This window comes from Diorhabda sublineata, chromosome 2, assembly GCF_026230105.1.
Source record: "Diorhabda sublineata isolate icDioSubl1.1 chromosome 2, icDioSubl1.1, whole genome shotgun sequence".
In the NCBI taxonomy this organism is placed as follows: domain Eukaryota; kingdom Metazoa; phylum Arthropoda; class Insecta; order Coleoptera; family Chrysomelidae; genus Diorhabda; species Diorhabda sublineata.
The window spans coordinates 37,112,135-37,400,492 of record NC_079475.1 but is presented as its reverse complement, the minus strand read 5'-3'; the positions used below and the strand labels follow the sequence as shown (position 1 = coordinate 37,400,492).

At 32.5% G+C, this 288,358-nt stretch overlaps 7 protein-coding genes across 14 annotated transcripts; 5 read left to right on the top strand and 2 right to left on the bottom strand.

Moving 5' to 3' along the window:
• Positions 1–19,166: 19,166 nt before the first annotated feature.
• Positions 19,167–72,389, top strand: LOC130440664 (rhoGEF domain-containing protein gxcI-like). The gene is made up of 9 exons (XM_056773927.1): positions 19,167–19,206; positions 34,420–34,659; positions 35,390–35,862; positions 35,919–37,272; positions 64,944–65,285; positions 66,878–67,034; positions 67,094–67,220; positions 67,377–67,571; positions 72,289–72,389. Exons 2-9 carry the CDS (start codon positions 34,502–34,504, stop codon positions 72,387–72,389), a joined length of 2,907 nt encoding a protein of 968 aa, XP_056629905.1. The 5' UTR covers positions 19,167–19,206; positions 34,420–34,501.
• Positions 72,390–89,751: 17,362 nt separating this feature from the next.
• Positions 89,752–115,724, top strand: LOC130453414 (ATP-dependent translocase ABCB1-like). 2 transcript variants are annotated; one of them, XM_056793146.1, is made up of 21 exons: positions 89,805–89,878; positions 91,344–91,472; positions 93,513–93,583; positions 94,641–94,701; positions 95,664–95,963; positions 97,401–97,501; positions 98,580–98,751; positions 99,039–99,353; positions 100,768–100,992; positions 101,677–101,802; positions 101,965–102,339; positions 102,982–103,239; positions 105,170–105,340; positions 105,893–105,997; positions 106,853–107,014; positions 108,185–108,388; positions 109,066–109,304; positions 110,244–110,403; positions 110,532–110,930; positions 114,266–114,412; positions 115,423–115,724. In XM_056793146.1, exons 2-21 carry the CDS (start codon positions 91,470–91,472, stop codon positions 115,612–115,614), a joined length of 3,786 nt encoding a protein of 1,261 aa, XP_056649124.1. In that variant the 5' UTR covers positions 89,805–89,878; positions 91,344–91,469; the 3' UTR covers positions 115,615–115,724. The 2 variants fall into 2 exon arrangements, with proteins under 2 accessions (XP_056649123.1, XP_056649124.1); XM_056793145.1 differs by lacking the exon at positions 91,344–91,472 and having other exon boundaries at positions 89,752–89,878.
• A 3,542-nt stretch (positions 115,725–119,266) lies between these two features.
• LOC130453413 (ATP-dependent translocase ABCB1-like) lies at positions 119,267–147,235 on the top strand. 4 transcript variants are annotated; one of them, XM_056793142.1, is made up of 20 exons: positions 119,267–119,353; positions 121,031–121,082; positions 123,659–123,716; positions 123,795–124,094; positions 128,185–128,285; positions 128,810–128,981; positions 130,216–130,530; positions 131,467–131,691; positions 132,760–132,885; positions 132,940–133,314; positions 133,477–133,731; positions 133,786–133,953; positions 134,011–134,115; positions 134,181–134,342; positions 135,285–135,488; positions 140,133–140,371; positions 140,458–140,617; positions 143,688–144,086; positions 146,775–146,921; positions 147,013–147,235. In XM_056793142.1, exons 1-20 carry the CDS (start codon positions 119,347–119,349, stop codon positions 147,202–147,204), a joined length of 3,762 nt encoding a protein of 1,253 aa, XP_056649120.1. In that variant the 5' UTR covers positions 119,267–119,346; the 3' UTR covers positions 147,205–147,235. The 4 variants fall into 4 exon arrangements, 3 of the variants coding, with proteins under 3 accessions (XP_056649120.1, XP_056649121.1, XP_056649122.1); XR_008911049.1 differs by lacking the exon at positions 147,013–147,235 and adding an exon at positions 146,180–146,364 and having other exon boundaries at positions 119,273–119,353; positions 146,775–146,908; XM_056793143.1 differs by lacking the exons at positions 119,267–119,353; positions 121,031–121,082 and adding an exon at positions 121,262–121,400.
• A 369-nt stretch (positions 147,236–147,604) lies between these two features.
• LOC130453412 (ATP-dependent translocase ABCB1-like) lies at positions 147,605–173,305 on the top strand. Its single transcript, XM_056793141.1, has 20 exons — positions 147,605–147,754; positions 148,065–148,117; positions 149,572–149,650; positions 149,703–150,002; positions 150,166–150,266; positions 150,343–150,514; positions 150,572–150,886; positions 151,955–152,323; positions 156,610–156,735; positions 156,807–157,181; positions 157,982–158,239; positions 159,067–159,237; positions 159,292–159,396; positions 162,052–162,213; positions 164,593–164,796; positions 165,716–165,951; positions 166,011–166,170; positions 168,557–168,955; positions 171,632–171,778; positions 172,678–173,305. The coding sequence occupies exons 1-20, from the start codon at positions 147,710–147,712 to the stop codon at positions 172,876–172,878; spliced, it is 3,978 nt and encodes a 1,325-aa protein (XP_056649119.1). The 5' UTR covers positions 147,605–147,709; the 3' UTR covers positions 172,879–173,305.
• Positions 173,306–174,243: 938 nt separating this feature from the next.
• On the top strand, positions 174,244–177,957 carry LOC130452865 (E3 ubiquitin-protein ligase siah2-like). Its single transcript, XM_056792346.1, has 2 exons — positions 174,244–174,387; positions 174,929–177,957. Exon 2 carries the CDS (start codon positions 174,933–174,935, stop codon positions 175,731–175,733), a length of 801 nt encoding a protein of 266 aa, XP_056648324.1. The 5' UTR covers positions 174,244–174,387; positions 174,929–174,932; the 3' UTR covers positions 175,734–177,957.
• A 10,495-nt stretch (positions 177,958–188,452) lies between these two features.
• Positions 188,453–192,457, bottom strand: LOC130453025 (INO80 complex subunit E). 2 transcript variants are annotated; one of them, XM_056792608.1, is made up of 5 exons: positions 190,316–192,457; positions 190,065–190,249; positions 189,877–190,009; positions 189,445–189,608; positions 188,453–188,602 (listed from the first exon to the last, which is right to left on the bottom strand). In XM_056792608.1, exons 1-5 carry the CDS (start codon positions 190,448–190,450, stop codon positions 188,521–188,523), a joined length of 699 nt encoding a protein of 232 aa, XP_056648586.1. In that variant the 5' UTR covers positions 190,451–192,457; the 3' UTR covers positions 188,453–188,520. The 2 variants fall into 2 exon arrangements, with proteins under 2 accessions (XP_056648586.1, XP_056648587.1); XM_056792609.1 differs by having other exon boundaries at positions 189,445–189,605; positions 190,316–190,554.
• A 409-nt stretch (positions 192,458–192,866) lies between these two features.
• On the bottom strand, positions 192,867–235,188 carry LOC130453024 (uncharacterized). 3 transcript variants are annotated; one of them, XM_056792604.1, is made up of 8 exons: positions 231,153–231,456; positions 229,026–230,137; positions 201,139–202,165; positions 198,910–199,143; positions 198,385–198,549; positions 198,253–198,324; positions 197,988–198,188; positions 192,867–196,854 (listed from the first exon to the last, which is right to left on the bottom strand). In XM_056792604.1, the coding sequence occupies exons 1-8, from the start codon at positions 231,165–231,167 to the stop codon at positions 196,813–196,815; spliced, it is 2,868 nt and encodes a 955-aa protein (XP_056648582.1). In that variant the 5' UTR covers positions 231,168–231,456; the 3' UTR covers positions 192,867–196,812. The 3 variants fall into 3 exon arrangements, with proteins under 3 accessions (XP_056648582.1, XP_056648584.1, XP_056648583.1); XM_056792606.1 differs by lacking the exons at positions 229,026–230,137; positions 231,153–231,456 and adding exons at positions 214,795–215,262; positions 217,809–218,057; XM_056792605.1 differs by lacking the exons at positions 229,026–230,137; positions 231,153–231,456 and adding an exon at positions 234,506–235,188.
• Positions 235,189–288,358: the final 53,170 nt, after the last annotated feature.

The following is a 288,358-nucleotide window of genomic DNA, read 5'->3' as shown; positions in this document are numbered from 1 at the left end:
GATTGATTAATCGGTTCTGCAGAAGTACTTCATTAACTGCAGTTTTATTCTGATTAGAGGAACTTTTTGAATCTTGCTCATTTCCATTTTCATTATTTGGATTTTTAAGCTCGATTAGGCATCAAGGTGCATAAGCAAACCCTGGAACCATTAATGAATTGTAAAGGTATATTCCCTTAGCTTTAAATCCGAATATGATAAATGCTGGTGTCATTACCAAACTTCAGAAAATATTCGTCCAAATATTGTGCGTCTTATCGAGCGTTCAGCATGATTCATCTAAAAACGAAAAGATTCGAAACATTTGATTAAAGACTCGTCCTTATGCTGTAACTCATGGGTTGTGTTGCTGGGCAAACAAAACAGAGTAATGTACTTTTCAGCATCTTTAACGATGTTTGCATCCAAATGAGACATAACCCCATCAAAAATCAACAAAGTATTTTTACCTTCAGCTCGAAACTGTTGAAAAGGTCCGACCCACTTCACAAAAACATCATTTGCCTTCCTTCCTTTGGGTGTCACAACTACTTTGGTTCCGAGAGGAAGATTTTTCTCTTATTCAGGTTTAAGCCTTTGGCTCTTGAATAATATCATTGATGGTATGTACTGAGCACTAGCATTGGCACGTTTTTAGCGTGCTCAGGTCACTTTCTCTTGTCAAAAACTTGCTGTTGGTAGTGCAGTCCCTTTCATCGATGTTATAAATGTTCTGAGGGATTCCGGCTTGAAACTTCTACAATATCTTAGAAATAGTAACCAAATTTATCTTACGATAATAAGAATTTACTTTTAATAATTGTCCATCTTGTTTGGCTAATAGTTTTATCTATAGTTTGGTCGAGTTTTAGGTTTGAACATCGGTGTCCTGGCACTACGCAGAATTTTCTAACAAATGGAATCTAATTTTGCTTTACAAACTTTGTACCTATATACACAAAATACGTGGGAAATTTCTCACCAGTTTCTTTGTGTAAAATAAATCATTTTAATGATTGATTACCTTTTCCACTTCAACCTACTTACGCATTATTTCTAAGAGGTTTTGTATGAATGTACAACTTCCTGAAAATCCTTTTTCTATGTATACGTTTAGTTTGATATTTCATCACACTATTGTAAACTATAAATAAGGGAAAATAGGTTGATGTAAATAAAAATTGGTCGCACTTTTGGATAAATGTGAAAACATTGATTATATTCCATTCTGTATTAATGTTCAATTAATAAATATTGAATAGCAATGGAAGGGTTGTTTCGTGGGAGTAATTTGTAGTATGAGAATATGTAAAGTCTTTTAGACCAGTTATTAAAGAGAAAATCTTGAATCTTACACCACTTTTCCGGAAAATTCAAACGAACATCAAATAATCTATATGATTTTTCTTGAAATGTCTTCTATAATCTTTTTCCTTGTACAAACGTTTCGGAAAACTTTCAACCCTGTTTCTAAAGAATCGTTCTCAAACTTTGATGATAAATATCGATAGTAGAAACGGTGTCTTCCGTCACGTGATTGTATATACTATCTTCTTCTATCAATAGAAATCAAATATAACAACATAAGATCGATGGTCTTCTCCACAAGATCAACTACAAGACATACGTAACAGTTTCTTTGAATTGATAGTAGTAATGGCGAAAAGAGACAACGATATAATTGACGTAACGGGATTATCTGTTTGTACTAAAAGTTGAATTCGACGTGAGATTTGTTTACTGGATTGTTTTTAGCGAATTTTTGGATTGAACGTGTATTTGTTGTTAAAATCAGTTCTTTTAAGAACGAATTTGACTTTTAAATAAATTTTACGTACGTGTTGTAAACTTTCTGTATTTTCGACTTAGTACCTAAAATGCAATGAAATTTTTAGAATATAAAAGTTCTTCGTATTTTTAATTTGAAAGTGATAAATTATAACTTCTACATGTGCTGATTTCTAAGTTGAATACCATCTGTAAAAGTTTACTAATTGTATGAAAAGATTTTTAAAAAGTGTGAACTTATAAAAGTAAATCCATGAAAGAGTTAGAGCAGAGAAAATCAATGTAAAGTACCAGGTACTACGTAGATACGTAAATTTTTTAAAAGTTCGTCTGTGTTGTTTCGATTTCTAGTATTTAAATTTCATTTCTGACGTCTGTTATGGATATTTTTATTTATATGGTACCCTGATGATGGTAATATATACTTACCTATAGTCTATCCCAAAAAACGTGATATAAGTCAATTCATAAAGTATAATTTTAATCAAGTTAAGAAGACACCCAGTTGGTAGACTAAATATAACCTCACTTTTGTGAATAAGCCCGCTTGGCTAATATTATTTTGGAGTTTGTAACTCATATAATCAGTATACCGATATTTTTATCAAAATAATTGAAAAAGTTTTTCTTTTTCAATTACCAATTCGTGAAAGGCTGCCCTTTGGAATATTACTCATAACGATTTTGATTTGATTCATATGAATATTGTGTCGACGTATTAGTCATTTGATAGACCTCCACTGTTTCTATTTTAGATCGTCCCTAAAGCTCGAAAATATTTTATTAATCGCACCTAGACCATTTATGTACCTATAGTCTAATTGTGCGTTTTAAAGTTTTAAAAGTTGTCTTACATAATGGTTTTAATACTAAATCAGATTTTCCAAAATGTTTTTCCCGTAACTTCTGTAACATTTTATGACAATTACTTTCACACGAATCAATCATTCTACTTCTGACACTAATTATAACGAATTTATTATATCGAGAGGCTATTTATTATGATTCTTATTGATTTGTGTTCAGTATTGTTACAAACAAGTTCGCGAAATAATCCGTAGGCCGGCCCTGTCCAGCTACAATGGCATTTCAAAATTTGGTGAAGGCGCATTTGGCGGGATTCGTTTGTTGTTCGAGTGTAACAATTTTTTATAGCAAGTGGTTTATTTAAAGTATTTCTTCTAAATAATTTATTTATTAATTTATTTATTTCTTTTGTTTCTTTTTGTTCTAGAATTTTGTAGAATTTTATTTAGGTATATAAATGATTTGTGTAACAGCAGATAGTTTAGTCTTAAATGAATAGTCCTAGTGAAAAGAACGAATTAGTGACTGTAATCGCAGACATAATTTAAGTAAATTATTATAAGTTAAGTGTAGAGTGTATAAATAAATTAAGAACGTACGAGACTGTGTTTTAATTCACCCCGCGAATAAAAAGAGTGTGGATGAATACGAAAAACGTTATAGTTTGTTATATTTGTATAGCTCCTGATGAATGTTTGTGTTCAGCGGATTTTCAACGATTTCAACATCAAAGAATCTGTCATTACTGTTGTGTTATTGACCGTAGAATGAATTGTGTTTATAATCCAGTTATATACACATTAAATTCAAAAGACGAATACATTATAATTGTTAATATGAAACTTCTATTTGCTTTCAAACAAAATTGTAAAAATCTTTTATTGAATTTAACAAGAAATGATGACGGGGCTATGTGAAATCAAGGGAATCATTTCTGTTCCCTTCTTTGCAGTGCACTGACCGAAGACTTCCGGGTTACTGGACTGCTAGTCCATGAAAATACAGCCCTGAAAGTCTTTCGAGTACTAAACATTACCTTTTGTAACGAATGATGCATGAATTATTTGAAATTGCAAAATAGCCGGTAGTTGATGCTATGTTGGAAGATTTTAAAGATCAAAATTTGAAACATAAAGATACATTTAATTAGAATAGATTGTGTTTATAAGTTGTTTATTTAACATAAAGGGTTTAATTAACTTATCAAGAAAACCGTTATAGTTGTAAAATATTTGTTAAAACAAACGTCACCCGAACTTGAAATGATTTCATTAAAATTCAAAGGCCATTTTGTCAAATATCAAGTATAAAAGTGGTGACGGAAGGTCGGAAAATTTCGAGCTTAAAATAAGAAAATGCGTTTTCTTATTATACTTTGATTACAAAAACTATTCTATTTCCTACAAAAATGATCTGTTTTTTCAGAAAATACGGTTGAAAACCTCCAATATCCCGACAAAATTTTGCATTACGCAACGTTCTTTTTTGGTAAAATTATAAATCTTGTTTTTTATATGTAGTGAAATTATTATACATACAAGTTTTACACACGGAACAGCTCAATTATCTCGGAGACGGTGTTATTTCAAATGGATCACCCTATATATTTTGTGTTTTTAGAAATCCTTGAGAAATAATGATTATTTTTCATGTTCTCTATACCCAAGCGCCATAATTTCGGAGTTAATAATTTATATCCTGACCGAAAACCCATAATACTGTCGGTTTAACGAAACTGGTGCAGTAAAATATTTTTTCTACGACCGTGCGTTTTAACCCACTTTCCCGCGCGCATTTTAGTTTTGAAAGTGTGGGAAAGTGACATTCTTCAATGGAGAAACAACTATCAAACCACCCGGGTTTGATATCAGTTGCTATGACAACCCAAGCGTGTAATTGTTACTAAAATGTCAAAGTTGTTCAAAACGTCTTGGAAGTGACCGAATAAGAACAATCTTCTTCTAAATTAAACCATATTAAACCCAATCCGATACAATAATATTAATGGATTCATCCGACGAAGAACTTCCCGAAGCCATTTTGAAGGCTGCAAATGAAGCTAATTCCGAACTGTTACCTGCCAAATCCAGACTAGGAGAAAGGAGCGAAAACTTATAAGGAAGAGGTATTTCTGGCGTATTTTTCAGACCTAATAAATGGTAAAAAGTTTCTCTGTTCTACAAATGACTTAAAACTGTTGCCGTCACCGTCATCGTCATCTTTATGCGACCTGCAACCGATGCCATCTTCACCGACGTCATCTGCCTTCCAGTTGAAACCAAATAACTCCACTGGACCGGCAATTCTTACTAGTCTACAGAATGCAACAAATTGTGTTTTCAATATTAATATTTATAATAATTAATAGTTTTTAGTTAATGTTTTGTACATTATTATGTTTGTTGGAATAAAATAATTTTTGAAAAATGGGTTGGTATACTTTTTTGTATATACGGCCGTAGAAAAAATAATGTTCCTAACTCATGCGTAAAGTGTAAAGTGGGACAACTGCAGTCGCGTGCGGGAAAGTATCACTTTCCGCACTTGTTAGGAAAATAACTATATCCAAATCGGATATTAAAGCAGATGCTCAAAATGTTGTCCACGTACTGACTGCTCAATTCTTCTTATCTCTATGGTAATCCTATTTTTTAGTTCCTGAATATTGGCAGGTGTTGTTTTATAAACGTTGTTTTTTAAGTGACCCCACAGGTAATAGTCTAAAGGATTCATCTCGGGTGACACGGGGGCCATCGATAAAACTACGATTTCCAATCCATCTTCTGGGAAACACGTTATTTAGGTATTGCCTCACCACAAACGCGTAGTGAGATGGGATCCCATATTGTTGTAGCCAAATATTGTCGTTTGGGATATTGTTATTGTCTGAAAATTTCTAATAATGGAATTTTTTAAAATGTAATTGAAAATACTTACTTGGATTTGGAAATATCCGAGCCAATACTATTTTCCAATAAATCTAAATACGCCGGACCATCCATGCTACCCTCAATGGAACAGGGATCAATTATTTTGTCGTCTATTATTCCCGCTTATATATTTAGTTTTTTGCGATATTGGGTGTGGGATTCACGAACCCAACGAGGATTGTTACGTGACTAGTATCTACAATTATGCCGATTTACCTTTCCAATAATACAAATAGTGGCCTCATCGCAAAAAAGGATGTTTGCGATATATCAAGTTCCCTGGATATTTGTCTAGTACTCAAATAGGACACAAACATCTGAAGATTTGTTTTCAGTTCTTGTTTTTCAGTTTTGGAAAATATTTACTGAACCAGTTTGGTTAAACTTTTTTACTAATTTACTGACTGCAGATCTTGTTGTGGGATTTCGGTTAGGATATAAATTATTAAAGATAATAAAGGTTTCTTGTTGATTTCTACGCCTATCACCATATCCTTATATTATTTAAATATCAATTCGTCCTTTTTCAATGAAATTTAACAATAATAATTCATTGAAACGTCAAATTTGTTATTGTAGCAGTCATAACCACCTAAATGTATTATTTTAACTTCGGTGGAGATAACGCAAATGTATAATTTCAAAATTTTGACATTTAGGTATAAGGAACGTTAGATGAAAAATAATAAGTATTTCTTAAGGATTTCAAAAAGTGAAAAATATATAGGGTGGAATAACAAAGTTCATTATTTTTTCGTAAAAAGGAAAGATCCGACAACAATGAACCATAATACCGGCCGTACAAGCCGTTTCCGAGCTAATTGAGGCGTTCCATACATAAAACTCACTCTGTATATCATATATTAATTTACCTGGGTACCCTTTTTTCTCAAAATTTGTTTTGTTATTAGTTTTATTGACATTTGTTTCACACTTACAACAGCTAAATATAAATCATTCTCATTGAAATGTGGACAACGTAAAGTTGAGCTGGAAATAGGTTTAAAATTCTGAATCTGCCACTTCACTCCTAAAAGGAAAAAAAATTGTCAAGACCTTGGATTATAGAGGGTAAACTTGCTCTGAAAACGTTAAAGATGTATTAAATTGGGATTTCTGGAACTGTTGGTGGCAGTTATACTGAACTGTTGAAACTACTACTGTACCAAGAAAAACAGTTTACCTTCAGTCCCTGAAGACTATAACTTGTCTATCGAAACGCTCATCAGACAGTGTAAAGAGTGTTGGTGAACTGGTAGTGTGTTCAGGCGGTTTCATAGGTCGGAAAAGTGATGGTGAACCTTTCTTAAGATAGTCATGGGTTGTGTTTATCGTAAGTTTGACATTCTGTTTCATATAAAAATTAATTCACGCATCATTGCATCATATATTGAGTAAAACTTTATTAGAAAACTCAGACAAACTAAAAGACTAAGTTAAATAAAGTATGGTACAAATTAAGTAAATATTTTTCTTCGGTATGTTAGTGTTTTTCTAAAACAAATCTTTGTTGTATTTTTAACTATAAAATATCTTGTTCTATATTTATCCGTAGACTTTTAATATGTTCGTTTAATTTTCCGGTTGGAAATCGACCATGAATCGAATAATTAACCAGATCAGTAAGTGCTTTGATTAACTATTCTTTTAATTATATTTTTAATTATACCAAGATCGACAGATAGTTTCATAGTTCTATAGAGAAATTATGAAAAGGAAATATATAAAATAAAATGTATCTTTCAACAGAAACATAAATGATTCCATCCAAATTTAAAATAATTTAAACAAGACACACATCGATTGTACCTTTTTTAAAAATAAGCTTTTCTCACAAAGAAAACATAACTTCTCCAGTTAAATATAATGTAGTTTTTGTAAATAAGCAACAGACTTAAATAAGGCGTAAAAAGAAACGTGAAACACAATAAAAAATGAAAACAACTAATACAAAAAGTGGAAACAAGAAAAGCAGCTGAAATAGAATAGAAAGGTACATAAAGGAAACGATAAAGGAAGGTAGTAAGAAAGAAATACGAAGGAAAACAATACAGCGGGTAGTAAGGTATAAACAGAGGAAGTAGAAGAAAAATATTCACGATAAACTAAATTTGAGAGTCTCGAAAGTGAATAATATTAGAAAAGAAAATAGTACGTAAACAAAAGCACAATAAAATCAAAAATTCTAGCTTAGTAGAAGAAATGAGGCAGAATAAGAAATTGAAAAGCTAAAACACAAATAAATGCAACTAAAAAATAGACATCAGAAGGTAATGATTGAGAAAAAATAAAGAAAACGTGAGGAAAGTAGAAAAAATTTCATGATAAACAAAATGTGGAGTTTTAAAAGTGAAGAATGCTAGAAAACAATAGATAACTGATAAAGAAAAAGAAAATAGTAAGTAAACTAAATGAGGCTAAAAAGCTAACACAGAAATCACTGCAACATAATGAACAGGACAGAAGATTTCGAACAAGAATATAAAAATCAAAACAAACGAAAGAAATGAAGGTAAATACAATAGATAATGAAAATAACTAGATGAAGACTGAAATAGGAGATGTTCCAGTTCCAGTAAAGTAGAAACAATAACCAAAGAAGATATTGAAAGAAAACTAAATAAAATAAAAAAGGAAAGACGGTAGAAGTAATACGGCAGTCCCAGGAAAATTATGAACTCGATGAGATAAGGAGGGAAGGAATAGATATGGAAAACATGTAAAAAATCATGGAGACACGAAAGATTGAGAAACAGTGGGATAAAATGGGATACTACATCCATATACAAAAAAGGGGAACAAATAAGTTGCGATAATTACAAACCCTTGGATGTTTGGCTCAAGTTTCGTTCAGAGAGGAGAAAAATTAAGTAACTTACAAGATTTTCATACAATAGATAGATAGAGGAAAGAAGTACACACAAGAAACAGTAAGATATCAAATATACATAGGAAGGTAGGAAGATAACAAAACTTTGTAATGAAAAATGAATAAAATAAAAAGACATGTTAAATCCTTTGATATGTATCGAGGCCATGAATCAGATTAAATAGAAAAAAGGCAACCAGACATAATAACAGGCTATTTTTTAACGCTCAGGTAATTTCTAATACGCAAATAATATAGTATCGTATTAATAGGTAGGTAATGGTAGAAATAATAGGTATGGTAGGTAGGTAAAGCTGTAATTCTGTAATACAGAAGTTGAAAGAATGAAAGTAAAGATAAAGAATACGAAATTTTTGATGAAAAAAAAATATATAAATAGCTAAATCGAGAGAAAACATCTTAAAAAGAGTATCAACATATGAATATTTAGCACAACCATCACAGAATGAGTTAAAATTGCCATGTCCAAGACTAGAGCTGTTGGAAAATCTGAAGATGTGAAGAAATACTTAAGAAAGCTAGAAATTACATGTCTCATAAAAGAAAAGGTTTAAGATCTGATACAGCAACATTTAATGCTATCAAAAATACTATCTGGGATAACATCTGCAGAAAGCGATATTATTCAGATCAGATCATACCTCGTAAGGTCATTGATCAATTTCCCAATGAATAAAAACAATTAGTAAACGTATAAAATAAAATGCTATTTAAAATGCATTAAAAAATTAAACTTTTGGCATAAATCTTGGTACAATTTGTATTTGAATATTTAAATGTGATTTAAATAATAGATAACGATGATGAGGAAGTTAAAAAGTATATTGTGAACATATAGGTATAGAAATTTAGAAACTATTATTTTGTAATAATGTGTTTTCACAAATTACCAACTATTTTTTAATAGTAATAACTTTATTACATTGGTATCCATGACAATGGATTTTAACTTTACTCGATAGCGGATTTTTCAGCCAATTATTCGAAAGTAGTAGTTCCTTTACTTGTCTGTACTTATATGTTTACAATATACTTTTTCTGTTTTGTCTTGAAGACCAATTTACGCCTTACATTTATTTGCATTTTAAATAAAGCATGTTCAAATTTTTTTTTATTATCAATAATATTACAAAAAACATTTCACTGTCTTGATCTAACTAGCTTTCTATTGAGACGACTATACATGGATCAAATTGTGGATTCACACACTCACACTTCTAGCTAATGTAGTTCAGTTTTTAATAGGAAATGTATTCCCCAATATGTTTTTATAATTTTAGGGGGTACCTTACAATTTCATGAGATTTATTCATAATACATTCAACTTTTATTAGAAAGCTCTTTTTGCTATTTTGTTCGAAATTTTCTTGGTGTTAGTTTTTGATGATATTGCGAATCCATACCATCCTACGATTGAGTCTGCGAGGGTAGAAGTGGCCTAAACTAGAAGAGAATTATGTGGAAAAATTAATATTTATATAATAGCATCTTTTAAACTTATTTGTGAGATTTAAATTTCAATGAAAATTTATTTTGTTTTTAGTTTTTTATTGTTTTAGCTATCTTATATATTAAAAAAATTGATGATTTCCATTCCGAGTCCGTTCAGGCGTTCTACCCAACCGATTTGCTTAATTTTTTTTTTCAATGAAAGGTATTGATGCACAGATCAGCCATCAACCATCGGATTTCATCTAATTTTCACCATTCTCAAGTTATACTCAAAGGCGATTTCCCCCTGTACATTACTTATGGGAGTTTTTCACATACACACGTTCTATCCTCAATATCTCAGGTTCTATTCAAGATAGAGACTTCGTTTTGGTTTGAGAACACTCACTGAAATACCTTCTTTCTTTTGAGTTTTTGAACACTTAAATCGGTTGAGTTGGAGGCGAGGACATTTTATGTGGAGTTATGGATTTTTGTAGGTTTTTGAAAATTTTTCTACATTCAAAGATCTATGTCTCAGGTTCTAATATAGCTACAGAGTTCGTTTTGATTTAAGAACACTCGCTGAAACACCCTCTTTCTTTTGAGTTTTTGAACACTTAAATCGGTTGAGTTGGAGAGGAGCTAGGCGCGGACATTCAATGTGGAGTTATGGATTTTTGTAGGTTTCTGAAAATTTTTCTACATTCAAAGATCTATGTCTCAGGTTCTAATATAGCTACAGACTTCGTTTTGATTTAAGAACACTCGCTGGAACACCCTCTTTCTTTTGAGTTTTTGAACACTTAAATCGGTTGAGTTGGAGAGGAGCTAGGCGCGGACATTCAATGTGGAGTTATGGATTTTTGTAGGTTTTTGGCAATTTTCCTACATTCAAAGATCTATATCTCAGGTTCTAATATAGCTACAGAGTTCGTTTTGGTTTAAGAACACTCAGTGAAACAATTTCTTTCTTTTGAGTTTTTGAACACTTAAATCGGTTGAGTTGGAGAGGAGCTAGGCGCGGACATTCAATGTGGAGTTATGGATTTTTGTAGGTTTTTGGCAATTTTCCTACATTCAAAGATCTATATCTCAGGTTCTAATATAGCTACAGAGTTCGTTTTGGTTTAAGAACACTCAGTGAAACAATTTCTTTCTTTTGAGTTTTTGAACACTTAAATCGGTTGAGTTGGAGAGGAGCTAGGCGCGGACATTCAATGTGGAGTTATGGATTTTTGTAGGTTTTTGAAAATTTTTCTACATTCAAAGATCTATGTCTCAGGTTCTAATATAGCTACAGACTTCGTTTTGATTTAAGAACACTCGCTGGAACACCCTCTTTCTTTTGAGTTTTTGAACACTTAAATCGGTTGAGTTGGAGAGGAGCTAGGCGCGGACATTCAATGTGGAGTTATGGATTTTTGTAGGTTTTTGGCAATTTTCCTACATTCAAAGATCTATATCTCAGGTTCTAATATAGCTACAGACTTCGTTTTGATTTAAGAACACTCGCTGGAACACCTTTCCTCTTCCTTTCCTTCTTTTTAATGCCAACTTTACGAAAAAGAACATCATTATTATTAGAATATTTAAAATAGAATTTAAAAGGATGCACTTCACAAAACATTAGTTATTGCATCTTTAACCGTTCAACTTTGCCTTTATCTCCACATAGTTTACGATTCATAATATTTATTTCTATAGATTAGCAAGAAAAAAATAATCTTGTGTTATAGAAATTATTTTGAACGGTTTACTCTTTATAGCCGCTAAAATAACTTGCTTCCAGTCTTCAAGCACATGGATGTTTTTGAAGAACAGTTTCCGTTTTTCCATTAAACCAAAATCCTGGCCGCATGACAGAAAAGAGCCATCTTGATATTACTATTTTGCTATTCATATTGATTCACAGAGTAAATTATAAGATGTTTGCATTTTACAATATTTTATAAGAAATACAATAGACAGGAAGTTATTTCTGTTATAGTTTCATCCCACAAAAATATGTACACTTCTTCATTTTTCAAATTATGGAGCAGTATGTCCAGAGTTGACGCTTGTAATAAAATATTTCTGTGCTAATAACAGAAGGTGGAAGTGTTTTCATAAGATCGAAGCAAATTACACATACATCTTCATTATTTTTATAGATTTCTATATCTTTATTTAAGCCTTCTCTTGCAGCATTTGTCTTGAGCAAATGCAAGTTTCTTTCTTGTTTTTTCATCATTATCAGCCGCTTTAATTTTAATATTAAATGCATTACATTATTCGCATGAAAACTCAGGTTAAATTATTCATTAAATACTTTGCTAAAAATAAACTTCGACGCTGGATTTTCAACTCTTTCAGCGTAAAGAGAATACAAAATCATCAAATTCTAATCTGGAATAATGTCACTGTCAACCTATCCCGACAAATTACAGAGTTGCTAGTGTGCAAAAATGACTTAACCAAGTTAGACCGCTTTTTCGTTTGTGTCACAAGATGTTACTTCCATGGAAAAAGATATTTAGTGGCACCATCTCTTAGTTACAAAGGATACTGAACTTCAATGTAGGGATATTTTTGGTTAAGCCACTTTTGCGCTGACGGCCTCCATTGATTGCTTGTATACCTGTATTAAAATTGTAGTTTTCGTTCCATGAATATATTTACTCTGAAGGATAATTAAAAGTACTTGCCTGAGACATAAAATCATGGAAGAATGGATGGAAGATAGAATTAATTCAATCAGAGACTCAAAAGAACCATAAGGTTAAGATTTTGCTAATAATCTACGTACTTATCAAAACCTAGATGAAAAAGAATAATAATAAGTAAGTTTAATTATTTTACTACGCTTCAAATGTTCTAAATTGTCTTGTTTGAAACTGCAATGTTTGTCTTCATTAAAACAAAAGCATAACACAAATAGTTACTTTGTAATTATACAAATTAATTTGTATCCTTCACATTTCCTTCTACTCAATACCAGAACCGAAATAAAAACTTGTATTAAGCTACCGTCACGTGCTTCTCAGAAATCTGAGCGGATTCTTAAAATAATAACGACAACCGCTACTATAATAACCGAAGAAATATAGAAACTTCACGGCAATTAGTAGAATAAGAACCAATGTCTGCTACTCAGCGTCTCAAGAAACCAAGCAAAAAAAAAGAAAGGAAAATACAGCGTCGTATATGAACGAAGCGTCGCGAGCTGGTCGCGTGGCTCCGGCGTCGTACAAGAAAAGAAGGGGATGTGTTAAAACGACGCAACTAGGGCATTCTTGGTCGTTCGTGCCGCATATGCCGCCTCCTAGAGGTATTACCAATCTTCAACACTTTTAGTTAAAGTGTCGTGTTGTGATGATCGGTTTTTAACTTGAGTTAGGTGAAGTGGGAATTCAAAAAATATTTGTCTTCAGTAAATGTGTTTCTTCTTTTATATATATTTAGATATATGTAATGGTTCTCGACTTGGAACTTGTTGACGACTATTTTCAAGTAAGTTTATGTGAATTTAGATAATTTAACATATTTTATAATGCTCCATAATTATTTAATACATTTTGAATATTCATAATAAAATTTTTTCCAGAAATTAATTGATTAAGATCATTTTTCTTCACTATGCTTCGATTTTATACTATTAACGATATTAAAATTATCTTTTTTCGATTTAACATGTATGTTTATAAGTTTTTTTTTGATAAATCGTCTTGATTTTAGGTCTCTTTTGATAGGTAAATAGGTGAAAAAATCGATACATTTTAGTCTTCGTCAAAATATACTTGACACTGAAAATTTGCGTCAATTATATTAACATCAACAGTCACATTTTTTTGTTGTTTGACAGATGTCAAAAAACGTTAAAATTCAAATTAATTTAACAATATAATTCAAATTTTTTTAATATTTCATTCAGGCATTTTTTTTAGTCGTCTCTATTCTATTATTGTTTTTTCTATTCCTTTTTTTTATCGTATTTGATTGTTAACATTTTGTTTTGACAACACTGTTTCATTTCTATCATTTTCCTCAGCTCCCTGTTTTTTAATGTAGACATTTATTAAAATTGTCGTTTCGGTAATTATACACTCTCACAGTCCCCTGGTTTTTTGGCTCTAGAAAATCGAAAAATGGATGGATTTTAATGATCTTCGTCTCAAAATGTTCCATTTTACGGCGGATTTATAAAAAAAATACGAAAATTAAAAAAAATAAATATTTTTTACAGTTTCATGACTTGAAATGCAAAAAAAATGACTTTCTACATATAAACCTTCGTAACTGTTTCTGACGTCGTGGAATCAAGTTCGTATATTTTTTTTCGCAATTTATATAAAAAAATGAATATTCTGAAAAAAAAACTTTTTCTACTATTTAAGGTTTAAAACTATTGAAAACCGCAAATTCAGCCACTACCCCCGTGTTTTTCATAAATTCGTCGTAAAATGGAACATTTTGAGACCAAAATTATAAAATTTATCTATTTTTTGATTTTTAATGGTCCAAAAACTATTAACATTGAAGAATATAGTACGAAACTATGAGAAATTTTCATTCCAGCTATTTCTACTCATTTTTTTTATAAATCCGCCGTAAAATGGAACATTTTGAGACGAAGATCATTAAAATCCATCCATTTTTCGATTTTCTAGATCCAAAAAACCAGGTGACCGTGAAAGTATATAATTACCGTCGTTTCTATAGTCTATTTTTATGGATGAAAGAGTAATAAAATGATGAAACATTTGTAATCCACAGGCGTATCACTTCTTCTAGTAGACAATGAAAAATATAATTATATAATAATCACTTCTTATAGTTATAAAACATGTTTACAATGTATATTATATAATTATTATGTTCCTTACAGCTTTTGAGAGTATCTAATTTCAAATAAATGCTGAATACATCGTTTTCTTAACTTTGCTTCGAAAAATACAGAATTTAAAATTTTTAGCATTACTGAAATTTTAGAAAAACGAAACCCAATATCATTCACCATCTTTTAAAAGTTATATCTGTATATACGACAAATTTTATTCTCATTTTAAGGACTCAAAGGACAAAAATAAGGCTAGCACCGTTTTAGAAAACGTTTTAATCGTTTATTTTGATAAGTTATCTAAAAAATTGAAGCCTTTAAGTCTAGGTACATGTTGTATAAATATTAAGTAACCAATGGTATCTAACCAATCATAATTGAAACAGCAAATATTTGGTTAAAATGAGAAAACATGTACAAAATAATTAAGTTATATTATTTCAGAGAAAGTGACATAATTAATTTGAAAATTATTCAAAATTTATCAAATAAAATTGAAAGTATAAGAAAAATGATACTGCTGTGAGTAACCATGCGTTTAGTTATGAGGTTATTACTGCACTATTTATAACTATATTTTACAATTTATCTAAACTAGATGGTAGATTACAATTTCCGCTGTTTCTCCCCAATAATATTCTTATATACATTAATTTATTTCAAAATGATTTCGCTTTCTATCATACTAATAATGTCGATTGATGATATAACTAATTTTATGAGGGTTTTAAATTCACAGAATTTTGGATTATTGAATCAAATAATTTTATTTTATACGAGAGTTGTCTAAAAAGTTTCCAACCCAATAAACTTTTTAGCCTTTCCAAATAATAGTTGCCGCTTTTCTTCTGAAAGTAGGCTTTGCCGTATACGATAACGTCCTCGTTTGATGGAAATTAAATTAAATTGTGTTTTCAGAAAATAAGACAAAAGAATATTGGTTCTACATAACCAAATTCTCAGTGTTTGCAATATATTTTAGTTTTTTTTTCATTTTCATTTTCCAAATCCAAAAGATTTCGTTTTCTTTGTGAAGATGATCTTGTGTTTTTAAAAAAAACCATGTCTAAAATCCCCATAACTACCACCACATTATAAAAGACAAAATTTGAGGTTAGAAATACCAGCTATGTGTCTGATGCGACTATTTTAAAGCTCGGTTTTATTGAAAATAGAAGCAAATGAAGTCGAATTTAATAAAATGGCCGTTATTCCCTTATATCTCTCCTGAAAGTGGAATTTTAGGGTTAGGGAACTGGAAAAAGTCGCTGGGAACCAGATCTGGTGATGCAACTCAATATACTTAAACCGCGTCAAATTAGAAATTATTTTAATCATCATGTTTTTGCATGTTTTTTAGCACAAAATCTAATAATATTTAGGTGTTAACTTAATTTGAAACCGTCAAAATTATTCAGTGATTTTACTTTCTTGAACAGCTAAGCATTTTGAAACAGTTTTCGACAAGTACAAGTCAAAAAACTTCTGTTAACATAGTTAAACTATTTTCAGTCGTAGATGGACAAAGTTATATTCAATTGCATCACAATGAAGATTTTAGTTTGTTAATAATTTGTGTGTGGCAAGAAATCAATTCGATATCTAAATTTTTGTTATAATTTTGTGTTGAAATATATTGATTCATCAATCACTTTTCAATAAATTCTATTTAACATTCACAACCAAACGATTATCAATTGAAAACATTCCAAAAACTTTATCATAAATATCATTCAAATATAAAATAAATTAACCCAAACCAATTTTTAGTTGTAATACGCAACGAAAATAATTATGTCTGTTGCAAGCCAATAAAATGTGGAGTGCCTCAAGGCTCTCAACTTTTTGCAGAAACTTGTTTTCTTGGAGCAGCGCTGATCTCACGGAACTTCATAGAACTAAATCTAGTGACCTAATCACCTTTAAACAATGGTGTGATTCTAATTTTCTGTGGATCCACTAAAGTTTTGGCGTCGTTGAATCTCTAAAACTCTTAGTGCTTGTTATCGACAATTATTTGAAATGGGACTTATCCATTCATGCCCTTTTTGAGTTGCGTCACCGATATGACCTTCCCTTCTGGGGTACATGTGATGGGACTCAATTTGAGCGATCTTCAAACTACAAAAGAGAGTTATTAGATATTTACTGCAAACTAAACAGCAGCGTTCACTGCAGGGACTTCTTTAAAAGGTTAAAAACTCTGACTCTTTCTTCCTTTTCATCTTTGAATCCGTTTGCTTGTTTCGTAAATACGCTTTTCCAATGTTTCCACTTAGAAAAGCGGAGCACGCCCTTAATCTACCACTCCTCCTTAATTAGTTAAGGGCTCAATACTTTACAATGTAAAAAAATGCACAATCATTTCGTTGCTGGTAAATGCTTTCCTCTATATAAAAGACTTCCATTATAATACATTGTATTGAAACAAATGTTTCTTTAAAACAACATGTAATAGAAAATTATTTCTTAAAAATAATATACTGCGAGAGAGCTGCCATCTTACTGTTGGTATTCTTGAAATTTTGATTAATATTCTACTTCAATTGTTTTGGGTTTAATTATGTAAATTTAACGTTAAAGAAAACCCAAAAAGAAAAATTATTTGGAGATAGGTCTGGGCTGCAGGGAGGCCATGGCATACCAACTCTGCGAGCTCAATTTATTTTAGATCATCCCTTTAACTGGTGGGATGTTGTTGAATAATCTATCGTAGTATTTTCACATATTATACAGAGTTAATAGATACTGAATTTCGAAAAAAGTAGGGTTCAATTATGACCTTTATATTGCCGTCCAAACCGTCGCTTTTGGACAATGCAAGAGTTTTTTTGTCCTAAAAAATCTTCTACTTTATTTAGTCTCAAACACGTCTAACCTAGGATATAGGAGTAAAGTTGAAAAAGTATTCGGATGTGTATGCTAAATAACATCTCAAAAAACTTTCCAGAAAGGCGCTGGTGTTTACAAATTTCAACAAATTGCGTCGTACAAAAGTCTGAAAAGTTTGGGGCTTAAATAATTTGGTGCATCGTTTAAAATCCACCCAGACGCTAATGTGGCGCCAGATTCATTTAACGCATTTGGACGGACACTCTTCCATGCACAGTGTACATTGTACACAGATTATTCTTCTTTTTTTTCACTCTCCATAGCCAATTACTTGGATCTAGACAAACTTGGAGTCTCGCAGAGACCAATTTACTTGCTCCGCGGTTTCCTTGCTTCTTCTGATCTGTGGCCGCCCTATTTGTTTTATATTTATAGTCGTTTCGGCTGCTTTAAGGTTTTCAATCCATTATTTAATCAAATTTTAGCTCCGACATTGATTAATATTGTATAATAGGTAATACGAATGAAACTGTGAGTAATGGACAGAAAGTGTGAAACATAAGCAATCCATTGTGTTTAGATTTCTAAGAAGCAGCTTCGACCTTTTTTCCTCGCAGTTCCAATAAAACTGTATGTAAAAATGTACGACTCATCTTGTGCATATTGAAAAACTGTCCTATTAAATGGTATTTTTTTAAAAAATCATAAAATTTGTCTTTTTCTTTGATTGATATTCAAATTTACTTTCAACGTCATTGATAAAGAATTTTACTTTTACTTTATTAATTTCGTAATCAGGAATAGAAAAAATTGTTTTATTTAAAAGTTGTACAAAATCAAATAAGTATTTTTGAACTAGTATGTGAATTTTCAAAGCGGGCCAATAAAAACTGTTTGGGTTTTAAGTAAAATAATCAAATTTTTCTCAACGTTCGTCTGGCATCGTCATGTTGCACAGCAACAAACTGCGTTAACAGTTTGTCCAGGATTTCGCTGTACTTCAGGTTGATGTATATGGAGAGAACAACTGCCTTTTTTGTCTCCAATGATCAAGAAATCTATATATGATTCTGAATAGACTCAAAACACTTCCTCTGCTTATTTTACCAATCAGCTGCACATTTTTTTCGATAGTCGACAAAGGTTGGTTAAGGCCATGGAAGTTTCTCGTTTCGAACTAGATTTGCTTCCACTTTTCAATCGAAAGATCAAAATTACTGGATCTAAACATACAGAATCATCTTTGGAGTTAAATGCCTTGAATAAAAAACTTTTGTGCGTTACTAGCTTAGCGAAACTGGCCATTTTTCTTCAAAATTATACACAATAAACTAGCAATCAAATATAAACATATACAGAAATATTCCAACAGTACGAATTACTAAATATTCATAGTTTGAACCTGTTGTCTTCCATCCACGACGCCTTCCAGCCTCCTTTCTATTCCTAATAACAAAGCTGATTATGTTATTCCAATTTGTTCTAAGGATAATTAGTAGAAATTGATAGTGGGAAGATTATTATAAATTAATCTATAATAACGCGAAAAATTGGGTGTTACAACTTAAAATATATTACCGGTAATTGTTCAATTAGTAACAATGGATTGTCAAGAAAGGTAATTAGCTAATTTGTTCACAGTCATAAAATGGTCTGCTCTTGAATTCAGGATAGTCAGTGGATAGATTTTGATTAAACAAGTTTGATGATTATGTGAATTCATAATAAAGGTAAATATTTTCTTTATTTGAGTCAGATATGGGCAAACTTTTCTTTAAACGTTAACTATAATTTGCGGGCGATTTTTTACAGTAACTTTTTCAAAATTTGATTCATATCAACTTGAGACAATTCTCGACGATGATCAATTTCATAAATGAAAATGTGGATTCACATAAACACACATTGCAACAATTATTCTAATTGTTTGTTATTCATCCATTTCTATTTATTCAAAACATTGTAACCTTTTACTTTATTTATTTGATTTTTATCTTCATTATCACTTCTTACAAGTTTGCTAAATGTGTAGTACCAAGAAAGTTGCTCAGTTGTTGAGTTACATTTTCAATATCGATGTTATCATTAAATGGAGAAGACAAAATGATGGCGATGGCAAAATCTTCAAGCTTACTTCATACTACAAACCTTTAGTCGATGTCTTCTTTAAAATCTTCTAAATGTGTAGTAGCAAGACAGTTGATTAGTTTTTTTGTTACACTACCAAAATCGATGTTATCATTAATTGGACAAGACTAAAAACTGGCAAAATCTTCAAGCTTACTTCATATTAAAAATCTTTAGTCGATGTCTTCTTTAAAATCTTCTAAATGTGTAGTAGCAAGACAGTTGATTAGTTTTTTTGTTACACTACCAAAATCGATGTTATCATTAATTGGACAAGACTAAAAACTGGCAAAATCTTCAAGCTTACTTCATAATAAAAATCTTTAGTCAATGTCTTCTTTAAAATCTTCTAAATGTGTAGTAGCAAGACAGTTGATTAGTTTTTTTGTTTTCACTTCCAAAATCGATGTTATCATTAATTGGACAAGACCAAAAAATGGCAAAATATTCAAGCTTACTTCATATTAAAAACCTTTAATCAATGTCTTCTTCAAAATCTTCTAAACTTGTAGTAGCAAGACAGTTGATTAGTTTTTTTATTTTCACTTCCAAAATCGATGTTATCATTAATTGGACAAGACTAAAAACTGACAAAATCTTCAAACTCACTTTATATTACAAACCTTTAGTCGATGTCTTCTTTAAAATCTTCTAAATGTTTAGTAGCAAGACAGTTGATTAGTTTTTTTGTTACACTACCAAAATCGATGTTATCATTAATTGGACAAGACTAAAAACTGGCAAAATCTTCAAGCTTACTTCATAATAAAAATCTTTAGTCAATGTCTTCTTTAAAATCTTCTAAACGTGTAGTAGCAAGACAGTTGATTAGTTTTTTTGTTTTCACTTCCAAAATGGATGTTATCATTAATTGGACAAGACTAAAAACTGGCAAAATCTTCAAGCTTACTTCATAATAAAAATCTTTAGTCAATGTCTTCTTTAAAATCTTCTAAACGTGTAGTAGCAAGACAGTTGATTAGTTTTTTTGTTTTCACTTCCAAAATCGATGTTATCATTAATTGGACAAGACTAAAAACTGGCAAAATCTTCAAGCTTACTTCATAATAAAAATCTTTAGTCAATGTCTTCTTTAAAATCTTCTAAATGTGTAGTAGCAAGACAGTTGATTAGTTTTTTTGTTTTCACTTCCAAAATCGATGTTATCATTAATTGGACAAGACCAAAAAATGGCAAAATATTCAAGCTTACTTCATATTAAAAACCTTTAATCAATGTCTTCTTCAAAATCTTCTAAACTTGTAGTAGCAAGACAGTTGATTAGTTTTTTTTATTTTCACTTCCAAAATCGATGTTATCATTAATTGGACAAGACTAAAAACTGACAAAATCTTCAAACTCACTTTATATTACAAACCTTTAGTCGATGTCTTCTTTAAAATCTTCTAAATGTTTAGTAGCAAGACAGTTGATTAGTTTTTTTGTTACACTACCAAAATCGATGTTATCATTAATTGGACAAGACTAAAAACTGGCAAAATCTTCAAGCTTACTTCATAATAAAAATCTTTAGTCAATGTCTTCTTTAAAATCTTCTAAACGTGTAGTAGCAAGACAGTTGATTAGTTTTTTTGTTTTCACTTCCAAAATCGATGTTATCATTAATTGGACAAGACTAAAAACTTGCAAAATCTTCAAGCTTACTTCATAATAAAAATCTTTAGTCAATGTCTTCTTTAAAATCTTCTAAATGTGTAGTAGCAAGACAGTTGTTTAGTTTTTTTGTTTTCACTTCCAAAATTGATGTTATCATTAATTGGACAAGATTACAAACTGATAAAATCTTCAAGCTTACTTCATATTTAAAACCTTTAGTCAATGTCTTCTTTAAAATCTTCTAAATGTGTAGTAGCAAGACAGTTGATGTTATTATTAAGTGAACAAAACCAGAAACTGGCGACATCTTTGGGTTTACCAAATAATGTAAATCGTTTATCAATATTTTTAATAAGCAAAGCAGATTTTGATAATGTTTGAAATCACAGCATTTTCATTTCATTACAATTATACTTAGTTGCTTTTCAAATGACTTCAAATTCCTTATCATATCTATGATAGCTTTATCTCCGTTTTTGTAGTATTCTTGATAATTGACGATATATAACAATACTGAAAATTAGATGATACTACTGGATACTGAATAAAACCAAACTTTGGGATGAATTTAGATAAAAAATGACTAATTTTGTTTGTAAAGAATGAAGGTAACATAAAATATTTAAGATGCTGTTCATTTTGAATTTTTAATCGGTGCTTTAACAAAAAGTTTTTTCGAAAAAGTGCTTTTAATTCTATAACTAAAATCTCCTAATGTATAATACTGATAATAAATTGTTGATAGAATCATTTGATCCCAATTTCTTTTATTTTTGTTTATTCAATCGACGAATTTCAAGATATTGCAAATTATGCGGCGTTACTTCTTTTACGAGACCACAAAATTTGTGATATGACATTTGCATACTTAATTTTTTGTAGTATAAATATAATTTGAATAAGTGTTTTTGTAATTTCCACTCTTGAAACAATAATTAACCTGCCATACATTTAAATGCGAATCATTTATTTCAAAATCCACCGAGAATGTTATTTCTTCATTTCTGCTAGTTAACAACGGTCTACTTGATTTAAAACGGTTCTAATTAATCAATTGTAAATCAAATGCAACAAAGAAATATACACTGTTCATTAAGAATTGACAGGATGTATTACTAAATCGAATTATTTAAGGTTACGACGAAATATAGAAAAAGAACCCTGTTATCCATTCTACCAGATAAAAAACAATTCGATTTATGTAAATGTTAATTCGAAATATCCATTGTTGGTAAAACTTTCAGTGATATCTGTATCAAATTGGAGAATATCCATATGTCTATCAGCATTATTGAACCCTAAATTAAATCAAGTGGGAATACATCTAATAAATGAAAAAGAAAGACATTTAGAGAAACGAAGCTTAAAGTTTATGGAACAATATATTGTGGAAGTTAGAGGTTATTCAAGAGGAAATTACACAGTTGAAGAGGTTATTAGGATAAATGGCTCTAAAATAGAAAGCCTGAAAAAACTTCCAGAGCGCTGTAACGAAACGGGGGTTTCTGTTGCGCCAAAAACAAATTCAAACATAATCGCCAAAAGAGGACGGAATCGGGCTGGGAATATAGTTTCAGCAGAATGAAGACAGACGGTAACGGTCGAGATATGCTTCAGTGCAGCTAGAAACTAAAGGTTATCTTTCCATTACTCCAGAGCTGATGATGAATTCACAAGCTGGTGCTTGAGGCACATGTGGTGATTCGAACTGGATTATTTCCCAGCTATTCCTCCAATGGTGGAGCATCTAAAGAACGGTGCCTCTTTTACTGGATGGGCTCAACACCCACACTCTAATATTGACCTGATTAATGAAGCCAGAGCCCATGGTGTTAGTATCTTATGTTTTCCTCCAGAGATGAAACACTGTTTACAAGTAGCGTTACATCCTGGCTACGTTCTAACCCTGGACTAGTCCTTACTAGCCGCCATGTCTAGTAAACGGATTTCGTGTTTTCCAAAACAGATTTTTTCACTTTTTTGACAGCTGCACATATTCAAACTTGTTCACAAACTCTCGAAATGATCCGGATAAAATTTAGAAATTTTGTGGACTATTCGTGAGATATTGTGATGAAAATCCAAATTTCCTCAATAGCGTAATATTTTTAGACGTGAAAACGTTTTGTTTAAGTGGTACAGTAAATCGACACGATTGTCGCTATTGGGCTCTGGAAAATTCTCATTGGATTTAAACGATATACATCCAGCAACCCAAAAAATTAATATCTGGATAGAAATAGCCAGAGAAAGATTTATTGGTCTTTATTTCTTTCGAGGGGACTTAGCATATTTAGAACATCTTCGTATGGAAGTTCTTCCTGACCTAATTGCGGCGTGTCCGGATCCAATTAACAGGGAAAACACTTGGATACCACTATTTGGTTCCAACAAGATGATGCACCACCAAATTATGGTCTTAATGTTTCGAGGTGTCTGGATAACCAGTTTGAAGGAAGGGGAATTGGGAGACGTGGTTTAATGGAATAGCCACGAAGGTCATCAGGCAATGATCAGAGGATTATGATAACTAAGGTTGAATTGATGTTTAGAGAAAAGGATAAAACACAACACAATATTTTATGTTATAATTCGAATATTGTGAATAACACAATTCAAATTCAAATGTATTTATGTATCGGTATTATACATGACTAATTTCATTTTTAGTTTGTTAGACTATTGTAGCAACGGATCGAATTGGAAATTATAAATTAGATGAATCAAGATTTTTTTGCAGCTTGACCCTGGTAAACTCCACTCGAAGTATTTCTTTACAACTTTTCGGTTAATATCGATTTTCACGAGGTAATTAATTATTTCTTTTCAAGGTGAAGCGTATTTTGTAAATCTTCTCGTATGGGGAAATATAACAAGGGAAACGATTTTCATAAGTTTCCATTGTGAATATCATTTCACTTTTATTGATACAGTCAAAATTGTTATTATAACAATACAGGGTGGTATATTTGAAATAACAAAGTTGATTATTTTTTCGGAAAAAGGAAAGATCCGACAACAATGTACATACCACCATAATACCGGCCGCACAAGCCGTTTCCGAGCTAATTGAGGCGTTCCATACATAAAACTCACTCTGTATTGTAGCAGCTTTTTATTTAAATTTTTGTCTGGCATACCCCGAATAAAAAAAATTCATGTGCTATCCCTTTATAATGTTAATACACCATGAGAGCAGTAATCGTTCATGGAATTGTACATTTCCTTTCATAAAATCCGAATGGATCGTGTGTTTTGGCAAATATTTATAAATATCCCACTCTGCAGGTATATCGTGTCTATAGCACCTTTATCCATTCAATCAAAGTTATATTTTAACAGAAATTACGAGTGCATGTTCACTTGGTCAGCTGACCGACCATTATTCGATTATCTGGTGAACTTCATTGCCAACATGAACTTGCTGATAAAAATGTAGTTCCAAAGAACGGTTTCTTTTATAATGCAGATATCAAGGTTGCTTTCAAAAAGAAAAGTAGAAAAATTCAAGTTTATCTTTCAATCATATCAACTAAAAAAAAAATAAGCAAAAAGAATCAAATATTAATACAATCAGATTCTTAATCTGCTAAACAGATTTACTGTTTTTAGTTTTTTTATTGTTTTACTATTGTCATCTGTAAACTTAGTCAAGATGCTCAAACTTGGACCTAGTTAGAAGATATTCTTTGTAAATCGACCATCCATCGCGTCGACGGTCGTCCACTGTTTCTGTATGCTGCATACCATTCTAGTTTTACCTTCATCCATCTATTATCTGACAATCTTGCAACAAACATGCCCAGTCTAGTTCCATTTTAAATGTTGACCCTTTCAATTATATCCGTGTAACTTTTCTTTTTCTACGCAGTTCTTCGTTTCAGTTTCTGTAATGTCACTCGTATCATGGACCTCTCCATGGCTCGTTGAGTATGCTACAAGATTCAAAATATCCGACAGAAGAAAGGTTTAGCAAGAGACAATTATAACAAGAAGTATGTTGAGAGTGGTAGATGGTAGATGGGAAAAAAACTAAAAAATATGAGACCAAACACACAGGTATAATGCAGAGAGAGAGAGAGAGTTTAAAAGACAGGATCACTTGAAAGAACATCCAAGATATTTCATGACGATTTCATAACAGAACAATAACAAAAACTGCAGCTTAAACTAATGATTCACTAACAGAAATGTTTCACGACCAAGTTTTTTTGTGTTTTTGAATGGTTTAAGTTATAAATCTGAATTCTGTTTGTTTAGAAAGTTATTAATCTCTTACAAGATCCTCTAGGTTATTTTGGAAAAAGCTTTTTGTCTCATTTTAAGATCGCAGCCCAAATAGTCAAAAGGAAAGGTTGAAAATATCAAAAAATCATTTGACCTCAAGTATTCGTGCGATTGCTGGAACTGTAGAAAGTGATGAAGAACAAGGCGTAAGCTCCTTCCGCTTTGTTTCTAGCCTAATTAATAGTCCCTCATGCAAGACCATTCAGTTCTTGCTCCTTGCGATTACCATCTGTTTGCTAAGGTGAAATTTTCATTAAACGGATCAAGATTTGAGCCCGTTGAGACTTTTAAATTTAGCAGATCCCGACAGAAGCTTGCAGAAGAATCATTTTATTATTTATTGTACAATTTTAAAATTTGGATTGTCGTAAAACTGGATAGCATGTTGCATTCCTTTTTTTGGGTACTCTGGAAATTATTTCTATTAATCTGAAAAGATTTTTCGGAACTGGAAACGTCAAGATTAATTATTATTTTAACACACGTTAAACACAAGCTCTCCAGACATCATTGCCAAATCCCGATAGAATTTAACTTTCAATCGCTACTGCAGTTAAAGCAGTTAAGCGATTATATTTGGGCACTTTCCTTTTAAGGTATTTCAAACTATTTCTAAAGGATTAAACACACAACAACACGTTGGTGGTATGTCCATGAATCTCGTAGATTCTATTAATAACACTGGTTTTACAAATTAAAACTTAAAATTAGAAGGCAAAATATTTGGTAGAAGCTGAGCTTTTTTCAAATCGTGGGCATGAATGTATGCAGCGTGTGCTTCAAACTCGCTTTAGTATATCAGTTTCGTGGTAGTATCTCTTTGTATAATTATTTAACATCACAATGAAACATGTGAAACATTGAACTTTACGTTTTTTGTTAGCAATTAAATCTGTTTCATCGACCAGCAATATGCGCAAATATCAAGGAATTTATCAAACGATCTTATGCAAATGATCATCTTAAAAAGTTTATATTTCCTGACTTCAAAAAGAAATCACAATATGGATAGAAGCGAATGCCAAGTTTCGGGCATATTTATGATACAGGTAACGACTTCCAGGTTACAATGAATAGTGGGAAATAAAATTATACACAGAATAACTTTCGAATTTCAGAACGCAACAACTTCCACGAGTACAATGACATATTTAAAGTGACTAGATTTGGAAAATTATGATGCACTCACGAGGTGTGTATATTTGTGTCGGAAGAGAAAGTTTTTATAAAGAGGAAGGTTTATTGCACCTGATTTAGGAGCTGCTCCTCTGCAGGGCTGGGTGTGGTGATAGGTTTGTGATTGCGCTGCTTCAGACTGAAAAAGGAAAGAAAAACGAACGACTACTTGGCTCGAAGAAGAAGAAGAAGCAGAAGAAGAAGAAGAAGTGGAAGAAGAAGTAGAAGAAGAAGAAGATTAAGTTCCAGTCTAAAAAACAAACGGTTCGTTTGAGGTTTAGGGATACAATTTTGTTTTTTTTTTTCATTGGAAATTTATTATTTGATAGGAAATAGGGAGGGATACAGCTGCGGTTGCATTATTTCCTATCATCGGCCATACAATGAATTGCAAAATGTTTAATTTATGTGTTTTCCCATTTAAATCTTTTTGGTGTTTTCTACCATATTAAAAAAAACTTTGTGACCCGCATTCGTTTCCGTCAACGTACTGTGCTAGCCAATTCTTCATTCTAGAAGACAAGTCAAAATAACGAGGTGCAAGATAAGGAAAATAGGGCGGATTAGAGGAATGAGTTGAGATAAGATAATTATTGGGCATAGTTTCGTATCTGCCCTGTCACACGTTAGTTTAGAGAGTCCGAGGTCTTAGAATCCTTTATTTATTGAGGCTCATGATGTCTGGTGTCACTAATAATTGGATTGGTCGATTCCTGTCCTCAATATAAGAATTAAATTTTCAGGAAATGGACGCTTGGCTGAAAAGGGGAAAGAGCTATCGTAAGCAAAAAGTCAAAAATAATTGTTGTTCACTTTTTTTATGCAACTATTCGAATTTGAAGGCGTGTGCCAACTCGTGATTTTATACCCTTCATAAAATTTTAACTTCTTTTAAATGTGCCAACCCGTGATTGTGGTTGTCATGAAGATTAGCCAACTCGTGGCTGAAGATTATATATTTACAGTGTATTTTATTAAAAATTTGTTTTCATTCTATACACATAAAATAACAATAAACAATATTACATTTTGTATCTATAAGAAACCTGTTTCCCAGATTCATATTCTGTTATTTTAACTGGCAAACCTAACCTAACATAACCTAACCAATTCCATATGTTCATTATTATGTTAAATAAAACAAATTCCGACTTTCGCAAATTTTAAAAATTCATTTCTCTATTGTATATTGTTCCTACCTTATGAAATTTAAAGGATCTAGAAATTTTAAGTTTCAATTTTTGGATTTTCCAACTTTACAAAGTGGATTCGGCATTAAATTCCATGTAATACTCTTAATGAATCCGTCACGAGTATTATGTATTCGGTCTACCTTTTTATTTACCTGAAATCTCTCTATTCCGAGTTGGCGCATCCTTATCTCATCAGCTCATCTGAATTTGAAACTGTATATATAAAGGGTTTTCCAATAAGAGGTGTTATTTTGAACAGCCCGCTATTTTTTGACATTTTTTGACATTTGACAAGTAGAAACTACGCCATTACTGAAAATGGAACGATACACGCTTCAACAACGCATTGAAATTATTAAAATTCATATAAAAATGGTGAAAGTTTGGCAGAGACGGTTCGTAAAACTAAAACATTTTTGGGTCGACGTGAAGCACCTTGTCGGACCGCAGTACAGAAATTGGTGGAAAAATTTGAGCTTTTGGGACAAGTTAGTGATGTGAAGAATAAAACCCGTGCACGTTGCTCAAGAACAACTGAGAATATTGCTGCTGTAGCCCAAAGGAAGCCCAAGAAGGAAACCCAGGTTTGTCCATTCCTCGTCGTTCTTTGTAATTAGCCATTCCACAAACGTCATTACACCGTATTTTGCATAAAGACTTGGGTCTTAAGGCCTATAAAGTTCAGTTAACACAAGAACTCAAGCCGGCCGATCATCAACAACGTCCTGTCTTTGCTGATTGGGTCCTTGAAATGCATGAAAATGATCCGGAATTTCATCGAAAAATCATCTTAACTGATGAGGCCCATTTCCACCTTGGTGGTTACGTCTATAAACAAAATTGTCGAATCTGGGGCTCGGAAAACCCAAGAGTTATTGTTGAAAATCCTTTCCATCCTCAACGCGTGTCTGTTTGGTGCGGTTTATGGTCTGGCGGTGTCATCGGACCTTACTTTTTCGAAAATGAGGCTGGAGCAGCAGTTATGGTGAATGTATTGCGCTATCGAGAGAGGATTAATGATTTTTTATGGCCGGAATTGGATGGTATTGATTTGGACAACGTTTACTTTCAACAAGACGGCGCTACGTGCCACACAAGCAACGAAACCATCGATCTTTTAAGGGAAAAATTTCCGGACCGTGTTATCTCTCGAAGAGGTGATCACAATTGGCCACCGAGATCTTGTGATTTAACACCTTGCGACTTTTTCCTTTGGAGCCACGTGCAAGATAAGATCTACGCCAACAGTCCAGCATCGATTTAAGACCTCAAAGATGGAATTCGTGAGGCTATAGAGGACATAGGGCAGGCGCTTTGCAATTTGGTTACGGAAAATTTCATAAAAAGGATATGATCCTGTAAGCGCAGTCGTGGCGGCCATTTGGCTGATGTTGTGCTCTATTATTAACGGCATACCTTTTTCTTTATAATGAAATAAACATCCGACTATTTATCTCAAAAAATGGCATTTTTCTTTGTATATCAAAATAACACCTCAAGCTGAGGAACGGATTCAGTTTTTGATTAGGTTAGGTTTACTTTTGCTAAGTGAAGGTAGGAAAACCTTGGGAAAATATGTGTTTTTCTTTTAAATAAATATATGTTTTCATAATTGAGAACAACTACCATTTTGTGTAATTTATAAATCAAGTTAAAATAGCCGAACCGAAAGTAAATCAATTTAATAATTTTTAAAGCCAGAAGTGCAAATTTTTGACATTTTTATTATCTATGATACTGAATTATGTCCCAATTACCCTCGGCGCTTTTGTTGGACTTTTTTTTAAAGTTGTGTAAAAGTTTAAAGAAAAACAATCAAAAGCACGTTTGGTCCAGTTCAGTTTCAGTTCAGCAGATAAAATCTTTTCTATTGATCAGAAACAAGATTCGTAAACTTTTTTTGGTAAAACATATACGTCCCTTTTCCAAGGACAACAATGTTTTCTTGCAATTGACGTATTTCGTCTACGTGTCGCATACTGCACCTCACATCTAACGGCGTTTTTAAATGCAGTGCAAATTTTAAATTTGGTTATCATTAAAAACTTTCAACACTGGAATGTTCCCGTTGACTTTCCGTTTCCACGTATTATTCTCAATTACACAAAACCCAGAGGAAAGTCATTGTTATAAAAAGAAACAAAGTACTGCAGCTTTTAATTGAACGCTTTTATGTATCGATAGTACAACTGATTAATTCCTTTTTTAGTTTATTACATTACAAGCATTTTGTTTTTGATATTAACTGAGCACTGGGTTTTGCTATTAACTTAATTTCGAACATAAACCGTAACATATAAATCTATAATTAGTACTAAAACTTTTTTTGATGAAACGCGTTTCTTTCATGCTGAAAAACTGTCATTGCCGTTGAATTCTAGCATAGATATACATAATTAACATCTGCGTATTTCAATAATAAAGTTTTTTGTAAAATGCCACGTTTTAAATCTAGTTCTAGTTCCTGCGAAAGAATCAGAACGTAGTAAAAAGTAATTAGTTAAGTGTAATTACTTTAACAGTAAACTTTTATCAAATGAGAGCAAGTTTGTATGGTTAGTAGTTTTATAAAATACTTAATGATGATAGATTGACGGAATGAAGTTTCAAAAACATGAATTTGTAAATAATTATCTTCATTAGGAGTTTACCAAATTGTTAATATTGAAGACAGAAATAAAATTGAAGTTTTAATGAATAGATATAAAAATAGACGATGTTTCCTGAATAACTTGTGCACATATTTAACAATACGAGGGCTGTCGAAAAAAACATTTTCCAAAATCAACTGTATTTGTCTTTCTCCTCAAAATACGTCTTTACGTTTTCTTTAAAAAGCTTCAACCGAGAGGCAGGTCCAGCGAAGCATTTCAAACTGTCCGCGAATTCTTCTTCAATTACAGCACGGAGTGCGTGGTCATCTTGCAAAAACGCGCTCCTTGAGAAGGCTCTACAAGAAGAAATCACACGGTGCTAGGTGATATGACCGTGCGTATCATCAAGTACGGACCCACGAGACCTTCCGAATGGATACCTGTCTTTATTCTCACTACACGGTGCAATTTCATTGTCTTCGTTCGCCCATGGTCCAAAGAATGCCATATTTCTATTTATTTATGAATTAAATAAATCTCACCAAGCCACGCCACTGTTATCGCAGATTGTCAAGTAGGAATATTTCAAAGAAATTGTGTACCGACAGCTTCGGCCAATAGAAATGCATTCATGTTCACGATTCGATGTTTTCATTGGTAAACAGTGGAGATGATTAGTCCACGTGGATTGATGGTTTGTTAGATGTTTGCAAATTAGTTGGTAGTATTTTAATATATGAGTAACTTTATTGATGCCCTGCAATGCTATTTGGTTCGAAAATTTAAATTCTTTTTATGTTTTAAAAATTTTGTTTCCACATTTAGCTTTTAATCCTTTTAAATCTTGAAAATAAGTACGTAAAAAATGTTTGATTAGAAAATCTGAAATATTTTCTCGGTTAACTGTAAATTTGATAAACAGTGTTGGACGAAGTCTAAACTTTCTACCACCTAATAAAATTTTTCTATTAAAAGAATCATAAAACGTTTAAAATAGCACCTTCAAGTTGAATGTGCTCTGTGGATTAAATTTCATATTTCCATTAATTCGTTTATAGATTGAATTAAAGATTAAAATCAAAAATAAATTATGGTTAAATGACTAAATTCCAAATTTTAAATTCAAGAAAATCTCATCGTTTACTAATCCATTTCGTTGAAATATCCATTTTTATCTATTATCTCTAGATAAAATTAAAAAACAACAGCTTCCTGGTAAATTCGAAGCTATTAATAAATATTCGTTTATAGCCCACTTTTTATTACTGGCTGGCGACGAAAAAAGTACATCCTGTAATGTGTACACAATATGAATCAAGCTCAGACTTAATTTAACTTAAGTGGAAACTCAAGATGTTCCTTTCTGGGATTCTAAAAATACCTAGGTACTAGAATTAGTTTCCGTCATTTTTGGATACGTGGATGACAAATATTACATCTTTCTTGTAGAAATAAGTCGGTTCTACGAGCACGATACAAAGATACAAGCCTTTTCGAACGTATTCGTTAATCTAATAAACGTTTTATTTTACGAGGTGTATTTAAAAAGTTCCGGTATCTTATCGAACGTGGTCAGTGTGAGAAGTAGTATCATTGTGCAATGGAGCAACAAGTGAACATCAATTTTTGTAAAAAATAGGGAAAGACGATTATAGAGCGTGACATAACTACTATTTCCGTTTCCCCGCATTAAGAAGGTCCTAACAGAGCAACTTTTACAGACGTGCTAGCCACAGAACATACTCTAAGAAGAAATGCAAACTTAGTTGTTATTCAATGGAAACAACTGGCGGATTTTCGATGCCAGTGCCCTCGATGATGCGTAGCAGAACTAATCTATTTTCGCGGTTAATTTGAATTTACGAAATAGAATATTTACTGTGTTCTATAATATTCATTTCCGCCTAGTTCTTATTTCGCAGTTTCCTGAATTCACGATAGAAAACATCTTAAATCTGGACAAGTTATATCCTATATAGTTCATCGTTGTACCTTGTCTATACATTCAAATGTTCCAATTTCACACATCTTCTTCAATATCTATCTCTTTGTCACTCTTTTTTCAATTTTGATATTTTTGATATTGTATTCCGATGAACTTTACCATTTCCCTAGATGTTATATTGTTTTTATTAGTTCCAATTACAGTCGAAAAATCCGATTTTTCTTTGTCGAAACTACTAATTTCCTCTGTAACAAAGGAGTCTGAAAATTCACTTGAAAACTCCAAAGGCTCTTCTATACGTAAATTGCCAGATGTTAACACTCGGACTATCAACTTAATGCTCTTCAATGATCATATCAGTGTCTAGTATCCATGTATTTACAGCATGTGAATGTTTTGGTTTATCATACAGTCAGTCATGGGATATATTTATACTTTAAATGTTTTCTATAGAATTTTCTGGAATCACTTTCCAAAAAATGATTTTTACACAAAATAATTGATGTTGAGCACTGAATTTTACAAAATTTTTCACATTTAGGACACACATCAGTAAAACGTTTGGGAAATTGAAAAAAATGCTTATTCACCTTGACATTTGACATTGACAGTAATGACATATTTTTATTATACTTGCGCCACGATTGGTAAGTGGCAGAAATAAATTTGTGTTGACCAAATTTTTGAGTGCTTTCGAAGGCTTTATGAACGTTGTCAAAAGTATGGTATGCTTATTTTATGGAAGTTTGAAATGAGAAACAAGCACTTGAACAGTAAAGAGAAGCCCGAAGTATGGTTTACTTATGATAAGATATAAGAGAACGTATTAATCTCGATTAAGTGTTCGTACAGATCAAATTCTCAAAATATACGCATAAATGTACAATCAATCAATCAATATGTCAAAATGTTAACAAAAATGTGGAAAATACGCAAAAAAAATTCTTAAATATTTATATTACAAAAAGTAAATTGTCTTTATTTATAAAAAACAGTGGTAATTATACACTTTCGCGGTCACCTGGTTTTTTGGTTAGGTTAGGTTAGGTTAGGTTAGGTTGACTCTAGAAAATCGAAAAATGGATGGATTTTAATTATCTTGGTCTCAAAATGTTCCATTTTACGGCGGATTTATAAAAAAAAATACGAAAATTAAAAAAAAATAAGATATAGTACGAAACTATTCACGAAAATTGATTGTTTTTCACCGATTTCATTTTGAGCTATAAAAACTGAAAAAATCATTCTTTTTGGATCTTTTTTAAATTGTTTATTAATTTATGTAGAATACAAAAAAAAATATAAGAACTTTATCTGATAATGAGATAATTTTTTGTAAAGGATTATTTTAAAAAAACCGTTTTTTTACGATTTAAAACAGTAAAACTATGAGAAATTTTCATTCCGGCTATTTCTACTAATTTTTTTCATAAATCCGCCGTAAAATGGAACATTTTGAGACCAAGATCATTAAAATCCATCCATTTTTCGATTTTCTAGAGCCAAAAAACCAGGTGACCGTGAAAGTGTATAATTATCAAAACAGTAAACCATCGAATGGTTTCCCAAGTTCTCAATTCCCAATAAAAAAATTCTATCTCCAGTCTGATTATAAAAATTTATAAACGGAAAAACTTCTTTCCCAATTAACTGATGCGTTTTCATAATTTTTTCAATCACATTTTTGAATTTTTGAAAAATCCTTTTTAAGAGACAAGGAAATTTATCTATTAATGTATTGAATATAAAACATGTTTGGATCTATCAATAAAAATAAAATGTATTAGTTAATGTAAGCACGGATCTGTCTTCAAGAGGAACGCCTTTTCGAAGGCGCTGATACCCCTTACTGCACTACAGGCTTCAGTTGTGTCTTCTTTTATTTCTTTACTAATATTAGCCACCGAAATTTTTAGAAATGTCTCGTACCTAGTGGTGTACGTTGTGAACATCAGCTGTGAAGCTGTGAAATTAATTTTACAATTATTGATCATCTTGTTTCAGACGATATTTCAAGTATTATAAACATTGTTGGAATGAAACCAAAAAGATGTCATTTCCAGCTCCCTAAATTTGGTTTAGTAAAATGCGACCACCAGATACTCGCCAAGTTGCGCCACCTAGAGCTGGGAAACAATTCGAAGATGAGCTCCAACTCCACTATTTGGCACCGGGAGCCTTCACCGTATTACCGCCAGATAATAGAAGAAGACCGGATCCTCCGCCCGCACCTGAACAGTACAGGTAAATAATTATATCAAATATATATTATTGCTGTATAATTTTGCTTAATTGTGTCGTAGATGTCGTTTTGAGGTTTAATCTACTGCATTGTATACACGCTTTTCCTTGAGTATAATTGATAGCTGAAACTTTGGGCAAAACATTTGTCCAAAATCTGTTCTAGAAATATTGAAATTCCGATACGAAATAAAAAAATATTTAGCCCAATCAAATATTTCATACAGCCTTTGCTATGTAGACTTTTGTTAACTATTAAGGTTCTAAATCTTAAGAATAATTTAATTATTAATTTATTTGAAATATTAGAAAAGTAACCAATGGATACAATAACCTATTTTTTTCGAAAATGAAATAGATGAAAGAATAAGAGCCCCGAAAAGAAACTAGTATTTCTTCTATTTTCAGAATTTTCGTCCAAAAATATTATTTCATATTCAATTCAAATTTTTGCTGAGTAGTTCCTAAAAATAAAAGTTATTTGCTGCAAAATAATAATGATGACTTAACATAATATCGTAGAATTTATTTCTTATTGTTTATTTATTGTTGAGTTTTTATATATCTCTCATTTAAACACGAATAAATTTCTTACTGCACATATTCACGATTATTTTTCTAATTTAGCTCACGGGAACGTTCAAGGTAAGTATTTTCCAAACAATCTAAACACGAGCAATTTCTCTAATCGAAGCAAGAATTTCTTATTAAGTTGATTCAATGTGATTTCCAGATATGTGCCGAGTCAAAGACGGAACAAGAACCAAGCATTCGCTATCATAGCAGATTCTGATTCAAGTAGGCCCGCGTCGAGAAGCTCATCACCTTCCGGTCGAATAAGTCCTTTTAAAGGACGAGGATTCAATCCAATCGGGTCTAGACATGCTTCACCAATGCACTCTCCCCCTCCGCCGCCAGAGGATGTACGACTTAGTCCTCAAACGATGTCTCCAAAACATACCGTTTCCAAAATTCCTCAGCTTAGAAGGAAAAATAGTACAGCGGCTTTCGGCGAGAAAATAATTCATCAGGAAAATCCATCAACATCGAGGATTACCAGGAGGTTAAGTCAGAGTATGTCGAATTTGGATACAACAGAAACGCAACAACAACAACAACAACAACAACGTGGAAGACCTCCGCCTAGTCCAAATTCAAGAAAACAGGGTAAACAACCTGCATTTCAGAGACTCTCACCAATCGTAGGTAAGAAAACTTGTACTTTTCCCTAGTCCAAAGTTCAAATTATACTTTTATTCCAGGTAGTTCTCCTGAACCAAGCGTTGGAACCCCATCTAGAATACCACGAAGTAAAAGTACCCCTCCGAGTAGAAGAACGTCTCCGCAAAGAGCACAATATAAACGTCCAAGCAAACCTCCTCCATCGAAAACTTCTCTTCTGAGGAGCCAATCAAAACCCAAACTGAATACTGCCAGCAGGGAACCGAGCCCAACTAAAGACGTTGCCTCACCAACTAGAAACTCTTCAAAAAAATATAGAGACGTTCCAGCTAAAGTTAACTCTTTTAGTAAACCTAAACCAAAAGTGCTTCCTAAACCTCAAGTGCTAAGTGAACAGTCTGAAGATTCCGATGTTCCAAAATATAAAAATAAAACTCCATTAAATAGAAAAGAGAGTGACACTAGAATACGAACTGATTCTCATTCTAATATATTGCCAAAAACAGGAAATATCGTTAATAATACTTACAGTAGTGATAGTTCTACAAGTACAGTAACAAATAAAAATTCTAAAAATATTAATAATAATAATAATAACAATAATATAGTTGATACTTCTGGTAATAATAATACAACTACAGATGATAACGTAACAAATAAAACTGATAATATTAGTGATGTTAATAATAAAACTACGAACGGAGTTTCTTTATCGGATTCAGACAATAACATTGATAATAATGATAGTTCCAATAAACCTCGACATCTTCAAACACCATTTTCAACAAATCAAGTAATTATACCATCAGCTACAACCGTTGTGTCTAATACCACTACAACTGTTACCCAACCGTTGAAGATTGAAACCAATTTGAATAAACTGCCTCATTATTACGAAGAATCCAGAAACATATCACCGATGGTAGATGGAAGGGTTCTTAGTGCCACTAGCGTCACACACGCCATTAACAAAATGAACGATACCGTATTAGATACCCAAACTTTGATAAAAGATAGTGGATTTTCGAAATTATCGCCAGCGGCTAGTGCTATAATATCCATGGCTAACGAAAATAGAATCAACAACCCCGCATTGGATACTAAAAATGCCACAAATGCTTTACCGACAGTAGAACCTTCATTGAAATCCGTAGAAAACTCCATACAGAATAAGACTAATCACACCAACCATGTCATGCACGTTATGAGTTCGAGAGAACTGGAAGAAGAAGTACAACGACACATGCATAAATTATTAACTCCCGAACATAAGTTAACGAAACCAGTTGATGATAAAACGAAAGAAGCTAGAACAGTAGTGGCCTCTGATGTTAAACCCATCCGGATAACCGTTAGAGAGAAACCGTCAGATAGTGAAGTATTGAGTGGAAATGTCAGAATACCCGCGATAAATGGAATTAGCGAACGACCAGGGTAAGTAATTTTAAATAACATTTTTTTAAAATAGAAAGTCTAAATAAACGTACCAGGATGGTCCCGGAAGTACTTGGCACAGCAAAGAAAACAAAAATTTTGGAAAAAAACATATTTATTTTTCAACGTAATCTCCTCTTAGCTCCATACACTTTTCCCAGCGATGTTCAATATGTTTTTATCCTTTTTATAATAAGAATCGTTAAGCTCATCAAAATAGCCATCACTTCTTCATTGTTGGAAAATCTTTGACCGCCGAGCCATAATTCATTAATTTTGGGCATTGCAATAACGGATGTATGAGCTGGTGCAATGTCTTGATGAATCAACACTTTCTTCTTAGCCAAATGCGGCCGTTTTGACTGGATTTCCTCGCTAAAATTTTTCAATAAGTAAGTATAATACTAGCCGTTGATAGTTTTTTCTCTTTCAAGATAGTCAATGAGAATTTTGCCACGCGCATCATAAAAAAACCGACACCATGACCTTGCCTGCAGATGGAACGGTCTTTGTTTTCTTTGAAACCGGTTCTCTCTTTTCATTTCAATGTTTTGATTAATCTTTTGTTCCGGGTGTGGAGTGAGGGACCCACGCTTCACCTATGGTTATGAAACTGCGCAAAAATTCGGCTTTATTTCTGTGAACCATTGCCAAACACTCGATGGAAACATCTTCATGACGCTGTTTTTGTTTCATTGTAAGCAAACGCGGCACCCATCTTTCGCACACCTTTCTCATGTTCAAATTTTCAATTTCAATGTGTTGTACCCTACTCTTTGAAATGCTTACTATGTCTTACTATGTCTGTCGACGATCACCCAGTACCGCTTTTTGGATTTTCTTTTTGGAGTCGTCACCTCAATTGGTCAACCACTGCGATATTGGTCTTCATGGGCGAAGGAGCAGTTTCACCTAGAGTAGATTCTAGTTCAGCTTTTATATTGGTTGAGCTAATGCCTTTCAAATAAAAGTATTGTATCACATAATGGTGACCAATTTTTCCATGTTTACAAATTCATTGAAAACGTTCACTATTAATGGTTGCCAAACAAATACTAAACAACGTAGTGTCTCCAAACTTGGAACATATGCTGTATATATTGTGTACTTTCTAGCTCAGTGGTATTTTTGAAACAGCTACCGCCATCTCTAGGTCAGGCCAGGTACTTGTGGGACCATTTTGAAAATATTATCTACTCTAAATTTTCGGGTTTATGTTGAAACTAAATAAAATACTGCAAACTACAGGGTATCTTGTATAAGAACCTAAGAGAAACAACTCTTACATTTATTGGGCATGATATGGATGGATCATCAATGATATCCAAAATAAGTTCTTCATCTAGCGGATTCATTTGAATAGGACGTTCTCGATTTACAATATAAAACTTTCCTGCTTCTCGAGCCCGTCTATCAACATTAAAAAATGTTTTTTTGTGAATTTAACGGCACTAACTTCATCACCGGCTCTTGATTCTTGTCAAATAAAACGACTTTTTTCTGTATCTCTAAAAATTTGATCGGTCGAATCACATCAAGAAAGTGCTAGGAGATAACTTTTTGAGTATTTGGTCAGTAGAGTTAGTTGTTTACTCTAGAAGCAAAATGTTTGTGATTCAGTTTTTTTTCCCTCGGATATTGCTTTTTTACGTCTTGGTATTTACTGTAACGGGAGGTTTTTCTACGATTGCTTGATGCGTTTTTCAATCCGAAAACTCTCGAGCAGCATCGACATACATATTATCATTGATTGATTCTTCAATTCGTTGTCAATTATATTACAAAAAATAATCTCCAGTGAACCCCTGTCGAAACGCCTCATCTCGAGGAATCATGGAACGTTTTCTGGAGCAGCAACAGGCGATCAAATTTTGTGTAAACCTTGGTAAAACGGACAAAGAAATTGACGATATGATGCCTACGGTGATGCTGCTATGGCTATATCAGATGTTTTTGAGTTGCATAAGCTGCTCCGAGATGATAGGCAATGTTTGGAAGAGGACAACTGCTCTGAACCCCCTTCAACAAGCAAGACCAACAAAAATGTATCAATATTCAACCCCAAGTTTCCAGAGCGTGACACTAAACTTAGCCATCGACCGGAAACCAATCTGCCAGGATCTTCCAGACTTTCTACTATTTCTGAAAATCGACGCTCTACGCAGGTACTACGGCTCGTTAGAGGTGGTCCAACAGACCGGGAAATTCGGATCCAGGATTTCCTGGAAGCTTAAAAAAAGTGGAAAACTCGTTGGCAGTAGTGTGTAGATATTATTTTTAAAATTCTAATCTTTTTTTTTGAGAAAGAGTCCTACTACTTTCAGCACAGATCCTGTATCACTCTCCACGTCTGTCTATTCTAATTGGTCGATGGTCGAGTAGTGGGAATGGCAAAGGAGAAGAATAACAACATTTCAATAGCCAGTAGAGAAAGATAAAGAGTGGTAAATCGATGTTCTTTCTCTTTATTTCTATTGTACAGTTCCACTGAACCTCTCTCTATCTTCAATATTAACTTTATTAAATTGCCAAAAACAGATTTGCTTTTGTAGTATTCTTATCATTGTTTATTTACCGTTTTTGTATCGCTCTCATTTACTAATCTTGAAATTTTCTATTTTTTCTGATATTTGCAAGGCACGTTGACGACGTTGTTATCAAAACAATAATCGACCTTCTAGGAATAAGAGTAAAATAACCAAATAGAGCATGATTAAAAAGATTTTACTGCCACGCTATTTTTGTGATTAGCAAAAATAAAAAAAAATGTAAATGAATATTTATCCATGATGTTGAAATTTAATTCAGGGAATTAGAGTTCAAAAAACTTCTAGTTTTATTGACCTTTATTAGAATAGATGAACAGGATCGTCCATCTTTACGAAATTTCAAATAGGATGAGTCAAAAAGTGTTTACGAGAATTGTCGGAAAAGTTTCCAGTCTGACAGCCACATTTGTTCCATAATTATTTTTCTTTTTCAACATTGTCTCCTTAATTCAGCGATGCTTTTACTTTCTTAAGGCTTCGAAATGATAATAAGCGCTTTCTTAACAATAGAGTAGAGATAATGTCCTCGACTGCTAGACAAACTTCAAGGTAACGAAACTAATGAAATAGCTGGTAACCAATTCGAAATGCAGCTCGCTACGGTTATTACCAACGTGTCAGAGGGTGCGTTGTCCTGCTGGAAAAGCACTTTCTTTTTCCCTACATCGTGCAATAATGCGTAATACTCTCATATTATTGTTATACATTTTTGAAGATTAACATAATCCCATAACTATCCCATAAATCTGTCGCTATCAGTTTTCCGGCTGATGAAAATGTTTTTCGGAGTAGGTTTTGCCTTTTGTAATCCATTATCCTGATTGTTTTCTCGTTCCAGGAGCATAATAGTGGATAAATCTTCCATCTATGCAATTTATTTATAATTCCACTCATTTTGCTTAAGCCGCGCCAATAATAATGTCCATTCGAACGTGGACCTGTATTTAAAAAAATACAGGAAACTGATCCACTGGCTTGGATTTTGGAATGAGTTTAGTGAAATTCAGGTTGATACAGAATTCTTCTATTTTATAGAAGCAACTGCACCCAATGGTTGAGTGGTTGAGTTATCTCCCTCATCCAGTGGAGCAAAGAGCAATGAAGCAATGAGTTTGATTCCTATCCAATTTTGTTGATGAGGGCTCTCCATTTACTTTTGTTTCTTGATATTTCTGTACCCTCTTTGTTATATGATAGTTCTTCTCCATGTTTTTACAGGTCTACTCAATCGTTTCTACTATTTTCTATTCTTAAGATGTGCTTCAAAGATGTTAATTAACTACTTATCGTGTTTGGTAAAGAAATTTTATTGATGAACACTTTAAGTCTATTATATTTCAGCTTCAGGCAGAAACTTCAGCCCCATAGAACAGATTTCACATTGGTCTGAAACCGTCTTAGTTTTGTTGTTCGTGTTGTTGACCATATTTTGTTGTGTCGTAATAACTGGTGTTGAATTCTTATTTAGCCTGTTAGATTTCTCTTGCATGTGATATCTATTTGTTGTTGATAGTTACAATCCATTACAATCCGTTACAGGATTGGCGACAGAACACATCTTTGTTATAACAGTCCTTTGTACTGTATCCTGGCTGTGCAAATTATTCCGATAGTTTGTATGCTTTAAATATTGTCCACATTACTACCTTGTTCGAGTCGAATGGTTCTTAGAAAGATATCAAATTTAACCAGCTATGATCATTTTGCTTTTGTTTGCGCCAGTATTATTATCACTGAAGCATTCAATGCAAAATTTAGCACTTCTGAATTCAGCTTGGTTTCGCGTAGTTTGTCGCTTAGAGGTTCTCTTATTCTTTCCAGAATGATTCTAGTTGTGATTTTACTCACCACGTTCAGTATCGTGATAGGTTGGCAGTAATGTCGATTAGATAAATCCCATTTTGTTCGATAGTTTGATAATTGTTTCTTATTTCCAGTCTTTTGGAATTCTCTCATCATTCCAGAGATTATTGACGAGTAGGTGAAATATTTAGTTGAGCTGTAGTCAAATTTTATTGATATATAGTATACTGAAATGCTATTTCGGCATTTAGACGAATAATAATTGTATTTTTCACTTGTATGCTAATAAAAGTTGCAAAAAATCAACTGCATATTATATTATTCGACAGTTTGGACATTTTAGACTATGATGTAAAACATGAAAATAGCCTACGACGTATTGCGTGACCTTAAGTAATATCATAGAACGAGTCACGTGATTTACCCTGAAACTCGACTGACCCTCAAGATTTCATTAAATCCGCTCTTTTCTCGACCATCATTAGTGAAATATTTCCTCGCGTAAGCGCTGACTAATATCAACATGTTCACGAATTTGTGGATGTGCATGCTTTGGATATTTCCTCACTTCAATATAACTATGCTAATATTACTGATAGTCCAGGATATTGCCGTTGACATAAACACAGAAAATTACGTGGCTTAATGTCTTTACTATGCCCAATTTTTAACTTATGTATGCGTCTTCAACAAGCGCGCAGTTGCAGACTAACAAAATTAAAAATGCAACAATCAACACATTTGTACATATTAAAATAATAAATTGAACTAAAGAGCAAGTCCAATTTCGAATGCAACTTAAAAACAATGAGACAATGAGAAACACACTTCAAGAGTTAGTTATCCCGAAGAGTAAAAAATAAATTTAACCAAATCCACTTTTTGTCATTTGTGAGTTAGTACCGCTATAACAAGCACCTGTGTAATAATGAACCAAGACGTAGTTCTGATAATATCTTAGCAGCAGATTACTACTGAACCAATTCCAGGAGATTTTTGTTGCAGCAACTGTGACAAGTTATTTCAAAAAATCAGTGCTGAAACGGTTGAGAAAAGGATAAGGGTTTGAATAAGTTGCCGCGATAGCCTGGCAGGATACAAAATATGTTTGGGTTTTTGATCTTCAAAAGTCATTGGCTTTTCCAAAACTCACAACAGTCTACTGTAAGAGAAATGTTTATGTCTACAACTTTGGTATTCTTTGTTTTGATAAGAGCTAATGCAGGTTTGAGATGTGATTACTGGTGAAAGGGACTCAAAAGATCTAGCTTCAGGCCTTAGAAAACAATCGTATGAATATGCCAGGACATTCATACATGTTTTGTTTTTTGACTCACGCACCAGCAAAACAGGAATTTAAAAACGACCTGTTCAATACCCTCTGCTGGATGTGGAAACAATTGGAATGAAATTTATGATACCTACCAGGCCTCAAGCAAGCAAGAAACATGGGTCCATTAATGTGCCTGGGTTTCTGAACACAAAACCCCTCGAAGATTCAATCACAAACGGGTAAAAGTCAAATGAATCTCTCAGTGAAATTTTGAGGTTTCGAACCTTGGACATTTTGATAAAGACTAGTAAAAAATCTAGGTCTGAAAAGACCAAACCTAAATTACTGTACATCATGGTCAGCTTTACCCAACCAGAAGACAAATCTTCTCCCTTTTCAACGTATTGTAGAAGACAAATAACTTTCAAAAAAAGGAGGACATGTTATTCATTCTCCCCTATTTGTCATGGATGCTTCAAAAACCTTCAAGGGAATCAGACAAATCGTCAAGTGGCAACTGAAGTAAATGAGACCAAAAATGAATTTTTTATGTAAATTTATTTTTCTTTCCAACTAAGAAATGATTTTTTAAATATTTCTAATTGGATCTCCTAAAATTCTTTGGAATATATTTGAACCAAATCCACTATTTTGGATTTTTTGAGGTTATAATATGAAATTTGTCCAATAAAACCAACGTAAATGTTTAAATTACTTTTAAACCGAATATATACTTTTAAAAAATTGTTAAAGGTAGTTTTGTTATAAAACCGCAGCTCAAAAGTACCATTTAAACTATTTATTAGTAGTAGTAATTCCATGAATCTATTAATTAATTTCATAGATGTGGAGCTCGCAATAGAAAACGAAATTCAAATATAAATCAATCTTTAGTTGTGCGAAAAATGTAACGGCAACTGTACTAAAATTATTATATGCTCACCTTGATTTAAACCAATTTTGGACATTTATTTGGGTTAGTGGTCCAGTCTGATCCATAATTCAAATGATCGAATTTGTTTTGCGTGAGTACGAATACGGCTAAAAACTTGGGGTGAATACGGTTAAGGCCGTTACGCACTGGATTACTTTCGGTTTTATTTACCAAAAGTTTTCATAATAGAATTAGTTAATTAATACAAGGTCAACACGATTTCAATATATGAAATATATAAGTATATAAATATCGTGAATGAATTATCTTGATTTTTATTTCTATTTCAATGAATAATTTATTTTTTAAAAGGAAATACTTTTTAGGTTTTGATTAAATTTCGATCTTTATCAATTACATTTGACAACTCTGATAACACTATGTAATATCGAAATAATTCATGAAAAACCAAAAAAAAGGGTTTTTAACAATAATCTATCTAAAATGTAAATAATAATTATTTGTATGAGAGTAGGGAAATCAGACCCAATAGATTTGAGTCTGATTTCTAATCCTGGGAGTGAAAATTATTAGTATTTCTCTCATGCCATGTCACAACGAATAGATTGTCTTCGAAAAGGATTGGCAATTCGTTTCTTTAAAAGTATCATCCTCCATTGAATGTTTCATTGAAGAAATGGTTCAATTATTTGTCCGCCTACAATCCCACACGCCTACATTTAAAGAACAACCACCCTAATCTCCTGTATCTGCCGGGGATTGGTTTCGGACTAGTATTGATTAATATGGCCATTTACTCTACCATTACTATGAAACGTAGCTTTATCTGCCCACAAAATTCGTTTAGGACTCTAGTGTCTTCTTCTTCAGGTGCAATTTTCATTTAATGAAGGCTGGTGCCAATTTCGGCATTCTTATTTCGGTCCTGAGTGGTGCGAATTATGGATAGATAATGTATTCATACTAGTCCAATCGTGTATGTTTTTTAACCATGAATGTTGTCTGCGACCAGATCCACGTTCTCCTTCGATTTTTTCTTCTATTATTAATTTCAGAATATCATACTTGTTGTTACGGTATATGTGGCCCAGAAAAACGGTATTTCTTCTCTTTATTAGTAGGTATATATTGGGTCCATGATATTTTTAGTAGTCTAGGGAAGATCCACATTTACAAAGCCTCGAGTGTGTTCATGGTATCCACTTTTAATGTCCATGTTTCTGCTCCATATAAGAGAATTGAGTGCACGAACGCCTTGACAAAACGGAATCTTAAGCTTAAGGTTTTTCACCTTAGGCTCTAGCTTGTTCTATAAGTGATCTTTCTTTGACGTCAGGATCTACTCTAAAAAAATATAACACAACAAAGTTCATCAGCCTATTAAACTTTTGAAGAAAAATTTCTGCCATTTACATATTTTTAAGACATCTTGGGATAAAAAAAGATATCGATTAATGTTAATCAGTTTATTACATCATTCAATAAGTCGTGTGACTGACACAGAGATGGCGATGCCATTGTCAAATTTATATGACGTTTATGAAGTACCAACTTTCAAAAGACTATGCTTCATGACATTTCGATAAGTCAGAAAAAAGTGACAGCCATTTAAGTGAAGCTACTTTTGCATCTTGATGAAAAATATAATGTACAATCTCCAAAAGTGTTATCTGCTCCAAGGAAAATAAACCATTTGTTATAGGTTTGCTAAATTTAAACTTGGTCGTACAGAAACCGATGATGGAGTACGTTCTGGTCATACAATTGAGGCAGTTACTCCAGAAAACATAAAAAAATTCACAAATTGATTATATCTACTCGTAAATTGAAATTGCCTGATAGCAGAGGCAGTGTGTTTTTTTTATGCATGAACATTTGACCAAAAAACAGCTTTTTTCAAAGTGGGTGCCGCGTTTACTCACAGTCGATTGTAAGCCACGTGTGGCGTGGATGTGAAGGCGGCTTAAACAAACCAGAAGTCTTGAAAAAGATGGAAGATTTACCATCATCTGCTAAAACAGTACAAGATAGTATAGCTAAAATGTCTTCTAATGTAACATATCTGCCTTATCCCTTGCTATCGATGCGACATAAAAGACACGGCACAAGTTGCTCTTTTTATGAGATATATGTTTTCCCAAGATCCAAAAGAAGAACTTCTACCATTGCCACCACTCTCTGGACAAATTAGAGGGAAAGACATAGCGAATGCAGTGCAAAAATGTCTTGAAGACATTGGGATTAGTTTAAATAAAACTGACGGAGCCAGAAGTATGAAAGGAAAAAATAAAGGGGCATCAGCAATTCTTCAGAGTAAAAGAATTATATTCCTTTAAATACTGGATTTCTCAGGGAGAAGATTCATAGTAACTGCAGTTGCAGATTCAACAACATTTTCTGGTGTGCAGTTTAAACTTTCTTCATTATTACTCTCCATCACTAATAATAATTCTACACTCCTATTAATTAGATAAAAAACGGTTTTTCTTGAAGGAATATCAAGAAATAAAAGTGTGACAGTTTATCGGAGAAACGAATTGATATAAGAAAGAAAGTGTTCACAGCCAACATTCTTTATGAAGCGTTCATTCTTTATGAATGCAAATAAATGAAAAAAAACGTGTATATGATAACGGACGTAGAAAAATGTATGTACGTAACGCATGGAATAGTCTTCGAGATTGCTACACTGAGGTGAAGAAGTTGACAATTCGAGTGCTGTAAAAGTAAACTAAGAAGATAAGTAACTACCAAAAACTAGTCATTTTTGAACGTTAAGAAAAGTTGTGTGCCAAATTTATCCAAACTTCCTAAGACCATGGGAGGCCAATGCTTCCATTGAATTTGCTCAGGTGTATGTTATTAAAGAACAAGCAAGGAAAATAGAACAAAGTGATCTAGAGGAAGACGGCATTAAATAGAAATACCAAGTAAAGAAGAATTAAAACTTATAAAAGCAGAACAAAAAAAAACAACAAGAAACCAGGGGAAAATGAAATTACAGCTGAAATATTGAAATACGGAGAAGAAAAGTTGCAGAGAGATTTATACGAATTAATCTAAATAATATGGGAAGAAGAGAGCATGCCACAAGAATGGAGGAAAGCACTAATATGTCCAAAAAAAGGTGCTAAACTGCTTTGCGGAAACTATAGGGGATTTGCATTGTTAGATACCTGTTATAAAGTGCTAATGAAAATAATAAAGAACAGATTAGAAGAATATGTCGAGAAAATACTAAGGAAATATCAAGCAGACTATAGAGCTAATAGGTCAACAACCGACCAGATTTTTTCCCTAAAGAAATTACAAGCCACCTTGTTTATAGCTTTTAAGCAGGCATATAACAAAATAAATAGGAACAACATGTACGCAGCATTAAGCAAATTAGGAGTACCGGCAAAAATAATCAGATTAGTTAGACTAGCCTTGGATAAAACAAAAAATGAAGTGATATGGAAAGGGTATAAGTCTGAGGAATTTCATGTCAATAGAGGACTCCGACAAAGTGACCCGCTCTCCACTGTACTATTTATAATGGTTTTTGAAGTAATTATCCAAAATTCTAACTTGAAATGCGATGGGACAATCTTCAATAACGAATTCCAATTTCTAGCTTTCGCAGATAACGTAGCGTTGGTAGCAAAATCCAAGATGCATTTAAAGATAGCAGTAATAAAATTGGAAGAGGAAACCAAAAAGAGAAGACAAAATATATGATCATGGGAGGTACACAGAGAGAAACAGAAGATTACCAGACACAAAGAGTACAATTTCGAAAGAGTTTCCATCTTTGTGTATCTAGAAGAAGTAATAGAAGATAAGGGAGTAGAGGAATTAGAACTGAAAGCCAGAATAAGTAAAGGAATACAAAAATTCGGATGTATTAGATCACTGAAGAAGTCAAAATACGTGTCAATAAAAACAAAAATAAGAAAATATGAAACCTCTATGCATGTGAGACATGGATATTAAAAAAGGCAGATGAAACCCTGTTGGAAAGATGGAACAGGAAGACACTAAGAGGTATCCACGGAGGAGTACACACAGAAGAGGGCTGGAGGAGAAGAACTAATAAAGAATTGGAGGAACTTTGAGGAGAAGCTACAATAAGGTCGTTTATTAAGGGACAGATAATATTAAAAAAGGCAGATGAAGCCCTGTTGGAAAGATGGAACAGGAAGACACTAAGAGGAATCTACAGAGGAGTACACACAGAAGAGGGCTGGAGGAGAAGAACTAATAAAGAATTGGAGGAGCTTTGAGGAGAAGCTACAATAAGGTCGTTTATTAAGGGACAGATAATATTAAAAAAGGCAGATGAAGCCCTGTTGGAAAGATGGAACAGGAAGACACTAAGAAGAATCTACGGAGGAGTACACACAGAAGAGGGCTGGAGGAGAAGAACTAATAAAGAATTGGAGGAACTTTGAGGAGAAGCTACAATAAGGTCGTTTATTAAGGGACAGATAATATTAAAAAAGGCAGATGAAGCCCTGTTGGAAAGATGGAACAGGAAGACACTAAGAGGTATCCACGGAGGAGTACACACAGAAGAGGGCTGGAGGAGAAGAACTAATAAAGAATTGGAGGAGCTTTGAGGAGAAGCTACAATAAGGTCGTTTATTAAGGGACAGATAATATTAAAAAAGGCAGATGAAGCCCTGTTGGAAAGATGGAACAGGAAGACACTAAGAAGAATCTACGGAGGAGTACACACAGAAGAGGGCTGGAGGAGAAGAACTAATAAAGAATGGGAGGAACTTTGAGAAGTTACAATAAGGTCGTTTATTAAGGGACAGATAATATTAAAAAAGGTAGATGAAGCCCTGTTGGAAAGATGGAATAGGAAGACACTAAGAGGAATCTACAGAGGAGTACACACAGAAGAGGGCTGGAGGAGAAGCACTAATAAAGTATTGGGGGAACTTTGAGGAGAAGTTACAATAAGGTCGTTTATTAAGGGACAGATAATATTAAAAAAGGCAGATGAAGCCCTGTTGGAAAGATGGAACAGGAAGACACTAAGAGGTATCCACGGAGGAGTACACACAGAAGAGGACTGGAGGAGAAGAACTAATAAAGAATTGGAGGAACTTTGAGGAGAAGCTACAATAAGGTCGTTTATTAAGGGACAGATAATATTAAAAAAGGCAGATGAAGCCCTGTTGGAAAGATGGAACAGGAAGACACTAAGAGGTATCCACGGAGGAGTACACACAGAAGAGGACTGGAGGAGAAGAACTAATAAAGAATTGGAGGAACATTGAGGAGAAGCTACAATAAGGTCGTTTATTAAGGGACAGATAGTGAGATGGTTGGGATATGTTGAGAGACTAAATAGATAACGGATGCCAAAATTAGTTCTGCAAAGACTGTGTAATGGAAGACCAAAAAATAATCATGTTCAGAATTGGGGAGAAAAAGCTGTGAACAGGAAGGAATGGAGAAATATTGTGTGGAAAATGCAAAATAGAGAACTTTATTTTATAGTATATAAAACTATATAATATTACCATTCTTGTCCTAGGCCTGTAGAGCATATTAATAATATGTTATTGAAGTTAGGGCTGTGAGTAAACGTTTAAATGTTTTATTTTTTTCTTTTACTTAAAATTAAAGGTAATTATCTAACAATTCTATGTATATGTATGTAAATTATCTAATCTGTTGTGAAAAATACTACAAATATATGAAAAAAAAAAGATTATCAAAAAACTTTATTTATGCGAGTACTACAACAAAAAAATTTTGTGCCTCTATACATCGGTTTTAGCGAATAGTGAATAAAAATTATATTATGTAGACATAAAAATCTCGTGCTGAAATTCTTCCTCAAATTAAAATTCAGTCAAACGATGACGCTAACCGATAACATTACAAGTTCTTTTTGCATATACCTAATCGATAAATTTCATAAATATTAATAGTATTTTCTTTGTGTTTTTCAAAGGTAGTGTCTACTCGTCGGCCCTTGGAAATAGATTGAGGAAAATTCATTACATCGAATTTGATGATTAATGATCTCTGCGAAATTTCTGAACGTTTCTCACAACAATAATTACCACTTTGTGGAGTAGTGAGTCGTTTTTTAACACTACTAATGGAATTTCAGTTTTGTATGAAATGAATGAAGATTCGTATGTACCATGACATTGAAAGATTTGTTCGACGTACCTACCTGTGCTTAGGACCATTTCAAGTTAATTGGTTCCTTTTATAACAAAAGCGTTGGAAAAAATTCCTTTTTTTGAATGTTATCCACTACCCCAAAGATTTATAAAAAGCAAATAACCGACAAATAATTTATTGTATAATAGCTTACGTGGATTTGTTTATTATTATAATTTTGTGCTTGAGCGGTGAATTTAAAAGATTTCAACTTATAATTTCCATCCAATTTTTCGTTATGCAGTATTAGTATCCAATTCACCCTTACAATTTCATTGATATCTAAAAATATAGATAATTTTTAGGGGTCGAATGAAAGCAGAGCCTTAAACTGATAAGTCCGCACTTCCTCGAACTAGATGTGTAGTAGTCTATTTGAAATTGGCTTACGAGATACAATATATGTTCATTTATTGGTATTACCTTCAAAGCAGGTCACTTTCGCATTCTTCCTTAAGATTCTATCGACAGTAAATAGGTTTAAAAAAAACTACAAGTCTTTTAAGAAAATGATTTTATTTATGTCATCTGTTGAAATGCATTCTAATAATTGATGGTTGGCATTAATCTCATTCCCTGTATGTATCACTATGAAGTATTTCATAACATTTGCAGATTCACTATAACTCAACTGCAGTCAGAGCTTACTACTTAAGGATAATCGTATTTGAAAATGTGGTGTCGCATCTTTCCTATATTGTCAAAAGTACACAAAAAACTGTCGGTATTATCTTACAATTTGGTCTCAGTACAAAATGAGAAATAAATACAAAAATTTTTTATTTATGTTTCATTATAATTTCCTTTAGGACGTATACGTTTTTTCAAGTAAGTTAAAACGTGAAATTTTAATTTTGAAACATTGTAAAATGAGGGCCGTTTTTTTTCAACCTCCGATCGCTCCGTGCAGACGCTCCGTGGGCAGAATAAAGCTGGCATTGTTGACATTCAGGTGGCAGTCGGCGTTGTGCTACAGGCTGAAGGCCATAGTGCTGCAAAAATCGATCGGAGAATGAGTCGTCTGGATGGGGAAAAGTTCATGAGTGTTTTGTGCGTGAATTGTGTCGAAAGTTTAAAGATGGTAGTAATGATGTACATGATGAAGGGGGCCAAGGAGGCAAATCTGTCGTTTCAGATGACCTGGCTCAACGAGTTAACAGAATGGTGAAACAAAACCACAGATTAACCATTATCTACGGAATTTCCAGAAGTTTCAAGGTCTGTTTTGTACTTTATTGTTACTGAGCGGTTAGGATTGTCCACAAATATGACAAATGTCTCAATTTATTCGGTGATTATGTCGAAAAGTACCAATCTTTTGGTAATAAACTTATTGTTTTATATGAAATTGTCTTTTATATCAGAGATTGAAAAAGAACGGCCCTCGTAGTTGATAATAGTTATTCGGTTAAGTTATTTAGTAGTTTACAGCCTATAAAACATTATAGATCACAAAGTAACGTTATTCGTTGACCCCTGTTGACGCAATAGCTGCTCGTAACCGACCAAACTATTAACTCGACCATTTACTTTTAACAATTATTTGAAACAGTGAAAACTGATCAATGCAAAAAGTGGCAAAGGATTATAGAACAAAGGGCACATACTGAAAACAACTATAAGTGCTCTGTTATCAACCATTATAATAATTTTTTTTCTCTTTTAAATAGTTATTACCGCCTATATCACTTCTTCGTTGTTGAAAAATCGTTGACCTCTGAACTATTTATCTTAGATTGAAAAGGTATTTATCCAAGGGAATAAAATCAACGCATGAAATAGCAATTCAACGATTTCATTTTACTTAAATGGGATGTTGTACCTTAATTTCTAGTTAATGAGAATTATAACAAAAAAAATTGTGTGTGTCAGTTCCGACGCACGACTGGAGTTTACTCCTTAAGTTCGATAGTCTAACCAGACGCAAAAAGAGTTTATTTAACTTAAAAAAGATTGATACTGTATAAAAGGGTAAATTTGTTAATTAATGAAAATAATATACATATATAAATATATATTTATTCAATTTATTCATTTCATATACATTTATTATAACTAATCGACGAAATATTTTACATTAAACTTTTTACAATAGTCAATAATCTCGATAATTCATATTGGGTTGATTATCTAATTTTATGTGTTGTTTTCAAATATATATTTATATGAACTACATCGATAATTATTAAAATATTTAATAAATACAAATTGCACATGCTCATACATATAATACATGAATTATAACGTACCTTACAACCACGTGTTTGTTAGATGTTCCGGCAATATCATCTACACCTCTTTCTGCCATAGTTATTTGAAAATACTTTCAGTTCACTTTAGCGGAACACAATGATAATAAAACTTAACAATGACAGCAATATAAGTATGTCGACACTGACAAATTAGAAAGTTGCGCATCATAGGGTGCGCACCAAAAACGTAACGAGGTCATTCATCGATAGATTTTACTCCTCACATTTTTCTCATACCGGGCCCCTTATATATGCAAATCGATTCTTAAGGAGTAAACTCAAAAAATAAAGCTATGATCTTGCCTACAGATGAAACTGTATCCACCTATATAGATTCCTTTTCAGTCCTTTATTTTGTTTGGAATATGAAGTGATAGACTCATGTTTTATACACGATTACGGAACGCGAAAATTCAGCTATAAAACACTCAATTTAAACATCTTCACAACATTATTTTTCCTCGAGACTGAGCAAATACGGCATCCATCTGGAACGTAGCTTTCTTATGTCTAAATTTTCAATTAATATGCGGGTTGTCACCTTGTTGGGTCGACCCTAGCTCATATTATATCATATAACGATGACGAATTTTCTTCATTTTCAAATCCATTTGAAACGTCCACTATTGATGGGTTCAAAACAAATACTAAACAAAGTAGCGTCTTCAAACTTAAAACATATACTTTGTGCAAGGTATTTCGAAAAAGGTGATCCGCTTCTATCATAGATGGAAAATCAGTTGGAAAAGAATCGGGGTTTGCTTATGGCCGGTATACACGGCAACGATAAAACTGCGCAAATGAACTGGACAGTTTATCTGGTAGTAGTCCGTCCACATATCTACGATATCTGCGTCGATCTCGCGGAAACTCTGAAAGAAAACACGTCATTCGTGATGGAAGACGATGAAGCCCTTGCGCTAGTCTTGTTTTGTGCAAAAAAAGAAAATCACATAGTATTGACTAAATAATTTGCCTGTCGTACGCAACATTTTTCTTGTTGCGGTCGTGAAAATCTTTACTTTTCTTATTCCAGAAGCAAACTTCATTTTTATAGCACTGGATAAACTCTTCCAATAACTCAAGGATTCCGCTACAATTTTCTGGAGACATGTTTTAACGTATGCGGACGACCTATGCAACTATGCAAACGCGATCGACAACGTTTTATCGAATAGATTTTGAACCTTGCTCCGATGGCTTGCACCAACCAAAATATCTGAGCCTATTTTTGTACATACGTTGAACTGTGCAGTTCGTTTGCGCAGTTTTATCGTTGTCGTGTATACCGGCATTAGTGAAAAATTTTCTTAGCACCATCCTTAAGTAAGATAAAGAAGATTGATGAATTTTTTGGAAAAAAAGGATAGACTTGTGTTTTTATGGAAACGGAGGATATTTGGAACTCTTACTCCAATTGAATTTCATTTTATGTCTTTATTTTATTATGCTACATACAAGCCATCTAGGCCCAAATCTTGGTAATTATTTTCTATTTTTTGTCTTAGTTTTCCAGTCCCCTCTCTCTCCATTAGATCTCCTTGTGTCTCCACATTCCATCACTTTTTAGATCTTCATTTTTTACGTTTTCCTTCCAGATTTACATCAGTTATTCGTTCTTGTTTCCGGTATTCTTTCTAAATATCCCAGCCATCTTAGTCTTCTGGATCATATGATTTCTTGATTTCATACAAGTTCTTCATTTTCTGGTTTGTCCCTCTTCCCCAAATATCTCCCTCCTTTTTCCCTCCTAAGTAATTTCCTCTTCCATATATCAAAATTGTTTTTCTCGTTTTATTTAGTATCTTCGTTTCGCTTTCATGAAGTATTATAGTTCTGATAACTGTCTGATATAGATGTAACTCAGTGTTTTGAGATATGTTCTTGGAGATTCTATTCTAAGATTTCTCTTTGTTCATTCATTTTCATGAAATTTGCTATCTCCTCGTTTACTGTTAGGTATGCCGCTTCTATCATTTCTATGAAAGTTCTGCACGTATTCTTTTTCACTTATTGATAAGTTTCAATTCCAATATTGTGTACAAGATAGAGGATCTCTCTATTTTAACCCTATCTTTGTGTTAAAGCTCTTCAATTTCAATTTTTTTCAGTGTTTTTGAGTATAATTTTCGTTAACTTTATCGGTTTTACTGATTCTTTCAAGTCTTTTATTATTTTGTGGAGATTATCTCTTGTAAATGTGTCACATGCCTTTTTGAAACTGATAAAAATTGCTACTATCGACAAGCTGTTACTGATCTTCTAGATCGAAATCTGCACTGGTATTCTCCAAGCAAAGCTGCTCTATATTCTTCTAGTTTTCAATCTGGTCACTTGGTCATTATTTTGTACACTGCATCCAAAAGTGTAATATCTCGGTACTTTACGCAGTCGTTCTTTTTGGTATCATCATCTCATTTTCCTATATACTTTTAATCAATTGGTGAATTTTTTATTGTTAGAGCGTGACCACCAGATTTTATAAATGGGCATTCGCCGTATTTTTGAATTTGATTATTTTTGTTATTACTTCCTTAGTTGGTTAGTTGGTGCTGAGATATTTTTTTCATTTTGAGGCATTGAGTTGCTAAGTCTTCTTTATCGTTTTCTGTTTCTAGCATTTCTAGCATTTCCTGGAGCTTCGTTTTCATCTGTTTTGTAGTTAATAACTTTTTCATTTCTTTATACCAGCATCGGTTATTGCTTCATTATCTATCCTAGAAACGGGGTTACCTTATTTTTGAAACTCTGTAGATGTGTAATTACCGTCAGGCCGGGTACTTATGGAATCATAGATATCATAGATACCATTCCAAAATTTTTTAAATTACTTATTAGACAAAACTGGATATTGTATGCAAATTATTGATGTATCATAACCTTACCGTCATATTACTAATGTTTCGCATCACAAAATAATTTGATGTATTATCTAGCCTCAATTTCCCTCTCCACGTTTATTAAATGTGTTTAATTTGGCGCTATTCGAAGTATTCTTTGCGATTTTCTTAATACCCGATTGCGTGATTCAAAATCTGTGGTCAGCAAGTGGAGAATGGCGTGTTGAGATTAGAGACTCATAGGCGTATCTACATTGTATAAAAATGACCACATATTTGAAAAAAAAATTTTTTAATACATAGTTTTGTTGCAAATAGTATTTAATGATGAAAAATACTACTAGAGAAGGAGGAGACGTGCCACTATGTTTTAGACCAGACGCGACAACATAAAAGATGAGAAAAAACATGAAAAGAGATCGTTCGAAGGGATAAAATTCATAATAAAATCTTAATGACAAGAACCAACATTAATGAATTATCAAAATCATAAATAAAAACAAGTAAAATGTGCAAAACATGCGTATCGTATTCAAGATAGACACAAAGAATATTGAAATGTAGAAATGTAGAAAACAAAAAAATTGTAGAAAACTAGATAAACATAACCAAAGATACCAGTCAATTAACTTTCATTTCCTTGTTCAGTTTTATTTAGAACGAATTGGTTAGGTTAGGTCATCCCTTTACCTGCATTTCGAAAAGTATCGCTTCTAAGGACATTTAAATTCATCACTAGACTACCGACTATACGAGGTCTGGCTATTAAATAACGAGACTGCGCCCCTAGAGGGCGTACTAGACGGGTGGGGTAATAAACGAATAGTGCGTTGAGTATCTAGATATTTTGTCTATGCACGTCCCAAAACACGTTTCCATCACTATTATAGTATTTGTGCAGTAGCGGTTTGAAACGTATAAATCTCAAATTTCTCATTAAATTGAAAAAAACTGTAGCTTAGTGCTATAAATTGTTGTAAGAGACCTATGGGGACGATTCTCTATCACGTGCGCGTGTTTTTGAGTTGTGTAAGCGCTTTAGTGACGACCGAGAGAGCAAGTCAAAATTCAAGACAATGTTGATCGTTTTTTTTCGACATAAATGGTATCGTGATGACTAAATAGGTTCCAGAGGGTGTCAGACTGTCAACCAGATTTATTATTTGCCAGTTTTGTGAATGAACAGCTCACGGATTTTGCACCAAGATAAGGCATCTGTATTTGGCCAATTAGCCCAATCCAGTGCTCTAAAACCCGCCTTACTCACCAGATTTGGCACCGTGCGACTTTTTGGTTTCCGAAGATAAAATCTGCTTTGAAAGGGACCCGATTTGAGTCGTTGGAAGCGGTAAAGCAGAGCTCCTAAAGGTACTCACCAAAGAAGACTTCCAGCACTGTTTCGATCAATGGAAAAGACGTATGGAAATGTGTGTGGCAAGGAGGAGAGGATAGTATATTGAAGGGGAGCAATCGAATGTAGAATAATTTTTATAATTAAACCCTTTTTCGTAACCAGTCTCGTTATTTAATAGCCAGATTCAATCGATAGCTTAGTTTTTTGTTCACAAATGCTAATGCTAATGTCTTTCTTCTAATCTCTCTAGATATATCTTTATTCCTGACTCTTTTATCAAAAAATATCCTCTCATTAAAGATTTTATTCAATACTGTTTCTTTCTATTTCTTCAAATAATGCCAAACTGCTTGTCGTTGTTGATTCTGATCGATGATATACCATAATGTGATCTGAATGCAAGATTTTTAGTTCTTTGCAGTGACTGGCATCAGTATGATTCTTATTTATTCGTATATAAGTTACATATGTCCTCTAAAACAAAAGTACAACTAGTAGTTAACATATTCCGAGAAATTACCAAATTATTAGAGCCCTCCTCTAGTACTGGAAGGTTTAGATAAGATTAAATTAACGTATTTGTTAAGAAAATGAGCGAAACTATAAAAATGTACACAAAACAAACGTATATTCTTTGATTGTGCCGACATTTCTAAAACCTCAACATTGTAATGTGTTCGAGATGACAAAACTATTATTAATAGTAAATAGAGCAAATTTGAAACTTGTCCTATAAATATAAAAAAGATTACGACACCTACAATAAAATTACAATAAAGGAGGAACAAATTAGAGATGGAGATATAGGAGAATCGTTTTTATTTACCAAGACGATCAGATTCCAAATAGACGCCATCTATTGGAAGAGAATAAAAAATTTATATCTTAACGTATATATTCATTTATCTATGGAAATGGGAAGGAACAATACTGAAGAATTGATATATCATCTATGTTTACGTCCGATCACAGATATTGCTCTTGAAGAGCTGAAAGAAAAGGCGACAAAAGATAATAACAAACTATTGGTCATATGTGTAATAACTATTACATATATGCACACAGATATGTCACAAAAAGAACTAGAAGACAAGCTATTGACGACAACGACAAATTGTATATTAAGAGAAGAGACTATACAACAGAAGTGGAGGTTTGATTCATTTCGAAACAAATTTCGGAGTGTATTTCTCAATAACCTATTATTTGATTCTCATTTACTGAATCATTTATTCATTTACATCAATTTGAATTTCTATCGGTTAGATAGTCCAAATATTGAATACTGTGTTTCATACAGAGCTACTAATTTACATCACAAAATCTATATGTGTAAGTTGGTCTAAGAAATTATCTGATAAAAATATTTTAAACTATTTTTTGAGCGGCCACTTAAAAACATAAAAAGAAACCGGTCAATATGAATAAAAATATAATATTACCGTAGAGATAATAAGTTTTCAAAATGGCTTTGCTTGTTTCATGAAGTATAAATACAATGGTCCAGACGTAATGTTGAAGAAATAGCATCAATTTGAGCGCGCTACTTTTCAAGAAGTACTTGTTCTTTTCTAAAGCATGCGTTAATATTCTTTTATTTAAGATTGAAAAAGGAAACAATATAAAGATTGAAAGAAATATTTGGCAAGCGATGAAGACGTGGTTCGTCGGCTCGGCTTCTTCGTCGCCTCGGCCATAAATATTTATCTCGTATCGTACTAAATCACTTCCCGGTCTTATAACTTAAATAACCATTACATACCTCGTGGCTTGGATTCAAGTGGGCGGACATGTTGTATAAAAGATGTTTATTCATCAAATATGGACTTTTAATGTGACATACACAAGGCATCATCCGAGATAGTTACAGAAATGTAATATGTGAACTATTCAATATTTATTAAGAATGTTAAATAAAATAACAAATTTCCTTACATTTTCAGAAAAATGGAAGATATGACAACAATGTAAATACTACTATAATCTCTACCATATTATGAAATGGTTACAAACGAATATTTATAAAAACCATACAAACTATTTTCGAAATCATAAAGGTGTTTCATATTCAAAACATATTTTACTAAAGTTAGTAAATAATTTGATGTTGTGTATGTATTATTTTTTATTATAACACATTCTTGTTTATTTGAAAGCCTTATCCGAATATTGGGTAGTCCAGGTTCAGTTTTATGGGACAATTTCAATTATCAAAATTTAATGTGCAAATTGAAAAACTAAAAATTTTTCTTATGAAATCTCCAGACCTGAACGACGGGGCTTAGCTTGTACCAAAGCTGGAAAATTCGGTCTTGGCAAACCAATAATGGCCCAAGCCTGGTTGAGGTCTGGATAACTTAGCACCGGCCATTTTATAGTCAGCCAAGTCTAGGTGAACTCTGGCTGACCCGACCTCGGCTATTCTAGAGTCAGCCAGGCTTGGCGGAACTCTGAAAATCTATTCTTACAAGCAACCAGCCTGGTCCAGGGCTGCAGACCAGTCTTGGGTTTATCTAGTCCCGCCAAGTCTGGGCCAATAATGGCTTCAAAGCTAGGGCTAGAGTTGTACATACTAGGTCCAACTCTGGGCCTATACTGGGCCCATCGTAAAATCCTATATGGGTCGCCTTAATTAATGTCTTTTTTGATGGAAAATGAGTTATAGCAAACAGGTAAAAATTGCTGAAATAGATCGAAACGTCAATCTTACCTCTTCTTTTTTCTCTATTCTTAAGACTTGGTGTTGTTTCTTCTACTATTCATCCTCTTGAGAACTAGATATCTAACTTTCGTCCCATCTCTTCAGACGGATGGTCTTTATTTTTATTTTTTCCTAATTTCCTATTTCCTAAAAAAAATTAGAGAAACTTTAATAATTTTAACTACAAAAATTGTAGTGTTTACTCTCAATTAAAATACCAAATCAATTAATATGTATGAGAAATAGAACAAAGCGAAAATAATCGATATTGAAGCAGTCAGTGTGAAGAAGGTGTCTGAGTACGCCAATGTCTAATGGATAACGTGAGGGTTGGCCGTCGTCCAGCTTTTGTAACGAAAGACTTTTCGACCGCATTGAAGTCGTGAGTGTGAGTGACCATTGACGCGATTTTTGCTTACCAAAAAATTACAAATCTTTAAACCACAATATACTTTACATTAACAAACAAAAATATTTAATTAATAGTGAGTGTTAAGTGTTGACCTCCCATACTTTTTTAAACTTAAAAATATGACCCTGATATCTGTGAGCGTTATCGACAAATATAAATGGTTTGTTGATGTCATTTAGATGTTTAATTTTGATTAAATGCTGTTTGTCTAGTTAACTGTAAATTTACTATAGATTGTAGATGTCGGTAGATGTCAGCAACGTTTGAGTTTACTTTTAAATTTTAATAACCTAAAAAAAAGTAATTGGGAATGTTGTTTCTTGATTACTTTTAGTCTGGGGAAGTTAGTTCAGAAAATCAACTGTTTCCCAAAAGGGTAAACATATTCAGCCACGATCATTTTCCTAAATTAAGCTGGAGCTTCCAAGAACAGCATTCAGCATTTAGAAAATAGAGTCTTTCATTTTGGCTCGCACAAAATGTTGTAGGCATCAAAATAAATATTTTATTCATATATTTTAAGTTTAAAGTAAAGAACATTTTTTTCTTTTGAAAAATTAATTTTAGCTGTAAATTATAAAAAGATAGATCTTCAAAAACCATACAATTTGAAATTTTTTCAATACGATCATTAGCAACCGAGATGTCGAAAGTTAAAGTTTGCAGACAGAATACTTTGGGGATTTTTGATTTCGTGATTGATTCATTAGACTCGAATTTCGAGAGGACTAAGCAGTACTTGCAAGCTGCATCACAAGCACGTACAAAATTTGCTAGAGAATTCAGGAATATGATCGTTGGTCGCAATATTTTCGATTGGGGAGAAAAGTTGATGATTATTAAGAATGTCGCTTTCCAATATCCAGTTTATTTATTAAATAATCATACAAAAAGGAAACCTCAACATTCGAGTATAGCCTATCGTATTCTACGTTTTTTTAAATCCAATATTTAGCAAGCTTTTTGAAATCTTGGTAAAGCAATTCCTTAAGATTTGTTGCACTGCATTTCCAACATCTCCTTTGGATTCAAAAACTAAATGCTAGCAGTTTAATGCTACCAAGTTCTTTGATCTAATTCAGAACAACTTTCACAGTACATAGCTTAACATTATCTTGTAAGAGGGCTAGCTTGAGCTAAACCGATAAACCCCATACACCGGCATTGATTGCTCAACCACCTGGAATGATTTTGAAGTCCTAAACAACAAGATTTTCCGTTCGAATGGACCTCTCTTTGTCAAGTAGCAATACGTCTAATATTTCATATTTCATATTTCAGCAGGACAAGGAGTTGTTTTGTGTGGCCGTATTCGACAACTTTTATAGATCTTACTTAATGGGTTTGAATGATGTATTATGGTATAGGAGATCGATAAACGACGACTGCTGGTACTAACTTGACTTTCTATTGCTTTACTTGTAATCGCAATATCTCACGACAACTTAAGAGCGAACTATCTTCAAGCATCAAATCTCCATTATTGAAACGATTAAATCAATGCTGTTCGTTCGTTAACAGTGTCCTCCTCTGGCTGCTTTAAACTTTTTTATCAAATTTTCAATTTATTATAAAAAAGTATTGGGTCTTCAATAAACAAAGAATGGTTTCAGCAAAACTTTTTTGCTTAACTTGACATGTGGTGACTCAGTTGGTATTATTCGCGTTTCTCTACCTTCTGCTCTATAATTGTTGATTTTTGACAGCGTGGTGGACATTTAAGAATCGATATGCGGTTCATGTATTTGTCTGTAAAAAATTGCTTTTCCATTACCGTTACTACAAATGAAAATAAAATCTTTTATCTATTGTTTAAGAGCTCTTCAAAATTTGTGATGGTTTCTTTGAAATAAACTTTTTTCGGGTCCTGTATATGCAGTTTTATCAATTTAAGTCGGGAATACAATAAGTCACTTTAATTAGAAACTTCTGTCTAATGTCTAAGCATAAACGAAAATAACTCGAAAGTAGCTGACAGGTTAGAGAAACAAAAAAATTATGTGGGTAAACATTTAACAATTCTCTAATGTCGCGAGTGTGAAAGATAAGAAATAATGTGAAAATGACTTTCATATATGTAATGCCTTTGCATGAAGAGTACAACGGCTACGGAAATATCGAGAATAGCGGGTACGAAGTAAAAACCATTTCATGATCCATATATTATTAATATGTAGAGCGTGCTGGTCAAGATGAAGTAAATCTAATATTTCCAAGAACAAAGCGTGCAAAAAATTATATTTACCAACACGAAACTTCATAATAACCATAGAATTTATATAACATTACAAATTATAATTTTTTTTTTCCACAGAAAACGGAGAATAGTGCATTATGAAAAAAAATTAAAATAATACTTAACGTGATTATGAAAATTACTCAGAATCTCTTAAATTTTCTTGTAGTACAGTGAAATAAGATTTTTGAGGTGATACACTAAAAATTCGCACACACTTTCTTGATTATCAGTATTTGAATACTTTGTATAACGAAATGCTTAGAAAGAAACTAATATAATTGAGATTATTGAATTTCCTACTAAAATGCTTTTTTTAATACAATTTTTCGTTTACTTAAAACAAACGATTACCTTCTTATTTTGCAGTAGTACGTGAAAACAAACTTTAATAACTTCTTGAAAATCATGGTAGATAAACAAGATCTCTACTTTGTTTTCCAAACAAAGATTTTTGGAAACGCCACCGTAGAATTGGCTTCTGATTAGTAAACTTTCCGTGTTTTTCCAGGTGCATTATTAAAATTGATAAAATTCTTAATCAAGTTGTATTCACAACTAATGATAACTAGATCATCCTCGAGGATATTGTTTACAAATTAAGCTCGAGTTCGTTGTTATTACTTACCGGGGATAGAAAAAAATTTAGTTTTACGAATCTCCATTTACTTCAGTCGAAGAAATTTCTCGAAGTTCCGCAGTCAAAGTTGAAAATCATTTTTAATATGCGTTTTACGAGGATATAGTGAAAAATACTTTGAACTAAACAAAATTTCAATGTCAAAATATTTTATTACTCAACATATTCTCCTCTTAATTGGATACATTTATTACAGCGATACTGCAACGTCTTCACACCTTTCAAAGAAAAAATGTTTCTTCTTGTTATGCAACTCAGACTCCCAGAACTTTTACTTACGAACTTTTAAACTTTTTTTCAGTTGAGGAACGAGATGATAGTCAGACGGAGCCAAATCTACTGAATAAGGGGGGCGTTCTAGTAATTCAAACCCTAAATCACGGATTTTTTGCGTGGTAACATAAGATTTGTGTGCAGGGGCGTTGTCCTGCAAAAACACATCACCTTTGGATAGCTTTCCGCGTCTTTTCGCTTTTATTTTTTTCCGTAGAGTGGTCAGTAATGTCAAATAGTAATCTTCAGTTATTGTTCTACCCTTATCCAAAAAATAAATCATGATTACTCCATGACAATCCCAAAAAACTGAAGCAAGAACTTTCCCAGCAGATTTTGGGACACGAAACTTCTTGTAGAACCAGAGTGTCGCATCCATAATAACAATTCGGTTTAAGAAGTCTACATCGTTTGCCAATCGAGCACAGAGCGAGAGCAATGCTTCTACCCTTGCACGCTTTTCATCAACATTTTTTCCATGTCCAAATTGACGTGAAATATATGTTGAACGCATTCGTATGAAATATTCAGTGCTTCAGATATCCGTTTTAACCCAATTCGACGGTCTGATAAAATCATGTCATGAACTGCATCGATATTTTCGGGGACTGACACAGAAACTGGCTTTCCCGATCGGTCATCATCTTCCATGGAAAATTTACCTCTTTTGAAGCTTGCAGTCCAATTTTTCACAGTCGCATACGAAGGACATCGATCACCAAGGATATTAAGCATATCTTAGTAAATCTGTTTATCTCTTAAATAAAGGTACTTGATGATGGCCCAATACTCCAATTTTTCGTTTTCACAATTTCGATGGACATCTTTTTTCTTTTAATTTATTGCGTAACTTTGGTTTACGTTTTTGACGTCAAACTTTACACTCGTACATGAAAAGTAAGATAAAATGGATTACAAAGAAATGGGGACATTTTATTTCAACGAAATAAACTACTCGATAGCTGAAGAGATGGTACTAGAAGAATTATCATTAAGTTTGCGGGTTGAGCCTGCAATGATAAGGGTTCTATTATTTATTTTAGCAATTTCGTCAATGATATATTTATCATATTTGGTTTCACATTCATTCAACATCTTCAAAAGTTCCAATATACTTTTCAAACAAAATCTCTCTTGTTTTTACAGTTAAAGTAATTTTTTCAGCTTTCTTACAATGGTGATCGCCCGTTTTTTTGACTCAAACACCCATAAGGCGTCGGGGACAAAACTGGTTTCACTTCCTATCCTGCATACTATTAACCTTTTTTCATTTCCTAGAAGAAGATCAATTTTGTTTTAGTCGAAAGTGACAAAACTGCTTATTTCAGTAACTATCAGTAAATATCCTTAACTTATCATTGCTTAATGAAAGGGCTTTTTGGGACCAAGCAATAAATCTCTCCGATTGCTTCAGACCTGGGGTCTTATTCCATGTTTTTGATTTCTTCTCGTTCTCCCACGTTTTCATGATCATAAGTTGATAGTTTTTTAGGAAACCTGAGGTCGTGGTCCTCTGAAACTAATTCTCCCTGGTTTCTCCAGGTGATCAGCTTGTTCATTGCCGTGCACTCCGATGTGGTTTTTCTTTATAAATCTGTTTCAAAAACAGGTAAAAATTGGGGTGTCCACTTGTTTGAACTTTATCAAAATATTAATTTATTTGGACATCGTAATTGGTTGCTATGGTTTGGGATTTTTTATACTATTTACTATATTTTCAAGGTATTGTTTTGAATTTGAAATTTTATCCAAAAATACAATACAAAATTTTGATAAAAGACGCGTTATGGGGTAGAATCCGCAATGAGGTGATAGAGGATCTCTATCTTTGATGCGATTTTTTAGCGCGCCGTGAAAGATCTAGCGACTTTTTATTGTATGTATCAACGAATTATGGATTTTAAAACATAATTATTGTATACCATTTAATTTTACGTAAAAGAAATAGCAAATAATAATCTTAAAATGCCCATCTTTAGCCTAGAGGTATGAAAGAATTTTTACAAAGAAACTTCTACGGTATTTTTTTATGATTTGTGAATATTCATTTTATTTTTTGTCTTGATTCTTCATCCTAGGTGGTGTTTAGCGTATTTTATACACCAAGAATCTAATTTTTCAACGTTCTAGAAAGGGTGCACTATTTAACAATAGTTGCCACAATATATTTAGTCGTATTTTGAGCGATTTCTTTAGATATAGATAAAACTAACACCCTAGCTATTAAAAAATCACATTAAAATAGTAAAGTAGCGACTATTTTTCTCTGCAGTTTGCCTCCGGGTCAAGCTACACCGCCAAATGAACCTGAAAAGGAACCTCCACCGAAAAATGCGTGTTCCAGATTCTTCACAAACTGCAGTTCTAAGATGTGCGGTTGCTGTAAAATAAATTCTAAATCAAAGACTGATGCTAGTTGCTTCAATTGCTTTAAGAGGAAACAAGCACCCGCTTCCATTGTTGTTGAAGATGAAACTGAGAAGAAACCTAAACTTATTGAAAGATTGAACTGTTTTAAGAAGCAAAAAGTTGGAGACGCTTCATCGTGCTTTCCAGTTGGAAAGAGGAAAGAAAGTTGGGTGGAGAGAGCTGATAGTCTATCCCATCCAGCAAGGTAGCTCATGATTTTGAAATTGTATTAAATCCTCATTTTATCATTCTCCCAGCTAAACCACTCCAATTGTTTCAATAAAATTATGAATTATCAAAAGTAATTTATATTTTTTCTTGGGATAAAGGATATTGTACCTACCTATTGTTTTGTTTATTGTCATGCATTTTTTTATTCCTAAAATGATTTAGTCCTTGAAAGTATCTTCAATAATGACTTTTGCAATCTAGTATTAGAAACTTGAAGAGTTGTTTTTTTTTTATTTTTGAGTTCATTTCAATACAAGGTTTCTGGCTTTTTTGTTTTTCCTATTTATGACTATTGCCATATTAGATTATTATTTCTTTCTGTAAGAACTATACATCTGCATAGGTTAAGATGTAATGACATTGTATTAATGTAATGTACGAGGATGGTTCCAGAAATACCTGACTTAACAAAGAAAATAAAAAAAATTTTGAAAAAATATACTGGTACATTGTCTTGATGAAACCACACTTTCTTCTTAGTCATATTCGACCGTTTTTGCTTGATTTTTTCGCTCAAATGTTGCAATAAGTTCGAATAATACTTGTCGTTGAAAGTTTTTCCTCTTTCAAGATAGTCAATGAGAATTATCCCAGGCGCAACCAAAAAAACCGACGCCTTGACTTTGCCTGTACATGGAACCGTCTTTGTATTCTTTGGAACCAGTTTTCTCTTTTTAGTCCACTGTTCTCATCCACGGTTATAAAACGGCTCAAAAATTCGGCTTTCCTTGTGTGAAATATTGTCAAACACTCGATGGAAACATCTTCACAAAGTTGTTTTTGTTCCATTGAGAGCAAACGTGGCACCCATCTTGCACATAGTTTTTTCATATACAAATTTTCAGTTAATATACGATGTACTGCACTTTTTGGAATGCCTACCATGTCTACTAACTCACGCACTTTCAGTTGACGATCATTCAGTACCGCTTTTTGGATTTTCTTCAACATTTCTGGAGTCGTCACTTCATTTGGTCGACCACTGCGATGCTGGTAATTGCAGATCGTACGACCTCGTTTAAGCTCTTTTACCAAATTTTTTACTGTTGATAACGAAGGAGCAGTCTCACCCAGAGTAGATTCTAGTTCAATTGTTATATTGGTTGGGCTAAGGCCAATTTTTTCCATGTTTACAAACTCACTGAAAACGTTCACTATTGATGGTTGCCAAGCCAAACAAATACTAAACAACGTAGCGTCTTCAGTGGTACCTATTTTTCAAGCAACAACCGGACATCTCTAGGTTAGGCTAGGTACCTCTGGAACCATCCTCGTAGGAAATATTTCATTTAGTTCTTTTGCATCCAAATTTTTAACTTTAACTTTCCTTCCAATTATCTCCATCAATCTCAATATTTCCATTTTTTCTGTATTCACTATTAATACTGCCAGCAATTTGTTTTTTTTTGTATTTGTAATGTGAAATTCTTAGATTCCTTCTTTATTCTTTATTTATCAGCAGGTGTTACTTGTAATATTATTTTTTCTTCTTTATTAGTAATTTCTAACATGATACTCTTTTCCCTTCTATTCCTTTCGTTCATTGGTATACTAATCTTCTTACAGGAATAAATGTTCGAAACAATGCTGCAAGAACTTCATGGCAACAATATGTTGTATGAATTTGTGCAGAAAAAATAAACCACTCGAAGTGCCCGAAAGAAAAGCTTCCATAATTAGTAAGAAAAAAAGTTTAACACCGACTACCGCTCCTCCTCCGGAGGTAATTATATATCAGGTTTTTATTAATTATAATCATTCTGCTAACATATTTTTTTTCAGGATGTTCGTCCAAAGATAGATTTGAGTTTGGTTGAGCACTCTTCACATATGAAAGGGGCTATCCCAATTCTTCCAATCTGCCTTGCTTGGTTCTGTTTAATTCTCAATTGTATTGGTCCAGGATCAGGTAAAATTAACATTTAAAATATTCATTTATTTCATTTGTATTAAAATCAACAATAGAGTAGAAAACTTTATCTTATTGCTGAAATGAATATGTTTCTTTGTTGATTTGTTGCTTTACATTTAGTAATGATGGATAAAATGAAAATCTTTGTTTCAGGAACTATTATCAGCGGAATACTTAATCTATGTATTGGAATACCGAGGTTTTCCCAAAAAGACGGACCCAGGCCAAGAATAGGAGCTTTCATCATCAATCTGATCATAGGCGTCAGCCAGTGTTTCACAGTTCTATTTTGTTTAGTGGGATGGGGATGGTCCATTTGGTGGGGTATAATAATGATTAAAATAGCAAGTAAGCAACTGTTTTAACTACTTTTAAAAACCGGTTAGAAAAGGACTGAATTCCTTCAGCTCCATATTTTTTTAGGACTTACATAAAGCATAATTAGAAACTGTACATTTATTTTTTCAAAATGATTTTACGAATATATACAGGTCAATAACAACTCCATTTTTAGATATGAAACACTCTATATTTGACGCTCGCCAAGGAAAGGGACCTAATATTTTTCACTTAAAAAACGGATTTTGACACTTTATATTTTGTAAAATGACGTGGAAATGTTGAAATTTCTCGTCTAGGTATATACATACGATAAAAACGTATAAATTTGTCTGAATATTTTTAATAAAAGCCGAAAAAAATGTAATAAAACGATTCAAAAGTTGAAAAAACAAAATCAAGATGCTTTTTCTAATCGATAGTTAAGCACCACCTACAAATTCTAATAATTTTCCATTTTGTCAGATGTTCAAAATCGTTTTTTCCACTCTATCAAAATTTTATGAAATAGGGATGAAAAAAAATGACACAAAATATTCTAAATCGTTAATTTTCATTTTGTTTTTCGAATAAATCACAAATATAAACATCTACTGATATAAATTTGAAATACAGCTGCTAACAGTGCATGCAGAGGCAATAACTAAAGTTATTGTCACTGAATAAGCGGAAATAAAATTAGGTGAAATGGGAAGTGACGTCATAAAAGTAATATTCATTATCACGAATAAAGCTGAGAAAATAGTGAAAATATTGCAAAAATATGAATGTATTTCTGATTTTAGCACAACGAATGTCTTTTTTTAAACCATCACATATATTTTTTTCTTATTTTTTGGTGTCTATTAACCATTAATACATATTTTCAAAACGAAAGAGTTGTATATCACCCTGTATATATTTCAATTGTGAAATCACTCTGAAAAAAATGTATTTGTATGTAAATATATTTTTTGGGAATCAATTTCATTTATCTCTATTTTAAAGTTAGAAAGAAATTTAAAGCGAAAAATCCAGTACATTGCATACATCTATTTTTTATAACTCATGATCATGCTGTATATAATTACCCTGATAAAACAAACTATATATTCTTATCTACGAGGGTTGTTTTTATTAAACATCTGATCGCGGAGAATGATGGCCAGGAATACAGCAGGTGTTTGGTGGAAGTAGCAGGCAATTGCGCTCAAATCACTGGCTATTCCAACAGGTAATTCCCGTTGAGTTTCTATCACATAAGCTGCGGTTATTGATTCTACCGACGAGTGGAAATTGCGAGCTGTTATTAGAGACAAAAGGGAACAGGGAATTCGTCGAAGAATGAGTCCAGTGTTCAGCGAGTTGACCAAGGGAAGCTCGAAGGTTCAGCGTAAGTGTATTATTGAAGCAGAAAAGTTTGCGTTCGTTGGGTCCCAGCACGGTGTTAACTGACAACCACAAAACTCCCAAATGAGTGCAGCTTTAGAGTTTTTCGACCACTACAATATTGATGAAGAAGATTTTTTTTAAATGAACGAACAATTACTACAAGGGATGCACACAAATTCTCAAACGAGATCCACAAAATACAAACGAACCTTCCTATTCAAAACAAACGAAGAGACATACTGACTTTTGGAATTGTTCTGATCTGACAATGCTCATCCTCGAAGCGTTCGTATAACCCAACGACTCCTCTAGTAATTTACACGGGATATTTTCGAACAACCATCATACAGTCCCGACTTAGCACGGAGCGGTTTCCATAGTTTTTTCCCGAATTTAATCAGTGGAGCTCAAAGAAACCGTCACAACTGACTTCCAATCAAGGCGGCTAATTTTATGAAAAGGATATTGGAAAGCTTCTTCACAGATATGACAAATGACATAATTGTCAAGGTGATTATGTAGAGAAATAGAATGATGATAGAATCTTTTTGTATAATCACCCGTTTCTTCTTGACAGCCCATCGGAGGTTAAAATACAAACAACCCTCGTTTAAAAAATTACTAATTGACTTAAAAATTAGTCAAAATAACTAACATGTCCTATAAAAGAAGAAGTTGACTCGAATAATCCACTTTTTTAGAAGACTATCTGTGAATGACTTGTTTTTAAAGTATCTCTGAACTATAGGAAAAGCGGCAAATTTGAAAATTGGAAAACCAGAGAGTTCAACTAAAGAAGATTTAGAAGCAGATACAAATGAAACGAAAACTAACGAGGAAAAAATAACTCGACAATATATAAATAAAGTTACGCTTTTGAGAAAATTCAAGAGGTAGGAGTTTGTCCTGAAACGGTATGGGTATGGACATCAATCACCAATGTTTATTTGAACTACTGATGCACCTAATATTGATCAAATTCAATTGCATGAATTTAGTGATAGAGGATGTTACAGAAATTGTTGGAATGGAGAATGGACTACGATGCATGTTGATTCTAGAAGTACAAATAATGTTTAGTAGAATGCCTAAAATCATTTGGGAAAGTGGCATGTCTACATTTAGTGAATGATCAAAAAAATGAGACCAATACATATTTTCCACATTATATATATATACTAGCGGACCTGACATACGTTGTCCTGCATGATATGTATGAAATGAAAGACAAATAATATGATAATTTCATTATTCTTTATTTTGTAATAAAAACTAAAAACAAAATTCGTTCTAATCAATTATATTTGTTTAATTTTATCTTAATGAGAGTTGATGAAAAATATTTTTAGTCAATTCTCGAAGAGTATAAATGAATAAACTTGACGGTTTTCCAACGCGAGAACACGCCATGTGAAAAGACCGAATTTTCTATATCCAATCCACAAATCGACATTGTGACTTATTGATAGTCATGGCAAGTTCCAAGCGAATTGGAAATTGCTGACGACTGAATGGAATTTGCCATTCAAAAACATTACGCATATTTTTTTTATGAATAATCTTGTACCGTTGTATAACTGGCATTTAAACTCCGAAGCAAAATAATAGTGAGCCAATTTTTAATAGCAAGTTATGTGTTGCATTCCTGGTAAATACAACGAATTCAAAAATTCAACAGGATGGTTGACTGCTTCGTCAGTGTCGATCTATCCAAAAACCGATCCACTCGTATGCACACAAAATGCAACGCTACCTATCGTGCTTATTTTAGAATGTAAAAGCCCCCAATTGAATGCATACACAAAAATTCATTAAGTCGATCCGGCAGTTTAGATAAGTATAGATAAATAGCCCAGACACTGATTACAGTGCCATCTGATGGGCTGATTTGTGAATCTAATCCAGGACGCCATCCAAATGCTTGTTAATAAATTCATTCAAATCGGTCCAGCCGTTTAAGAGTTCAGTAACATACACACGTACAGGAGAATTCGTCAAATCTTAATTATTAAGAAAAATTCAAATTTTTTACTACTTAAGTAATTTTTTGAGATGTGTACAGTTGGTTTGATGTAAAACCATATTCACTTATGAGTAACCAATTTTACTTATCAAAATATATTGTGGTTTCTATCATACGAGGGTGGTTCAAATATTAATCGGAGTTTTTGAATAAATGCGCGAAAAATTTAGTGTCGCAAAAGTAGCTGCACTGGATGTTAGACTGGTCTGTGACGAAGCGTAGAGAACAGCCGGGGCCGCGTAGTTTCGTTTTTTAGTGCATTTATGGCCATGAGCGAGAAGGATGTACCAGTATCTGTTGGGTAAAGTTTTTTGGTCAAAAATAATGTAAAATCCGCGGAAATTTATTACTGCAGCAATTCGGAGATAAGTGTCTCTTCATGACTCAAGTGTATTTATTGCGTTCCACTTTCCGAAAAGGCCGAAAAGTGGGGGCAAACTTATCACTTGCGCTACGCCCCTATGAGAATGTCAGCGTTATAGAAAAACTTTTGGTTACGTGACAAGCCGAGAAGATGTGTCAGGTTATATTTGAATCACCCTTGTATTAATAATCATATAAACATTCATCTATTGATTATAAGTCATTTTATGAATGGATTAAATTCTAGCCTGTAACTGTCGAAAGGATAGCAAATATTTGGCAGTTGGCATCATGTTTTACATTTTCTTGGTGTGGTGAATATACAATTTTGAGAATGTGTTCTTAAGAATCCTTTTTACTAGAAACACTAACCTAATCTCACTGTCATTACAGTGGATTAAACTTTATTAAGAATTGCACAGATCTTAAATTATCTATATAGTACAACTTCATATAAATATATGGTACTTGGAAATAACAGTAACCATTTCCCGTTTCGCTTCAAAGTATTCTGAGCACTAATCTTGCCAATTATATGTAGATACTGATCGATTTTGATTCTAATAAGTAAGGAATCGGAATAGTAGACTTAGTATTCATTCAAGTTCATTCAAGTTTATTCAAGTTTATTCAAGTTTATTCAAGTTTATTCAAGTTTATTCAAGTTTTATTCAAGTTTATTCAAGTTTATTCAAGTTTATACAAGTTTTATTCAAGTTTATTCAAGTTTATTCAAGTTTATTCAAGTTTATTCAAGTTTATTCAAGTTTATTCAAGTTTATTCAAGTTTATTCAAGTTTATTCAAGTTTATTCAAGTTTATTCAAGTTTATTCAAGTTTATTTAATTTTATCCAAGTTTATTCAAGTTTATCACAACGTTTTATCGAAATTGTGAGTTAGCTTAAAGGGTTTATTTTGCAATTTCTATGTTTCTACCAACTGTATATGAATAACTTGATTTATTGCAGGAAAACATAAACGTTTCAAGCAACTACAAGCTGTAGAAGAAGCAGCTACAGTACCTGGAACAACTTCAAATCCTCGACAACGGGACCTAACAAAACGTTGAGAAAATCTGGATAAATTTGAACTAAATATATATGCTAGGAAATACCGGTCAAATAGCGTCAAGTCAAAAAAATTATTGAGTAATAAGCGTTTGAAATTAATCCTTGACTTAATTTCTCATTCTTCGGATTATAATTCAAAAACCCACATAATTACCGCAATAGTAACTATGTACATGACAAAATTTGAGATTATTTTTCTGGCACTAATTGACTTATTGACTTATTGACACCAATTGAGCGGAGGTGCGATGTGTAATGAAAGTCAAATAAATGCAATTATACAGTTGATTAATAGTACCACACTGTGGAAAAATTACAGGTATTACTGGGTTTTATATATCATCAAAATGGATACAAGTGGATATGAAATCAGATATTTGGTAGAGTGTGAAATCCGAAGCTATGAATATGAAGATGTTAAATTGATTATACTTAACATTTACATCACATATCTACTCAGTGAGGAAACATTCATGAATACAAGAGATAAAAAATCGAATACAAACTACAAATTACAGGAAATGTTTATAAGATTTATTTTGAACTGATTTCACTGATAAATATTAATTAAGAAAAGTTCCAATTGGTAATGTTTAAATTAAAGGAAACTGGAAAATTGGACTCGATACCTCTAAAGGAGCCAACTTTTGAGATATTGGACATGCTTACAGCCTCCAATAGACGTGGCAGATAACACTGGATTCAATACCCTGGACGAATTATAAATTGCAAAACTTCGTTTCTCTTTAGTTGAAAATACCTAATGGTATCATTGCTTTTTGATTTCCTTGCTGCTCCGTATATAAAAAACTATTAATTATCAGGTGATTATAACACCTAAGATACATATTTCAAACTTTGAATTTGAAAATTTCGTGGAAAGTATTCTATTCGATATCCTAATAATTGATTCTGAATATCATTCGATTCTCTCAATACAACATGAGATGTTCCATAACCTAACAATTTTGCAACCTAGGGTAAAACTTCAGATTAAATTAAGGTTTAAATTATGGCTTAAACTCTAGTTTAAACCAATAATAACTAATATTGCTCTATTTTACAACTCACAGTTAAGCAGACATTTTTCTGTCAGTTTTCACAAGCGCGGAAATATAATTAAAGTTTTTCCGATATTTGTTTTAAATTGGTATTGGTAAAATTGAATAAAGAACAATTTGCAATTTCTCTAACAATGAAGTATTACTTCGGGTTAACCTTATAAAGAAACACAATGAAATTTAAAAAATAATTTAGAGAATTTGAGGATTTGCTCTAGGACGAATAACTTTTTGGTTTCTTCATCATCATCGTTGGGTTCATCAAATATGAAGTGCAATTTGAAAAAGTTAGGGTCGGTGATGTTTAAAACAAAATCTGTCGTTAAACACCATTTATAAAACGTGAAAAAAAACAGGATCTGTGACTTAAAGTATAGGTTTGTTTGAGGTTTAAACCTCACTTTTAAAATTGAGCATTAGCGGTGTAGCTTTCCGCAATAATTAAAAGTTAAAGTAGAAGCATTATATATATTAAAATTATATATTTGGTGTCCTTTGGACAAATATTTTAAACTTTTCTTATATTGATCAGTCTGTTTACAACGGTAGTAAACTTTCGAAAATTTATTAGTCGAATTCAATGTCAATTTGTTGGGAAGCTTCAGTAGAATCACAGTTTCATTGATCTTCTTTCTAAAACTAATAAGGATTCTTTAGATACGATACGGTAAAATTTTACACGAGGAATTACACATAACAAAAGTCTGTGCGGAGTTGGTGCCATAAAATCTGACTCCTGACCGAAAGCTCTTGCGTCGACGGGTCTGCTAAGATTTCCTTGGAAGGTTAGAAAAAGATCTGCTTTGAATTGACCCGATTTGAGTTTATGGAAGCGGTAAAGCAGAGCTCCTAGAAGCATTCACCAAAGAAGACTTCCAGCACTGCTTCGATCGATGGAAAAAACGTATGGAAAGGTATGTGGTGAGGGGAAGGAAGTATATTGAAGGGGAGCATTCGAATGAAGAATAATTTTTATAATTAAACCCTTTTTCGTAACCAGTCAGGTTATTTAATAGCCAGACCTCGTATATCAGAATTTTGTAGCATATATATTTAGTTTTCAGCATTTGAATGTAATACTACATTTTTGCTGGTCAAAAATGACGTTATATTTAAAATTATATTAACTTGTAACAATAGGAACTAACGCAATAATATTTTTTGTAACATGTAGATTTGTAAGTTATCAATTTTGTATAAAATGTAAATAATAACATTTTTTCGATATATTCAGACACTGTTAAGGATTTTTAAAGTTGAATTGTAAGTTGTTTTTATATAAAATATGAGGTTTAAATTCATAGTTTATAGTTATACGTTCAAGTTTTGATTAAAAGTATATCGTCGGCTTAATCGGCGAAATACGTAATAGCCCAGTCATATTAGGTAAAAAAAAAGGATCAACCTCGGTTTTGTGGTTCTAAATATTGTCTCAAAAGTAACCATTACTATCGTGTCCGCGTATTAAGATCAAAGGTCATCAAAATCGGTTTTTTGCAAATATCTCGGTTCATATTGCTCAAATGAGATTAGTATCTATAATATAAGTTGTAGAGTATAAAATTTTCTACAACTTTTGCTTAAACTTTTTTTACATACAATCAACCATTTTTCGTGTGGACCGCAGTAGAGTGCGCAGCGTATAGTCATGACTGCCGTCATCATAGGAAAAGATACTGACTTGATCGTTATTTTAATTGGACGTACTCAATCACATCAACCGGAAATTTTCTTTAAAAAAGTTGGCAAAGGCAATATTGAAACACAAATTTAATCTTCCAAAAGTTTTTGACCAATATCTTCGTACTAAAATGCACACTATACTTCTGCGCTGTTTAAAAAAAAACTGTTTCTAGAGCATTGGAGGAAATTTCCAATTTGGATAAACTGGTGTCTACTATCAAATTCAAACGTGGTTAGGGAAGAATTTAGAACATCAAGAATGGGGCTGGGTACTGGACTTCCAGCATCAGTCGAACTACTTAACATAATATTTTGCAATTGCAAAAATGGTTGTGGATGCAGAAAATTAGGGCTACTATGTTCTTTAGCTTGTGGCAACGGATAAGCTTGCCGTAACGCTCCAATATATCCACGTAATCCTGATGAAGAAAGTACATACGATCCTGAAATTCTGGAGATTAATATGACCGATAATAAGGAAGATGACAATTAATTGAACATTTTCGAGCGACAATAAGAAGAAGACGACGAAGAAGAAGAAGATAATTGACATTGACATTGACAATCAATTTTCATATTTAATCTCACATTTAGTAATATGTTATAGTTTTGGAAAATCATTTTAGGAGGTAAGTTCAGAGTCTAAGAATCGGAAATAATACTTCAATAAAGTGTAGAAGTGTTGGAAAAGTCGTAGGAAAGAAAGATACCAAGCATTGAATGAAGTTTTACTGAATAGGTTAACAAGCATACTACTGTTAAGTTGAGTGACGACAGTAAAAACATCAAATGGAGAGAGGAAACATTTTCAAAGAATTTTGGCAATATACCTTTGCAGAAAAGAAGTTATTTGTTTCAAGAAGATCATACACGAATAAATTTTATTTGGGCAAAGAGAAACTAAGGGTATGTAAGACGATGTTTCTCAATACCACAGGAACACAAGAGTGGGTGATCAAGAAATGGACAAAAATTGATGAGTTAAAGACCATAGACAGAAATATAAATTCTTCAACAAATTCAAATGAAATTCCCAATACCAATACCTCTTTGAGTCTCTACCGAAGATGGAATCATATTATTGTAGAGCTTCTACATCAAAACCTTATCTAGAGCCCGTTTAGGGCTCTAAAGACCATTTGATCAAGTTCTATAAATATGATTACTGAAAGACACACAAAGTTCATGTCTCGATTGCAGCATTTCATAAAGAATTCGATCAAAAACGGCTATCTCTGTACAAACCAAAGAAAGATATCTGTGATACCTGTGTAGCTTTTGAAACTAACAAATTATCAGAAGAAAGATATCATCACATCAAACTGAAACAAGAAATGAGAAAACCAAGCATAAAGAATCAGCAAGGGATGTTGGATGGATCAACAATCAATACTCCTATGTCCTAGATCTAACGTGTTTTCTCTGTACTATAAGACAAAACTGATTGTGCATAACTTTGCCCTATAAGATCTTAAGCGTAATCAAGGCTATTGCTATCTTTGGAATGATTCAAGTTCACAACTCTCCTTGACCATTTTTTGAGAAACTATCTATAGCAATACTATACAGAGGATCAACGGATGCCGTTACCAGAACCGTAATATGACATTATCAAATGACTTATTTAATTTCGCTTTGGATACCACAATGCAGAAGTACCTACGAAAAGGCCACACACAAATGGTGATGGATAGTATTTATTCTATCATTGAAAGGAAAATTCTAAACAAAAAAGTCAATATACCAGCAGATTATGTATACGTTTGCAAAACAGCGTGCCAGAAAAGTCCGTACAAAGTTAAATACTTTGCCAAGAAATACGATGGACTTAACTATTTTAAATCGATCCTGTAGAGGCACGTGTGCATCTATGGTAAATGATATCATGTATGCAAAAGAAGTCATACACCTACATAAAAATAGACTAAAAATAAAAGTAGAAAAATATGGACACCTTCAGCAACTTAAGTGTGGAGGGTGACTATCCTGATTTCTACGATAATTTACCTCATTACTGAGCATTTGGTTTTAGAATAAAACAAATATGTATACCATTCTCTTCTCTTCTCTAATAAAAAGTTTTTGAGAAATAAATAAACTCGCTTTAATTCATGAGAAAAAATGCTTATCTCCGTTCATTAGGTCCTAATTTTATAAACAGATTGCGTACCTCCATATTCTTGGAAAATACGGAAATCAATTCAAAGAAAGTGAAATAACTTCACAATATCATTTTATCTATCCATAAAATCAATCACTTTTGCTTAAATTCAGTATATTTCATTAGAAAACTGTTTTATGTGTGCCCTGAAAAATTTTCGAGAATGAAGTTACGCTGATTAAGCCGACGATATGCAATGAGTTCATGAATCGGTTCATAAAGTATTTTATATTTTTGGAGGCCCAATAATACAACCGCTGTTGCAATTTTCTATTTCTTTATAGAAAATAAAAGAAACATTCTGGTATTCGGGAAGCTCATGTTTTACTTGGGGCTTCCATTTACGTTATTTACTTATATACCATTTGTTTAGTGTGAACCCTTCCCACATATTGTCCTGTTTGTTAATTTGCTTTTTTCGATAAATAATTCATAGATATATCTACATAGTGGAGTAGAAAAAACAAAAATTTCAAAATACTATAACACAAATAATAATTTTAAGATCAAAACAGTCAGCAAACAATTTGATGTGAGAAGTAAGTGTAAGTAAGAATTCCAAAACGCCACGAAAAAATTGTTTCAAAAAAAAGTCGTCAAAGTTTCCCAAAAATAAAATTTTAAAATTTACAAAGTAAAATTTGACTATATATTCAATAAGACACTCAAGATAAGACAAACAAGTCGAATTAATTTTAGTTCATTGGCAAAAAAGATCTTAGAATATCTTTACCAGTGTTGCCAAAGTTTTCGAAAGAAGGAATGCAATAGATTTTTGTTATTATTTGTTTTCTTCCGCGAAGATGTGAAAAGAAAATAGTATTTGTAGGATTTTAGTTCGGTAATGAATAAATACATTTATTGGTTAGTTGGAAAAATGATTGATAAAATATGATGTGTATAAAATCAATACACTTATTAGGTACTTTTCTTCTTCTTTCTAAATTTGAATTATATTCAAAATATGTCAAAAATTCACTTCATACATTTGATTGGGAAGTTTCTAATGAAATTTAACATCATTAACTAATAAATGTCTTTATTGTTGAATAATATAAGCTGACTGGGTAATTCTATGTTGATCTGAAATCTCTATAAAGCCCTTTATCGAAAATTTTTGATAGATTTTTGATTGTGATTTCACTAGTTTCATTACTCTACTTCTTCTTTGTTTATCTATGCTAGATGTTGAGCTAATTTTTGTTTTAATTTTTTTTTGAGTCCTCAATGATACAACAGCTTAAATGTTCTATTCAGTTAAAAATAATGATTCTGAACTCTTGTCGTAGTTTGACTAAAAGCAATATTCTAATATTACCTTATTATTGATATTAAATGTTTATATTAAAAAAATTATTTAACCAAAACAGCAAAATCAAGCTACGTCACTAACTTTTTATAATTTAGCCAGAAAAGCAAATCATTCTATATTCCATCACATCCAATAAACCATTGGCAAAGACAAAAGTAGCTACTATGTTTGAATATTCATATTTTTTGCGGAATACAAGTAACGGATTCCACTATGACGAATATAAGGGACTCCCGTAGCTTACCCACTAAACCGCCATCTTGGTAGGTCTGTCCGTGTATGTTGTTTAGTTTGTTAAATTTCTGTATGATGTCGTCATACGAGGCAACCGTCTATATTATTTTGCCTAAAAATTCTTTCTTACGACTATTCTATCTTATGCAGCATCACCTGGACGATATTATAGAGGTTTATGCTACCGACAGCCTTCTCTATTTCCTCTCTCAAACCTCTCCAGTTGTTACACGAACACTAACGTGTGTTCGGCGTCATCGTGTTCACAATACGTGCACTCAGGTGTTTGTACTTCCTTCATTTTGTGGAAATACCATCGACAGTAGCCAAGTCCCGTCAGAAGCTCGATCGATAGAAATTCACATCTATCGATCCACCATCTAAAGTCTTCTATTAGTCGTCGTGTCCGTTTTTCTGATTTTTTTTATGTTCACCGTTGTTGCCACATTTGTATTGTTCTAGTGCGTTCGTTAGTTGCCGCATCCTGTCGTGTTATATCTGAGATGCGGGGATTATAGCCGCCACCACTAGGACAAACTCTACAGAGACAGTTCGGTAGAAGCCGGTGATTCTCAGTGCACCTGGTCTTTGTACCATCGTCATCGCTTTGCAGTATTTCTTTATTCTTAGGGCGTCTGATCAGACCTCCGCCCCACACAGAGGAATTTAGTAAGTCGTCGCCATCAGCAGCCTACGTTTCCCCTTGGTTCGTTAATATTTACCATTAAGCGGCTTAAAGATACTGCCCTCTCGGCCGCGTTTTGAGACGTCTTTCGTATTTTCAAAAAGGTTTTTTATGAACAGAACTCGATTGATATTTATTGTTGCTAACTCTTTCCAATATTTCAGCACGTCGTGTCGCACTTGAAATTAACAAACTCACCTTTGACGACACTAGGCAAAGTGTGAGGCTTGCCAAAGTATTTGAACCGCGCCTATGTGAGTGCTGAACATTAAAAGATAGCTTGGTCTGCAGTTTCTTCCTCCTCCATGTACCAGCATTACTCCAGGTCGTCCGTGATGCCCATAGTGTGGAGATGGCATAAAAGAGGAAGAAAACTCATCTATTTATGCCTTAACTTGTCTCTTTACAAGAATCTATCCATCCCCACAGAGCATACCTTGCAAGCAGACTGTAGTAGCAAAACATTTGGTTACACCAAGAATGGGTCTTGGGCAACTATCACTTACCAGTTGTTGACTTTTTTACCTCCAGCACAAGGCTAGAGTTCACCGTTTCAGATGCTCTGGCTTGTATGGTAGCTCTGTTGTCGAGCAAGATTGAGATAACCGTGTTCCTAAAGCATAGATTGGGTATAGTAGTAGCATATTCCCCTTGGGAAGAGAATTTGCAAATTTTGGAGTATTCCCCGCAAAAGCTTCCATTATTCAGTATAGCGGGCGTAGGTCACCAGCTCCTGCGGCTCCAAACTCTTATTATTAACGATCGTAGGCACAATTTGATCACTGCCCATCAAAATAATTAGACATTCATCCGAGGCCTATGTTGAGATTTTCTCATGGCCAATTGGACCTGCCTGCAGTTTAGTAGGACTTCAAGACCACTGGTAGGGGCTGTAAAATGGAGTCTGTGATACTAAGACACACAAGGCGCTGAAGTCTGTCCAGTTGTACTCTTTTTTTTGCTTTGTATTTAGAGGTACACCACACGATAGCCACGTACGTGCGTACGAGTTTGAGTATTGAGGTATACATCCAGTGGGGGATCTTATCACAACATGTACAATCAAATGCCTTTCTCCGTGCACAGAGCAAACAAGTAGCTTTTTTACTTTGAAACAAAATGTGTGATAATATGGAAATCAGTTGTTATATTTTTGGTAACAAATTTTTTCTTGATTTTGAGGTGTGATATGTAATGTTTTACCAAAGAAAAATGTTTTTCAAACAACTCCTGTAAGATTTTTCTATAATTTTTGAACAGAAGATAAAACAAGTTTTATTAATCAATCCTAATGTTTTCTTGAAAAGTTTAGTTATAATATTAGGAGGGTATCATAATAATTATTTAGTTTTTAGAAATATTTTGTTTAAACTCTGTTTATCATTTTTATAATAAATATTGGAAAATAATTTTGATGTAACAGAGTTAGATGCACCTCTAGTAATTAGTTTCTCTAAAAGAATTCTTTATATATATTGGAAAAAATCATTCAAAAATAATTTATTTTCGTTATTCAAACGTTTTGTTATCGTTTTCGTTATGAAATGCAATTAACACATATTGGCTGCAAATTAAATATATTTTCGTATCAACCAATAGGATTGCGGTCTAACTTAGATGATCTATATACGGAGTGACCAGAAAACAATTGACAAACATGTTTTTTTAAAATAAAACTATTTACTGAAATTATACAATTATCGTTGGGAGGTACAAATATTTGGGCTAGCTCTGCATCAAATTTATTAAAATAAAATTGTTCTGTATAAAAAAAATAGCAGATATTTTCTTACCTGTAAATTTGTATACGTATTTTGAATAAAACTTTGAAAAACGAATTCGTTTATTATTGAATGCCAATTTTCAAAAACAATTTATTGAGATTTAACGGGAATATATTGTTAACAGGTTTATTTTAGGTTTATATCTATCTATACAGGGTGGAAATTAATTATAACAAAAATTTGAGTTTTCTAATACTGAAATAAATCTTGTCTAAACAAGTACAAAGGTTTCGGAACGTGAAAACCGCAGCTAGAAGTTGCCATGAGTAGGTAGCTACGTATAGACTTTCCACCCTTTAAAAAACATACTTATTATCCTTTTTGGCATCTACCACCTTGGAATGACTGGGAAATCGTGCAAAATCTGGGGCATCTCAATTTCTCCATAGATCAATCGTGACAAGATTGGAGATTCAGTGCATTTGCAATAATTTATTTATTCGGATACATCAAAATTAAGGTGAGATATTTCAAAGCACCTAACACTTCCATTGGGTTTTGATTTAGTCGCTATAGTCCTTTCAAATCCAAGTTTCCATTGCTAGAAGAATATTTTCTATGGCAAAAAACGCATTTCTTTGAATAACTGGATCAACGACGTCTCTATACTGTTTCCTAGTAAAGTTGATGATTTACCACAAATAAATAGCTGCATCCTTACAAAAAGGTTTCAGTTTGATTTCAACCATACACCTTAATAAGAAATTCGGCAAGAAATTCAAGATTTCGAGAGGGAGACACATTACCGTAAAATTTTATTTACAGTGCCAACGAGAATGAGCAATCTTTTCTTTTTGCCACGTCTTCGGTTGATACTGGTTGACAAATTTCATTTAAGTACTTATAGTCAGCACTTAAGTCTTCCTAATCAATTTAAGGCAATTTTTTTATAATTTGGAGTTGGTAGTTTTTCGCAATATCAAGCTATTTGACTATTGGACCAGAAAATCCTCTGTCTTTCCATTAAGATATTGAAATAGGCTCAAAGGAAGTTCATTTGTCCGTAGTAGACATACAAAGGCTATTTTTTAATATTTTTATGATTCCAGATTTACCATTCATAGCATAACCGCACTACTCTCATAAAACAAATTTACTGGTTGTATTATCGGGGACTAAGGTCAAAAAATCAGGCTGTTTGCAACACTCTATACTTCTTTTGGGTAAATATTCGCAATATATGAATTTATCGATGAGATAGATACAAACAGCTTGAAGATAATTGACAATAAACTTGAGTACTTTTATTATTAAATTTCATTGGCCTTAAAAATCACTCTTCACATTTTTGTGATTCGGATATAGATCATTCGGCAGACGTTAATAACTGAACAAACTGAAAATTTTGATATAGATCGCGCAAATAATAGCATACTTATTACCATATAAGGGGTTTTCCAATAAGAGGTCTTTTTTTGATATTTAAAGAAAAATGCCATTTTTGAGATAAATGATCGGATGTTTATTTTATTATAAAGAGGAAGGTATGTCGTTAATAATGGAACACAACATCAGCCAAATGGCCGCCACGACTGCGCTAACAGGACCATATCCTTTTCATGAAATTTTCCGTAACCAAATTGCAAAGCGGCTGCCCTATGTCCTCGATAGCCTCACGAATTCCATCTTTGAGGTCTTGAATCGATGCTGAACTGTTGGCGTAGACCTTATCTTTCACGTGGCCCCAAAGGAAAAAGTCGCAAGGTGTTAAATTACAAGATCTCGGTGGCCAATTGTGATCACCTCTTCGAGAGATAACACGGTCCGGAAATTTTTCCCGTAAAAGATCGATGGTTTCGTTGCTTGTGTGGCACGTAACGCCGTCTTGTTGAAAGTAAACGTTGTCCAAATCAGTACCATCCAATTCCGGCCATAAAAAATCATTAATTATCTCTCGGTAGCGCAATCCATTCACCGTAACTGTTGCTCCAGCCTCATTTTCGAAAAAGTAAGGTCCAATGACACCGTCAGACCAAAAACCGCACCAAACAGTCACGCGTTGAGGATGGAGTGGATTTTCAACAATAACTCTTGGGTTTTCCGAGCCCCAGATTCGACAATTTTGTTTATTGACGTAACCACCAAGGTGGAAACGGGCCTCATCAGTTAAGATGATTTTTCGATGAAATTCCGGATCATTTTCATGTATTTCAAGGACCCAATCAGTAAACACACGACATTGTTGATGATCGGCCGGCTTGAGTTCTTGTGTTAACTGAACTTTATAGGCCTTAAGACCCAAGTCTTCATGCAGAATACGGTGTAATGACGTTTGTGAAATGACTAATTCCAAAGAACGACGATGAATGGACAAACCTGGGTTTCCTTCAACACTTTGGGCTACAGCAGCAATATTCTCAGTTGTTCTTGAGCGACGTGCACGGGTTTTATTCTTCACATCACTAACTTGTCCCAACAGCTCAAATTTTTCCACCAATTTCTGTATTGCGGTCCGAGAAGGTGCTTCACGTCGACCCAAAAATGTTTTAGTTTTACGAACCGTCTCTGCCAAACTTTCACCATTTTTGTAGTAAATTTTAATAATTTCAATGCGTTGTTGAAGCGTGTATCGTTCCATTTTCATTAATGTCGTAGTTTCTACTTGTCAAATGTCATAAAATGACAGCTTCAAAAGTGACATTTACCGAAATAGCGGGCTGTTCAAAATAACACCTCTTATTGGAAAACCCTTAATTATAGTTTGGAGGGAGATCAATTCCATTAACAGTATTTTTTTTGGTATTATGAACATAATTATTCAAGTGCACTCATGAAGAATGTAATTTCTGAATTGATCAAAAAGCCTGAAAAAAAGTACTATAGTGGCTCATTTTTTCACACTTTTGCATTAAAAAAAGCCGTAACGTTTCATTTTTTAACGCAATTATAAAATTATTGTATTAAAAAATGGGCTTTGAACGCTTTCTTTCTCATCTCAATTCGTTTCTCCGATAAACTGTCACACTTTTATTTTTTGATAGTCGTTCAATAAAATCCGTTTTTTATCTAATTAAAAGGAGTGTAGTATCATTATTAGTGATGGTGAGTAATAGTGACGAAAGTTTAAATTGCACACCAGAAGTTGTTGTTGAATCGGCAACTGCAGCGACTATGAATACGAGTGGTTCGCTTTGCGCATGCGCTGCGTCTCGGCGGGTACTTTTGAAATAGTATTTGTTCAGGGGTGAAATATTATTATTGATGAATTAATTTCATGTCAATAAAATGTTCATTCAAACTGTAAAATATTTTCATGAAATTGAAATTTACTGGAAAAAAGTTCAAATTGAGCTTTGTTCTAATCTATTTTTTGCATATTATTTAGTTTGATTTTGAAATTAATTAACAATAACATCCTTCGATTACAAGAAACTTCAAAAAATTGCATTTGAATTAGTTGTTTTGTTTCATTAAAATAGTGATACCAGAAATTGATATTTTTTCGATAAAATTTGGATGGATTTTTATTCTATTCACTATTTTTCTCTTCATAGAAAGAGTGTTACTAGCTTACTTTGAAACGAAATCTAAAATGTGGAAGTCTTCAACCCTTTGGTCGACTTATCCGAACCTGAAAGGCACCCTAATGGTAAATAAATCAGTTGGCTATAGACCCAAAAAATCTATAACATTTGTCCGTGAAGAAATTTATTAAGTTTCTGGTGAAAGCTCCAGACCATCATTATTGTTATAATGTATTTTATTTTTAACATCTTTCAGGTTGCTTTAATATTTAAAATCGCTGGAGCTCTGCTGTGGGAGAAATATAAAATGTAGTGTAACGATATTATAGTGCGTAATTGGCTTACAACTCGTGTGACGTACTATACTTTTTCTACGCCCACTAATTCCATGAAATAAAAAACAATTATTTAAACTTTATTATAATTGTTAGTAGAGGTTGGGCCACTTGGAATGCCCCCTACCACACCACATTTACGGTGTAACGTACTAGTGGTTCCTGAGATTGATAACAATATTTAGTTACTATCAGGAATCTAGGGTGATGTAATCGCTCAATGATTTGCTATTTTTTAATCTGTTCGGCTAATAAACCAAAGAATATATTTTTTGTGAATCATTGTTTCAAAATGAAATATATATTTAAAATTAAAAAATTCTAATAAATCGATTTGATAATGTATCATCACTCGTCACAAACGGTTTGTTTGATAGCCGCTATGTTTTAATTCATGATTCTGAACCAAACAAATACTCTGTTAAGAAATTATGAAATAAATTGAAATAATTATAATTTTTTTATCACAAAACCGCACTCAAACACTACTTTACAATAGTACAGTAAAAAAAAGACGATAGTACAGTTAAGTTTTAAACGTTAATCGCAAAAAGGATCTTAGTAATTGTATTGAAATTGTAAAACAAAAAATTCAACGATGCATAAACGGTTTACGTCACAGCAAGTATAAATGTAGTAAATATGTATGTGCATGGTATGCACAACATACATTATGTACGTATGTTTATATTTTTAAATGCTTACGAAAACAAAACAAAAATTCATGTACTATGTAATTTTATTTTATTTAGAACTTATTTGTACTCAAAAAAAACGACAATTTCGTTTGGGTTTCTGTTTTTGTATTTTGAATGTTTTTCTCTAACTCATAAATTTTGTCGAATATTGCTTGATCAAAAATTCTCTAACTCATAAATTTTGTCGAATATTGCTTGATCAACAACCGCCGCGTACTGAAAGTACTGATGATCTTCAACTCTGTTTCCGGAATCTGTGCTTCGTCTTCACTGTCATTTCCAGCAATACAGGTGTTCACACAATTCTTAAAGATATCGTCGAAGTCTTCGAAATCTTCGAAGCTCGGCATTAACATATTAGATTGGTGAGACACAAGCTTAGTCCATTCCTCGTTGCTAGGTCCAACTTCAACATCATTTTTCTCTTGCTCATCTGTACTTTTCCAAAACCCAGCTTTCTTGAAGCAGTTGTTGACAGTAACGTCACTGACTAAGTACCAGGCTTTTCTAGCAAATTTCATAGCTAGAAGTAGGTTAATATTAGGGCTACTCTACTGTTTTGTTCCAGACTCGTAAGAATATGTTTAATCGACTTCTCAGCGATAAAAGCGTTTAAAAGTATGGATGATGACTTGATCTAATGGTTGAAGTTTACTAGTGGTGTTAGTAGGTAAAAACATTACTTTTACGTTTGCAAGTGTTGGACGTATGGACAGCACACATCCAAGCCTTTGTATTATTGGCATAATCAACGGGTAGAGTCTTGACACCTTTAAAACATCTAAGTCGTTTTGATTTCCTGATGATGAGAAGTAGGAGTTTGTCCGTACAACTCATGTTTACAAACTGGAGAAGTGTAATGCGTTCCTTGCTTTGTTTTCCTCCATGGCATTTTTCGCCTTTAAACGTAAATGTTTTATCCGGAATATCGTCTGATTCATACCCTTCTAAAAGATTAGGCAGATCTTCAGTCCAGTGGTTGCACACACCTTGGTCCACAGATTTACTTTCTCCAGCTGTTTTTTGAAAGCAGTTTTGTATCAAACTCCCTCTGAATTTCATTTCGAGATTTTCCGGATTCAAACGCATTCACTATTTTAAGTTTATCACTTAATGACAGTACTTTAATTTTCCGTTTTGACATGATGCAGAACGTAACTTTCCTTCGCAATTGTTCGAAGAATAGCGGGAAGAACACTAATGGATAGAGAAAGGAGTGAAAAAATAAGACGAACATGCGGGATAGATAACATCAATGACTGGGTACTGGATAGAAAGATAAAATGGAATGAGGACATTGACCGCATGACGGAAGAACGAATTGTGAAAATATCAAGGGACAAATCACCAGCAGGACAAAGAAGCCTTGGAAGACCTAGGAAAAGATGGAGTGACAACCTCCCAGGTGACTGAGCAGAGGCAATGATGTGAAGAAAAACAGGCAATGATGCCTATATACAGCAGGAAGAAGAAGAAGAAGAAGAAACTGAGTAAGTCAACCAAACAGAACGGTACACAGGCACACGTGTCCATTTGAAAAGAATGCGATAAAATAACAACATTATTCAGTTCCACGAAATAGAATAGGTACAATATTGACGAGAATACAAAAACAATGGTAGGAAGTTCCATGAAAGTTAAGAATAGTCATAAAATAGCACATTCTAAGTTTGTAAACAAAGCTCGACTGTCGCTTATAGAGGTCTATGAGGGAAAACGACTCTCTCTTACAGAAGTTTCTTGTTTTTAGCTAATAGAGGTTTTGAGTTCTGGCATTACTCTCACTTATAGAGCTTTCTCAATTATCCTGGTTTGACTGTATATATTTCTTTTTGAAACAATAATTCACAAAAATATATTACTTGGCTTATCAGCCAAACAGATTAAAAAATAGCAAATCATTGAGTGATTACATCACCCTATACTCCTCATAATAACTAAATATTGTTATCAATCTCAGGAACCAGTAGTACGTTGCACCGTAAATGTGAAGTGGGTGCCGCTAGCAGTAAGCGTAAATGTGGAGTGGTAGGGGGCATTCCAAGTGGCCCAACATCTACTATATTTGTTAATAACAATTTAACAATTATTGTAAACCGATTGTGCCTTATTATTTAATGATTATTTATAATTGTATTACTGCTGGGTATCTCAGAAGACGAATATTGATAATTGGTAATTGCTTCCGATATTCGTAATGCGTTGTCATTTTGATTTTTAAGAGATTGATTTACTACTGTAGAAGATTGCCAGCCATCAAGTCGGTTTAATGATAGCATATCACCTCCTGCATCAACTAACATAGTGGTTGATGATCTCCTGAAACAACGACCGGTACATTCCTTTGGTTGCAGCAGCCCAAGATATTCAGCAATTTTACGTGGTGTATTACCGATTGTTTTTATCCCCACAACCTGTTTTATGCATTTTCCATTTCTGTAAATTAGAAATAAAGGAAGCATTCTCCGAACAGGATTTAACGTTATGCTTGTGTCTCCAATCCATACATTTTTCATAGGTAATTTCGTACCTTTTTTTGGATTTTAACGGTAACAAATTATGTGTGGCAGCTTGAGCTTTTTCTAAAATCTACGGTGGAGTTCTCATAATTTCATCACTTCCACTACTATCAGACATTCTTAGATGAAGTTGAGGAAATGTTTGGATACAATCAAGAAATTGACAATATAAATGACACGACATTTATTTTCATAGCATGCTACTTAAGAAAACGCGCCCTATTTTTAAAGAAGTTGCATAATGTGATGTCATACATCACTCTTTCAAAAGTTTTTATGTTTTTTAATTGACTAAATTTGTGTAAATAGACCAAATAAAGTCTTTCGTAAATAAAAATTTGATTGTAGTTTAATTAAACCAAGAAGTTTAAGTTTCATTCTCAAAACGCACGCGTATGTTATTATTAAATGTCATTTACAAAGAATGTAGAAAAAGTTTCAATTATCACAATACCTGATACAAAACCTCATGTTCAACGTCGATTTAAGATTATTGGTGAAATATCTGACAATAGATTGAACTTGGTAAACATTTATAAAAAATATAAAAACCAACGACCCACAAATGTCAAAACAAATCATTTCTTTTTGCAGTATAGAAATGGAAAATGCAAAAGCCAAGTTTTAGTTATCAATACCTTTTCAAAAATTCCCTCGCTTATCTCAACATAATTGAATCTACGTAATCCAAAAAACTACATTGGGCATACAATTCGACGCTTTTCGGTGTCTCTATAATTCAACTAAAGAAGCACGGTGGGTGGAAATCCAACAAAGTTTCGGTGGGTTACGTAGTCGATTCAATAACAAACAAAATGGATTCCGCAGTGAAAATTTTAACGGGAACAACTAGTTCGACTTCAAGCAACATTATAAATGTTTACGATCCTACGCTCCAATAAGTACTAATACAACTATAGACGATGTTAGTAGTGATGTAACTTCATCTTCACTTCAAATTAATATTGCTCACAGTTTAACTTTTAATATTGTTATTACAAAATGAATATAGATAATAGTTTTCAAGTCTACGGACGTAGAAAAAAATTTGTATCAAGCTCTTGAGGTCATGCCACCCTACTCGTGAAAAAAGTACTACTTTACTCACTTGTTGCATAAATAACTAATATAGGGTGTTATTTATATTCTTATTTTTCCAATATGATACAAATGTTACATTTTAATATCGAATACGTACATACTGATGATTAGATAAAAAATATGCTGCGCAAAATCAATGTATTTGCTCAAATCTTTTTATGACGAAAAATTCTTATAAGAAATTTAATGATTATGATAGTTGTAAAATAGAATAATTTTCTATAATAATACAAAAAGTTTTTATCAATTCCATTGTATTGAATGCGTTATCTGTTAATAATTATTATTATCTTCATTGTTAAATTCTGGATAACCGATATCATCCTTGATGAGATAGGATAATATCTGTACATCTACAAATATTATAAATCATGTTCAGTTTGTATTAGACTTCAATGTCGATCGTGTGATAGTGCATTAATTGTATTTACAAAATTATAGGTATTAAGAAGTAAGTAAATGATAAGTATAACTTAAGTAAAAAAAGCAAACAGTTAAGGGTCTTCCGAAACAAAAACGAATTCCTTTGAAAAAAAAATGGGATTTATGACTTAACTAATCGTATCTTTGTGTTATCATAGCTTAACTTGACGTGAGTATTAGCCATGGTGATTACTGAAGAGTGAAAATGGAAATACATTTATATAGAAACTTCACATGCGGTCGCTTTTTTGAAATTTCTTCCTTCACCTTATCAAGATGAGTGATATTCTCCTGTTATTGTTCTACCTCGTTGAAGTAGGCTCGCTCCTTGCAATCCACTTTATTGTATGTTTTTCTTCCTTTTCAGAAACTTTAGTCGTGGATCTACTATTATAAATCGACTAATTTTGATAAAACCGCGTCAATAATGCCTGGAAAAGATTCACTCGAATGAGCTTTTGATCCGCGGATAGCTTACGCAAACATAATTCATCATTATCATCTATCAGCCATCTTCCATCCACTGCTGGATATAGGCCTCCTCTAGTTTAAACCATCTATCTCTATCTTGAGCTGTATGTATCCAATTTCCTACAATTTTCTTTACATCGTCACTCCATCTTGTTGGCGGCCTGCCTCTACTTCTCTTATCCATTCTTGGCCTCCACTCCAATATTCTTTTCGTCCATCTATTATCCGTTATTCGGGCTACATGGCCTGCCCATTTCCATTTCTTTTGGGCTATAATTTCAATAATGTCCTTAACGTTTGTTCTTCTTCTTATGTTCTCATTTGTAATTCTATCCCTTCTCGTAATTCCCAACATTGCCCTTTCCATTGCCCGTTGCACTACTCTCATCTTTCCTGCAGTTTGTCTCGTGAGGGTAAGCGTCTCTGCCCCATAGGACATCACAGGTATAACACACTGCTCATATACTTTTCTCTTTAGGCTTATTGGTAAGTCTGATTTCAAGGTACTACTCAACTTGCCAAAAGCTATCCATCCTAACTGTATTCGACGCTTGGTTATCTCTTCCTATCCTCACTTCATGGCCTAGATATTTATAGTCATATACTTGCGCTATCTCACCTCCATCGATACTTATGTTATCATTTGTTACCAGATTTGTCATAAATTTGGTTTTGTCTAGATTTATTTCTAGGCCAACACTCATTGTGGTTCTTTTCAAATCCGTGGCCATCTGCCGAGCGTCTTGCATATTGTCGGTGATTATGACGATATCGTCTGCGAAACGCAGGTGGTTTAGATATTCACCGTCGATATTTATACCTTTCTCTTCCCAGTTTAATTTTTTGAAAAAGTATTCCAACACACATGTGAAGAGCTTAGGAGAGATAATGTCTCCTTGTCTAATCCCGCGTCCTACATGTATCTTATTTGTTGGTTTGTGGAGATTTACATTTAGAGTTGCGTTTTCATATATGTGTTTAATGAGCTTTGCGTATCTGTAGTCTATCCTACATTGTTGCAGGGCTGATAAAATTGCTGGAGGTTCAACTGTGTCAAACGCCTTTCTAAAATCGACAAATATCATTACGAGGGGCCTATTATATTCTATGGATTTTTCTATCAGCAAACATAATTATTCAATCAATATATGGTAAAGGCGTTCTTCTGATATGCTGAAAGCCTCTTTGATCATTCTTCCTTTAATACTACAGATGTCTAGCACCATTTGGTGAACTTTTTCGAAAATACAGCTAGTTTGTGGCAGTTATGGGCCCTCCAGAATGTTTAAATGATTGTGCAGAGTATCTAAATGAGTTATTCTACTTATCAAACAATGATAATAATCCAATCAAAGTAATTCTAGCTTGTTTATCGACAACAGAAGAACATTTTAATGATACTAAATAAAACATCACCAATCTGATTGTCATTGAACAGTATATTCACATTCTGGTGGCCAGTACGATCATATATCTTCAAATAGTTTATCAAACAGATCAGTTTCTTTATGTCTTATGCCTCCAGATGAACTTGTATAAGTAGGAGTTCAATACGTTTCTGCTTGTCCCGCCTTTTTTGTTGCTGCTGCCCACAGTGACTCGATGCTCTGCGTATAGGCACCAGCAGCTGGTCCCACAATGTTTTCTGTATGATTAATACTGAGAGATGATATTTTTCATGATGGATCACTTATATGATTATCAAGAAGAGACTAAGTGTTTATATCTTATCAGATAACTCTAGTCGAATGATCGATTTCTGTTTTTTTTTAATTTCTTGTCGTAGAATTATGATATCGATTGGTCTAATGAATGTTTTTGAAAAATACAAAGCGTGTATAAATACTATCCACTTTGTTTTTCTTCCGAGATTCACGTTTATTTTATTTTAAATACGAGGTATATTCACAATGTAAGTTTCGTTACTAGCAATTAGAAGAAATTCAGGTCATTTTCAAATCACTGATTCGTTCTCTAGATGCAAAGAGAGTTGTACTAGCAAATCGGCAAATTTATGAGGTTTGCGGGATAATATGAGTAATTCAATGATTAAAAAATTTCATTACAGTGAAGAATGTGTTTACGATAGACTCCCTTTTTTGGTTACTGCTGAATTGGTTTACGCAATTGAAGACAAGCCAAAGCATAATCATAAATTCACAATCAGTACGCCTGCTATAGAATGTTCACAATCTTGATAATCACTAATTTATGAAACTGTAATTGAAATTCTTTAAACTTCGATCACTTTGGTAATTTTTACTATAACAATAAAAAAAATGGATGGGCAGTGCACTTCAGTTTTTGACACGCTACAATGAAGAAGATGAGTTTTTTTATCTAGTATAGTCATAGGGGATGAAACGACACCCCAAAAACTAAACATCAATAAATGGAATGGAGGAAAACTTCGTTCCCAACCAAAGTAAATCCAAAGCAAATCTTGACATCTCGAAAATTCATATTCACCATTTTTTGGGACAATTTTGAGGATTTCTTACCACGAGGTTTAATAAACAATGCACATGCTCATTCGAGATGGTTAAAAAATATATTACAAACGCCGAGGATTACTGTCAAAAAGTGTTATTTTTTCCTAAGATAATGCACAACTTCACTCTGCGAACGTTACGAAAAAACTCCTACAGGAATTTCGTTGAAACGTGTTTGATCATCCTTCGTAAAGCCCAGACCTGATTTTCATTTCTTACTTTCTTACTTACCTAAAATATTTCATTGGTGCTCAACCACATGGTTGAAAAACAGGCGGCCTATAAAAACTTCTGAAAGTACATATGTAGAAAATTAGAAAATTTGTTCACTTTTGTTTATAAAACCAAACGGAATTTACTTTGCGGATATACATCGTATTCACAATTATTTCGATTGTATATTATTGCTATTGAACATTTTTGAGTAAAAATAGAACACATGCGTGTTTAATATAAGCAAGTGTTTCATTTACTAAATTAACATAGAGTGAGAACTGATAGGGAGCCAAAAATGCAGCACGTGGTTTAAGTTGAGCCGACTACTTTCGAAAGTTTTAATTGTTTTTATTGTTAAATGCCGCATTAAGCGGTGAATTTTGGTTATGTGCAATTACATATCTACAAATTTGAAACGATCTTTCTTCTTCGATTATTATTTATAAGAAAATGGCAGCAACTTAAATTTAATGTTTATTACAGTTTACAATGGGGGAGCAGAAGAAATATAATTTAAAGGAAACAAATAATAATAAGAAGGATCCACTAGATGTGTGAGTTGAAATTTTCTTTTAAATTTACTTTATTTCAATTATTCTTTACTTTAAATGATAAGACGGAAGTGTAAAAAATACTTTGAATCAATAAGTTCATCAACTAATTAAATGCATATTATAAATCTAATAATGAAAAATTGTTTTGATGTCCTGATCGATTTGAAGATTTTGAACAGAATATTCAAAATCATTTAACAAATTTTAAGTTTGGTTTAAGTCGTTTAAGATCGTATCCAATCCTCTTTTCACGTAGTCATCGTTGCTTTTCGGCTTTTCGATTATTTAAAGTTGAAATACCTGGCCCAGCAAAGAAAACACAAGAATTTTGGAACAAAATATATTTATTTTTCAACGTAATCTCATTTTAGTTCCATAAACTCTTCCAACGATGTTCAATAAGTTCGATACCATTTTTATAATAAGAATCCTCAAGCTCCTCAAAATAGTCATTAACTACCAAAATAACCTATTCATTGTTGACAGATCTTTGATTACCGAGTCATTTTTTCTAGTCTGGGAACAGAAAATAATTCGAGGGAGCTAAATCTGGTGCATGAGGTAGCAATTCAAACTTTGATTCATTAATTTTGGCCTTTGCAATAACGGATGTGTGTCTTGATGAAACAACACTTTTTTCTCAATCAAATGCGGCCGTTTTTGTTTGATTTCGTCGCTTAAATACTGCAATAAGTTGATTAAAACATATTCACGATGCTGTTTCTATTGTGAGCAAACGCGGCACCCATCTTGCGTACAACTTTCTCGTGTCCAAATTTTCAGTTAGTATACGATGTACCGCACTTTTTGAAATGTCTGCCAGCCCACCCACTTCACGATCACACAGTACCGCTATGATTTTTTTCATTTTTGGAGTCACCTTATTTGGTCTTCGTTTAAACTCTGTCTACCCAATATTTCACAGTTGATTGTGTACTTTCTAATACAACGGTACTTTCCAAGCAGTGCCATCTCTAGGTCAGGCCAGGTACTTCTGAGAAAAATGCTTCAAATTATTTTGTCTTAATCACAATTGTTGATTCATATACATTTGCAGAAAATTTGTTAACGGCACAGAAGAACCAACAAAACCAAAAGATGTATCATATCTTCGTATGGTAAGTACTCATATTGTTAACTAAATATAAAGAATTTGATTATCAATCAATCTTTTCTGTCCTGTTATATGGTTGATTTTTCTACTCAATCCACTCAATAAATAAAAGAATCCAATTCTCGGCTGCTCTAGCCGTCAGATTTAATACAAGTAATTAATATTAGTAAAAATCAAATGGAAAGCATCTAAAAAATATCTCGCGAATTGACTCAATCTAATCATGTTCAGTTCCATCCAAACATCCTAAGGACCAAGTCCTTCTAATGCGTCTACTCCTTGGTCATACATCTATTCGATACTAAACGGAAACCAAATACCTACTAATTAACTTTTTCTTCTCTAGAACTCTTCATACCGCTTCGAGTGTCAAAGCATTGAGATTTTAGATTGCATTTTCTTTTCATCCATTTATTCCACTCTTCCGATCCAATGCTACTTCATTCATGTGTTATATTATTTTCCTTTGTCTTTCCCTTTCTCATGCTACTTGTTGTAGCCAAATATTCCTGGATCTTCCTTTCCTTCTTGTCTTTTTGTTTTTGTCACTTTTATTATTAGACTTAGGGGTGCTCCTGTCATGTGTCCGTACCAGTTTCAACATCTATTTCGTTTCCTGTTTAAGCTTCTCTAAAATAACTTCATTTCTTATCCTATCCATCTTCGATTTCCCTACTATTTTCCTCAATTGCTGCTACTATTTTACTCTGTATCTTTTTGTTCATTATTCATGATTCGCAACCATACATTAGCGTGGGTAAATACAACATTATCAGCCTTAAATATTAAAATTTTTTGAGAGTTGGAATTTCCAAAGTAAACAAATTGCACGCTTTCGTCATCCATGGTGTAGTGCTTATCTTTTATCGAGATTATTGGGTACTATACCAAGTGTTTGTCTAGCTTTTGTTAGTCAAACTTTTACAAATGATTGCATCATTATTGCACTAATGTTTTTTTTTTTAGTTCTCATTCGCCAATAAACTTGATAAATGTCTCATGGCATTGGGTCTATTGTCTGCTACAGCTACTGGAATAATACAACCTCTTAATACCATCTTGTTTGGTAAGCTAACAGGAGATATTATTGAATATGCTGAAACATTGTACAATATGAGTATGACATTGGATGAAAGAAATAAAGCAGAGGAAAAATTTTTCGACGGTATACGGTATTTTGCATCAATGAATTCCTTAATCGGAGTTGGGATGTTCATTTTCAGTTATTTGGCTACGGTGTCATTTAATTACAGCGCCACTAGACAGGTAAGTGATTACAAAAAAACTGATACTACGATCGTTTCACAATTACAGTGTAATTATTAAAATTAAACTTACTGTGTTTTAACAAATTTCATTTTCATCTTCTTTACTATTATATAATCTATATAGAACTGTCTCTTTGCACTCGCAGTAAACTTTACGACGTATTAACATGTTACTGATTACTCCTTTGAGCCCTTATTCCACCTCGCTAAATTCAAACGTCCCAAATTATTCAGTAAGTGAATCAGTCAACTGAATCAGTCAAGATACATAGCGTTTATGAAGTTGGGATACTAATTAGCATCCTCTGACCGAATACAAACGGATCAACTCAAAAGAAACTCATTTCTGACGCAAATTACTAAGCAGTTTGCAATGAGTAACAAACTTTGTATTTAAATGGGGAGCTACAGATGGGGCAACTGGTTGTCAACCAGTCGGCAACCGGTTTGAAGAAACGTGACCTGGCAACTCGAATCACTTGCCTTTCAAGGGTTTCAAGGGATTAGAAGCTGTAGCGTGGTATATAGCTTTTTGGTCTTAAAGAAAGCTAAAAGTCTTTGTGAAGCTGCCTTGGTTAGGTTAGGCCACGTAACTATGCCAGTACAAATTGGTTCCAAACCCAATTTGCGGTAACTGTGATATTTTATGTCCAGACAGAATCAAATCATGAGCTACAGTGCTAGCCTTGCTGCGTTAAGTTCTATTAGATTGCTTCCACCCCCACTCCAGAACGGATTTGGATAGTAGCCGAGTTTATTGGGGCGGATGATTTGTACGACGACACTTGTGTGCTATCGTTGGTGAAGCTGTAGATTTGCAGTTTTGTAGAGTAGAGTGTAGGAGAAAGAGAGTAGTTGAAAAGATTTATCACTGGGGAACACCAGCGTTAACCACAAACCTTAAGTATGTCCATGAATGGATCGGTCTTTTAGAAAGCTACTAAGCCAGTCGTTACGTGAGGACGACAAACCGTACGATCTAAATTTATTTATTTATTTGTCATACCCAACCCTGTCAAAAACCTTCGATATAACAGTGCGATTGCTCTAGATTCTTCATAGCTTGAGTCCCTACATTGGTTACATAGGTCAGGAAGTCCCTGATGTTTGCAGACTCAAGATTTGTCAGTTAACGACTTTCTCCATGACCTTGGCAATGGTTGGAACTAAAGCAATCGAACGGTAGTTATTGGGAACCATCTTTTTTGGTAGAGGTTGAGCCTGAGCAGTTTTCAAATCTGCAGGGAAGTGTTGATAAGGATGAAAATATAATTAACAACCCTTGTATATAATGTAAAATAAAGCGACATGCTTGTTTAATACATTTTAAATGATTGTTGACTACTTTATTGGGGCATAATAACCATTTATTAATATGGAGAGGGAGAATTTTCTTATTGAATATAATCTCACTTTAATCAATTACTTTTTCTAGATATTTCGAATAAGATCGGCTTATCTTAAAGCTATTCTAAATCAAGATGTCGGTTGGTATGATGTCAATCAAACTGGAGATTTTTCTAGCAGAATTGCTGAGTAAGTTTCTCTATTGTAACCTCCTATAAAACGACTAGTAACCCTTACGATAGACTTTTCTATACAAATATTTAAACTTTCGAAACAAAATTACACGAGCCGCACTTACATTTTTTACCTTGATCGATAAATGTTTTTATGAATAAGTAACAAACAAAAATTATTATTTTAACAAACAATTGATAAACCGAAACAAAAACACAGTGAATAAATTTACAATTAGAGGTGTTATGGCAATGAGCTTCTGTTGGGTCCTTTTTTAGTGTCAAACCGTGCTGAGCCAAGTCCTGAGCTTCCATTTGCCCTGAGAGCACTCCTCTATCTGCAAAATTCTCTGAAAGAACCTCTTCCCATGCTCATCGCTAACAGTTCTCAAACTCCCTGAAAAAATCCAGGTGTGAGTACAAGAAATGAATCTTGTTGCTACTCAATGCTTGATAAGACATCTTATCACTATTATTATTACCTTTAAAATCTGCAATGATGTTTTTAGAAGATATCTTTGCTCGTTTTTCTATATCGTACATATTTTCTTCCAATACTCTATCTTTTATGGGCTCCCTAATTTGAGATCCAACGGAAATAGTCTCTTTCATCTTTACGTTAAATATTTTAGAAAATATACAAAAATCCGCAACCACTGCTATTCATCGCCTCAACAATTTATTTAATAAGGCCTAATTAAAAAGTGTAATGTATCAAATGAACATTGAACGGCTCTTTAAGAGGTTAATATTTCACATTTTTTGTCTACGGTTTCGATATTCGCGTAAACCATACTTTTCCATGGTAAGGTTTCCTTTTCTGCCAACAAAAAACAGCAGTTAAAATCTGAGTAACAGAGCAAGAATATTCACTATATTTGATTTTAATACACCCAATGAAATCTAAGGTCAATCTAAGTTCGTGTTGGTGTTATAAATGGCCAAAGATATTCTACCAAGACATTAACGAAAATGAATGCTGAGTCCATAAAGTACGAGGCGTATGAATTGATTTATATTCCACTAAAGCTTTTATTTTATTTTCAAACTGTAGATTTAATACCACTGTCAACTGTAATTCATATATTTTTTAGTGATCTCTTCAAGTTTGAAGATGGTATTGGCGAAAAAGTACCCATATTTATGACATTTCAGGTGGTATTTATCACATCTTTAATAATAGCTCTCACTAAAGGTTGGGAACTAGCATTGATATGTTTGACCTCGCTACCAGCAACGTTAATAGCTTTAGGTATCGTGGGATTGGTAAGTAAATCAAAAATTTCGTTTCTATTTCTTCTTCTTCTATTTTTATATTCTCATATTATCTGCCCTATTTTCGTCTTCCTGTAGTACTTTACGCACTATAAGCAACTTTATATATTAACATTAACTTCATAAAACTTCACGGCTACCTACGTCTTCTCCCTTTTCCTAGATGGACCATCAAGCTGCTTGATCAAACCCTTCAACTTTTATAATCAAAGCTTAGTTTAAGCGTAAAACAATCGTGATTTCAGCTTTTGGTCAATGCGTTACGTTTTATATTTTAGTTAACTACAAAATTAGCTAAGAATGAATTGGAAGCTTATGGTATAGCGGGATCCATAGCAAACGAAACATTATCATTGATACGAACCGTGACTGCTTTCGGCGGACAACAAAAAGAAATAGAGAGATATAACAAAAATTTAATATTCGCTAGAAAGAATAATATCAGAAGATCTATGTTCGGGGCGATAGGATTCGGTCTTCTTTGGTTAATGATATACTCTAGCTACGCCCTTGCTTTCTGGTATGGTGTAAAATTAGTTTTAAGAGATAGAAATGAATCTGATCCAGTATATACACCACAAAATATGGTCACGGTAAGCGTTTTAACACTAATTTCAATGTAGCAAGAAAGTTAATTAACAATATGTTATATAAATGAAATACTTTGTACAGAGTGTCACATAGCATTAGGATTCCGAAAACTGTTATAGATGTAATCGGATTACAAATATTTTCTTTATATTTTGAGATGATTGGGAACTGGTGAAATATCAGAAAACAGTTGTTATTATATTTTTATCATCTTAAATATCATGTCATTCAATATTTTATTTTCGGTTTTCCATATTTATTATTAACTCAATAACGATACGAATTTATTTTACTAATTTACGAATCTGTTAGTTCATTGTGACTACCATCACATATAGGTTAGGTTAGCATTTGTTTCGCACCCAAAAAGTCATCATCAATTATCTAATAGAGTCACAGCTTGTTGAAATACAAGTTTTTCAAAACTGGGATGTAATGGAATAAAAAACAAACTTGTAGATACTGAAAGACATAAGGAATAATTCGAAATTATGATAGCATATCAATAAAAAATAGAAAATATCGAAAATATTTGACAACCATTTCAACAAGATCACAAAATTTATATCTTGATACAGCTCTTTAGACAACATGCAACTTAACGCCCACAATAGTTGTAACATTCTGAATCTTGTGGTTGGTTGTGTTTTGCTCCCATTATTTCACTTTTTTATACCTCACACGGTGGTAGACGGACACATACACCATGAGTTGATACCACACTAAGAAACAAAACCACAATCCCAGCCCTGCAGAGGAAATTTCATCTTATAACAGAGTTATTTCTGAAATTAACTGTATCTTACATAGAAATGTCCCTATCTCTCCCAAAAACAAACCAACATTCGCGAAAAACCTTAGAAATAGTTGTGGACATCAAATTCTTCTTTCTAAAATAGTAACCGATAATAAAAGTGCCAATATAAAGTTACTTTTGATTTTGAAAGGTGACTGAGACGCTATATATTTTGAGATATAAGAAAAAGTGATATAGCGTCACCCTCGTATAACATTTTCGTGAAAAAGTCTGTGACAATTTTCAAATCAAAGGTAACTTAGTACTAGGATTGTCTATTAAGTATTACAAAAAGTGAAACAGGAGCAAAAAAGTATTTTATTCACTCTGAAGCTGATATCGACAAAAAATGGTTTTGAAAGTCTTCAATAGCTTCTTGAGCTGATGAATATCGCTCTCCCTGCATCTTCTGTTTGACTGTGGGGAACAAAAAAAGTTATTAGGTAATAAATCGGGTAAATACAAGGAATGAAACATTAATTTGATGTTTTTCTCATTCAAATATTCAGTTGTTTGACGTGCTTTATGGGAGCTGGCATGCGAAATCCATGTCAAGTTTTGGTTTGAGCACCGTATATATTCGGTGCGTTTTGTGATATTATTAATAATTTTTATTTTAGGTGTTTTTTAGCGTCATGACAGGTTCTATGAATTTTGGAATAGCGTCACCTTATATAGAAGCTTTCGGAATATCTAAAGCTGCAGCTGCTAAAATATTTAGTGTCATTAATCACGCTCCTACGATTAACGCATCTAAAGGAAAAGGAAAAAAACTCAATTCCCTTCGAGGGCATGTCCAATTCAAGAATGTTAACTTTTCTTATCCTTCAAGAAAAGATGTACCTGTACGTGTCAATATTGTTTGGTTTGTAAAACTTTTATAATTTGGTCTTACTGCATTTGTTCATTAAAGAGAAAAACATTCATCAGGTGGGTTGAAAAGTTCGTGCCTTGGTAGCAAATAAAAAATATGAAATTGAAGGGCGCGACACATTTTATGTAGTGTAGTGATTTGATGCTAGCAGGTAGCTGGCGCTCAGGTCATCCACTTTTGTGGGATTTTGACGATACAAAGAAAACGAGCTCAAAGAACCACAAAATGGCGGAAGTCGGCTCGAGCGGAAAGTCTTGTTGTGTGTCTGTTGGAATTATGAAATTTTTCTTGGTGGTCAACTATCAATGCCGAGGTATATGGGGGCTAAGTTTACAGAATGAGACAATGGTAAACCACTTACTAAGAAGGTTACGCCGAATGGTAGTATTAGTAGTAATATGGAACTCCAACCACATCTGGGATTTAGTCCGGACATTCAATCATCAGGTTACTATTCATTTAGATCCATTGCAAAATTTTTGCGTGGGAAAATAAATGATCCAAATTTTTTGAATCTGATCACAAAGAATTGTTTTACCAAGGGCTCGATACGTTGGGTTAAATCCGAGAGTACGGTGAACTTTTCATTCCACCTATTATGGATAGAATCTTGTAATTTATTAATTTATCAGTTGACAATATACTTATATTTAAGATCTTCAAACAACTGACTCTTAATATTGATGCTGGTGAAACCGTGGCACTCGTTGGTACTTCTGGTTGCGGAAAATCCACAGTAATTCAGCTCATTCAACGACTCTATGACGCAGATTCTGGAGAGGTACGTATGACATTTCTAACGTTGCAGAAGAAATTTAGCTCCCAATAAAATATGCTGCTTTAAGCTCTAAAGCGATGGAAAGCTTAATTCCGATAAATTCTTCAACTGTACCAACAACATTTACAGCTTCTAAATATATATCTAAGTAATAATACTTTTTAGGTTATGATAGATGGTACCCCAATCAAAGATTTCGATTTAACATGGTTGAGAAGTCAAATGGGTGTTGTGGGTCAAGAACCGGTTCTTTTCGGTACTACAATCTCGGAAAACATTAAATACGGAAAAGAAGGAGCGACAGATGATGAAGTTGTAACAGCAGCGAAAAAGGCGAACGCTCATAACTTTATTCAATTGTTACCGAATGGATACAATACCTTGGTAGGAGAAAAGGGTGCCCAACTTTCTGGTGGACAAAAACAGAGAATAGCTATCGCCAGAGCTTTGATACGTGAACCCACTTTATTACTATTGGACGAAGCTACTTCGGCTTTGGATAATACCAGCGAAGCTAAAGTTCAAGCCGCTTTAGATGCTGTAAGTAAAATTTTATTGCAATTTAGTATATCTTAGAAATATTTGTCGAAATAGAACTGTAGCAGTAATGACATTTGACGTATTGATACTATAGAATATATGTTTCTACTTTTTATTTCCTGATGAAGATTTTCCAGCCGGCAAAGACACTAAGGAGGACTTTATTATATAGAATGTAGTAACTATTTTCGTTTCAATTCAATTTCGAATATTTTTTATACATTTGACATTGAACATTGTAATGTTAATACAGTCCACTTCAGTCAAGGAAATAAATTAAAAAAAAATTGAAAATTTCTGAGCCGTAAGATGGATTAAACACACTGCATTCGATTTGGGAGAGCATCAGGAATTATTATTGATGATAAGTTCCACTATTCGGAGGATTTCGAGGTCGCTGAACACGAATATTATGACAGAATGGGTCTACGAGGTATCTGGTGACCGACATCTACGTCGTCTCCTGGAGAAAATCTATTACGAAATTGGCTGAGAGAATATCCTGGAAGTTTTCGAGATATCTGAACAGGAATACCACGACTGCTCATAAATTACTAAGATTTGTTTTTTTTTGGGCTTTATTTCTTTGACTAATAACTGGTTTAGATATCCATTACAAGATATTGCAATATTATTTTTTAGGCAAGTGTCGAATGTACAACCATAATAGTAGCACACAGATTGTCAACTATTAGAGGTGCCAATAAAATTATAGTTCTTGAAAATGGAAGTGTAGTAGAACAGGGAAATCACGATGAACTAATGGCACTACAGAAGGAATATTACAAACTTGTCATGGCGCAAGTAAAATCTACAGAGCAATTTGGTGTTTCCCATCAGAATAAAACAGACTCTTCAATCTTACAAAATGAAGACGAAGTGAAAACTCCTAACCAAAATGTAAGTACCTGAAATATTTAATATTATCTTCCGCTCAGGGGTAGATGGGGAAAAAATTACGTCAATCTGAAAAGAATATTAATTGAAGCACATTAGCCTTTCTAATTACCCATAGTTATTACGTACAATATTTTAAATTTTAAAATATTGGATACAATAGAAGTTCCGTCTTTCTATTATGTGGAATGGGGAAAATATATATCTAGTTTTCCACAGCTCTTTGCTTCATCCGCCAATAGTTTCTTCTATTCTATTCTGCACCGCAGTCACGTCATGACTAGTGTAGTATAATGTATTCATAATATGCTTTTGGTGAACTTCCAAATTCTTTCATATGATTGGAAACATCGATTTCTTAGAGGCGAGTGACTGTTGAAGTAAAATGTGTTGATAATATGCTTTTGGTGAACCTTTAAATCGTTTCCAATTGTGGTAATCTTCAATTTCTTGAAGCGAGTGACTGTTGAAGTAAAATGTGTTGATAATATGCTTTTGGTGAACCTTTAAATCCTTTCAAATTATTGAAAACTTGAATTATTTTAAAGCGAGGGTCTATCGAAGTAAAATTTTTTCAAAATATTCTTTTGGTGGACCTTTAAATCATTTCCAACTGTTACAAACATCAAATTCTTGAAGCGAGTGACTGTTGAAGTAAAATGTGTTGATAATATGCTTTTGGTGAACCTTTAAATCCTTTCAAATTATTGAAAACTTGAATTATTTTAAATCGAGGGTCTATCGAAGTAAAATTTTTTCAAAATATTCTTTTGGTAGACCTTTAAATCATTTCCAACTGTTACAAACATCAAATTCTTGAAGCGAGTGACTGTTGAAGTAAAATGTGTTGATAATATGCTTTTGGTGAACCTTTAAATCCTTTCAAATTATTGAAAACTTGAATTATTTTAAATCGAGGGTCTATCGAAGTAAAATTTTTTCAAAATATTCTTTTGGTAGACCTTTAAATCATTTCCAACTGTTACAAACATCAAATTCTTGAAGCGAGTGACTGTTGAAGTAAAACGTGTCGATAATATGCTTTTGGTGAACCTTTCAATCCTTTCAAATTATTGAAAACTTTAATTATTTTAATGTGAGGGTCTATCGAAGTAATATTTTTTTAAAATGTGCTTTTGGTGAACCTTTAAATCATTTCCAACTGTTACAAACATCAAATTCTTGAAGCGTGTGACTGTTGAAGTAAAACGTGTCGATAATATGCTTTTGGTGAACCTTTCAATCCTTTCAAATTATTGAAAACTTTAATTATTTTAATGTGAGGGTCTATCGAAGTAATTTTTTTTAGAATGTGCTTTTGGTGAACCTTTAAATCGTTTCCAACTGTGGTAATCTTCAATTTCTTGAAGCGAGTGACCGTTGAAGTAAAACGTATTGATAATATGCTTTTGGTGAACCTTTAAATCCTTTCAAATTATTGAAAACTTGAATTATTTTAAATCGAGGGTCTATCGAAGTAAAATTTTTTCAAAATATTCTTTTGGTAGACCTTTAAATCATTTCCAACTGTTACAAACATCAAATTCTTGAAGCGAGTGACTGTTGAAGTAAAACGTGTTGATAATATGCTTTTGGTGACCCTTTAAATCCTTTCAAATTATTGAAAACTTGAATTATTTTAAATCGAGGGTCTATCGAAGTAAAATTTTTTCAAAATATTCTTTTGGTGAACTTTCCAACATATTATTCTATTATTATTTTATAAATGTTTTTATGCAGTTTTAAACGCGATTTTATTATATTTTATGCATACCTCTCCCACTGTTTACATTATTATGTAATGCGATATGATTTCTCGTTAACGTGATAGATAGCGCCACCATAAATGCATTCACATAAAATTCGGAAAATCCTTTCCCAGCGATTCCGGATTTACGATGTTGTACTGTATTGATTTAACTTTGTCTTTTAGGAGAAATATAAAGAAATAGATGACTTTTTGGTCGATAACTCTGTATCGATATGGGAGATAGTAAAAATGAACGCCCCGGAATGGCCGTATATTCTTTTAGCTTGTGCTGGATCCATTGTAGTGGGATGCGGAATGCCAGTGTTTGCTGTATTATTTGGGAGCATCTTAGGAGTAAATATATAATTTTCATTAAAATACCTCATGCACTGAAGCTCCATAAAGTTAAATTATAAAATAAAAAATAGTCGATATACAAAAACAACCTTCCGCTTCGGAGACCTTAATAATACATTTTTTTACTCACTACTGCTTAAAGTATGTTTCTTCACGCATTGGTGCGTAATGTTTAATGCACTAGAAAGTGTGTCTAAAGTACTTCATGCAGGGTGGTAGAAAACAGTAGTAAATAGATGTATTTTCTTTATTTAAAACGCCTAAAAACTGAAATCAAAATTCGGTATGTTTTAATAACGAGAGAATTGGTATTTTTGGAAAAGTTGGTGATCTCCATACTGAACACACTCACTTACAACAATTACAATGTCTAACATACATGTCAATAATTAAATTATCATCTTATAAACTGATAATATTTGTGAATAGAGAAGAATAGAGACCTTTCTTTTCTACCCTGTACACTCGAAGAGTTTTCCAGAGAGGTGTTGTTTTTGTTAACTTAATTTCACGTTTTTATGTTTATAATTTGTTTCTATTCACTTCTAGACACTAGCAATTGCTGATGAAGATATTGTAAGGACTGAAACTTATAAATATTGTTTATATTTCGTCTTCGGTGGAATTGCTACCATGATATCCGTTTTTATACAGGTGAGAAATTGTCATTTGGAATATAATTCATATAACATATTTATAAGAAACGACATGAGAAGAATAAAATTCTTATTGAGTTTCTTACATAACATTTATGGCAGATCATTATTATTTAATAGTAACACTAAAACAGTTTCTTCATACTATATGAGAAATTTTTAAGAAACTGGCAACACTACAAGTAATATGGCAACGTTATTCCTACCAGTCTGCGCTTAGACCAGTTCGTTCATCACCTCAAGTCCTTCAGTTCGAGTTTTTTGCCAGACTGTACCATCAATGAGGGTGTGATTCTCTTGAGTAGTACTAAAATGAATCATCAGACTTAAACCTCTTGTACTAAACAATAAATTGTTGGATACCCAAGTATATGTTGAAAAAACCTAGTTCAGGGAAACAGTCAACCTGACAGATACGATGAACTTGTGAAGGTTCTTATGAAGAATTATTAAAAAGTACATCAAATTTTGGACATGTGAAAGATTAGAGTCTAAAGGGAGCAGAGAAACAATCGGAAAAACTAATTTTGTTGAGATAATTTCCAATAACCTAATTTGGGACGATGTCTCTTAAATCGATTTGGAAATTTGAAAAACCATGTCAGTCCGAAACATTCATCGAAGTAGCACAAGAGTAAAAACAACTACTCCACAGTCATAGCATTGTTTGGAAAAAAAAACTTTTGTAAATGGAAAATCAGTCTCACTACTTTTCTCGTATTTAGTATAACAAAATAAATAAGGTTGAATGTCGCGAAACTACGCTAGAACAAAATAATATCTACTGGTTACTAACATATATTATTTTTAGTTTCATTCAAATTAATGGATTGTTATTATTTTTGTATTATAGATGTACATGTTAGGTATTGCGGGTGAAAAACTGACCGAAAGAGTTCGTAGTAACTTATTTAAAGCTATGATATCACAAGAAATTGGATTCTTTGATAAGGAAGCAAATGGAGTAGGAGCTCTGTGCTCAAAATTGTCTACCGATGCAGCAAACATACAAGGAGTAAGTGAAACCAGTATCATTTATTTATACCAATATAGTATATTGCTCTCAATTATAAATAAACATACCTAAAATAGTTGAAAAGGTAGATTCATTCTATTTCATTTAGCTATCAATCGTACTGATTGTTATTTTAGTCCCTATTACGATTAATGGCATCGATAGCTGACATAAACTTTCAAGATTTCCTACGCATCTTTAATATTCAAATTTATTTTTAAGTACATACAGCCATGCCATTGACGCGATCTTCTTAAACACACACCAAAATCTAGCTGCCGACGCTAGGAACTCTGTTTGGTGATACTGGTATGTAGCTTGGCACCCTTTCTCCCAGTTTTCCCCCCAAAGCGTAACCAAAAAATGATTTAAAAGTCTTAGCGACAGACACGGAACAGCTGGAGCTGTGGATAAGCGAAACATCAAAAATGATTAAGCGTGTACTAAATATACTGGCAAGAGATCGGCGACTGACTCTACGATTGATGGCGAGGAATTGCAAAACGGCCTAGAGATTTCATCACCATGTGTACTAACAATCGTTACAAGGGAAGAAACATGGTGCTATCTTTTCGATTGGTAATCGATAATGGCGTTCACCATCTTCCTTTCGACCCAACCACCTCCGACGAAAATGATGGAATCATCCTTCAGGAATTCGTTCCTGTGTATCGAACCGTAAACGCCACATTCTACAAGAACAATTTAAAGCGATTACGCGACGGAAACCAGGACTAGATAGTGTACACTCATGCCCAAATTTTTGGTTCAGCGTCGTATAACTGCTCTCGAATATATCCACTGTACTCCTCTGATCTGGCACTAGGGGATTTATTTTTATTTCCCCGCATGAAAGATGTCTTGAACAAGGCACAAGCTATCGCTATCGTACGACATTCGTTCTGCAATCGATTCTAAAAGAAACATTTTCTGACAGTATTCAGAAGGTTTGATATTTACAATGGCGCGTCCATTGAAGGTATTTTGTATCGTTTTTAATTCCTTCGATCGAATTTTCTGGACACATCCCGTTTTCTATTGAATGCAAAGTCATTTCCAAAATTGACCTAATCTTCCATGGCTTGTCATTTCACCTAATATATTAAAAATATCTACTTATACACTATAATCATTTAACATTAATGATTGAATTTTTTATAAATATTTTAGGCAACTGGTCAACGTGTTGGTACGATATTGCAATCAATATCCACGTTCTGTCTTGCTATTGGTCTCTCAATGTACTACGAATGGAAATTGGGATTAGTTACTGCAGCTTTCACCCCAATTATATTGGTAGCAATGTTCTTTGAAAGGAGAAATACATCAGGTCAAAGTGATTCTCGAGATAAAGCATTACAAACATCAACACGGGTAATATTTTTAGTACCTTACAAAATTAAAGATTTCTACGTGAAAGCTCTCTTGATTTGTTCCTTTAATCTGCATAATTATTTCCTTCATGGACCTTCTGGTAAGTCCGTCGTGACTCGCTTGAAGCTACCAAAGGCCAATGACTGCGTCTTAGATTGCCGGGTCCGGTTAAAAGACCAGTCACCAGTCAAATTAACCGCTTTTTCCTCCCAACGATGAGGGAGACAGAAGACCCATCTATATGTGTCTTAGCTTGTCAAGAGCTCCCATCCATTTCCTCCTTACGAGCAAATTGCTGAGAGACCTCACACTTTTGGCTACACCAAGATTGGGTACCTAAATGAGCTGCACCTTCAAGTCGACGATGACTTTTTTGAACTTCAACCACACACCTACATAACTTAATCTCTAATCATTATAAATGAAGTTAGTTATTTAACAGCAGTGATGGAACTACCATGCGTCAATTATGTGTCACCTAATATGACACGCGACAAATTACGATTATTGACACTCTTTCAAATTTTCCCGCCTATTAAAAATTGTAGTGACAAAATTAGAGATTTATCATGAGAAAGTTATTTTATTCTAAAAATATTTAAATACTTTTATGATTTCCACAAATTCGCAATGTCAACCATGTTTAGTATAAAATTACCATTGTTTACCATTAACAGGTAGCCGTGGAAGCTGTTGGAAATGTTAGAACTGTTGCAGCTTTAGGTTTGGAGGACAAATTCCATAGCATTTACATATCAGAGCTTCTACCTAATTATAAATCGTCTTTAAAAAAAGTTCATTGGAGAGCTATTGTATTTGGTCTATCCAGAAGTCTACTATTCTTCGCGTACGCCACAGCTATGTATTATGGAGGGTATCTCATACGGGATGGCTTATCTTACGAAAAAGTATTTAAGTAAGTATAACTCATCTTGGCACTCGACCACTCAAACTTATACAAGCATAGTATTTATATCGACAGTTTTAAATTATTAATTCGGCAGTTGAAATGTTGAGTTCAATGTTACGTTAATCTATATTTGAAAAATGTTAATCTTTGCTTCTTACGGTAAGATCTTCTGTGTAGGCAACCGGTATGGAATCGTGGGCATTTTTATTTCTTTTCAGCACAATTAACATCCCAAATCAAGCTCCTCGGATTTATTTCTTACTCCTTCGCAGGCACTTTAAAGTCTATTTTATCACTTGAACGTCCCGAGCGAAGCGCGGTGTGGCATCTTGGCATCATAATATACCACAAACAAAGAGCTGTTTGGGAAGGGCGAGCGCCGCATCGCTGCAGAAGCCATTAGATCAGGTGTGGTGAAGTGTGAACATTGTATTGCAGTGAGATTATTTATATTTGTCTGTTGCGTAATTTTTTAAATGACGTCTGACTCGGAGACAGTTGTTGACATTAGCTATACTACACGTACGAAAAAAAATAAAGCGCTTCATTTTAACGCTAGCGAAACACTAATGATGAATATTTATAAGAAGAAACGCAAGACTATTGATGACTTTATTTCCAAGTGTCATTCGAATCGTTAGTGAGTACAGCTAATCATTCATCGGCCAACTCAAAAAAGTACTACCTGGATGAAGCATGGGTAAACGCTGGACATACTAAGGATAAGGTTCGGTACAATCCTCAAGCCAAACGTTACGTGCCTGGCTTTGGCGTTTTCAAACCTGAACGAGTGCACTATGCGTGAATATGTTTTGGTTTACTATTTTTCTTCGATAAATAGACTTTAGTCTTCGAGTGTTTTGTTCGCATATTTTGAGAATGTATCTTAAATTAATATCCAACTGCAATTATTATGTTCTAAACGTCAATATCATTTATTTTCAGGGTATCACAAGCACAGATAATGGGTACAGTATCAATTGCTAACTCATTAGCGTTCTCACCAAACGTTTCTAAAGGGATAACAGCTGCGAGGAAAGTTAGAACGTTCCTTTCTAGAATTCCTTTAATAAGAGATAAAATTAATGCAAAAAATATGAACGAGGTAAATTAATTGATCTACGTCTCCAATTCATATTGATCCGGTTATATTAAAGCTTCTAGAATTGTTTTATCTACAGATATCTTCATCTATCTACTAGTAATAATGTTAGTAATATTTGTTTTTTTAAGGTACAAGGAAAATTGAACTTTGAAAGTATAGAGTTCACTTATCCCACTAGACCGAACGTACTAATTCTAAAAGGTCTCGACTTGAATATCCTACAGGGCAAAACTATAGCCTTGGTAGGCGAAAGTGGTTGCGGAAAATCGACGATCATTCAATTAATCGAAAGATTTTATGATCCTTCTTCAGGTGAAGTTCATCTAGACGGAGTAAATCTCAAAGACGTGGCTTTAGGTTCATTACGATCGCATATGGGGATCGTTGCTCAAGAACCTAATTTATTTAATAAATCCATCGCTGATAATATAGCTTATGGAGATAACTCCAGGGATGTACCGATGGATGAAATTATTCAAGCAGCGAAAAATGCGAATATTCATAATTTTATAACTGGTTTGCCTCAAGTAAGTTCCATCAGATTCTCTCTAAAAATTAACGATATGAAATATTCAATATAGGTTGAACAAGCTAATGCAACAAGAACTAAAACATTTTCATCTTTAACGGGTCCTTTAATAAACTCTGTTGTATTATAAGAGATGACGCTATTCGGTTTAGTTTTCTCAAAGTGGTACTACAAGTGCAGCACCAAAAGACATTCACTGGCGATTGTTAAGGACACGTCACAAGTGGACAAAGAATGTTTGTTCATATTTTCTTTATAAAAAGTTGGGGGACTAATTTAGAAGGTGAATAAACTATAAATTCGACATGCTGCACGTGTTTCCAAAGAGAAAAGATTTAATTCCTAAAACAATGAAGCAAGAGTGGATGCATCGAAAGAAACGAGTAAAAACCAAGGAATTTTTATGACTTAAAATCGTTGGTATAAGAATATTTGAAAAGTTTTCGAGAAAAAAAAAATTATAATTGCGGATGTGGTGGAGGTGAACGGTCATTATTTTGAATCCGAGAAAGGAGTGGTGTTGGTCAAGAAATCGGCCAAAAATTTTGCTCATTATTTACCTCTACAAAACCCAAATGCAGCAAATTACCACCATATTTTAAATTGACAAGATAAAAATAATTTTTATACATATATAACCGCAACCACATAGTGGTTTGCGGTCTAATTTTACAGTTTTGTAAAGTACAAATCAAATAAGAAAAATATACAGCGTAATTACTGTCGATCTCACTTTAACATATGAACAGCCAGACCAGTGGCGTATCAAATTCAAACAGTTGATTGTTAACAGTATACTTAAGACAATGTCAACTTTATTTATTAATTTATTTGTAATACCCAAGTCCACTAAAATTAGTTGTAGATTATGACTAAAGCGGATAATCAAATTAACAAATTACAACTCGCAATCTTACCAATGTTTAAACACTATTACTTTATATTTCATTTTTAAAAAATATTGTTTAGTTTAAGATGAGAAAATCTTTTTTTTTAGCATATTGCTCTAATAAGATGGTTTTATAAAGCCCTTCAAATTTTAAACTAATATCTTAAAAAATAAAAATAAAGAGACCTAGCTACAATAGACTAAAAAAATAATAACGTTTTCATTATATTAAATTAATTATTTATTACAAAAAATCAGAAGTAGAGGAAAGAGAAAAACAATCTAGATCATCATCATCCTCTGACAAATTCTCGCTACCTTCACTTTCGTCTGAGGACCCAGTAGGGCGTCATCAAATAGATTTTCTTTTTGTATAAGTTCATCCTCATGTCTATAAATACTAGATCATTTTTGTGCCGTCACAACCGCAAATTTTTTGCCTATCAAACGCATCTGCATCCGCCAACCTAAATGTTGTGTTGTGCGCCGCTACCCAGTTTTTTACTAACGCCCAAACTTTTTCTATGGAGTTAAGTTCAGGGTGGTAACATGGTAAACGAAATACACAGTAGCCATGTTTTTCTAAAAGTTCGTCCAACCGGAATTTATCATGTTTATATATTTTAAGCAATTTAGGTTTCGTTAGCTTGGCATTTGCTGGCAAATCATTTTCTGATAACCAATTTATAATGTCTTGTTTCCTTGAAGCCGATGTAATATTTTTTGTTATACGTACATTGTGATAAGCTGCATTGTCGAACGGACCTTTCAGACCAATTTGGCAACAATTGGTTTTCAACCAGAGAGAGAGAGAGAGAGAGAATGTAATGAAATACCTACCTACCTAATTCAAAATTTATGAGACCTTATAAAATTGAAATTACCTGATTTAAGTATTAACTCTATAAATCCGTTTTCTCCATCAGCATGTACCATTATTAGGTGTTGACCTTTGGAAATACCTTTGCAGTGTTTCGTCATACCAGCCCTTTTGTTTAACATGACTGCTATGTATGTATGTTTCGTTCGTGTTAATTATGTTTCGACCTTCATTACGATATTCTAATAGTTTTTTTTTCATAAAGTTACTAATGTTATGTACAATTTCCAAATTCTCGTCCCTGGCTATGTACAACAACACATTGTTTTCCGACTGTTTTCAGCGACATTATTCAATTAAAAGATATTATTACAGTATCCTAAAACTTTTTTTCAAATAAATGGTTACTTATATTAGCACGACACAAAACATAAACTCTAAACAACTACAAATAGTACTAATAATTGAGACCGAATAACAGGACGAGTAAACTACTTGCAATATATATATTTACCCCTTTCCGACTTCATGAGTGATATCGGGCAACATCGGAAAAAGACTGCCAATAATGAAGTATCTATGTAAACTTCTAATTTCAACCATGCAAAAACCGCGCACGTTGCCACTTCATTTAGCAAAACATGTTATACACAATAAGAATTCGGAAAACTTGTAAACACGTCAATGTAGTAAAAATACAGTGAAATAAAGGGCTGAGGATATTCTCACGCCTGTGTTTTTCTTATTTGATTCGTACTTTACTATATACAAATTTGTTTCATTATTTTCTATTATTGTGCTGTTATTTTTGCTTCTTTTCATTTTGTGCCTCTTTTTTCAAGTATAGTACCTACAATTTGTCCCATGTCGCTTTAGGTCCCCCCCCCCTATTTTTGTTTTTGCCTACTTTTGGTTCCCATATTCTCTTCACTGGTCTTGACTCTTCCATTCTGCTGGTTGCAATGCACTTCTTTGTCTATTAGTGAAAATCCATGTCTCGCAGCCGTAAGTTAATCTTGATCGGTAAATCGTTTTATAAACATTTGGTTTATTACTTCTTGAGACTTCTCTTTTATTTATAAGGCAGTATTGCCTGTATTTTATATTTCTGTTCCAAAGTATTTAAATTTTCTCGCCTTTTTAATCCTACGTCCACCATTTGTTATTTGAGTGTCATTACTGCAGTTTTTTCTACATTTATTCTCATGCCAAACTGCTTTGGTGTGTCGTTCCGAATGTCAAAGTTTTTCTGTACATCTTGGTTGTTTTCAGCAATAAGAACTATGTCATCAGCATATGTTCCTTCAGATATTTTCACTATTCTCCTTCAGTGGTTAGGAAAGCCTCAGAAGTTAGGTTTCTATTGATAACATGATTCACATTTCTTTTACATAAGTCGACATTTAACCTCTATCCAAAGCTTTCTCCATATCAATAAATCCAAATAAAGCATCTTTTCTCTAGACTAACTACTTCTGTCTTCTATTTTTTTTTTCGGGGATTGGATGTATGAGATTGTTGAAGCTCATAGTTTATTTATCGAGCAACAAATGTTATGGTACGATTAGTATTTGCATGAGAGTTTAGTTTTAACCCACATGTTTATCAAAATTATCTTTGATAGGGCTACAATACTGAACTAGGAGAAAAAGCAGTTCGATTATCAGGTGGTCAAAAACAAAGAATCGCTATAGCAAGAGCCTTGGTAAGAAACCCAAAAATTTTACTACTAGATGAAGCAACGTCTGCACTAGATACCGAAAGTGAAAAGGTAAGATTCAAAAATACATAATTCCCTTTTCATCGAACGTTTCAAATTCGCTAAAAAGACAATGAATCGTAAACTAAGCAATACGAATCACTCTTGTAAGCCTGGAAGCCGTGCTTAGTTTATTGCAGTTTTTATATGATTTTTTGAAGTTTTGAAGTTTTGAAGTCATTAACAAATATAATTATTCCTTATATTATGTTATGCTGATTTTATGAGTGTTCAGACTCCAACTACCTCTTCTTGACAGACCTTAGCCCCATTGGCGTAACGTGTTTCTCATTTATCTCAAATAGAGTATTACGAAAATAATAGAGCGTAAGCAGGTGCAAGCCTGCCCTATTTGGCTGCTTTATTTTCAATGACTATTACACGCTGACGCTTTCGTTGGCGTAACGTTCGACTTCGCGTTCTCTAGTCGTTGGAACGCGAACGCAGGCTTCCATTTTTATAAATCACACTTTGTAACCTGTTTAGTTTATATTGAACGAAAACGAGAGCGCCAACACGGGCGCGAGCGTAAAAGTTTACGAATTGATCTTTAGATCACGGATCTTAGAACCTCCGTTAGAAGGAAATTGTCAGAAATATTAGGACTAACGTTTGGAGGTTATAGAGAAGGAGAATAATGAAAAATCTGTTAAATAAAGGTGGCGCTATATTAACAACAGGATAAATTTCTTTTAGGTTATGTTCACTAGATTATTTCTTACAACGCATGAAGAAATTTTCGGTATATAACTGCTTGAATCAAATGTTATAAGAAATTTTTCAACTCGCCCTACTTCAATTCATCTAGTGGGAATGTATCAAGTCGCTTTTTTTAAAACGGGAGTTTAAGCTTTCAAAAATCTATTCCGTTTTATGTTTTCCAATTCTTTTTGCATATCAACTCAACAATTGTCTAAACTTTCACACTTATCAGGTGATTTATTTCAAGTTTTGTATGAAAATCGTTTTTTAGGAATATGTATACTGTTTTCAGATATATGAATTCCTTTTTTGTTTATCAGGTTGTACAAGAAGCTCTTGATACAGCTAAGAAAGGGAGAACTTGCGTCACGATAGCGCATAGATTAACGACGATCCAAGATGCAGATTTAATTTGTGTAGTCCAAAATGGTGTAATTGCGGAATCAGGAACACATGAAGAATTAATAAAGAAAAACGGATTGTATTATAAATTGTATACTCAGAAGAAATAACGAGCTTTTTGTGATTAGGTAGTCAAATTTATTTCTCAATTGTGGTATCCAGATTTTTTTTAAACTGAATGTATGTGTAAGTGAATGAATAATAAATATTTTGAAAGTAATGGAGTTTTTTTTATAACGACGAGTTAAAACTAACTGTATATGGCAAAATTCGTTTGGATTTTCGGACAGGATCTTTTTAACTAAAATATTTTCAAAGATGGCCAACTTCCGGTTCTACCAGAAGTCGACTGTAACTTTGTTGTTTCGAATAGAACACCCTGTATACACTTATGAAATCTACGTAAAATTTTAGTATACTTTTGTCTAAGAACATTTTTTCAAAAATGCATACTTTTTGAGTCACTAATTTTTTTGTAAAAAATTTGACTATTTCAAACCCAAACCAAAATTATTTTTTTACAAGGATACCCTTGAAGATATGAAGATGATTTCTCTTCAATTGCTTTTGACAAGGTCAGATGTATTTATATCCATGACGAAAAATTTTTCATTTTATACAGGGTGTGTATAAGAAGTGTTCAAATTTTAACTACATAAATATCAAATTTCTTCATTTTTTAAATAGAACTACCCAGTTTTTTCTATTTCAATGCATCCAGGGGTAAAAAATAAGGCAAATTCATGTATACTTTCCTATACCTAAACTTTAGCAGATATTTAATGTTTTCTGTAAATTTTTAAAGATGCAGCTATGGTCCAAATTTTATTTATTCGTTATTAAATTGAGAACCAGCCATTTTAATGATTTTCGAAAGGATCAACAAGTGACTAATGACAGTTAAATAACTGTCATTTATTACAAAGTCTACTAAAAGTATACATAAAAAATTAAAACTTGTTAAAAAATACAATAAAATAAAAAGTTGGAATAGGATTTGATTTAATTTTTTTCACAGACCTTGACAAGATAAAGAAAAATACTTTTTTATTTCGTAGTACTTCTATCAACGGTTCAAAATAAAATTTAGACTACACCTGCAAATCTAAAAATTTACAGAAAACATTTAATATCTGGATAACGGTAAGGTTTAGGTACAGGAAAATATACATGAATTTACCTTATTTTTTTACCTCTAAAGGCATTAAAAGGCAGAAAAAACCGGATAGTTCTATTTAAAAAAATAAAGAAATTTGATATTTATGAAGTTAAAACACTTTGCATACACACTTTGTATGATATGATAAGTTTTTTCAACATAGATTCAAATGCATCTGACATTGCTAAAAGCAACCGAAGAGAAACCATCTTCATATCTTCAAGGGTATCCTCGTAAAAAAATAATTTAAAAGGGTCTGAAATGGTCCAATTTCACAAAAAAATTAATAACTTGAAAAGTATGCATTTTTGGAAAGAAGTTTTCAGACAAAAGTATACTAAGATTTTACGTAGATTTGAAAAATGTAATAATATACAGGCTGTTCTATTTAAAATAACAAAGTTACAGTTGACTTTCGGTATAACCGGAAGTCGGTATTCTTTGAAAATATTTTAGTTAAAAAGATCGAGTCCGAAAACCCAAACCTTCGTGATTTTACTATAAGTATTTTATCAAATACAGATAGTTTTAACCCGTTGTAGGACACCCTGTATAATATCCTAAAATACTCTTATTTATACTCTTATACTATACTATTATTATTTCATTATTTACATTAATGATAAATATTCTTCCGAACGTAACATCCAGTTTTCCGATAACTCGATAGATGAAAAATAATTTATAAACAAGGAGAGGCAAAAAAGCAAAAATTGGATTGAAGACATTGTTAATTAATATAACGACGACGACATTATTGAACATTTTCGGCTAAATAAAATGCTAACAAATTGCTAAACGTTCCAAAGAAAGTCATGTATTCAAACAACAAAGTTATAAAATTAGTGGTTTTCGCTGTGCTCATATTTTCTTTCGTTTTCTGAACACAAGAAAAAGATTTGATGCAAAACTTCGGAACTGAGTAAATGACGTGAAAATGACATAAAAATAATTTCACATACGACGGTTTCTAAGTTATACGCCTTTAAAGTTGCTAAATCTGAACATATATTTAAGTATATTTTCTAAATTATACATTCAAACATTATAAATTTCCAATAGACGATTAAGTATTTTCATCTTTAACGGAATAAATAATTCTACAGTACCTTTAGGAGGTATCTAGACTCACGCCAAGGAAACCGTTCGCCATAAAGAGACATTCTCAAAAAAATTATCATACATTGTAAATATTTATTTAAAATATTAAAAGTAGGTATTATACCGTTCTCATTCAAACATTTCTATGTTCTCAAGGGAGCTACTTGACTTTGCACAGCTCGAGGAGTGCTTGAGATCGTTGTCATGATGGAAGATGAATTTTCTGCCGATCAAGCGCTGGCCAAATTCACCTCATTTTTCTTTAATATTTTTTATAGACTTCTTTTCTCAAAATTTCTTCAATTTCTACTAAATCTCCAATCGCCCTTCCTCCAAAGCATCTTCCGCCTGGTTTAACAGTCGGGATTACACATGGATCTAACATCCGATTCATCAAACCACAAAACTCTTTCCCACTCTTCATGCGTCCAATTTTTATGTTCTCTAGCCCACTGCAATCTCTTTAATTTTATTTTCAAGTCTTGAAAGAGGTTTCTTCACTGTCACGTTTCCAAAAAGACCAGCTTCTCTCAACCTCCTTTTCACTGTAAAGCTACTGAAAGGCAGGTCCCTAGATTCATTGATCTGAGCTACGATCTCTAGGCTCGTTTACTGATGAATACAATACGCTTATCTTCAGAGGTTGTGGATTATCGAAGTCGATCTGAACCTTTTCAATCGCCAAAGCTCCTGGTGGATGGATATTTTTTAACGTTGTAGTTCACGTTGCGTTGAGGTATTTTCAATTCGGCGGCAATGGTACAACTTCTGCCTAAACTATGAAGACTTTTGATGATAAGCACACGAATTTCAATCGGTATTTCTTTAGTTTTACAAATTTTAAACTTACAAGACTGAATTTGCGTATACGAACCTCACAAAAAGACTAAACTACAATCATAAATACTGAAGATTTAATTCACTACTATGTAAATTTTCTTTACTGGCACTGTGCTATCTTAGCAGCTTCCTTTTTCTTAATTCTTCTATTGGTGCAGCTTTCAAATCTTATCTTGTATGCGAGTTTCTATGTTTATCATTTCTACTGACTCCTTCCAATCTTCCGAAGTATTTCTTCTCTGCTGCTCTAGCTTTAAATTTAAAAACCACCAACTAACGCTTCAAACCAACCATCATAACATGATAAATACATTTATTGACAAAACGACTATAGAATATTACATTTCAGTGAAATCTACCAACTACCACTTCAGTTTTGTCACTTTATTAATCTGATTATGTGACAATTATGTGAGAAGCTCGACTATCTTCTGTTCCGTGGTTAATAAGTGGTTTCAACACCGCTTGGTTAACTTACCGTGTATAATATTCAACTTTTTATGCAGTTTTTTGATTAATTTTTGCATTTAGTGGTTATCTCAAGTAGATAAATATCGTTTACAAATATATTTGAATATTTATATGATCGACAAAATATAGGCTACTTAATCAATAATTTTTAGATAAACAAAGATTTAAATTCAGATGCATTTATATTATCTATAGTTAAACGATCACAAACGTAGACAACATATTAAATATTTTGTGCCAAATCCCGTGCATATTAAACAGAATCTGAAGAATGGAAAGTGAGTTTTTTCGATTTTTGTGATAATTATATGGTAATGTAATTTTACGAAATTCCTCAATACATTGTTTTTTGCATATATATATATATATATATATATGAAATATCAACTTCAACCGTTCTGTTTATACTTTTATACCAATACCAATGTTCGTTACGATCTTTGCAGAGACCTCCACCGTGTTAACCAGTCCTTTTCATGTCTTTCTATCCATAACATGTTTTTTCCAATTTCTCTCACCATTCTTTTCAAATCAATCTCAACCTCATCCAACCTCCTGTCCCACCCTGAGTCCAACTCACCATCTTACTTGTCCCAGCTTACGGTACAGCTCTTCATATATGTCCCTCTATTTTTTATTATCTTTACCACATTCTCTACCTCCAGTTTTGTACATTGATTCATTATTTTCTACTGAATACGTCATTTTCTTTTTTCAGTCCCATTATAATAAATCGCTTATAACAAATTGCACTCATTTGAAAACTTTTTAGAACACCCTCGAAAATTTTAAATAGCTTATAATAAATTGCACTCATTTTAGAATTTTCTAGATCATTCCAGATATTTCTAGAGCTTTCTCGAACATTCTGAATGGAATCAAAATAAATTGTGCTCATTTTGGAACTGTCCAAATCATTTGGAAAATGTGTGAAACGTTCTCGAACAATTCAATCATAATAAATTATACTTTCCATAATATTTTTCATAGATTATTATAGTATATACTAATTTTAGAATTTTCCAGATAATTCTAGAAATTTTTAGAACTTCCTAGAACATTCTAAATCAATTATTATAGTCTGGGATCATTTAAGACGTTTTCAGATCATACCAGAAACTTTCAGAACTGCCTAGAACATTCTAAATTGATTATTATGGTGTGTACTCATTCTAGAACTTTCCCTATCATTACAGAAACTTTCAAGACTTCCTAGAACATTCTAAATCGATTATTATAGTGGCAACTCATCTTAGAACTTTTCAGATCATTTCAGAACTTCCTAGAACATTCTAAATCAATTATCATAGTGTGCACTCATTTTAGAACTTCACAGAAACTTTCAGAACTTCCTAGAACATTCTAAATCAATTATTATAGTGTGCACTCATCTTAAAACTTTTCAGATCATTTCAGAACTTCCTAGAACATTCTAAATCAATTATTTTAGTGTGCACTCATTTTAGAACTTTACAGAAACTTTCAGGACTTTCTAAAACATTCTAAATCGATTATTATATTCTGCACTCACTCTTTTCAGATCATTTCAAAAACTTTCAGAACTTCCCAGAACATTTTTAATCGATTATTATGGTGTGCACTAATTCTAGAACTTTCCATATCATTCCAGAAACTTTCAGGACTTCCTAGAACATTATAAATCGATTATTATAGTGTACACTCATCTTAAAACTTTTCAGATCATTTCAGAACTTCCTAGAACATTCTAAATCAATTATCATAGTGTGCACTCATTTTAGAACTTTACAGAAACTTTCAGGACTTCCCAGAACATTTTTAATCGATTATTATAGTATACACTCATTTTAGAACACTGCACATTTTAAATAAATTAATGTAATTTTTAACAATACAGAATTCCAATCGGGAAATTTGATTTATTTATTTAATTCTCTCTCATTCTCTCAATCATATTTTATAACTAACATTTTTAGGAATGGTAAATGAAAAAATTGATAATGAGGGAAAACGACATCCACTTGATTCGTAAGTATTTGCTGAAAGTCTTAACTGTTATTAAGAATATTAAATAAAGCCAAACGATTATTATTTTATACATTCTAAAATAATGACTGAAATAAGAATAGAATGCATTATTGAAATATTTATTTAAGTTGGTTTATTTGCTCTGATTCTAAACTGAGACGATACAATTATTTTTTTACAACATTAAGTAGGTGAAAGTAGTCATATTAACCATTGTTGAATTAGTTTTTCGAGTTTATTACTTAAAGTTTCTGTGAAAAATTCTCGTTTTAAAATGACCAAGGTCATCCATGCCAGTGAGGAAGATGAATTATTGAGGTGAGGCAAGAATATTTTGAAATTATACATCATGTGTGAACCACAAATTCGTTTTAAATAATGTGGACTTTCTATATATACTACGAGTTGAAATTATTTGTATTTAGCAGTAAAATCATGTTTCTACGTTTGGGTTTTCGGATACGATCTTTTTAACTGAAATATTTTCCGGTTCTACCGGAAGTCTACTGTAACTTTGTTATTTTAAATGGAACAATTTAATAACGAAGATTATGTAAATAGCAGCAAATAAAGTACATGTTCTTGTAACAGTTTTGTCACATTCACCATGTCTCAATAGCAAATTTACATAATTTTCGTTATTAAATTGAGAACGAGCCATTTGAACGATTTCTGAAAGTATCAACAATTGACTAATGACATAATTTAAAACCTGAAACATTTCGGTAACGACTAAAAGATGGAATAGGATTAGAAAATATAATTTGATTTTTTCTACAGACCTTCACAAAATAAAGAAAAATTCATTTTTATTTGTTAGTGCTTGTATGAACGGGTCAAAATAAAATTTAGACCACACCTGCATCTCTAAAAATTTACAGAAAACATTTGATATCTGGATAACGTAAGCATGAATTTGCCTTATTTGTTACCTCTGAATGTATTAAAATAGAAAAAAGCGGGTGGTTCTAATTAAAAATATAAAGAAATTTGATATTTATTAAGTTAAACTTTAAGCACTTTTTATACACACCCTGTAATTTTCAATATAGTTTCAAAGACGTCAGACCTTGCTAAAAGCAACAAAACAAAAACCATTTTTATATATTTAAGGGTATCCTCGTGAAAAAATAGTTTATAAGGGTCTGCAACGGTCAAATTTTTTACAAAAATATCAACTCAAACAGTATACATTTTTCGAAAAAAGTTTCTGAACAAAACTATACTAAAATTTTATGTACATTTCAAAAATGTATTAATATATAGGATGTTTGAAATAACAAAGTTATGGTCAACTTTCGGTAGAACCGGAAACCTAAATGTAGAAATTTTCATGATTTTACGATAAGTATTTTGCCATATATAGATAGTTTTAACTCGTCGTGGGACACCCTGTATAGATCTTATACTAAAAAATTAAATAAGACTATAAAATCGCATTTGAACGACGTTGTCAGGTTTTAAGACTAGATCCTTATTGAAGAAATGTAAAATAAGGATTCTAACATACACTACTGGTCAAAAGTTTCTGCCGTCCCCATAATCCATTCATTAAATTTCAAAATAATACAATTTAAAAAATTTCCCTTTCAAATTGTCAAGCTAAGGTCGAAACGGTGTCTTATTTATTGACATTATACAAGCTCTTGTTTCTGTTTTTTCGATGAGTGCGACAAGTTGAAACTTGAATGATTTCTTCGGTGTTGCTGAGATTTATACTTTTTGGACCAAGACATCTTTTTGTAAAATTCGTATACCAATTCACAATGGGTGAAACTCGTACATTAATAGCAAGACTTCATAGTCTAGGCAAAAGTAACTGCACCAGTGCCACCGATTTGAAAGTACCTCTACGTACCGCGGACTACGACGTGAAGAAATATGATTCCAAAAGGAGCTTCTACAGTGAAAAGAAAATAGAAAGATGCTGGCTATTTTGGAAAGGTGACAGTGAAGAAACCCTTCAAAATAGAGGGTTAAAGAATATAAAAATTGAATGCATGGAGAGTGGGAGAAAGTTTTATGGAGTTTGGGTCTAAGAGAAGAGTGTTTATGCACAAGGTCAAAAGAAGGACGGATGTTAAATCCATGTGTAAAAACTATGAAAATATTACAGGAAAATACGTTTGGAAAGAAAGAATTTACTGATAGTTATGATGTGTAGTCACAATCGCTCGACATCGACAATCCGATTGGGTTGTTGTGGGACAAATTGGACAGGGAAATCAGTCAGTCAGATCGATGCATCAAAAATTTGAATATGTATATATTATTACTATATTGTTATCTATAGGTTATCGTTTTGTTTTTATTAATTATCTATCTCAAACTACAGATTGGTCAAAATCTTTTTTGATCCATAGTGTATAAAAGCAACCCTTGTCATCTGGTGTAGCCTCTGACAGAATGAGCAACCATATCCAGAGTGTGTTTTCCATATATTGACCAAACCATCATGTATCCATAACTCTATTGGGCCACATTGTGTTTTCCAATTTCTTCTAGTAACACAAATTATTGTATAAGCAACTTATCAACAAGTTTCTAAATATTCGTATTTGATTTATTTTTTCTAGAAAAATATCCCACAATCCGAAGAATGACTTAATACAACCCGTTTCCTTTTTCGGAATGGTAAATATGTTTCAAAATTACTTTGATCATGGTGTAAAACAATTATTAGTGCCACAAATATATTGAAAAACTTTTCAGTTTAGATATGCGACTCAAAGGGAGAAATTCCTGATGTTCATTGGCATAGTTTCATCCGCAATTACGGGTATCCTGCAACCTTTAAGTATTATCCTGTTCGGACGCGTTGCTGGAGATTCGATTGATTATGCTCAATCTTTGATGAATGACAATTTAACACCTGCGGAGAAATTAGAAGCAGAAAATATTTTTCTCGATGGTGTTAAATTTTTTGCCACATGGAATAGTCTTATTGGAATAGGAATGTTATTTTTTTGTTATATCGCTACCGTGACGTTCAACTATTCGGCAATGGAACAGGTAAAAGATGATAAAAGAAGAAGAGTAAGATTATTAAGTTTAACGCATTCAGTTAGTTTAGTTAGTGTTTATTCGATACAAATAAAGAGCAGTACCATAAAAGCCTAAAATGTGCAAAAGAAGAAGTGGTTTAATGAAAAATCATCCTACAGACTGCGCCAATTTATGAACGTATAACATTAAAACAAAAGTCTTAATCCGTTCAAGTTAAATTTTAATCATGAATAATTATGTTAAAAATGCGATATATAACAATTTCTGTGCTAAATACATATGATAAGCATCTAGAATGGTATATCATTTGAAATAATCGAAAATTTATTCAAGAATTTTTTTCAAAAGTCCATCTCTGTGATGTACAGACAGATCTTACTGACTGCGCCTTACGAAAATATTCAAAGTAACATTTTGTTTGACATTTAATCAAGATTTATCATGACTTGAAATGTATTAATTTATGAATAGTACGAATAATGAGAACTTAGCTTATTATTAACCAAATAAAAGATTTCCTTGGTATATATGTACACGATTAAAAATCCTGCTAACTGCGCCATATATAAACGAAATCTTCCGTTATTTTTTTGTTGGAGCATTATTTTGAAAAGACATTCGAAACAGGACGTATTGATATCAATAGATTTCGATAGCATTGCACTTCGTCAATCCAAGTTTCTTTTCTCGTCAGCAATCTTCAAGTCCTCAATAGACTAGCATCAAGTCATCATTCATTTAGGTTGGTTATATGTTGGGTTAGAAATTTAGTTTCAGTTGGACAGTTTGCAGACAGCTAGGTCTCTAGTTCGAATATGCAGCCTATACAACTGCAAGTTTTACTCAGGATGGTTTGAGATATGTGTTAACGATTTTAAGAGGAACGGCGATGTTTGCACATCGATAATGAGGGATTTGAAGTCCTCCGCCTATTCCTCTAGAATACTCTAGATCTTCGGTATCCGGAGAAGAGTGGAGAACGTGATCTGAGGTATCATCACCTAAAGAGAATTCGTCCTCGATGAGGACAATTAATCTGTCTGTGCAGATAAGATTATCGACAAAGTAAAAACCCAGTTGATTCGCGATTATTGGACTTGGCTTTCAATCCCAGATAAGGAAAGAAAAAGTATTGGCGAGAATTTTGTTATATAACCAAAAAAGATATTCCGAGAATTGAAGTTCCCCATGATAATGGCTCTAGGAATAGTGAATACGTATTCAAGAAAGCCGCTAGAAAATATTTGAAGTGGGTGTTTGTATCAGGAAAAGATGGTGATGGTCTCGTTATTCAACGAGATATCGATGCAGTCCAGAATCGTAAGATTCATTGGATTTGGACCTGATATAGGAATTGCTACTTTGCTCTTCTGACGTTCTCAAGGCTCGTTTCTATGAGTAAATCGGGTGCGATTGTCTTCGTTGGTCGTGACGATTATTATTCCTATTTTGGATGCATGCTTAGAGTTTTCTACGGCTTCTCTGTATAGTCTGGTGTGATGAGGCTAAGATAAATTTGTTCTTTGGTATGGAAAATGCAGAGGATTATGTTGCAACATGAGTTTTTCACACTATAATAACTTTTCCATTTAAAAATCTATCTTGCAAATTGTAGGTAGGGAAAACTGTAATTTCGGTTATCTGGCGGCGACTTAAATATACAACGAGGACTAATGTGGTTTACTATGAATTTTATTATCAAGGGGTATCATTTGATTTTTGCTCAAAGCTTAACTTCATGTCGACTTTTCCTGTAAAACAGAGAATATCGAAAAATATGGACCAACCAAAAATCAATAGAGTTTATGAAAAACTGTGTGTCGGCTTTTATGAGAAAATTTGGCCAGGGCGAATACTCAAAAAATGAGCAAACTTTGGTCAAGACGGTTTTCATATATGCCTTCAATTAAATTTAGAGTAAGAGTAAGAGTAAGAGATTTAGAGAGAAGGAAAATAATTATACCTGTATATTTTGATAACATATAAAATTAACTTGTTAACGTCAATGCAAGAGCAGCAAACGAAAGGAAAAAAGTCATTTTGAAATTGAAAAAATCACTCAGCAAATGAAATTTTTATACTTTTCTGAGGACAACTTTTTCTTTTTAGCAGGTTTTCGAATCGGATATTCCTTCATCTGAAATATGAATGGAGAAAAGTGATTTCCATTCCTTAAAAAAGGTTTTTCGAATCGAATCCTTCACCAAATCTTCACGCGATGATTATATCGAAACTCGAAAACTCTCTATATTCAAAAAACTCCTCAAAGCAACGCTACAATGCACAGTTACTTTTTTACCTTCTTCCACAACTAAGACTAAGACGGAAAAAAGCATTTTTTCTGTTCCCTGGAACCTTCTTCGATAGAAGACTGACACCTCTTTGCCACCACAAACAAAAATCATTTCTTTTGACCAATTTCCTCCAATTCTATACAAAGTTGCCTTTAAGAAGAACCCATTTACCAAATCAATTCCCACTTCTATTCCGAGGTTCTTAAAATTTTTGGTCTTCTTTTGTTAATAGTAATAATTTTTCTAACAATGTAGAAAATTTAATTTATTTAAGTGAAAAAAAATCATTTTTATAAGGTGTTGTATATTATAATTAGTTTGGTTCATGTTTTTTATTTACTTTTCGTTAACAATGTTATCAGAAAACGATAAAATATTAATAACGGGTTTTCCTATTTTACACGACAAATATTATCAACTATATTATTATTTAGATAAAATATCTACCTTTTAGTCAATGAAATATATCAACAAAATCATTTAATATATTTCTATTGAAAATGAATCACAAAAAAAAACTTTTGGAGCTACATGACCTACTGGATCTTTAATTAGGTCAATTAGGTCTAAACCTCTTCAAGTTCGAAATCTTGGCAACGCTGTGAATCATGGAATAAGTAATTTAGTCTTGATGATTAATAGTAAGGCCGCAAAGACATTATTATTGAAAAATTAATTCCAAGTCATATTCATTTGGAGTAGCTTTCTTTTTTTCCATCTTTCTCCAAGAAAGTTGAACGTGCGTCATATGTTAAACACCCACAGGTTTCCATTGAGCTCATGTCATGTTATTTGGTGACTGTCACACAACAAGTCCTCAAAATTAGATAGTCACAATTAAAATAATAATATGAGTATTTCGCCTAAAAAAACCGTATGCGAAGAGCTCATTAAATTCAAATTAAAACTAGAAGGTTAAATAGTACAACAGAGAATGAAATTTAAGTATCTGGGAATTGCTATAACCAGTTATGGAGACGTAGGAGAGGTATAGAGACAAGTAGCCAGAGCAAATAACTTAGTATGGCAAAAAACACTTAAGACAAGAAACAAAGACACGAAGCAACAATCAGACCTATAATATACATCAATAAGAACAAGACTAGAAACATTAAGATTGAAACAACTCTTTGAGACCACAGAAATAAAAATTCTTAGGCCTAGGGAGAAGCGAAAACATCAGATAATTTAGTGACCTAGATGACATTAATGAATGGGTATCACAAGTGCAAAAAATATGGCACAAAGATCCCTACGTTTTTCCACCATAATACTATTTGTCATTCATTATTATTTTATTTTTTAATATGATGTTTTTAAAAAGCGTGTTTTTTGGTTTTTTTCAAAATGCAATTATTCAATTGATTCTACCCTCGTATATTGGCTTCGCTGCTTATATACCTACATCTCGTCTAAACTTGTATCGAACCGTAGAGGTGTAGTTGGTAAGGTTGTCGAAGTGCTTAATTTCCAACACGGAGATCGGAGATTCGAATCATCTGTCGAACAAAATTAAATAAGTCTCTTGGTCCAAATGAGAGTTTCAAAAAAATAAACCCACATACAGATAAAGCTAATATAAGCATTAGAGAAGTAAGGTATAGTCAGAGTAGAGATCGACCGTGTAAGAGAAAAGATATCGATGAAGAAACAGGCGATAGACCTATTAAGTAAAAAACTAAAAGAATTCAAGAAAAAAATAACTTTTACCCGATTTTGCCTAAAAATTCAATCATTTTTATCAAATGCTAATAAGTAATTCATAATTAAATATATAGATAGAGGGTGTGCATTTGTTTCAGACTTTTAGAATACGATCGAAATATTTGAAATCTATTTTAAATCAAGATATATCTTGGTATGACCAAAACCAAACTGGAGATTTTGCAAGTAGAATGTCCGAGTAAGTAATCTATTCATAGTATACTATTTTGTGAAAATTTTGTAACCTCGACAAATCTGCTAGTTTGACAATTTTGTGATACAGTGCAGTAATTACTTGTTTTATTGTTCTAAAAAGTGAATCTTAACATTTGATTGAAAAAAAAATACGATTAGAAAGATTAAAATGTGCTTTTCCACTTCTATTAACGATGCCACGTCGCATTTTGCCGGTTATGTTCATGTGCTAATCACGCACTGATCATTGTTTTGGTTTACTATATTTCTTCGATAAATAGACTTTAGTAAGGAAAATCCGAGTTGTTTTTGTTGACACCTCAATGCTCTTCAAATATTGAATAATTCTGTGATTAATTTTAACAAGATTTGCGCCAAATAATTGTATTTTTGAATGCATTTTAAATGAAGTGAGGTTTTAAGAAATGTTTTTACTTTACTTTTACTTTTTATTTCATTTTATCTCTAATTTTAATGTATGTTTGAACTAGATGTTCTCTAATTTATTTCCATTTATTTACATTTTAGTGATTTGTATAAATTTGAGGATGGAATTGGAGAAAAAGTACCAATATTTCTACAATATCAAGTCCTATTAGTGACTGCTGTGGTTGTTGCATTTATAAAAGGTTGGCAACTAGCACTTGTCTCTGTGATATCAATACCAGCCAGCGTAATCTCATTTAGTTTCATAAATGTGGTAAATATATATTTGTTATAATATGCTTCTTATTTATAGCGTATTCCCAACGGTTCAAATGGAATTTTAGTTGTGTACTTGGATATAATAAAAATACTTCATCATTAGGTAAAAATTAAAACTGGCCAGTATAATGGTTATCGTTCTTCCCTATCACAGCGTTGCTTTCCCTACCCATCAATGTTTCCTCAACTTTTCCCCTCTCCCATTTTGTTTTCACAAACACTTCTTCCTCCCATTCTTCTTTTCCTACTTTTTTCCTTCCATTCTTCATATTCCCTCCTTTGTCCAATTCCTCCTTAATTTTTGTTTTTTCCCTTTTTATTTGTTTTTTTTCCTCATCTTGACACCCCTACATTCAATTGTTGTTTTCCTATTCTCCTTTCTTTATTTTTTGATTCATTTTTTCCAGTTCTTCAATGTTTTTTAAAATTCTGCCACCCTCCTCAATAATGTCTTCTATCTTCTTAATTTTTTTAGCTACTACCTCCCCCCACGATATCTCCTCATTCTCCTCTTCCTTTTTTTCTTTTTTTGTTTCATTTTCCTCCGTTCTAGTTTCCTCCTTTTCCCTTTTTTTATTTTTTGTTTTCCCGAAGTCTTCTAACATTCTTTTTTAATATGATCACTATTGTCCTCCTCCTTCCTCTCTTCTTCTTCTAAAATCGTACACTGTTTGTCGATCATCTCCCCGCTCCTGTTCACTCTCTTATTCTTCCTCTGAGGTTCCATCAGCTCCTCTTCGAATTTTCTGCACTCTTTTTTTCTTCTCCTTTCCTCCTCTTCTACTGTCCTCCTCTTCTCCTTATTCCTAAATTTTTGATTGATAGGTGTGATAGGTTCGACGGGGCAGTGCGCCCTTACCCCGCTAGGGCAGATTACTCTGGGAAGTCGCCAGGTATCCCAGGTTTCCATACTTATTACTTCATTGAAATAGAACCGTATCCGATCAAGTAAACCGTTGTTATGAATCACATCTTCAGCGTTTCCTCTCTATTTTCTCCCGAATTCCTTGTTGTATCTACTTTTCATCTATTTGCTACTGTATAAACACCCACCAATTCAATCAACTTCTCTTCCATTGCAAAACTCTAGCTTACACCAACGAAAGTGAACAATGTGACACAGTTTATGTGCTGAGCTGCCCTGACTGTGTCTGAATATGAAGGGACGTTCATGCTGTATAAATTTCTTATGACTATCACAGTTGACTGATTTTTTATTTGATTTCTAGTTAACTACTCGATTAGCTAAGAACGAAATGGAAGCTTACGGAGCTTCGGCTTCTATAGCAGACGAAGTTTTTTCCTTAATACGAACGGTAACTGCTTTTGGTGGACAAGATAAAGAAACGAAACGTTATCAAAAGAATTTAATTTTTGCTAGAAAAAATAATATTAGAAGGTCATCACTTTTTGGAATAGGATTAGGTTTGATGTACCTTCTTTTATATAGCAGTTATGCGTTAACTTTTTGGTATGGAGTAAAATTAGTTTTGAGAGATAGAGGCGATCCAAATGCAACTTATACTCCTGAAAATATGCTTACCGTAAGTAAAAAGGTTCTTATCTCATTTCTTATCTCGTTTTGGAAGGTATTACTAGATTCGGAAAAGAAGAAATACGTTTCTTGATACTGATTTCCTCATTTCAATAAGTTCTTTTACCCACCACTTGTCTTAAATGACCGTGATCGATTAAAATACCAGTGACTAGTCGAATTTCGTACACGTTTAAGAAAAGTAGTTGTTTGGTTAGATGGGAGGGTTCATTTTCTTTAGCTTATCTCATACCAGGTGCTTCAATCCACATCCACAGAGTTTGTTATGTGAGCAGGTTACATAGATATGTAGCAACACTTCTAGTTACAATAAGAATGAGTTGTATACCCATTGGATGATTTGCTAATTCCAATTCGAAGTAGCCTCAACGTTGCTGAAAAGAGATTTTATTATCTATCTAGCAGAATCTACACGTTCCATCCTCTATTAAACTTGTCATCTTCAGGTGTCACTCCTGTTAATATTTGCAAATAGGTTGGTACATTCAATAGATCTTTCCCAGAAATATCTTATTTGTCAACCCCTGTAGACTTGCTCAGTAGCTAATTTGTTCACTATTTATCTTTTTCTATTATCCTTTAGCCGATTCTATAGGATTCAGGTCCTACAAAGCGCTTATTCAACAAGCTCTGTTTCAACAAAATGTTTCATTCTTGACTATATCTTTTGTTTTAAAGCCATCCATACCCTTTGACGTTTATTTCTAATATGATGTTTATTCCGTTTGTCCCATTTACTCCTACAGCTTAGTTTTGAGGTACATGTTTTCTCAAAACCAAACTTTTTCGGTATACCTTCCTGAGGCAAGTCACAGTTATAGTTTCCTATGACCTCTGCTTCAATTTCTTAGTCAGATGTACATTTTTCTTGCGTTTATAAGTCACATAGCCTGAAACCACGGACAGTTTCTTAAATATTTTGCAGATATTCTTCAATATTATGTCAGCTTCATTGAATTTTGGCTCAGCATCTTCGTTCATCGAAATCTTTGGGATAGCAAAAGCTGCAGCAGCCAAGATATTTACTGTGATTGAAAATGAACCTGATATTAATTTATCAAAAGGAAGGGGAGAAAAATTGCAATCTCTGAAAGGAATTATTAAGTTTAAAGATGTAAAATTCCATTATCCTTCCAGACCAGACGTTCCAGTAAGTAGTCAAAATATAAGTTAAAATGTAATGAGAGATGTGGTGAAATTAAATACCATAGTGTACTAACTCTAATATATTTCAAGCTTTCGAATACTAATGAATTCATTCTCTGAAATCATTAGTGAAGAATTACGGAAGAATGTTCAAATTGACGTTTACAAATATTAAGATTATTGATTATCAATGATCTATAGATAGACCAACAAATTTTTGTCAACATCCACATTAGTCACCAGACTTACTTCAATTCCCAAGAGAAAGATTTCGACACCATTCCTGACCTTAAGGATGCCGCAGATGAAAGTCATTTCGAAATAAAACTTCTAGAAATTCATCAATGAAGAAAGTACATTGCTAGGATAGTACTTTGAAGGAGATAAACATAAATTTCATGTTACATCTATCACCACGTATTTGTGATATAATCCTAATGATGGTACTATTTTTTGGTAATCCTGAATTTCGATATAAAATTAATTAATTCAATTACAGCATTAGTTGTATCGCCATACAATAAAAGTAGTACTGGAAATCCTCTTGGGTCAGCTGGTGGAAATCTCGGCCCGTGTCTTTAAATGCTTCCTTCTGCGTTTTCTTGACATCAGGAAAAGAAAAAGTGGGCGAGATCGGACGAATAAGATGGATGCTCCCATTATCATATTTTGTGACATACGCCTCCACAGACAAGGCAGAATTGGCTGGTGGATTGCTTAGATAATATATGTTCTCATCCATCAACTGGTTCGTAGCTTTCTCATCTACCCACGTACTGCAGTGGAAGCTCAGCGCTGATTAATTTATCAATATTTTTGTCTATTTTGACGTCGAGAATCGTCGCCATCATTAAATCACTTTAAAACAGTGATACATGGGATAAATATTCATTGATATAGGTTTTGTTTCGACGCTTCCTAATGCGTAGACTAATTTATTCCATTACTCATTTCAATCTGAGCAGCCGGCTTCTGAAAAGAACAACAGTTTAAATTTGTTCAAACACATCGTGGTTGCTAGTATAAGTTGATTGATCGCTTTATCTTGTATGTACTTTTGAAAATTTTGCAGATTCTACAAGGACTTAATTTAGAAATTAAATCTGGTGATACGGTGGCTTTAGTTGGAAGTTCGGGATGTGGTAAATCGACAGTGATTCAACTTATTCAACGATTTTACAATGCGATATCTGGAGAGGTAATGTTACTAGTTAAGAAAATTAGTTTTGTTTTAAAGTGAATGATTCTATAGATTACAATTGATGGTACCAATATCAATAAATTCGATTTGACATGGCTTAGAAATAGAATCGGCGTAGTTGGCCAAGAACCTAACTTATTCGGTACCACCATAATGGAAAACATAAAATATGGAAAACAAGGTGCAACTGATGATGAAGCTTTAGCTGCTGCTAAGAAAGCTACTGCTCATGATTTTATCAAACGTTTACCTCTCGGTTATAATACGTTAGTTGGAGAACGAGGTACTCAGCTTTCGGGTGGACAGAAGCAAAGGATAGCAATAGCTAGAGCGTTGATTCGTAAACCAAATATAATGCTTTTGGATGAAGCTACTTCTGCTTTAGATAACGCAAGCGAAGCTAAAGTCCAGGCTGCTTTAGACTTGGTAAAGTAACTTTCTAAATTATTGACAGGTAATTTTATTGTTTTATAATCAGTTGTAACATTACTCCCAGTTGATTTATTCTACGTTTCCACACCTCTTATTCAAATTGGTGTAGATGTTACTCCAGGATGAGATAATGTATTTAATTAAATGCCTTTTCAGGCAAGTGAGGAATGTACAACTATAATAGTAGCACACAGATTATCGACTATACAAGGAGCAAATAAAATTATCGTATTATCACAAGGAGTGGTAGTAGAAGAAGGAACACACAATGAGTTGATGGCTTTGAAAAATGAATATTACAAACTTGTAACAGCTCAAGTGACAAATACTAATGAAAAAGATGATTCTAACAAAAAAACAGTCGATAAGGAGGAATTAGAAGATGTGGATGTTGAGGGAAACGAATTAGATGTAAAAAATGGTAACAGTAGTTGAATCATATTTTGAAATCGTTTTTATTTCCAGGTGGAAGACAAGGAAATCAATGATTCCAAGAAATCGAAAGTTTCTTTGATCCAAATAATAAAGTTGAATGCACCAGAATGGCCTTATATTCTGGTAGCTGGTATAGCAGCCACGGTTGTAGGTTGTGGTTTACCAGCTTTTTCTGTTTTATATGGTAGTATTTTAGGGGTAAATTAGTTACAATATTAATCGAATCGTTTATGCTTTATCATACATTATTTTCAGACATTAGCTAATTCAGATTCTAATATCATCCAATCGAAAACAAATAATTATTGTTTATATATTGTTGGAGCTGGAGTAATATGTTTGATCACGGCATATTTCCAAGTAAGAATTTAGAATATAATCACAAATTGAATATACAATTGAACTTATTCCATATTGAATTCTAGCTCTATCTCTTAGGAATTGCTGGTGAAAAGATGACTGAAAGAATAAGAGCGCACATGTTTAAAGCTATCATATCACAAGATATGGGATTCTTCGATAAAAAGTCTAATGGTGTCGGATCATTGTGCGCCAGACTTTCTGGAGATCCTGCACAAGTTCAAGGAGTGAGTGTGTCTTACTATTCTTAGAACCAAATACACATGAAAAAGCCTTTTTACAAATTCTTTTCTCAGTTATTGAATTATAGCACAATAGTTAACAATAAAAAAATATTGCAAAGATTATTAAGTATATTTCGTAGGCTGTGGAAAGCCGCAAATGAATTATTTATGATTTTTTCCATTGATTGGATATGCTGCTCTCCATTATGGTGATCCAAAGAGGCTGTTGTACACTGATGCTCAAAATTCAAAACACGATCCCCTCTGGAAGGATTAGAGGTAACCATTTTGTCCTGAAAACCATTCCAGAGGACTTCAATATGTTGCTAAAGCCACCTTATAACTAATATTAAACATTTGGATGTACTCCTCTATTATGGATCTCCAAAGAGGATGTTGCAGAACGTGTTTCTAAATCCCCTTCGGAAGAATCAGAAGTAACCCAGAAGATCCCAATGATATTCTAGCAGACTTAAATATGTTGCTGATTCCGGCCATTAACCATTACCAAACTTTTTTCTCATTATGTTCTCCATTATCGAGCTCTAGTGGGGTTGTTGTATACCAAGTTTCAGAATCCCCTCTGGGAGAATTAGAGGTGACCATTTGATCCCAAAACGCAGTCCAGCAGGATTTAATATCTCGCTGAAGCAACCTGCTAACTATTAACAAACATTTTTGTTTTCATAGGATGTGTGATATACGGTGCTATTTAAAAGTACATTGGTCCATAAATTTTGAGAAAAAAATAACATATCCCAAGAAATATTTGCTTGCGTGTCTCTTAGTTTCCAATACTGTATAAATATATAAGATATAATAAAACGTAATTTAGAAGTTTCATTTTGATTCAAATGTTATTTCTAACACACAGAATCGTAACCCACGTATGCGATATATAAATTTTTTTTATTTATTTAATCATAAAATAAAAATTTGTTTCAGGCTACTGGTCAACGTGTAGGTCAAATTTTGCAATCGTTGGCAACATTGGTTGCAGCAATTGGTCTTTCATTATATTACGAATGGAAATTGGCACTGGTTACTGCAGCGTTTTTACCAGTAATGGCTCTAGCTTTATTTGTTGAACGTCGTAATACTGCTGGCATAAATGATACCAGGGATCGATCATTAGAAAAATCGACAAAGGTCAGCGTAACGACTTGAAATTTTGCTTTATTGGTGCAATACTTGATGGAATCAGAAAATTGAAGAAATATTTAATAATATCACGTGAATTAATGTATTATAGAAAGTTATAGAGCTTCAGCTTTAAAATTTCATTTATAGGTGGCGCTATAAGAAACATACAAGATCTATAATTAAAATTAGATTTGACAAAAATCTTTTATTATATTAATAGCATCGATTGATTTGAATATTTGAATATATTTAAAAAATCATTTTTTTTTCTTAAAATTTGTACAATTGATCTTTAAAATTGATTTACATAATACATGCCGATGATGACAAAGTTGAAAAAATATATTGTGGACACGTAAAATTTTCATGTTATATTTATAGGACCATATTCATTGGTAAAATATTTGATATTTATTAAAAAAATAATATCACGTTTTTTAAATCATATATATTGACAATATTTATAGTTTACATCTAATAAATATGCCTCAAATATATTAAAAACAAAACTTTGAAAAAAATCACTTTAAATATCAATTGGCGCTACTTTTTCTTTTTCTGACGGGTTGCACTTTCTCTTTTTAAAAACCAACAGTAACCACCCATCATGGCCGAATCCCATCGTCCTTGATACCGAATTTCCATTGCTCTGATATCTTGTAGGCGTCTAGAAGTTCATCAACTAACTATTTGTAGTTTGGATCCATTTTGTTGTCCAAAAATCCCCTCACTACACTAACAATGCCTTCTATGCTCTAAGTCTGGTGAGCTTTTTTGCAAAATTGTCATCGTCCGGCAAGTTTCTTATTTGTGGACCAATAAAAATACCTTTTTTTAATTTGGCATCAATCAACTGGAGAAAGACTTCTCTAAGGTATTTGAATCCATCACCCTCTTTATCCATAGTCTTTACAAAGTTTTTCATCTATCCAAGTTTAATGTGAAGGGGGGGCAGAAGGATATTTTTGGGATCTACAAGGGGTATAAACTTAACATTTTGAGACCCCGGTTGAAACTCACTTCTTGCTTGCCAATTTTTTTTACATAGTGTTGATCTACTGCCCGACTGTTCCTTAGACAAAGAAGACAGCAATGTTTCGTAAACCCTCCCTGAAGTTCCATTAAAATTCCAATCACCATCAGGTCCTCACATATCTGCCACTTATACTTGTAGTTAATTTTGTCTATAGCTAGCGAATATTTTCATAAGTTTCTTTCATCTTCACAGAATGAGCAACTGGTATAGACGGTTTTAAATTTCCATTGTGTAATAACACTGATTTCAAACTGTATTTAGACGAGTCAATAAATAGGCGCCACTCACTGGGATTATGCTCAATATCAAGTTCCTTCATTAGACCGTAAATATCCGTACACGCATAGAACGAATACAGAAAATGTAGCATTTCTTTTTCTAAAGTTCGTAATTTTTGTCTCTTTGGCTAACAAGTTCAATTCCTTCAGACGGAAATCAATAAGTTCAAACTGTTGCTTTGATAGCCCCAAATTACGTGCTAAATCATTCAACTCACGTTGAACAATCAAATGTGGTTTTCAAACTGTTGATATGCGGTAGAGTCGATGAGGATGTGCTTAACAGGAACTTGACAACATTGGCAGACAGGACGACAAACGCTTCTTATTGTCACAGCTTCTCTCCTATTCAAAAATCTAGGGAAAGGTGAGAAGTAGATAAGTGATGTAATGCTGTGGTACTCTTGAATGAGGTGTTTGAGTCTTCAGATCAATGGCGACAAGGTGACACTTAACTGGTATAATACAATCTTTATTTTTTGCGCTATCGTACACAAACATGACAATTTATTCTACATTAAAAAGTTTATCTCCCAGAAAAATCAACTTCCATCTATAATTTCGACTACTTTTTCACCGTCATTATTACTAGAACCATCATCGCCAATCTCTAAAGCTCATACGATCGATTCATGATAGCTGTAGTAAGAAATGAACAGTTTTGATTCGAACCTATTTAAATGTCTGATAAAGACCGCATCAATAGTAGTTTTGTATTTCATTGTGTTATGCCGCGCCGCGCCGGTTGTCTACTCTCCATCCGTCTTACGAATTTTCGATCAGGTCACGTGTCCTGACGCGAGTTTAACATTTTTTACCCATTACAAAAAAGTGTGCAACGCCGCTAAAGAAGTTTTCACTTCAAAAATCATCAGCTCGTCGGAACTGGTACTTGGAGTTAAAATAGAATCGGTGCATTCTTCTTCGGAGCTTCCTGATAATACGTTGTGTCCAGTATTTTTTAAAACAATATTTTGCGGATCTAAATGTGCAATCGGTACTGGTAAATCATCGTTATGGTTCTGCGAGCATCTCATAGAGACAGCTGAGTATTTACTTTGCAAATAATCTGCTTATTGCAGCAAGACAACAAACCACCCGAAAAATAACCTCGTTTTTGAAGAATAACAATGATACGTTGTCTCCAATAACTTCTAAAACAATATTTTGCGGATCTAAATGCGCAATCGGTACTGGTAAATCATCGTTATGGTTCTGCGAGCATCTCATAGAGACAGCTGAGTATTTACTTTGCAAATAATCTGCTTATTGCAGCAAGACAACAAACCACCCGAAAAATAACCTCGTTTTTGAAGAATAACAATGATACGTTGTCTCCAATAACTTCTAAAACAATATTTTGCGGATCTAAATGCGCAATCGGTACTGGTAAATCATCGTTATGGTTCTGCGAGCATCTCATAGAGACAGCTGAGTATTTACTTTGCAAATAATCTGCTTATTGCAGCAAGACAACAAACCACCCAAAAAATAACCTCGTTTTTGAAGAATAACAATGATACGTTGTCTCCAATAACTTCTAAAACAATATTTTGCGGATCTAAATGCGCAATTGGTACTGGTAAATCATCGTTATGGTTCTGCGAGCATCTCATAGAGACAGTTGAGTATTTACTTTGCAAATAATCTGCTTATTGCAGCAAGACAACAAACCACCCGAAAAATAACCTCGTTTTTGAAGAATAACAATGATGCGTTGTCTCCAATATCTTCTAAAACAATATTTTGCGGATCTAAATGCGCAATCGGTACTGGTAAATCATCGTTATGGTTCTGCGAGCATCTCATAGAGACAGCTGAGTATTTACTTTGCAAATAATCTGCTTATTGCAGCAAGACAACAAACCACCCGAAAAATAACCTCGTTTTTGAAGAATAACAATGATGCGTTGTCTCCAATATCTTCTAAAACAATATTTTGCGGATCTAAATGCGCAATCGGTACTGGTAAATCATCGTTATGGTTCTGCGAGCATCTCATAGATACAGCTGAGTATTTACTTTGCAAATAATCTGCTTATTGCAGCAAGACAACAAACCACCCGAAAAATAACCTCGTTTTTGAAGAATAACAATGATACGTTGTCTCCAATAACTTCTAAAACAATATTTTGCGGATCTAAATGCGCAATCGGTACTGGTAAATCATCGTTATGGTTCTGCGAGCATCTCATAGAGACAGCTGAGTATTTACTTTGCAAATAATCTGCTTATTGCAGCAAGACAACAAACCACCCGAAAAATAACCTCGTTTTTGAAGAATAACAATGATACGTTGTCTCCAATAACTTCTAAAACAATATTTTGCGGATCTAAATGCGCAATCGGTACTGGTAAATCATCGTTATGGTTCTGCGAGCATCTCATAGAGACAGCTGAGTATTTACTTTGCAAATAATCTGCTTATTGCAGCAAGACAACAAACCACCCGAAAAATAACCTCGTTTTTGAAGAATAACAATGATACGTTGTCTCCAATAACTTCTAAAACAATATTTTGCGGATCTAAATGCGCAATCGGTACTGGTAAATCATCGTTATGGTTCTGCGAGCATCTCATAGAGACAGCTGAGTATTTACTTTGCAAATAATCTGCTTATTGCAGCAAGACAACAAACCACCCGAAAAATAACCTCGTTTTTGAAGAATAACAATGATACGTTGTCTCCAATAACTTCTAAAACAATATTTTGCGGATCTAAATGCGCAATCGGTACTGGTAAATCATCGTTATGGTTCTGCGAGCATCTCATAGAGACAGCTGAGTATTTACTTTGCAAATAATCTGCTTATTGCAGCAAGACAACAAACCACCCGAAAAATAACCTCGTTTTTGAAGAATAACAATGATACGTTGTCTCCAATAACTTCTAAAACAATATTTTGCGGATCTAAATGCGCAATCGGTACTGGTAAATCATCGTTATGGTTCTGCGAGCATCTCATAGAGACAGCTGAGTATTTACTTTGCAAATAATCTGCTTATTGCAGCAAGACAACAAACCACCCGAAAAATAACCTCGTTTTTGAAGAATAACAATGATACGTTGTCTCCAATAACTTCTAAAACAATATTTTGCGGATCTAAATGCGCAATCGGTACTGGTAAATCATCGTTATGGTTCTGCGAGCATCTCATAGATACAGCTGAGTATTTACTTTGCAAATAATCTGCTTATTGCAGCGAGACTTAGGTACTTTGAAGGACAACAAACCACCCGAAAAATAACCTCGTTTTTGAAGAATAACAATGAGGAGACTTCTCAAACAATTTATTTGAACTGTAGGTGTAAAGTTACATTTTTTTATTTCAAGATCGCTGTGGAAGCCATTGGTAATATTCGAACAGTTGCTTCGCTCGTAGCCGAGGATATGTTTCATAGAAATTACATAAACGAACTCACACCGCATTACAAATTATCTTTGCGTAGTTTACATTCGAGGGGAATAATATTTGGGATGTCGAGGAGTATTTCATTTTTTGCTTATGCTGCGTCGCTCTATTATGGTGGTTTTCTCATAATAGATGGATTATATTACGACAGGGTATTTAAGTGAGTACAAATTTTTAATACTAAACAGAAAATTTGATGGGGGTTTGCTAGTAGACGTTTATTCAAAACGAAACATTCTATTTTAGAGTAGCGCAAATTCAATTAATGGGCATTGTTTCTGTTGCCAACTCGTTCGCATTTTCACCGAATCTCATGAAAGGGATAAACGCAGCTAGACGAATAATAACCTTCATGTCTAAAATTCCTCAAATCAGAGATGGTCCAAATTCAATAGAAATTAAAGACGTAAGGCAAATTATATTTATTATACAACCAATGATATTGTATAATATTGTATCGTTTTTCGCGTAAAGGCTCAAGGATAATTTCACACTTGAAACTATATCAAATCACTTACAACACATTACCAACACTGTAATAACTAACAATGTATTAGCCCTTAAACGGTATATATATGATACCATATTTTTTTAAAAAATCGGCGGTAAAACTTTGGACCTGGTTCTTTCCCTCGGGGAATATATTGGTCACACTGTTTTACGTCCAACGAAAGTTATAACAACATTAATCAACTGAAAAACTGTATTTTTTGGAATGCGGAAGTTCTCTTAGTTTCATAATATTGTATTGAATGCAATTATGGAAAAGAAAAATCGCGATAACTGATTTTCTGTTTTAGACAATGCATATTTGATACTTTGCGCGTTTACGATAAAAGTTAAAATGCCTTGTTTTAAACAAACTTTTGATAATTGTTTATTGATATTTATTATATTATTTTGCGTTTTATCACATATTTAAATTGTTATTTTTAATAAGATTATTTTGAGCTAAGACGCGTTATTGTCTTAATTCTTTGTTCTCATCTAACTGATATGATTGAATGGCCATGGGGCTTGTTTTACCATTATTTAAAATTCTGTTATATAAATGAAACTAATTACTATCTAAATTTAATGGCTTGGGCAAAAATTATTCATATTTATTTTGAGCCGATAAAGAGCTTATGTCATCTTTGTATGGTATTTGAAGAAAAAAATTAAAAAGACTATCTAAATGTAAAAAAAGGAAGCAAGAAATGTGATTTCAGCTAAATTCTAGGAATTTTCAGCTAAATAAATATAAATCTGAGTGCTTCCTAAACCGGCAAGGTATCATATATGATACCTTATTGGAACATGGTTAAAAAATTGGAAAAAAAAATTTTTCTGACATCTTACTTGAGGTATAAATGATAGAAAATTATGAAAACAAGAAAAAAAGTAAAGGGTTAATATCTTGCCAGTTTAAGGGTTAATATATCATTTCTTTGCCGCCCTAACTAACTCTACTATGACCCTCTGCCTTTTAATAATTCTAGAACATTGTAGATTTCCTGAAGTGCTGCCTAGTTACAGTTAACTTCCTTTACGAAACATCATGAACAATAAGAAGATTGCGCGCAGCCGTGTACCTGTGACATTATAATTTCCACTGAAACTATTTTATAGCCAGGGCCGATAAGTGGCGTGCGGATATCTACCCGTCACATTATCGTTTATATGTAACTGTGATGCTAATATGTAAGCTTGTCGAAACTTGGCGAACGTCCAGAAGCACTAATGCCCGATTTCGCCAACTAATTCTTAAAGTTAAGTAATGCCTAAACCGGATTTAGGAATTCCTCAATGAAATTTGCGTTGCTCCACCAAGTAATACTTAACAGTTGTAAGAAATACCTAACTTTAGGACAGCTGACAACCTTGCCTAAAGTTTTTAGGTAATACTTAACCTCAAAAGTTCGTTTGTTTTGTTTGTAGTCGTTGTTGAGTTGAGTGTCTTAAAATTATTTTGTCTTTGGCTTATTGGGTTCCCACACCAACACCTGCTCTCCCGATCAAATACAACGCCTTCTCCAAAATGGTATTTTCTTTCTCCTCACTTGGCCCACCTCCTGTGCCCATTATGTTATTCCTAAATTTTCTTTTGTATGTTTTTGCTTAACCAAAATCACCAAACCAAAACCAAGAAAGAACCACACCTTAAAACTTTTGATAACCACAATAAACTAATAAACATCCAGAGTACAGTTGTTTAATAGCTAGGGTATGTCAATCTTCCTTTTGTCCTTTTTTTAAGGTCTACTTTATTCAGTCAGCATCCCAATTACAAAGTAATACCAAATGTACATATGAAATGTGACAAGTCAAAAGTATTTGTTAGCTAAGTACTTCTTAGGTTAGTGCAATTCGATTCTGTTAGGTATTGGATTTAGGTAATTTCTAGCTTAAGAAATACTTAGGTAGGTAATGCATAACAACATGTTGGTGAAATCGGGCATTATGCCATTACAAACGTTTGGATGCTATTCAACTGCATTGAGTGTGTTGAAGACAAGCGACCTGTGCGAGTAAACATGGACGTTAACGTAAATCAAAAACAAAGAAAGTGGCAAGTGCAACAGGAAAGATTATTAATCAACTACCAGAACCGGAATCTCCTATATTAATATATGGATATAAAACTATTTACTTTCGCGTGGTTCTTACCAGACCTAGGGCTTTGAACTAAAAACTAATATTTGACCTTGAACATCTGGGTACATCAAATATAGAATAGTTAAACTGTAATTTAAGTTCCAAGTATTAATTATAATCAATTATTGGAATCCTTGTTTATACATGGAGTGAAGCGTTATACGTCTCGTAAAATTCTCCCGCTTGGCATTGCAACTAACGTGTGACAAACGTCTTTAGGTCTTCGTCGTAGCCGAAGGACAGACATTTTTGGGGAGCAACAAAACGTGAAAATCGCTGGGGGTAAGATCAGGTCTATAGAGTGGACGATCGAATATCTCTCAGCTAAATTCCGTTAATATAATAGTTGTACGTCGAGTCGTATATGTAAGCGAAGACTATCAAATGGAAAAGCACGACACTTGTTGTGAGCATTTTTCGCGTGTTATTTTGAATGGCTTATTCTATTGTCTGGTTTTCCCACTTAGCACACTAATTTTTGAACAGAAGAAGATGTAACAAACATCGCGGCTTCTGCTGCTAATCGTGGTGCACTGCAAACAAGTTGAAGAAGATTTTTATTGTTGAGAGAGGGTCGCTCACTGCGTTCTTCATCATGGACACTTTGACAACCTCAGTAGAAGGAATAATAGCTTATATTTCAGTTATTACAGACGCGCCTCGTATGTAAACAAAAATGAAATGTATGTAAAATAAGGCAGTAATAATAATTACAGTTCTTCGATATTATGTTAAATCGTTGTGAAAGATTTCAATAGTCCATAAACATTTGGTCATTGAAATATGTAGTTTTCCAAGTTTTTCTCATGTTTCTATTTATATTAACTATTTTTCTGTAGGTTGAAGGAGATATAAAGTTTTCCTCTGTCAATTTTTCCTATCCCACCAGATCTAAAACTCAAATTTTACGAGGTCTGGACTTAAATATACTCAACGGCAAAACTGTAGCACTAGTTGGTGAAAGCGGCTGCGGAAAATCGACAATTATCCAATTGATTGAAAGATTTTATGATCCCAAATCTGGAAACGTACAACTAGATGACTTTGATATAAAAAATATCACATTATCGTCGTTAAGATCGCACTTAGGAATTGTATCACAAGAACCAAATTTATTTAATAAAACGATAGGAGAAAATATAGCGTACGGTGACAATTCTAGAGTGGTTCCTATGGATGAAATTATACACGCTGCCAAATGTGCCAACATTCATAATTTCGTATCATCTTTGCCTAAGGTAAGATAATTTTTACCTCAAATCTATAACGATAACTGGTTATATTATTTAACTCATTCGTTAGCTATAAAATTGAGTTGGGACCATTTTAAACAGTTTCAGATACCTTTCCAGGTGTCGAGCATAAAATTATGTAGTTGTAATCATTCCTCTTCGCTCTTAATGAGTTTTTCGAAGTGTTTTCGTCGGAATTCTTAGACTAATAACTAAAAATCTCTCCCCAGAATTTCCAAGCACATATTTAGTTCACGTGTTGATGAAATTGCTGGAAAACATTACGAGAATATGTTTTCTATGAAGAGATGTAATAAAAATAGTTTTTTTTTTCTTTGACTCGCTAGTAATGAACTATAAATGTCCAATCTTATTTTTTTTTTCAACAACAAACAGTTGTTTTGAACATGGTAATGCTTCGAAAGATAGGAAACTACAGACTACGTCGTCGGTGAGTACCTAGCTGTCACACGCGCGAAATTCAAACACTACCATTGGTTTAGTGAGGCTCAAGACAATGTACTTGATTAGCTTTTCAAAGAACACGGCCTTCATTAGTTTAAAGTGGTACACGACTTGCATATCTAGACGCCTATGTACGCAACAGTTCATAACCACTTATTGTTATAACTATGATTTATGAATGGGTTTGTGTTTTCTATTAGTTTGGCAATTTTATTGATTTCTCATGACCCTGCGACAGAATAGTGCAGGCATTCAAGCTCAAAATGGTGTCAAGCCTCCAGATTTAGAATTAAGCTAATCTTAGTCTCTATATGAGGGTGTGCAAATTGTTTTTAAGGGGTGAAAACCCCCCTTTATCGAAAAATAGCAATATTATGGTTTTTCTTACTTTTTTTAAATTCAAATGTTTTTCGTTTATGCAGCATAAATATCTTAACATATTGTATAATAGAAAATTTATATATTTTGAAGTATCAACCCTTAAAAAGCTTCAAAAACTACCCTTCTGATGAAAATAATGTAGGGAAAAATCTTTTAACGATTTAAAACATTGCAATTTCAATTTTACTGTTAGAAATTCAACCCTTACAAATTACCCCTTTGCAGAGAATGAAATAAAAATAAATCTAATGACTGCCAACTTCTAGATTTTGCATTCTTTTTGGTATTAAAGTTTCTTGTCTCTACTTGAGTAGATTATATGGCAACTTAGCATCAACAGAAAAAATCCGTGTGCCAAAATTTGAAACTTTTTAATATCATATAATTTTCAGAAAAAAATTATTTTTTATGTAACTCCGCTAATTTTGAAGCTATCACATCCTACAAACAAACATTTTAAAGATAATTTTCAGGACTACAAGCATATGTATGTTAGACGGGCTTGAGACCCTCCACATTTTATTAATAAAGGGTCAAAGGGCTGTGGATAAGCAATCCTCGCACTATAGTGACAGATTAATTTGGTTACAACTCCGCCAATTTTTATGCTACCAAAAAAAAATAAAAAAAAAACAAAATAATCGTCATAAAAAATGCTTCAATTTGATTGTTAGTTTGTTTTTTTATCTCTTATAGTTATGGAGAAAAATTAGCAAAAAAAAGCCAAACTTTCAGATGTCGTAAATAACATCCAAATAAAGTATTTGGTACAAGGAATAAGTTTAATTTTGATTTTCAATGAAATGGCATTAGTTTTAGTGCAATTTTTTTGAGCTTTAACTATTTTACATCATATCTCACTGAAACTTCAGTCGAGACGACTTTTATAAATAGTCATTTGAAAGGTCTTTTTAAGCTTTTTGAAAAGTATTCAATGACTTTCTGTTGAAAAATGTACCCTTTTCCCGTTATTTGAGGTTAAATGCTCAATTACAACAAAAGCTATTCAAGTATCTGTAACTCGCTTTAGGTAGAACATTTAGATCTTAAAATATAGCTTATTTTCTCTATTTTTTTATAAGCTTCATTTTTTTTTATTACACTTTTTTCGATAAAATGCATCATTGCAGAGTTATACGTAAAAAACTATTGAAAAATGCGGTCTTTTTGACGAAAAATCGTTTTCAATTGCGAATATCTCAAAAATTATTGATCTGGCGAAAAAACTTTATATCACATTTTTTTCTTTAAAGTTGCTGATCTTTTGATTTCTGGGATTATTTTGGGTGAAATACACACCTATCATCTGTCAAAATTTCAAATAAATCGGTGATGCATTAAAGAATTCGAAGGGAAAATACCTGGCCTAGAAATATTTTTTTCTCACGATATTTGGTTGATTTTCAAATGCTATCTCAGCTGTATCCATGAGAAAAAGGTAACCTAAACCTAGAAAACATATTTTTTCTTTTCATATCACATTCAACAGTATTCAAAAAACTTTAAAAAGTTTATATCTTCCGATTTTAAAAAATTCTTTGGATTTCAAAGAATTTTTCACAATACATTTATACATTATGAGTCTATATATCTCTTTTCATAATATCTTCTTTGAATGAAGATTCTTTTGCTCAATAATTAAATTATGAATCGTTTTGTATTAGCTCAAAAACTATTATCTGCAGTGAAGCTTTTGAAGCCTTATTCTACTGATGTTTCCCCTGTAAAATAACATCCATTATTTTGACTAAGATAGATGTGTTGATATTTGGCAATTTGTTCTCTAAATATAGAGATAATTAGGACTCTGATCATTGTCGATACAAAGATTATTTATAACCATTTTAGGGATATGATACTAAGTTAGGAGAAAAGGCAGCTCAATTATCAGGAGGACAAAAACAAAGGATTGCGATAGCTAGAGCATTAGTGAGAAATCCAAAGATTCTACTTTTAGATGAAGCTACATCAGCGCTAGACACTGAAAGTGAGAAAGTAAGTAATTTATACAAATCGCTCTGGTTGGAATCCAAGTAATTACTGACTGAATTGTTGTCAAATATTCTAATAATTGATTTATTTTAAGGTTGTACAAGAAGCCTTAGACGAAGCTAAGAAAGGAAGAACTTGTATTACGATAGCGCACAGATTAACGACAATACAAGACGCTGATCTGATATGTGTCGTTGACAATGGAGCAATTGTTGAATCAGGAACCCACAAAGAGTTGTTGAACAACAATGGTATCTATCATAAATTGTATACATATAAACGTTGATTCCTTAATAAAATTTTTATACAGGACAAAAGTTTTTTATTTCGAGATATGAGTCATTACATCACCTACAAACTGAGATCAATCCATAACCCAGAAGTTGTGTAAATACCAACGAAGCTTATAAAGGGATGAAGCACGAGGAACCAGAGTTTCACCTTAAAAATAATAGAAAGAACAAACCAACGACATCTTCTTCTTTGGTGCTTTCCTAATTGATTAGTTTTGCCGCAACTTGTATGTCTGGAGCTCTGTGCATTATCTTCAATATATACTAAATACATTTTATCCAAAATGTATTAAAAAAATCATTGTTGATAGGTCGAAATTAAGAAATTTTCACTACAAGGTTCAATTCTGATTATTTTATCAAACCGATATATTTAATCTTACGAAATTTCTCACTTCCTTTAGAAATAACTCACGAAATTAGTATCGGAGAAAATAAAAGTTATAATTAGAGAGTTATAACAATTTTTTTCGTAAATTTAACATTTTATAAAACAAAATGCAATGCTGTGGGAGACACCAATGCTATGGAAGAAGCACAAAGGTAAGTAATAGAAAATCTCAAATTTGCAAATTAAACTGGGAATCGAACACCTCTGAAACAAAGTTTTCTTATTAGTAAAAAAGTATTTTTGATTCTTTACTCTTTTTTATAAAATTGTCGATATTGTCAAATATGGTTACATTGTTACTTTTGAGGCTTGGGATCACATAGAACTTTTTATAAAGTTTTTATTTTTTTTTGAAAACTTACCACCAACTTACCTAATAGTCAAACTAATGTTACCCTAAGAATTATAAATATTTCTGTGATAAAAAACGCTTTGTAGACACTGTATTCTTCTTTTTTTCAGGTCAAGGACGGAATAGACAAAGCCGAAGACTTCGATTTAGATTCCTTTGACTTGTGAGTAATGAATATGCAAAATTTTTCATTATTAAATATTTCTGAAAACACGAATTTGTTACATTCATATCATAGTTCCTTCTGTACTCTTTCATTTTTCTTAATAAATTGTTCTTATTGAATATAATAAATCGTTGAAAGAACAAAATGAAGAAACCATTATTATCTGATTTGATATTGTTTGAACGCGTACAAACTACATTCACGCTACTAATTTTAATTTTCAAAATTAAGAAAAATTATATCACTAATTACAAAATTTTTACACTATTTAATCAATCTTGAACCAAAGACAGGAGTAATTCTATATCCAGTCAATTTGGTTTCTTAATCCAAGCTTTTGTTTTGGTTTACCTACATCCACCATTTTTCTCGTCATTTCTTGTTGGTACACCATATTTTCATTTATTCTCACGAATTGAACAAAATATTTGTTCTCACTGTATAAATGTTGCTTGGAATATAGGCCAGTAAAAAGGGCTAGGAACTTCAATTTAAATTGCTCCTGCGATATTTTTTCTAAATTGTAGGTCGTAACGTGCACATCACTTATGAAGAATCTTATCACCCCCTAAGGTGGGTGAGACCCCCCCAAAATACGCGTCAAACTTGTTTTTTGAAGTTCAGAATATCTCAGAAAGTGATTGTCTTATCAAAAAAAAACTGTAGATTCAGAAAGGGAACAAAATTTTACAAAAAAAGGACCTCACAACAATTTTGCCAAATTGCACTGTATTCCTGAAAAAAATTGTTGAAGGTAAGCGTTTTCGCGATTCGCATGGCGCGCGGCATTTTTTATATAAAAATCCATAACTCCCGATAAAAATATCCGATTTTGACGAATCTCACGTCATTTTGAAGATAAATATTTCAGCTTTCTATTGACATAATATTATCTCTCATACACAAAGTGAACAGCTGCAAAATTGCAGGTTAAGCTTAAGGTTACACTACTATTACTAACTGCGTGAAATAATCTTCGAGATCACTGAAATCTTGTCTCTATCTTTGTAGCAAGTTTTTTTGGGTTATAAAATCTTGACAGAGTTGATACCTAAGATTGATTCAGCATACTGAGACAACCACAAAGCAAAAAAATCGTAGGAGCAATTTAAGTTGAACTTTTGAGAGAAAAATTGATCTATTTACTGGCCTATTAGTGATTTCTGTTATAAAAGTTATTACTTAATATATAAATTCTTTCAAGGATTTCTTTTCAAAAATTAAAGATTTCATAAATAATTAGAACTACAAATAATTGGCAGAATTAAATGAGGCATCTCAAAAAATATATATTATGCAACTTCCAGGAGAATGTGAACTATGTATAATAAGAAATAAATAAGTAGTAAGATCTAAGTAAAAAACTTAATGTGTAAATAAATAATTGTGCGAGGGTATTTTATGTATAATTAAATTTAATAATTTAAATAAAGGAACCATAATTTTTCCAGATCCGAACCAGGATGCTCTTGCTACAGAGGTGATGGAAAAAATAATGGAAACAGAACATCTGTGTCCTTTTTGGAATTGGTAAAAATTATATATCAACCGCCATAATGAACATTATCAATTTTTTTTAAAGTTCCAGTTCTCATCTGCATCCGGAAAAGTCCTAATGTGCTTAGGTATCTTGTCATCAATAGCTTCTGGAATTTTGCAGCCCCTCAATACCGTTCTTTATGGAACACTCACAGGTGATGCTATTACTTACGCCATGGCTCAAAGAAATGTTGCTTTAACTGATGAAGAAAAACAGGCGGCTGAAAAAGTATTTTTGGAAGCTACTGTAAGATTTACAAAATTGAATCTTTCGTTGGCTTTTGGTATGTTACTTTTGAGCTATTTTTCAACATTCAGCTTCAACTATACTTCTATGAAGCAGGTAAGTACACAGAAGCATAGTTTATTGAAAGATCTGCTGGACCCGAATAATGATACAAATAATTACAATGTACAATAACTGATGTAATGAATTAATTCAATTCGATTTTTACATACTGTGAGAATATATGTATAAGTTTTTATTTTGTTTAAATGCGTTTTAGGTTTTTGTGATACGGTGTAAATATCTGAAATCAATGTTAAATCAAGATGTCTCATGGTACGATACAAACCAAACAGGGGATTTCGCTAGTAGAATGTCTGAGTGAGTAGAAAGAGTTGACACTTTTTTTATCTATTCCGTTTTATTTTGATCCAAACACAACGCGTTCATTTTACAGGGATTTGTGTAAATTTGAAGATGGAATAGGAGAAAAAGTACCAATATTCCTACAGAACTTTTTCATATTAATTACAGCCGTACTTATTTCTTTGATTAAAGGATGGGAATTGGCACTTATTTCTTTAGTGGCTATACCAGCAACTATAATACCTTTCAGCATCATGAACAAGGTGAGTTTATCAATACAAATTCATGTTTGTAATCGTATCTAAGTATTAATCTTCTAGTTAAACGCGAAATATGCAAAGAATGAGATGCAGGCCTATGCTGATTCAGGTGCTGTAGCCGAAGAAGTGATATCATTGATACCTACAGTCACTGCTTTCGGAGGGCAGCAAAAAGAATTAGAAAGATACTCTAAGAATCTGGTGATCGCTAAAAAAAATAATATAAAACGGGCGATTTTTAATGCTGTTGGATTTGGTTCAATGTATACGCTATTATTTAGCAGCTATGCTCTAGCTTTTTGGTATGGTGTTGATTTGGTGTTGAAAGATAGAAAAAATCCGAATCCTACCTATACCCCCGGGAATATGGTCACAGTAAGTAAATATATAATTTCTCTGTTCTCATAAAAATATTTTTCTAGGGAAATCTATCTAATTTTAAAAGTATTAGTCTCAATTACCGTTCTCTCTATTCACCATTGCTCTAGTGGTAAACACCAGCTTAGTTCTTTTGTACTTGTTCAGTGTACTACAATGTCCCAACTAAGAAAACACAAAAATTCCGGAAAATCTTTGATCACTTAGCCTTGTTTTCAAGTGAATCTTGCGAATAGGGTGCATCAGGTAGCAATTCAAACTTAAATTCATTTATTTTGGCCGTTTTTGCTCGATTTCTTCGCTCAATAAGTTCGCATAATACTCGCCGTTGATAGTTTTTTAGATGGAAACATCTTCATGACGCTGTTTTTGTTCCAAGGTGGGCACAGCTTCTTCATCTCCAAATTTTCAGTTAATATGCGATGTATCGCATCTTTTGCATTACCTACTATGTCTGCTATCGCGCGCACTTTCAATCAACGATCATTCAGTATCTCTTTGTGGAATTTCTCCAATATTTCTGGAGTCGTCACGTCATTTAGTCTACCATTGTAATGATGGTCATCGCAGGTCTTAAGGACTCGTCTAAACTCTGCTACACGATATTTTAGTAGTAACAGTTTGACCCAGAGTAGAATCTAGTTCTGCTTTTTTAATGGTTGGATTAAAGTTTTTCTTATAAAAGTATTGTATTACATAACGTGGTGTCTTCAAACTTCAAACATAAATGCTGTATAGATTGTGTACTTTTTAATACAGTGGTATATTTCAAGCAACTACCGTCATCTCTAGGTTAGGCACTTTCCTCGTATAATGGTTAAGTGATCTTGGATGTTTCACAGCTTATTTTTACCCTTTTAAATTTATAGACTCACCAATTTATTTTTACTGTCCTAAAATCGAAGTTAATGCAGGTACTGCTATATATTTTAGAAGATTAATCCTCTATCTTCAGAATAACTGTACCTGTCACTTAATACGATTTAATATTAATCTTGAATTGACTGAATATCCACTTTCTATCGAAACCTTGTGTTTTTTAACTATTTCGCGTATATATTTTAGGTATTTACAAGTGTGATGCTAGCTTCTCTAAACTTCGGTTCAGTATTTCCTTTCATAGAAATATTTGGAATTGCAAAAGCAGCTGCAGTGAAAATATTCAACGTTATTGAAACTAAACCAACGATTAATTCAAAGGGAAACCACAATCAACCCATTGAGGAAGAATCAGGAACCAAAGAAACTTTTTTACCTATCGATAGTGAAAAGAATCAAGCGAAAACTGAATTTTTAATTCAAAAGCGATCAATTGGTAATGAAAGTATACCATTATTAGATATACTCAAACAAAATATTATACTTGATTCTTTTCGAGGAAGTATTCAATTTAGGGATGTTAAGTTTCACTATCCGTCAAGATCTAGTGTAACGGTAAGTTATAACTTTATGTGAGATTTCACTTCATCTTATATATTAAAAAAATTGATGATTTCCATTCCGAGTCCGTTCAGGCGTTCTACCCAACCGATTTGCTTAATTTTTTTTTTTTTAATGAAAGGTATTGATGCACAGATCAGCGATCAACCATCGGATTTCATCTAATTTTTACCATTCTCAAGTTATACTCAAATGCGATTCCCCCCTGTACATTACTTATGGGAGTTTTTCATATACACACGTTCTATCCTCAATATCTCAGGTTCTATTCAAGATAGAGACTTCGTTTTGATTTAAGAACACTCGATGAAACACCTTCTTTCTTTTGAGTTTTTGAACACTTAAATCGGTTGAGTTGGAGAGGAGCTAGGCGCGGACATTCAATGTGGAGTTATGGATTTTTGTAGGTTTTTGGCAATTTTTCTACATCCAAAGATCTATATCTCAGGTTCTAATATATCTACAGAGTTCGTTTTGGTTTAAGAACACTCGCTGAAACACCTTCTTTCTTTTGAGTTTTTGAACACTTAAATAGGTTGAGTTGGAGAGGAGTTAGGCGCGGACATTCAATGTGGAGTTATGGATTTTTGTAGGTTTTTGGCAATTTTTCTACATCCAAAGATCTATATCTCAGGTTCTAATATATCTACAGAGTTCGTTTTGGTTTAAGAACACTCGCTGAAACACCTTCTTTCTTTTGAGTTCTTGAACACTTAAATCGGTTGAGTTGGAGAGGAGTTAGGCGCGGACATTCAATGTGGAGTTATGGATTTTTGTAGGTTTTTGGCAATTTTTCTACATCCAAAGATCTATATCTCAGGTTCTAATATATCTACAGAGTTCGTTTTGGTTTAAGAACACTCGCTGAAACACCTTCTTTCTTTTGAGCTTTTGAACACTTAAATCGGTTGAGTTGGAGAGGAGCTAGGCGCGGACATTCAATGTGGAGTTATGGATTTTTGTAGGTTTTTGGCAATTTTTGTACATTCAAAGATCTATATCTCAGGTTCTAATATAGCTACAGAGTTCGTTCTTTTCTATTATAATGATTTCTGATACTTATTTAATGGATGCGAGCGGGTAAAAGCTAATAGCTTTTTAAATTCATTATAATGTTAATACTATTTGTTGCCATGTATACCTCCATTTCTTTTTTATTCCTTGGTTACAACTTTTAGTATCTTTGTCTCAATTTCATTCTTGTTCCTTTTGCATCAGTGTTTATTATTGCTATTCTTTTGGCTATTCGACTTTTTGGACTAAAGTTGTATTATCTTTCTTTCTTGTCCTTTCGGTAGTATTTGATTAAACAGTTCGGATAATATTTCCAGTTATTTTACTAGGGTTAAATATAGTTCTTCAAAGTCTTCCAGCCATTTAAATGTTGTATTCAATTATTTAATAATTTTTTCTTAAGCCTTGATCTTTTCGTTCAAGTCTCTTCTGCCTTTACAAGTCACTTTTATGAGCCTCATTATTGTCTCAATTAATTTTCCACAAGGGTATCAACATTAAATTCATACTAAGAATTTTAATGCAAAGAATTCACGATTAGTAAAAAGTTTCTCATTTCTTATATACAGCAATCCAAAACCATGACGTGGGCAAGACTAATATGGCCGTTAGACTTTAGTTTTGAGAGAAATTATTTATTATTTCGACAAAACGTGTTGTTGCCCAGGGATTTTTTCTGTTTCGATTGAGGCACCTCCAGCTTGTAATTTGAATGCATCAACTGCTTCTTCAAGTATAGAAAAACGTTGACCTCGCAATTTATTCTTGATACGCGGGAAAAAGAAGAAATCATTTGATACCAAACAAGTAGTACCCATCAGATGTTTTGACTGTTCAAAAATGTTTTTGTTTTACGACCTCTTCTGGTGAACAAATGCTGGTGTACCATTAAAAATTCACCGTTCTACGTTGCTCTAATGGAACGCTGGAGACATGTCCAGTTATTCCGAAAAAACAAGCGACTATTTGTTTCTTAGTGCTTCATACGCCAACAACTTTTGTTCAATTTGGCTCGTCTTGAAAATAGGCTTAATCAGGCTTATTCTACTAACTACAACTTCTCTAGATGTAACGTTTTCCTGGACTGCTGTATCTAGCTACAATATTTATTTAAGAGCACCATTTTTCTAGGCTGTTTTAAAGCCTAGTTTACACGAGACCATCGCTGGCGCACGCGTGTAGACGCATCACGCCTGTCACTGTCAATGTCCGTATCATGTGTGTGTTTTTGTTTTTGTTTAGACGAGAAAATTAAACAAAGAGGATACTCAAAATGCGTAAAACTTTTCTTGATAAAGTAGAGATGTTCTTTAAACATTTCTTTTTCAACAAACTACCGCGATTTCATTATTTTTTTATCTTATCACAAACGTGTGTAGATCCAAAGAAAAATCCGTGAATGAGTGGCCTCGTCTAAACAACAGGGGCCAGGCCAGAGCTTGCTTATCTGCAGGACTGGCGTCAACATTACTGGCTTCGTATAAACTCTTTTTAAAGCACTTCACAGGTTACTATTAACACGCATGTACCAGAAATGAAGTGATTGGAACATACTCTTGTATTAGTCCGGGAGCCGGCAATCTCAAAAGACCCGTGATCGCGAAATTGCTAAATTTTTATGTAAATCGACAGCTATTAATTAGAGCGTCGATTAATTTTTTCCCGTCATCGCAGATTTCGATAAAAAACGGTATATTCGATAGGAAATTTTGTGAATTAATGAAAAAAAAATCGGCTTACCTATTTAAAGGGTGTGATTGGGGGATAAAATTTCAGCCTGCAATTACATCATTTCACTCTGTAATAAGCGTCCATAAAAAATGTTATTTATATCTTAAATTTAAAGTATTAAAAGGATAAATAGAATCGAAGGAAATATAGGAAATTTTTTTTCGAGTTCATTTTTTATTTCAGATGATTAAAATATCGTAACCAATTTATTAATTTAAGATAATAGAATAAACAATTGTTTATACTAAAGTAGAACAATATTATTAACATTCATCATCATCATCACAATTATAATGTTTTTCATCATCTGATTCGTTACATTCTTCATTATTTTCATGTTGACTCAGGTGGTGCAGCTGGGCCGTTATACCAAAATGGCTCGAGTTTGTGATTTTCAGTGAATTATCATCCAGATTCGGTTGGATCAATTTATTGATAAAAATTGAAGAGTATCAAAATATTTTTGAGCATTAAACAGATCCACAAGACATTAATAATAAAGAAAAAACAGATAGTGGTGTAAATGCTGCAAGATTTTAATTATTTTTGAAGTACTCTGCAAGTACAAGTGACAGAAAAGAATTTTACGCACAATATTCGTAAATAAAATGTGGCGAAATGTTACGGAACCAAAATGCATTTCATATGATACAATCGAACGTGGATGGCAATTCACGAAAAATTATAACTCGAAGCATTGTGGTATAACGGCCCAGCTGCACCACCTGAGTCAACATGAAAATAATGAAGAATGTGACGAATCAGAGGATGAAAAACATTATAATTGTGATGATGATAGTTTAGATGAATGATAATAATTATGTTCTGCTTTAGTATAAACAATTGTTTATTGTATTTTCTTAAATTAATAAATTGATTACGATATTTTAATCAACTGAAATATAGAATGAAACTCGAAAAAAAATGGACGCTTATTACAGAGTGAAATGATGTAATTGAAGTTTTATTGCCAAATTTACACAAAAATAAGCAGATTAAAAAGAAAAAGTTTTCCGGTATGATGGGGAAATTTTATCCCCCAATCACACCCAATAGTTAAGCTGGGCTGGAAAAAATTGGTAAGCCGAAGTTTTTTCATTAATTCACAAAATTTCCTATCGAATAGACCATTTTTAATCGAAATCCGTGATGACGGGAAAACATTTTTGTTTTATTTGGAATAATTAATAGCTGTCGATTTACATAAAAATTTAGCAATTTCGCGGTCACGGGTCTTTTGAGATTGCCGGCTCCCGGACTATATATATTCCGCTTTTTCTATTCTTTTTATAGCATATAGCCATCGTTCTGTATATTCCTTGGACATTTGGTCAAGATGCTGTTTATATTTGAAAGTACTGCAAGTCAATTATTAAAGTTATAAACCTTGATTTCTAGAATAAATAATTGAGCCCCGTAGTGGAAATTAATTTTTAATATCAAATCTTATCAATTGAAAACATCATTTCAAGAGTCGCTCAAATATATTATTCAACATAAGTTTATTTACTTATCAAAATAATTTCATATTTCAGATTTTGAAAGGGATTAGTTTCAATATTAACCCCGGAGAAACTGTAGCAATAGTAGGAAGTTCAGGTTGTGGAAAATCAACAATTGTACAATTACTCGAAAGATTTTATGATCCAATTTCTGGAGAGGTAACATATTGACGAAATCTATTTTATAAAAATAAAATAATTATCGAAAATACTAGTTTCCACTTTTGTAGATATACGTCGACGGCGTAAATATCAAGAAATTGGATACGAAATGGTTCAGGAACCAAACCGGATTGGTTGGACAAGAACCAGTTCTTTTCGATACTACCATAATGGAAAATATCAAATACGGTAAAGAAGGATCGACCGATGAAGAAGCTATAGCTGTAGCTAAAACGGCCTGCGCCCATGATTTTATCATGAAACTACCAGACGGTTACAAGACAGTAGTAGGTCAAAAAGGAATGTTGCTATCCGGTGGCCAGAAACAAAGAATAGCAATTGCCAGAGCCTTAATTAGAAAACCCAAATTGTTGCTACTAGATGAAGCTACTTCAGCTTTTGATAATACTACTGAGGCGAAAGTTTTAGCTGCTCTAAATATGGTAAGAAGCTTTAATATTCACATTCATCATAATATATTAAACAACAAAGTTAGTCTTCTAATTGTTCATTTGACATATGTAGATGTATGGATGTGATTCGGGGTGTCATATACAGTGTGACTCAAAGAATCTGTTGTGACCCTTGTGTTTATAGCTGATGTATTGATTCCACTCCACTTAATGCTCCGGAGTTCTTTTCTTAATATATCTACCAGCAAAGTAAATTTCAAAGTTTTTTATTCAACAAGCTTCTCTAAACCATACACATGGTCAATAAACTAGATTAAATTTCTTTAATTTCTTATTTCTTAGACCTTTTGATATATTAATACATTAAAACACGTCCACCTTCGTCGAAATGCAGCAGCGAACTGCGTCTCAACTTGCACCCGGCCTAAAGGTTGTACTATATGTAGTTATTTCTAGATTATCTAAAATTCTTTCAATTTTTGACATGGTACATTTATCATCTATCGTATTTTCGTTAAAATTTTGGTAAATAAGGGGATGTAGAAAATCTAATGATATTATTTCCAATTTTTTGTACTTATATCCTAAAATTTGAACACTGTAAATGTGCTATTACACAAGCAAAGTTTTCAACCTACTTTAATAGAAAATTTTGCAACACTAACTTTGGGTATCTTCAACTGATTGATGGACATAGAATCGCGAACGGTAAAAATATCTGGAATAAATATAAATACAGTATATCTATCACTATTAGGACAATAATAAACCATTTTGATCAAGAAGTAAGGCGATTTACTTGTTTATAGATATGATTTCAACCTTTTTAGGCAACTGTTGATTGTACGACGATAATTGTAGCCCACAGATTATCCACAGTTAGAAACGCAAATAAGATTATAGTACTCTCAGAGGGAACAGTCGTAGAAGAAGGCACACACGTTGAACTAATGGCTTTAGGGGGCACTTATTTCAATCTTGTCAATGCACAAGTTTCCACTGATATCGATGATTCAACTGAAGCGATATATAACGAAGGAAGTATTGATGAGGTAGATGAAGAGATAATTATTGAAGAACAAGTTGAAGTAAGTATTCTAAAAGCTGAATATGTGTGATATATATGAAGATAAGCACTTCTTAATATTCTTTAACCAAGATTCTATATGTACTGTAATCTATTGAACAATTCAGAACAGATCAATTGCTTTTAATACACTGTAATATACAAGTATTACTTTAACATTAATCTTTTGTATTATTTTCACACTTAAAATTTGGTATTGATGACTTGAATCAACATTTATGTCCTCCAATAACGGGCCGAATGGATCCATTCCGAAAGACATTCGTTTTTAACAGTTAGTTTTCAAATGCTTCCATGATTTAGGAGCATCGGTCTTGTAAACCTAGTTCGTCCCCAGGATCTTGTCTGTCGCTGTGGATTTCGATGCCTGAAGCAACGTGTTTCGTGATTAGAATCACTATAACGCTTAGTCGATAGCCCCCTTTTGTGTCAGCCATACCAAGGATCAATTTGTCTTTTCGACCTCAAATCTATACCACTAAGTCTCTAGGAACTAACTGGTTAAAAAATATTTGTTCTACGGTCAGTCAGATCTAGTGCGCATTCGAATGACGATTGGGATCAAGTGACTCCATATATAGCTAATATAGAGCCATATTATGACGATAACAGACATGTAACCAAGAGAGATGAGCCAATGAGGAGTATACTCCTTCTAGGTCCAAGGTTATCAATATACTGCTGGTTTATCTGGGTTAAGAAGTTGTGCCTCAACAATCGCAAAACACACTTGAAGCAAACAGAATGGAACATTAATAAGCAATTGTTTGCAAATAACCAATTTTTTCGTATATTTATATATCTTTTTTTACAATTATGTTTTCCTAGGATGAAGAAATTGATGTAAATGAAGTCAATATAAAAACGGGATTCAAATTTTGCGAAGTATTGAAATTGAACTCGCCTGAATGGTTTTATATTTTGATTGCTTCGTTGGCATCCATAGTATCGGGTGCAGGAATTTCAACTTTCGGTGTTATATTTGGTAGTATTTTGGGAGTGAGTAGTTCATAACAGAAGGGATAATTGTTTTCTAATGGAACATTATTTTAGGCCTTGTCTCTAGTTGATCCCTGTTGTATTCGGATCTACACAAAGCATTATTGTTGGTATTTTGTAATAGCTGGAGCAATAATGACAGTTTCTGTTTTTATCCAGGTAAATATTCATCAGTTTTATGTCATATTTTGCATTATTTTTTTTCTAATTTGAATTGAATTGAATACAGTAATACCTATCGGCTCTCTCGCTCCACCCTCTCAGTGTTCAGTTTGCGACAGGTTTAAACGTGTTCCGTGTGGAATTGTTTTACATGTGCAGTGCGTTTTACTTATAATCTCTAATTATGTTATCTAAAAGAACGAAAAATGAGTCATTGGAGCCTAACAAGAAAAGAAAAACACTGTCTTTGGAGTGTAACCTGAATATAATTAAATACTTTGAGGCAAAAATTAAAATTTGTGAAATGGCAAAGAAATTTTACCTACCGGAATCAACAGTCCGAAAAGTTGTGAAAGACTTTCAGTCTCATGGTGTGATAATCAATTAAGAGTGAAAAATTATCCTGTCGATCAAAATACAATGTGCTTTAATGATATATGAAGGTGGCTACACTAGCCAAACCATTTTCAACGTAGATGAAACCGGTCTTCTTTGGACGAAGAAGGTTTTAAAGCCGCCAAGAATCGATTGACAGTAATGGTCGCTCAGAGAATCCAAGAGCCTTGAAAAATAAATCCAAAGCTGTTTTCTCTGTCATTTAGAAGTCTAATACGAAATCTTGGGTGACAGCTTCTCTTTTTGAAGACTGGTTTGGCCACAATTTAGTCCTGAAGTCGAACGTTACTGTTAATTGAATGAAATCCCATTTAAAGTGATGCTACTAATTGATAATGCACCAGCTTACTTCAACCAATGGACCAGGGAGTCATTAAAACATTTAAAGCTTTCTACACAAGGCGGTCATTTGCACATCTACATGAAGCTATGAGACAAAACAATGAGCTTTCTGTTAAAGACTTTGGAAGCAATTATTGGACAATACTGGAATGAGGTTCCACAAAAAACTCTTCATGGTGCTTGGAAAAAATTGTGTCCATTTTTTTTCACAACTGTAACCCAAGGAGAATCAGTTTCAGATCCTGAACAAATCGGTAGCATAATAGAAGAAGTGATCGATATCGCCAAACAATTAAATTTAGAGGTCGATAATGAAGACGTTCAAGAATTACTAGATTCACACAATCAAGAGCTAACTAATGACGAGGTTATAGAAGTGCGTAAGTATGAGCAAGACATTGAACAAACTGTTTCGCTAGAACCAGTTGAATCGGTAAATCAAATGACAATTTCAAACTTAACAGAAGGACTTAATTCAATTAAAAATGAGTTACAAAGTTTACGAAAAGTTGATTCTAATGGAGAATGCGTTTTTACTACAAAACGGGAAATAAAGTATTTTTATTTACAATAAACTTCTACAGAAATAATTTCTACAAAAAATAACTTTACAGACAAATCAATATTTTAACAATGAACAGTAACAAAACAATGAATGAAATTCGAATTTAATGCAATGAACTTATATTTATTTGATACGTAGTTTGGAATCCGCTGACTATGTGAATATTGTTTATTGCACTTTGGAATCCGCTGGTCGTGTGGCAGTGTCGGGGACTTTTCACATTTCTATATAAAGCATTCGACATCAAAATAACTTCGGTTTAGGTTACTTTATTCATAACAATGTAAATTGTTTTATTAACTTACACTTTATTAAACATTTTTCTTCTAAATTATTGTTTTCTTTACACTCCGGTCCCAATTAAACATACTTTATATGTATTTATATGCAAAGTTCATCGCGAATTCGACTTACACGACAATCGCTCGGACCCACTTACGACTGGAGCGCCATCTTAACATAATTCAGCGGCAAATGTAAGGCCTCAAAACGCTTAATTATATTATTATATTAAATTGGTGAATTATTCTAATAAATGAATATATATTATATCGTTAAAGTTATTGATAAAATAGAATGAAATATTTTCCTTTTAGTTCATTGCAACATTAATAAGCAGCTCATAATATAATACAGATTAAGATTTGTTGCTTTAATACGATTAATTATTGTGCAACATTATATTTAAAACAGAGAGAAACTTTTCTAAACTCAAATTTAATTATTAACTTGAATCAATATTAGAATTATAACTACAAAAGTTCTTAAAGGAAAATCTAGTATCTACCCCTCGAGGATTTATTGGACTTTATGCAATATTTTTATGTATTAGTTATTTTTGTACTTTTCATAAAAATATATGTCGTCATGTTACAAAAAAACCTGAGATCGCAGTTTTTTTCCATTGAAATATTATTGTTTGGTGGCCATAGTACTTTCAAAATTTAGTATAAGTTTTCGTGTCATAAAAAAAATTGTTGACCAGTGTAATAAGCTTTATTTTTATTCATGTTTTTTCACAATTCAGTACCCCGTCTCTTAAAAAATAATTTTCAGCTAGTTATAATTATTTCAATGCTTTCAATGTCCCAAAATGAGTAATTTTCTAATCTCGTGAAACTAAAAAGTCCCAATGACTCAAGTTGGGTTAATAAAGTGACGAAGGGGCTACACGAACGTTTTTAGTAGTCAAAAGCTTATTTATTGAACCACATTATAGTGGAACAATATACAGCTGTTCTTCATGTTTGGTATCATTCATCATTCTAACAGCTAGCGGACAATCAGAATACCGTTAAATTGTAGAATTCACAGAATCGTAAAAATCATATTTAACCGAGTTTTTTTAGACTTCCTTCCTTGGTATCGCCGGAGAAAGAATGACGGAAAGAATACGAATAAAAATGTTTAAAACGATCTTATTCAAAGAAATGAGCTTCTTCGACAGAAAATCTAATGGAGTTGGTGCTCTGTGTGCAAGACTATCTGGAGATGCTGCTAGAATTCAAGGAGTGAGTATCCAGAGTATTTATAATTTATGTCTTTATTATTTCTCATGCAATAAAAGGGCGTAAATTAAAGGAATGGTAGATCATTAAAAAGTATTTGAAATACCTAAATATCTCACGTTTAAAGTTTTTTATGAGCTCTTACCTAACCTAACACAACGACTTATCTGGGAGTTTGGGAGTTAGTAAACTTTCAATGTGCCATAACTTGAAATATCTTGTAATTTTTCTCGTATAAAAGGAAGTTTCTATTGAACGCATTAAATTATCACTTTATTTCAAGATTTTTGATTTTTCTAATATTATTTTTACAACTAACAATTTGCGACTATGTGTTTTGATAGAGGCCAAAAATTGAGGGCAAATAATTATAACTCAAAACTCGATTCAGTGTGCTTACACATATTGTGATGCAATTGGCAAGTGTGGTGGTAAAGCTCCCAGTTACTTACAATGAATATATAAATTGAGTTACGACGTTTTCCCAGAAGACCGTTTGTGTCAAAATTGCGCATCGAAATCACCTACTTGACTGGTATTTGAAAGACTCCTTACTAGTTCCCCTTTTATACATAAAACGACACCACGACACCTCCAAAAAATGCAATTATTTTCTTACTGAACATTTGATCCCAAACCAATTCTCGAATTGGCTCCGAGACTATAAAATGACTCTCAATACTCAAGGAACCCAGCAGACAGTTGCATATTTACTTGAAAAAAAAATGTAACAGTAATTAAATACCCACTTCATTCGCGTTTTTAACGCGAATCTTGTATGTATGTATGTATGTAATATTCTATATATTACCTTGTATCTCCAGAACCGCTAAACGGATTTTCACGGATAATTAAAATAATTCAGACCTGTGCGGATAGATGGTACCACTAGGTTTTTAAAACGCGGTATCGTTGTGACTTCTTGTTATCTAAGACTAATATATTAACTACGAGGACGGATCTACGTTGTTAGTATAATTATAATTGTCTTGTGCGATTTAAATATCTTCATTATTGTGAGTTGCCCCAAAATAAGAGGCAAGCTGGAGATACAACTTTTGTGGACATATTAAACAGTCTTGGCGTTGGAGAACTTACAATGCAGCAGTTATCTATCATAGAAAACCGCAGAGTACCGTTGATAAGGCCATTTGACGATGGAGAAGCTGTCAAAATTTTCCCAACAACTAGACTGATTGATGCATATAACGCGACTATGGCAGAAAAGTTAGAAAAGCTCACAAAAGTATACACCGTTAGTACTGTAGACATCTCATTAGATCCTAAAACATATGGTCAAAAACCACGAGAGGAATACTTACCTGAAGATCCCAATAAAACTCAAATTAGGTGTAGGCTCTCGAGCCATGCTAAGACGGAACATCAATGGTAACCATGGTCTGGTTAACGGTGCTATGGGTGTTATCCAACGAATAGATTGGCCAGCACTACGCAGAGAGCAGTTGGAACCAGGAGAACTGCCACAAGCAGTATTTGTGGAGTTTGATGATCCAAATATAACAGGGAACCGACCTGGTATTGGAGTCCGGATAGAGCCTTGTGCTACAGAATTTGATGCTTTACGTGGTAAAGACAAGATCGAGCGACGAATGCTTCCCATAATTTTATACTGGACAGTGATGGTGTATAAATTACAGGGCACAACTTTAGACCGAGCAGTTGTAGATTTAAGTAGAAACTTGTTTGCAAAAGGTCAAGCTTATGTTTCTGGTTTTAAGTACCTAATCATTATTTTTTTAAAATACCTTATCATTGAATTTTCATCTTGTTTCAGTCTTTTCAGTTGATTTTTAATTGTAGTTATCCATGCAGGCGGGTTTTTTGTTTTTTTTTTAATTATTATTTTATTTGATTAGTATTTCTGCGAAAAACTAAACAATTACTCTATGATAATAGTTTATTTAAATATAAAATCATTTATTGTAGTAAAAAAAAATTGGGTTTTTTATATATCTGATTTGGTTTAGTTCATCCTTTCGTTCCACATTTAATACTACTAATGTGTGAACGAAAAGTATACCATTTTGTGAGAAAACACATAAACTTCTTCTATATCCTGTAAATATCTAAACTTCTGATTGCATTTATAGTAATATTGCACTCTAACCATAACATGAAAGGTTAAAAAACATTCACATATAATATTAAGAATTATAATGAAGAATTGTAGACAGTGGCTATCAAATTACAGAGTATTCCAAGTAGATGGTATGATAAAAATTCCCATATTACACTAGAAACTTGAAATAAATGTTTCAAAAGATCAGATAGTGTTAAATGTCAAGGTCAAATTGATATTGATAAGCAAATATTCTATAAAATTGATACTCTTCGATTATTTCCTAAATTCAACTATTCTAGGCAACTGGACAACGTATAGGACAAATTTTCCAATCTTTAGCTGCATTTAGCGTAGCTCTTGGTATATCCGCCTACTTCCAGTGGAGGCTAGCGCTAGTAGCAGCATGCTTCATTCCCTTTATGGTGTTTGCAATTTTCATAGAAAAACGTAACAGTGCGGGAATGAATGATACTAGAGGCGTATCCCTGGAGCAATCGACAAAGGTAAATAAGAAAATTCTGGAAGTTTATCATAAATTTGTTTTTTATACTTTTTTTCTCCCGTGAACGGTTAATGTTATCACTGAAAATAAATGAAAGAAAGTCACTTTTTCAATGTGATACTTTTTAAACGAGAATATATAATGTAATTTGCTTACCCAGTACGCCCCACTTTAAGAGCAACCGCGAGAAACAGAGAAAAGAAGAAGAAAACTTTTCAGAATATAGGTTAACACAATCTAAATATAGTATAGACAAGAACCAGTATACGAGAGTAGTTGGCGCTTATGTAAACAAAGGGTATGATTAATATAAGTAGAGCTTAAAAATAAAAGGATTAAAATTATTGGCTATTCGTTAAAAATGTACCCTTGCTTAACACATTTCGACGGACACTGTTCATACATAAAGATTAATCTTCTTCTCTCTGTCCTCCATAATCCAATAAACTGCCACGTTTTTTAAATATGGCTTCTGTGGGCAAAAAGATAACAGTGAAGTTTGAAAGCTTTTAAATTATTTTGTGAGTAAACAGCAGTTATTTTTTTTTATTTCGTAGACTTAATAGATAAAACAAGTGAAAATACAGATAACAATTTGTATATTTGTATAGAAATACAAGTTTGACAAAAGAAAATAACAAAACTTCTTTATGTGTTCAGATGATTAGGAGCAAGTTTCGATACTTAATATACTATTTACACTACCACTCCTCCAAAACTCAATTACACCATCCAAGGTGCGTTTCGATAACCAAATTATCGTCTTCAGAGACTGAATGTAAATTAAAATTTGAACTAGCTATTTTAAACTAAACATTGGCATTTTAAAAAACTTGTACAGTTTTATTTTGATTCCTCAACCCGCAACACAATTTGAATTTCGAATATATTGTTGAAATGTAAATTTGATGATGTTACAGTTGGCAGTTGAAGCAGTGAGTAATATAAGAACTGTTGCGGCACTCGGTTTGGAAAATAAATTTTGCAAAAACTACATTTTGGGTATTTCATCCTATTATAGTGCAACAAAACCTTTACATTTACGAGGACTAGTATTCGGTCTATCGAAAAGCTTATCTATAGTTGCCCAGTCGGCGACATTGTATTACGGAAGTTTCCTTGTTATCCAAGGTTTAGCGTACGAAAAAATGTTTATGTAAGTAAAATGATGACAAAACTTCAAGGTCGAGTTGTATAAACATTCGTGTGTTTCAGGGTAGCGCAAATGAATCTAATGGCAACCATTGCTGTAGCTAATTCTCTAGCATTTTCACCCAATTTAATGAAAGGTATACAAGCAGCATTACGGGTTATAAACTTTACAACCAAAAGATCCACCGGTAGAAAACTACCAGATTTAGTTAATTTAAAAGAGGTGAGAATTAATATTAAAAAAATAGAACTATATGGAAAACACGTTACCCTATAGTTTTAAAGGTAACGCAATTTCAAATTTCGGGAATTGACCGGTTAAAACTAGAATTTTCTAACGTTGTTTGGACAAAACAAAACAGTAGTCAATGCGATTCAAATCGCGTAAATTGAGACTCAAATTCATGCTTTATGAATTCTGCCCAATATAATGAGTTTTTGGAATCTGCAAAAGTAGCAAAAGAAAGCAAATCTGAATCGGTACTACAGTATCGATTGATATTTGTGTAGTTTGTGGTATTGAAAGGCTTATTATAGGATGTAGGAGAAGAAGGCCTGTATGCATCCTTTAGACAAAGGTAGTGGGACCTGAAAAGATATCTTCACGGCAAATCAACAATCAACGTCCGGAGGTCAGAGATATAAAAGATGTCATTATAAAGCAAATGTGCCACGCTTAAGAACCGCTGTTATCGGCAGGTGTTTTATCCAATTCAAAATGTCATTCCAGCCTATCGTGTGCAATAAATAATTTTCATAGGTCGAATAAAATATACCCAAAAATAACCAAATTTTATTTTTTAAATGCTATATATTCGCAAATATTTACAAAACAATCTTATCCCCTTCAAAATACTCTCCATTACAAGTAATACATTTGTCCTAGCGGTGCTTCCACTGTTCGAAACATTGTTTGAACTCATCTTTAGAGATGGTTGCAAGCTCCTGTCTCGTTCTTTTCTTGATGTCTTCAATGTTTTCAAGTGGCTGTCCTATCACGCCCCTTTTCATGCGTGAAAACAAGAAAAAGTCGCACGGAGCCAGGTCAGGCGAGTAAAGTGCATTAGGCAACGGAACCATGTTATTTTTAACCAAAAACTAGCTAACAGTGATGGCTGAGTATGCAGGTGCGGTCATGGTGGAAGAACCAGTCACTTGTTTGCTGAACCGAGCTCCAAGATATTGCACTGATTTCAGACAGTTGATCAATTATCTGTCGACGGTCTGTGCGCACAAACTCTCGAATTCTTTCAACATGTTCATCGATTCGGGCAATTGATGGAGGTCCAGATCGAGGTTTGTCATCAATCGACATGTCGCCATTTTTAAATCGAGAAAACCACTCATACACTTGAGTTTTGTAAGCAGTTTTCAACATTAAAACAGTTTCAGTAGCGTTTTTACCGAGTAGAAAACAAAATTTCATAGCGGCACGTTGTTCACTTAAATTTGCCATCATAAAAAAAAAGAAGCAGCAGTGAAACAGCACTAGCAATAACGGTCACTAATGACGAAAAGAACGTGGCAGGTCAACGGCCCGCGCGGCACTGATCTGGCTTCACCCATAATAACGCTATTCCGATTACTTTTGGGTACCCCTCGTAAGTAGTGTTGTTTACCTCTTTTTACAGTTTGCAGAAATATATTCGTTTTAAAATCAATTCTTTGATATTCTACATGTGAAAAGTAAAAAGGGTTGCGTTTTATGTTTTAATTAGTCTCCTCCTCTTAGTTTAGCCATATCTCGTTGGCTAAATCAAGAATTAACCATATAGTGTAAGAAATCACTGGATCATTCGCGTAATTTCCAGAGAGTTTGGATGATACGCAAAATATCTGGTTGAAGCTACCATTATCCAATTTAAGGCTTTATTCGTAACATATACATACATATTGGAAATTTTTGGACGTTACGGCTTTACGGCTTACGACGTTACCACTTTGAATCTATTATTAAGAGAAGGCGGGAGATGATATGATGGTTATTTATACATTAATCTAGAAAGTGATTTGAGTCTGTAGTCTTAATTTGCCTACTTCACACGACCAAGGTTTCAATATGCCAATAACTTGAAATTATATTGGAAAAACAAAAATAGAAATAACAAAAATACAAGGAAATGGATGGTCTATGAACACACTATTGGCACCTTGTGTGTATATAAAAAGTTTTATCTTTTTGGCGCATTTAAGAAATAAATTATTTACGGAATTGCTAACAAATGTTTTTTTATGAAGTTTTAAGGGGAAAATTATTAATATTATTGCTGGTAGAGGTTGAGCTAGCATCGAAAAGGGGAGGATGGAGATTATAATTCCAGATTGATATTAATCTTTAATTTTTGTGTATTAAATAGTTTGGATATCTGTCTACATCAACAGCTTCTCAAATCATTTCTAGACTTCAAGTTTGAGAGATAATTCTGTGGTCTACATTCTTCCATATATGACGAAGAATCAAAGATGGATGGTTTCAAGGGGTACACTTCCCAAAATACACCCTTATATCCTACTAATTATTGTTCTTATCTTAAATAATCACGTAAATGACCGAATGAATAATTTATAACAAACATTACAATGATATTTTTTTCTTGTACAATATCTAGATAAATGGTAACATCAACTTTTCCGAAGTACAATTTTCATATCCGACTAGACCCAATAATAAAATACTGCGTGGTCTCAATTTGAATGTACTCAATGGTAAAACAGTAGCATTAGTTGGAGAAAGCGGTTGTGGAAAATCTACAATTACCAAAATCATTGCTAGATTTTATGATCCAACTTCTGGAACAGTACAAATAGATGACGTGAATATAGAAAAAATACATGTTCCGTTCTTGAGATCAAAATTAGGTATTGTATCACAAGAACCGAATTTATTTAACAAAACAATTCGTGAAAATATAGCTTACGGAGACAATTATAGAAAAATTCCTATGGAAGAAATCATACAAGTTGCAAAGATGGCTAATATTCATAACTTCATTGCCGGATTACCAAGGGTAAGTATAAATCTTTCATTTTTTACGATTTGGTTTCACAAAGTATGAATTTAGGGTAAAAACTAAGTCTTGTTAGATATAATTTAAAGTTTGACACAAGTAGCCGCTTGATCACACTTTTGTAATGAGGTCTCTTTAAATTATGTCTTAACAGGCAGTGTATTAAAGTCAGATTATCATGTCCCTCGCTGAAAAGTCTTCTTCAGTAATTAGTAAAATAAACTACAGACCGTTTCTCACGTAACTTATCTGGGGAATCTTACATGTGGTTCTTTTAAAGACGGTTAACATTATATACTTGAAGATAAAGAGTAAAATGTTCTTGTCTAAAATCAGTTGAACGAACCAAAGTTAAAAGGAAAAATGTTATAAATTAATCAGTAACATGATTATCTAGGCTCTAATTGATTATTTTGAAAGCTGAAATTCATTTTTCACAGAAATTATCAAGTATTGGGTTTTGGAAATATGTAATATGTACCAAGAAGTTTTTCAGAATTTTTTTGGTTCACAATTTATTTAAATATTTTGAGTAGTTTTTCATTAAATAGTATTTCATTTATTAAAACAATATTTAGTTTTCCCTCAAACCCACAACATCTCTTGGGTTAATTAAAAGTCCTTTTGAAACTTGTTTTAAACCAAACTTTGTGTCAAATCTGTATTTTGTCTCATTTTTAAAAAATATTTTCCTTGGCAATCTTCAGCTTTTGAGTATTACCACCTATTAATCTGGTAGATAAATATTTAAATAACATCTACCCCAAAATTTAAGTATCTACTTTTTAAATTTCAATCTAATTCATTTGAGCATACTCTGTTAAATTTTGAGACAAATTCAAAACATTTTTATCTAAAAGAATTAAATCTGTTGATGGTCCCAGAAGTACGTGGTCTGACCTAGAGTCAGCGTTAGTCGCTTGAAAAATATGTTTCATATTTGAAGTCGCCAAGTTGTTTAGTATTTGTTTGGTAGCCATCAATAGTGACTTTGTAAACATGGAAAAAATTGGTGATACGATACTTTTACTTGAAAGGCATTAGCTCAATCAATATAAAAGCTGAACTAGATTCTACTCTAAGTGAGACTGCTCCTTCCTTATCAACGACTCCAAAAATATTGAAGAAAATCCACAAAGTGATCGTCAACTGAAAGTGGGTGACCTAGCACACATAGTAGGCATTTCAAAAAGTGCGGTACTTTACATATTAACTGAAAATTTGGACATGAGAAAGCTGTGCGCAAGATGGGTGCTGCGTTCGCTCACAATAAAACAAAAACAAAGTGATGAATCTTTTCATAGTGTTTGGCAATGTTTCAAAGAAATAAAGCCGAATTTTTACGCCGTTTCATAAACATAGATGGAACGTAGGCCTATTACTTCACACCCGAAACAAAAAACAATCTTCTGAAAAGAGAGAACCGGCTCCAAAGAAGGCAAAGACCGGTCCAATTGCAGACAAGATCCTGGCGTCGGGTTTTTTTGGGATGCACGTGAGATAATTTTCATTGATTATTATTGAAAAAGGAAAAACCATCAACGGCGAATATTATGCGAACTTATTGCAACGTTTAAGCGAAGAAACCAAGCGAAAACGGCCGCATTTGGCTAAGAAGAATGTGTATATTCATCAAGATATTGCACCAGCTCACACATCCGTTATTGCAATGGCCAAAATTAATGAATTAAAGTTTAAATTGTTACCTCATGCACCAGATTTAGCTCCCTCGGATTATTTTCTGTTCCCAGACTAGAAAAAATGGCTCGGTACTCCAAGATTTTCCAACAACGAAGAGTTGATTTCGGCAGTTAATGGCTATTTCGAGGATCTTGACTATTTTTATTAAAAAATGGTATCGATTTTAATGAACATCGCTGGGAAAAATATATGGAGCTAGAAGGAGTTTTCTTTGTTGGGCCAGGTACTTCTGATATCATCCTCGTAGTCTTTCATTTGAAACAATATATTACTCTGCCTACCTGTGAGACTTACTTTACAAAACCGTATTCAATATTCCTCTAAAAAGTTACCATCAGTAACTTCCCCTTTCAATTGTAAATTCTGCCAATAATCTTCCTTTTTAAAATTTATTTTTGGCTTTGTACCAAGCCATTATGTTTAGAGCCACCAAGAGTCCTATTCCTATCAAAGTGACTACCAATAATTTCCATTTTTAAAGGTAAATTCTGCAGTAAAGTTTTGTAGTTTTTTAAATAATTCAGCAGAATATATTTCTGCCCAATATTAAATGCAGCAACTTACATTTTTTTATTATGAATATAAACCTATTCAATACAAAAATCTTTGAAAATAAAAAGTGAGTGAATTAAGGTTAATGCTACTAATTACTCTTTTCTATGGTAAATTTCACTCACTTATGGTTACACTTTCCCTAATGATCGACATAACTTTATAAATACCACATATAAAAAGCGAAAAAAAATACACTGATACTAAAAAAAACATAACTTACCACTGAACCTGAAAAAGTATCCCCATGGGATGATTTAATCCATTTATTATATTATTGTACCTCTAGGAAGTAATATAACAAAAACAACCTAAAAATGAAATTTCTCAACCTAATTAGACCCGAATCGAAATGGGGAGTCGATAAATAAACTTCTTTAAGTTGTCGCGCAAGTTATTAGTAATGTTATTTTATTATTTTAGGGATATGATACAAAACTTGGTGAGAAAACAATTCAATTGTCAGGAGGACAAAAGCAGAGAATAGCTATAGCACGAGCATTGATTGGAAACCCAAAAATGCTTCTTTTGGATGAAGCTACATCAGCGTTAGACGCGGAAAACGAAAAGGTACTTACACAAAAACTCAATTTACACTCCAATTATCAATTTTTATACGACTTGAGTAATAATATTAGAAGTTATGCACCCTGATTAGCATTCTAATTACTGGAACACTACATTAACACCCGCAATTATATCCGATGCCGGATATAGGAGTAGTAGTGAAAAGTGTATTCAGTAACAATTTGTGTAAAATCTTTCCCCTTCTTCTTCCTTCTTGTATGGCTGTTTCTTCTTCAGTTTCAGCCTTCTGAATCCAGATTGACACACCATCTCTTTCTCGCACTAGTCTTTCGCTTGTCATTCTCCTAATGTGACTATTCCATTCTTGTTTCCAAGGAGATTCCAGGACAAGGTGATGCACATCAATGTCAACGCTCCCAGATATGCACCACATAGTATTATAGGTAGAGACATTCCAATTAAATCAATCAAAAAAATGATTGTGCAATTCAGTGACAAATACTTTAATTATTCTTATTACACTTGAAATCTTTAGAAACAAAACTGCAGGTTATCGTGCTAATAACACTTTATAAATTATAGTGCAGCTTGCAAATTTTATCAAGTTGTAGTTCATCCAAATTTCTTAGTGCGATATATGGAGCTAGAGCATTCACAACATCCATCCATCTACTTATCACTTCTCAAACTTTTTAAGTAAAAGAGTAGCTATGAAAATAAACTTTGAATTAGCCATACAAAACTTTGACACAGTTATTTTATGTTTTTTACTTGTCATAATTATCATGCTACTATGAGTGTTAACCACTGATTACAGACAATACTCTATCACATACCTACAATTTGATCTGAAGCTCAACTTTAAAGAAACAACTGTCTCACAAAGTTCCTACGACCAATCATTTCTATAATTGACAGTATATTTTACAATTCTTTTTTAGATTGTACAAGAAGCCCTGGATCTAGCTAAACAAGGAAGAACTTGTATTACAATTGCCCACAGGCTTACGACCATTCAAGATGCAGATTTAATATGCGTAATTCATAAGGGAGTTATTGTTGAATCTGGAACTCATAAGGAATTATTAGATCGAAAAGGTCTTTATTATAAACTATATAATCAAAAAAATGTAGACAATTAATTATAAAAAATTTTAATAAACGTTTTGTTTTATAAATTTCTTTTTGGCTTTGTGTTTATTTAATCACAAAAATGAATAGTGTACATCCTACTGTAGGCTATTTTACGCAGGGCAAAATTAAAGCAAGATCTACAAAAAAAATTGTTGGTTCTCAGTAATTGATAATATACAAACATCAATTTTTTATTTCCTTTGTATAATCTGAAAAAGGCGATACACAATGTTCGATTGAAATTCTACCTGAAAAAGTTTCTGTGTGGTTTGTGTAATTATTTGTTGGATTCTAGACTTTATCTGCTATTTGTATCGTCCACTATAGCGAGCAAACATTTGTTCTGCGGAAGCCTTTATTATATAAAAGTCTTAAATACAAAAGGACATTAAACTTATATATCTACATTCTAACCTTAAAGCTAGTAATACACAAGGAAACTCCCGTCATTTGTCACATCATCTTCTTTTTTATTAATCTATGTTATTTTAGCGATTTTCACAACATTTTTTCAATATTATTTCGAAAGGGCTTCTTAAATAGTTGCTACTTGAGGAAATACGAAATTTCTATTATGGAACATTTTTTATTTGAAATTATTTAAAAATAAATTATATTTCACCACAGTCTCGCTGAACTAGTTTGATTGAACAATTATGGCATACCTAATATAACTTATTTCTAGTATTCTACTAGAAAAAAAAAATATGTCATCACTAATATTTGGTTATATTTAGTAATATGTGAAATCAACCTTTGCTCGTGTAGTCACTTCCATCATGTTTTTAATGACACGTTATAACTTCGGAAATTATAAGCAGAGTTAAGATAGATTGATTAAGGACCCTAGCCCAGAACGATCACGTCATGTTCAATTTTTGGTTTTGATTTTTATTACTTTTTCATGCGTTAATTCTTCAAAGATATTTATTTGGTTGTATAGTAGATTCCAGATATTTAATATTTGTTATTGAGTAGTTATCAACATTTAATACGAACAAGCTATTTTTATTCTGAAATACCGAAAGTATAAAAACGGCAAAGCTCGGTAACGTGTTTGATAATTATGTGATTCTGGTCCGATCTTCTGTTATCACATGACCACAGATCCCCTTTGTTGTCGATCTCGGCTTCTTGATAAATTTCTTCACACTGAAGCCAAAGTTTAAAAAATAATTCAACTAGCTGACACTAAAAATGTATTATATCGTACAGGTCGACGTTTGAGGCCTAATTAATGAATGTAGTTCATTTAAATTGATTCACCATTGATAAATTACATAAATTGTAACTAAGAAAAATATGAATAATGAAATCTTTGGTTAATGTAACTATAAGAATACATATATGTCATGAATTTTCATGAATGTGGCAACACTGTTTATAGTTTTAAATCTGTACGAAAATATTTAATGTGCCATATTGTTGTGATTCATAATACGTCCATATTTAATTTAATCTACTGTGATTTTGTTTGATAGTTCTATTTATCGTCACAACTAATATTTGACGTTCAGGTAAATATATTAGTATTTTCTTTTTCAACAAAAATAGGTGGTATTATTACCATTTATAAAGATTTTCTTAAACATGGGTTTCCCCTATTGAGTAATTGAATATTATTATTGCTTTTTAATGTGATTTGTATACCCTCTTGAAAAAAAAATAATGAATTTCAAAGAAAATTTAAGTTTTGTTAGTCCATTTTATGAAACACTCGATACTAGAAATAAGTCAATAGATTTCCCACTTTGTGACTGGTGCCATTCATGAAAGAATATTCCAAGATAAAAAAATGAATGTGTTCTTGGTATTATCATATTATATATAGTGTCTGAGGAACAATAGTTTTTTTAAAACTGAATGTTATTTGTGTAGGATTTATTTTCATTTCCTTGTCCAAACTTTTAAGGTTTAAGAGGTGTTAGCGGTGAGCTATCCCAGTTGCTGGATCTTCGTAACTGGATAAAGTGATTGTATTTTATGTTGTAGGGAGAACTAATAATTTTTTGTAAATTAGAGTGTTGTAATAGTAATTATTAATTCTTTTTTTTATAGAAAAATGTCTGTTCCTTCTCCAGAAGATATAATGAAATGTCCTATCTGCTTAGAAACCATGCAGCCTCCAATAATACAATGTAAGGTTGGGCATAGCATGTGTAAATCATGTATTACTGGCTGTCGTATATCAAACTGCCCAACATGTAGATCCCAGCTAACAGAAACCCGAAATTATCAATTGGAACAATTAATAGAAGGTCTCCAAAAAGTCCTTAAATTACAATGTGTTTATTATTATAAAGGTTGCAAATATGATTTAACACAACAGGATAAACAAACCCATGAAATGGAATGCAAATATCGAAAATTCCACTGCGAAGGTAATAAATTTGCAAATTTGAATTGTGATTGGAAGGGAGAATTTGCAGGAATATACAAACACTTCAAAGATTCTCATCCTAATAATACTAGAATGGAATACAAAACTGATGCTACAATGAAAATAAGTTTGAATAGAGATTTCAAAGATGTTCAGATAATATCTTTTTTCAACGGACAACAATATTTTTATTATAAACACCAAATCGATGTTACAAAGCAAAAAGCTTATTGGCACTTCCAACTAATCGGTTTAAAATCACAAGCAGAAAATTATTATTATGAATTTGAAATACATAATAACAGTTTGAGAAAGTTTAAAGTTACTGAGTTTTGTACAAGTGATACAACCGATATAAACACCACATTTGCTCAAGAAAAATGTGTTGCAGTATCCTTCACTGGTATTAAGAATTATCTGAACGAGTTTGGAGAACTACATTTCAAGTTTCGAATTATGGCAAATAAAAAGACTCGTCATTAATATTAATTAACATGTACAGAGTGGAGTAAGGAAATTTCCTGATATGTCACCTACATAATATAAATCAGTGTGAAAGGCACAACTTGTTGCATTAGTTTATAGTCTTTCATGAATTATTTGTGTAGGTCCTCAGAAATTTTTTGAGGAAATTGGAAATTTCATCAAATTCTATCTCTTGACTGCACATATATTATTTTTAAATGTTATGGTTTGTCTGATTTTCTACTAAAGTTGTAATGATAATTTGTAATTCAGTTTTTATTATTACATTATTATTATATGTTAGAAATTGTTTTTACCAATTGTAAGACTACTTTGGCCAAAAATTTGCTTATATAAAATTTAATCGATTCCGAATTTTTTTATTATATCTGTTGTAAAACTTATGTTTGTGAAAAATTGGCTGCTCTAAGTCTTTTTTTGGTCGAAAAAGGATTTTAATTTGGTCAAACAATAGTTTTTTCAACTTCAAATTTGTAAAGTTTTTTCAGTTTAATTTAGTGAAAATCATTTTTACATTTCTCATTTTATAGTTAATGATAATTAACTGCAATATAGTAATAAAATAATTGTTGAAAATTGATTTTTCCATTTATTTTTTAATAAAAGGTTTCTGAATTTAGAAAAATCAGCATTGATTAAAATAATTCTCGATTTTCAAATATCGTACCCCTATTTTAATGGTACCATGAGCTCATAAATGCTAATTTTACAGGAAGTCCAAAACAAAAATGATTGTAAATGAAATGTTTTTGTAATCAGTTACTTCGGTTCTTAGATGTACCAAATTCAGTGTACATACAGATATCTCTACTGATTAGCGATGTAAAATGTAATTGAGAATCTAAAGATAATTTAAAAAAAAATTCTTAATGATACGACACTACTTTTGATTTTATTTAGACTTATTGAGTGAGGACTTAGAGCAAATAAAACGAAATATGACATTATTTCTATTGTAGTTTGTTGTAAGGAAATAACATGAAAATATCAAATTCAAAACTAAAACTCGTCCACAAAAATTGTGTTCAAAATAAATCTCCGTTAAATGTAAAAAATAACAACATCAACATTGATTTGTAAATCACACCGGCTTCAAATAAAGAAAAGTCTTTCTTTTTGTATGCGTCAATCTTTGGCTTAGATCAGAATTAAACTAAAGTTATTTTTTCTTCCTCTTTTTCTTATAACCACTCCACTCTCATAGGAAGTTTTCATTGGAAATGAAAAGGATCTTGTATCTGACGACTTTCATAATAAAACTTCTATTTATGTCTATTCTTTATATTATAAAAATTAGTGTGGGTTTATTGCACTACAAATTAAATTATGTAAGTCTCTTACATAGAAGTGAGGTTATGGCACAGCTTATGGTGGGTGCAGACTCTAGTAACCATGGAGTGTAGAGAAGGAGGAACGTCTCTGGGTTAAAAAATGTGAGCTGATTTTTTATGGGTAAATAGGTGGCGCTGATTATAGAGGGTATTCGCTTGAATTTTACGCGCTGATTTGAAAATAACTGTATAGTAATGCTTTAAATAATGCACCGTGATAATGAAATTAGTAGTATTAAAATAATGAAACGATTAACAAAACAGAATCTCGTTAAATTAACTTTATTATTTAGCTATTTATTTGGTTTAGATCAGTGATTCCCAAAGTGGTCCATATCGACCCCCAGGGGTCGATGAAGTCCTGCAAGGGGTCTATGTAGGCAAAAAAATAAATTGGTGGTCAATAGATAGAAGTTTTCAAAATTACAAAATTTTAATATAATTTTTATATAATAATATAATTTTATATTAGTTATTAATATATTTTATGTTGTATTCGTTACATCAAAGGAAAACAAATACGTTAGCAAACGAATGTATATCGAAGCAAAAATCACTCTCTAATCTAAGCTAATGAAAAGAATCACGATTTGTAAATATTAAACATCCGTTGTTGTTGAAATTTGATTAAGCAGAATTGTTTTTAAGAAAGAAATAAGAGAGCAATGACGACACGCTCCGTTTTTATGTATGTGCAAGCATATTCTTTGTGAGGGCTTCGGTCCACTAATAGTCCGAGAGCCAGCTGTCGAAAATCGAGACGATTATTTAAAGCATGAGATTTACAGGGTAGATAGATAATGATGAATGAAATTAACTGAATTCCGATCATCTGATCTATTTCAAATTTCTAAAAGAGTACAAAATAATTGCATATAATTAATTTTTCCTATAATTTCAATAAAATTATTAATTAAGGGTTGTTTTCTTTAACTCGCCGTATAATTAATAAATATTTTCTTGTTCAGAATTAAATAATCTACAAATCTATGATAGTACGGTGCTTTAATTCCGATTATAACTAGTAAAAAATTCAACATTTGTTCTCGTATCACTATTGCGCGGCTAATTAAGGGTAATTTGCCCTATGTTTCCGTAGGCTTGCTTGAGATAATTTAATATTTTCTTGTTCAGAATTAAATAATCTACAAATCTATAATAGTACGGTGCTTTAATTCCGATTTTAACTAGTAAAAAATTCAACATTTGTTCTCGTATCACTATTGCGCGGCTAATTAAGGGTAATTTGCCCTATGTTTCCGTAGGCTTGCTTGAGATAATTTAATATTTTCTTGTTCAGAATTAAATAATCTACAAATCTATGATAGTACGGTGCTTTAATTTCGATTTTAACTAGTAAAAAATTCAACATTTGTTCTCGTATCACTGCGCGGCTAATTAAGGGTAATTTGCCCTATGTTTCCGTAGGCTTGCTTGAAATAATTTAATATTTTCTTGTTCAGAATTAAATAATCTACAAATCTATGATAGTACGGTGCTTTAATTCCGATTTTAACTAGTAAAAAATTCAACATTTGTTCTCGTATCACTATTGCGCGGCTAATTAAGGGTAATTTGCCCTATGTTTCCGTAGGCTTGCTTGAGATAATTTAATATTTTCTTGTTCAGAATTAAATAATCTACAAATCTATGATAGTACGGTGCTTTAATTCCGATTATAACTAGTAAAAAATTCAACATTTGTTCTCGTATCACTATTGCGCGGCTAATTAAGGGTAATTTGCCCTATGTTTCCGTAGGCTTGCTTGAGATAATTTAATATTTTCTTGTTCAGAATTAAATAATCTACAAATCTATGAGATAGTACGGTGCTTTAATTCCGATTTTAACTAGTAAAAAATTCAACATTTGTTCTCGTATCACTATTGCGCGGCTAATTAAGGGTAATTTGCCCTATGTTTCCGTAGGCTTGCTTGAGATAATTTAATATTTTCTTGTTCAGAATTAAATAATCTACAAATCTATGATAGTACGGTGCTTTAATTTCGATTTTAACTAGTAAAAAATTCAACATTTGTTCTCGTATCACTGCGCGGCTAATTAAGGGTAATTTGCCCTATGTTTCCGTAGGCTTGCTTGAAATAATTTAATATTTTCTTGTTCAGAATTAAATAATCTACAAATCTATGATAGTACGGTGCTTTAATTCCGATTTTAACTAGTAAAAAATTCAACATTTGTTCTCGTATCACTATTGCGCGGCTAATTAAGGGTAATTTGCCCTATGTTTCCGTAGGCTTGCTTGAAATAATTTAATATTTTCTTGTTCAGAATTAAATAATCTACAAATCTATGATAGTACGGTGCTTTAATTCCGATTTTAACTAGTAAAAAATTCAACATTTGTTCTCGTATCACTATTGCGCGGCTAATTAAGGGTAATTTGCCCTATGTTTCCGTAGGTTTGCTTGAGATAATTTAATATTTTCTTGTTCAGAATTAAATAATCTACAAATCTATGATAGTACGGTGCTTTAATTCAGATTTTAACTAGTAAAAAATTCAACATTTGTTCTCGTATCACTATTGCGCGGCTAATTAAGGGTAATTTGCCCTATGTTTCCGTAGGCTTGCTTGAGATAATTTAATATTTTCTTGTTCAGAATTAAATAATCTACAAATCTATGATAGTACGGTGCTTTAATTCCGATTTTAACTAGTAAAAAATTCAACATTTGTTCTCGTATCACTATTGCGCGGCTAATTAAGGGTAATTTGCCCTATGTTTCCGTAGGCTTACTTGAGATAATTTAATATTTTCTTGTTCAGAATTAAATAATCTACAAATCTATAATAGTACGGTGCTTTAATTCCGATTTTAACTAGTAAAAAATTCAACATTTGTTCTCGTATCACTGCGCGGCTAATTAAGGGTAATTTGCCCTATGTTTCCGTAGGCTTGCTTGAAATAATTTAATATTTTCTTGTTCAGAATTAAATAATCTACAAATCTATGATAGTACTGTGCTTTAATTCCGATTTTAACTAGTAAAAAATTCAACATTTGTTCTCGTATCACTATTGCGCGGCTAATTAAGGGTAATTTGCCCTATGTTTCCGTAGGCTTGCTTGAGATAATTTAATATTTTCTTGTTCAGAATTAAATAATCTACAAATCTATGAGATAGTACGGTGCTTTAATTCCGATTTTAACTAGTAAAAAATTCAACATTTGTTCTCGTATCACTATTGCGCGGCTAATTAAGGGTAATTTGCCCTATGTTTCCGTAGGCTTGCTTGAGATAATTTAATATTTTCTTGTTCAGAATTAAATAATCTACAAATCTATGATAGTACGGTGCTTTAATTCCGATTATAACTAGTAAAAAATTCAACATTTGTTCTCGTATCACTATTGCGCGGTTAATTAAGGGTAATTTGCCCTATGTTTCCGTAGGCTTGCTTGAGATAATTTAATATTTTCTTGTTCAGAATTAAATAATCTACAAATCTATGAGATAGTACGGTGCTTTAATTCCGATTTTAACTAGTAAAAAATTCAACATTTGTTCTCGTATCACTATTGCGCGGCTAATTAAGGGTAATTTGCCCTATGTTTCCGTAGGCTTGCTTGAGATAATTTAATATTTTCTTGTTCAGAATTAAATAATCTACAAATCTATGATAGTACGGTGCTTTAATTCCGATTATAACTAGTAAAAAATTCAACATTTGTTCTCGTATCACTATTGCGCGGCTAATTAAGGGTAATTTGCCCTATGTTTCCGTAGGCTTGCTTGAGATAATTTAATATTTTCTTGTTCAGAATTAAATAATCTACAAATCTATGATAGTACGGTGCTTTAATTCCGATTTTAACTAGTAAAAAATTCAACATTTGTTCTCGTATCACTATTGCGCGGCTAATTAAGGGTAATTTGCCCTATGTTTCCGTAGGCTTGCTTGAGATAATTTAATATTTTCTTGTTCAGAATTAAATAATCTACAAATCTATGATAGTACGGTGCTTTAATTCCGATTTTAACTAGTAAAAAATTCAACATTTGTTCTCGTATCACTATTGCGCGGCTAATTAAGGGTAATTTGCCCTATGTTTCCGTAGGCTTGCTTGAGATAATTTAATATTTTCTTGTTCAGAATTAAATAATCTACAAATCTATGATAGTACGGTGCTTTAATTCCGATTTTAACTAGTAAAAAATTCAACATTTGTTCTCGTATCACTATTGCGCGGCTAATTAAGGGTAATTTGCCCTATGTTTCCGTAGGCTTGCTTGAGATAATTTAATATTTTCTTGTTCAGAATTAAATAATCTACAAATCTATAATAGTACGGTGCTTTAATTCCGATTTTAACTAGTAAAAAATTCAACATTTGTTCTCGTATCACTATTGCGCGGCTAATTAAGGGTAATTTGCCCTATGTTTCCGTAGGCTTACTTGAGATAATTTAATATTTTCTTGTTCAGAATTAAATAATCTACAAATCTATGATAGTACGGTGCTTTAATTCCGATTTTAACTAGTAAAAAATTCAACATTTGTTCTCGTATCACTATTGCGCGGCTAATTAAGGGTAATTTGCCCTATGTTTCCGTAGGCTTGCTTGAGAGAATTTAATATTTTCTTGTTCAGAATTAAAGAATCTACAAATCTATGATAGTACGGTGCTTTAATTTCGATTTTAACTAGTAAAAAATTCAACATTTGTTCTCGTATCACTGCGCGGCTAATTAAGGGTAATTTGCCCTATGTTTCCGTAGGCTTGCTTGAAATAATTTAATATTTTCTTGTTCAGAATTAAATAATCTACAAATCTATAATAGTACGGTGCTTTAATTCCGATTTTAACTAGTAAAAAATTCAACATTTGTTCTCGTATCACTATTGCGCGGCTAATTAAGGGTAATTTGCCCTATGTTTCCGTAGGCTTGCTTGAGATAATTTAATATTTTCTTGTTCAGAATTAAATAATCTACAAATCTATAATAGTACGGTGCTTTAATTCCGATTTTAACTAGTAAAAAATTCAACATTTGTTCTCGTATCACTATTGCGCGGCTAATTAAGGGTAATTTGCCCTATGTTTCCGTAGGCTTGCTTGAGAGAATTTAATATTTTCTTGTTCAGAATTAAAGAATCTACAAATCTATGATAGTACGGTGCTTTAATTTCGATTTTAACTAGTAAAAAATTCAACATTTGTTCTCGTATCACTGCGCGGCTAATTAAGGGTAATTTGCCCTATGTTTCCGTAGGCTTGCTTGAAATAATTTAATATTTTCTTGTTCAGAATTAAATAATCTACAAATCTATAATAGTACGGTGCTTTAATTCCGATTTTAACTAGTAAAAAATTCAACATTTGTTCTCGTATCACTATTGCGCGGCTAATTAAGGGTAATTTGCCCTATGTTTCCGTAGGCTTGCTTGAGATAATTTAATATTTTCTTGTTCAGAATTAAATAATCTACAAATCTATAATAGTACGGTGCTTTAATTCCGATTTTAACTAGTAAAAAATTCAACATTTGTTCTCGTATCACTATTGCGCGGCTAATTAAGGGTAATTTGCCCTATGTTTCCGTAGGCTTGCTTGAGAGAATTTAATATTTTCTTGTTCAGAATTAAATAATCTACAAATCTATAATAGTACGGTGCTTTAATTCCGATTTTAACTAGTAAAAAATTCAACATTTGTTCTCGTATCACTATTGCGCGGCTAATTAAGGGTAATTTGCCCTATGTTTCCGTAGGCTTGCTTGAGATAATTTAATATTTTCTTGTTCAGAATTAAATAATCTACAAATCTATAATAGTACGGTGCTTTAATTCCGATTTTAACTAGTAAAAAATTCAACATTTGTTCTCGTATCACTATTGCGCGGCTAATTAAGGGTAATTTGCCCTATGTTTCCGTAGGCTTGCCTGAGATAATTTAATATTTTCTTGTTCAGAAATAATATATTTTTTTGTATTCTATATATTCTGATCTTTAAATCTGAGTCAAATTTAAAACGAAATACCACTGTTTCAGCACTATAAATAATTACCGGAAATAACCCGTTTTAGGGGCAATTCCGTGGATGGACATTAGGCAAGCTATGATTTTTGGAATCCTCATATCATTATCTATCTACCCTGTAAATCTCATGCTTTAAATAATCGTCGCTGGCTCTCGGACCATAAAGGTTCAATCAAAAACAGTGTTAATTTTGCTGTGTTTGACATCAGTTGAATAATAGCACTGTGCACTTTGTGTTTTACTTTGTTATCCTCAACGAAAGGAATACTAATTTGATTCGAAGTTTCGAAGAAATGTAAGTACCTCTTACATTATTTTTTATAAAATATTAATTTTGTTCTTGTTGTTAGAACTGAAGAAAAATTTAAAATAAATAAATTAAATTTTTAATTATTGTTTTATGTTATATAAATAGCTTTCGTTGTCCACAGATAACCTATACTAAGCATGTCCCAATCAAAAAAGAAATGTAGACAGTACAATATTGATTATCTGAAGTTTGGCTTTATTCCATCATTGTCGAATAAACAACTGCCATTGTGCCTTATATGCAACAAAGTATTTAGCAATGACGCCACGTAGCCATCTAAGCGGGAAGATCATTTAAGAAGATGTCATCCAGATAAATTAGATAAAGATTTGAAATATTTTCAAACTCTCAAAGAGAATCTTCAGAAGAGACCCACGCTGGACAAAATGTTCACTTTGACGTCACAAAGAAATGATGATGGTTTTCGAGCGTCTTATAATATCTCGCTACTTATAGCAAAATCCGGAAAACCGCATACCATTGGAGAGCAGTTAATTTTGCCAGCCGTTGAAGAGGTTATAAAGACTGTTTCACACAAACCTGCGTTTGATATCATAAAGAAAATACCCTTAAGCAACAATTCTGTTCAAAGACGCATTGATGAAATGAGTGATGATATTGAAAACTTCCTATGTAAATATTTGCAAACGACCCATTTCTCTATACAACTGGACGAGTCAACTTTACCTGGAAATGAAGCATTATTACTAGCATATGTTCGCTTTATTATGGATCAAAATATCCACGAAGAATTGCTATTTGCGAGAACTTTGGCAACCGACACTAAAGGCGAATCAATTTTTCATGTTTTGAGGGATTACTTTATTGAAAAAGAAATTCCTCTATCAAATATAATATCTGTAGCTACAGATGGAGCACCTGCCATGGTTGGTCGATATCGTGGATTTATAAGCTTTTTAAAAGAAAGCGTACCCGGGGTATTAGCAGTACATTGCGTCATCCATAGACAACACCTAGTTGCTAAAAATTTGAATGAAAGATTGCATGAATCTCTGCAATTTGTCATTGACGCAGTAAACCGGATCCGCAGCAATGCGTTGAATACGCGATTATTTGCGCAGTTGTGTGAAGATAACGACGAGAACTTCCACCAATTACTTCTTCACACTAATGTGCGTTGGCTGTCGAAAGGTTTATGCTTGGTAAGATTTTTTGCACTTTTTGAAACTGTTCTAGAGTTTCTCGATGGTAGATATGAAAATTTAAAAGAAAGTTTATTAAAAAGAAAAACGGACATCGCGTATTTGACCGATTTATTTGCTAAATTTAATACGATGAATTTACAGTTGCAAGGTGATTAAGACAAAGTCGGTCATTTCAGCGTTTCTTGCCAGAATTAAAATGATGAAGCAAAACATTGGACGGAGCGAATTTTCACAATTTCCCAATTTATCCCAAGTAAACTTCCAAGAAGACGATGTTCCAGTCTATGTGCATCATTTGAATGCACTCTACTCAGATTTTGAAACGAGAATCGAAGATATTTTGACGCTAGTAATACCACAATGGATTATTAATCCTTATGGTGATATTGAGGAGACGGATATCTCATTACAAGAAGAATTAATTGGAATAAGTACAAACGAAGAACTTAAGGTAGAGTTCAGAAAGGGTTATCAACAATTTTGGCTTCAGAAAGACATACCTGCTACATATCCCGGAGTGTGGAATATCACGAGAAAGTTTTTAATTGCCTTTCCGTCTTCGTATCTCGTAGAAAGAGGTTTCAGTGCAGTTACTAATCTTATTACAAAAAAAAAGAAACAAACTGGACATAGTAAACCGAGGAGATTTGAGATTAAATGTTACTAAATTGAAGCCAAATGTTGATAATTTGTTATTAAAGCATCAAGTTCATCCCTCGCATTGAATGAATTAATTTCTTTTTTGTTTTTTTTTACAGCACATTTTGTTTAAAATTTAATTAATAAATTAGTTAATGTATAAAAATGTGTTTTTTGTGTCTTTTACACTATAGGAACTACTTATTTATTAATTTTTTTTAAAGAACAGGTGGGGGTCTAATAAAAACCATAAAATATGGCAAGGGGTCTACGAAACAAAAAAGTTTGGGAACCTCTGTTTTAGATAATACATATATTCTAATATGAAAAAAAAGTAGAATCTTGTAACAATAATGAAATAGTATAAAAAAAAACATTTTGGTTGATTAAAATAAAATATTGAATTTTATCCGTAACTAATATAATAGTTATAGTCATATAAAAATATCAATAAAAATAATAAAATAATTGAAAATAAAACATTTTGGTTCATAGAAATAAAATATTGAACTCTATCCGCAACAAATATAATAATTATAGTTTTGCTAAAATATCGTTGGTAATTAGCTTATGCAAGCAGGTACAGAAATATATTAAGTTCTTAATAAAAAATAAAAATCTAATAAGATATTAAGGATTGCACAGCTTTTCACATGAATATAATCAAACGTCAGTCACAACTTTGATAATTTCTTATACAGTAAGTGTTTAACTTCAGATCTCAATCCCATAGTACAATCAGCGCCACGTATTATCCCTACAGAATTCAGACCATATTTTAAACGTACCGTCCATAAGAGATGTTCCTCCTTCTCTACACTTCACACTAGTAACTCTATGTAATAGTGATAATTAGCGCCTCACGCGGAATCTTTTAGTACTAATGCTATAGCACTGTCAAATCCTGTAAACATCATCTTAAAGTATACATTTGACGGAAAATGTCAGTTTCAAATTTAACTATTTAAATAGGAGTGCGATATATAAAAAAATAATCAATATAATATTGATACAGCGATATTATCTGGACCAAATTCCAGATTTTCATGTACCAGTAACTGATATTGTCTTTACTCACTGTTTGAATCGAATGAAAGATACAAACTTCTGCTGTGAATTTAGATGTTTTCATTCATTTAAAAAAAAGAGGGCCAAACATAGAAAATGGATCCTAGTTATTTATAATTGAAAATTTGTGTACTTTAATCATGATAATATGTCAATAAAATAACCAAATTTTAATGGAATATTCTTTCAACATCTTCCGACCTTCTCTCATTTAGTTCATATCCACTACCTACAAAAAATATTTTGCACTATGAATTAGCATAGAAAGTCGTGCTGCTCCCAGATTGTATGTTAATATTTTATAACTAATCAGGGAGCAAGATGTTATCTACAATTTTCTGCGCATATGTGAATTATTAAAACGTTGTAAATGTATATGTTGGATACACTCCAACAACCATGCCAAAGTTGGCAACATCGCAAAGTTTCAGTCTCTTCTTTCAACATGGGTGAGGTTCGCGGGAAAAGTGTAGTCTAATTTGTTGATTCAAGTAAAAAAATTAAGATACAGTCCACAAAAAAGGGATTTTCTTTATATAGTTACAACCTATAAATAAATTTAGTCCTTCGAGTCGGATGTATTTACCAATATTAGAGCACCATTTAATTCTAAACGAGGCATTGTTGTGTCTTCGTTTATAAGCGTAATTCTTGACTTGGAGCACAAAATGTTTGAATAAGCGTTATTTTCAAGAACCGGTCTAGCATATAGTATACAACCATAAGCGATGCATCACTGTACCCTACCAATTCTATTTTTAGTGCACTGGAAAAATGCAGATGCCGCTCAATTTTTAATATGAGCATGCTTACTTAGACTACTTTGAAATTGGTACCATAATTGCTTCAAGTCTTCAGGTACAATGTCATCCCAACCTAACTTTCTGGCCCAACTTTTACATAATGGTCTTTGCCCTTAATAGTAGAGATCCCTCAACCCCATAGGATCGTAAAATTTGCAAATGTTACTTAAAATTTGTCTTTTCCCTATACATGAGTTATTTTCATTTTTTGGAGAAAATATTTTGAAGCAATTATTTTTTATTATGCTATTATTTTTAGTAATATCAATTTTATCTATTTTTAAGACAAATTCATTGTTCGAGGCCCATTTATGTAACTCAAAGGATGCTAACTTCAACAAATCAATTAATTGAGATTTTAATTCAAAGACATTTAAGATATTTCCTCCTGCAAGAATGTCATCAATGTATGTGGAATTTTGTAAAGCCCTTTCTGCTAAAGGATATTTTTCTATGTTTAAATTTGCAATTTCCCTTAAGAACCTAGTGGCAAGAAAGGTTGAGCTTTTCAGACCATAAGTGACTGTTTGAAGTTGCAAACATTTAATTTGTTCATTTGGACTTTCTCTCCATAAAATATTGAGTAGGGGCTTATGCTCTGGATGAATTAGAATCATTCTAAAGATTTTCTTTATATCTGTTAGAAGAGTATATGTGTATGTTCGGAATATTATTAATATATTAAAAAGTTCATTTTGTACCAATTCACCATTATAAAGAAAATCATTTGTAATTTTTATTTTTGGTATGCATTGACCCGTCATACACTACCTTCAATTTTGTCGTCTTTTCTTCTTCATTTATGACAGGATGATGCGCCATGAAGTAGGTAGGAAAATTACCACTTTCATATTATTTGATAATAATTATTTTTGCATGACCTAAACTAATGTATTCATCAATGAAATTTTTGTATTTATTGAATAAATCGGGATTTGATTGAAAAGGAATCTCCTAGATCTATCTCTGACAAATCTAGCTTGAGAGGTACGCCTCATGTTCACTTTTATATTCTTGAAATAGCTCGGTCACCTTTTCAGTGTACAAAATTGCAAGATTATATTTTCAATTTTTTCTTTCTGAACCAAAGTATGACATGGTACAAACGATAAGTTGCTAAGGTAAGTGTGGCTGTTTAAACAAAGGTTCGAACATTTGGAAATTGTCCCTGAGACTAAATAACCAAATGTAGTGTTTTTAGAACAATACAATTTTTTGAATTTATTTTACCTTATTGCAAAATTTCAGAGACCATATCTACTGATTATAGGATGTCAATGTTTTTTGGAAGATGAAATTCATCAGTATGCAAGAACGGAAACTAGATATATCTTTTGAATATTGTGGATCTGTTTCAGTGTGTAATGCATAATTATTTCCTTTTATAAAAACTTCTGTTTCGAAAAGATTTATTGTTAATACAAATAACTCAATTACAAATTCCAATACTCATTTTATTATCACTCTACAATCATATCAATACTAATTTCTTCGCCAATATTGCTCGGTGAAGTTTCTAGCTCTCCAACATCATTGGACTCGCTAAAAAAAATATATATACAATAAAGTCAAAAATTGTGTGCATTGATTTTTAGAGCTGTGCTTATAAATAAGGGTTCTCTTCTTTATCCACATTTTTTTACTCAATTTAACTCATATACTAGGGTTGCTACCAAAGTTTTGAGATAGACAAATATTTATAATTGGATATGGATTTATTGTTTTTCAAAATATTCTCCAACAGGATCAATTTAAATTTGTAAATCGAAGCATTTTTTTCCATTCTGAACACTTCCAAAGCATCTGATTTGAACGAATCAACCACTTCTTTAAGTGTAGAAAAACGTTCACCTTCACAAATCATTTCGGATCTGCAGAAATAAGAAGAAATCATTTGGTACCAAACAAATACTGTACGGTGGATGACCCATCAATTCAATGAATGATTCGTCATCTGCGATTAGTTTCCCTGATTTTTTTTTAATACTTCTAGCATACAAATGCTAGTGTAACATTCAAAATTGACCGTTCTACATCTTGAAAGACCCATACTGTCAATTGTTGTTTAGTTTCGGGTTCATATGCATATATCCATGATTCGTCGCTTGTCACGCTCTTTTGACGCACCGCAATTGTATTGAATTTCATCCTATAGCAGAGTGCAACCATAATTGAATTCTTAACTGCAGAGAAACAAGCTGGCTCGAGGTGATGCTTAATCAGCATACAAAAAAAATAATTGAGAAATTCGGTTCACAAAAACCAAATTTGTATTGTGAGCAATTGAAATTAAAGAACTGAGTATAGTTGCAAAAAAGAATGAAACACAAAAGAATTTCTAACTCAATAATAGAGTTACTAACAAAACTTCTAAAATGCATTACCTATCCAATGAGGGTTCATTGCTAAACATTTCTGTTGGAACAGTAGGTGGTGCCCTTTCTGGTAGAAATTCCATAAAACTTTGTGCCTGAAGATGACGTTCTACTTCTTCTGGAGTCATGTGACCATCAGATAAGGCACTACTGCTTGGAGGCATCTGTAACTGCTACAAAATGAAATTTTCACTGCAACTTCTAATAAAACTAGACAAAAATCATGATAATGAAAAAATTGTGCCAGTAATTTCAATTTGATAATAGCTGGAAAAAGAAGTACATGAAGAAAACAGAACAAAATAATCTAGACCGACTCAAAGTTTAACACATTCTATCTACAACCATTAATAAATAAATACAAGGCTTTAAGTGTTATATCTATGCAATAATTACATAAAATTGAATGCATTATAGATTTTTTTGTATAAGAACAGTTACCATTGTCTGAGGTATTTGTTGTTTTGGTGGTCGAGGTACAGGTGGCTTTTTCTTTTTTGCTATTGATAACACTTTACCGGAATTTGCATGATGTATATTTGTATGAGAGCTGTGAGAACTAACATCTCTTCTTCTGAAACAGATAGTTGATAAAAATACCACTTGTAAAATAAATACTCTTTTTTTACTTTTTTAAAGGTTCTGGTTTTGCAATTTCTCCATCATCTGATGATTCAGTATCGTCAGATTCTGAGGTGCTATGCTCAACTTTTTCATGCATAAGCAGTCTGTCTAATAAGAAGGTTCTATCTCTTGTCACAAGAAGGAGACGTTTTTGAGCTAACCTAAGCGCTTGTTGAAACGATTCATTTTCCTGGTAACATACAGTGATTAAAATTATATAATAAATTTAAAATAACTGTTTTAAATGGTAACTTACAAAAATTAAATTCTGGAACTTTCTTTTTAGGTATTTATATTCTTTTTTAAATTTTGATTCTTCCAAAACTCTCTCTTCCTCCTCGGCTGCTGCGGCCTCATCGGCAATAGATCGACTATACCACCCTTCCAACATGTTCGAATCTTTACATTGTTTTACTTACAACAAGAACCAAATAATAAAAACTTTAACATACAAAAATCAAAATATAAACAATGTGATTAATGACAGTGACATTTGATGATTCTTTTTTACAGCTTTTGGACTTGATCCATAAGTTCATTAGGCCATATTTCAAATAAATTGATAATCGATTAATGCTACTAAAATGACTCCACGGTTTAATTTTGAACTTAAATGATATTGTGATGTTTCTTTTTACCTTAGTATAAAAATCTCATACGAATAATATATAAAATAAAATTATTTTATAATGAACACTTTCATTTTAATGTTAAGAAATTTAGTATAAAAATAAATTAAATCACTATTTTATATTAGTTAATTGTAAAAGATACTAAATTGCTCTTTTATTATTTAATTTTTTCTCTATAAACTTATAATGTTTGTAAATTGAGCTACAGTTACTTTTCTAATTCTAGAAATTTTATATATGTAATAGTTTGTCATTTTTCTACGTATAAAAACGTTTGAAACATAGTTGTATGATGGCAGTAGCTACGCCGTTTGCGTAAATACTGAGTCAACACCTCTTATTTAACCCTTAAGTACTACCATTGGGTCATTCTGACCCTGTGTAGTTATCAAAACATAGCAACTAAGCATTTCTCATCGTAACTGATTCATGCGCTCTTTAGTATTCTCCTGACTGTCTATGAGGACGCATGTTTGAGTGTTGCAGTATAAAATAAGCTACCTGAAGTACAATAGATCGCCGGCATTGGGTCAGATTGACCCGACGGTAGCAAAAACGTTATTTTATTTTGAAAAGTGTAGTCTATTATTATATTCTTTTTGTGGTTGTTTCGCGGTTATTTTCGTATAATCAAGTTTTTTTACTTCAAGAAAATGAGTCACAAAAGAAACGTTCCACTTTCTGATCAAGAACTGTTAGAAATAGTGGAAAGTGATGATTTCTGGGAAGACATGGAATCAGAAAACCACGCTGAGTCACAGGTTGAATATCAATCCAGCGAAGAGTCACTGACAACAGATAGATTGCAGGCATGTACAGAACTTTTAGGATATGATGACGAAAGTAACAAGGAAGAAGAAGATGTGGAACTGTTAAGTGAATACAATACAGATAGTGAGGATGACTGGATGCCTAGTGATAACGAACTTGTATCGAATCAGAAAGACGACTGTGTTGAATTACTTGAAATTGAAGGAGAAAGAACTGATCAACAGAGAAATTATTGGTATGGAAAGAAAGATAAAACGAAATGGTCAAAAGAAGCTCCAAAAAGAGGAAAAACCTTAGCACCAAACTTACTTCGAGTTTTACCTTCCTTGAAAGGAAATGTTCGTCAGAATCCACCATTTACTTCTCTAGAGAGATGGAGATATTTTATTGACAGTACGATGATTTAAATTGAAAAACCAGAAGTAATCTTATTCTACAACAGAACTAAAGGAGGAGTAGACTCTTTAGATCAGAAATGTGCGAATTCTTCCACTTCCCGTAGAACAAGACGTTGGTCGATGACTATTTTTCATGCCATTCTGAACATAGGAGTCAATAGTAGAGTTGTTTTTCAGTTCGCTCAGAAAAGTATGTCAAGATCCGAGTTCATCAAAAAATTAGGCCGTGATTTATGCGTGCCACACATCCAAAATAGGTTAAGTAAAACACTGCCTCGCAGTTTAAAAGTTATAATGGAGAGCTTACTGGGTAATGCAAATCTTACACGTCCAGAACCTCAACAAAGAGGATTAGCTTCTAAAAAAAAGAGATGTGCAATCTGTCCGTCTAAAAATGACAGAAAAACCAATACTACTTGTGAAACATGTCATTTACCAATATGCAAGCAATGCACTAGAAATTTGTGTTCTAATTGTATTTAACTAATGTCATTAAAAAATAAGTTTTTTCATATATTATAATAGCATTTTTTTCAATAAAACTTTTTGAAAAAATTTCCACCTTTTTTAAACAAAAAATCAAAATTGGGTCTATTTGACCCAGTAGTATTAGATATGTCACTATTTATAAACGGTAGTACTTAAGGGTTAATATTACAACAAAATGTTAAACATATAAGATCCTTAAACTCGAAGAATGTCACCTTCTTGGCGTTGGAGTTTGTTCAGGTATAAATATTACATATATGAAAAATTATTTTATAAGGTCTGAGTTTAACCAAAGTATATTATTGTGGTGAGGATATTTTTCTAAAATTATATATTAAATACACTACGAAAAGGTTTTTCTCAATTTTCACACCAATACTTACCAGATTAACAACTTGACTGAAACTCAGAAGAATAAAGTGGTAATAGAGAATATACCTTCCAATAATACATGGAAAATTGAGCCAATCAAGAATTAACCAGCGTGCAATGGGCGTTTAAAATGAAACTAACATAATAAAAATTATAACTAATTTATTTTAAGTAGCATTAACCTTACATATTTTATCACAGGACTGCATCTTACATTATTTTATTGTGGATACAAAATATTTCAATGGCACTTCAACAACACAACACATTCTGAAAATAATTACACAACTACAGGTAACTTTAGAAAATTAATGACTAGGATTTATATAAAAACAAACTATGCACTAAACAGTTACATTTTTCAGGAAAAATAAATTTAATTAATACACTACAAAAACATGTAAAATTTAATAATAGTCCCACATACACAACAAATATGTATATAAACTAAAAGCATATCATATGCAAATTTTTAATACATGAATCTATATGAAGGGAATGTATACAGAGTGTCCAAAATTTCCCTACTAAACTCAAACTATGTAATTAAACTTTCTAGCTAGTCTATTTATCGAAGAAAAAAGTACGAAACAGGGCGCCGTATCTTATTGATGAAATTGTTGACATTAGCTATACTACTACTTTCTGAAACGGCAAATATTTCGGAGTATCTTCTTCAAGTGTCTACCGATTCGTTCAAGAGTACAGAACTAATCATTCAGTGGCCAACCCAAAAAAAGTATCCATCAAGAAAAATAATTAACATTTCAATTGAAAATTTCGATAAGAGAGCCATCAAAAGAATAGTCTTTCAGAATGAATTCCCTACAGTGGATAAAGTTCTGAGAGTCGGATTTTAAAAGATAAATATTTTATTAAAAGGAATGGAATTTTGATACCAAAAACGTGAAAGGAACAGTTTATTATTTGAAAAAGCAAAAATAATTGTGTAGAGCGAGAATACCTTGGAAAAATTGAGAAATTTTGTGAAAAAATAGAAAAATTTACTACCTGGATGAAACATGGGTAAAGATGGACTTATTAAGGATAAGATTCAAGTGGACTCTTCCATAAAATCCTCAAGGCAAGCATTTTTGGATAAACTTTCCACCAGATTAAAAAAACCATCAGGTAAGTAATAATTCAAAAAACTATTTTACAAGCTTTTATTTAGTGTCACCTGTCTGTAATTAAATCTAGGAAGTTCATTTTGAGCTACCTCCTAAAAATATGAAACATGAATGAATTTCCTTGTCTTTATTTATAATTTCTCTCTTAATTGTCTAATTCTAAAGTGATTTGAGTTTCTTCCTTTTTTAAAGCCACATTGTGAGTCCTCTAAAATTTCCTCCAAATAAAAGCTTGTTTCTGAAAAGATTTTTTTACTATTACTTATTATTCAATTAATTCAGTTTGATTGTATATGTTCTATAGGGAAACTTCAATTTTATAAAAATGACAGAGACTAATAATTTGTTACATCAGTAGTGGTTTTCTGCCAGAAGCTTCATGGGTATCTGAATTAAAAAAAATCCAGAGACTATGACGAGGAAATGGACGAGACAATTGTTCTCGAAAACTCTATTTTACCCAGCGAAAAAGCATATCCATTAGGAAAAATTCCAATAAATATTAAAAATATTGTTGCTGTTCAATATAGTATTAGAATGGATAGTACGCGAAATCGGTTTGAACAGAACAGGGAGATTAAAAAGGATGGAGAATTATGGTTGAGAAGAACAAATAATGAAATAAGGAATCTATTTGGAGAAGCAGAACTAAGGATGCAAAAGTATAGAGTGGCTGGGTCACATACAGAGATTGCCAGATTTTAGAGCAGCAAAAAAAATAATGGACATAGAACAAGGACAAGAAAAAAAAGAAGGATCAAGAAAAAGATGGTAAGCAGAGGTGATGGAAGATCTCTGAGAGAGAGAATTCAGGACTGGAAAACGAAAGTATAAAATAGAAAAGAGTGGAAGGGAATCACTTCCATGCCTAAAATGCCTGCTTGAAGCACCTATATATATATAAAAAAATTTAATATTTGCAGAAAATTGGAAAGTATCTACCTACAGAACATTACGTAAGGACTTTTTATCACAAAATAATCCTGTGGTTTACGTCAGAAAATGATGGTGAGGATGGAGTAGTTGATTCGTAAGCATATGCTGATTATTTTTTTTTTTTTTTTTTAATTAAACACAAATTATCCAATACATAATCTTTTACTAGTTCAACACTTTTGATGCTATTTTTTTCAAAAATGTAAACATTTTTTATTGTTCAACATGTAAACGAGTACCTATTTAATATTTTCAAAACAAACATTATGTAACCTTGAATTTGTTTTCAATATTTAGTTTTTTACCTCTCCTGAAAAGTTTGGTCTCATGATCTTTCAAAAATACCTGATCCAATTAGTATGAATCGAGTCTACATGGATTTGATTCACAAACATTAGATTCTTATAGATTAAATAAGATTCATATAGATTTGCATAGATGGGATGGATTCATTTAAATTTGGCATGGGTACATTCATTCGGTGGGCTCTTACATATTGCATTCAAGATAAAAAAAATATTTGTAACAGTTTTTGATTACTTTTGATATTTGATATTATTTTTTGATTATGCTTTCAGTTTTACTAATCATAATAAAATGTAGAGACATTTCTTGTAATATAATTGGGGCTTTCACTCACTATCTACTATGCTATTTTGAAAATAAAAACGGTGGTATTTGGGATTTTTAAAAAATTTTAGTCCAATATCGTTCGTTTGACTAATTACACAAAAATACATAAATTACTAAGCCTACACTTATTTTAGTAAAAAATATTGTGAAACTTTGGGAATCTTTGGTAGAACTATTCAAAATATACAATATTAATTTAGTTTATTAAAGATTGGGCATTTGGAGGTATGCAAGTTAAAAAATATCCATTAAATAGTATAATTGTTACAGTAAAAATGATAAATTGGTGATAAAATCAAATTGCCCGCTGATTATACATATTCACCACTGAATTTGGTAAATTATTTCATATTCATCAAATTTACCAGTTAGTTTATAAAATCCCCAACTCGTAATGGGGACTGTAATAAATTCGGATTATTTTGTAAGAACAAACCAAACCCATATTCTGTGGGGAACAAATCATTTATTTGCATTTACACGTAAGTTCACTTCTTTAGTCGTATTAGACTGTTTTAAAATTACAAAGCTTGCCGGATAATTTACATTTGCACTTGTCATCATAATCAACACTAACTCGTAATGGGGATTGTGATAAATATCATGACTTATTGACAGCGTTCGTGATTTTTTTTATTTAAATCGGATTTTTTTAACTAGTCTTCAAATTTATAGTTATTCATCGGTAAAATATAATTGAAGTAAATTTTATACTATGAGCTACGCCTTTCATAAGTATAACATCATTTTAAACACTAATGAATAATCAGATTTAAATCAACGAACCCTGCTTATTGGGCCAGTAGAATAGAGTGCAGGTACCTAACCCAACTTAACAACTGTTTGTTTTCTTAGTATCCATAATATTAAGTAATTTGGAATTAAAACGCTCAAGCATACCAGCCATCATTCCATGATTTATTTTTCACGAGAGTGTCACGTCTACATGCAACGAAATTAGAACTACTTCTGAAATCACGTGGTTGTCACGTGCCAAGAGGTTGCGCAAATTGAACGAATTTTCGTAAAGTTGGGGACTTTTGTCACTTTCCCCATTACGAGTTGGGGATTTTATAAACTAACCGGTAAATTTGATAGCTATGAAATAATTTACCATATTCACCAAATTCAGTGGTGATTTTATATAATCGACGAATTTATTTACTTTTACCGTAACATTATCGTTGGAAAAATTATCATATTCAGTCCAATAGATCACTGGATACAAAATCGGAATATTTAATAGTTCATATTGATTGTAGTATATGTTCGTATTACAAATACCTCTGGGGAACACCATCTTTACGTACTTAGTACTTAACTTAGTAGATATAAAATATTTATGAAATATATAATATATTCGAAGCGATTTCAGACTGATTTCATTACTGTTCAACCAGAACAAACCTCAGAATGTTCGTCCCAAGCAGAAACCTGAAACAAATTGATTATTATGAACAAACAAAAATGGTAGTTCAAATTTGCACTATATATCTTTTGAAAATCAGCCCCGTAAGTAAAACTATAATCAATATATGATAAGACTGAAATAAGTCGAAACGTCAAAATTTTTATATCTATCTTTCAAATATTATTAAAAAAAAACATTCAAATTTTAACGACATCGGAGGGGTGTAACTTAATCTAGATAATTACCAAATATTTTTTATTACCGAGTGTTCTTTATGTGGTTAGGTGGTGGTACTTTAACTAGTTCTTTTTTAAAGAATTACAATGTGTGTAATTCAAAACTAAATTATGCGAATAATTCATGGAGCTCTAATTCATTTTCTTCATCTTCTTGACCGAATTCAATCATCAGAATAAACTAAGAAGGCTACGACTTAATGTTTGATCACAGAATACAGTTGATTTCCGGTGTCATTTTAAATTCTGTGGCCAATTTCCGGTGGCGTTGCCATATTATTTGGTCCACAAAAAGGTTTTACCAAATTCTGTTGCTTCTTATGTTTAAGGGTACTTCACTTCAAACGGAAGGATTGGTCAGGACGCCAGCACTTCAATTTGGAAAAAACAATCTGGCTCTTCATGTAAAACTAGGCTGTATGAGAAACTTTGCTAAAATATTTATCTACAATATTTCCATTTCTCAGTATAGCAAAAATAAAAGAGATTTTCAATGGACCACAGAGAGAAAAACTGTTTAAGGATAAACATTTAAAAATTATTCTTCAAGAAAACGAGGAACTCCTAGCTAACTAGCTTGGGATTCTTTTGTCCACTGATGACTATAAGGATCTTTTGCAGTGCTAGATTAGTATTTATCTAATTTAAAGTTAATTTACTTGCTTTCACACGATTGAACTTCTTTCCTAAAAATGATGGTGCTGTTAGGACGAACAAGGTGGATGCTTCCACCAAGATATTTCGGATTTGGAAATAAGATACCGAAGAAATTCTGAAAAACTTCAATAACTATAAGACAAGAACTAAATTTGCATCTTCATTATCACTTCCATGTTCAGCACCTTTAAAAACTATTTTAATTAATGTTATAGAAAAGTAATTTAACAAAATTTAGTAGATGTTTCTATTTTTATTATTACCTGACAGTCTCGACTGCAGTACCATTGATTTCCGCATCCAGCACAAACAAACTGTGCAGATTTTTGATTACAACCTTGGCAAAGTGGTACTTCATCTCCACCATCGGAATTATTGTCAGAATTATTCTGTTTTTTGCTGTCAGTATCATTATTCTCATCTATGACTAATCTATCTGCACTATCTTCAGTTTCATCTTCTTCCTATAAAATGTATGAAATAATTAACCATGACTAGAAGTGACTATCTCCCATATGTAATAATTACCATTGATTTTCCTTTTGTTGCCGTAGAATCATATTGGGTATCTACTGGTGTTATTGTAATTTCATTGCATGCCTAAAATATATTTATTTGTATAGCATAAGATTAATAAAATTTTTTTTGTTTAAAACTCACCTTACTGGTTGATAATATTTCTGAAATGGACATGTTGGAAGGGTGAACAGTACTATTAGATATCGGCGTTGATATGGCCATCGCACTGTTATTTCTTTCAGGAGCTGTCAGAAGTCGAGCCAATGTTGGACTGAAAGATGATTTGCTATTTTGTTTCGTAGGCGACTGGAACAAAATGTTAACTAAGTTTTGAGATAATGTTTTTGTCGATAAACTAATACCAACTTAAAATCTTGAATGAATGTTCTTAATTTGAAATTACTACTTAGATATGATTCAATAGATTATCTATCGTATGAATACCAGAATTCAATTTCTTGTAACCGTGTTTTTAATTGTTAAAATTTTAGTTTTGAAATACGAAAAAAACTGCATCAAGATTTATAAATTGCTTAGATTTTTTTATCATTGACAAATTTCTCATTTTTATACACTTTTGAGAAAAAAGTCTAGCGAAATTTTGGAATCTCAAAGCCATCTTTTGACATTTATTTAATACCACATACAAAGTACAATATTCCTTACCTTTGTTAAAATTCCATGTAGTAGAGAATTCGTTGGTGGCGGCGTGGACGTTGGTACAGGATGAACTGTAACTTCTGGATAAGGTGGCGGCGGTTTAATTGCGTTTTGAATCAGTTCGTTTCTCTCATTTTGGGATAGTTTCGCAAATTGCAGTAGCATATCTTTGAATGATACTGTGTCTTGTAAATTAGCAGTTTCCGTGATGGGTAATTTGTTGGCAGTTTCGTGTCTACTCTGAATGACAAAAAAGTAAAGTTTATTTTACAAAAAAAAAAGGAAATCATTTATGGAAAATAACGTGGAGATGTTTGCTTTAAGACGTAATCAGAAATGCGTGATTATTTACCAACATATTCCTGGATTGTTATACTGAATTTCTTCACTGATTCTTCATCTCAACTTATAAAAATTTCTTGGTGGCATGCTGTATGAGGGGGGTTAATTATCAGATCTACTTGGTGGCCAGTTGATATCCTCTGTTTATGAGAACTCTTCCAAGAAAAATGATATTGTCTACTTCAATAAAAAGGTTTGCAATATGTGATATAAAGCAATCTTGTTGAAACCAAGTCTTCCCGTCAATTCCAGCAAAATTATTAAACTATGTTCTTAAAAAATTGTCCCTGTATCAAACAGATGTATCCATAAGTTTAGTACCGTTAGCATTCTGGGAAAAATAAGGACCGATAAACCCATTGCAACCAATACCGTCACTTTAAGAGAGTGCATTGGTTCTCATTGTTTTCGTTGGTGGTTTTTAAAGGACCAGTAATGGCAGTTTTTCTTATTTACAAAGTCTTCTAAATGAAAAAAATAAGATATAGTCCAAAGTGTTATGTGGATAATCCTCATCTTCGAAAATCTTTACTAAATGAATTTGATAAAGATGTAGCTCTAAATATTTGAATTTGAAGATACTCTATATTTTCTGGATTATTGCAGTCCTTGGACGATCTAGAGGCTTCGAGTGATTGATGGTGCCTTCTTGTTCAAATTTAGCAACCTAATATCTGATCAACTTTGCCGAAGGTGATAATGAGCTTAATATAGAAGACGTTACAAAGAAATGAATGTTATGGAAAAGCAATTGAACACACATAGTACGTTATTCATCTGCAAATCCCTCTATTCTAACGGATTCTTAAGTCGCTACCTTGACTCTCAATGTTTACCAACTCCCCTACTTTCACGAAGAAAAAATCTTTCAGATTACAGATTCATTAATACAGGTACACTTTCATTCTGTACATTTTTCAACCTTCGACCGTTTCCCTAAACATCTTCATCAATAAAACCATAATCCTTCAAACTCTGACTGACTGATACCTGAACCAGAGAAAACCAGGTTACCTTTTTTTGGAAATTTCAAGTCAACTTTTTTTATAACCTTTTTAAAGTCCCATTAACATGCAATAAACTTAATCCTTTCCGATATACCTGGACACGTCCCCTTCTATTCCTTACTTTCACGATCTCATTCTTCCTCGGGATAGCAAAGCGAACAGATCTCGAACTCCTAGATCTCAATGGAGCTACGGTGCTTCCCCTGCTTCGGCACGAGCGACTTAGTTTAATTATATGTTCTGTATATATTTTTGTGCAAACTGTTTCATTGGTATATACAGTAAGTAGTTATCGTACATTGATTATTGTGCTACCTCTTCGCCATCCTCGACCCTAAGGTAGTACCTGAGATTAGACTGCTCGCAAGATAAGAGGAGTCTTTTTAAGGAGATGGTTGGGTAAGGTGCAGCAGCCGTTTGCTCTATAGATATTCGATTATGGAATGGATATATGGAATTTTCCTCTGAGAGCCTTAATGAGATAGATTTGTCTCCAGAGCATAATCCAGTTCGGCTATTCAACTGAGAATGTGAGTGAATCATACTTCCAAATAGATGACTTCTCTGCCTATCGGAATTTTGAGGTAGAAGTCGTACGCTCGGGGTATTGGGATACTTGAAGACTCACTCTCCATCTTCTGCAGTAATCCCTTTTCCAAGTGGTCACGAGCGGTTAGGGTATCATACTTATGAATGATTTCTCGTCTCTTCGGCGAGGCAAATGTACAAAAAAATACACAAGGATTCATTTGTGAGATGAAAAGGAAATCTCCCCGATGTATTCGCGTAATCCCTTGAGAACGCGTTCCGGTTGATGCGAAAATATAGTTAATAGAATGTAAAAAAACTTGGTTGTTTACAAATTATCAAAGGCAAATGAACTTACCATGTTAATACTATTTAATAGAATTCCAAGATCGTTGTTAACATCTCCCTGTCTAACTTGAGCTCCGCTTCCCAGTGCCATCGACGAAAAGTTCATAATACTATTGGAAAGTTTATTAGAATCGTTTGGAGAACACCTGATTCTTCTTCCTCTACGAGGCACAGTTTCGGGATGTCTTTGTCTATAATCCGCAATGATGGATTGTACATCAAGAGTGAGTTTCTTTCCTTGCTTGTCGACGGAACTCATAAGGTCGATGTTGTTTTGCGTTTTGGGAACGTTCAATTTCTGTTTATATAAACTACCGTTTGGGCTAGAATTGGTCGAGTAAGTCTTGGAATTGGGGTAATTTGATCTTAAAACACTTTGAGGTAACGTCCGTAGTCTTTCGTCAATGTTGCCGTTTTGAGATTCGCTCAACTGTTCGACGTAATCGGTTTTTTCGCTGAGCATTAAAACTTGTTTTTTTCTTTGCATTCTAAGAAGTAATTCTTCTTTTAGTTTCTTCAAGTGGATTATATTGTTCCACTCTCGTTCTTTTTCTTTAGCGAATTCATTGAGCGTTTTTATTTCAGCTAAAAGCTGTTCGCTAAACGAATTGATTTGATCGAAATTATTACAATCCGCCATTTCGATAAAATCATTTATAATTTTGTCTCTCGAATGGAAATTTTCTTGTATTTCCGATCTTAATTTTTTAATAGGATATTCTTCGGTTTCTGATTTTCTTTTATTATTGTCTGCCGTAGGCGAGCTGCTATTACTGTAATTGTCATCGTGTATATCGCTAGAATCTGGTTCTTCTTTAACTCCGTTCGATATATTGTCAGATTTACTCTTTCCCCTATTATCTTCGATATCTTTATTGTCGGTGTCATTGTCTGTAATTGGTTTGTTATCAGTTTCTTCTATTACGCTTTCGGATTTTATTTTAACGTCTTGATCTCGTTCCTCGGCATGTCCCGGTGATGAAGGTTGGACGTTGCAGCCTTCGACAACGTTTTCCATAATCTGCATTTTATTTAAGCTGAAACAAAATGATATAATAAATATACACATCGATAAATTAAGAAAGTTTCCTAAATAATATAGAAACTAGATATTTTTCCTTAGTCATTCTTATTTTTCAACATAATTTCCTTTAGAGTCTGTACATTTAGTCCAGCGATGCTTTTTAAATCTGTTTTTTCTCTAAATAGACGTATAGGGCCCAAATCTGGAGACTACAGGTTCGTTGTTCCGATAGAAAAGCACTTTTTCCTTCAAATGCGGTTTTTCAATTTGTCCTTTACCTTATAAAGCAATCCTATCACTTTTCCAGCCGGTGGAACCTCTTCGCCTTTGCTCTTGACTGTTTTTTCTTTCAGGAGTGTAGTGACGGATCCAGTTTTGTCGGCGTAAAAACTCGGCTTGGCAAATATTCATTCGAATGAGCTTTTGATCCAAAGAGATCTCGTAGATAGCTTACGCATGCATAATTCTTCATTTAGTACCGATAGCCTCTTCTATCTCTCTAACCTCAATCCTACGTCAAGTTCCATTTTGTGAACTTTTTCGATGATATCACTGCTGGTTGCAGTGATTGGCCGCCCTGAACGCTCGTCGCTAGTCAAGTTAATACAGACACGTTTGAATTTGACATTTGACATTTCCGGACACAGTATCAAAAGCCTCTGACATTTGCATAAAAACGTAAACTAGTTAATGGCGATTCTATGGTTAATGACGAATGATGTATAATTCATCGTGAATGTATTTGTTTCAATTTTATTCACATGTAAATATTCACTTTAATTTTATTGCACATTTTCATTTTTGCGGTGTTTCTTCTGGTTTCTAATAAAGCAGCACCTCAAAAAACGTGTTTAATTGAGACAAAAAATATGGTCTCAATGAAAAGTCTAGTAAAAACGCCGATTAAATTAAATGAGAATGTTTATTCATGTTAATAAATAATTGTAATAAAACAATAAAGTGAAAGGAATAAGTAATAAGTAAAACTACTTTTTTGACAGCGTAGTTAGTAATTAGAATGGTGTTCTGGGGTTAATTCTATTTTTATATTCTTTACGCATTAACTCGATATCATTGGTAATTTTATCACCCTATATTTGGTAATAGCCAAACCTGTCTACTTCCGTATCAACATAAAAAAATTTCGCACGAATTTAGAATTGATAAGTCACTTTCCGGAATGCTTTTCTAGTTATTCACTGTATAGATAACATTATTATTTTATTTATAATATCTCAAATGAATGACTATGATCTAATAGGTATTTTTTAGGAAAATTGTTATCTTTTATTCAAATTCCAAGAATAGGAACATAATTTTGAACAGCACATTCACTATCGATCTATATATATATATATATATTAAAAATAATATATTTAATACGAAACAGGCCGAAATGTTTTCTTAATTGTAGATTAGTTTCTAGAAAGTTTAAATTCGTGTGAAATGTCTTCATTTAGTTACTAGTTACGGTAGGAACAAAATAAAATTGGTTATTTATTGATAAAATTTAAAGAAAAGTTACCTAAGTTGATTCCACTAATAGAAATTACACTTTTTTCTGAAACTAACACATAATCCACGGATCACCAAAAGAAAGGACAAGTAACGACAGTTCATACTCTTGTCAATTGAATAATATTGACAATTCCATGGAATAATATTATTCTAATGTCAAAATTCTAGGTAATTACGAGGGTTGTTTTCAACTTCAACCAGAAGAGGTTAGCCTTAGCATTGTAAAAACGTAACTGCTCAAGTTTGTAAAATAATTTATTACCTACTTCAAAAGACATTTCATTAATTAAACTGACAATTAAGTCAAGTACGTTCATTTTCTAGGTGAATATTCCCTTGAACTTCTTGTCTAATGTTTTCTGAAATTCTCTTATTCTCTAATGACCTCTTGACATAGCCTTCGGCTACTCTGTTGGATTTCCATCCTCCGTGTTGCTTTATTTTCAGAATGTCTGCTCCTGAGTCTGCCGGGAGAGACGCTGACAAGCGTCTGAAACAATGTCCTGTGTATCCTTTAACATTAGGTAGACCCAGGTATTGAGCAATCTTTGCTAGTTATTTTCTATTATAGATAATATGGTACATAAAGTCTGTCGTGCTTTACAGCAGGAGGTCTAATAATTCTATACTTCATGAGGTCAGCAAGATTAACACCAGCAATATTTCCAGCAGTGACCTAAAATTCGCGAATAACGTGTGTTTTGCTTCCTGGAATTGTAATTTTAAAAAAGGTGCCTTCATTAAATACTCAAACAATCTATGAAATTGTGGGAAAGTTTAGACAATTCACACACAATACTCGAATGATTTTTGAAATTTTGGAAATGTTCAGAAGTTTGTAGAGTATTCAAACACGTTCTTCGAATTGTTTCCAGCGTTCTAGTTTTTTTTTCAATAAAATTCAAACAATCTTTGAAATTATGGGAATGTCCTGGACCTATATGTTTCAAACAGTTCTAGAGTGTTCAGTAACTGCATAACCAAATAGACAAAGCACAAGGGAAAAGAAGAATAATCTAACCAACCGAACAATCCGAACAATTTATAAAATATTGGAACACAATTCACACACAATCCTCAAAATTTTAGCAGAGTTCTAACTTTCTAGAAAATTCGAAAGTTTGACAACGCCCTGGACCTTCTAGAGAAAATTAGTAAACTTTTTCGAAACCTCAAACTTTTTTAGAAAATGTAAATGATTTCTGAAATTTCTAGAATATTCAGACTCAATGTCCTGGACTTATATGTTTCAAACAGATCCGGAGTGTTAAGTAACTGCGTAATCAAATAGACAAAGCACAAGGGAAAAGAAGAATAATTTAACCAACCGAACAATCGATCCAACGATATTTTATATAAACGTCAGTAGATTGTTTTATCGAAAATATTTTTTTGGTTTAAAGCAGAGTACAAATCAAATATATTTACTGAAGAAAAGAAAATATTTATATACCGTGCTCGACGACGTGCTTTACTAATAGGAGTTTTTGTAAAAATGTTTTGATTAACTTAACCTTGGAAAAATTTTATTTTTCCATATTGTTATTGCTCCTGACCTTTGTATCGTATTCAGGTTAGCTGAACCCATATTTTTTATTAAACTCTACTTTATATGTCAGAGTTTTTTAGAAAGTGATCGAATAATCAACAGTCCAATGGTTTTTTAAATTTTCCTGGAAAATTCGATACTTTTTGGAAAATTTGGTTAAACATTAGTACTATTTAGGGAAGTTTGAGAAAGTATTTGGTGAAGTCTGGGATCTGTCTCGAATATTAGAGAAATTTTTTGAGTTTTACGATCTTTTTAGAGATTAAAGAATTGTTTTGGTGTAGTACTGGACTTACTTGGAACATCAGGGAAGTTCCATCTTCGAAATTTTGGCAAAATTCTGCAGACATTTTTGGAAAATTCACATTCTATGATAGTTTAGACAATTCAGACACAATCCTCGAAACTTTAGCAGGGTTCTGGACCTTTTTAGACACTAGAGAAATGATCTTCGAAATTTTGAGAATGCCCAGAAGTTTCCAGAAACATCAGACACTATCTTCGAAATTTTGGCTTTTTTTGGGAAATTGGAGAAATATTGAGAATACTTGTCGAAATCTAAAACTTTTTTAGAACATTCAAATGAGTATCAAAAACCCAGAAGTTTCTAGAAAATTGAGACACCCTACGAAATTTTGAGGTCCTGGGCTTTTTTTGGAAAATTAGAGAAATACTGAGAATGTTCAGAACTTTCTCGAAATTTTGACAAAGTTCTGGATTTTCTTAGAAAATTGGAAAATTTTTGCAAAGCCTCAAACTTTTTTACAGCAATCAGATGATTTTCAGAATTTTCGGAAAGCCCAGAAATTTCTAGAAAATTTAGACACTCTCTTCGAAATTTTGGCTAAGCCCTAGGCTTTTCTTGTAAAATAAGAGAAATATTGAGAATGCTTAGAACTTTCTCGATTATTCGAAATTTTGACAACGTTCCGGAGCTTCTTGGAGAATTGGAAAACTTTTTCGAAACCTAAAGCTTTTTTAGATGATTTTTGACATTTTGGGAATGTTTAGAACTTTCTCAAATAGTTGAAATTTTGACAACGTTCCGGAGCTTCTTAGAGAATTGGAAAACTTTTTCGAAACCTAAAGCTTTTTTAGATGATTTTTGACATTTTGGGAATGTTTAGAACTTTCTCGAATATTTGAAATTTTGACAACGTTCCGGAGCTTCTTAGAGAATTGGAAAACTTTTTCGAAACCTAAAGCTTTTTTAGATGATTTTTGACATTTTGGGAATGTTTAGAACTTTCTCGAATATTTGAAATTTTGACAACGTTCCGGAACTTCTTAGAGAATTGGAAAACTTTTTCGAAACCTAGAGCTTTTTTAGATGATTTTTGACATTTTGGGAATGTTTAGAAGGTTCTAGAATATTCAGACACAATCTTCGAAATGTTTCTAGCTTTCTAGACTCATTTTTTGAAAATAAGAGAAATTTTTCCAGCCTTTTTGTAAACATTCATTAAGAAAAAGTCTAGAATCTAGAACGTTCTAAGAGACTTTTTCAAACTCTTGGCAAAATAGTGAATGATTTATGAAAATTTGAGGAACTTTTCCATCTTTCAGAATTTTTAAAAAAATTAAAACAATCCTCGAAATGTTGGCAACTACAGAAATTTTTTAATTGTTCGGTAAACGTATTTTGGCCCTTTATTGATAATTTGACATTTCATAAGATTTTTGACCAATGTTTACACAGTTTTTTGCATAATAATAATTCCATAATGTGTAAACAAAGTCAATGAAAGTAGATAATATTCTCCCACAGAAATTTTTCAAAGAAAAACAATCGCGTGCGTCTCAGCGTTTTACCGTTTACTTAATGAAATTAATTTGAAAAACGTCATATATTTTCCAGTAAACATATTGATGTTGAACTGCACCTACCTTGAACGATCTTTATCAGTTTTATATCTTTTCATCAAAATTTTCATTCAAGCTATACTCATATATTTTTATACTTTCCAATCTACCTAAACTCGCAATATGATTTTCTAATTAAGCAAAAAGATTCCTATCCCTGGATGATAAATTTCCAGTGTTGCCAGATCGTTTTTATATACAAAGCGGAAAATGATAAATAACGTCAATAATTCCCGCAGATTAAAAAAAAAAACAAAGTAGAAATAAACTATATAATAAAACAAATATTAATTTAATATAATACCAAAGTCAGAGGAATAGTTAAGAGATTTAACACAGCATCGAATATTTTTCACCTTTCACTTTACCCAAATGTACACGAAAAAAATGTATGTAATAATAGGAAAGATATGTTACAATTTATGTATGGAGGAAAGAGAATGGGAATCTGAACTGTAAATTTCATTTATTTCTATTTAAAATCTATTGTACCAAAACCTCAACGCATTCACCAATTAAAGAATTCGACGCCATTTTAGTACAAGTTAGCAATTAACAGTTTAATTTGACTTCAATTATTTTTAGATTATTTACATATATATATATTCTTGACCTAGAAATGTTTGATTTATTTATCATACACAATTCGATTCTCTAATGTTAAAACTCCTGTATTGTATTAACATTTAATTAGATCATATTTAAATTTTTGTTCGTATTCGTTTTTGAAATATGTATTGATTTCTATTTGAAGGTTGTTTGATTGTTTTCCATATATCTATAATATGATGAACAGATACGTAAATTGATTAACTTAATCAATCTAATAGGTAGTACCTATTTTGATTTTCATCCATAGAATTCCAACCTCACTTTTTTGGGTTAAAGAATTTTGTATGTACATACTTTGTATTAACATATTTCTACTATTCATTTAAATCTGAATTTTATTTGGTATTTAACAGAGAAGTAGCATTCAAAATAGTGTAGGTATTTATTCAAGGTTTATTAGGCCGCTACAAATAACAAACACAACAAAATAACTTAAAACTTAAATACCTTTTTATCTAAATCCTTATTTGAAGTATGTAACAACACATCACTAAACACTACAATGCAACAACACTGATTACATATATCTATTTCGTAAAATTCACATGGTATAAATCGCGCGAAAGAGAAAATAAAAAACAACAAATTGATAGTCGATCCGTGTTGCAAACACGTGTACTGTACGTAGACGTTTGTTGTACGTGCGCTGCGGGTGCCGATATTCGGTAAAAAATACTCGACGCAACGTTGCCGACCTAATATAATCGTCGAAACTGATCACCAAATCATTTAAGTGCGAAATCGATAAAAAATTTTATTTTTCCTTATTTTAAATGGAACGGAAACTAATATATTTATCAAAAATTATAGTTAAACTAAGACAAGACTTTATCAATAAATTTGTATTACATTTTTATTCATATATAACCTCAAATGTCTCTAGTTATGAATGTGTAATTAACAATTCTTCACAAACACAATTTTAGTTTTATTCCAGGATGCGCATTAGTTTTTTATTTATTTTTTGTTTTAAAAATAACTACGTTATTAATCGAAAGGGAAGCGGTTAAATTGTACACATCATACAAATAGGATTTCGCGCATTTTCCAAGTCATCGACCTTTACGAACGCTGTTTGGATTCAGCAAAACATTAACTAATCGACAATGAAAGTATCGATGTCATATTAATCTTTTTTTGAATAATTTCAAATAAAAAGAATTCAGCGTTTTTAATTAAAGTGAAAATATTCGTATATAAAGTTGATAATTATTTAGATATTATTCATTTTGTTTTATAGTAATCACTTATACGAGGGCAGGTAAAAAAATGACTGTAAGACAATCGGAAATTGGGAACGTAGTTCGTATTAGCGATTATTTTACAAAAAATTCATGAGCTTTAGATGATCATAAAGACAAAAAAGAACGAGAAAATGTAGTAGAACTGTTTGCAAGAACCAGTGACAACACTTTAGGTAGTATACAGCTTCGCAGACGATCGAAGAAAAGTCCAAAAAAGGTGGAGAACGGTACAGAAATAAAACACTTCTCGGAATACAAATACTTAGGAATGAAAATAAAACAATATGATGAATAAAATATTACGGGATCAAAAACCAATAAACAACGAATATACATCAATATCCTTAAAAATATTTTCATATATTTTTTTTCAAATTTCATTTATTGTCAGTATAGAACTGAATATTTTATGAATTTCCATACATATAATATTTACTTTTCATTATAAATATAAAAAAAGTCATAAACATTTCCTTTATATTTGTTAAAATAATATAAATTATCAAAATTTGTCGGGATAAACTATCCAAAATTATCGATATATAAATCTGACCTCATAATTTACTTTGTTTTAATGCGGATATCGGAAACTCATTAATAAGAACAGTTCTACTTGAAACACTCACAAACTCTCGGTACCTATTTTCAACAATTTTTCTTCTAATCTTATAAAACAGGAAATTATAATTAGATATGGCAACGGTGTCGACGCGGGAGAGGCAGCAAAGCATCGGTGGCGTCGGTGACTTGCAGTGCGGAGATCGGAGACGGGCGACAACTAGGTCGATGAACAAATAATAACAAAACCCTAGGAGAAATGAACCGTACACCAGTGGCGGAGTTTGTGATTAAATTAACGCGACCTTTGGTACAGGAAGATTTTTAAAGGTTATTTTATCATTGTCACTAATACAATCAAAATCACAATGGAATACGAGTAGATATCATTACATGGTTATTTGAGAATTATAGTTTTGAAATGCGTACTTTTTGTAGAGCTCATATTTTATTTTTACTGTTTAACTGCAATACATTTACTTTATTGCCTAGGTAAATCTGATATACCAGGGCAAGTGAGAGTTTTGAACTAGTTCGAAGGGGTATTTTAAAGGGAGGGAGACACATTAATTATGCATATTGAATGTCAATAATTATCCAACCATAGCAACATGAGGTTAAAAAACAAAGATTAGAACCTAATCTAACCCAACCCCTTCTATTGTGTCAAATTTTGAACTGGTAGCTCTGATAAGAATTTTTCGCCGAGTGTGGCGTGTTTATATGTCAAAATATGGCCGCCGTGATTGCATGTGATATGATGCCAAAATATGGCCGCCGTGATTATTACATGGATGGTTACATCGCGGAATTTCTGTTTAGACGCTGTTATGTAATTGTTAATTATTTTGTGATTGTGATAGAAAACAAAATAACTTCTTATGGATGTATGAAGAAATCATGAAACAGTAAAATAAAATTATGTTAAAAATGAAATATATTTTTTTTTCGATCACCCCTTAAAAAAATGTTTCCACCTCCTAAACATAACTTATTTTATTTTTGGTGTGGGACGAAGCCCCACTTCTCAATATTTACCAAAGATTTAAGCACAGACTGTGATTATTTGAATTTAAAATTGAAAATATACAGGGCGTTTCAAAAAAAGGTGACTCAGATATAAAACTGAAAAATATTTCGGGTTTCCTTAATAAAAATGTTTGTATTGATACTAAAGGGCGTTGAGGAAAAAATAAACACACATTTTTACGAATATGTAGCAGAAAAAATGCTCTAAATAATAATAATATCACTAATAAATAGTTGATGTTTGGGATGGTATTGTAAAAATGGTATTATAGGCCATTTATTTACCAAAAAAATTGCCATGCTAAAGAGAACTATCTCAGAAATCGAATAACTGTAATATACTTTTGCAGTAGCACTTCTTCATCAGAAAATGGTCAAGACAGTCTGAAAGAAAGATTATATGGAGATGAGCAGTTGAACGATCGCCAAATCCAGACGATCTATTGGTTAAAGTGGATTTTTATCAAGTATTACAAGAAAGGACAGTCCTCAATCCAAAGTTTTTAAAATGTATTTTGCGGACGAGGCTACCTTTACATGACAAGGTACATAAATGTCAAACTCCAATGCACACTGTTGATGTGACGAGGATCCACGAATTGAAACCAACCCTCATAGAAAGTGGATGTTTTAAATTTAAATTTTAATTGTCTCATACATTCGCATCAACTAGTTCGACCATCTGGAATGACTTAAACCTTCATAACACGGATAAACAAGAATTTCCGCTGTTGTTTAGATAAACTCATTTTCCTCGCAAATAATGCCTCTATGTATATATGTATGGATTGGGGATATATTGAGTCCCCCTTTCTTGCTGCGATACTGGAGAAGCCAGTGTTTACAACTGAACCATCAATCCCACTCCTTTTAAAAAGTCTAGATTATGGTATGTCTTTAAATACCAGAGATCTTCGTTTTCTATTTCATACGCAGTCAGGTGTAGTCCCTTAGAGTTTCACACTTCGAGAGTATGTGGATAGATGCTTCGTCTTCTATGCAACAAAATCTGCACGCCGCATTATCTGCTAAGTCTAGCGTCTTCAGGTGTTTGTTGAGGCGACAGTTCCCTGTAGATAGTTCTTACTTAGCTTGATACATTCAGCAGATCTACTCTGGTTATAGTTTCCCGGGAAAGTCTTTGCCTGTCTCAGCTCCTGTAGGTTGTCCCAATAATTGGTTTTGCGTCTATCTATCTTCTTTTCCAGTGATTTTTCCTGTAGCTAGTACCACAGAAGGGTTCGGGTCCCATAAAGGGCTTGTCTGCTTTAGCGAGCTTATCAGTTATTGTAGGGTAATTTTATTTTTCTTGCCTAGCTCGTTCAATTTTCCTAGGCAATCCCAAACGAGTTTGGATTTTAAGATATTGGAACTTATAGAGCTCTAATAGCTGCTTGACTATTGGACAGGTTGATGATCTCTCTAATTTTTCAATTGCATAAATATCTGCTTGAGAAATGCTTGGTGCGCTGCCCGGACGTTCAGAGTGTTTGGTTTTGGGCTCCTACACTCCTATTCCAGTTCCGTCTGCTGTTTTTGAAACATCCTTATACCATTTAATGGCATTTCTGTTTTTTTCTTGTATGGTGTTGTGATCTTATTTGCTTTTACAGTTTATTATTAAGGTGGAGGTCTTTTCAAGTCTACTAAAAACGATTTTTCATAGTAGAGCTGTTCATATACATAAAAGAGAATAATTTAAAAAAAAGCAATTGTACTCTCAAGTTGTTGATAATTTGAAACTTCTGAGAGGATACGGGAAACTGATGACAAATTTTAATAAAAGGGAACGGTCGGTATCTGTATACGTCTATAGAGGTTAACGACCTCTTTGTCTGGATATAAGTTCAATGTCCATGTTTCTCTAGGGATTAGTGATTATAACAATACGTTAATTGGGGTGGAGACTGAATAATATTTTAATTGAATGTGGTAATTAAAAATAGAAATGATTCTAGCTAATTTATACGATGCGTTCTTGAAAAGTAAGACACAAATTATTACATATTTTGCATATTCCATATGAATACGTTGAAATACTTAAATTATTATACTGGAGTTATACAGTTTTTATGGAAAACAATTGGAGAAAATGTTAAATTTTATTTCTTCATTCAATAATAATTTATAATATACGAGGGTTGTCTGAAAAGTTTTCGACCTTGACATAATGATAATTCAAAACTTAAATATAAGTAAATAACTTTTGTTCTGTTTCCTAATTTCAAAATTTCGCCTGCATAAGAGACATTTTTATCAAACGAGGACGTTATCGAATACGTAAATGCTTAATTTGAGCAAAAAGACGGCGACCATTATTTAAAAGGGTTAATAGTATATTATCCGCTAGTGAAGGTTATTATTCTCGAGGTTAAGTTTATCGCCACGAGCAATAGCGAGTGAAATAAATCAGCGTGTAGAATACTATAATTTATCAACGACTACTAAATATTTTTGTCGAAACTCATAACTTTTACATGCAGCCATCATCCCAATTATTAAAGCAATATTTGTAATAAAATAACCATATGACAGATTTATTTAATACCCTACCTTTGTTGCAATGTGCGAGGATGGTCCCAAAAGTAAGAAATCACTAAAATTTTGGAAAAAAGGAATTTATTTTTCAACGCAATCACCTGTTAGCTCCATACATGTTTCACACCTCTTCATTGTTGGAAAATTTTTTAGAGTGTGGAGACAGAAAATTCCAGAAATTCTTCCTAGCCAAATGCAGCCGTTTATGCTTGATTTCTTTGCTCAAACTTTGTAATAATTTCGCATAATACTAGCCTTTGGTAGTTTATCCTTTTTCAAAATAGTCAATGGGAATTATCCCAAAAAAAACTACGCCATGACTTTGCCTGCAGATGGAAAGGTCTTTGCCTTCTTTGGTACATGTTTTTCCTTTTCAGTCCATTGTTATTATTGTTCTTTTCTTTCGAGTGATTCAGTCGACGAATCATCTTGTATCGCTTTGTGGATTTTCTTCAATATTTCTGGAGTCGCCACCTCATTTGATTGACCTTTACGATGCTTGTCTTTGCAGGTCCTGCGGTCTGGTTTAAACTCTACTACCTAATATTTTCCTGTTGGAAACGAAGGGGCAATCTCACCACAGTAGAATCTAGTACAGCTTTTATATTGGTTGAGGTAATGCCTTTCAAATAAAAGTATTGAATCGCATAAACACATGTTTACAAATTCACTGAAAACGTTCACTAATGATGACTGCCAAGCAAATTTGGAACAACATGACGTGTTCAAATTTAAAACATATACTGTATAGATTGTGGTATTTTTCAAGCAACTACCGCCATCTCAAGGTCAGAACAAGTACTTCTGGTACCATTTTCGTATTTAACATCAGATGCTTTAGTTAAAAAAAATTGATATCTTCGAGTAGAGAAAGTTTTCAGCTTTTTAATTTGAAAACCTGCTTTCCGTCTTAGAATTCTCCTGATTTTTGATAATTTTCTAACTTCATACCTCGTAATATAATTATATTTTGCAGATAATACAGTGAAGTATACTAATAAAGACGATTCATGAAATGTAGTGGTTTTATTTTCCTTTTTCCACTTCAAAAAAGATTAATACGCTATATTATATACTTTCATGAACTTTTCCAGCGATAAATTTAATTAAGCAACTTCAGCACCATCTAATTTCTAGTGGTGTTGAGAAAGAGTAATTTTATTTTTTTACATTCATTTTTAGTCGATTTTCTATTAGAATTCATCACAAAATATAATACAACATTGAGAAATCTACGCTTACAAACAATAATATTGATAGATTTGAGTCAAATTTATTTTGTTTCGATTTATACATTTTTTTCAGTTGAGAAACAGATCTACGACTTCCATATTTCAATTAAACGCTTCGAGTATTCCAACTGCAGAATTCCGGGTTCGATTCTGGTATAGGAAAATTCATTTTTTGAAATTTTTTATAGTAAAACAATATTATACCTAAATCAAGGAAGCATCTGAGATTAATGGATTCATCAATAATTGGATTTTATTTAAGTCGAGCAAATAGACAATCTCATACTTTCCAAATCTCTTAGGTACAAAACGATAATAGGACCAACACTAAGCAGAACGTGGATAAACCATACACTAACAAAAATTTGATATAAGATAGAAAGAAAAAGATATTAGGGAGGACTTAGGGACTTATTAAGAAGATACTGAACAAAAGTGTTAGAAACCCGCTATTTTCAATCTAAAACTATCGTTTTTTACCAAATTCTTAAATACTTACTCTTCAGGAAGACCTCCTGAAATTTTTGTAGGCTGCTTAACGGTAGGAACTAAACCAACTGCTAATAGAACAGCAATAGCACTATCTTCGACTGTTTCTTCCTCTTTCAAAAAATCTGTCGGTAAGTTTTTCAGTGGCACCGCCCCCTTTTTCAAACGACACCTACTCGGCAATCCCAATATTTCGTGTTGGACGTCTCTTTCGTAGCTGTCGTCGTCGAAATGTCGCGAACAAATCCTAGCAGTCGCACAATTGTTCAAATGTTTACCGCAAGCTTGGATCCAGCTTGCGCGTATCTTGGAATCACCGGGGAAACGGTGGTAACGAATCGAACCACCTTTCGTTTTTCTGTGGGTACTATTACAACCCACTACTGCACATTGAGGCATATCTTAAGTTCATTTGGAATGTGATTTTTTTTTGGTTATCACAGTTTTCGAAAAAAATGTTAAAGACCAATTTTGTTTGCTGTTTAAAAAAATACGTCAAAATAAAATTTTAGAGCTTAAAATTCTCTACAGAAATAATCCCTATAATTTTTTCTCCAAGTATCATCGAAGTTAATTGTCGTTCTGGTTTGTTTTTGATGGCTATAGTAACACGACAAAGAATATTAAAACTACAGAACAACTTCGTCGAACTACTAGAGTTCCGACAAGATCTTTGAAGTATTTAGGACAGTTTTTTCAAAACAACACTTCCATGCTAAGGGACAAATTAACAGCTGGAAAAATTAAAGTAAAACAAGCTGATGCCCATTGGGGCAGCAACAGAAGAATTCAGTGCAACAAACACAACAATTGTACGGGGTGAAGATGTTAATTTGCTGATACTACTTACTGCAAGGACTCGAATTGATAAAATTATTTAGTTTCTGAAACCTGGGAAAGGCTTAACAGCGAACAGAAACATAGGGGCAAAACTTCAGTGATAAAATGCTATCAAGTTCAACATGACAAGGGATCAACTGAACCCTGAAGACTGGGGGTGGAAATTAATACATAATACTTTGCAATCGATTCAACTTTTACTCTCCCCTACTCAAGAAAAACACTTTTTCTTGCAATTTCAAGATAGGTTGTAGTGCCAAATCGGCTGTAGAAAAGTACCAATTACCAATGTCAGTCTTGTTCAAATGTCCAATTGAATATAACAAAAGATTCATGTGATTTTGGTGAAACAACTAATTTATCTTCATTTGAACAACTTATGAACATCCAGCAAGAGAAGGAAGAAAAAGAAATCGAAAAAGGAAGTTTAAGTTGACTATGAAGAGTATGAATCAGATTAAAATTGAAGTTAATAACCAGAATTCTAAAAATTACGATAAAGAGGTTCGTGGAACAGACGTAACGGGGAAACAAAGTTTAAACGCGTTTGGAATACAGGTGGTGTGGAAATGTGTGCTTATTATGGAAGGAAGGAACGATTATACGGAGAAAAAATTATGTAGACCACTACAACTTTGTTTGAGGAATTTTTCACACCTTTAACTTCAAATCACTTTTAGGGCAAATCCAATATTCGGCCTTGTCGGAATTTTTGTTATTTTAAGTGTATAGATTGACCTAACAATGAAACAAGGAATTGTTTTTGTTTGAGATCAATGAAATTTTTTTTGTGAATGAAATAAAATTCAATTTCAATCTGTATTCTATTTTGATAGAGGTGTACACTATATTTCTTGTTTATTCTTCTCAAATGTTACACTAGTTCAAGATAATGTGTATAGTAATCATGAAAAATACGAAAACGAAATTATCTGATTGAAAAATATCTTTTAACTGGAGAACGTGTATATTCAATGACCTACTATTGCTTATCTTCTATATTTACTTTTAAAACAAACAAACTATTCGACTATAACATTTCGTAACCTCGTTTAAGTGATAACTATAGTTACGGTGGAAAAAATGACCTTAGAATTAATGATGAAATAATTTTGAATAACACTTGAATACGTTTGCTTACTACAATTCATGAAATATTTCTTATATCGCATCATTTATTTATTACAATTTATATATAAACGAGATAATTAAATAACGAAAATTTTGTTTTCTTTGCGATTTTTCCAACAACTTTGTCGCCGGGTTTCAGAGTCATATTGGAAGATGCAATCATTCACTAGAATCCTCATCCAGTTCCGTCTATATCTATGACCAAACAGGCGAATAGGATTGATGTTCAATGGCTTACATACAAAGTGGTCCCCGTAGTATATGGATAGTGAAAATATCTTTTTCTCCAAATGTGTTAGTTTAGAAAAAAAATCCCATTTTCATGAAATATATGAAATTGTATATCATTTTTATGATCTGCATGACTATAATTCACAATGCATTTTGGATAGGTTAACTACCCCACCTTTTTTACCAGACATAGCTCCTAGTGACTTATCTTGTTTCTCTTCACGTTTAAAAGGTTAGATCATGTTAAAAAAGTGTATTACACTGAAATTACGTTAAAAAATCAAACTGATTAGTGTCTTTTTTTGTTGGGTCGGTAAATCATTCCACACAACCCTCGTATATAACACCATTTGTTTCAGATGTCTAACCTGGATTGATATTTTGGAAAAAAAATAACTATCCAATTAATATCGTAGGGTAATTAGATTATTTGTATTATTAGAGATAATAAATACTTGAAAGCTATTTTTAGTTTTGTTTTTCGCAGAATGGTTAAAATGTTTTGATTTAAATATAGGTACATCGACAATATGCTAATGGAACTGTTCATATTTTGACCCCCCCTAGTAATGAAGCAGTACCAGAACGTCATAATAAATATATATATATATATATATATATATATATATATATATATATATATATATATAAAACATTTTATATTTCCATAATATTGTGTATGTTTTCACCAGTTAATTTTCATTTATTATAAAATTATTATTTTCAGCGTAATTATTTTAATTTTGCAACACATTATAAACAATTTTTTTTATCAATTCCATCCAAATAGAATTTTAAACAGCAAACAAATTAAGTCCTTACATATGTGCACAAGACTTTATGCACTTTCTAATGTATCCATCCCATATGAAACAATTAATAAAAGATATTCACACGTGTTAGGCAACAAAGTCCAAGGAAACATACAATCACACGCGTATAATACAAGCACAACACTTTTTCAATAATATAAAAAACATAAACAGACTAGAGATGTTCGGATGCATGCTACAGGAGACCTAGACCGCGTTACTTCGTATTGCGACAAATGGTCCAAAAGCCGCACCCCACCATACAGTTGAGCACCGGTGACGTCACTAACGACAACTCCACATAGACGGTGTTGCCGGATCTGCGGAAATCACCGAACAACCGCAAGATAGTGTGCAGGAAATTCCAGTCTATATGCGGATCGATTCGATTAGAGTGCAATACACTTTTTAGAAATATTCAAGATTATAACGTATAGAAGCAGGTATAAAAATATTCGACTCTGTTTTCAGCCTTGTATTTCCATACGTCTATATGTGTTATATATTTATAAAACATTCAATATACAGTGTGGTTTTGTTTATACTGACACTTCCTTATCCATTTATAATTAGAATCATTAAATGGTATGAGTAAACTGCATAATTTCGGTAGTACTAGAAAGTAGAGGCAAGTGACAATGTACATAAGGCTGAGGTGTACAAAATGGGGAACAAACCCATTTTCTTCACATCCGTTTAATTAACATTAAACGATATTTACAACGATGTTGGTAATTTTAATTTTTGGTGAATATTTTGTTGGTTCTCGAGTATTCCAAGGTCAGAGAGTTTGAAAAAATGGATGTCGGGACAGAGCTACACAAGTCAAAATTCAAGAAAGTTAATGATTGGACAATGGGGGAAAAGGAGCAAGAAACATTTTTGATTTTGCTTTTGTTATAGGGCTACCTAAGGAATCTATGTGAATCCTTCCCAATGTAACATACTATAGTTGCTTTTTCCTTAAAAATATAAATATTCAGAATTAAATAAAGGTTAAATTTTATGAATCATCTTTGTCGGTTACACTAGTAATATCAATACATCTGACAACGTTGCTATTGCATTGCTCATCGATTGGTATAATTACATCCAGAGAGATAAGAGTTATAACATGGACTTGAGCGTTCCCTAGAATGGGAGCTGTACATCTAACGATAAAAGATGCGTCATCCATATATCCGGTAAAGTTATATGTACCGGGTAAGATATTTAGATAGAATTTTTGCTGATGACACTGACCTTGGCCAGCTCACGTTTCAGGAAGTGACATATCAATTCTTGGTAAAGAATGGAGCGACAATGCACGTCTCATTTTTAATAATTTCAAGTAATTTAAGTGATTACTTGTTAAGGATGGTTAAATACTGAAGCTATGTGTCATTAGCAGGCCCGGATATATATATATATATATATATATATATATATATATATACAAGAGTTTTCATTGTGGGATTGTAGCAAAATACCAAAGTGTACTAACTCTAATGTATTCTTAAGCTTTTGATTACTTATGTTTCATTTGATAATCAATAAACTTAATTTTTCTATGGAGCGTCTTTACTTTTTAAAAATAAAGGAAATTTGAAACGCCGCTGTTCTTAACTAATTTTTAGACGATGAACACATAAATATTCGAAAGGTCGGAAATATATTAGAGTTAGTACACTTTGTTGTTTAATTTTGCCACTATCCCACTACGAAAACTCTGATAATCTAGCTGGCAAAGACTTCGTTCCAATTTAAAATATAGATATATATATATATATATATATATATATATATATATATATATATATAAAGCGTTTTCGTATGGAAAATGTAAAATTAAAAAATTAAACACCAAAGTGTACTTACTTTAATATATTCCGAGCTTTCGAAGATTCTTTATCTGGGAAATAATTATTTGAAAACCGGTAGTTTTTAATTGCGTTTCTTGTATAGCGTAGTTTTTTGTAAAAACATAAAATTCATGGATTTCAAAATTCAATATTCAAAGCGTCAATATAGATAAAAAAAGTCCGTTACCAAATATTATTGAAGAAAAAACTGTAGTGAGAAGGAAAAAGAAACTTTAATCAGATATTTATGCCAAAAATGATTTCCAAAAGCCATACACGTATAGAAGAATTGGTATATACGAGGTATGTCAGAGAAGTTATTGAAATAACAAAGATTCAGTTTGGGATAGTCCTTATCATCTCGTAGCGCTGCTGTTGCAATTAATCGAGACTGAAGGTGAACTCACTTTACCTTCAGTCTCTGAAGACGATAACATGTTTATCGAAACGCGCCTCAGACAGTGTAATCGTGAGTGTTAGTGAATTCAGAATGATTTGGTTGTTAAAATATATCAACGTTTCTCGTTGTATAAGCTTCATATAAGTACAGTTTTAAAACGTACCTTACCTTACTAAAGTTGTACATGATGCAACTTGTTTAAAATAATGGATTAAGGTGTTTGCTTTGAACAAAACCAAGGGTCTTACATGAACCCTTGGTTTTCAAATGATAATATTGGGATTTTTTTGATAAGAAATTTAATTTGAATAATTGTTTTATTGGAGTAGCCAACTTAGTGTAAGTATGGTTTTTTGAACACTATGTATATAATATACAGTGCTTTTCAGATAAAAGTATCCACCTTTAATAACTTTTGTAATACTGGTATTTAGAAAAAATCCGAAAACACGTCAATTTATGTTGGAAGGGGCAAGCATTATGGCTTATTTAAACTTACTGGAAAAGCCACCCCCTCACCCCTAGCAGCATCCCCTTTATTTTTTTAAATTACTTTTCATATTTTTTAAGTAAAATTTGGATACTCCTCTTTGAGCTGATTTCAAAAATGTATAATACTTGTAGGTTAAAGTGGTTAGTTTATGAGATAAACAATTTTTCTTTTAAGAGCACAAATTTTACTTATTATTTACTTTCACCTTATTTGCCTGTACTAAAATGGGTTGTACAACAGTTCAAACTCTTTAATCTTTTTAACTGTGCTATTTTTTATGAAGTTACAATAAGTGTTCAATATGAGTACCATTCACTTCCATACAATGGTATAATCTATTTTGAAATGCCTCTCTGACATTGCTTAATACGGCTGGATTTAATTGTCGACATTCATTTTCTATCCTCTCTCGTAAATCATCCAGAGATTCTGGTTGGGTAGCATAAACTTTTGTTTTTAAATACCCCCATAAAAAGAAGTCTAGGGGTGTTAAATGCGGTGACCTAGGTGGCCACTCCATCATCTGCCCCCTTCTACCTATCCAACGAGTGGGGAATGTTTCGTTTAAAAATTGTCGGACAGGCACAGCATAGTGTGGGGGAGCTCCGTCTTGTTGAAATACCAGTAAATCTTCGGAAAGGTTATCATCATTTTCTATTATTGTTGTAATACGTGGGTCAACCCCTTCCCTGAGTAACTCAAGATATGATTCACCATTTAAATTTCCGTTGATGAAGAAAGGTTTAACTTTTGGGGATGTTGTGTATGGAATTCACGCATAATATGTGGATCACTTTCAGCCCAATATCTACAATTATGCCTACTTACTAAGCCATTTAATGACCATGAGCATTCATCAGAAAAGCAAATATTGTTTAACAATTGTGGATTGTTACTGATAATTTGCGTCATTGATTCGCAAAACTCTAGACGACGATCAAAATCATCTTCATTCAACTCGTGCACCAACTTAACTTTGTATGGGTGGTACTTGAATTTATGTAGAACTCGGAAAACTGTAGAAGATGAAACACCGATCGCTCTACTTATTGTTGACAACGATTGGGGTTGTTGAGCCTCTAAGCTGACTTGCCCTAAAATTGCCACTTGGATTGCTTCGTTATTTACGAGTCCCTCTCGCTTATGCACTTTATTGCAAACAGCAATAGCAAACAAATAGCAGCAGCTCTTGCACAATTATTATTTTGGTAGTATAAACCTACAATTTCAATTCTTTCTTGCAAAGAGTAAACCATTTCAGAGAAACAAAATAAATAATGTATCAAATTACACTATCAATAGTGACTACAAATTCTAGTTGACAATGTCAAACTTTAATAAAAAGTAGAGTTTTTTGTTGTTTGGATTTTTTAAGTAGAATAAATAGCACAGTTAAAAAGATTAAAGAGTTTGAACTGTTGTGCAACCCATTTTAGTACAGGCAAATAAGGTGAAAGTAAATAATAAGTAAAATTTGTGCTCTTAAAAGAAAAATTGTTTATCTCATAAACTAACCACTTTAACCTACAAGTATTATACATTTTTGAAATCAGCTCAAAGAGGAGTATCCAAATTTTACATAAAAAATATGAAAAGTAATTTAAAAAAATAAAGGGGATGCTGCTAGGGGTGAGGGGGTGGCTTTTCCAGTAAGTTTAAATAAGCCATAATGCTTGCCCCTTCCAACATAAATTGACGTGTTTTTGGATTTTTTCTAAATACCAGTATTTCAAAAGTTATTAAAGGTGGATACTTTTATCTGAAAAGCACTGTATAATAAGTTGCATTATCACGTGCCGAAAAAATATCATATATTAAAAACAACGTAACTATTTACGATTTATATAAAATTTTGACAGATAACATGAGAAATATGGCGGAATCTAAGAAGATAATGAAAGTTATGAGAAAAGTGTCGTTTATTTTTGGGTCACACTATGTAGTTGATGAAACCTTATCTTTAAAGTTGTTTAAAATTAGAAATAAATTGAAGGTCTTATGCATACACAACTGCATAATACATGGAGGTCATTTCCTAGAAAAATTAGTATAATATAAAATAACAATATAAACAGATTGTCCATGAAAACTTGCTACTTTATGAAAAGCACAGTTGATATTGTTGTTTACGACTCAGTATTTTGGAATGCGCCTGAGTCAAAAAAGAAAAAACCATAAACAGCGACTATTCCGTAGCCGGATTGGAGTATTTGAAAGATGAAATCGCGAAAAAACGGCCCAAATCGAAGAAGAAGATGATATTTCATGCAAAGTTGCATGAATTGGGTTTTCGCTCCCCTCGTATTCTCCGGATATGACTTTAAGTGACTTTTTTCTATTCTTAGATGTCAAAAATAAGGAAGACGGTGGCAAATTTATATATAAACAATTTGAGCATTTCAATCATACGAGTATATTGCATGCACTTGAAAAAGTTTTTCCACACACTTCCGTTTCGAATGCTCCGTGATTGTGAGCATCTTTTATCCTGGATAGTAAGTTCTCCGTTCTAATAATGTAAAACACAATACAGCTTCCTTCGGCAAAAGCTCCAAATTTTTTCTTCCCTTTTCAAGACACTATCTTTGGAAAATGTAAAATTTTCTTCACTGTTCTTCTGTTCACTCGGGGTATATATGCCCAATAACCATTCATCTATTCCGTGCCTACAGATGCAGGTATGTAGTCTAGAAAATTCGAATTGCAGATATTACATTTGCGACCAATTTACATCCGTCAAAAACCTTTCGGTATGGAAATTTTTGCTGGCAAGATTTGCATGAAAAATCCAAGGCTGTTCCTCTTAATCCGACATGGTTGGTCATCCATCAACACGTGGTTTCAAAAGACAAGAGACTTGAAAAAATTTACGTCAAATACTATTAATATTGACTAAAATGTTTTAATGACTGTTACCGTTCATTGAACCATAGACTTTAACGGAAAAGCTTAACTCAAAAGAAAGGTTGCAGGAAGAAAACAACGAGGCCCTTGGGAAGCATGAGTAAATTTAATATGTTTCAGGATACAACAATCAAAACGATATTTCTGGGTCACTTAATAGGGACATACAACAAATAACATACCACTCAATAAGTCGTGTGTCTAACTACAAAAAATACATTTTTTGCCAAAAACCCATTTTATTTATAAACGCAATCCGATCATTCCAACGACTCAAAATAGGATTCAGCTTCAGCAATTGCTTCTTTATTTGAGCTGAATTTCTTTATTTTGGCGAAAATTTTTTTGAGATCAACGAATAGCCAGTAGTCACTGGGACCAAATCGTAATTCGTTATAGTTAACCATCGTTACCATACGGTTTCTTCGACATATAACGCTGATTATCTTTGATTTTTGCATTCGAACGATCCAACAACTCTATGTAGTATTCGCTAATGATTGTCTTTCCCTTTTGTAGATTTTCGATGAATAAAATTCCATGCGCATCCCAAAATACTGAAGCCATAACCTTCCCAGCTGACTGTTGCGCCTTTGTAAACTTTGGACGTAGCTCACCGACTGTAGTTCAGTTAGATGATGATCGTTTTGGATCCGAAGTGAAGTGGTAGATCCATGTTTCATCCATTGTCACATATCGAAGCAAATAATTTGATTTATTACGTGTAAACATGGCCAAACACTGCTCCAAATCATCAACACGATCGACTGTGAGTATACGCTGCACCCACTTTGAAAAAAGCTTTCTCATGGTCAAATGTTCGTGCATAATTGTAAACACACAGCCTTCTGATATTTTTACGGCCTCAGTTATCTCACGCAATTTCCATTTACGATTAGATATAACCAATTTGTGGATTTCCGGATGACACTTTTGAAGCCATTACTGAGCTTGTCCGCTATTTTTTTCATCAAGAAGCAATGATAAATTAACACACTAAAGTAGCTTCACCATCACTTTTTTCTGACTAATCGAAATGTCATCAAATTTTACACATGGTCTTTGGAAAGTTGGTACTTTATAAACGTCATATGGATATGACAATGACAGCGCCATCTGCGTGTCAGTCACACGACGTATTGAGTGATGTTATATGTACGATATGGAATTATTTTGTCGTTGACGAAGAATTTTAATTATTTTTATGAATGAATGAACTTATAAGTGTTATATTGGACGAGCAGAACGTTTGTACGATCACTTTTAAATTCAACAAACCAATAAGCAGAGTCCATATAACAAATTTGAAATCATTGCTGAGCTTGTACAGTACTTTTTTTATCAAGAATCAATGATAAATTAACACACGAAATTGTTTTAAATCCTTTATTTTGAAAATAACAAAATTAGCATCACTTAATTGGCTGTCACTTTTTCTGACAAATCGAAATTTTACACGTCTTTTGAAAGTTGGTACTTAATAAACGTCATATGGATTTGACAATGGCAACGCCATCTGTGTGTCAGTTACACTATTTATTGAGTAATGTTATATGTACAGTTGTGTCGACTTCTGGTAGAACCGAGTTTTATTTGAGCATTAATATGATATTTTTCCGTTATTTCTTTTTTTTTGCTTTATAGTTACTTAAAAGGACTTATATTTATATTTCTTGACCTGTGATCATTTTTTCAATTCGTAAATGTTAAATATAATTCCTGCTCAGAAAATATTGGCATGTTCCCAGTTCTTTTTCATTCTAGTTTTCTCTCGATTCTTCGAAATAGTCATGACGTACTTTCTTAATAGGGTGGACACTAAACTTTGTTTTTCTTTTCTTCGCCGTTTAATACTAAAATTGTTCGACGCGTTCAAATCGAGATCCTGATAAGCACTAATCTAAATTGGTATATATTCCATCCATAAATTGTGGCTATCACCTTCAAAGTGTAATCACAATGCCGCCCATCGCCTTACGCTGGAAGTAGAAGGGCGACTTTAAGGTAGTCGTCACGTAAAGCGTAATATTTGATGTTTCGCCCTACTATTGAAATACGTGGAATAAATTCCACACTGTAATATTTGCATTGTTCAACAAGAGAAGTTTTCTATTAATTTTATAGCTTTTTTAGTGTTTTCAGAGTCCTCCAAAATCACACGGACAAATTAATAAACAAACGCAAAGGTCATTTAGAGGTCAAAATTGCTTTGCCGAACGAAATATTATGCGGTTTGGTATGTATTTGGCCTCGTGCCACTTCTGCTGTGAACGCCACGGCGAGGCGGGTTCAAGGTTCCAATTGAAAATTGTGCCCTGCTAAAAGAACCTTGGAAAACTGAAATATTTTTACGTCTGCTTTATCGGTTTACTATACTTGTTTCGTTTTAACGTTAGTAAATTATTATTTTAATCAAGAACAATGGAAACGGAGTTTAATACAGTATACAGGGAACAAGGAAGTTTAAGAAATAAATTCTTCGATAGGAATTGAACGATCTGAAGTTTAATGAATTAGTCAGCTATATACAAATAATTCTAGACCTAACGATAGTGGCAAAGTGATCTGAATTGTTTAAAATTCGAATATTACTTGTGTTTTTTTACGCTCTAATTCTATGATTGATTTTTTCACGAAGAGAAAATTTGTTATGGCAAAGTGTCATTATGCATGACGGTCATATCTCAGGAATGGTATATTACAGTTTCAGGGAAAAACTACAACCAAAGAATTACATGGAAATTATTTCCAGAATTTTAGGTGCACCACTAGAGGCCGTGTTTAAAATTATTGATTTAAAAACGCGGAATTTTCCAAAATTAACTCAATAAGTGGATTTTATGTACGATAATCGAATTCTTCAACAAATTTTGCGCGTTTTCCATTCCACAAGTTTTAGTCTATCTCCTCAAATAACAGGTGGGGGAGAGCGGGAACCTTGTTAGCTTAGCTGATTTTTATAAACTTGATGTTGTTTGAAGGAGCTTTTTTCCAGCAATACAAAATATATATTCTAGCCAATTTAATTGGTAACGTGAATTTTAGAGGCCGTTGTTTCATTTGGAGTATTAAAATTAAAATTAAAGTCCTCGAGTCCTCTAAAAGTAATCTGAATTATCATTTAAATAGCGGTAACCTCATGTCGTCTATTGGGCTGGTTTACCCATTATATTTAATTATGGACATGCTGCATACTGGTATAATTTTTGCTATGGACTAATTATCACCTATTGGTTATTTTTATGTTTGTTTTTCAGCTTTTACAAGCTTTGGTCTACAGATTTAACAAGTTTTTGGCAATAAAGCATTCCTCTCTCACTCAAAAAGAAATTTATTGTGGAAGAAAAGTTTTCGGCATAACCTACCTGCAGTAATTTAAATAATAATCATATTATTGTTGCTAGATGGCTAATATTACTAACAATGCGAAAAAATCATTAAGTTAACCATGTAACAAATTTAACAATTAACGGATTTGGTAACCAACTGCTTAATTAGTGGTGTCCTAGGTGTTCATAATTTGCTATACCTGAAATCATTAGCTGACGGGTGGATAGGACAGCAGTTTCAATTTCTGCCATTGAAATATTTCGTATTGTTTGTCGTATTTTTTCAATCATGTCTCTTGGTGGAAATACAATCTTTTATTTGGTTCCTCAAAAACAAATGCGAGTTAGGTCTGTGGATCTGGGTGGCCATATAAAATAATTTCCACGTCTTACCCACATATGCTGTTTGTCCAACCGTGTAAGTAAAAATGAAAACTTTTCAGGAGAGCAAAAAAAACTTCTTTTTTATTTATCGCGATCATATGACATATTTTTTTGAAAATTTATAGATCGATCAGTTGTCTGGAGGTGCATCTTTGGATTTTCTATCGAATGACATTCACAGATCGAAAAAAACATTTTTTGGATGCTGTGTTAGAACCTAAGCGATGATATAACATTTTTAAATAATAAAAAAAACTTACTTCGTAAACCTACTAGACATTTGAGAAAAAATTCCCCAATTAACACATTTCTTAAAATATCTTAAAACACAAAAGAGATATCGATATGTGGTTTTCGCGATTTTAATGTTAATAAAGATCTACTTCAACTTTTATGCTTCTATTTTTCAAGAGAATTGTTTTCTAAACAATAACGCATGTATTTTCCTTAGAAATCTTTCTTCTAAATGATATTTCTTGGAGCTTTACGAGCCATTTGAGTCTCGAAAGATTTTCCTTCTTTAATAACTATGCGAAGATGGTCCTAGAGGTACCTGGCCTGACCTAGAGACGGCGATAGTTGCTTGTAAAGAAAGTACACAATCTATACAGCATATGCTTCAAGTTTGAAGACGCCACGTTGTTTTGCAGCTATCAATAGTGAACGTTTTCAGTGAATTTATAAACATGTGTGTATGTGATTCAATAATTTTATTTGAAAGCCCTGCAATGACCAGCATCGCAGTGGTCGACCAAATGAAGTGAAATGCTGAAGAAAATCCACAAAGTGGTCCTGGATGATCGTCGACTGAGAGTAAGCAAGATGGGTGTTTTCTCACAATGGAACACAAATAGTGTCATGAAGATCGAGGGTTTGGCAATACTTCGCAGGTGCCGTTTAGTGGATGAAACGTGGGTCCACCACTGCACACCCGAAATAAAAACCAATCAAAACAATGGACTGAAAAGGAAGAACCGGCTCCAAAGAAGAAAAAGACCGTTCCATCTACTGGCAAAATCATGACGTCCGTTTTTTGGGAAGCGCGTGGGATAATTTTCTTTAACTATCTTGATAAAGGAAAAACTATCAACGGCGAGTATTATGCGAACTTATTGCTAGAAATCAAGCAAAAACGGCCGCATTTGGCCAAGAAGAAAGAGACAATGCACCATCTCACACATCCGTTATTTCAATTGCCAAAATTAATGAATTAAGTTTGAATTGATACCTATTCGCCAGATTTAGCCATCTCGGATTATTTTCTATTCCTAGTCTCGAAAAAATGGCTCAGTGGTCAAAGATTTTTCAATAATGAAGAGGTGATGTCGACAGTTAATATTTATTTTAAGGAGCTTGATGATTCTTATTATAAAAATAAATATCGAACTTATTGATCATCGCTGGAAAAAGGGTATGGATCTAAAAGGAGAATACGTTGAAAAATAAATATATTTTTTCTTCTCTTCCATCTCAAAAGATTAAATTGTTAAATGACGAAACCTAAAGCCTGATCATCGTTATAACTGTCCAGTAATCAATTGCAATGATAAACTGGATCTTATCGTCCTAATTATTCCACTCATTCAAAAGCGGTAACACAGATTTTTTACATGGCGAATAGGCTCATGTCTTGGTGTATAAAATTCCATGCCACAAACACATATTCTATGTACAAAGAAACAAAATGAAGAGTTGACTGGTTGTTTTCAGTTAACTAACGGAAATTGTACATTCCAGTGCAGGTTTACATTATTCTAGTAGCATTCCAGCACTAAACTGGAATAAAGTGAGCCGGACTTAAGCTAAATTCATTTCATCGTGAATCTGGATTCCTTCTACAATTCTACATTAAAATGACAAAAACAAGTTGACTTACCTGAGATTGCTCAAGTCCTTATCAGCTATTTCTTCGAAAAATTTATCTAAATCGATCACTTCGTGATTGTTTTTCTCATGTTTAAGTTCTAATTTGGCCATAAATTTTAGTTTATCCGTAAATCGTTCGCCTTTATTACATTCTTTCATATTGTTGATTTTTTCGGTAAACGAATCACTCAAACTTTCGATAGATTTCTTTTTCGCAATTCTAATACTCGACCGCATTGGTCTTCTAATTTTATTTATATTTTCCTCTTTAATTTTTTTTAGTTTCGGAATTTTATCGATATGTTTTCTGTTATCCACTACCTCACTCGTATCATCGGATTGTATATTTTCTTTTGTTTGATATTTACCCTTTAGTTTTTTTGTATTTGTTTCGTCACTATTCCCTTCTGATTTATACTTTCTTTTCGTATAATTTCCTTTTGAATTATTTGCAGATTCCGTTTTATCCGCCTCTTTATCGGTATCAACAGGTATTGTAACAACATCATTAACTGTGTCGTTTTTATCATTTGAAACTTTCCTTAATATAACTATTCTCTCTTTCTTTTTAAATTTTCCCGAATGTTTAGGAATATCATTTTTAGTAGTTACAGCTACTGCTTCAATATTAATACCTTCAAGAAAACTAACTTGTTCTTTTAATTTTTTCAATAAACTCTCCTTTTGTTTGGTATCAACATTTGACGATACATTTTCATAATTCTTGGTATTGGTAATCTTTTTACCTTTAGTTTTTCTAATTTCAACTTGATTTTGACAATCGACATCTTTTAATACTTGCTTTTTGTGTTTAACATTTTTTGAAGGCAAATTTAAATCTGGAATAGCGCCGAATTTCAATTTTCTTCGAAGAGGTAAACCGAGCAACTCGTGTTGTAGATCTCTCTGATAGCAATTCTCGGAAAAATGTTCACTACATACTCTAGCGTGAGGTGGTGGCGGTTCTTTACCAGTACGGCAAACTTTTATCCATTTTGAAAGCAATTCGGGATCGGTTGGTATCATGTGATAAATAATTTTACTGTTTCCTCGCGTTTTACCGTAATAATTTGAACAAGAAGAAACGTAGCACTGCGGCATTTTTTCGTTCTGGACACTGCACTGAAAGATTCGAATTACTGGTTAATACGATTCAAAATATAATAAATGTCAATAATTTTGAAGAACGTAGCTTCCTAATCTCGTCAAGACTCATAATAACTGTCTATAATGTGAATAAACTGATAAGAAAGATCGAGGGAATTACGAATTTAGCTCTCAACTCATAGCAAATTATGGTAGAAATTATAAGTAAAACTAGAAGGGACATATTTTGAAAGGACTTTGAATAAAGGGGAATCAATAGTTGGTATTGGTAGAAAAGAGGTTGGCCAAGCGTTAGAGGGTGTTTGAAATGAGTGTTTTTTTCAATAGAACCAAATTGGACGAATTAGTGATGACATTCTATAAAGAATCTGAAGAGAACCAGGTAGTTACATAAACTTTATTTTTCCCCAACAATTTTTCTTTATCAAAATTTATTACACGAGTAATCTATGTAATACGTCAAAACCTAGTGTTTATGGACGACAACGCCCGACCACATCGCGGGCGAAGTATTCAGGACGTACGAGAAGAAGGACATTCCAGGAGTTTGTTTTGGCCAGCGAACTCTCTTGATATGAATCCAATTGAAAACATGTGGAATTACTAGATCCAATCACTCTTGTATGACCATGCATCTCCTTAAATTAACAGAGTTGCTAGAGAATTTTTTGCAACAAACAGAGTTTTTGAATCGTTCAATCAAACAATTGTCGAAATATTATTTTCTAGGGATACGTCATAGTTATTTTTTGGTCCAGTAACCGTAGAATTTGGAATTATTTTGATACGGGTGTACAAACTAGACGCTAGGCTACAAGATCCAACCCAATATATAAGGAAGCAACTGTAAACCAGGAAGCTATTATAATCTGTACTTTAAATTCAATTGTTACGTTTTATATGTTTTTCTTGATAAATCGTTTGTTTTTTCGGTTTCGCTTAATAGAAAATATAGGTCGAAACGTCAATTTTTACCTGTTGTTTTCAACCGATTTATCAAAATAGACGATGTATCAAAAAATTATGTTACCAATGTTAAATTCATCGGACACACTGTATGTATATATATATATCACTTGCCACTACATAGGTACTTATTACAATCTTCAAAATTATTGAACATTTTATTTTATTCTAGTAAAGATATTTAAAAAAGAAAAAAACAAAATTTTACATTAATTTCTTTGAAAACTTTTTTGTTATATGTTGTTAAAGTGATAAAGCAAAAATTCCTAAATAAATTGAACAAAATAAAATTCTTTAAATACGAATCATTGATAGCAAATAATTTACAAGTAATTAGATCGATAGCCAATCAGTAAATAACAAATAAAAATCGTTAGTAATAATTGTTAACATAATAATGACTTACCTAATGAAAAAATTCACCAAAAACCAAAATTTTAAAATAACTACATGTAAACACATACACTTCCACTATTGACAGACGCTGCATTTACACAGAATGCATAGGCAAAGATTACTAAACAATACAGGGATGCATAGAAACGATGGTGCACAATGCGTGCGTTGCACCATTCTGACCCTTAATTGTAGATAATATTAGAAAGAGATCATAAATACTTTCTAAAGCTAGGGATTATGCCCCTCGGTTCGTCCACCCCCTTTCAATTCTTTACCCTCTCCCAGCTTGAGTGTGAACCGCTCTGACGTCAACCGGGTATGAATTCTACGAATTAAAACGTTTGGACGAGCTGGTAAACAATCAATCCGATAAGTTTAGGTAGAAAAATAACATTTTGTTCTACCTGTTACCTGCCGGAGACTGATACAAAAAAAATAATTAATACTTAATCATTTGAAAGGTATTGACGCGAATTTATATTAAATTCAAGTTCCTTAATCCATTTTACCGATATTTTTACCCTCATTGACAGGGATCATACAGGGTTTGTCAATATTACAGAAAACTTTGTTTAATATATAGGTTATAAAAAAAAATGTTATTCAGTAAAATAATGGGTATCTATAATGCCCATATTTTGAAATTATCTCCAGATATGAATATGGCAATTAAAGTTTATTTCACATTATTGCCAACTTCTTCTTTCATTGCCTCATCCGTTGCGAACATTATCTATTAACAAGGTTATTCTTATCTAGTTTACTCCCTAGTTCCCTCATACTATCAAATTTGCCATAGACAATCAACTCCAATATTCGTCATCATTTGTCTTGGTAGGAATTCGTTCTCTTTCCTTAGTCTCTCCATAACTTCCATGTTGGTAATGTACTCCGTCGAGTATATATCCACATGCTTATATTAACTTACCTGTATGTGAGTTTGTTTGTGAGCAAGTTTTATCTCTCCTTTGGACTAAGAGCAAGTGGTTTATTTAATAAAAAAACCGTTCGACAGAGTATTCAAATCTCCGATCTCCATGTTGGAAATTAAGCACTTCGACAACCTTACCAACTACACCATTACGGCTTGATACAAGTTACGACGAGATGTAGGTATGTAAGAAAAGTGGTATCAATTAAAAAACTGAATAGTGAATATTAATATAGTTTAAAGAAGCTAAAAAATCAAATTAAAAATTATAAAGCCTCATTCATCATTATTGTTTTAAGGTTATTTTAAAAATTATTTTTATTTGTTTAGTTTGGTGTGCTTTAAAAGCGTGTTTTTCAGTTTGTGGTCCTAGCCTATACACAACAGAACAAAAAAGAAAAGATGTAGCACTTTATCAGTCTTAATTTTACTTATAGAGAAATATCTTTGCTAGTATATAGTTTCTTCATTTTGTTAAAACGCATCTCGAGCTCCCTCTATCCGAAATCGTATTTCTGATGGTTTGTCTGCGGTACGGCAAACTTCTGTATATGGGTAATTGGGTAAAATAATAAGTGTCTTTAAAATCCAGATTTTTAAATTATCTCGAGCTATGAATATATCAACTAAAGTTTACTTCACATTATTACCAACTACTGCTATACTTTACTTGACTAATGGTTCGTAGTTGGAAATGAAGATGGAGCCCCATAGCGGCTGTTAGAGGATGTTTAACTCAAAGAACCAAATAGCAAGAAATAATTCAGATACAACAAATAAAAATTCTTTCATAAAAAAATAAGTACTATAGGGTAATTAGTCCCAAGACGATTTTTTTTTCTGAAAAATTTAAATAATAATAAACAGCAAACAAATAATCTCAATTTTACAATAGAATATAAAATGATACATTATATATTTCCTCATTAGAGCATTTTGAGATACTCTGTATAAGGGGCTTCGACCCAATTAGCGTGAACCCATCTGGATATAAAAAAAACCAAAATGAACATTTTTTTTAATTTAAAAAAAATCTTTTCCTATCTTATTTTTTAGAAGGGTAAATCATATCATAATAAATTAATTTCCAAATTTCACACATAGACAATTTATATATTCAATTCCTTATGTGGGCCTATTTGAATAATTTAAAAAAAAATATTTATGTTATTCTATAATACTTGATAACAATGGCCCCATAGTAAAACCATCAATTTTTTTATTCTATTCTCAAATTTAATCTACATTCAAGTGAGGATTAATCCTACAGATTTAAATTAATGATGTAAACCAGAGTGTTTTAGCATTGTGCAAATGTTAGAAATCATTTTAATGAAAAAACAATATTTACGAAAAGAGACTTAAAATCAAGAACAAATATGCAAAAAAACCATGGAATTGTTTAGATTGGTGGTTAAATTGGTATGATTTCCTAGAAGAAAAAAATATGATACATCTTTTGTGAGTAAAATCTCATTAACGTTTGTTTATTTTTCATTTACTGATTTATCAAAATAGAGGGCAGAAATTGGCATTATATAGGCTATTGTTTTTCTCTTTTAACTCATTTTGTTTTTATGATTATGCAGTTACCAAACATTCTAGAAGTGTTATAGTACTGATTGACCGATGAGGATATTCAAGAGAATTAAATTGGTTATAATAGCAATACACCACAAGCAGGAGGTGGATGTTAATAATAATAAAAAAAGCATTTACTTTTTGACATTAAAATTTTCATAATCATCGATTTCTACAAAATTTCTTTTTACAACATATTTAAATCTATAGTATGTGGTTTAAAAATTATATACAAAGAAGTAGGGCAGTTTATCCAACTTTTGATGGTGTACTCTCGTCAACGAGCTTCAATAAATACTGAGGAAGGTAAATATAATACTACACATTATTTAACAGCGAATTTCTAAGCTTATATATGTATCTAAAATACCCAATACAGTTAAAAGTAGAATTCCATACTTCAATCAAAACTTAATGTTCATTTAATAAAAAGAAATAAAACTTTCCTTCCTATACTATGTAAATAAACAAGTAAATTAATATGATAAATGTTATTTATGACTTACCACTTAATACTCCTTTTTTTCAAACTCCTAACAACATAGCTACTTCCAGCACTACGTTTTGATTGATCCCTAGCAATATCTTTTTTACTTCGAATTACATCTTCTTCTGTAGTTTCGTATTCGTTGTTGATTTCAAGTACATTTTCCGATTTGAAAGAAATTCCTTCTTCACTATTATCCGCACAAGGTAGAAACTCTTCATTGAAATCAGTCTTTTCATTTCCCGCCAAATATTCCTCAACAGCCTCCTCTTGCGTAGAAATATCGGAACTATTAAAAATACCATCCAGGAATTTTGTTGTTATCGTTTTCTGATCCGCGAGGCAACTTGCTTTTGTATTTTCGTTAATTTTAACCTCGACACACTTGCTATTAATAAATTCACAATTGTTTTTGATTGCTACTATCGTATTATCCGCCATTTTCATTGTAAGTTTTTTTTAATTTGGTATTTGATATATTTACCGGTTAGACATTTTGGACAATTAATCAGGTATTTTACACTTTGGCACTCAATTTTAAACAAGACAGGTAAATCGATTCGATTATATCTACGTTGAACGAACACTAGATTTTCTACGTCTGAATATTCACAGAATGAAAATATTTATCGATTAAATTGGGCTATTTACATTTTCATAGCTGCTGTGCAACGTTCTACGTGATATTTTATTTTTCTGCACACTTGCGCCATCTAGTTTGTTAGTTAATATACCTTATACATAATCGTAGAGAAATTCTGTAATATCGATATTAGTTAATATTTATTTGAAAAGGTGGCACTAGTGTATCTGAATGGAAATGTGTGTAGATCAATTTTAAGATTTACATACAATATACAGACAAAAGCGATTTGAATAAAATGTTGAGAATGTAATTTCTATTATAATCAATATAGATATATATATATATATATATATATATATATATATATATATATATATATATATATATATATATAGTGTATGTAACTCAATTTTGCTTATAAACTATTTATGTGATATAGTCATTAGTATAATTCGTAATAACGTTCTAAATTTTGTACTACGAATATAAGCAGACCTTGGCCTCGTTTATTTTGAGCTCACCTCTACTTTTTTATATACCTCATAGACCTTTGTATTATCAATTAGTACGCTCTTATACAGGACGATTCACGATGATTTTATTGTTATATTCCGATATTAACTAGTTTCAAAATATTTTTGTATATAAAAACGATTAAAAAGAATTTATCGGGTGTCAAATCAGAGCTGTATGTTACGTCACTTTTTTTAAAAATGGTTGTATATCATTCGGAGTTGACTATCTCTTACAATTCATTGTTGCCACATAATCGAAAATATCAATGAAACAGGCTACTTTTTGTACTATTCCGATGTGTTTCAAGAATTGACCGCGTTTCCTTCTGAACTTTAATGGATTGAAATTCAATATGTTAGTAATGAAAATAAGTAGAAATTTTTTTATATTCTTTTATACGCGTGTTATAAATATTCAACAATTATTATCGTCTCTGAGCCAACAACTTGGCGTGTTGTGTTTATTTATCCTTGGGGTAAATATTTTACAGAGATAAAGATCACCGTTCCCTAATTGTTCTTCTAGATTCTAAATATAATTAATTGTGTAATCGGTAAATAATGAAAAATGAATTATAGGTAGGTTCATAAAAGGATATATATATTTCCATTCCCCAAACTTTTTTGTCTCATACGGAACTTGTACTATAAATACGATGAGATATCAATATTTATGAAAATTAGGTAAATAAATACTTCTAGAAAGATTCCTACACAAAAGGATTCGCTTCAAATTATGACAAATTAATAGTAACTCCGTATTATTGTGTGTTTAATCCAAAAGAAATGGTTTGGAGTTTTTTAAAACAAAAACTATGCAAAAATAATCGTTTATCTATTTTGATGTGATAATTGAAAATATACTTACAACTTGTATTAGAATTTGACAATTATATGTTGAATACATAATAAATAAGGAAATGTATAGTTAGATCCCCCGGTGTAAATATGCAAGTCCAACAAATTTGAGAGAAAAATTTCTTAAACTTTATTTGTTCAAGACGTTTTTATTTATAATATAATTAAGGTGTGAAGTTTAAGTGTTAAAAATATATAGTTAACATCACTCAATAACTGAGTAACTAATAAAAACACGTCAATGAAATCTCTTTCAAGAGCAATACAATCATTCCAACGCTTCTCTAACTTCTCGATATCGTGCTTGTAGAAGGATTCGTCTTTTGCCTGAAAATAGGCTTCAGTTTCAGCAATTGTTTCTTAATTTCAACCAGTAGTCACTGGAGGCCAAATCTGGACTATACGGTGGATGAGGAAACAATTCGAAGTGTAATTCGTTCAATTTAACCATCGTAACCATCGACTTGTGAATCGGTGTATTGTCTTGGTGAAATTCTTCGACATATGAGGTTGTTTTTTCTTGATTTTTGGATTCAAACAATCCAACAACTCTATGTAGTATTCGCTATTGATTGCCTCTTCCTTTTGGAGATTGTCTATGAACAAAGTTCCATGCGCATTCCAAAATACTGAAGCCATAACCTTCCCAGCTGCCTTTGGACGCATCGGACTTGGTTCACTGGCTGCAGTTCAGTCAGATGATGATCGCTTTGGTTCCGAAGTGAAGGGATATATCGACGGAAAAAATCCGATTTATTACGTGTAAACATGGCCAATTACTTCTCTGAATCATCAACACGTTGTTGTTTTTGATCGACTGTAAGTAAACGCGACACCCACTTTGAACAAAGCTTTCTAATGGTTAAATGCACAGCCTTCTAATATTCTTACGGCCTCAGATATCTCACGCAATTTTAATTTACGATTAAATTTAATCAATTTGTGGACTTTTTTGATGTTTTCTGGAGTAACCACCTCAATTGGACGACCAGAACGTTCATCATCATCAGTGTCTGTACGTTTAAATTCAGCAGTGGTTCTTTTCGATGGAGCAGAGTCCGGATGACACTTTTGAAGCCATTATTGAGCTTGTCCACTATTTATTTTTATCAAGAAGCAATGATAAATTAACAAACGAAAGTAGCTTCATTATCACTTTTTTCTAACTAATCGAAAAGTCATTAAATTTTACACATAGTCTTTTGAAAGTTGGTACTTCATAAACGTCACATGGATTTGACAGTAGCAGCGCCATCTGCGTGTCAGTCACACGACTTATTTGGAATTATTCTGTTGTAGACGAAGGATTTTCATTATTGTTATGAATGAATAAACTTTTAAATTGTTATATTTCTTATTAGAGTTGATTTATTTCAACTTTTTATTTCATTCTATTAACAAATAATAAAAGAGGTTTTTGTTTCTTTAATTTTATTTACATTATATTTCGATCATAATTTTAGTCTTTGATGATGAATATATTCCAAATTAAGTAAAATTAGTAAATAGAGTTCACTTTGGTGTACCCACAATAATGAAGTTAATAAACTATATGGCAAAGACATTAACAGAGATGTATAAAAAATTATAAGCAAAAAAGGCAACTAAAAGATCAAGCTAGAGAATAAAAATATCATTAAAAATTTTACGGAAAATATTTAAGAACTGAATAAAATGTCTTTAAGGCCTATAATACAGTTAATTTATTCGGTAGAGAATTATAAAAATCGCAGCTTTGCATGTTTTAAACTATGCAATTTTTTTATCGTCTTTTGAAAATCTTGTTCCGCCGATTTAATTCACGTCGGGGCTGCCATAGCAATAGGCAGGTGAATATTCCACCACATTTATGACCTAATTTATTTTGAAAATGGTCGCATTAAGTGTCGCTAAAAGCACTGAATTATTCGAATCTATTACTGACTTATTAGGGCAAAAAACTAGGTCAATTTAGGTTAAAAGGCGTTATGAGTATTTTACGGCTAACTCTGACATTTCATTAATGAAATAATGGAGATTTGATTTTGTTTTATGCTATGGGATTGGAGTCGTTCGGGAAATAAATTAATAGGATATCTAAAATGAATCAGTTTGTTTAATCCAGTTTTATATTTATCAGTTGTTAAACATTTTGTAATGCACTTTCCTTTATTTTGAAATTTTTGTTTTGTATTTTTAGTAGCTTCTAGTAGCGGCAAAGTAAACAGTAGATCCTGCCAATTTTCGCAGATCAACAAGCTCTACGAAAAGTGTTCTCTTTTATTTTTTCTTGTTTGTCATAATCTTCATAATCCCTCACCTGAATATTGAGATACTCATATTCTCAATGGATGTATCACTTAGTGTGCGTTCACATTGGCGATGCTCAAGCGGCGAACGTCGAGCGATGTCATCGCTCGCGTTCACCTGTTCAAATTGGTTAAGCGTCGTTTTAGTTATTTTCCAACCAAAAGGACGTAATGATTTGGTATCCAAACGATTATTACTTATAGAAAGTACACGATTGAGAAGGCTAATTTTAAAGAAAAGCGAAAAAATACAAGGCATTTATGAACTTAATAGAAACAGACTTTCTTATGGCGAATTCCATCACCTCTATTATTATGAACTTCGCAGTGATCCAATAAGATTTTTTCAGTTTTTACGAATGTCAGTGGAAACGTTTGATTACATTCTGGGAAAAATCAAGCATCAACACCACTGGAGCGGCATCGCTCGACGCTCACCGCTTGAGCCAGTGTGAACGCACACTTAGTGTCTTACTATACTAACGGTTTGCGAGCGGCCGCGAGGCGGAGCGGGCGCGCAACGAATACGTCGCGAACACGCCGCGGTTGCACAGCAACGACGTGGCGGACGCGTGGCAGAAATGCAAAGTTTTCGTCGCGTGTTTGTAGCACACAATACACTCATTAACAAAAAGGATTCCGAGGAGGAATCACTACTGATGGCTTCGTTAGTTCGAAGACGCCGGGGATGAAAACGAATGCATCGACGAATTTGGCAGGACCCATTATCAATTAATCGGATGGAAGAGTTGTTTTGCGAAGTAATCCAAAAAAGTTTCGTACTTACGTATAATTTTAATATTAAATAAGTTCACAGTACAAAATGGCTTGAAGCATCTTCAGTACCCTCCTGGCTAGGCCCTTAATTGTAGTTATGTTTTGGGGTATTATTGTTTTTGGCTAATGATTACCTTTTATCTGAAGTCATTGACTTTTTGAGACACGACTAGCAACAACAAATTGCACGATGAAAAGGCAGAAAGCTGCCTACATCTATTCCAGTTCGGTTGTGGCACTGTTGAGCTCTGGAATTTCCATTCTTCAGGCAGTTGAACTCCGGCTTCGTCTAGGTTCTGAAATATCAGGTTCCTCTCATTTTAAATAAAGACACGATCGAAGGCTTTACTGATAGCGAAGAAGGTAAAAGGACATATAACTTTATACAATTCCATCTTTTACAAATATAAAGAACATTATAAATCAGACGTTTTTTTTGTAATTTTCCCAGGATAATCATCCGAGTGACATGTTCGAAATGTCACTCGGATATATGTAAATATTTTTTTTTACTATAAACAGTCTTTTGATTGCTCTCTTAGTTTAGAAATTACAAACACGAAAAAACAAACAACGAGTTTTTTTTTAATAATAATTTTCGACATCTATTCATGTATAGATCAATTTTTTTATGATTTTCCAATCGTTTTGCTGCTAATATGTCGTAAAAACGTTTTACAGCTCGGCCTATAGTTATTCAACGACACATACTTCGCCTTGACTGTATATGTATTTCAACATTAAAGCAATTCTTGTGCAGCCTTGACCACGAGACGCACAACAAATATTAAAGTCAGATTGTATCTCAAACCACTCAAGGTCTACGAGGGAGTGGTAGAGATATCCTCTGTAGGGCTGCATAAGGGTGATTTTCTTTCACATACAACATCGTACATTTAATTCCGCTAAGACTCGAATGGTCAGTGACGGATTCTAAAGTTACCGCAAAATTTTATTTCCGAAAACTGTGATTGGAGCGTAGCAACAACAAAATGTGCATCATCTTCCCGTCTTCGACCTGTCATTATGAATGTTTGTGAAGATTTAACATATCTCAAAGAAAGATTAGAAGAAACATTTACAATTTTTAAAACTAAAGAATAAAGTACAAATGATATAGGAAAAGAAAATATATAAAGAATACATGTGAACTGAAACACAAAAAGATAAAGACGAACTAGAAAGAGAATTAACACGAATAAACACGATACAGGGCCGGATTTATAAGGCCCGGGGCTAAAATAATGACGGGGCCTCCTTAAGGAATTCGGAAACCCGGAAATATTCACAAAACAATACGTTAGATTTGTGGTATCAACACATCAAAAAATACAGAATGATTTCCAAATGATGAGGTCCTCTTGGAGTTGTGGCCCGGGGCTAAAGCCCTCCCAAGCCCCTAGCTTAATCCGGACCTGACACGATAAGATGGAGACAAATAAAACAAATATAAAAACATGGGAAAAATATCACGCCAACATTAGATAGAAATAGAGAGGAGGAGATAAAAGAAGAAGAATTTGAAAATGCAATAGTTGAATTGAAAACGGCGAAAAGGTTACGGAAAGATGGAAATAGCATCGGAAATTAAAATGTGAATTAGAAGAGAAGGAGAGAAAGTCCAACAAGAAAATGGATTAATCCTATAGAGGAAGTAGGTTACAATTAGAAAACAACCCTTGAGATAATGAAAGTACTTGCCAGAGACAGGGCATAGGAAATGGGAAAACACAGTTTTCCAATACTACTGCCGGAAAAGCATAAGTATTAGACAAGTAGAAAGAAATATTGTACACACAGATGAATATCGAATATTCTTGAAGAAACGACGACTGACAGATAAAAGAAAAACCGACTAAAGAAAATTTATGACAAATAAAAGTAGTCATGCAGATTTCAGAAGACACGCTTTTTATAAATCAAATACTCTGCTCTGTTCGTTGAGATACTCGGGGCTAACATAAAACAACATTAAATGAACAAAAAGCTTCGGCGTCCAGCTGTAAACCGATTCAGTCAACATCTCAATGATGATGATGCATATAAATGAGTTAAGAGATTAAGAAAGAGAATTGCTGTACTATAAATAAAATTTATTGTCTCTAAATATGGTATCTAAACGAAGTGGTTTTATTTGAAAAATTTATCATTATATAGATTATTTTCATCATCTTAAGCCGGTTAATTATGCAATGAAGTTATTTTATTGTGAATGGGAATACAAACGAAGTATTATTATTTGCCAAATACTTTTCTAGTGGTGAGTAAGAGTGGTGTAAGCGGTTTTAGTGAGTAATGTTGATAGTTTTTTACGACATTAACGGTATCGTGATGACTGAATGGGTTCCAGAGGGTCAGACTGTCATACAAACTCACTATTTGTCAGTTTTGGCAACACTGCGAGGACAAGTTCGTAAAAAACGACCCGAGTTGTGGAAGAACAACTCGTTATTTTTGCACCAGGACAACGCACCTGCCAATATCGCGCTATCTGTGAAGCAGTATTTGGCCGATAAGCGCACTCCAGTGCTCGAACACCCGCCGTATTCACCAGATTTGGCACTGTGACACTTTTTTTGTTTCCGAAGATAAAATCTGGTTAGAAAGGAACCCGATTTGAGTCGATGGAAGCGGTAAAGCAGAGCACTAACCAAAGAAGACTTCCAGCACTGCTTCGATCAATGGAAAAAACGCATGGAAAGGTATGTGGCGAGGGGAGGGTAGTATATTCAAGGGGAGCATTCGAATGTAGAATAATTTTTTTAATAAAACCCTTTTTCGTAACCAGTCTGATATATTTCACAACAATTAAAATTTTTGTCTTTCAAGTTTATCCTCAATAAAATCGAATTTAAAAAACTAGTGAAGGTTTGATACAAGTGGATAAATGCCAAACGGGTCCGTTCCTCCTTGTTCGCTTTGAGCAGCATGCACTACGTTTCGGCGGGTACTTTTGAAATAGTATTTCAAATTTCGCGAGGTTAAAAAGTGCGGTGTTCTTGGGCTCAAAACTGATGATCGATACATACAATAAATATAAGAGTTTTTAAATTAATGTTAATCCTGTGTGCTAAATGTCCCTCTAAAATGTACTTAGTGTTAAAATATTAATAAATTGTACGGATATAGTGATACATTGCTTATTATTTTATAAATAATTTTATTCATTCATTCATTGATTTTATTTATATAAAACGTCCTCTGACAATATCTAAAGAACCGAGAAGATGTAAACTAGCGATCTACGATCAGAGTGTAGAACAAGTGATGTCCTTCAAATATCTAGGAACAAACATAACAAGCGATAGAAATCTAAAGAAAGAAGTAATAGAACAAACAACGAAGGCAGCATTAATATCAGGATACAGGATAATACAACGGAAATGCGAACTCTGAGATCAAAAACAGGACATACGTTACTCGATCGGAAGAAAAATGAAGAAATAAGGGACATGTGCGATATACAGGATGTAGTAAGATGGGCAAGGAGCCGCAAAAGAGAATGGAGAGACCATGTTGACAGAATGCCAAATGAACGGTTAGCAAAAATTGCAAAGGAAAAGAAACCAGACACAACTCGACCTCCTGGACGACCACCTATAAGGTGATATGAAAGCTGCTCCTCAGCATCCCAACTATTCCTGGCAAACCCTTGATGAAAATACAGGACCTAGTCCTAACGTAAGAAGAAGAAGAAGAATATAAAACGTCCGATGACACTCGGAACAATTAAATAATCCAGTCTTCAATTCCTCATCATTCTTACTTTCCATAATAAATAATTCAGATTTCAGTTCTTCTTTATTATTACTCTCCATAATCTACTTTGAGGTTATTAAAAACTGATATTTTAGATAAGAACCTCAATGATTTAGCTATCAATACAAAATATATAAAATATCAACGCAAATTGTTTGATGGTTGAGAAAGAAATCAAGTACAAAGTTTCTACCAGGGGCGTTTGACGACATTTGACGAGCGCTGGAGGAATGGACCCGTTTGACATTTATCCACTCGTAGGTTTGGTCAATAAATTAACTTATCCGATAATATATCCAATTAATCGGATTCTTTGTGTCGATTCATAGCTGTAGTGAAACCTGGAGTCACTACAACACTCCTGAAACAATAAAACAGTCAAGATGGTGGGTTACAAAGGTGGAAGCTGCTCCGAAAAAGGTAAAGTCGATTTCAAGAGTCGGAAAAGAGATGGCGACCGTTTTTGTGATAGCCATTGTGTTCAACGACTATTTTAAAAATATGTGAAATAAAAATAGAAGGGATCGCACTTGAAACGAAAACGAAAGTCCAACATAACTTATGAAGCTCTATGTCATGTTCTATGTCATAGTTTGTATGGCATCTCCGGTAGATCTCTTCTAAAACCCTGTTGAGTATAATAAGGCATAATTTCTCTGTAGGTGGTACATAACAGATTGTCCCTTCTTTTAGAAATTGGAATTCAATATTCCAATTTCCATTTTTCCCATATACCTTCATGGATCTTTTCCAATAGTTAATCTCCTCACAAATTTGTTGTTTATTTTATGTGGTCCTGTAGTTCCATAGATTTCCATAGAAGTTTTACGAATCTTTTCACATCTTCGTATCTAGATGGGCATTTCATCGTCTGCTGTTGTTTCGTATAGGTCTTTGAAATCTTAAATTGGTACATTTTAGTTCTGTTCTGCGTCTTTATGAGTTCAAACAACTTCCTGTTTTCTCTGTTGTTTGAACTCGTCTGAGTATTTTAATTGTTTTTGCTCTTTTTTCTTCATAATTACCCAGTAGTGACTTTTTCTTGTATCTTAAAGATTAGAGTGTGTTTGAACTGAGTGTATAACTTCACAGACCAGGGCATTTTCATGTCGTTAAGAATGAGTGTCATGTTTTCTGAAGCATAAAAATTCCGACGTAATTATTAAGTTTAAATTCATTTACAATGTTTTCTTTGTCGCCCTTATTCGTAATTCATTCAAATGATTTATTATCACATAATATAATTATGTATAATTAAATTGTGTAATAGTAATTTCGGACTTTTCTTTTTCATAATTACATGTAAACATTTTTTCATTCGATATGATGCAGTAGAGTGTGTAGCAGTCATTATTCTGTTGGATACTTTCTTTCAATACTAAATTAAATTTAACAAACACTTAGAACAAGTCTTCAAGCCCAACTCCTTAAAGAACAACTTCAACATCGAGGCCGAAGTCAAAAATTTTCTGGAATCTTTATATCAACTAGAAGAATTTACCGTGAACCTGGTCAAAAAACAATGGAGCAATTGAATACCGAAAAATATCATGAATATGACCTAATTAGTGCCAAAATCCTAAGGGAATTGTCAAATACTGGGTTGAAGTTTTTAACACAATTATATAATGTTGTATTAAGAACGGGTTATTTCCCCATTTTCGGGTAGGTAGTCCTAATTATATTAATCCATAAGTCAGAGAAATCTCTTAAGGACACTACACCTTATAGACCAATTAGTTTATTACTCGTTGTGTCGAAACTTCTAGAAAAATTACTGATTGAGAAAAAAGAACTTATTCTGAAAACCAGCAGACTAATACATAACATTCAGAGTCACAAAAGAGTGTACCAATCTTTTAAATACTATTCTGCTGCCTTTTTAGATATCGTCCAGGAATTCGACAAGATTTGGCCTGACGGTCTACTATACAAGATCAGGAGAAACCTTTTCCAAATCCTAAAATTGTACCTACAAAACAGACACTTTCAACTCAAAACTCAAGACTACATCACAACTTCATATTCAATTATGTCTGGAGTTCCACAGGGAAGTGCACTTCGGCCCATCCTCTATTCTATGTACACAGCTGTTATTCCCATATACAACAACGTAGCTATCGTAAAAAATGCTATTTTCTTGTGACTAAAATCTTGGAGACTAAAAGTGAATGAAAATAAATGTATTCATGTACCTATACCCAACGGAAAGGAACCTGTTCAACTGTAATATTGAACAAGCATCTTATACAGCGAAAAGGGTGTGCAACAAGCACCTAAAAGTCACACCAAAACCCATCTGGAGTTATGGTAATCCATTATGGGGTACTGCATTTAACTCGAATATATCAATTCTAGAGTTTAGTCAAAAGTACTCAGAATTATTGCTTGTGACTTTCAAATTAAGTCAGTCAAAGAAAAAAATATCAAATATCTTCTAAAAATATTCACACCGTATTTATCCAACCTGTAATAAGACCTCCCATCCAGCGAAGGCTTAGAAGGCATCTTCAGTGTGATCTGCCTGACAGACTTTAGTGTCATAGTGATGTGTTGCATAATTATCCCAATCAAACTTTTTTTTCTACAATAGTGCGTAAAGTACGTAATTTAGGCACATTTTCGAGTGCTTAAAATTTCACTTGAAGCAGTAGTGCTTGAAGAAAATTATTTTTAAAGTCTCCGTAGCGTAGTGGCTAGAGTACAAGTCCCAGGTTCAAGTCGCGGTTTTTCCAATTTTTTTCTACATATGTAATAATAATTGGCAAATTTAATAACTGCACGAAGTACCTTTTTAATATTAGTATTGTTACTAATTGAATTCGTTGTTAATTTGTTCTAATCTTGATTAAAATGTGCAAAATATTTATAAATATATAATATATTTTATAGGATGGAAAGAAACATACTTTACGCAACAGTGCGTGATGGAAATTACCATTTAACTTCTTTTTTATAATATTTTTGTAAGAAGAAAAAAATATTGTATGCAATTCGTGTGTAAAGGCATTTTTTCGACTCATGTGATTGTACTTTTCGTACAAAATTGTTGTTAAAAAAAGTATTTGTATCGTTTAACCCTCACAGTTCCAATGACCTTGAAAATTTAGTATGTTGTACAGTTTTTACGCTAAACAAGAATTTATATATATGTTGGGCGCGGAAACGATATCTTCACATAGTTTTTTAGGTTTGAAAATTCAAATTTTGATATGGTATATATATCTGTTTTACCCTTCAAATCATTCGTCTTTAAACAGTATGTAGATGATATAATTTTATCCCTTCCATACAATGAAATTGATCATTTACTATTTTACTTCAATAGTTTCGATCCCTATAAACAATTTACTATAGAAAAATTTGTAAGAAACGAAAACAACAAAATTTTAATAGGAAACCAATAAGTTCTGGAAGATATATCAATTATTTTTCATATCACCCACGTAACACTAAAATTAATTTAATCGAACAATGAAATAGAGTTTTCAAAATTTCTGATCGAATATTTCATAAAAAGAATCTCACAATACTACTTTTGATATGAAGGATATGAAAACTCATATCCTTCAGATATTTTGAAACGAATTTTGTATAACACATCTGACACTGACTTAAACATTGAATCATCATTATTAAACGTCATTTCTAACATTTCTATTCCACATATTTATACACCTTCACCATATATAATATTACTTACTCCCGAATTTTCTGGAATCTCTAAATAACACAATATTAAAATAACGTACCATCAATCCCTTAATATTTAATCTATTCTTATTGAAGCTAAAAGATAAAACACCAATCAATAAATTGCATAGTATATGAAATACTTAATTGAAATTGTGACAAAAAGTACATTGGTCAGTCAAAAAGGTTACATCAATCGGATACAAGAACGTAGGAAATTATATCCTAATAGATGTTCATTAGCGACTCATGTCTATCATGAAGGACGCAACTTGAATTATGAATCTACCAAAGTTTTGACAACTAAAAATAAACTACAAAAAACGTCTATGAAACAACATATATTGCCCAAAATGATCAATGCAATAATAAGAAAACTGATTTAATTAACCTTAGTGTAGTTACGCATATCTTTTAGATTTTGAAAAAACAAATTCTATAAAAATTCAACATCATAAACAGTTCAACTTCACTTATAACGACCTAGCCTATAAAAATTTAATATTATCCATAATATTAAACATTCAACGTCATTCATAATCTAACCAATTAAAAATTAATAAAAACTCCTATAGTAACCAGAATCAATATTTCCATCAACGTCAATTTGAATATTGAATTTTGAATCCTATGAATTTAAAATTTTTACAAGAATTAATACGATTCAAAATCACCGATAATCTTCATTAATTATTGTGAGTAAAAATTTTATTAGTTTTATACATTTATACATATTTTTTATATTGTATTTGACCATAATTTCGGTCCCAGACGATGAATACATAAGTATTCGAAAGCTTGGAAAATATATTAAAGTTAGTTCACATTGGTGTTTCATTGCCACGTTCCCAATAAGTAAACGCTCATAATATAGCTGTCAATAAAAGTTCAGCTTAAAAAACTGTACAACATACTAAGCTGTAAGGGTTAAACGATGCAATTACCAAAAAATACCAGATTATTAACTTTTCATGCTGCCCTGGTGTACGTGTCAAGGATACTGATACGAGTTTATGAAAGACCCTGAGATATTGTGATTTATTGTAGGGGAATTGTTTGAAAAGGGTTCAAAAATAAAACAACACATTTCAATTTAGTAATTTTATTACTTGCTAGAGGTCATTAATAAGCTACAGTCTAAAACTATATATTTCTTTGGTTCAAATCAATATCCCTTCACTTAGCTAATTGAAAAATCAATAAATAATACATTAAAGTATACAATTTATTCAATATACAACAACTATTTTAATATAACAGCCCGGAATAAGGGCTCAAACACCATATTTTTTTCTTTTCCTACCCAAAAAACAAAAAACACAAAGTGTTCAATCATTATTGTCTATATATTTAATACTTTCTGAAAGTAAAACGTAGAATATATACATATACAACTGAAATTATATTTTTTCATTCGATATGTTTGTATAACATCCACAGGATGCGTCACAGTTTTACATTATATTTTAGTATATTTTCAATAGTCGCGTCAATGGAGACATAAAACATACAATCTTCAGCTACAACTCCGTTTGTAACATAATTATTTTTTATACTAATCAAAATCACGAAGCTTTTGCAGAGATGATGAAATGATAGATTTTATATAAACAACATCTATGATATTAAAGTAAACTTTTTACACGTTAACATTACACATATTTATTTCTATTTCACGTTTTTCGCATTATAAAGTGTGTTTATCAAGTTTGTAGCAAATGGAAAACTTATTTTTCATTATCAATATTAAGAAAGTTCTTACTATGTACAGGGTCGTTCACGTCATGCTGACATGATGAACATTTTTACAACGTTTAAGCGTCAAGCAGTTTTCATTGTTTGTTTTGTTAGCTTTTTTTTTGGTCGCTCCAGACAACCTACAAAACCCGTTAATTCGAGATATATGAATTTACTAACGGAGCTCCTTTAATTTAAAGTGTAGAATCTAATGGTGAAAAGAAAAATGGGGTGTGCCATTTGAAAAAATTAAGTTTTTAGATAGCGAAATTCAGCACTATTTTCTGAACACCCTATATAAATTTTAATCAAGATTTTGAAAGCTGTAAGTGTTATTCGTCCAAATCCCAAAAATATTAAACCTGACTCAATTAAACTTAGAATTATAATTTTTTTAGTGTAGGGCGGCATGAGTCGAAAAATTTCGAAAATGTTAAATAATTAAAAAATTGTGTACTTTAGGCATACTATGCTTTATATAAAGTTATATTGAAATTTCTCGTAGATTCCAAAAATTTAATAAAAACCATTGCATTTCGTTTAAAATTGGGTCCAAACAAGTTTTAGAAAACTGAAATTATTTTAGCTGAAGTGAGCATTTCGGAAAACCCAAAACCAAATTTTCAGAACACTAGTCCCAGTTCTTTCCATATGCACATCGATTCAGCTCATTGTAGTGAAGGACCCTGTACATGATATCTTGATGGCTGAACTATAAAATTGGATTATTTCAAATCGTTTTGGTCAAAGCACTTTAGTATTCAATTATTTTTCTTCCAATGCTTGCGAGTGTGAAAGAAAATGGCTGGAAAGCAAGTAAATTAACCAAAGAATATTTTGATTAAATCCTAAATATTGATTTTTAATGTGCTTAAAAGGAGATCGAGGTTTGAAGGTAGAGAGTCGTTGTGCTTGACAAGTGATAGTTCCAAATTACTCTCTTTTCGAATGTAACTGCTTCATAAAAAAATGAAATCAAGGCCAATATAAGAGGCATCACATGATAATGACTGAACTACAAAGAACTTGGCAAATGAGCGGGACTTCGTCCATGACTAGTCCTCATTTTATAAACTGGGTGTTCCGGAAGTTAGTAGATGACGTGACATAAGAAAAATTTCTGAAACGACCCCTTGTTTCTGAGTTATAGGCTATTAAAGCTGCGAAATCAGATCTTATATTTATTTATTATTTTTAAATTATACATTCGAACATTATGAAATTTTTAATGATGATTACGTATGTTCATGTAGTCTATTTGACGGAATAAATAATTTTACACTACTATCTGAAGGCCTGTACAATCTAAAAATACCAATAATGAATTTTTCAATCGATTTTTTAACAAAAACGTACTCTTTGGTTTAACTTTATTAAATTTAAGATCGTTCGCTATAACGAAACATTTCTAATTTAAGTGCATACTATCGAACATTGTGCACCCTGTATACATGCTGATTAAAATTTTGGAGTTGTACGGTCGAAAAGAGTCGAAGTAGGTACCTGAATATTCTAACCGCGTAGATGTGTCTTGATGTAACCAAAAGCACCTTTTTGCTTTTGTTTTTATCAAAAATTTCCTTCTAAATTATCTAAATAAGAAAAAGCTCTGTTTAGCTGTCTTGTAAAACAGATTTTTCAATAGTTGAGTATCGCGTACTTCAGTAATTGATACGGTTTATTTTATATGCAAAACTACCTGTTGTTTACAGTGTTGACCAATCCTCCAGCCATCACTTTGATTTCTGGTGATTAGGATCTCATTTGGACAAAACTCAAAATATATAGTGCTAAGGCTTACAGTTACAGTTACAGTTACAGTTACATGGAATGCTACTTTTGCCGAGAAAGTGGCAAGAGATCTAACAGGACCAAGGTTGAAATGATCTTTGGACAATTCCTTTAGCTGATTTTAAAGACTTCAAATGAATCGAAAATACTTTTATGATTCGAACATTAGTTTTCATTCTTTTCCGAGAATTGAAAACAATTTTTGAAGGATCATTAATAATTTTTCCGTTTATAAGAAAGCGAATTGGAAATCACCACTAGTTGACTGTAGTCCTAAAAGATGTTTTGTCACTTTTGCTAAGAATAATGTAACTATGAACGATGAAGTTAAGGTATCGGCAAAAACAAGAAATATCGAATGGAGGAGGCTTTTGAGGTGGTACAACCTCGCAATGAGACTCCACATGCGCCTTAAACCTGCAAGGGTAGAAAAACGAAGAAAAACTTAGGGTTAATTGAGGAAGTAACTACTTATGTCATTCAAAACAGTGACAAAATTCGTTAATTCCAATTTAGAGAGGAAAAAAACTGATAGTTGTTAAGCTGTAAGGAAATCAAGTAAGTATTGATATATTATTGATTTGAGTTGCATAAAATATAACTATGGTTGGATATCTACATATATTTTTGCCCCATGGAAGGTTCTGCATAATTAATAACTGTGCATAGGAGCGGAAAGTCTGGTATGATTCGAAATAATCAATTGGAAAGATGGGATCTCCATCGGTTTAGGTTTTAGCTAAAATTTGAAAAGTTTGACAATTTAAGAAAGCTAACATAAATATTGTTTGAATAATATCAATCATTCCATTTCGAATGTTATGAAATAATAAAAAAAAAACGATTTTATGCAAAGAAAATCATCAGAATCGAAGTTGCTTCAGAAGATTTCTACCATCGACGCGATTATTATGTTTTAATATTATTATATGAATACATTTAATTTATAATAGGAACAAATAGCAAATAGATAATTTAGCTAAATTTAACTGGTCTGAATTATTCATAGCTTATAATATCAGAATGTCCATAAACTTTATTTTCTTCAATTTTTTAGATCAGAAATTCCAACTTTGAAAAATATAAATAATATAAGTATACTAACCGATAGTTTACTACAAAGTTATTGTTTATATTTTGACTTGTTATCGGGTTTATTCAATGTAAAATTTTTGTTCATACTTGTTCAGATTCAGACAATTTAGAGCGTTAAGACTCGGATTATAAGCAAAATGCATATTTTTGAAAATTAAGCATATTTCAGGCATTTTTGTGTTTGTTTTTTGCATATATTAGCGTAGTTGATATATTTTTAAAATTTCACTGCTAATTTACTCAAATTTATGGTTACTATTGTTTTTATTTAATGGTTTTTATTGAATATATATGATACTTCTTAGTTTACGTTTATTTTTCAACGTGACGCTTTTTGAGTTTGATTTCATCCTTATCAATCAGTTTCCCTAAAACCTTATTACCTACCCAATCTAATTCCTTTCTCAAGCAGGATATTTCCTAGTTGTGAGAGGGACTAGAAGATTTCAATGATTTTGCAAAATAGTGATTCACATTTATAGTTATTTTACATACAAATTTGTGACAGAGTTTGAGTTTTGGAGTTTAAAAAGTGTTAAAAAATTCTCGTTGACGCTCGATGAGGATAAGCAAAATGAATATTTTGAATATTGAGCATATTTTAGGCATTTTTGTGTTTGTTTTTTGCATATATTAGCGTAGTGGGTATATTTTTGAAATTTGACGGCAAATTTTCTCAAATTTATGGTTACTTTTGTGTTTTTTTCCAGTTTTTATACATTTTCACTCAAAGCAGAATATTTTCAAGTTGTGATCATTCCAGTTGTGAGAAGGGATCAAAGAATCTTCTTGAATAAGAGTTAGTTAAAACAAATAATGTAACTGTTAGTAGATTTATTAAGGAAAGTTTGATATTTTTACTTCTTGATCTACCATTTTATAAAGTTGTATTAGTGCTAACTGATGTTGCTAAATACATGCTTAAAGTACTTTATTTCAATTTAAATAACCGCATGCTCATAGGATCACCAAATAAGTAAGAAATCAGTTCCCTCTGGTTAATCATTTAATTAACATTTAAGGGTGTAGGCACTTGTTCCAGTAATAACGCGATGAGGTACGTGGCTTGAAGCGGTTTTATTTTATTTTAGATATTTTAATCAGATAAAAAATGTCTTGTTGGAGTTTGAGGAGAAATTGACCAAAGTTGCCAGACCTTTTATGCGTTAGAATATTGAGGGAGTTACAAATCCCACCGTGTTACCAGTAGGTGGATGACTATGTCTAATACGACTCTATAAATGTTCTATGGGATACATATCGGGAAATTGTACAGGCCAGTGTAAAACTTTGATTCCAATTTGCTTCAAATATTCGAATATTATCCTGCAACATTAATTGATCACCAATAAATTGAACAAAAAAGATAAAGCAAATTACTCCTATGATCGTCTCCATAAACGGCATTGATCGTCTGACTGGTACAAACCAAAACGAGATTCATCCATGATTAAAGCTGTTCCTTCTTGCTCCACAGTCTAATTAAAACGCTGGGCGATAAATAATCACCTTCCTCTACGTTGATTTTTCAGGAGCTGGAGCTCAGTCGCGAGGTGTCTTACTACAAAGCTCAGACGCATTTGTAGCCTGCCCTGTAGGAATGGAATAGTTGAATGGCGCTCTTTGAATACTGAGAGCGTGTAAATCGATTGTCAATGGAATCGCCGGAAGTTGTATATAGAAGACGAAACAGGCAAAACCGTTTAGTGCACGACAGACATGTGAGAGTTGCCTGTTTATATTTGAAAGCCGTGTGGAGACAAGAGAGTAGAAAGTCTTGGACATGCTTTTACAGCTGGACAAACATTTTCAGGGTCTTCATTAATGTTTCAAAATAAAATCGTAGTACTTTTTCTCATCATCTCATTGCCATTCTCAACATGTATTCCAGATTCCACAATTTTTTTTGGCACTTTTAGACTCATAACATTCTTTGAGCATCCGAAATTTATCGAACAGATAATGTGTGTCCTACTTACAAATATGCACGCCGGAGCTACGTCAACCAACATTCGAAACTAAAAAAGAAAAGTACACGTCTACAGATAAGGTCTGGTTAGTAAATTGCACATCTTCAAAGTAGCCTTAATTCTAATAGGTTACATGTAAGACTTATCTCAAGAGAGGATTAGGATCTTACCTTCTTGGCTTTCGATATAAATAAGTGTCTGTTTTTTCTGCTTTTGTTTGTATTTAAAATTGTACTTTATAGAAGAACTTTATTCATGGCACTAACTTTTGATAAAAGTGTGATATTCAATCGATTCTAACCCACCATAAACCGATTGTTTTATTAGAAATCAATGGTAATTTTTTTGAAATTTTACTAGTATATTAATAAACTATAGTTTTTGGACACTCTGCATATAAACACTGACATCCAAAAAGTCAATTTGGGATATAAATACGATTAATAGGATTTGCCTAATTTAAATTCGTTGATATTAAAAATATTTTTATTACTCCTCGTATAACAATAGATATATAGGTATATATATATAAAAATTAAATGGTGAGAATTTCGTGATAACCACAAATCAATTTATCTAATATCTTATAACTAATTTCAGATTTAATTTTACAAACTTTTATTTTTTCAATCCAAACTCTGTAATATATATGAAAAGATATATACAAAAACTAGATACAATAATGGGTGAAATTGTGACCTATCGTACAGGATCTTGATTCTTTACTTAATAATAATAAGAACCACCGGAAGAAGCTGGTTTTGTCAAAAATCCATTCAGAACAACGACAGTGACATAGTTGATATGTTGATAATAGTTATTTATTAAATTAACGTTTCAGGTACCATTTAATTCACTCGAGAATAAATAGTTATTTGTATGCCAAGGACTGAAAGTGCTACTTTTTTGGACGAGTCTGAAAATTGCGAGACGAGCAAAGCGAGGCGAGCAACACACGATTCCAACGAACTAGACGACGCTTACGAATGTAACTAGAATTCTATTAAATTTTCTCTGGTTAGTTTTTGATTTTTTGCAGTATATAATGTTGTTTTGTTTCTTCAGGAAATTGATGAGTTTTGGATATTTGTTGATGTGAACATCTTGTTTTATTGCGAGAGTACTTTTAATCATCGAGAATGTAGACAATAAAGTAGAACTTTCCCAGATTCTAGATTTTTCTGAAAAATAAGCGAGCACTACGTTTTCCGTTGGGTTTTTCGCCTTTTTCTGGTAACATCACTTCATAAACAGTTCGTACTTTGCACGAGATTTATCCGGCAACGAATTGAGAACGGCCGCATTGTTTTCTTCGGTGAGATGAGGTGGCGTGGATTCGGTAACTCTTCATCGCTGAGGTTTTTTCTTTTTCATTAATTTAGACAAAACTTCGGATAAACCAAATAATTCCAGAAAATTTAAGGTTAGGCAAAATCATCGAAGTGAAACTGTCAACTGTCAACTTTGAAGTGGCTAAAGTCATATTTAAGGCAGTTAAAGTTGTCTATTCCAGAGCGTCCCGGAAGTGTTTTGCAGTGTCACTTTCACTACATGGAACAAAATGCAATGAATACAGAACGAACAACTTTCAGATGGCGTCGTCTAAAAAAGTATTAATAACAAAGATGTGTAATTTTCAAAATAACGCTCATTGAAAATCAGAATCCCGTCAAAAGTTATGTGACCTTTATGACCCTTTGCTACATCAATAATTGTTTTACCTTGTCTTTCTCCTTTCTGTATTACTTGTTGTAACCAAGTTTTCCTGGATCTCCCTTAGTATTAAGCTTAATATAGCAAAAAAAGTTCCTCTGGTAGTAATAATTCCTTACAACGATTCTAAAGATTTATCGGAAACTTAGCACTATACGTTCCGAAGCCTACAAGATTATTACAAGAGCCAATCAGTCATTGAACATTCACCCTAGTCGCCTATTTTAGCCATGGTCATTATATCACATAAAAAAAAGATTCACGTAATCGAGTTTCATAATGGAAGATGAGATAAATGAAGGAATTCATCAATTTTTTGAAACATTCCAAGAGGTTTGAACATTTTCAGTTGTGGAAGGTTTAGTATAAAGTCAAAGTCGAATATAATGAAGCAAAGAACGAAATCTATAATAAATGTATAAAATGCTTTGTTAAAGCATTGTATTGCAAAGACATGGTCTTCTCTATCACCATCAACCCCAATCAACTTTCCGTTGGGGTACTGAATACTCTATGTATACCACCACTACACCAACACTCAAAATTACACTGTCTTAGTAGTCAAGGAATGAATGTGAAGGGGAGGTTTTTCCCGTTGGAATTATTTTTCACGGGAGGAGGTTTATTGGTGGGAAAATTTAATATAAAACAGGTAAGTCAAGTGGGCCAAGCCATTAGATTTTAGTTTACCTTCAGTCTCTGAAGACGATAACTTGGTTATCGAAACGCGCGTCAGACAATGTAATCGTGAGTGTTGGTGTAAACAGTGTGTTCAGTATGAATATCACCAACGATTCCAGAAATTCCAACTTAATTCCCGTTGAGGTAGTGAATACCTCTTGGTCTCTAAGTCATAGTAAGGAAGTTTGATCGCGGTGGGTGGATGTGGGTGTTTGTGGGTGGTTGTGAAAACATATATGTCTGTCCTTTTCTTACGTACGAGGTGTTCGTAAAGACCTCAAAAGTTCTGGAATGGTCTAGAAAGTTCTAAAAATTTCTGGAATGATCTGGAAAGTTGCAAAATGAGTACAATTTTTTATGATCGATTTAGAATGTTCGGCAAAGTTCTAGAAATCTATAGAATGAACCAGAAAATTCTAAAATTAGTGCAATTTATTATAAGCGATTTAAAATGTTCTGAATATTTTTGGATTGATCTGGAAATTTCCGAATCGAAGTGATGTACATCTAAAAATTGTAATATTAATATTGCATTCCATTATTTTACCAGTGAATTGGGTGGTACTTCATACGTTTCTTAATTGTAAATAAAACTTCAATTAGAAGGTGAAATAAATATCTATTATCTCGCCTAAAACAATAAATAAATACTGCACCGAATACTTTGTCTAAGACAGTTGATTTTATTTATCAACATTTCAATATAAATTTCTTCAATGTCTTATTTCTTAGACCTCTTTTATATGGATTTTTTGAAAATTTTGTTGATTTTAAGTTTCTAACAATTGAAATTTCGGTTAAAAGCATATAATATTGACGTTTCGACTACTTCCAGTCTTTATCAATATATTATATGCTTTAAACGAAACTTTTAATTGATGGAGACCTAAAATCAAGATAATTTATTAAAACAATCATATATATTGTATTATTCAAATACGAATTATTTATGACTTATTAAATAAGAATAAATACAAATTGTTGTTGTATATAATAATCTAATATGTAGGCATTTTAGAAAAAAATAGATTAAATTGTACTAATTTATTTTATTATCAAATTTATTTACACAATTTGCAAATTTAGATGAAGGTGATAATTGGATTCACGATGTTTTATAATGGATATTACATAAACATGAATTTACAACATATAATTTGAAATTCGTGAGTCAGTACTAGAAATCTAAATATCAAATTTGTTAATATGATGAGTATTGTCAATATTTTGAAGTTGATAAAGAAAATACGCGGTAGTTATACCATGTGGTGCAAGTAATAGTAGTGAAAATACATGGCAAAAGTAGCCCAAGAAGAAGAAGCTTTTTGTTGCCAAATAAAAATATTATTCCAGATCCAAATCAAGTAAGTGGAAACGGCGACAAAAGAAGAAAGAAAACGAACCGAAATCTGTTTGTTAATTTTTAAAATACAATTTAATTTATACCAAAACACAACATAGGAATTTCATACACTCATTTCCAACTCATTAGTAAATATTTCAGCGATAAATTGACAAACTCTCCTACTCCAATGTATCTTATTAGAATCGAAATGGATCAATAATAATATAAGAGCTCAGAATATTTTGGCGTGGGTATTTCGTATGGTTTTAGTAGAAACTTTATTGTTTTTGTAGAGATTCAAATTTTACACAACATAAATTTATCATCCAAGGATAGCAAGTTGATTTCCAGCCCGTGGTACTTTTCCTCTGCAGCATAACCTTTTTTTTATGTAGAAAATTATAATAAAGTAACAATTATTACTTTCACGTCTGTATTAAACCCAGCTATATATGAGACCTTACTACGAGGATGGTCCCAGAAGTACCTCTGGCCTGAGCTAGAGATGACGGTAGCTGCTTGAAATATACCACCGTATTAAAAAGTTTGTTTGGAAGACATCAATAGTGAACGTTTTCAGTAAAGTCGTTGTTAAGTGATACAATACTTTTATTTGAGAGGCGTTAGCCCAACCAATATAAAAGCTGAACTAGATTCTACTCTAGTAATCAACATTAAAATATTGGCTAGTGGAATTTAAACGAGGCAGTATTTGTTGCTGCGAAGACCAGCATCGCAGTGGTCGACCAAATGTGTTAACGACTCCAGAAATGTTGAATAAAATCCACAAAGTGGTACTGGAATGTCGTCGATTGAAATTGCGCGAGCTAGCAGACATGACAACGTCGTGATGATGTTTATATCAAGTGTTTGGCAATGATTCACAAAAATGGAGCTGAATTTTTTCAATTTCATAATCATGGATGAAACGTGGGTCCATTACTTCACACCTGAAACAAAAGAACAATGAAAACAATGGACTGAAAAGGGAGAACCGGCTCCAAAAAAGACAAAGACGGTTCCATTTGCAGGCAAGGTCATAGCGTCGGTTTTTGGGATGCTCGTGGGATAATTTTCCTTGACTATGTTGAAAAAGAAAAACTATCTACGAAGAGTAGGTATTATGAACTTATTGCAACGTTTGAGCGAAGAAATCAAGCGAAAGCAGCCGCAATTGACTAAGAAGAAAGTGTTTCATCAAGACAATGCATCAGCTCACACATTGCAAGGACCAAAATTAAAGTTTGAATAGCTACCTCATACCCACTATTCGCCAGATTTATCCCCTTAGATTATTTTCTGTCAAAGGTCAAAGGTTTTGCAAGAGTGAAGTGGCGATGTCGGCAGTTAATCGCTATTTTGAGAAACTTGACAGATTCTTATTCTAAAAAGGGTATTGAACTCATTGAATATCTCAAAATGTTTGTCTTTTCTTTGTTGGGCCAGGTGCTTCTGGGACCATCCACATATATTGCGGGTATATCGAGGGTTTTCATTTGGAAGATAAACTTTTTACGTAGTTAGTCGCTTAACTTTAGAAAGTCACATATAACATGCCGTGCATGAAGACCGGATTCAAAAGTTTGCCTTTCGGAATCGACGACAGATGCAGATTTAACGGGAAATTGGCGACGCTGCATAATGCATCCCAGTTGTGTTTTTGAAGAGTTAAGCGTTATCTTTGGTGTATTTATTTACTTCTTTGCTAGATTATGCACCAGTAACAATTTTTGCCTTTATTATGTGATCCCACAGATTTGTTACAATGAGTATTACAACATTACATAGTCTTAATTACGCAACAGTTTTTTTTAAATTTCAGTTCGTGTGGTGAAGACAATATTTGAGAAACTATATTGTAAATTCAACTGCTCCGTCAGATTGATTTTTCATTGATTAAGCAGTCACCAAATACGTTTTCAACAAGATTGATTATTAAAATGATATTCTGTGGCAATTCAATTTCTTCCATAGTATTTAGGGTTAGTTTACATTTATTAGCACGTGGTTCTACAGGTAGACATCTCCACCTAGTACCATTAATGTTTTACCGAAAGGAAGATGCGAAGTTGCAATGTTGATAACCATATTTTGGAAGCGTCGGAGCTTCATACATAAGAAAAATATCTATTTCTGCTAATTTTCTCACATAAGAAGAGTTAGATTTGATATTTATCACTGAATCTGGTACTTTTAGTCCAAAAGTTTTATGAAAAGTATGTCTATTAGGCAATAATATGGAAGCAATACCGATAAAAGTCATACATTTTACTCTGCATCGTTTTAAATATAAATGTCTTCCCAATACCGTTGAAGTTGATTATTGAAAACCCCAATAAAACTTCATTTTCTGTAAATGAATCCTAGCTGAAGCGATTTATCGTCCCCGAAAAACTCTGTATACTAAATTGGATGAAAAACGTTGGAGCCGTTTTCCAGATTTGTTCGTTTAAAGATACAAGATAATTGATTTTATTAAAAAATTGTTTCAATCACATTGAAATGTTTCTTTTCACTCATTGTGAGTTAGTAATTTCCCAATACAATCACAACAATAGTAGAAATGTCAACATCCTGGACACAAACAGTGCGTTGTAAAACGGAACAATAAATCTATTCTTGTGCAAATTGGTTTAGTTCTTCATTGGTGCCCATCTAAAATGACTACATAATGACATAACATACAAACATATTGCACAATTAAATGTGTACTTGAAGATAAAGAAAAAACAATGCTAGTAAAACGTTGTAACAAAAAAAAATAAATATTTAAGTCAATCGCTATAATTCAACAATAAAATCCATCTGATAATTTCTCGAAGAAGACATTTTCTCTAATAGTTTCCACCAAATGCTAAAAAAACATATTTTCATCTAACATTCCAAAGATAGTATGGTCCCAAGATAACAAAAACTTGAATGTTAATATCCCATATATATATACCAGAAAAAGAAGATTAAACCTTCAGTTTAACGTCGTATACCCTAAAATATAAATAGTAATAGTAACTACTGAGTAAGTTGAATGTTTAAAATTTGATAAAGACGCTATACGATAAACACAGATGATAAAATATTTAGTGGAATTATAAAAAATATGGTACCGATTGTAAAGATTTATGAGGCAGAATTTAGGGAAGTATCACAAAAAAAACAAGCTACCGACGAAAAAATCTGAAATGGTTGTTCCACAATAATGAAGGAAATTGCCGTCCAAGATGAAGGTGGCCACTACTGCAAGTTTGGTTCACAGATCCGAGGAAAAAGGAAGTTAGAGATTAGTGAGAATTCTACATAAAATCCAAATACCAAATGATAGCCAAAGCAATGAATGTATGCAATCCCAGAAAAAAATTCAAGCAAAGTTTGATCAAGAAAAGACGTGGTTTTTCTATTTCATGGAACTGGGATAATAATAAAAAGAAGAAGAGAAACTACCACCTCCTTGTTCTGATTAATCTGATTTATAGCAATACACGCAGTGCTAATTTGACAAAAAAACTTACTTACAATTGAAGTGGGATGTCTTTGACTTGCCACGTTACAGTCTTGATCTGACACTTTGTGATTATCATCTCTTTGGAAAAATTAAGATGTGGTAAGATGGACAGCGCTGTAAGGACCTACCTTAATTAACTGGCGGTAATCTTTGCAGAGGGAAAGGTAGGCAAGCCTCTCGTTATAAAAAATGGCTCAATCTCCATGGTGATCTTGGAGGATGACTGTACAAATCTTTTGGTGGTAATAGATTCATTTGGTCTAACGAAAACGACACTTGCCTGTAGGTATATTTAGAAACGAAGCAAACCGATGAGAATAGATATGAATATAACTGAAATAATGGGTAAGAGAAAATACTATTTCCCCAGACAAACATTCAACATTATATCAGTAAATTCATTGGATAAATAATTGGATTCTAAAAATTGAATAGAATAGAAATTTAAGATTATACTTTGATAGTTTGAACAAAGAATGAAGTGAAAAAAGCATTTTGTAGATAAGAAGATGCAAAAAATTGAAGAAGAGGACAGAAAATATATAATAGAAATAGTTTATGCATTCGAATACGTGGAAGGATCACAGACGAATGAAAATAAAGAAAGTAGTTAAATAAATGTAGGTTTAATGAGTAAGTTAATAAGATAACAAGTTACATAAAAGCTCTAATAGTGAAAAGGAAGGAGGTACAAGAAGAAGAGGAAGGCCAACGAAAAAATGATAATAGAGATATTAGAGAGATGGGAGTAACCTGTAAAGATTGGGTTGAAGGGTTGAAGACTGATGAATGAACAAAAATAAGTCAAGTGTCTTAAAGGCCTATAGTGTTATGAATATGTATTTAAGTATATTAGCGTAGGTCACATTTGAATTTACTGTACATTTTGAATACATATGAAACTACTGAGTGAAATAAACAAGAAGAAAATATTGTTATTAGTGAAATTGATGTACTCCCATTGTTTAATTCGAATGTCAAAACGAAAACACCCTTAGTTATATATTGAGAGATATATTTACACGATTGATACAATCGAAAAATTAACTAAGATATGCAAAAATACATATCCTTCAATTCCTTACACTAGTATATAATAAAAGCGGTATTTTCTTAAAACTATCTTTAAAAAATAAATGAAACTTAAAAAGTACATATATTTTCTCAAGATGTAATTTTTATTATTCACAATATACTTCAAAATACAGTCAAGTGTACATTGAATATCTACCGAGTTAATTGCTGAGTTTAACCTTTAACAGAGAGTCCTATACTATTAAATATCAGACATAGCGTCACGAATTATCAGTAATTACTTATTTGTAACTAAACCAAATTTTTATACATGAAAATCAAAATTTCACATAATAGAAAAAACCAACAAACAAAATCACAAACACTGTTTACTGCCCAAATCCTTATGAGACGTTTATATAAAGGCCGATTCATAAACTTGAGTTTCCGTTTGCCGTTCCCGTTGAAGTTTGCTGTTACAAAATTAAAAACATTGAAATGCATAAAAGCCGTTTCACAAGATGCCAGACAATGTGCAAGAAATTGCATGCATGATGCAATATAACGTGCAATCCAATGAAAGTCGTAATATTTCTTGATGAAAAGCATGCGCAGATGAAGTTCGGCTGATTGTTTCATCCGTGATCTCCCAATTGCGATATTTTCGATATGGTGCCATTTTTATTGCGTGAAAGCTGCAATTCTAGGGAGAAATCTAGTTACTTTTGGCTGAACCAATCAAATGTTCATATTAAAACAGCTGACATTCGGAAAACTAATCATTTCGACCTCGTGGTGTATTTAACCTTATTTCGATTTTGGTTTTGCTCATGTTCGTTAACAAGGTCGAAATAATTAGTTTTACGAAAGTCAGCTGATCTAAGACTGACATTTGGTTGGTTGTTAGGCCAAAAGTAACTTGATATTTCCCTAGAATTACAACTTGCACGCAATAAAAATGGCACAAAAACCACTGAAAGAAATATTGCATCTTGTATGCAATGCACGTTGCATTGCAATATTTTGATCTTGCAAGAAATTCCATACAAGTTCTTGCACGTTGCATTGTATCATGTCAAGCGGCCTTAAGACCATTCATATAATATTATCTCTTTCTATCGGCCGTTCGTAGCAACTTCAGTAGCAAAATAAAAGAGCTAATTACATTCGTTTGCTTTTGTCACGGGATTTTGCCTAATGATCACAATAAAAAAGTTCTTATTTTCGATAATAGCGTTCATAAATACCGAATTACTAACAACAACCCAAAAATATTACGAAAACAAAAAGCAGTACACAGTACAGTACAAAAGCATAATTTTTAGGTTAACAGCAATAACGTCAAGTTTATAAATAGGGTCAATAGATGTCAAACAGCAAACGTCACCTGCGAACGGCAACGACAAACGTCAAATTTAGGAATCGACCTTAATTCAGACGAACTATATTGTTATTAAATCTGTTCTTTCGTCTAAATATTTAAGAATAAATTATAACGGGATAAAAATAACTGCTGTAGAGGCCATTTTGTGTAGATAACCTTACATTTATTCAATGAACAGTTTATATTTAATATTATATTTCATTTTAGGCGACAAAAAGTATTCGAAATTAGGATAAAGGTTTTTCTAACTTTGTCAATTGCTAACATGATTCACTAAACGCAATTAAAACCAAAGTAAACTTTCTTATCGAAAATGTATCATTACTATACAAAATATTACATATAAACGTCAAAATATTGAATCAAATTTATTACAACTCCCTCGTATTATTTCCAATTTAAGGGCCCCAATGGTAACGCAATCCCTCAAATAATATGTAATATTAAATATTTAAATAAACATAAAGGGTGTTAAATTATGTTTGATGTAAATTAGAAAAATTAAATCAAAGAATTATTTTTTTGTACACACGTAAATAATATTTAAAACAACAATATTTTTTTACTCATATTTCCAGTAATCTAATGTTGGTTTGAAACCCAATGTTTTGCGTTATTGTGAATATAATATACAATCAATCTCACAATTTTATTCGTTTTACTAAATATTTTGAGTTTTACTGTCCGTGATTATTTAATTGAATTGAGGAATGGGAAAAATCATGTGAAGCGCTTTCACAATCTTAACAATGTTACCTACATGGAATTTAATTATTATTTGACTTCTAAAATATAAATAATTAATTTAATTAATTTCTTAGTTCTTAGACCTTTTGATATGTTTATATTTCTAAATCATTTTGATTTTAGGTCTCTTCTGTTTTAAAATTAGTTTTTTTTTGATAATTTTTAAAAGATAGATAAAAATTGACTTTTCTTATCAAAATATGATATTGACACTGACAATTTGCGTATATATATTCATCATGAATATCAAAATAAGAATAAAATCAAAGTACCTCAAAGTAAAATTTATAGATGTATTTTGTAAATTATAATAAAACTACAAATAATTTAATTGATTACTGCTATACATTTGAGACGTAAAGACCAAGGAAAAATCAATTTTTCTTATTAGAACAAAGTTCTTAATTGATTTTATCTATATTTTGATATTCATTTTGAAGGTGATCTATACATCAATATAAATAAACAAATTGTCAGTGTCATATTTTGATAAAGACTTAAAGAAAAGTCAAAACGTCAATTTTCATCTATCTTTTAAAAATGATCAAAAAAAACTAACTTTAAAACAGAAAAGACCTAAAATCAAAAACATTTAGAAACATAAATATAAATAATATTTAGTAATTTTTGGAATTCAGTGACAATGTTTTCGCTATATTGGAAACTAATAAAATCTAATAAGCTTCAATAATATCATAGTAAAATAACTGATATTCCTCTGAAGCTATATCTAAGATCATTTATCATAACTAAAAAACAAGAACATTTATACATAAAAACATTTACAAAGTCTTACATTTAGTATATACACATCATTCGAATAAAGTGTAATTTTACAATCAGGAACATCTTTTTAATAATAAGCGTGTGGAAAGTTAACGATTATGCAATAGATTTTTATTTTCTTCATAATTTTCGTAAACGTAAAGGTCTATTTACTTAAAGCTAAGAATAAAAGGGATAAACTTCGGAATGAAACTTTTCTATAAACCATTTTTTGAGTACTTTAAATTTTGCCTCAAAAGTTGAGAGGATATTTAAAGTGAAATGTCGCAAAAATCTATTTTGTTTTGAACATATCGTTTCTTTTGCCTTTAATCGTATTTAATGGTATATTACATAACGTTCTCGAAAAGTAATTAACATACGAGCTGCAGACCAAGTGCGAGAGTTCCATCATTTTCCAGCGAGTTATGTACAATACTTTTTCCACGATCTCCAACTTTATTTTAAATTTTCAAATTAACAATTTATTTCATATTAGCTAGATACTCACTATGAATCTTGTTATTTGTGAATTCATAGTGATATTAATGTTTGAACAATTTGTAAAATGAATGAACAAGTAGAAGATTTCATCTCATAAAACTTCTGATTCCACAAAAGTCCTAGGACATTTCGTTCCCTGCTCCCAAAAATTTTATTTGCCACTTTGTTCGCTAATGATTCATCTACCAGTGCAAAGAAATCGATAAAGGAATAAAAATACTAAAATGAAAGGATAATGATGCTTTCACCAAAGTATCTTGATGAAATAATAAGCATTAGCAGACGACCAGGAATGGTTGTGAAGCCTAAAGCAGTGGCCGACTATAACAAAGGCATATCTTCTATAGATCTGTATGATCAAATGGCAAAGTTAGGTTAGGTAGCAAAAAAGTTACTAACGAAAGAAACGAAAGAACCTATTGCCTAGTGAAGAATATCCAAGTCACAAGGTAAGAAGAGATTGTGTAGGGTACAATAAAAAATCATGAAAAAAAAAGGACCAAGTGTAAGGTAATGTTTCAAGGATCAGGACAGTTCAGGCCCGTAAGACCGCTCTGGGCAGTAGGAAAAGCACAGTTGCTGGCCTATGGACGTGGGGCTGCAAAATGAACTCAAAGCTTGTAAAATGGAAAAATCTACTAGCGATTATCTTATGGTCGTACATCTATTTATAGCGGCATGACACAACTCACCAATGTTATTGATGCCAGTCCAGTGATTTATATTACGTAGCCATGACTTTGTTTTCGGCCTACGTCTCTCTTTCCTTCGATCTTTTCTTGTATGATCAATTGGGGTATTGTATATCTCTAAGAACGTGACCCAAGTATCCAACGTTTCGCACCTTGATTAAGTTGAACTCTCTCAGTTCCCGCTCTTCTTAGTACATCCTCGTTTCTCATTCTGTCTGTCCATGGTATACGCAACATTCTTTGAAGGGTCCACATTTCGAAGGCTTCTAGTTTATTGATGTACAAGACCCACATATCCACCCTTTGGATTAACCACTGTTAAACTTGATCATTGAAGGCACTTATAGCATTTACCTAGAGGTCTAAATGTACTCTTATTAAGACTAATATGGACCAATCAAATCAAATGGGTTAACATGTAATCAAGAACCTAGTATGCCAAGAAGATGTGCAGCAATAATCCTTCCCATCCAGCCCATCCAGTATGCTTATTAAAAGTTTCTTCACCTGTCATCTTATAAGTAATACTGATTGTAGTAGTGGTACTTGTAATATAATTATCACTTTGTATGATACAGTTATTCTTGTTATATTACTTGCACAAATTATCTTTCTTGTCTAACTTATTATTTATATTGTAGTCGATGTAACTTTCGCTAACTGCGGCTAATTTCCACCCTCCTAGTTTTTTTACAACACAGAAGTTGTTGCCGATGTAAATTTCAGGATTTCTATGTGTTAGAAACATATCAATTCGTTTGTTTATAGCAGTCAATTTTTAGTGTTAGCAGTACGAACTGTCATATCTGTTAATTTTTCGACATTTTAAATACATTGTATATTACTTTAGAATCAACAGTCATTAATATCAACATTTTCACATACTTAGAGTTATTATGAATTATTATAAATGAAGAAAACTTTTCTTTTGACATAATAAGGTTTATTTCGTTTCATTCCGACGTTAAACCCCTAAAGTGACTGTACTATAACAAAAATCACACTTCTAGTAACTGATTTCATCTCTCCCTACATTCTCATTTATATATTAAAGAAAATAGGTCTTGTTACATAAAATTCAGAAAATATAAAGTAATTTGTTATTTAATTATGTTGATAAAAAAATTGATTCGTTATATTTTAGAGTTTTATATCATTGCAGCTAATCTTATTTGTGCCAACAGGTTTGTTTTTGGTAGCTGCACTGGCAGAGCTAGTGTACACTAAAGCGTTCTTTGTAGCAGAACCAGCGCTAGTGTCGCTGTTCTTAGTAGCAGTGCAAGAGAACTAGTTCACCCAGTTCAGTGTACTGCTTGCACTGGATCTTGAATCAGTTTAGCCAGCGCATTTCATTATTTTTAATACTACAAGGCCTGAGTCACATCAAGTAACTTCAAATACAACAATCAACAAATTCTATACACTCATGAACTGGCTTGCACTGATCTAGTTCAGTACAGTTCCAGTGAAGCTACCAAGAACAAACCTAATAGTTTCACAGCTGGCGAATAATCAGCGCAGTAACAGTTAGATGAGAAAGATTAAACTAATTTGATCAACTTTCTGTAACTCAAACCAAAAGATATATAAACTTTATAAAACAAAAAGTATTAATACAAAACAGTCTAGTAAAAATATAACATACGTACAACTATGCACTTAAACATTTGGGGTGTTCCAGGACTTGATGCAAAAAATTCGGGAGTTAGAAGATGACGTGAAAATAATGCTGTGATATAAAAAAAATTTTGTCTTGCGACTACTCGTTTCTGAGTTATAGGCGTTTAAAGCTGCGAAATAAGAACTTATATTTAAGTATATATTCTATGTTATATATTCAAACATTATGAATTTTTAATTGATAATTACGTGATAAATAATTTTTTACTGCTATCTGAATGCAGCATACTTTTACAGGGACAACCTGTATCATCTAAAGATAACAAAAATGAATTTTTGAATCGGTTTTTTAACAAAAAGGTGTGTTTAACTCGATAAAAATTACGGTTTAGAAGATATTTAGGAAACTGTTCGCCATAACGAGATATTCTGAAGAAAATTATCATGAATTGTAATTATTCATCGAAAAATCTTAGTTCACAGCTTTAGATAAGGGCTTATAACTCGAAATTTTTTGTATATGTCAGCATTATTTTCACGTCATATACTTACTCATATAATTTTCAATTAATATGAAATATTTATAATTATTAATAATTTGAAATTTTGACATTTCAACTGAATTTTATACTTGAAAATAGTAACTGTATATTGACTCCTAACAATACATTTTTAGATAAATATAGTTCAAATAGTACTGGACATGCTTTCGTTTGCAAAATTGTTTTAATTCGTAATGTTTTTCAAAGTTCGGGAGCTGTTCCTGTTTGTAAAAGTGTAAGATGACATTATTTAAACAACGAAAAACTAAATAAATCAGAAAAAATGCATTTTCTGCAAACAATTAATTTTTTTAAATATTCTTTACGATATTTCGAATAAACAAGTTCTTACACTCACTATTGTATCCCCACCCCATTAATTGTTATTTTTTATAATTGAAAATTGCCGAAAATCCTAATTTTCTTGAATTAAATAATATACCGAAAAAATCGAAATGCTATAATTTTGAGTTTTTTTATAGAATGCTTAAACTGTATTAAGGAAAATAACCTAAATAGATTTGAAACATTTTGTTTTCTTATATGTTTTATTCACATTATAACAATATGCTTCCTTCGGGAGTATTTCTATCTCACTGTCATCTCTATGTTTAATATGAATATGAGAAAGGCCGATGACGCGCTTAAAAAATTATTTGCTGAATAATAATTATCAAACAATAACGTCAAATTATCAAATGTTGTATTACAACTCCCGGACTTTCTTAAAAAAATAACAAAAAAAAAACAATTTTGTAAACGAATACTCTACCATGCTCGGGTCTAAAATAAAATTTGATTTAGAAATCGGAATTTGCAATCAATTGATTCTCGATTTTTTCCAATGATAATGCAATTAATGTATTTAACAATGAAGGAGTCATATTGGATTTTTATCTTCGATAATTTGTCACAAAAAAAGGAAATATTTTCACTGGTTTCATAAAAAAAAGTCGGCAAAGAATTTATTTGTAATGGAATTCAGATAAATGAGAAAATATGTTGGTAAAAACTCAAAATTTTACAAGGACAAACTTCATTACAAATAGAGGAGACATAATAATTTTTCATACTAGGTATTTATCATATTCATAAGTACAAAAGGAAACCGGAAAGTAATGTCGGTTACTTAAAATTAAAATTAAATTCAAACGAATACATCTATACAAATTTGTATTTTCGTAATCACTCTCGTTATATTTTGTCATTTATTATGCTGCTTTTGAATGCCGGACTGATGATTATCAACTAGTTTTCCAGTCAAATATCTTGTGATGGTATTTTGGATATATTTTCAAATTTTTACATACAATACCGGAATGCCGGATACGCCAGTATTTGGCCTGCCATTTCACCCAAAATTAAAAAAATCTAGTACTTAATTCTGTAGAAGTAAACAAGTCACAATGTCCTCATAACACTAACAAATGACAAATATCGATATGCACAAATAAGACATTCCGCCCCTCCTAAGAGTTATCATCCACATAAACAAACTAAGAAGTTAAATTATGCACATTGGGGGTCAGTCTTTTAACAGGTCACTCGTCAAATATCGCCTTGAGACGATAGTCATGGCTGCAGATTCTGCGAGCAAGCTTAGCATCGACTCTGCGAATGATCTGTCCATTTTAGCAAAAGGTTTAAGTATCTTGTGAATTAGGAGAAGTACCCCCCGAAAAATAGCTTTCTTTCGGAGGAGTATATGTTTTCTCAAACAATTTACCATCTAGGTTATGTACAACGTTTTGATGATATATTTATATCCCTACTTCGTGTAATACAAAAAATCGATGATGTTCTAAGTCTGTAATTAGTTCTGTAGTAGAAGTTCAGTAAACAAACTACAACGACAAAAATAATCAATTTACTTTATACAAGACAACGTACAATATGCTACTAGTACATTACAATACAATCGATTGTTTGTAAAGATAAACAGGCTGGAAGTTTTGCCCTCTAGATATTTCAAGAACTGTTCGGAGCATTAGAGATCATTCAACATTATGATTCACGTACATGGAGACGGTTCTCGGTTTTACCCAAATCGCGTGCTTTTAAAAATATACGGTTTAGAAACTACGTCCTCTAGAAACTATTTAACGTTCGAATGTTGTGGAATGAACGTTACAAATAAAAAGACCAGTCGAAGAGTGCGGATCACCGTTCGCAATGAAGGAGAATGAGCAAGCACACAAACCAAATAACAACGAAATGAACGAATCACTTATCCTGGTCTCCCAGCTAGTGATATAATGCCGACTTTTTATTTATAACTTGTTAATCATCTGCTTCCCGATCGTCAAATTTTTTTATAACTCCCCATAAAAATGAAATTTCAGGAATCGATTAGTTTTTATAGCGAAATAGCATTCAAATGATTTTTAATAGAAATATAAAATGTCTTCGCATAAATATTTCCTCGTCGTAAATTTCGTCTCGGATAAATCATTAACTCCGTGGAATCAGTTGTCATGGTAACCAGTCATTGGAATTATCGACGGATATTGTTTTTTCAATTCTTGACGATTCGTTCGGTATTAGACTGTAATTTGATTAAACGTAGAAAAATTCGATGAACCGGCAGGCGGTAAATGAAAAATAATTTCTCATATTTTATACTCGTGACGTTTTAAGTCCCCTTTTTGTATAATTAAACATATTTCTTAATCACCCCTCGTACTTTTTGTGTTGTTCTTATTCAATTAAATCTGCTTTTGTTTTTCATTCGATTTTCGTTTAAAACTGAAAAAATATTCTCAACAATTTCTATTTCACTTTGGAATAATTATATTTGATGCTAGAGAAGACACAACTACTGAAACGCCATGATGGTTGGCGATCTACTACAGAAGTTGAAGAATAGATTGATGATTCTGAAATCAATAAGACAAATACTGAAAATAAAATATAACACCTCAACCTATTAGTAGATATATATCAACCACAAAGATGGTATGATCACATTAGACCTGGTACATTTTAATGTCCGTAAATTTTTTGATGTTTATTTGAAGTTTGAACACCACATCTCAATTAGTATGTATATGTTAGAGGTTTGTTAACTAATTTGTATCGTGATCTTGATTACAGAAAAAAAGCAACGAGTTATATAATGAAAAGTGTTTTAGGAAATTAATCTAACGTAAATACAAGTATTTGAGTGGCACGAAGTATTTAGAGAGAGTAGTGAAGTCGTCGAAAGCTTGCCTCATACGAGTAGTCAATCCACATCCAAAAAATCGAGGAAATGGTGTTCGAAAATCATCATGTCGGTTTTGAAGGAGATTTCTACTCGGCAGTCTGATTTTATTTCAATGCGTCCAGGAAACATTCAATCTCCAACGTGTTGGGTGTAAAGCAATGCTAGACTCGTACCAAAATACATATCGAAAATAATGTCGATTTAAGATTGCAAAAGAGATGTTCAAGAATGTAGCTGAGGACCATAGATTGAGCAAAAGCTTCGTTACTGGTGATGAGACGTGTGTTTATGAATATAACGTCAAAAATCGAGAAGATGTTTACTATGAATTCGTTCCAGAAAGTCTAACGGCCAAAAGGGAGTATTACTAGGTTGTTTTGAGGCGTCAGCGTGGATCAATTCGTCTTAAATGATCGGATGTGTAGGCAGAGAGTCCGTTTTTCACTCAAATACAAAATGAGAGTCATCGCTCAGTGATTGTATTCGCCAGATTCGTCCCCCTGAGACTTTTTCCTATTCTCGAATTTCATAAATCTGCTTAAAAGAACGCGTCATTAAAGCCATAGAAAATTTTTCGCTCAAGGTACTGAAGGCCATTCCAGCAGGAGTGTATGGAAAATTGTTATTGAAAAAGTAATTTTGTTTGTCAGTCCGGATAAAAATTGATATGCAAGAAACACAAAAAGAAACTATAAAATAAAATAAAGCGGCTTAATGAAATTGAACATAACTCTTACTCTGTATGGAAATTTTGATGTTATTTGTTCAAAGTTTAGTCAAACAGTATGTTATGAAGAGGACTATATCTTAAAAAAAAACTAAACCAAGGATCTAGTTAAATGAAGAGCACCAATTATAGCAAAAATATTTAATGATGCGAAGGTGTATATCCAGGAAAATCTCTATTAACAAAAACAACCTCTTTAATATCGAAGGATTCCAGGTTTGTCTTATGACGAAGGTATACATACTTCACTTTAAACGAATGTTTGTGTCACTGGCATCAACTACTTAAGGCCGATTCATAAACTTAATTTTCCGTTTGCCGTTGCCGTTTGCGTGTGACGTTTGCCGTTTGAAGCTAGTAGTTACTAAACTTGACGTTGCTGTAATTAACCTAAAAATGTTGTTATTATTTTTGACGTGTGTACTGCTTTTTGTTTTCGTGATATTTTTGTTTGGAATCAGCTATTTATGATCGATATTATGGAAAATTTGTTTTTACGAGTATTAGAACTTATCGGTGTGTATAATGGCAATAACAAAACTTAAAATCTAAAAGAAAATAAGAAGGTTCAATGTGAGACCAATAAAAAGAAACGGGAAAAGATAAAATTCGTTTATTTTGACAACGGCAGGCAGCGACGTCAAACGGCAACTATGAACGTTCTTATGCATTTCAATTTTTTTAATTTTGAAACAACAAACGTCAACGGCAAACGGAAATTGTAAATGGTAAATTGACGAATCATATACTTGGATTCTTGTTTCAAATAACAATACAATTTATTATTAAATAGTAATTTTTTATAGCAAATGGTTTTAAAGAACAATTTGAAAAGGAAATAAGATAGAAGAAAGCATTTTTCATTTGTCATTTTCCATAATTCTATAACTACTGAGCCACTCACTTCTTAATTGATTCCAAATTGATTCAGAATATCTTCACAATTTTCTTCTTCTTAATATCCCACATAATACATTTCCACAAAGACAATCATCGGCATACTTATTATGGGAATCATATCTGCTTGTTCATAATACTAAATAAAACAAAATTTATACTTAATAAATATTTTTTAATGGATGGTATGTCTATGGAAAGTGTGAGTAAGTCATTTGTTTTTAATTTTAGACATTATTCCAAGCTCGTATCGATAAGACGATTTATCAGTTTACTCTTGATAATGTTCTTGCTTTATAAGTTTACTCTTGATAATGTTCTTGCTTGATAAAGTTTGTTCGCATTTATATGTAGAATCGAGAAGGGAAAGCACAGAGTCAGGAATACCATTCCAAGCTTAGAACATAATCATGTCTTCCTTCTCCGGGGCATTCAAAGCAGACACTTGTGTTGTGAACTAAGATCACATTTTATCTTTTCCAATATTTCCAATTCAACAAAAAGAAATTCGAAATTTAGAACACCATATCTTCTTGTTTTTAAATCCAGCAATTCTGCAATGCTTAAGTTGCTCTGTGTTTGTAAATTCCTGAAACCTCTTGAGAAATGCTTCCATCATATTGTATTGCTTCAAAATGTTTCAGCAGGATCGGAAAGTTAAACGATGTTTCAAAATCCTGAGAAAAAATTGACAATTTGTATTCGAATGTTATTCTTCTTCTAACATCGAGAAAATTGAGTTTCCTTTCGTGTATATTTGTGCCAGAGTCGCACTGAAGGAGCCAAAGAGCCACATTCGGCCCTTGAGCCGCACTTTGACGACCACTGCACTAAGGCACTCAACTACCAACTACTCCAAAGAAAGGCTCGACGCACTTGAACACTTTTCTATTATTTTATAACTTTACATAACTTTTATTTTTTTTTCGCGTACTGAGATTCTATAACTTGTTATTGAAGCATTGTAGGTACTCTGAAATTTTATGTCTCATTTTAAAAGTCTTGTTATTTTCATTGTTCATTTTTTCGCTTATTCCAATGAAGGCCACATCTTAATTTATTACGATAACAACGCTGGTTAGACAGTTTGATATACCTGACAATTATGAATGAATTTATTGACTGTTTTAAAAAGTCACATGGTAAAGGTCATGGAAGTGAATTCTTATTGTCCTACTTTATTTGGTGTAATCATAATCAGATTATCTCGCATCTTATGAAGAATATAAAATCATTTTTAGACTCACAAATATTCATATAGTCAATTATATACTTTTCTTTCATCTCTACTTGAAGGAGTGTTCAGTTACAGACAAGTCAATGTCTATTCTTTCATTCTTTTTTTCATCTCTATAACGAATATTTGGTCTATATACGGAGTGTCCGTTTAACACTTCATTCCTCAGTTTTATTTATAATAAAACCAATTATTCTGCATGATATAAAGTTTGTCGATCCATCGTTTCTGGGATATAATGTGTAGAAGCTTCTGCTTACCAATATATTTTGGGTATATTATCAAAATCCAAAAGGCTGAGGATGGAGTCGATAAAAAATCCGTTGGAAACAGTTCGATACTTCACTCCCATTTATTTCTGAAGAACTCAATTTGTTGCAATGGTAAAAAGAGAGGAGGCAGGCTACAAAAATTTGGATGGTTCTGTTCTTTGGCAGGTACTAATGTTAAATCAACACCAGAAGAGGATTTGGATTACTTGGATTGTACCCAGGAGGAAAGGAGACGCAATCAGTACACTACCTTCTAGATGGCGAGGAAAAGTGCGTTTATTATGAAAATTACAGTATTAGTATCGTTATATCTTAGAAAAGGTGGCTCTAAAAAGCACGGAATCCCCGTTTTTCGAATCTTTGAGTAAAAATAAAGTAAATGATCGGTAGGACCTTTGTGGTATTCATTTACTTATAACTGTGTTCCAAATATTGATTTTTACCTCTATTTGAATTTTTGTAGCCTTTCTTGTCTAAATTGAACGAACTACAACCCGTCAAGTAATGTCATGAACAACTTACATAGATTGATCACATAACAATAAGTTAAGGGATTATTCAGTAACCTAAGATATGCCTCGGGAGTTGCACCTAATTCAATAAATAAATTGATGAGTACAAGAAATATGCCACGATTATCGGTGTAGTATCATTTTCATCAAACCCGCGAAGAGCTAATTCAAATAAAACAATTTTTTCTATAAGTACACTTGATAAAGCTCTTCCGTTTTTGAAACTCTTTTCTTCGTATCGGTTTTTACAACATCTCTTGGTATTTATTGACCTAACTTCCACAGTACACAAAATCAAACTATCTTTATTATAGTACATTCTCATTCATAGTCTTTAACAAGTAGTCAGTTTTGGAAAGTTGTATTTTGAGACATGTAATGAAGATGCCATAAATAATTCTGTGTATTAGGTTGTTTAGGTTTCTTCATTTTTAAAATGTAGGCATACAAACTACAAAAACGTTGCTAAATATATGTTCGTTCCAATATGTTCATCGCAACGATTGTTATGAACTACAAAAGATACATGTTGATTTGTTTGTACTCATTCAATTTATTATTATTATTATAAAGAATTATTTTCAATAATTCGTACTGTAGACAATGAATCTGATCAATGGATGACTGATTAGAACAAACAGCACGTTCTTTTGTTCTGTTTTTGGAGAATGTTAGCCAATCAGATAGCAAAATCATCAAATCCGGGTGCTGATAAAGAGGATGTACGTGCTTTGGGTACAAATTAACGCTCCGAATGTTACACATGGCTTATAAATTATTATTCTCGATAACATACTCAACTTCAAATATAGATTTTTGATAGGACAAGCTGTATAGAATAAGTCTGTCTCAGAACGCGTGTATTTTCTCTGTGTGTCTACAGAACGTACTACTTTAAGTATCGTGGCCTGTTAATCTAAATTTCGTATTCTGCAAACTTTCAAAGGTCATTCGACCGTATACTACGTAGGAGGATAAAAAGAAATCATTTCACAATTATCTATTTCTATGACACAAATTTTCGGCATGTTACGATTTAATAATTTCACGAGAGATTCTAGTAAATAAAAGGATGAATATTAAAAGCTTGTTAAGTTCAACGTAGGTATTTGCTACCGGAACGATTGAATGATTTTATAAAAAAATATCTATGAGCAGGGACTGAATTTGAAACTATTATGAAATTTGAAATTATTTATCGACTTTAAAAGAGAGAGAGAAATGCTATATTGTCAAAAAATTGTTACAATTTGAAGACAAAAGCTTGTAAAAACTAAAAAACAAACAAAAAATAACTAAATAAGATACAAATAAAATAAAATTTCAATATACAGAAGAAAACCACGATTAATAACAAAATTATAGGTAATAGTAATAGTCCAAAGCACTTTCTAGTAAATATGCCCTCAAATTATTGCGAAATGCGAGAAAAATGATATCGATTTGATTCCAATTGGCAAGTGATTGTGCATTTTTATGCATTGTAACATATTGAGCACTTATCTAATTCTGAACGTGGATAGGTAGGTGAAAGTCGTGCTTTCTACAACGATTTATCTGAAATTGGTGAAGCATGCCTACGAATTGGGCAAACGGATTCAAAGATGAATAAGGAAGGAATAGTCAGAATTTTCAATCCTTTGAAGAAGTCCCAGCAATGAGCCCTGCTGATTAGACCAAGTAAATATCTAACAGCTTTCGTTTGAAGATTAAAGATTCGCTGAAATTGAGTGTGTTTCAATATTGAAAAAACACCTATACCAAGTCTTGCAAAATTTGGAATACTTAAGAAATTAATAAGTTTAGTGAAAATGATACTAAACAAATAAGATAGTAGCCAAAGAAGGAAACTTATCTGAAAAAATTCGAAACAAAACAAGTGTTGTTTCATTTCCTATTAAAGGTGAATCTCAGAGGTACTGAATTACGATCCCAAGCAACGAAAACACAGCCAAAATATGGTCTACCTGTCAACGAAGATAAGACCAAGTATATGGAAATGGGTAACGAATTTTTAAGTGACAACCAGTTAAAAATCCCAACAGAGCAAAACAATGAGTTCCGGCTCGATAGAGTACAAGACTTTGAATGCCTGGGAGTGCAAGTAACAAGTAAAAGGGACGAAATTAAAGAATTCGACAAGAGTTTGGCAAGAGACAATCAAACAGTTGGAGCTCTAGGAAACCTATTAAGGTCCAAAGAGGGTAGAGAATATAAGAATTTACAGGACAGTTATATAACATTCGGTGTTATATGGTAGTGATTGATGGGTGAAGAATAAGAAAGGAAGGAAGTTCGAAGGAAATTAGAGGAAAAACGAAAGTAAACTTACCATCACTTAAGGAATACTAAGTGAGAAGTCACACTCTTTAAACTGCCCTTATATAAGCCATTACCTACACTATATATATATATATATATATATATATATATATATATATATATATATATATATATATATATATATATATATATATATATATATATATATATATAGTTTTATTCCAAATTTTCTTTTTCTGATATATAAACGTCAGTGTTCAAAAAAATTAAATTGATATATGATATTTACTTCGTCATGCTTAATAGTTGATATACGATGTCGAATGTCGGATAATCAGGTCATGGTAAGAGACATTAATCAATATCAACTTGTAACGGTGTAATTTTAGCTTTAAAATCGATAAAAGATAAAACCAGATGTGCGGCGAATCATTCTCTTATTATTTATTGAATAAAATGAATCAACAGATCGATGCTAATTAGAAAAACTTATATGGGGTTAGCGTTCCATCATATTATTTTATTGGTTTAAAAATAGTTGATAAAAAATATCCGTCTTATCGGAAAATCACTGCAATGGATCAAATAACTATAGCAGGCACTGAAGTCGAGTAAGTTATACAACTTATAAAAAAATTACTATACGAAGATGGTTCCAGAAGACTGACGTAGAGATGGCGGTAGTTGCTTGAAAAATACCACTGTATTAGAAACTACACAATCTATATACCATATGTTTCAAGTTTGAAGACTCCACGTTATTTAGTGTTTGTTTGGCAGCCATCGAGAGTGAACGTTTTCAGTGAATTTGTAAACATTGATACAATACTTTTTTTTTAAACGCATTAGCCCAACCAATATGAAAGCTGCACAAGATTTTATTCTTGTGAGATTGATCCTTCGTTATCAAGAGTAAAATATTGGGTAGCAGATTTTAAGCGTACGACCTGCGAAAACCAGCATACCAGTGGTTGACCAAATGAGATGACGACTCCAGAAGAGAACTCACACAGCTGTACTGGATGATCGTTGGAAAGTGCGCTAGCTAGCAGACATAGTAGACATTTCAACAAGTGCGGTAAATTACACTTCAACTGAAAATTTGAACATGAGAAAGCTGTGCGCAAGTTGGGTGCTGCGTTTGCTGACAATGGAACGAAAACAGCGTTTCCGACGAGTGTTTGGGAATCTTTCAAAGGAATAAAGGCCAATTTGCGCCGTTTCTTAACCATCATTGCACACCCGAATCAATAGAATAATGAAAACAATGGACTGAAAAGAACTGAGCTCAAAACAAAAACACACATCCGTCGGCCAATCAGATTTCTCAAATTTTTTATTTCAGACGTTCGTTCGATTCTGTGTTGAATTTTTTTGCAATTTAAAATTTTCATTAAGGGGAAAACTGTATGGAATATATCATATTTTATAGTGGTCGTCAGTAAAAATTTTTATACGGGCGTCAGTGACAAGTCTCACAAGCTTCACACAAGTAAAGGTCTAACGACCTCTTAGTCAAGTTGTTTTGAAAACTATCTGAAATTCAGTTATGCGAAATTTTTTACTAAAAGAAGTATTAACACCAACACAAATCAAAAACAAAACGGAGAATGTTTACGATGACTTGTGTCCATCATTTTTATCAGTAAAAAATTGGTCTAAGTTGTTTCGCTGGGGGCGAGAATCATTAGAAGATGACCCACGTGCGGGAGGTCCTCTGACGGTGACTACTTCAGAAAACATTGAATTAGTGGAAGAAATTGTTCTAAGTACGCTTAAAACAAAAAAAAATGACATTTTCCGATGGCTACAATATTTTGGGACTGTTAGGAATCAAATACAACTTACTTAGGCAGCTGCGTTAAGAAATTATCGGAAAAAAAGAGTCAAAATCAGCTGAGATGTGCGTTTGCTCCATGACAAAGCTTCCGCTTTCCAAGGCAACTGTACACGAATCCGGCCTCACATATAACTCTGATCTGACCCCGTCAGACTTTTTTTAATTTATAAGCTGAAGACCGAGTTAAGGGATGAAAGATTTAACGATGACGATGATGAAATTGAACAAGCGATGTACGAACATTTTTGGCGTAGAAGCTTTAGTCAGACATTCTGAAAAGTGTATAGAAATGTAAGGAGAATATATTAAAAATAGATAGAGTTTTTTTATATATGATCCTTTTACTATGTAAAGCTAAAAACTCATGGCCCGCACTAGTTAAATAGTGGATTTAAATTAAATATCATTCCTTGATCAATTAACATTAAAATATTGTTATTTAAAGATGACAAACATTTCTTCCAATAGTAATTTTGAAAGTATTTCTGTTTGGTTGCTTGATGGCATTCCTCAATGAATCAATTAACGTGACAACAAATGGATGAAGTTTCTTGAAAATGAATCGAAATTTCCATTCACCTAATGCATTCCACAGGAAGCGTTTCATCCAATCAACTATACACGACACGGGATCGCAGTAATAACTGTTGATTATCAACTTCCAACTCAAATTAACTCACTTCCTATTTAATTTTAGATGTTAATTTCAAACTTTTGCTCAACTATCAAATTATACCGGAAAATTCGCACCTGCGGCGACCTGTTAAAAGCGAAAATTGAAAAGTAGGCGCATAAAAAAAGTAATATATTCATGAGTGTCTTCAAGTTATTGAAATAGGAAAATGTTTTATTACATTCATTTTACTTCAAGCCGAGTCTTATAAATGATTTATTTTAGTGGTAGTCGTAATTTTTACATTAAAACACAAACATCCATCATCAATCTCTTTCATTTGCCTTGTATGCTATCCATAAGGATTAATGAGGAAGATATTCAATTAGATCTTTATTGTATTTCAAACCAAAGTTAAATTGTTTTGCATCTAGGGATACGCCACTTATTTTAATAGTTGACGTCATTTCAAATAAACTTTTATAGAAATAAGAGAGTTCTAACATAAAAAGTGATCCCATTAACGAATTTGAAGATTATTCAAATTAAGTATTTAAACATTATAGCTGACTAGATAATTCCATAGTTTTTATCAATCAATAATAATCGGAATTATGGAAGACGCTCTTTATTTTTTGCTAATTGTTACTGTCAATTTCAACATTCGATTAGGACTTAGTTATAGCTCCCGACGAGTCCTGATAACATTATTGAATATCTAAATTTTGCAGTAAAAAAATTTCGAATCAAAAGCCTCCAATCTGGGAATTATTGATTAGTCTCTTCTGCAAATGTTATTTGAAATCATCTGAAGTTAGAATCTATTTGACGTTGATAGCCAGAATTGCCGTTTTTCGATCAGAAATAGGAATTTTTCAAAAACTAGCTGCGGAAGAAAGACAATTATTCTGAAAAGCAACAGAAGGATATAAAACATGATGAATTCAGAATTTCGGCGAAGATGGCATAAAGCAAACAAGTTCAAACAATCATTGTTAACCTTATTCATCTTCGTTGGGAGGATCATTCTAATTACCTTAAGTATCTATGTCTAAATATCTAGATGTTGACCCCAGGAATGATTCGAAAGCGAAAGAAACAAGACAAGAAAAACGGAAGAAGTACTGAGATCTTTTCTCATCCAACCCAAATCCAATTATATGCCTCTGGAGAAGGACATGCTTTTCTGGTGGCTGAAGAAATCATTCAAGTTTCACGGCAAGCAACTAAATATAAAAAACTATTGTTGGATGATAGAATCTTCATGAAAATATCAACCATGCAGGCGTAATGTTTCTAGAAATAAATCTGTTAAGAAGAAAAACTTAGCTGCTATCCAAATTAGAATTCCTATTGAGTCGCGCATTATCAAGTCCAGTTACAGTTTGTATTGAACCATACTGATAAAAATAGGAGAAACATTGAGTGATGAGGAACGTACGTCACTTGCTGATATACAAATGGGAATATGAGTGTTTCCAACAAAGAGAATACAAACAAAAGTCCAAAAATAACATTTACTTAGGTATCAACATTTTACAAAGATCGTCTATCCCCGATTTGTCGACCAATACTGATAACTCGTAATCTCCATTATGTAAATCATGGTGGATGGCAAAATTTACAATGCCGCAAGTGATACAAACTCAGTGCTGAAATACTTCATAAGCAGAGCTATTTCAAAAGATTTCAATAATCTAGTCCAACCTAACGACATGGAGAGGAAACACTCTGGTTTAGAGTATCTACACTCTACTGCACTTAGCGTACGAGCTGTCTGTTAAGAGATAGACAACTTAGTCTGAAGAGAAAAGTCTTGATAAAAAAAAAACGACCAAGGAAATCCAGGAAGACTTTAGGCTCATAATGGGTACAATTATGGACGTTCCCAAACCTAGATATGGAAACACCAATGAAGGGAACAAAAGTTGGAGGTTTTTTGCTGATCCACATCTTGTCGCAGAATTGACAAGCACAAATATTACGTGAATTTCCGTTTTAAGATGACTTTAGACCTATTTCAAATGGACATAGTATAGATACCATAAGATTTGTCGTTTATGCGATGGAAACTGCCAGAGTGAGACAATAAGGAAAGTGCACTCTTTGCAATTAGTCAGGTTTTTAAAGAAGCAGTACAAACATTTGAAGCTATACCTAACTAACTTCGCTTGAAAATTTTTAAGAGAATTTTGAAACATATCTTGAATCGCTTGATTCCAAGTTCCGATCCACTTCTATCTGCTATGAGGCCAGTACCAAAAAAAGAAACAAACCATTTATGAATGAGACTTATTTCTGCTGAGCCCACCAATTCAGAGACTTCTGGAATTGAACAACGATGAAAGTTTTGAATCCACTAGATGATTAATTAAGAAGCGTGTTATAGCTTACCGAATATTTTATTATATAAGGTCAATAAATGATTTATAAGATGAATAATTGTATCAATTTTTATTTATTTTGAAAAAAAAAATTTAGAAAATCGTGTCATTATAAATGTTGAATGAAAACTTTTAGAAGCTTAGAAGTTTGGTGAAGTGATTAAATTATCTTATTTGCCCTGCAAAACCTAGACCAATTTGGAACGATTGATTATTATGTCATAAACTTGAGGATATTTGTTTTTAAAAATCGATAGGCTAAATTTGATAGAATTTGGTAATGAAATATTTTTGGCTGGCTACCTCTATGCGTCCCCCGCTACCTTGTCCTTTTGATGCCCTTTCATTTCCTCGTACCGGATACCAAAATGTCTAGCAACCTACAAAATTTCATATAGTTGTTGTTGCCCGGTGATACAGATTTATACCGCCGACCAGAGTGAGTCAAGACCTTGCCAGTAGTCGAAGCAGTTGCATCTTTGACCTATCTGTGTACCAAACAAGCCCTTTTGTATCTAGGAAATGGTTTGCTCATGATATTCATAATAAAATCTAGTGCGAATCCAAATAAAAAGGTTTCAATATTTATAATTTTTCTGTTTCACAATCGTGTATATAGACCTCTGGCATACAAATTTCGTATCAACTAAAGAATAAAAATCTCTCGCTGACGATCAATTTCAACCATCAAATTAAATGGATTTGTATTATGAATTCAACTGCATTTCCAACAATTCGACAACAGTTATAAAGGTTGTAATTGAAAAAATACCAAACCTTATTTGTTTGAAACGTATTTATTACATTATGTACAAATATGGAAACTTTTACGCGGAGAAATTAAAAACTTTTATACAATTTACAATGGGCTAGTTTATACCATTGTTAAAATTAAATATTTTTAATTAAGAACATATTTACAATAGTAACTTCACTCGCTTAATTATAAATTGTTCAATATTACAATATTCAGACTCATGTGTAGCCTCGATGTTCGGGTAAAGAGCTTATCTCACGAAGCACACTTCATAGATTGCACGAGGCAGACCGTCCAGAACCCTCGAGTATTGAAAATGATGAAATGTACAAACCGCAGTCCACATCGAGGTCACACGAGCTCTGTTCACATAAGTTTTCTGTTCTTATCAATTTTTAAGTTTCTTTTTCAATTCGTAGCACCAAGACATTAATTTTCCAATATTGCTACGCCGGAATCTATAATTTTTTATTATCTAAATTAACTTACTACATAAGAATCGATATTGATTTCAGAAAGTAGTAAATTGCACAAAGTAAACAGATTTTACTTTTAAAATAAATCGATTTCGTCTTTGTGCCGTATTTTCAATTAAATAGATACAAAGCATAAAAAATTTAATGAATGGAGTGAGGAAAATAAAAAAAAATTATGTAGGAGTGTAGTGATTGATAAAAATATTTATTAACGTCAATTCTACAGTTAGGAATGAGAAGCTGTTTGATTTTTCCAGTAATATGTAAAAAAATGAAAAAAAGTAATGATAATTGACTTCAAAGTTTAAGAAATCGTATCTCATGATTTTGTGTCTAGCTAAAAAAAATAGCTAACGACAGTTTTAAAAATTAGATTCAGAGCAAGGATATTTGTAACAACTATTAGGAGTTTTAGATTACAAAACCTTTATTCCTATAAAAAAATTAACATATTTATACCTAAGGTACTATTTAAGAGAAATACGTCAATTTATACCCCACTTAGACCACCTTAGTTCACAACTAACGACATACAAAACACACAATTATTTTCTTTTCGTTTAATAGCCACAATCGGAAAACTCCGTCATTCTACAGTGTTTCGAGCCAAAAAATTAATAGAATAGACAAATTAAGATGTCCTAAATAACCTTCTGGTTAGTTCTGATTACAAATCTAAGACCAAACTGCTCAATTAAAAATTTTATCATCAAAAAACTATTTTCCATCATCACAAATTCTTTCTTGTTCAAGATGAAGTGCACAAAGATGACGATGATGACGAAGATGATTTTTTAAAAGAGTGTGAAGTGCTCCATTAGTGGATGAATTGACTGGAACTGAAAGAGGCTTTTCAATACAAATACGAAGAAAATATTTGAATTTCATTGTTTAAGCTTTAAGAAAACTGTATTATAATTCAATGTCCATAAAATCTTATTTTTTATTTCAACTGATGCCACGTATGTTCAATTAGGTTGACAATAGTATTGAGGCCATTCTTAATGTCCATTATTTTTAGCAATAACTTATCTTTTTTCAGTATTAAAAGCTGCTTATAAAAAAAATGTTAATTCTTGTCCTATTGACTGCTGTACTTACCAGTCGGCTGTTCTTGTCGTATAACTTATATATCTCCTCTAAATTCTTCTAAGCCTTAATTATTTAGTATTACTTCATTCTTTTGAGGAATATTTCTTTTATTGGTGTTTCTACTCCTTAAAATGCGTTTCGAAATCAGAATAAACGTTTTTTTTACAATCAATTATGTACTAAGCGTTAAAAGCACTGCTTCATTACCAAACTGTTGCTTCAAATTATTCACGAGGTTTATCGAAAAACTAAGAACAGGTTACTTATAAAACATTACAGATTTTCTCGAAAAATTTTACTTTTTCAATCCATTACATTATACATTAAACATTTGTTAAAACTTTTTAGAGACTTCAGTATGCCTAAGTCGTAAATTGCTTACTCGATCTCGTCATGTGTAGCGAAGCGCTTACCACTGTTTTAGGTAATGGAATAAATAAATATCAGTCGACGCCAAGTCTGGACTATATTGTAGATATCTAATAAATTAGATCAGACTTTAGAAGACCACATCGCGTTGTTTATTAAGAGTAGTCCAGTATTGATAATGTTGTGTAACGTTGAGACACTGAGGCTTTGTAAGAAACACACGTTTCGTCCTTTGTACCTGCACATTTTCGGTTCTCAATGTTTTGATAGCCCTGCGGCACTGCAGCGCTTATGCACTAGTCGGCACTGCACAGCAATAACCAAGTGAAAGTGGTCGACATAAAAGCGGTTCATTATTAACAGTTTCCCGTTGGTTCCTGAAAGATTTATGTTGCTACAAAGAACGTTTGGATCGTATATGTTACTTGTACAGTACTTTACAGACGGTAGGTTGGTAGATTATTTTAAATACTTAAGGAATTTTTGAACTAGCTGAAGAACGCCGACAAATTTCGGTGGAAATTTCAAATTTTCAACTTGATCTACAAGAACTTTTGATTTTTATTACTTTTTTGGGCGTTTATTCTTCCATGATATTTATTTAGTTCTATAATAGATTCTAGATGTATAATAATTCGAGTTATAAACGATTTATACCCTCACACGAATTTTGCACTAAAGTTTAATAGTAATAAGCTAGTAAGTATAGACACAGTAAACCTTAGTAACCTATCGATGACAATGCTTGTGAGAATTAATAGTAAACAGCCCTTTTCGAGGAAAAACCATAGACAAATGAAACAATCCGTCAGCTGATCGAATTTCCCTTATTATGACTACGACCCGATCAACTTGATCAATTTCCGAACAATAATGAACGTAGTACATTGTAACATGGCGTCGTTTGACATGTCAGTAATGATTCTTAAAAGAATGTAATGTTTGTAATTAAACTGAACATCTGTTACATTTAAAATTGAGATTTTTCTAATTAACTTGAATAATTTCAATTAATACTTATACGATTTTGTCTTTGTTCAAGGAATGAATTGTTCTCAAATATCTATTATCTGTGAAATAAGACGTAATTACATTTTACACTTCGGCTGGTTAACCATAAAATCAACGCTCCAGTCAACAACCTCATAAAAAGACCTCCTCTATTGTGGTTCCTTTGTTTTAGAAAATATTGTAGATAAAGAATACTCTGTTTTAAATGGTTTTTTTCATTCTAATTCTATTCGGAATTAATTTGATTTGTATTTTCTTGATTTTATAACATCAGAGCTTGGAAAATATCAAATTTAAGAGAGGTAGTTAACATCAAGTGAAGAAGTTGATAGAATCGTTTGTCTGTGCCCTTCTTACGATTATATATCGAATAATTTTGAAATTATCAATATGAAATGCTGAATTTTTTATCGTTTTGAAAATTTGTTGTTGTTTTGTGAGATTAGCGGTGGATGTATGTTTCCCAGTAAGTTTTGAATACGCTTTCAGAGATTTTGATGATAATGCTTATTATTCAAGTTATTTCTTGTAAGTTTTACTTTACTCAATAATAATCAGAGGACGTACTGGACATTTACCTATAGATTCATTCTTCGGTGTCGACCATTTAATCTTTTATCACCATAACTTCTGTTTCAAATGCTAATATAAAAAATGCTATGTCATTTCACAAGCATATCAATGCTACAATATAACGTTTTGTACAAAATTTATGATTTTATAAATATACACCCCACAAAAATTATAGCATCACTGGTATTTTAGGATATTTTTAATACTTAATTTTAGTTTTTTGGGACAATCTGTATATGTATCAACTTAATAGATATTTTTGGTTTCTTACCATGGACGAAAAAATTTCTTACAAATTTTTTTGGAAGCAAAAATGCTCGAGTAAATCATTTCTGTCTTGGAGAATGCATTGAGATCGAGAACTTTCTAAGCAAACTGTATTATTGTATAGTGAAAATTTGTATTTATTTCGTTAATGATGGATTGTTTAATAAGACATGTGACGAATGATGAAGCCTCTAGAATCATCGCCCTCATACAAGATGGTCGCAGTCAAAGATACGTCGCCGGGGTAATTGGAGTTCAACCGTATCCAGACTTGTTATTCACTACCAAGAAACAGGGCAGCTAACCAGAAGACCCGGACAATGCCGCGGAAGAGTAACTTCGGTAGTAGATGATTGTTATTTGAGGTTAACGGCGTTAAGAATTAGGCATACCACCGCTCGAAGGCTGCAAACAGATCTGTTGGCAGCTCGTAATGTCTTAATAAACCTACAAACAGTTCGAAATAAGCTGAGAGAAGCAGGTATACCAGCCAGAATACCAGCTAGAGGTCCACGTCTTACCAGAGAACATCGAGTAGCAAGATTGGAATTTGCTCGAGAACAGTAAATTGGAATATTCAAGATTGGTCCAATATTTTATTCACGTATGAATCAAGATTTTGTCTGTATTCATCAGATAGGCGTGTACCAGTTTATAGGCGACAAGGTGAACGGCACGATCAGGTTAATTTTTGTCAAACTGAAAGCTTTGGTGGTGGCTCTATCATGGTTTGGGGAGGAATTTCTTTCGAGGATCGCACGGAGTTAATACCAGTGAATGATGGAAGACTAAATGCTGACAGGTACATAACCAATATCCTAGAACCCGATGTAGTGCTCTATATGCCTCGTATCGGGGACAACTCTGTGCTAATGCACGATAATGCTCGTCCACACGCTGCTAGAGTGGTTCGGCAGTAATTAGAAGAGGTCGAGATACCCACCCTGAATTGGTCTGCACGTAGCCCGGATCTTAACCCAATAGAGCATGTTTGGGACTATCTAGGATGGCAAATTCAGCAACATCCGGCACCAATAAGAACACTAGATGATCTTCAAAATGTTTTTTTTTAACTTCTGGGAAAACATGCCGCAACGATACGTCCAGAACCTGTTTAGGAGCCTTCCAAGACGAATGGAAGCTGTAATTAGAGCGAGGAGCGGCAACACACGCTATTAGAAATTCATTGACCTGTTTTAGTTTAAGCACCGTTCATTTTTTTGTATAGATGTTTTGTACAATTTTCTTGATATTTTCTATGTTTTGGAAAATCAAACTTTTTGTCTTCTGTAGATTAAACTGATATAAAATAAATGTTGCAAAAGGCGTAATAATTATAAAATTCGAAAAACAAGCAACACATTTGAAATATTTAAAAAATAATGAGTGATGCAATAATTTTTGTAATAAAATATCAAAATGGCTTTGTAAACAAAGAATGGTTTATTTTCTTGACATAATTTTGACAAGATATTTTGTATACAGTTGTAATAGAATGTCTTATAAGTTGAAAATAAGAAAAGCCGTTTACAATTTGATTGAATATATCTTTAAACCCGTCAATGTTAACATTTTTCTCTCTAAACCAAAATATTTCACATAAAAGAATTTACCGAAAGAGGAGAAGAATTACCATATCAGAACATCCAAAAACGAGTAAAACCAAGAATATTTCTCCGAGAAAGAGCAAAAAGACGGGTAAGAAAAGCAAAAGATAGAGTCATGAATACCATACTGGATATAAAGAGTACCGAAGTAGAAAAATACCGAAAAGAATGTCTT

What these genes read in the sequence shown, in the direction of transcription:
- LOC130440664 (XM_056773927.1), top strand. Translation starts at nt 34,502, where the DNA reads ATGCGACCACCAGATACTCGCCAAGTTGCGCCACCTAGAGCTGGGAAA. An exon ending in TTGTATTGGTCCAGGATCAG is followed by an intron (nt 67,221 to 67,376) that starts GTAAAATTAACA and finishes TCTTTGTTTCAG; the next exon opens with GAACTATTATCAGCGGAATA. An exon ending in AATAATGATTAAAATAGCAA is followed by an intron (nt 67,572 to 72,288) that starts GTAAGCAACTGT and finishes GATTTATTGCAG; the next exon opens with GAAAACATAAACGTTTCAAG.
- LOC130453414 (XM_056793146.1), top strand. An exon ending in CACCACAAAATATGGTCACG is followed by an intron (nt 99,354 to 100,767) that starts GTAAGCGTTTTA and finishes TTTTTATTTTAG; the next exon opens with GTGTTTTTTAGCGTCATGAC. An exon ending in TCTTACGAAAAAGTATTTAA is followed by an intron (nt 109,305 to 110,243) that starts GTAAGTATAACT and finishes ATTTATTTTCAG; the next exon opens with GGTATCACAAGCACAGATAA.
- LOC130453413 (XM_056793142.1), top strand. An exon ending in CATTAGAAAAATCGACAAAG is followed by an intron (nt 135,489 to 140,132) that starts GTCAGCGTAACG and finishes TTTTATTTCAAG; the next exon opens with ATCGCTGTGGAAGCCATTGG. An exon ending in TAGACACTGAAAGTGAGAAA is followed by an intron (nt 146,922 to 147,012) that starts GTAAGTAATTTA and finishes ATTTATTTTAAG; the next exon opens with GTTGTACAAGAAGCCTTAGA.
- LOC130453412 (XM_056793141.1), top strand. Translation starts at nt 147,710, where the DNA reads ATGCAATGCTGTGGGAGACACCAATGCTATGGAAGAAGCACAAAG. An exon ending in CTGTGTCCTTTTTGGAATTG is followed by an intron (nt 149,651 to 149,702) that starts GTAAAAATTATA and finishes TTTTTTTTAAAG; the next exon opens with TTCCAGTTCTCATCTGCATC. An exon ending in GCGTACGAAAAAATGTTTAT is followed by an intron (nt 165,952 to 166,010) that starts GTAAGTAAAATG and finishes CGTGTGTTTCAG; the next exon opens with GGTAGCGCAAATGAATCTAA.
- LOC130452865 (XM_056792346.1), top strand. Translation starts at nt 174,933, where the DNA reads ATGTCTGTTCCTTCTCCAGAAGATATAATGAAATGTCCTATCTGCTTA.
- LOC130453025 (XM_056792608.1), bottom strand. Translation starts at nt 190,450, where the DNA reads ATGTTGGAAGGGTGGTATAGTCGATCTATTGCCGATGAGGCCGCAGCA. An exon ending in AGTTCCAGAATTTAATTTTT is followed by an intron (nt 190,250 to 190,315) that starts GTAAGTTACCAT and finishes GTATGTTACCAG; the next exon opens with GAAAATGAATCGTTTCAACA. An exon ending in AAACCAGAACCTTTAAAAAA is followed by an intron (nt 190,010 to 190,064) that starts GTAAAAAAAGAG and finishes TATCTGTTTCAG; the next exon opens with AAGAAGAGATGTTAGTTCTC.
- LOC130453024 (XM_056792604.1), bottom strand. An exon ending in AAGGACTTGAGCAATCTCAG is followed by an intron (nt 202,166 to 229,025) that starts GTAAGTCAACTT and finishes ATTTTGTTTCAG; the next exon opens with CTTAAATAAAATGCAGATTA. An exon ending in TATTAAATAGTATTAACATG is followed by an intron (nt 199,144 to 201,138) that starts GTAAGTTCATTT and finishes TTTGTCATTCAG; the next exon opens with AGTAGACACGAAACTGCCAA.